Source organism: Pongo abelii, chromosome X, assembly GCF_028885655.2.
Source record: "Pongo abelii isolate AG06213 chromosome X, NHGRI_mPonAbe1-v2.0_pri, whole genome shotgun sequence".
Classification (NCBI taxonomy): Eukaryota; Metazoa; Chordata; class Mammalia; order Primates; family Hominidae; genus Pongo; species Pongo abelii.
The window spans coordinates 160846417-161118776 of record NC_072008.2 but is presented as its reverse complement, the minus strand read 5'-3'; the positions used below and the strand labels follow the sequence as shown (position 1 = coordinate 161118776).

Sequence of the window (272360 nt, the reverse complement as noted above, 5' to 3'; positions counted from 1 at the left end):
TAAAACAATGATTTTTTTTCCATCTGATTGGCAAAAATTTAAATAATTCCCATCAGTTCGGCAAGGATGTGAGGCTAGCAACACTGTCATAGGCTGTTGATGACAGTGTATATTGGAAGGCAAGTTGGCAGCAATGTAAGACAAGGGTAGGGAAGGGAGGGTCCAGATGGCCGGGGAATCTCCTCTGGCCAGAGCAGAAAGTACTGGAGGAAGAGAAAGCACAGGCAGGTATGCTGAGCACCTTGTCCTGTGTTTTAATTGAGGGGTTTCCTGGGGTCTCACCCTGTGCGCTGCAAAGAGCAAGTCAGGACTGTGGAACAGCCTGAGCTGCAGGGAACCTGAAGGAAGCTTTGGTAAAACTTGACGATATGGTTTGGCTGTGTCCCCACCCACATCTGATCTTGAAGTGTATCTCCCATAATTCCCACGGGCCATGGGAGGGACCTGGTGGGAGGTAACTGAATCATGGGGGCGGATGTTTCCCGTGCTGTTCTCGTGATAGTGAATAAGTCTCACGAGATCTGACGGTTTCATGAAGGGGAGTTCCCCTGCACACGCTCTCTTGACTGCCACCACATAAGACGTGCCTTTGCTCATCCTTTGCCTTCCGCCATGATTGCGAGACCTCCCAGCCATGTGGCACTGTGAGTCCATTAAATCTCCTTCCTTTGTAAATTACCCAGTCTTGGGTATGTCTCCATTAGCAGCATGAGAACAGACTAATACGCTTGGCCTTTCTCCCAAACCCATGCTCAGTGTCTGTCCTGTTTGGAAAGCCTTCCCTGGAGATACACGCTCAGATCCAAAAGACACCATCCTTCCACCCCACAGCCATATTAGCACATTGGCTTTCATATGTGTTCATTCAACCACCATTTATTCAGCATCTATGAAGCAGCAGACACTGGGGCCAGGCTCTAGAGATGTGCCAAATTGCAGAAACTCCTGGGGACACCAGGGACCCAGCTGCTGCCACTCAACACATGCTCGTCCCAGACTGGAGAGCTCATGGGCTAGAGAGAAACATGGAAAGAGTCAGCAGAAGAAAGGTGCTACGTGTTTGCCGGTCAATCCTGAGGAAGTCGTTTCCTTACCCTTAGGCTGGCTTTCCATGCCATGTCCCTTTCTTCTTGTGTCTCCTTTTGGTGGCCTGGCATGAGGGTGTGGTGTAATTGAGCCAGCTTTCACCACTGAGACAACACCACAGGGGAAAGGCAAGAAGAGAGCCAGACAGACCAAGGTCTCCACAGAGGTACTGCATCTGGAGATCATTGTCATATACATGAGCCGGTGCTTTGCTCGAACTGGCTAACATCCATATTCCCATCATCCCCTCCTATCTATCTGTCTCGTCGGCCGACACTGCAACGTAGACCACATCCAGAAGGCCCTTCTGGCTCCTTCTTAGTGGATGTGGGAGACTCAAAGAGAGAGTCCTGATGATGTTTTAGAGCAGGAGGGTTTTCAAGTTACTCCACACCTTGACTGTCACCTGGGGATAGAGTTTGGATATTCGTCCCCTCCACATCTCATGTTGAAATGGGTCATGGAAGCAGATCCCTCAAGAATGGCTTGGGCCATCCTCTTGGTGATGAGCGAGCTCTCGCTCTGTGTTCACATGAGATCTGGTCATTTAATAGTGCGTGGCAACTCCCCACCCCCTTGCTCCTGCCCTGGCCATGTGATGGTCCACCTCCACCTTTGCCCTCTGCTATGATTGGAAGCTTCCTGAGGCCTCACCAGAAACAGATGCTGCTATGCTTCCTGTACAGCATGCAGAACCGTGAGCCCATTCAACCTCTTTTCTTATCAATGACCCGGCCTCAAGCATTTCTTTATAGCAGTGCGAGAATGGCCTAATACACCTGTAAATTTGGGAGCTGCTTGCGGTCATCCTGGAAAAAGGTGCAGAAGACACTTGTCTTCAGAGAAAAGGAAGAAAGGAGCAGATCCACAGGGCTGAAAGACACAGGGAGGGAGGAAGTCCTGATGGTGTCTTAGTCTCTGGTTTCAGTTTGTTCCTGAGGCCCAGCTGCAGTCGTGTCCTGGGCTTCTGAGAGACAACCACCCCGCATCCCATAAACCTGGCATTCACATTAGAAGGTCCCATGCTTTCCTGACCTTGGTGGAGTTGCTTTCTGCTTCTTTTGACCCACAGAATCCCAGCCGCCACATCTGCTTGATCACTGCTACAGTTTGGATGTTTTGTGCCCTCCAAACCTCATGTTGAAATTGATCTCCAATGTCGGAGGTGGGGCCTGGTGGGAGGTGTTTTGCTCATGGGGGTGGATCCCTCACGAAGGGCTTGGGATTGTCCTCATGGTGGCAAGTGAGCTCTCCCTCTCTTAGTTCCCAGAATATCTGGTTCTTAAAAAGAGCCTGGCACCTCCTTCTCTCTCTCTCTTGCTTCCTTTCTTGTCCTGTGACCTCTGCACATGCTGCCTCCCCTTCACTTTCCACAATGAGTGGAAGCGGCCCGAGGCCCTCCCCAGAAGCAGAGCAGACGCCACCACCATGCTTTCTGTACAGTCTGCAGAAGCCTGAGCCAAATAAACCTCTTTTCTTTATCCATGACCCAGCCTCGGGTATTCCTTTGGAGCAACACAGATGGACTAAGACACTCATCCTTACAGAAGAAGGTCTCTGTCTTCCAATATTGGGAGTTAAGGAGGCTCCATCAGACACTCTGTGTTCCAATTTTTCGGGCAGGATGAAGAGAGAGGGAAAAAGTCTAGACTCTCTGTGGTTCTACTTTGCCAGCTAGGAGATCTGGTAAAATGTGAAGAGCCCAAGACAATGGTGGCAGAGAGGTGGGGCGGTGCCCCCTGACCTGGCACATTCCCCCTCAGAAAGCCAGATCATGGCAGTGGCCAGCCGTTTCCACGGTGCTGCCACATGTAACCAGTATAAGGCAGGAGTAGAGACTCCTGTGGACTTCTCAGAAAGCTGGACTTCCAGGGGCGCTGGTAGGGCCAGATGTATCTCCTTCCTCCAGCTGCTGCAGAACTCAACCTTGCTTCCAACCCAGGCCCCTCTCAGTTAGTGGGTGCGATTCCCCAAGACGCTGTGTTTTCACAGGCAGGGAGCCACAGGCTGCCCCTGCCTTTAAATTAGTCTTGCACCCTCTCCATGAGAGCCACAGAAAGTGAGGTTCACAAAATGAGGATGCTCCACGTAGTGGGTTGAACTGTGTCCCCCAAAAGTCATGTCGACCCAGGACCCATCGATGCTACCTTATTTGGAAATAGGGTCTTTGCAGATGTAATCAAGTTAAGATGAAGTCCTTACGGTGGGCCCTAATCCAATAGGACTCATCTTAATTAAAAAGGGGAAAATTTGGAAACAGACACATGCAGGGACAAGGTCATATGATGACAGAGACAGAGGTTGGAGTGATGTGTCTAAGCGTCTAAAAGCCACAGAACATCAAGGAATGCCACCAGCCACCCGAAGCTAGGAGAGACCACGAACGATTTTTCCCTGGGAGCCTCTTTGGAGGGAGCGCAGCCCTGCCAATACCTTGACTTCGGACTAGTGGACGCCAGAACCTGCAAGAAAATCCATTTTTGTCGTTTTAAGCCATGCAGTTTGTGTTATTTTGTTCTGATGGCCCTAAATAAATGAATACAGTCTGCAAGTGGATGGTGATCCAGAAACTGCTTCCAGCCTGTAATAAGTACAGAAATTGAGCGTATAGGCAGGCAGAGTAAATCTGTTGAATCAGAGTGTCTGTTGACTCTAACAATAAAGTAGATGGGCTTGGATTTGATATGTCTTTTTCAGTTAATTGTAGGATAAATTTTATTGTTTTTACAAAAGTACCAGTCCATGATAGATTGGAACTATGAGAGAGAGACAGAGACAGAAAGAGAGAGGAGAGAGAAGAGAGAGAGAGGAGAGAGAGAGAGGAGAGAGAGAGGAGAGAGAGAGAGAGGAGAGAGAGAGAGAGAGAGAGAGGAGAGAGAGAGAGAGAGGAGAGAGAGAGAAATTCCTCAGAGATCCTGGTGAGGAGCTGCTGCTGTTTCCTAGTTAGCTGATGAACTGGCTTCCCCTTATAGTTTATATTTCATTTGTTTCATTTGTCATTTCAGGATAACTCTGGGGAGAGGACTTAAAAATCTTTGCCCTCTGGTCACTATTTTACCCAGAAGTTCTAATGCTTATGGTTTTCTTGTATTAAAGTTAAAACATCCTTACAAATTATTCCAATATAGAAGTGATGCAATTTCTAGTTTCTGAGGTGACATCAATGATTGTAACATCATTTTTGTATATTCGTAACCGAGACAGAGAGAGAGAAATAGGATAGCAAAACCAAAACCCGAGGGCAGCATCCACAATAAAACTAAGTGGGGACAAGATATCCACATGAACTCCAAAATCTGGACTGGCTGAGACCAAATCACCCCTCCTGCACCTGCTCCAAGATCTGCAGAGCCTTAGCATCTGAGGGAAGTGAGTGGGCACCTGGCAGACCCAGAATTCCAATACTTACCTGCCTTCAGGCAATTGCAACTATGGAATTCTTTGTGGTTGCCTCCACTACAAAACAAGGTAATAAAAATCATCTATAAATCTGTAGCTAACCATTTCAAAACACAAATGGACTGTAATGAGTAAGCTCAAGTGAGACAAAAAATGATCAATCAGACTGCTTCATCACATCTCAACCTGGTACTTGCAGAGGGTTCTATTGAGCAGAGCTTAGCGTTGAGGCTGTGGGTGCAGCTGTGGCTTCCTCACCCCCTCCAGGCAGGCGTGGAGCACCATGGTGAGGGGAGTGGGGCCAGAGTTCACCATAGAAACCAGAAGTGCTAGTTAAGAAGCCAGAGGAATTCTGAGCCTCACCCCCACCGCCTTCCCCCCACCCACCCCCCCCAACCAGAATTGCATTCCTGCATATTTAGCACCAGAATTCCTAAGCAATTTACAAGCATTAGCACTGAAGTTGAGAATCTGGGGGAGTAGGGAGGGGCCAATAAATAGCACCTCTTCCCTGCCTGCCAGGGTTCCTGACCAACTGAGAAATTCCACAAACGTGCCAGCAGATGGGGAAGCAGCCTTGGTGGATAGGGCTTGTTAGAAGAGCCAAATGGGCTTGCTAATTCCTCACAAGCTCCCTAGTCTAGACTTACAGCAGTCCACTGGAGGAAGGTTTTGGGTCTTTAGAACAGGTTCACATCCCCAATATTGCTGCCTGCCATCAAACTGGGCAGGAAGGAAAGGAAAAATAGGCCAGATCTCCCACAGTGAGAACTTTTGACAAATTAACCACTTGATCCTTCCTCAAGGAGACTGGGGGAGAGAAGAGTTACCGCCCTAACATGCACACTTAATGTTTCACAAATTTTTGTACCTTGATATGGTTTGGCTGTGTCCCCACCCAGATCTCATCTTGAACTGTAGCTCCCATAATCCCCACGGGTCGGGTCTTGGGAGGGACCCAGCAGGAGGTAATGGAATCATGGGGGCGGGTCTTTCCCATGCTGTTCTCACGGTAGTGAATAAGTCTCACGAGATCTGATGGTTTTACAGAGGGCAGTTCCCCTGCACACGCTGTCTTGCCTGCCGCCATGTAAGACGTGCCTTTGCTCAGCCTCCGCTTTCCACCATGATTGTGAGGTCTCCCCAGCCAGGTGGAACTGTGAGTTCATTGAACCTCTCTTTCTTTATAAATTACCCAGTGTTGGGTATTTCTTCATAGTGAAACAGCCAAGTAGAAAGGGGTCCCGGAGAAGCTCCAACCAGCTAGGGCACTGGGAGAACAGGGTAGCGCCTTGGAAGTTTGTGCTGTTTCCTGGCGGGAGGAGCCTGGCCCCTCCTATTCCTGTGTGGTAACCTGGGATTCAACCTGTGAGATGGAGGCCTGTTAACAGGAACCCCTCTGGCTTTGCTGAGAGTCTTTTTCCTTTTTGCCTAATATATTCCATAACCCCTCACCCTTCAAAATGTCTGCATGCCAAATCTTTCCTGGTCATGTGACAAGAACCCGGTTTTTAGCTGAACTGAGGAGAAAGTCCTACAACAGTAGCAGTATGAAAATGGTCAGATACATACCTCTTAACCCATTGGGCTTAACTAGTAAGTCTATGGTGTACCCACAGTCAAAAGTTTACCCATTACTCTGTTTGCTCATCCCAAATTATTTCTGGCCATTGTTGCCCAACATATCTCATTAGAGGTTCTGCAACAAGGTCAAATGGCATCTATGAGATATTCTAACAATGAGAGTCCAACATAGCACATGTTCCAAATGTAAACCCTCTCCCATGAAGAATTACCTGCAGAGACAATAAAGTTCAAAATTCTCCTGATCAGCCTGGGCAACATAGGGAGACCCCGTCTCTACAAAAAAATAAAAATAAATTAGCCGGTGTTGGGGTGATCGGACTCAACACCAGGTTGTGGGCATGACGAAGTCCGGCAGAGTCAGAAGAATGAGAAAAGACAGTTTGAGAGAGAAAGTGGGTCCAGGGGGCCATCGCAAGTGCATGGAGGCTGCGAAGGCCCCGAGCTCTGGAAGCCCAGACTATTTATTGGTGATCAAACAAAGAAACAGGTGGTGAGAATGTGGGGTTGAAAGGGAGCGTTGCATTAAGCACATGATTTACAGCTGTGATGGTTTAGCACATGCTCTGCTACTTGAGATAATGGACAGCAGGTTCTTTTAACTCAAGATACAATCGATCCTGGGAGGGCAAGGAGCAAGGAGCCAGCAAGTCTAGACACATTCCAGAGCCACGAGCCCTGGATTCTATCCGAGCCACGAGGGGTTTTATGCCCTGGGCTTAGATTATGGTGCGTCAGGGTAGCCTTCCACCCTTTAGCACAGAGCTTGGTGTTCCAAAGACCGCAAGGGGTTTTAGACCCTGGACCCCAGACATGTTCCAAGACTTTTACATTATGTCAGACATGCAAGCCCTGCCTCAGCTTCTCTCCCAACACTCAGCTTTTCTCCCAACAAGCTGAGTGTTCACCTGTAGTCCCAGCTACTTGGAAGGCTGAGATGGGAGGACCGCTGGAGCCTGGGAGGGCAAAGCAGCAGTGAGCTGTGATCGTGCCAGTGCACTCCGGCCTGGGCGACAGAGCCAGACCCTTTCTCAAAAAAATAAGATAAAATAAAATTAAATCTCCCGGCAAGCTGAAGCTCAAAGGCATTAGAGAAATGCCGTGCCCCCCACCCCCACCCCCACCTCCCAAAGTCTTTTGATCTTGTGAGCTAATGTTGGAAGAAACTGAAGTCCCCAATCGCTCTCTCCAACCTCCTCTCTGCTCCCACTCAGCTAGATGCTCTCGATGGCTTGTGGGCCCAGAGGTCTGCAGTCTAGACCACCATCCACAGGAATGGATGCTGTTTATTCAGTGCCTCGGCAGTTGGGTTATTTAAATGCCAACTTACTGTGAGTTTCCCCTTTAAAGAGTTCATAGGATGCACAGGAATATCTAGCCCCAGCCCTATAGCCACCAAATGTAGAAGACAACCAGTGTCCCATCCCAGTAGAATTATGTTCCCAGAACTCAGTCCCACGTTGCCCCAGACCATATCAGAATCGGTGATCTCTAATTGGTATCTAAGTTGAGGGAGGTGCAGAAAGTCTGGGTAATTTTGAGAGCTGTGGTACCTGAGCTGTCGCTGCTTTAGGATGTCTAGAAATTTGCAAAGGCAACAGCCACAGTTACTGAGGTGTCATCTGCGGTGCCTTTATTTCGAAATGTTCAGTGTCTATTGGAATCTTCCCTTTCCATTCCTCCCTCGGGGCCCTATGCCGAGCCAATCCTGGCGGGAAAGCTGCCTGCCGAAGGCGCCCCAAGGTCTCCCTGAGCAGGCACTCTCAGGGCGCTCCATTGTCCCCTGCCTGCCGGCCGCAGCCACTCTAGACTGCCAACCCCGCGTCCACCACCACTGCCCTTTCCAGGTATACCAGAGCACGGGCCAATGCCACCTGGGCCTCCAGGCCAGCTGTCTCCCACAGTGTCCTTGGGTTTCTGCTGTTGGCTGGCTCAGTTCAGGAAGTCTCGGCAACTCTGGAACAGTCCCGCGTGCTTCCCACTTGCAAGGCAAGATCCCTCATAGGGCACCTCCCAAAGCCTGTTCCCTGGGTGCTGAGAACAATAGGGTTTCCATGGCCTGTGCCTCCACTATAAGCAGAAGAGCTCTGTTTTAGCAACTGTGGCTGACATGAGATAGGTGCCCGAGAGGAGCAAGGGGGAAGAGCAAGGTGGAGGGGCTGGAAAGGTACCACCATGCGGTGTTGGGAGCCCCTCTGGGGGTGGAGGCAGAGGCAGAAGCTACTGGAGTGATTCGAGGGGGAGAGTGTGTGATTCTAAGCTCAGACAGGGCTGTCTGGGGGTGCTGTTTCCTGTTTTGTGGTTTCCAGTAAGATGCCAAGCTGGCCCTCCAAGGATTGGAAGCTTCCGAGGCGTGGCAGTGGCATTGGCCTGTGCACTGGTATACCTGGAAAGGGCAGTGGTGGCGGACGCAGGGTTGGCAGCCTAGAGTGGCTGCGGCTGGCAGGCAGGGGACGATGGAGCATCCTGACCGGGCTGGGCAGCGGTGACCTCGGTCCTGCTCTACTGAGAGGGCGACCGTGGTGCAGGCTGGACGCTGGGCTGCACCCCAGTCAGGAGTCATCGGGATGTGGCTACACTCGCCTGGGGTGACGATGGGGTTAGGTGGAAGGTTAGGTCGGCTGAGTGGTAGCATTCCCGGGTTCTCTGACTCTGATTCCCCACCTCACTCCGTGAAGATGACCGCTCACTTTGATGACTGTGGTTTTGCAGATTAAATGTGGAGGCCTTGAGAGCCCCAAAGAATGCCCCCTCAGAGTTATTACAAAGAAGCACAGAATCCCAGCCCAGTCTCTCTCTCTCTCTCTGTGTGTGTGTGTGTGTGTGTGTGTGTGGTGGGGGGCAGTGGGGACAGTGTTTCAAAGGCCACCAATCTCAGGCCCCATTGCCCACTTTACGTGTCTCTCTAGCAAGGCATGGGCACGGAATTCCACCCAAGCCAACCCTCTACGTTTCTGGCCTCTGGAGTCAGCCTGAGGCCCATTCACACGCTGGTAATTGCATAGCGGTGGCTGCCTTTTCAGCAGATCTGACTGAAGCAACATTGCCCAGACCTATGCCATCTCTAGGGTTGACACATAAGACATAAGCAGTCTGGGTTTGGGTTCCGCTGGGAACCTGAGGAACTGAGTGTCCTGGCAAAGTCACTCCCCTCGGTGGGTGAGTCCCAGTACGGCCGGCCGGCGCCTTCCTGGCCTCTCCTGGGACTTTCTGCATCCCGTGTTCGCCTCTATTTAAGGCAAGTTGCAGACCTTGGCGGCTCCTCGAAGGACACTCCCTAAGAGCTGCCAGCAAATTCTTCTGAGGGCTGCTCCCCATGGTCCAGACAGGCTGGAAAGCCACCGTCTGAGCTCCAGGAAGCCACTGGGCCCCGCCACTGTTCACCCGAGGATGGGCTACTCTCACTGACAGCAGATGGTTCTCAATGGAAGAGTCTCCCAGACGGGGCTGCTCTCCGGATTTCTGCCCCTCCCAGGTCACCCCAGGCCTCCTCTCCAGGGGTGCTCAGGGGAGTGAGAAAAGCCGGGCATGCCATGCTCTATGCCAGGATGTGCTCTGTGCCATGGGCTGTGGTAAAAAAGAAATGCCAGAAGCCACTTCAACAGCAAAGTACTCAAAGACTGATGAAATTATGATTTATTTTAGTTAGATTTTATTTTTGTTTATGTGTATTATTAGTTTCTGTTATTAATATTAATCTATAATTAGTTAAATTAGAGTGCATTCATACTGCGGAATGCAGCAACTACAAAGAATGAAGCCAGTAAGTGCTGACTGAAAACCGCTCCCAGACATTTTGTTAAGTAACAAATTAAATTACTACAATAAGGGTGGGAAGTTTGTAGACTATGATCCCATTGAATGTTTGCAGTGGGTGAGTGTGGTGTTTGTGCACATGCACGTGTGTGTGTGTGTGTGTGCGCGTGCGTGTGTGCGAACCCATGTGTGTGTGTGTGCTAGTGCGTGAGTGCGTGAGTGCGTGTTTGCGTGCACAGTACCAAGCAGGGAAGAAAATGTCCCTGGCAGCTAAGAATGGTTCTCTCCGGAGAGTGGGGAAAGACGGAAGGAGCAGGAACCTTCACTCTGACTTTCACGTCTTACTTTTCAAGTGTTTGCGTGCTGTGTGACTTTTACCTTCCTTTTTGTGTCTTTCAGTGTTTTCAAAGTTTAGGGCCCAAAGGAAACAAAACACGCCCCACGTCTCTGCCGCGCTGTCATGGGAGAAAAGACTGGACATGATTTGACGTGGCAAAGCTATAGCCAAGGGCACAAGTCCAAGGAAGACACACATGAACCCAGAAAGCAGATTCTTGCCTACTCGCAGGGAGGGCCGGCCAGGGACAAAGGAGGGGCTGCGGGAGGCTGGGCTGGGTCGCAGGAGGCTGGGCTGGGTCGCAGGAGGGGGCTGGGCTCTCGCTGGAGGGAACCCCTGTCTGGAGGGAGGCCGGTCACCCTTCCCTCTGCCAGTCCTTCCACCCTGGGCTCCTGTGACCATAGCAAGAGGAGATGCCAGAGGGGAAGCCCAAGCTGGGCTGGGCTCCATCGGGACAGGGGACCTGGGGCAGGAGCCAGTGGCAGGGGCAGGAGCAGGAGGTGGGTCATCCAAGGAAGAAGGCTTCCTGACCTAGTGCTCTAAGGCGAGGAGTGGGCACGTGGCCCTCTGGGGACCTGTCCAGCTCAAAGACTCCAGGTGCCCTTCAGGTAAATAAAACAACCAAGTAACCCTCAGTGCAACGCGAAAGTGGCTGGGAAGCTGGAATCACAGTCACCACCTATGCTGAGCAAAACCACGATTAAAATGGGTTTTCTGCTTTCGTTGAACCCACTTTGCGGATCAGTGGTCCCAGTAGAAATGGCTCCTGTAGTTGATAGCTCCACTGGCACTGAACTCTCCTTGATTCTTGCTTTGCTGAATCTCGAGAATCTTTTAAGATTGCTGGGATGGAGGGACGCACGGGGAGAAACGGCAGGCGAAACACCAGGTCCTGCCAAGGGAAGGAGGAAACAAACGCCTCCCCGATGGATGCCAGGGAAACAGACCAGCCAAGGTGTGGTCCCACACCGGGTGCTTGAGCCCCTGTTGTCCTGAGACCATTCCCTCCCTGACTCTCTCCTAACTCTGTCCCCGTCGCTCCCACTCGGCAACCTGGCTCACCCGTTGCCCTCTGCTCTTCTCACTCTATGCCTGACCCTGCACTAACTGTAGAAAATGCAGAAATGAGAAACAGACATTCATTCAACAAACATTTATTCTTTTATATTTATTTATTTATTTGTTTATTTTTATTTCTTGAGAGATGGGGTCTGGCCCTGTCACCCAGGCTGTAGTGCAGTGGTATGACCATAGCTCACTGCAGCCTCCACCTCCCGGGCTCAAGTGATCCTCCTGCCTCAACCTCCTCGGTAGCTGGGACCACAGGCACATGCCACCATGCCCGGCTAACTTAAAAAATATGTTTTTGGTAGAGATGGGGGGGTCTCACTGTGTTGTGCAGGCTGGTCTCGAACTCACGGCCTCAAGCAATCCTTCTGTCTCAGCCTCCCACAGTGCTGGGATTACAAGCAAAGGCTCTGAGGCAGAAGTGTGTCTGGTGTGTTCCAGAAAGGGCCAGGGGCCCTGTGTGGCTGCATCAGCGTGAGCAAGGGCAAGTGTGGGAGGTGAGAAGGCCAGAGAGGAAAGGCTCGATCATGTCGGGACTGTAGGCTGCCGTCAGCGCTCTGGCTTTCACTGTGAGTGAGGGAAGCCCACTGGACAGCTTAGAGCAGAGGACTGAGGCCACCTGACTTGGGTTTAAAAGCCGCCAGCTCCAGCCATCCAGCCGTGGGGCTAGGGTGGCCGGCTGCACCTGGGCCATGTTTGGGCAGAGGTGGCGGGACGGGGTCACAGGACAATGAAACTAAAGGCTCAAGCTCTGGGTGAATGAAGCCCGCACTTGTGGAACAGGTTGGGGAGCCCTATCTGGAAAGAGCTGGTCCCTGTGCCCGTTCTCCTCCTCCCTTTCCTCTGGGGACTCCCTTGCAGGCTCACTCCTCCCTATTTGGATTCTTATCCACAGAAGACTCATTCACTGCTTTTTCTACCATCGCAGCTTTTGAGGGCTTATCAGCAAGGACTCAATTCCTGTCTTAGTCTGTTTGCGTTGCTATAGAGGAATACCTGATGCTGAGAAATTCATAAAGAGTTTTATTTGGCTCATAGTTTCTGCAGCTGTAAGGTGGGTGGTGCCAGCATCTGCTTCTGGTGAGGGCCTCAGACCGCATCTGCTTCTGGCGGGAGGTGGCGGAAAGCTGGCATCACATAGTGAGAGAGGAAGGATGAGTCATTCCACCTAGAATCTAGGGTGAAGTCAACTCCAGCAGAATCAAAACTGCTGGAGGGAAAGGGAGGGAGTGGTTCTAGGGGAAATATGCACACTGGTACAGGGGAACAGAGGTTGGGTGACAAAACCAACAGGTGCCCTCTGCTGTGGCACAGACGTTTCAACACACTCAAAATCCACTTCCAATGTTTTGAAAGAACAGGACTAGGAGAGATGGTTTCTTATTCGAGCAGACTCTTCTTTTACAAAGTAAAGATGTGTATTTCCAAAGTAATACATGCTTGATGAAAATATTTCAACATGGAAGTCTGAGATTTAAAAGGTGAAGGTTTTATTTCCCTAACGCTACTGTCCAGCGATGAGCATTCTTGAGCGTGGCGGTGGCTTCCCAGGGAGTTACTGTGCACATCCCTACATGCTCACGTGGCGGGAGCACACTGCCAAAACAAGAGTGTGTCATAGCCTATATGCAGAGATCTGGTGACTTGTTTTAACCTCTTTCTATGCTAGTACCCGACTATCTACCATGCTCTCTCTCTAGCTTCCTCACACTTTTTCCCCTGGGGCAGTTGTGCAGTGATTTATTTAATTTTTCTGCGGCTGATGAACATTTACATTCTAAAAACTATTTACGTGGTGGTGTCATTAAGATGCTGGTGGATTCTACCTCACTTGCATATCCAGGAGTTTCTCAGATGGATTCCTCAAGGTGGGTGGAAGGGTATGCACCCTAGAGGAGAAGAGAAAGTTAGCCCCAGACAAGCAGAAGGAGGACCTAATAAATCACAAAGCAGACATCAGTGAAACAAGTCAAAGGCTAGTAAAGAATGCTATTGGCCGGGTGCGGTGGCTCACGCCTGTAATCCCAGCACTTTGGGAGGCTGAGGTGGGCAGATCACGAGGTCAGGAGATCGAGACCATCCTGGCTAACATGGTGAAACCCCGTCTCTACTAAAAATACAAAAAAATTAGCCGGGCGTGGTGGTGGGAGCCTGTAGTCCCAGCTACTCGGGAGGCTGAGGCAGGAGAATGGCGTGAACCTGGGAGGCAGAGCTTGCAGTGAGCCGAGATCACGCCACTGCACTCCAGCCTGGGCAACAGAGCGAGACTCTGTCTCAAAAAAAAAAAAAAAGAATGCTATTAACAGCTCTGTAACTATAAATTCAATGACTTCGATGAAATGTATAATTTCATTGAAGGACACATATTACTAAAACTGACACAAGAAAAAAAGTTTTATATCAATTACCCATATAAATTCATAATTAAAAAACTTGCCACATAGAAAACTCCAGGCTGGATGCTCTATTGGTTAATGAATCAAACATTTAAGAAAGAAATCCTGGCTCCCTGAGGTGGCTCATACCTGTAATCCTGGCATTTTGGGAGGCCAAGGTGGGAGAATTGCTTGAGCCCAGAAGTTTGAGACCAGCCTGGGCAACATGGTGATACCTCGTCTCTACTAAAAACAGAAAACATTAGCCAGGCAATGTATGCCGTACTTGTAGTCCCAGCTGCTCGGGAGGCTGAGGTGGGAAAATCACCTGAGCCTGGGGAGGTGGAGGCTGCAGTGGGCCTTGACTGTGCCACTGCACTCCAGCCTGAGCAACAGAGGAGATGCTGTCTCAAAAAAAATTTTTTTTTAATAAGGGGATGAAGATGTCCCTCTTATGGAGCAGACCGTGTCTCAGGTACTGCAGTCAGCCAAAGAACAGATCAAGTGGTCACTCCTTCAGTGAAGAACTCACCGTTTCTGGCTCCTCACCTCCTTCCAAACAATGCACGTCTGCTGTGAATTTTCATCCGGTTCCCCAGCTGATGCTCTCAGGGTCATCTCAGGAATCACAGGGATCCTTAAATCTCCATCCTGTCTCTGGTTGCCCCATCCCCGCCCCCCAACCCTCCCTATACCCTTCCTGTTCCTTTGCTTCTTTGGCCTCTTTTTCACTTGAATTATTAGACTTTTTTCCCCTACAGCGTTGTTTGAGTTCCTTATGTATTCTGGTCATTAATCCCTTATCATATGGGTAGTTTGCAAATACTTTGTCCCATTCTGTGGGTTGTCTCTTCACTTTGTGGATTGTTTCCTTTGCTGTGCAGAAGCTTTTTAACTTGATATGATCCCTGGTTAAATAATTTTTGACGAGAGTGCCAATCCAGCAGTCTCCTCAACAAACAGCACTGGAACAAGTGGAATTACTCATGCAAAAGAATGATGTTGAACCCCCATGTAACGCAGTAAGTAAAAATTAATGCAAAATCGATCAGCAACCTAAATGTAATAGCTAAAACCATAAAACTCTTCAAAGAAACCACAGGGTGAATCTACATGACCTTGGATTTGGCAATAGCTTCTTAGATATGAAACCAAAAGTACCTGCAGCCAGAGAAAAGATAGTTAAACTGGACTTCATCAGAATGGAAAACTTTTGTGCATTCAAGAACATTATCAAGAAAGTTGTTTTAATTTAGTTCCTTTAAAATGGAGAGTACTCCTTCAGTGAGTAGAAGAGCCAGAAGACGGAAACAAAGAACTTCTATTACTCACAGGTTATGGAGGCTACACGGAGGTCATTCAACGTGTGCAGAGGGCTTGCGTGGACCTGGGGCATTTGCCTTTATTTGGATCCAGGGAGGTGGTCAGAGCATCACAGTAGGGGGTGAGAAGATTGGAGGATTCAAAGCAAATGCCCACAAAAAGGGGCTCCCACCACATGGACCTAATCTAACTTTACATTTGGTCAGGGAGCTGGGTGCGTGTGTGTGTACTGGTGAGATGGCTTTTAGGGGAAGGAAAGTGGAATTGAAGGGCAGTGGTTGGGAACTGGGCTTAGGCTATTAAGCAAGGGCATTGTGTGGCATCTGAGGACTCATGTCAAGACAACAAAATGGATGCCAGGTCAGCATGGTAATATTAAGCCTCAACACAAAAGTGAAAAGACAAGCTGAAGAAAGTGAGAAAATATTTGCCAATCATATATCTGATAAGGGTTTAGTATCCATAATATACAACACACTCCTAAAACTCAACTCGTAATATACAACAAACTCCTAAAACTCAAGCAAAATGATAAACAGTTGAGTTAAAGAATTGACAAAAGACTTAGACATTTCTCCAAAAAACATACAGAAATGACCAGTAAGCACATGAAATGATGCTTAACATCCTTAGTCATTAGGGAAATGCAAGTCAAAACCACAATGAGATACCACTTCACAGTTACTAGGATGGTTACTTAAAAAAGAGAAAATAGTAAGAGTTGACGAGGAGGGGGAGAAGTTGGAACCCTCATCTATTCCCGACTGGAATGTAATCGTGCAGGCACTATGGAAAACTGTTTGGCGGCTGCTCAAAAAACACAGGTCCTCAAACAGATACTTCTGTGCCAATGTTTGTTGCATCATTATTGACAGTAGCCAAAAGGTGGAAACCATCCAAGTGTCATCCATGAACGGATGAATGGATAAACAAAATGTGGCTGTAGTGAGCTAGGATTTCACCACTGCACGCCAATGTGGGTGACAGAGAGAGACCCTGTCTCAAAAAAAAAAAAAAAAAGTGATCAGGCTGACAGCACCTGAATCTAAATAGCATCACAATAAAGACAAACACAGGTATGGTGCACTTCCTGGTGCAATGTAATGGGAAAGCACAGTCCCACCTGGAGAGCGGTCTTGGCCAAAAAGAAAAATGTTTTATATTTCTCGAATTCATTATATTTTCCTAGCACAATGTCCAGTTAATCGTTTTTTAAATTTACTGCAGTGAATTTATCTTATTGTTTTTCAAATCTCTGCTATACCTATAGTTATATATAATTTTTCCATTCCTAACATTTTTATTATGACTTCTTTTTTTTTTTTTTTTTGAGGTGGAAATCAAAAAAGGATCCAGAGGAGAAGGAAGCCGCTCACACCCTCTGGGGCAGGCATGCGGAGGTGGCATTCGCCTGGCGTCCTGCTGGGACTTCCTCACAGCGTGCCCACATCTCTTGGAAAAACTCCGCTTCTTTGAGACAGAACTGGCTTTGGCACCGCCTGGATGTGCCAACCCCCCTCGCCTTCCTCAGTTGTGCAGTGATTTGTTCAGCCTTTCCGCAGCTGGTGGACATTTACGTTCTAAAAACTATTTACGTGGTGGTGTCATTAAGATGCTGGTGGATTCTACCTCACTTGCATATCCAGGAGTTTCTCAGATGGATTCCTCAAGGTGGGTGGATGAAGGGGGCCAGCCCCTCCACACCTGTGGGTATTTCTCATCAGGTGGGACGAGAGACTGAGAAAAGAAGTAAGACACAAAGTATGGAGAAAGAACAGTGGGCCCAGGAGAGGGCGCTCAGCATACAGAGGACCTGCACCAGCACCGGTCTCTGAGTTCCCTCAGTATTTACTGATAACTATTTTACTATCTCAGTAAGGGGAATGTGGCAGGAGAACAGGGTGATAGTGCGGAGAAGGTCAGCAAGAAAACATGTGAGCAAAGGAATCTGTGTCACAAATAAGTTCAAGGGAAGGTACTATGCCTGGATGTGCACGTAGGCCAGATTTATGCTTTTCTCCACCCAAACATCTCAGTGGAGTAAAGAGTAACAGAGCAGCATTGCTGCCACCAACATGTCTCGCCTCCTGCCACAAGGCGGGTTTTCTCCTATCTCAGAAGAGAACAAATGTACAATCGGGTTTTATACCGAGACATTTAGTTCCCAGGGGCAGGCAGGAGACAGAGGCCTTCCTCTTATCTCAACTGCAAGAGGCCTTCCTCTTTTACTAATCCTCCTCAGCACAGACCCTTCACGGGTGTCGGGCTGGGGTATGGTCAGGTCTTTCCCATCCCACAAGGCCATATCTCAGGCTATCACATGGGGAGAAACCTTGGACAATACCTGGCTTTCCAGGGCAGAGGTCCCTGTGGCTTTCCGCAGTGCATTGTGCCCCTGGTTTATCGAGAATGGAGAATGGCGATGACTTTTACCAAGCATACTGCCTGTAAGCATTTTGTTAACAAGGCACATCCTGCACAGCCCTAGATCCCTTAAACCTTGATTCCGTACAACACATGTTTCTGTGAGCTCAAGGTTGGGGCAAAGTTACAGATTAACAGCATCTCAGGGCAAAACAATCGTTCAGGGTACAGGTCAAAATGGAGTTTCTTATGTCTTCCTTTTCTACATAGACAACAGTAACAGTCTGATCTCTCTTTCTCTTCCCTGCATATCCCCCTTTTCTTTCTGACAAAACCGCCATCATCATCACGGCCCGTTTTCACTGGTTGCTGTCTCTTCGGAGCTGTTGGATACACCTGTAGACTGACAACAGACAGAACAGACATACAAGGATTAATATGAAATTTACAATAGTGGAACCTCTGATAGTTTTAACCCAAGTGACGGGGTTAAGATTTGTGAGGCCATCAGCAGCTTTCACAATTGCCTCAGTTTCTGGCACCAGATTTAAATGGGCTTTTGATGCCTCAAAACTTTGTTCTTTTAATTTTGAAATATCTAAAGTAAGATTATCTTCTCTTCCTTGTAGATGGCATCTAACCATGTCCCAGTGATGCTCAGACTCATTGTAGGCTCGGGGTATAATACAAAAATCTGACGTATTCCAGTCACACTGTAACTGAAAAAGATATTTCAAGCTCATGTGCGTATCTCCCATCCAAATGACAGTTTAAGATCATTAATTTGGTTTGCCAATTTTTGATCTATTTGGGTCTGAGAATTCCACAATTTTGAGGAATTCTTTTGCCAATTATTTACATATTTTACCATTTGAACAGAGGAGTGTAAAGCAATTCCAGCAGCGACAGCAGTAGCTGTGACTGCAATAAGACCCATAATCACTGCAATCAAAGTAAAAATGAATCTTTTGGATCTAGTTAGAACTCCTTTTAATATTTCTGTTAAAATATGGACGGATGGGGAAGCCTCCCACGGTCGGTCCATGGACACAGGGATCCACACGCCCTCTCTTGCCCTCACCAGCAGAATACGGTGCTGCCAATCAAAAGTCGAATCAATGCAAGTAAACAGTCTACAATTTTCACAGGTTATAGTTTGGGAATCTGGTTTAATAACTATGTTTCCTGCAACTAGCATATAAGGAGGTTTTACACAACTTTGCAAAGGAATTGTCAGACTGGAATTTAGGTTAATAGTATAATATGGCTTATGATCTCTTGTTCCTATAGCTTGATTTCCAGACCAAATTCTAATGTGGTGCGAGGCCACAGTAAGCTTCCATAATTCTGGATGTTCAGGACCAGTAACAGGACTAACTAACTTTGTTCGAGGTGATGAAATTCCCTTTTCACCTCATTTCCATGGATAGGGTGATTCTAACCTTCTGTAAACCTGGTCCAGCCTTTCAGTTAAATCACTATCATAGGCCGGATTAGTGGGCCAGAAGGATGGGGCCTGTGAACATGAGTGCGTCTGGCCCGTACAATCATAATATAATTGGCCTCGAGGGGCCCAGTCTATAATAGTTCCAAATTCATTGTTTTGTAATACCACAGCAGTATCAGCCACACATTCTTCCCAAACTAAGACTTCTGGGCCTTTTGATTCTTTGGGAATTTCCTTGGGGCAAGGCTTCCCCTTAGGCCTAAATTTTAATGATCTTTGATAAGAAGAATCCTGTAAATTACTTATCTGTGGCCCGAGTGACATTTCACTTACCATGTGATAAGTAAATCTATTGCTGGCAATGACAGTAGGTACTTCTACCAACGAATTTTGGGTTGTAGGCATTAAATATCCTGGTGCCTTCCCTAGGCAAATAGGAGGATAATGATACCCAATGGAAATATTTATCATCATTCCTTCTTTTTCAGGTTGGGCAGGGCCACGGTCATCTGTGGGGCCTGGTACCCATGCACTATTACTAACATATACTTCAATAGGATTATCTATCCGTGTGACTGCCCGAATTAAGGGCGGGAAAGGCACATAGGCCCAGTAAGTATAATTAGCTGCAGCTGCTCCTGCAGGCATAGGGAGACTTACCACCATTGACACAATCATCGAAACTGCAAGCAGCATATTCTCTGGAGTTTGTGTTACCCTTGTTTTCTTCAGGCTTTTTTCAGCTAACTGTGTCAACTTCTTTAGTTGGGCCCAGGTCGGCGGCTCCACTTCCTTGGTGGATGGCAGCTTCATCTGTTCTTCTGATATCACCATTTTGTTCACCTGGCGAGTCAATGATGCTCGATTGCGGGTTTTCTGTCTCTGCGGAGGCGCTTTTCTTTGCATCTCCAATGGGTTCATTGTAGAACTTTAAATGTCTAGCGGGTATCCAAACAGGAAGCTGACTTTTTTCCTGGTGAAACGCAAGCAAAGCATCTCCCCCATGTTATCACCTTCCCTATTTCCCATGTCTTATTCTTGATGTCTTCCCACCAAATCAGTTTTCCTTCATGTGGGCTGTTCTTTTTACCAGTAAAATGTTGTTCTGCAGAAGTAGTGGTCTGATTTCTATAAATGTTTAAAAATTTTAAAGTATAGAGTGCTAGATTGAGTTGCATCTGAGGAGTGTTATACTCCTTACTATCTTTTTCCTTTTTTTGTTTAACCAATTGAGCTTTGAGTGTTCTATTAGTTCTTTCAATTATGGTCTGTCCTTGGGAATTATAGGGGATTCCTGTTGTATGTGTAATTTTCCACTGATTTAGGAATTTTTGAAATCTTTTACTAGAGTATCCTGGCCCATTATCTGTTTTAATTTTTTTTGGAACGCTCACGACAGCAAAACAAGATAATAAATGTCTTTTAACATGGGAAGTACTTTCTCCTGTCTGGCAGGTTGCCCATACAAAATGTGAATAAGTATCAACTGTCACATGGACAAATGACAATTTTCCAAATGAAGGTACATGTATGACATCCATTTGCCATAACGCATTAGGACGTAGACCTCTGGAATTAACTCCTGCCTCCTGAGTGGGCAGGTGTAGGACTTGACACTGAGTGCAATGTTGTACAATATTTTTTGCCTGTTTCCATGTGATATCAAATTTATTTTTTAGTCCTGTTGCATTTACATGAGTCAAGGCATGAAGTTCTTGTGCTTCTACGAATGCAGATGATACTAGCAAGTCAGCTTGTTCATTTGCTTTAGTTAAAGGCCCTGGTAAATTAGTATGTGCTTGAACATGAGTAATATAAAATGGGAAATTTCTTTTTCTTACAGTTTGTTGTAACAAATTAAACAGCTGGTGTAACTGATCATCCATACTATATTTGATTAGGGCGGTCTCAGCATCCTTTGTAGCCTGTACTACATATGCAGAATCTGATACAATGTTAATAAGCTGATTAAAATCTTGTAACACTGAAATGACAGCAACCAACTCTGCTCTTTGACCTGGGTGATATTGAGTTTCAGTGACTCGTTTTTTTGGCCAGGTGTAAGCCACCTTTCCATTGCTGGAACCATCAGTAAACACTGTCAGAGCATTTTCTAAAAGTGTATGTCTGGTAATTGTAGGTAAAATCCAAGTAGTCAATTTTAAAAACTGGAAGGTTTTTGTTTTTGCGTAATGATTGTCAATAATTCCCACAAAATCAGCAAGACCAATCTGCCATGCACCAGAATTGATAAAGGCTTGTGTAACCTGTTCCTTGTTTAAAGGAACAATGATTTTATCTGGGTCACTTCCATACAATTTTGCTATTTGTAGTCTTGCCTGACCAATTAATGTAGCCATTTGATCCAAGTACAATGTAAAAGTCTTAATCGTACTGTGAGGAAGGAAGGACCACTCCACAAGATCTGTATTTTGAACAATGATGCCTGTTGGAGAATGTGCAGTAGCAAAAATCAAAAGTTGGAGTGGGGCTAAGTGATCTATTCTATTTACTTGTGCTGACTGAATTTTGTCTTCAACTAATTCAATTTCTTTAGTTGCCTCTGGAGTTAATGTTCTTTTACTATTCGATTCTGGATCCCCTCTCAAGATAGAGAACAAATTTGACATGGCATAAGTAGGGATGCCTAGAGTTGGCCAAATCCAATTAATATCTCCCAGCAATTTTTGAAAATCATTTGATATTTTAATGTGTCTTTTCTTATTTCTATCTGAGGATTAATCTTCCTTTCCTATACCTGCATTTCTAAATAATGAAAAGGAGCTGTTGTTTGAATTTTATCAGATGCTATTGTCAGTCCTGCGTTGGCAACCTCTGTCTGCAGAAATGTGTAACAGTCAATAAATTTGTCTCTCATTTCTGCAGCACACAAAATATCATCAACATAATGAATGATATAACAGTCTGAAAGCTTGTCTCTAACTGGTTGAAGAGCTTGAGCTACAAAAGTCTGACAAATAGTTGGACTATTAAGCATTCCCTGAGGCAACACTTTCCACTGAAACCTGGTGGCTGGTTCTTTATTATTTATGGCTGGTATAGCAAAAGCAAATTTTTCAAAATCCTGTTTTGCCAGAGGAATGGTAAAAAAAAAAAAAAAAGCAGTCTTTCAGATCAATTATAATTAAAGGCCAACCTTTGGGGATCACGGCCAGAAAGGGCAGCCTGTGTTGGAGAGCCCCCATGGGTTGAATTACGGCATTAACGGCTCTTAAGTTGGTTAGCATGCGCCGTCTGCTGGCTTTTTTCTGAATTACAAACACTGGAGAATTCTAAGGAGAGAAAGTGGATGAAACATGTCCTTTTTTAAGTAGTTTTTTAAACTATTTTATGTAGCGCCCCTAACTTTTCCTTAGGGAGCGGCCACTGTTTGACCCAGACAGGATGCTACAGGGCGAGTCTGAATTGCTCCTTCACCGCAGTGAACTGCTGGTTGGGCAATAATGGGCACCGCGAGCTGAGTTGCAGCCAGCCTAGTTTCAGGCTCCCTCCCCGAGCACTCACTCGGCTGAGGAGGAGGTGGCCATCGTGGTTTTAGCCCTGACGGCCCCGATGGTTCTGGACCTCCTTCCCCCAGTTTTGGTGATTCAGGATATATTACCTCCTGTAATTGATTGTAGTCAACATTTTGGGTTGACCAAGCCATTACAGACTCTGCTACATTTTTACAATGTGAACTTTCCGTTCCTTTCTTGAACTCTGTCCCCGCCTCTTCTTCACAATCTGTCACACAGCTTTCAGGGGCATCAGAAACCAAAACGCTATCTTCTTCTGTTTGAAACGGTTCTAAAGCTGCTTTAATAATGGCCCAATCATTGCATACTGTAAGTGGGATGATTTTACCTTCCCTACTTGCTTGTTTTAATTCTTTGCCAATTTTTTCCCGGTCTTTTAGATCTAAAGTTCCCTGTTCTGGAAACTATGGGCAGAATTGTTCTATTGTTTGAAATAGCATAATTAGATTTTCTGTTGAAGCTCTAACTCCCCTTCTTCTTAAAAGAATTTTAATAAAGCTGAGATAAGAGGCATATTTACTTTCAGTTTGTCCCATTGTTACCCTGGGTTCCTCCATGTGCACAAGCTTACCGCAAGGCTCACCGTGGATGTACTCGGGAATCTCTCATCAACTGTCCTCAATGCTCACGGTCTTAGCGTATCTTCACCCTAGAGAAAGGCCCCACATTGGGCGCCAAATGAAGGGGGCCAGCCCCATCCACACCTGTGGGTATTTCTTGTCAGGTGGGACAAGAGACTGAGAAAAGAAATAAGACACAGAGACAAAGTATAGAGAAAGAACAGTGGGCCCAGGAGACTGGTGCTCAGCATACGGAGGACCCACACTGGCACTGGTCTCTGAGTTCCCTCAGTATTTACTGATTACTATTTTTACTATCTCAGTAAGGGGAATGTGGCAGGAGAACAGGGTGATAGTGCGGAGAAGGTCAGCAAGGAAACATGTGAGCAAAGGAATCTGAGTCACAAATAAGTTCAAGGGAAGGTACTATGCCTGGATGTGCACATAGGCCAGATTTATGCTTTTCTCCACCCAAACATCTCAGTGAAGTAAAGAGTAACAGAGCAGCATTGCTGCCACCAACATGTCTCGCCTCCCACCACAGGGCGGGTTTTCTCCTATCTCAGAAGAGAACAAATGTACAATCGGGTTTTATACCGAGACATTTAGTTCCCAGGGGCAGGCAGGAGACAGAGGCCTTCCTCTTATCTCAACTGCAAGAGGCCTTCCTCCTCAGTGCAGACCCTTCACGGGTGTTGGGCTGGGGGACGGTCAGGTCTTTCCCATCCCACAAGGCCGTATCTCAGGCTATCACATGGGGAGAAACCTTGGACAATACCTGGCTTTCCAGGGCAGAGGTCCCTGCGGCTTTCCGCAGTGCATTGTGCCCCTGGTTTATTGAGAATGGAGAATGGTGATGACTTTTATGAATCATACTGCCTGTAAACATTTTGTTAACAAGGCACATACTGCCCAGCCCTAGATCCCTTAAACCTTGATTCCATACAACACATGTTTCTGTGAGCTCAAGGTTGGGGCAAAGTTACAGATTAACAGCATCTCGGGGCAAAACAATTGTTCAGGGTACAGGTCAAAATGGAGTTTCTTATGTCTTCCTTTTCTACACAGACAACAGTAACAGTCTGATCTCTCTTTCTTTTCCCTACAGCTTGAAGGGTATGCACATCTTTCCCTTAACAGAAAATGCCAAATAAATGTCCAGATAGATGTTACTACCACTCCTACTGACAGCGTATAAGTCCTTGTTTCCAACTACAGCCTTGCCAAGCATTGGAGATTGTCAACTAATATTATTAATCTTACATTAAAATCTGCTATGTTCCCACTGAGCAAATGCTAAAACAAAACTCAAAGGGATCAAGTTGTCTCCAAGCAACTTAAGAGCATCCCAGAACACAGCTCAAGCATATGTCTGTTTTGCTTTGACAAACAGCCCCTTTCCAACCTAGCTCTGCCCAAGATGGTGCCAGCGTGACCTCCCAGCAGACAAGACACCTCAGCATGTCATGTAGACCCCACAGCTGCCTGCTCCCTCCCCTTCCTACCATTTATGCCAAGTCCTCCTTTAAAAGGCCCTGCTTTCTGCCCCCAATGGGAAGCAGCACCCTTAAAGGCAGGAGCCTATACGTCTTCCCCTAAACCAAGCATGGCAGTTTATAGCAGACCACACTCTTGTTAATTGGATCTCCAAGTGATGAGGGAATGAACCTGTGTTTTGGTTATATTACATGTTCACAAAGATTTTAGATTATTTGAATTACTATTATCATTATTTTAGAGGCAGGGTCTCACTCTGTCACCCAGGCTGGAGCTCAGGGGTGCATTCATAGCTCACTGCAGCATCCAGCTCCTGGACTCAACACATCCTTCCACCTCACACCTCAGCCTCCTGAGTAACTGGGACTACAGGTACCTGCCACCACACCCGCCTAATTTAAAAAAAAATCTTTTTTTGGACAGAGTCTTTTTCTGTCAACCTGGCTGGAGTGCAGTGGCATGATCTCAGCTCCCTGCACCCTCCACTTCCTGGGTTCAAGTGATTCTCCTACCTCAACCTTCAAAGTAGCTGGGATTACAGGCACACACCACCACACCCTGCTAATTTTTTTTTTTTTTTTTTTGAGACAGAGTCTTGTTCTGTTGCCCAGGCTGGAGTGCAGTGGCGCCATCTCGGCTCACTGCAACCTCCAACTTCCAGGTTCACATGATTCTCCTGCCTCAGCCTCCCAAGTAGTTGGGATCACAGGCACACACCACCACGCCTGGCTAATTTTTTTTTTTTTTTTTTTTGTATTTTTAGTACAGATGGGGTTTCACTATGTTGGCCAGGCTGGTCTCCAACTCCTGACCTCAGGTGATCCGCCCGCCTCGGCCTCCCAAAGTGCTGGGATTACTGGCATGAGCCACCGCACCTGGCCTTTAAATGATTTTTCTACAGACAGAATCTTGCTACATTGCCCAGGGTGGCCTCCAACTGCAGGTCTCAAGCCATCCTCCCGCCTCAAGCCTCCCACAGCGCTGGAAATACAGGTGTGGGCCACCATGCCCAACCCATATCACATGATTAACAGTAATAGGATAATGCTGGTTCTATGCATCTATTCAAGTACATGTTTTCGAAGAACATACGCGTAAAAAAGCTGGTATGTTCAATGAAAACAATTTGGGAAAAAATTTAATGCTGACCCAGAAAAACATTATATATGCTACGGTCATATATTTAACATATAAATGCAAGTATATTGAGGAAAATATTCTAAAATGTCCACAGTAGTTAATGCTGAATGGCAGGACCCAGTGGCTTTTCATTTTCCCCCATTTCCCAAATTGTCTCCCGTTACCTTGTGCTACTTCAATCTGTGAATCCCAGAGCCTCCCCTGCAACCCGAGGACAAGGGCATGCAAGTCCGAAGGTGCCTTCGCTCGCCAAAAAGAGACTCAGACACAGAATCGTAGCTCAGTTTTATTTTCTACAGAAACAAACATGTAAGCTGCCCTCCTCCAGCGACAATCAGGCCCCCACAATGAAGTGGCCACTCGTGCTGGGACCATTCCCTAGGGGAGGAGGCATGACCTAGGAAAGGGCGCCAGGCTGGGCTTAGCGCCTCTGTCCTGAGGGAGGCTGAGCCAAAAACACGGGCAGAAAGCACTGCGTGATCCACATCAACAGGGAAAGCTGCTGGAGACAGGAGCTGATGGAGAGCTGGAGTTGGCAGTGGTCTGCAGCAGTCAGTCGGCTAAATGTGAGGGGCAGAGAACATTACATTAAAGGCGACACCTCTGCATCCATCTCTCCGGGCTCCCTCGGGTGGCAGCGGGCCTGGTGCACTAGGTCTCTGTTCTGAGACCCTGTGCTGCGGTGTTCCCAGGTTTCTAGCAGCCTGACCGTGGGGTGTAGGTGGATCCCAGCCCCCATCCTGCCACGCTGCGACCGCCACCCACCCAGGCCCCATCTGTGTCCTGGTCCTGAACTGACATAGTCAGTATGTTGCTGGACACAGTGAACTCCTTCAGAAGCACCCCCGGCACAGGAAGCGGTGGGGCATCCCGAGCCAGGCTCCCGCGAGCCAGCTCTGCTTCCATGGGTGTCGCGAAAGGCATGGTGAGGTAGCTGGTGGGGGCCCAGTTAAGGCATCCTCTCCTAGGACTTGGCCTGTGGCTCCGGCCTGCTGCTTACCCCAAGCCAGCTTCCCCCTCCCCCACTCCCCGACCCCTCCCCCCCACCCCCGATTGCCCAGCTCATCCCCCCCAGTCTGTCTCCTCAGGCACTGGCCCAGTAGCACACCCCACCCAGCTGTCTTGGTTCCCCATTTTCCTTTGCTGCACCCCAAGCTGACTCCTCCATGCCCTTACAAGACCCCTCCCCACCCTGCCCCCTGTGGCATCACCCGGCCCCCTCCTCATCACCCGACCCTCCACCCCAACCACCTCCCGCCACCCGCTCCCATCTTGCCCCCTTCCCCCCACCTCCTGGTGCCCTCCTACACCTGGGTCCCCCTATCTCCTGGCCCCTGCCCCCTCCCCGCATGACCCAGTGCCCCTCACCCAATCACCCAGCCCCTCTCCCCCACCCCCACCCCCCTACCTCCCAGCCCGTACCTGCTCCCCTCCTCGCAGCTGGCCTCCCATATCCCCACTTCCCAACCCCCACCCCCACCCAACCACTTACTCGCATCTCCCCCGCCTTCTCCCCCACCTGGCCCTGCGCTCCCCATCTCCCGGCCCCCACCTCACCACCAGAACTGTCCAGAACAGAACAGAACAGAACAGAACACAACTCAAGCAGGCGGCTCTCCGGCCCCCTGGCCCCGCATCTGCAGCATCCATTCAGCCCTGAAGCCGCGCCGCCGTGCGGAGCCCGCGGGGTGCCTCCTCCCGGCCCCAAGGCCCTTGCTGCCCCTGCGCCCTGGGGACCTCCGCCGCCGGTGGCACCCGCCTCTCCTGGGCCACCAGCATCGCCCCCTGGGCCACCAGGAACGCCAGGGCCTCCTGGGCCATCAGCATCGCCCGCCGCACCCCCTGTGCCCTGGCCTGCGGCCTGCATGGCTCCGGAGCCTCTGCGTCGCTCTCAGAAAGTCAGGGCCCACGAGGACGTGGAGGCAGAGAGGCTGCAGGAAGTTCCGCCCCCTGGCGTGAGATGGGGAGCCCGGGATCCTCAGGGCGCCTGCGCACAGGGGCCCTACTTCCGGCCGTGGGAGACCCCGAGTGAGCCCCGGAGCACGTGACTGGTTCTCACCAACCCCGCCCCTCCCCAAGAGAGCCCGGGCCGGAAGGTGGCTGCAATGCCAGCTTGGACCCCTCACCCCTGAGCAGCCGGCTGTCCGCCGGACCCCTGTCCCGGGAGCCCTGCAGGGAGTCAGGCACTGCGGGGCCCAGCCTGTCCCATCCCCCGGGTCTCCCTCACACCGAGGAGCAAGACAGGCCTGGGAACACGGGGCCGGGGCTGTGCGGCCGTCATCCCGGACCCTACCTGCCCTGTCCGTCTTGGGGGAGCTCCCAGGACAGACCCCGGGGACAGGCCTCTAACTGGGTTCAGCAGCCTCCGTCCCTGTCCTGGTAGCCTAGCTGGTGGGGTAGCTGGAACTGCATGTCGGGTGGGAGTGGCCTCGCGCCAGCCAAGGTCTCCCAGGTGCCAGGTCCAGCCAAGGTGGACGGGAGGGCCCAGTGGGACCCGGGGCCGGATCTCACTCCTGGGTTCAACGGGTTCTGTCCCTGTCCTAGTCGCCCCGCCTGGTGGGGGAGCTGGAGCTGCGTGTGGGGTGGGTTGCGGGTGGCCTCCCACCAGCCAGGGGCTCCCGGGCTCTAGGCCTGGCCCAGGTGGACAGGCGGGACCTGCTGGACCTGAGGCTGCGTCGGGCCTGGCTCCTGGGTTCGGCAGTATCAGTCCCTGCCCTGGTCGCTCTTGCCTGGTAGGGAGCTGGGAGGTGACCCGGTGTCTGCTCAGTGGTGATCTACTTGTGTGTCTGGAAGGGGGTCAAATCCACGGGACAGGTACCTCTAGAGGCATGCAGGGGTGAGGGCGGCACGGCCCCAGGAGCTGAATGTCTGTGCCAGGCGCACCTGTGGCAACAGGAGGTGACTAGACAGGGCCTAGCCCTGAGGAAGGGGGAGGTACTAAAATCCAAACCACTCTCCCCCACCTTCCAAATCCAGGAATCAGCAGCTTCTGCACCTGGGAAAAGCATATTGGCACTCATGTGGAAACTAAAAACGTTGATCTTTTGGAGGCAGAGCAGAATGATGGTTACCAGACGCTGCGAAAGGTGGGGAGGGTGGGGAGGTTAATGGGGACAAACATATAGTTGCATAGAAGGATTAAGTTCTAGTGTTTGATAGCACCGTAGAGGGACTATAGGTAATTATTTATTGTATATTTCAAAATAGCTAAAAGATAGGAAATGTTCCCCAAAAAAAGAAATGATAAATGCTTGAGGTGGTGGATATCCTAAATACCCCGACTTGATCATTACATCGTGTGTGCGTGTGCGTGTATCAGAATATCACATGTATCCCATAAATATGCAGAGTTATCATACATCAGTTAAAAATGTTTTTACTTACAGAAAAGAAAAATTCACCCAAGCTCTTGCGTGTACCTCCAGTTCATTATTTTCACTGCTGTATTTCATTACATATATTTCATTAAATGATGAATTTTAAAAACCAGAAACACAACTTGTTAACACAATTACACCTGGAATAGCTGAAAATCAGACATAACCCAGTTAGTGACTGCCATCCTTCCTGTCGTCCTCTGCTCAGTCTCCCCATTCTCAGACAGAGGCAGGCTAAAGTTCTTACCTTCAACAGGTCAGGGAAGGGAGAGTAAAGTGCATGTGACCCTGTCTTAGGAAGCAGGAAGACAGAGGGAGGGTCTCCGGGTCCCCATTATTTTCCCGGCCTATTACCCCCAGATCAAGAAAGGAAGTCCTAACTGATTGAGAGATTCCTGGAGATACTGCCACTGTCCTGGAAGTCTCAGCCAGCCACTGGACCCGAAATCTCCTCCATCAATATTTCAGCCAGAGCAACATCTGCCACTAGATGGCATCAAACTCCAGCCGGGAGCAGGACAGATTTGGATGGTCCAGCGGGCTTTCCTCGTTCATTTCATTAACCCCACAGTAACACAATTTCACGTTGTATGTGATTGGATTTCTTGGAAACTACCTATTACATTACGGCAGAGTTTTATAGTCCTCTAATTTATCCATTCTGCTGATGATGGGCAGGCATTTGGATAGTTTCCAGCCCTTGGCTATGAACATACTTGTACAGGTCTCTTGAAGCACATGTCGAAGTTTTTTTTGGAATTGCTGTATCACAGTCAATACATATCTTGAAATTTACTAGATAATGCCATGTTTTCCCAAGTGGTTTGAGCAAATTTTCGCTTCCACCATAATGTGTGAGCGTACATACACATAGCTCAACATGCTCATCAATATTGACAGTACTAGTCTGTTCTCGCATTGCTATAAAGGACTACCTGAGACTGAGTAATTTATAAAGAAAAGAGGTTTAATTGACTCACAGTTCTGCAGGCTCTACAGGAAGCATGGCTGGGGAGGCCTCAGGAAAGTTACAATCATAGCAGAAGGCAAAGAGGAAGGAGTCACATCTTATATGGCCAGAGAAGGAGAAAGAGAAAGTGAAGGGGGAGGTGCTACACACTTTTAAACAACCAGATCTTGTGAGAGCTCACTATCATGAGAATAGCAAGGGAGAAATCGACCCCCATGATCCAATCGCCTCCCACCGGTCCCCTCCTCCAACACTAGGGATTACAATTCAACATGAGATTGGGGGGGGACACAAATCCAAATCATATCATTCCACCCCCGCCCCCTCCCAAATCTCATGTACTTCTCACATTGCAAAATACAATAATCTCCTCTCAACAGTCCCCCAAGTCTTAACCTATTTCAGCATTAACTCAAAAATCCACAGTCCAAAGTCTCATCTGAGACAAGGCAAGTCCCTTCTGCCTATGAGCCTGTAAAATCAAAAACAAGTTAGTTACTTCCAAGATAAAATTGAGGTACAGGCATTGGGTAAATACTCCCTTTCCAAAAGGGGGACATCAGCCAAAACAAAGGGGCTACAGGCCCCATGCAAGTCCAAAACCCAACAGGACAGTCATTAATTCTTTTTTTTTCACTACAAAATAATTTATTCAAACACACAGCTACAGCGCGAGACTCCTATGTACAAGCACATTGATGCTCCTGACTACCCTCAACTAGAGGACCCTTTTCTTCCCCCTTGCCTTGCGGACCTCTTCTATCGAATCTTTCATGTACTGGATTTCCTCGGCCAGGGAATCCGCCCTCTCTTTCAGAGCCTCGTTCTTCTTTTCCAGCGCTTTGCACTCACCAGTGAGGACCTCCTGCTCCACCCTCTTCTTCTGGCGATACTAGCTCCTGCTGTTTTGTTTTGCTCCATTTTTTTTCAGCTTCTTATCCAGTTTCTCACCCTTTACTTGTGCTGATACCATCTTCTCTCCAGGAGGGTCATAAGGTTTGGGGCAGGCAGAGCCACAGAGGACACCTGGAGATGGCGGACTCCTACACGGAGAGCCCCTGGAGGTAGAGGGAGAGCCCAGATAGGACTCTGGGCTCATACAGATGCCACTATCATTATCTGAGGGGGCGTCTTCCTCCTTTGTGCACTGAGGGATCATGGAAATGTAGGCAGTGGAGTCTGGCTTCCTATCTCCTTCAGAGATATCCACTTCACTGCCCAGCTGTAGACTAAAGGAATAATCTGGAGTGGAGGACCAGACCCCTGGGGAAAGGGGAAGAGGTTGCAAGAAGGTGAAGGGGGCAACCTGGTCGGGTTAAACTTTCTGGGAGATGGCAAATAGGGTTCACCATCTGGGGGGGCTCCTTATTAGTCTCCTGGACTAGGGGGGCAAAGAGATCACACGAGTCATCCAACGTGGCCAGAAGCTCATCTGGCATGGTTTCCAGGTCATCTATACCCAACAGGGCATCAAAGTCGAACTCCTTCAGATCCGTTTTCTCCCACATCCAATCTGTCCCAAAGAAAGCATCCTCCTTGCCATCGTTGGAGGCACTGACCAACCCATCCACAGCCAGCCATTCGGAGGAGTCTGCCTTAGCCTTGTTGCTGGAGAACCCATGAGGTTTGAAGTGCTTGGCCACCTCCAGGTAGTCATCTAAGAGACCTAGGCTTTCTTCAGTCCCCAAACCTGACTGGTCAAGGGGGGACAACAAGCCCCCACCAACACCTCGCTGCTCGGGAAGCTCATCTCGGTCATGGTGCAGTGCTTTGCTGGAATCAAGGAATGTGCTTAATTCGAAGGTGTCTTTGTCGGTTACAGCATTGCTGCTGCTGAATGCTGTGAGAAGTGGCATGGCTTAAGCTGCCAGTGGGTGCCACTGCAGAGCCTGGTGCTGCTGCCACTGCTGCAAAGGCCAAGGCTGCCACAGGCACTGCTGCCCCTAAAACACCATGGTGGCCATGGACCCTGCAGGCGGGGAGGAGGGCAGACGCACACATGCGGAGGAAACTACATCTGTGGGCGAGCAGAGCAGAAAATCGTCATTAATTCTTAAAGCTCCAAAATAATCTCCTTTGACTCCATGTCTTACATCCAGGCCACACTGATGCAAGGGGTGGGAGGGGTGGGTTCCTAAGGCCTTGGGTAGCTCTGCTCCTGTGGCTCTACAGGGTACAGCCCCCTCGGCTGCTTTCCTGGGCTGGTATTGAATGTCTGCAGCTTTTCCAGGAGTATAATGCAAGTTGTCAGTGGATCTATGATTCGGGGGTCTGGAGGATGGTGGCCCCCTTCTCACAGCTCCACTAGGCAGTGCCCCAGTGGGGACTCTGTGTGAGGACTCCAACCCCAGATTTCCCTTCTGCACTACCCTAGTAGAGGTTCCCCAGGAGGGCTCCACCCCTGCAGCAGACTTCTGCCTGGACATTCAGGCATTTCCATACATCCTCTGAATCTAGGCAGAGGTTCCCAAGCCTCAACTTTTGCCCTCTACATACCCACAGGCTTAACACCACATGGAAGCCACCAAGGCTTATGGCTTGCACCCTCCAGAGCAGCAGCCAGAGGCATATCTGGGGCCCTTGTAGCCATGGCTGGAGCTGGAGCAGCTGGGGCGCAGATAGCAGTGTCCCGAGGGTGCGCAGGCCAGCAGGGCTCTGGGCTGGGTCCAAAAAAACATTCTTCCCTCTTCAGCCTCCAGGCCTGTGAATGTCCCTCAAAAAATTAAAAATAGAACTACCATATGATCCAGCTCTCCCACTTCTGGGTATAGATCTGAAGGAAATGAAATCTATTTCTTCCTGAGTCAGTTTTCATAGTTTGTACATTTCTAGGAATTTGTCCACTTCATCTAGGTTATCTAATTTGTTGGCAAACGATTGTTCACAATCTTCTCATATAATCCTTTTTGGGGGTAGAATAATTCAGTAACAATCAATAAAATGAAAAGGCAACCTGCAGAATATTGAGGAATAACATATTGTTCACATCTTATCAATATAATAAAATATGTGAATTTTGTGGGGGCAATAATAAATACTCCCAGTTTTTTCCTCATCAGCTATAACAGGGTTGGAGTCTACAGTGATATCTTCTCAAGTCTCCAGCATCTGTGTCGCACTCAGGTAGCACCACACAGTCCCGAGTGAGCCCCTAACAGATACTCATCTCCCTTGGGACAGAAGCAGCACATAGACTTCCATCTCTGGTCATTAGGTCCCATGGCCTAGGAATCATGTCTCAAAATTAGCTTTGATGCCATAACATATTTGATCAGAATATAGGTAATGTGATAAGCTGAAATATAAGCATTCCAACTGAACTTCAGGCATAGTGACGGCAAATTGGAAAGAGATGCAAAGAGATTTCAAGGACCTTGGAAATTCACAATGTCATTTAAGAAGAAAACACACATCACTCCATTCCAGTAAAGAATCACAGACTCGGCCATGCATGTTGGCTCATGCCTGTAGTCCCAATACTTTGGGAGATCGAGGTGGGAGGATCGCTTGAGCCCGGGAGTTCAAGAATCACAGAGTCTTCCAGCTCCCAGTCCGGTGCTCTTAACCACTACGTGCTGCCAGTCATCAATATTCTCCCATATTTCCTTTAATGAAATAGGATCATTAAAGCTTAGGGGGAAATATTTGATAGGAAAAGATTTCACGTATTTTTCTAGATTTTCATTTCCTCTTTTTGTTGTTGTTTTTTTTTTTTTTGGAGACAAGGTCTCACTCTGTCACCCAGGTCAGAGTGCAGCAGTGCAATCACAGCTCACTGCAGCCTCAACTTCCCATGCTCAATCCATCTTCCCACCTCAGCCTCCCAAGTAGCTGGGACTACAGGTGCACACCTCCATGCCCAACTCATTTTTTAAAATTGTTTGTAGAGATGGCGTCTGACTATGTTGTCCGGGCTGGTCTCAAACTCCTGGACACAAGCAGTCCTCCCACCTCAGCTTCCCAAAGTGTAGGGATTACAGGCGTGAGCCACACTGCACCAGGCCACCTTCATTTCCTCTTTTATATAGACTCCAGTTGAATTTTTAAAAAGTAGTTGGTCGCCCAGAGGCAGAGACTGTCTTATAGTTTTTCTGTTTCCCAGAGTGCCTTGCTAAATACCCAATTGTTGACTGAATCTTTAAACTCAGAAGTACAAATTTTACTGCACTGTAAAGACATAGACTCAACAGGTACAAAATCTTTGGTCTTTCAATCAACATAGGTCATGGAAACATCACTTCATTCCTAAATGCCAACGTAATGAATACAAGAGAATTGGTTTGAAACAAACATTTTGATCAGTGTTCACTTAAATTTCCAGGGGATTCCCACCTTACTTCACTCCCTCGGCTCAGCACACGTAGTATAAGCCACACTAGTCCACATCTGGTGTTACAACTTTCTGTCCAATTTCAGAACACCCTCCTTTCACCAATTCATGACCTGCAACCCTTCCACCGCCATTTCCACAAGCAAACTTCAGGTCTTTTTCAAGGTGAAGTGCCGTACTTGCTGCAGCACTTAAATATTTTTTAACCATTTAACATGCATAGAATTGTGCTACCATTTTCATTAGGTTCCTGTCTTTGTTTTCTTATGTGTCACTGACAAAGGTTTTGAGTATTGTGTCCCTAACCCCATTTTTCCTATGAGTTTTGCGATTTGTACTACACAATGATTCTGAGGTACACGTATGTCATGCTATAATCATAACTCATTGTATCACGGTTTGGGGAAAAAATTAACCAATAACCAATTTATTTTTTCAAAGATAATGGGTGTGCAAGCTTCCAGCAAATCTGCTTAAGCATAAAATCAAATCAGAGAACAGCTGTTTTTCCTCCAACGTCGATCCAGTGGCTAGCTAGCCCTCAAATCAGACACTAGATTTGGAACTGGAAGGACATCATTCACCTTGAAGTAGTGAACAAAAACATGGTTTTCTCAAAAAATAAAAGGGATGAAAGTCATTATAAAAACTGTCTTTTCCACCAGGCACGGTGGCTCATGCCTGTGGTCCCAGCTACTCAGGAGGCTGAGGTGGGAGGATCACTTGAGCCCAAGAGGTCGAGGCTCCAGTGAGCCGTGATCGCACTACTGCACTCCTGCCAGCCTGGGCGACAGAGCGAGACCCTGACTCTGAAAAAAGGGAAATTATCTTTTCCATCCTCAGAGCAAGCACGCAGAATATTATTGTCATCCTATTCATAGACGTGGAAACTAAAACTAAGAGAGGCTGAGTGACTGGCCCAAAGTACCATGGCTGATAGGGGTTGTAATGAACTCAAGTGGTCTTTGTCTAGAATCAGAAATACCACCACTATATGTAATGGGCTTGTAACTGTGACATGTTATTTCCAATTGTCTGCAAAACACAAACATGAATAAATGAGATGAGTTGTTGGGGAAAAGTAAGAAAAAGGTGACACTGTTAGGGTTACCCATCTCTCCACGTACCTCCTAACATCAGACCCTGATTGGGGCAGAAAACCCTGGCCTGTACCACGATAAATGCCTCCTGTCCAATAATAGGATGTTCAACAGCTCTTTGGTACCAACGATGAACAAATTCTTTGCAAAAGAATATTATTGCTGCAATTGGCTGGGCATGGTGGCTTACGCCTGTAATCCCAACACACTGGGAGGCCGAGCTGGGCAGATCGCTTGAGCCCAAGAGTTTGAGAGCAGCCTGGGCAACATGGCTGTGCCCACTCTCTACAAAAAATTGTAAAATTTGCCAGGCGTGGTGGCGCACGCCTGTGGTCCCAGCTACTCTGGAGGCTGAGGTGGGAAGATGGCATTGAGCCCAGGAAGTCAAGGCCGCAATAAGCCATGTTCATGCCACTGCACTCCAGCTTGGGTGACAAAGTGAGACCTGGTGTCTCTCTGTATATCTGTCTATCTATATCTATATCTATATCTATCATCTATATCTATATCTATAGCTTAGCTATATCTGCAACAGTGAATAGAAACCCCTTTAGCAAAGTGTTCCCAAACTCTTGCTTCTAATTCTTGACCAACTCAGAAGTAAAGGAGAATGAAGTAAAGGAAGTCATACGTTTCCGTGCTCTCATGCATATTTTTATATCTGTAAGGTCAGTAGTAATGTGCCTACTTTCATTTCTGATTTTAGTCCTCTCTCTCTCTGTCTTAGTCCAGCTAAATGTGTCTCCGTTGTTCTTTAAGCACTTCCTTATTTTTCTGGGACAACAAGATGATCCAGTTAATCTTGTACTTTCTCTGCCCTAGCCCTGGAATCAGTCATTTCTCTAGTGAGCTCTGTTCTTTTTAATCAAGACTGTTGTTTAGAAATCGAGACCCAGTCATTCATGAGGGATCCACCCCCATGACCCAAACACCCCCTACCAGGCCCCACCTCCAGCCCTGGGGATTACAAGTTAACCTGAGATGTGGGTGGGGACAAACATCCAAACTAGATCAATGAGTTCACACCAACAACTCCAAATCAAATCCACATTCAAGCCTTCTCCCTTTTCATATCTGCAACTCCTTTTCCAAACGGTGAGAAAGCCAGGTCCCTACATCATTCATATATTTACTGCAAAGCCAATCAATCATCTGAGCCCATCAGGTCACCACCCAACTTGGCACACGTTCCTCTCTTGGACCCCTGACCCCTCCCCAGGACACGGTCACCCTCGCGGACTCCCTTCCTTACTCCACAAAACTTCCTTGTGCAGGACACTGCTGCGCTCAGCGGAGGATCATGCTTCGCACTGGTCCCCAGCTGCCCTCCACACTTTCCTTGAGTGGGCCCCCAATCCCAGGGACTTTTGGAAGAAGAGGGAGAGAAGGACAGGACCGAGGAAGAGAGGCAGGAAGGAACACCAGCAGAGCAGCCGGCAGGAAGGGCCATTATTCCTTCTGATGCTCCATTCTTAGCCAATGGCAACTCAAACTGGTTGGCAGCAGTGTCCTCCTGACAAACGCTGTGGTCATGTCTCAGATTTACCTCCAGAGGGAGCACTTCAGTCCACAGTCTTGGTGCCAGCTGCAATGGCATTAGCATTGCTTTGAAGGCTTTTCAGGGGACAGAGAAAGCAAATAGGTATTTTTTAGAAAGAGAAAAATAAATTGAGTTCATCACGCCAAGGTGGGAGGATGGCTTGAGCCCAGGAGTTCGAGAGCAGCCTGGACAACATAGCAAAACCCCATCTCCACGAAAAAATAAAAAATTAGCCGGGCGTGATGGCACGCGCCTGTAGTCCCGGCTACTTGACAGGCTGAGGCGGGAGGATTGCTTGAGCCTGGGAGGTTGAGGCTGCAATGAGCTGTGATCGTGCCACTACACTCCAGCCTGGGTGACGGAGTGAGACCCTGTCTCAAATAAATAAACAAACAAACAAATAAATAAAAAGTTAGACAGCTTTTACTTTTTGGATATATATATATTCCCTATTCCCTGCGGATATTCTCAAGCCTTTTTTTTTTTTTTAAGTTTTTAAAGTTCAGTTGTTCTGTCATCTGTGTGGTGCTCCAGCATCTGTTTTGAGTCTCGCTCTGTTGCCCAGGCTGGAGTGCAATGGCGCCATCTTGGCTCACTGCAACCTCCACCTCCCAGGTTCAAGGGATTCTCCTGCCTCAGGCTCCCGAGTAGCTGGGAGTACAGGCGCCCACCACCACGCCCGGCTAATTTTTGTATTTTTAGTAGAGACGGGGTTTCACCATATTGGCCAGGCTGGTCTAGAACTCCTGACCTTGTGATCTGCCCACCTCGGCCTCCCAAAGTGCTGGGATTACAGGTGTGAGCCACTGCACCCAGCCTCCAGCATCTGAACTCTTAGTCTCATGGTCTCTTTGCTGCCCCGGGTGTGCTTACTTTTTATGTGCACTGCTCAGTGTCGTTAAGAACTTTTTTTTTCCCCAGTGCTCCTAAAGTTCTTATATTAATACTTCGCTCTTTTTATTTTAAGAGCTCAGGTGTACATGTGCAGGTTTGTTATATGAGTAAACTTGTGCCATGGGGGTTTGTTGTACAGATTATTTTATCACCCAGGTATTAAGCCTAGTACCCATGAGCTATTTTTCCTCATACTCTCCCTCTTCCCAACCTCCGCCCTGCAAAAGGCTCCAGTGTGTTTCATTCCCCTCTATGTATCTGTGTGTTCTCATCATTTAGCTCCCACTTATAAGTGAGAACATGTGGTATTTGGTTGTCTGTTCCTGCGTCAGTTTGCTAAGGATAATGGCCTCCAGCTCCATCCATGCTCCTGCAAAGGACATGCTCTCGCTCAGGAACTTTTGTGGAGACTGCATCTCAACCCTAGGCTCCCACGAATCCACACATCCATTGGGGTAACCGTTGTGGGTTGAATGGTGTCCCCCAAAAAGTTATGTTCAAGTCCTAACACCTGAGTGCCTGGGAATGTGACCTGATTTGGAAATAGGGTCTTTGCCGATGTAATCAAGTTAAGGTCATACTAGACTGGGGTGGGTGCTAATCAAATGTGACTAGTGTCCTCATAAGAGAGAGAGGCAGACACACTGGGAAGATGACCCCACGAAGAAGGAGGCAGAGATTGGAGCGCTGTCTCTACAAGACAGAGAGTGCCAAGGATTGCCAGAAACCACCTGGAGCTACAAGAGAGGCATGGAACAGATTCTCCCACAGAGCCTCCGGTAGGAACCAACCCTGCTGACAGCTGGATTCCAGACTTGTAGCTTCCAGAACCACGGGAGAATCCATTTCTGTTGTTTTCGGCCACCCAGTTTGTGGCCATTTCTTACGGCAGCCCTAGAAAACTAATATGGGTACTGTCGGCCCAGGACCACCTCAGACCAAATTTAGGACTCGAGGGCCACTGAACGGCCCCACCAGGAAAACCTAGACTGCAAGTCTGCACAGAACCTGGCCCTTGGCCACAACTTTGCACATGGGTGTTTTCCCTTTCCTTTCATCTCCTGCTTCCGCGCAATCTGCAGAGCTGGGGTGGGGTTTCCTTAATGTAGCGGGGGCTGCTATGCAACTCCCCACACTTCACAAAGGCTTTGGGCCTTGCCTGCTGTCTCCCTTGCCTGGACGGCCTCCAGAACCAAAACCCAAGTTTGCCCAGGTCGGCCAGCATCCTCGGGAAATAAGCAGCTTCAGTGGTGTACTTCTTCTTGGATTCCCACTTCCTCTCAGGTTTTGCTCTCTTGTTGGTTCTCAGCTGTTTTGAACAGTCTCAAACTGTTTCATCTATCATTTGCAGTTATTTTCAGCAGAAATATCTGTCTCAATAATACCACCCAGCATCACCAGAAACAGATGGCAGGTCTTGCAATGCTTTCGGGGATGGAGAGACAGACCACTCTGACCACCGCCCGCTAGGTGCGGGAGAAGACTTATTTCCAGCTATAGCACACATTTGTCGACTTTGGCTCTCCTAGACCGAGAAAGCAAATCCCACCTCTTCCCCTCAGGCCTGCGACACTCGGAACCAACGCGACCGATGGAATCCCTGGATCTCCCCGCTTCCTGTGCCTGCTGAGTTCTGTTCCTCCAAGGGTACAATGACATCCATCAGCTGCCTGCCCCCTGCTGACACACTTTCTGTTTGAGAGTTTGCCTCTCAATGACTATAGAGAAAGCAACCTGGGCCGAGTAGAAGAGCAGCTGCTAGTCTCCTGGTTGGTACCAACCCTGGGTCTCTGAGGAAAGGACAGAGTAGGGTCGCTCTGCTTCACAACGCAAAGTCAGTCGCCCATTCTCCCTGCCAGTTCTCAAGCCTGTAATCCCAGCATTTGGGGAGGCCAAGGTGGGAGGATCACTTGATTTCCAGGAGTTCGAGTCCAGCCTGGGCAACACAGTGAGACCCTGTCTCTACTGTTAAAAAACTTAACGAAGGAAGGAAGGAGGGAGAGAGGGAGGGAGGGAGGGATAAGGAAGAAGAAATGAAGGAAGGAAGGGAGGAAGGGAGGGAAGGAGGACGGGAGGAAAGGAAGGAATAAGGAAAAAAGGAAGGAGGGAAGGAAGGAAGGGAGGAAGGAACGAAGAAAGGAATAAGGAAGAGGGAAAGAAGGAAGGAAGGAATAAGGAAGAGGGAGTGAAGGAAGGAAGGAAGGAATAAGGAAGAGGAAGAAAGGAGGGAAGAAAAAAAGGTCACCTGTCAAACATAGCTTTAGGAGAGGATATAAATGTTCAATGTTGATCTTCTTCTGTGTCTTCATTTGCATTTTCATGGGCGCTTACAGGAGGCGCACAGGTGTCTTAGACAACATTTTTAAAATAACAACTTGAGGCTTAATTCACATGCTACACAATTAACATGTCTAAAGTGTACAATTTGATGGTTTTTAGTATATTCATAGATACGTGCAACCATCAGCATGACCAGCTTCAGGACATTCTCATCATCCCAAAAGGAAACCCTGTCTCCATCAGCAGTCACTCCCCGTTTTCCCCCAACTCCTCCAGCCCTGGGCAACAACCAATCGACTTTCCTTAGACAACGTTTTGAGCCCTTATTGGGAGGAATTATAGTCGAATGGAAAATCCAGTTTGGGATGTGGTGTAAACTGGAATTGCTTTCGTGGTTTTTCCTTGTGCCTTGGGTCGGGCACTGCCATAAGAGCATTGCATCCATCCTTTCATCGGTACTCTGCTGCACACGGATGAGGAAACTAAGGCTCAGAGACATTAAGCAAGGGGCAGAGTGGGGCTTGTCCATGAGACCCCAGAGTCTGTGCTCTTGCACATACATTATCAGGACAACATGATCTATCCATCCGAATTCCAAATAAATAAATAAAAATGCTTATAAGAAGTCCCCCCATGCTGGGGGGAGGCAGTGGCTCATGCCTGTAATCCCAACACTTAGGGAGGCACAGGCGGGAGGATTGCTTGAACCCAGGAGTTTGAGACCAGCCCAGGCAACATGACAATACCTGCATCTCTGCAAAAACGAAAAAAGAAAAAAAAAAAAAGACAAAAAGAAGTCCCTCCAAGTTAGTCGCCACGCTCTCTCTACCATGGGTTTTCTGTGTTATCTCTATCACATTAATACAGTCATTTCTACCAAGCACCATTTATGGTGACAGGGTATGGTCTACAAAAATATTGACAGAGAAATCCTGATGGAGCTTCAAGACAAGCTCAGGCCACCAAGCAATGTGCACCGAGTGTAGCTGTGCCGAGCATCGTTCTAGGGCAAGGGTCCCCAACCCCCTGGCCACGGACAGATACTGGTCTGTGGCCTGTTGAGAACTGAGCCACAGAGCAGGCGGCGAGTGGTGGGCACGCAAGCGAAGCTTCATCTGTATGTACAGCTGCTCCCCATTGCTCTCGCATGACCGCCTGAGCTCTGCCTCCTGTCAGATCAGCGGCGGCCTTAGATTCTCACAGGAGCGCAAACCCTATTGTGAACTGTGTGTGCGAGGGATCTAGGTTGTGTGATCCTTATGAGCATCTAACTAATGCCTGATGATCTGAAGTGGAACAGTTTCATCCCCAAACCGTCATCCCACGCCCCATCCCCGTCTGTGGAAAACTTGTCTTCCACAAAACCAGTCCCTGGTGCCAAAAAGGTTGGGGACCGCCGTTCCGGGGGATGGTGCCTGACTGAGCTGGAGGAGGCCTCTGCTCTCCCTCCGGTGGAAGGAGAGAGAAAACAAAGCAGAATAAATGAGGCCGTTTGGACTGCCAAGCAGGGAGTTAAAACAGCGCAGTGTGATTTAGGATGAGGACTTTAAGATGAAGAAGGTGATACACTTAGAACTGTTGAAAGTTTAAACTTAGAGCTGAATGAGAAAAAGAAATTGGCCATGCAAAGATGAGGGGACAACAAGGACAAGCGCCGTGTGTTCGAGGAAGGGCCAAAAGGCCAGCGTGTGTGTGGTACGGTTGGGTGCGGCGGGCCAGCAGGAGAGGGACATAACGTGACGTCCCAGTGGCATGAGGGCTCTGCGAGCCAGGCTGAGGATGAGTTCAGGTTTCCAGGGCAACTGAAGGGAATGGGAGGGTTTCAGCAAAGGTTTACCAGATGACACCAGCTGCCGTGTGGACAGCAGATCACAAGGAGCCCACGCTCTCCAGTGTGAAAGCAGCAAGGAGGTCACTGTGATAGTCTAGGCAAAAGGTGAAGGGACTCAGGAGTTTGGATCATGAGAGGAAGAGGAATCCGTTTTGGCTTAAGCAACTGGGGATGAGGGAAAGGGCAGAGTTGGCAGGGGGTGGGGGCTAAAAGTCCAGTTCTGGCTGGGACAGGCTACTGGGCTCATTTTCGTGAAGGAACAGATCACGACTGGAAGACAGAAATCTGTCATCAGCATCAAGGCCTTGAAGATGGACGAGGTCACAAAGGGGGAGTGTCTGAGCAAGGAGAGGAAGAGAATTTGGGAGTCAGCTCGGAGACACAGGAACCAGCAAGGAGCCTGCCAATCAGCTGCCGGGACGTGGAAGGAGAACCAAGGGGTCTGAGGAGGAGAAAATGATGGTGCTAGGAACTGCAGAACCTCTCGGCAGGCATAGTGCACTCAAACCCCTGCACGAAGACACCCGGCCACCATCTCACGGGGCCTCTGGGAGCCTAAGGCCGCGCCCCTGGGATGCCCCAGCCCCCTTTTGAGTGAGTTCCCGTCTGGAAACGCTCAGGGCTGTCCAAAGCATTTACTGTCTGTTCCGGCCAACACCTGACCTCCCTTTCTTACGGCATTTACTAGAAAGGGCTTACCCTGTCCCTTTGAGACATCTGTGTAGCACCCACAACCCAGGGTCTTTCCCGAGGGCCCCGCAGCCACTGCTTGGAAACGGAAACCTCAGGAGGCACGGGGCCCGGTCTCCCAGTCTCCACGGGAGGGAAGAATCCCAACCTTGGTAAGCACCGGCAGCTCCCACACACGGCTGGCCTGGTGGCAAGGACGCTGGCTGCCCCGTCATCTTTCACTTGAGCCTGCACTCGCCCCCTCCCTACTCCCTCATTCTCCCTTCGCAAGGCCAGGCCGCCTCTGCTGGGGCGGGAACGGAGCTCAGCTCTCTCCCCCGCAAGCAGGGGTTTCTGAAGAAAATCTCTTTTCCCAGCTGGAACAAAGGCCCGCTGTTGTGTACCTTTGTGTATCTCCGGTGTTCTTGTCAAAAGAGGAGGACAGGCACAGACGCCCGCGGGGACAAGGCCACAGGATGACGGAGATGGAGGCTGGAGAGGTACAGCCGGCAGCCCCCAGCGCCGTGGAGGGGCCTGGAAGGCCGCTCCCTCATGGCCCTGGCGGGGAGCCCACCCTGCCGACACCACCGCTAGCTCAGCCTCCAGGCCTCCAGAACCGGAGGCCACGCGTTTCTGTGGCTTTGGCCCCGCAGTCTGTGGTGCTTGGTCACGGCAGCCCCAGGAGACACAGTCAGCCCCTGCCCCGTGCCTTGCTGAGCGGCTGTGTCAACAGCGGGCTCTTCCCTGCCACTGGCACAGAAGAAAACCAAGCTGCGTTAACACCCAAGCGACTGCGCGGGAAGACGTATTCTCTGTGTATCAAAGGAATGCGTGCAAATTATAGGCATTTAGGAAATGTATTAACATGTAAGGAAAACTTCTCATTACTGGCCACCCAGCTACTCACGTCTGTCCAAATGTTAGCACGGTATGCACTCAGAGTTTTTACTTCTCTATCGGGGTCACGCTTTATCCATAAGTTTGTCACCTGGCCTGTTCACACCAACATGCTACAAGGCATGTTGCGTGTGAGGAGATGTTCAAAATGCCAGCTGTGCCGGGCCACATCATTACATACGCAGCCTCTTATCTCACCCCAACCTTTGCCAGCTACAAATGATGAAGTGAAGCACCTTCCCAGTGCCAGAGTCATTGTGAGTGCCCGACTCTCTCTTAGGGTTACGCACCAGGGCTGAGGACGCTGCCTACGGGCTTGCTCCATCCCAGCAAATGGCCCCCTCGGAAGGGGCAGCATTGCAAGGGCTGCTGTCCTGCACCTTGCCAGCAGAGCACTCACCTAGGGCTTCATCGGTTGCCATTTTCAGATCACTTTTTGCTTGCTGTCAAACTTGGTGTTGTTTTAGTTACTAATGAGGGTGAAATGCTTTCTCACTGTGCTTACTGGTCGCCCGCACTGTTCTTGTGCATTGGTCGGCAGGAGGGGGAGCTCCGGGAGGGATGGGCTTCTGGCTTGTGGATCAAGGGGCTGCAGCCAATAGGGCAGGCAGGCTGGTTCCCTCCCAAGAGTAATCCGACCAGTTGTTCTGGAAGCTCAACCTAAGTAAAGCCAAAAAGGAAAACCCTGGAATGCCGTACTTCTGGGCAAATGGTATGGTTTTAAATCCTTGGTGTCTGGTGTACGGTCAACCCTACACTGTGCTACCAGAGGAGAAAGGAGGCAGCCCCACCTCCGGGCAGGGCGGTGGGTCTAGACCAATGCCTGGTGGGTCTAGACCAAGATTCTGACTCAGTTGGTCCAGGGGGCCCAAGCGGGGGTGTTTCTCCAGCTCCCAGGCACTGCTGCTGCATTTGCCCTCATCTGTGTGCACTGGAACGTGTCCCCATACTGGGTTGTGTGGTGACCCTGAAGAGATGCGTGCATATGTTATGGGTGTGACCTTCTTTGGGAAAAGGGTCTTTGCAGATGTAATGAATGCCGAGATGAGGAGATCATTCTGGATTATCCAGGTGGGCCCTACATCCAATGACTGGTGTCCTTTATGAGACAAAAGGGAAGACACAGACGAAGAGGAAGAGACTGTGTGATGACAGAGGCAGAGACTGGGGTGATGGCTCTATAAGCAACCAGCAGAGGCTAAGACAGAGGCCTGTAAACGATTCTCTTGGCGCCTGCAGAGGAAACCAGCCTTGCCGGACGTGGTGGCGGGCACTTGTAATCCCAGCTACTCGGGAGGCTGAGGCACAAGAATTGCTTGAACCCTGGAGGCGGAAGTTGCAGTGAACTGAGATGGCGCCACTGCACTCCAGCCTGGGTGTCAGAGCAAGACTGTATCCAACAAGAAAGAGAGAAAGAGAGAGAGAGACAAGAAAGGAAAGAAAGAAAGAAAGGAAAGAGGAAAGAGGAAAGGAAAGAGGAAAGGAAAGAGGAAAGGAAAGAGGAAAGGAAAGAGGAAAGGAAAGAGGAAAGGAAAGGAAAGGAAAGGAAAGGAAGGAAAGAAACCAGCCTTGCTGACAACTTGATTGCAGACTGTGGCTTCCAACACTGTGAAGGAGTTTCTGTTGTTTTAAGCCCCAAGTGTGCAGTACTTTGTTACAGCAGCCACAGTCTACTCATACACCCTCCCTCCAAAAAAAGTGTAAAGTGCTCTTGTAGAAAAATTGCAAGATTAGGATTTAAGTGCAGCACCCGTGAGCAGAGAAGCTGTCTGTGCCTTTCACATTTTCCCAAGTAGAATCTGATGGGCACCTGGCTTGAAGAAGGGGAAAGGTCACTCCCCCCCCACCGACACCCTGCCCCCAGATGCTGACAAAGCCCTCAGGCCAGGTCAATTTTTAGAAGGCCTCATATCCCAATTCTAGCCAGCCTCACACTGTCAAATAGCAGGAAGCCCTGTGAGGAAGCCTCAGGGTGGATTCACAATATCCCGTTCCCAACCAGGGCAGCTTGGAGGAGGGCAGGAAGGAAGGCCCAGGTGCTGGGGAGTCAACTTCCAACTTTGTTTCCTTTGCTACAATTGCAGGGTTAATGCCCAGGGCTCTGACACCCCAGGAAATTTCCAGAATCTCGTAAAACAGGTAGAGTCGTCTGTTCTTCATAATTGGGGCCACTGTAGGAAATGGCATCACAAACTTCTGGAATATGATGAAACAGCCACCACCGGTCACACTGGGCAACAACACTCTTGGTGAAGACAAGAGCATGCTTCGGTGTTAGAAAAAGAAAAGTGCTCATATGTGAAGCATCCTTCCCACAGACCACAAGGTGGTCATGACGACTCCAAACTCAAAGCAGTAAAAGGGGGAAAAAATGGATAAATGTGACTACATAAAGAAAAAAAAACTTCGAGGCTGAGAAGCACCAGTAGTTTAGCAGGGTGTGGTGGTGCGCGCCTGTGATCCCAGCTACTTGCAAGGCCGAGGCAGGAGGACTGCTGGAGCTCAGGAGGTCAAGGCTGCAGTGAGCTCTGATTGTGCCACTACACTCCCGCCCGGGTGACGGACAGAGACCTTGTCTCAAAACAAAAAACAAAGAAACACTAGTAGCAAGGTCAAAGCAGGAAAAGATATCTGCAATTTCTATCACAGGCACAAACCTAATCCTGCTCACGGACAAAGAGTTTCTAAAAGCTGAGCAACAAAAGATAACCCAGTAGAAAAATGGATAAAAGATATGAGCAGCCCGGCAGGGCGCAGAGGCTCACGCCTGTAATCCTAGCACTTTGGGAGGCCAAGGCATGCAGATCACCTGAGGTCAGGAGTTTGAGACCAGCCTGGCCAACATGGTGAAACCCCCAGCTCTACTAAAAATACAAAAATTGGCCAGGCACAGTGGCTCACACCTGTAATCTCAGCACTCTGGGAGGCCAAGGCAGGTGGATCACATGAAGTCAGGAGTTCGAGACCAGCCTGGCCAACATGGTGAAACCCCATCTCTACTAAAAATACAAAAATTAGCCGAGTGTGGTGGCAGGCGCCTGTAGTCCCAGCTACTGGGGAGGCTGAGGCAGGAGAATCGCTTGAACCCAGGAGGCAGAGGTTGCAGTGAGCTGAGATCACGCCACTGCACTCCAGTCTGGGCGAGAAGAGCAAAACTCTGTCTCAAAAAAAAATAAATAAAAAAAAATATATATATATACACACACACACACACACACACACATACATATACACACCTATACATATACATATATATATATATGATATGAGCAGCCCATTCAGAAGCAGAACTAAAAAGGGTCCTTAAGCCTCAGGAAAGATGCTTAAGCTCACTCTTAACAGAGAACTGCATGGACTAGCGAATGACAAAAACCCAAACGGGCTTTCCCACCTCCTCCTTGGCAAGGCTAGGGAAATAGGGGGTGGGGAGAGACAGGAAACCAAGCTCCAAGGAGGAAGGGGCTCAGGTACCATCTACCCCATCGCCCATGCTCAGTGGTGTCACTTCTCAGAATCTATGCCGAAGGTACGCACGACTAATGCACAAGGATTTTTACTATGCCATTATTTATGGTAACAAAAAGATGGGAAACAACCCAAATGTCCATCAATAGTGACTGGTTAAATACACATCGGTCTGGCTGCAAAATGGAATAGCATGCAGCCCAAAAGGAGAGCACCCGTGTGCATGGTAAGAGGGCAGCACTCCCAGGGCACAGCGGTGGGCGGGTCGGTGTCCGGTGGGAGGAAGCAGTTCTCCCTGAAAGCCCCAGGCCCCCATTCTTGACTTCCCCAGTGCCAGGTGGAGGAAGAGGGAGGGATTAGCCCGAGGCAAGTGGTTCGAGCAGACAGAAGGGAACAAAAAGAGCAGCGAGTCAGGCCTGATCGGGGCCACATCTACCCTAAAAGAGGGGACCAGCGGATCAAGAGCTGAAGCATAAGGCGCCGCGGCCAGCTCCTGGGTGGTGCTCCAGGTGGCATCCCAGTTGTGGCCACCCAGCCCTTCATCCTGGGCTAGGCAGGCGGGAGAGGAAAGCGCAGACTGCACGGTCCCGGGCATGTCCTCAGCAGGCAGTGGCCTTGCACTGGCCGGCCCTACTCAATGCACTCCATGACATGTATCTGCAGGGTGTCCATATCAGGGGCCTGATACTGGCACTTGGGACAGCAGAAGTCAGGTGGCTCCTCGGGGGGGCTCCTCCTCTGGCTGGGCAGGGCCAGGGGAGAGGAGAGGTAGGCTGGGAAAAGAGAAGAGTCAGAGGGAAGGGGAGGATGGAGGGGGACGGAGACTTGGCAGGACTGTCAATGGCAGGCCTGGTCTCACAGGCCACTCATGTAAGACCAGGAGCCGCTGCTACCACGGGGAAAGGGCGTGGGCTACCGATGGGGTGGCCTACACGAGCTCTCGCCGTCAAGTCTCCAGAGAGCGACAGGAAGGCCGAACTGTGACCTCCCGCGGTGCAGCACCTGCCCTCCCCACCCATCTCCTCCCACAGGCCCAGTTCTCGCTCACTCACCGGGGGCAGGGGGCAAGGGGGCCTGGGAGACCTCAACATGCCGCTTCCTCATGTCCTCGATCCTTTGAAAACAGAAACTGTCCAGTCAAGGCACGCATTTCTGTAAAGCTCCTTGGCTGAACTAGTGTCAAAGAAGCTCTTGGAAGCTCAGGTGACAGGAGAGGGACCACAGTGAGCCCTAACCCAGAACACCAGGAGCCATCCGTCTCCTGTGGTCACCACTGGCGACCCCCCAGTGTCGCACCCACTGCTCACACGGGCATGCTCTCAGAGGCCCACCTGGCCGACTCCTGACAGCTGGCCTTCAGTTTGCTGTACTCCCTCTGCAGCTGCTCCAGCTGCTCCTGCAGGAGCTCCTTCTTCTCAGCCAGCTTCTCCCGGGCCTGCCTCTCAGCCTGGAAGTCTGCCTTGTAGATATCCGCCTGGCAAATCCAACAGAAAGGGATGTGCCCGCCACAAGCCAGCCACCTACCAGGCACTGTGCTGGGCACCACAGGAACAAAGCAGAACCCACTGCTGTCCTCCCAGAGCCCCCAGCGGCGCAGAGGAAACAGATACGTCGGCGAGTAATGCCAAGCTCACCGAGAGGTCTAAGGAGCAGCACAAGTGGCTCACAAGCTTACGAAAGGCCACTACAAAATGATGCCAAAGAGGCCGGGCGCGGTGGCTCACGCCTGTAATCCCAGAACTTTGAGAGACTGAGGTGGGCGGATCACCTGAGGCCAGAAGTTTGAGACCAGCTGGGCCAACATGGTGAAACCCTGTCTCTACTAAAAATACAAAAATTAGACGGGCGTGGTGGCAGGCACCCGTAATCCCAGCTACTCAGGAGGCTGAGGCAAGAGAATCGTTTGAATCCGGGAGGCACAGGTTGCAGTGGCCTGGGCAACAAGAGCAAAACTCAATCTCAAAAAGCAAAAGCAAAAAAAAAAAAGATGCCAAAGAGACACTCCAGGTCCCAGTGCCAGGGTAGGTCAGAGAGGAGGGCCCTCACCTGGGCCTTCAGCACCGGAACGGTCTCCATCACAATCTTGTGCTGCTCGGCCTCCTCCTTCAGCTTATCGATCACCTCCTGTTTGGCCACCAGGGCCTCCTCGGCCTGCTGGAGCTGCTGTTTGAGATCTTCCAGCTGCATTCCCTAAGGACGGGCAAGGGGAGCTGACGAAGCCTCGTCGGCCCAGTGCGAGGCTGGCTGAGAAGAACTGAGAAGGACGAAAGAGTGGCCCTGGCTGACCAGGCTGGATGATGCCAGCCCGATTTGAGGGCCCATTGCAGGATCTCAGCGTGCACAGGGAGATGGCTGCGTCCTGTCACGGCCCAAAACGACAGAGGAGATGCTGAGGTGTTTTTCAGGACTGAAGAGGCCGCTGAGGTCATCTGGCACAACCTCCCAGCCAGGCCGACATTCCCTTCCCAGAATCCCCAGCTCCACAGCCCTCCTCCCACCCTTCATAGGACACAGGCCACACCCACTCACAGCGAGCCGGTTCTGTGCCTGCCACGTGCACAGCTCAGCTGAGAGCCCTCAGTCCTTCCACTCTGCCACCTGGTCAGAGGTGCACTCCTCCCACGCAGGCATCTCCAGCCCCCTGAGACACACACAGACACACCCCACCAACGCTCCCCTCCAGAGGTTAAGTGGCCAGTTTTGTAGCTAACTCTTCCCCATGTGACCTGGCTTCAGGCTTTGTCCTTATAAATCTCCTCTGGGTACACTTACGATTGACGGTGTCCTGCTAAAATGTGATCACTAGCAAACTGCACCCAGCTTAGGTCTGATGAGGACAAACTAGGAAAAGGCTCCCAGCCAACACTGGGGTGGAAATGCTGTCGGGCTTACCTTGGCTTGGGGGAAGCTGAGCCAGGTGCCCAGATGGTGATGGCTGGCAAGAGGGAATGTCCATGGAGACAAGATGTCCCCAGCCCCACAGAGGGAGCATCCCAAGGCTCTGGCCCAGCCCCCCATTAAGATGGCCTGCTGACACTCCTGAGAGCAACATCCTGGGGTTGCCATCTCCCCACAGCTTCCCCGAGCTGTCGCAGCTGCAGCCTGATACAGGTCTAAGGCAAGTCTAAGGCAGGTCTACCCATTCTCAAGGTTCAGGGCCACGGGAAGAGGAAGAGGCAAGGCCAGCCCTAGAGCCCCGGCGGCCGCACTCACTCGCTTCCGCTCGCTGCCCACCACGCTGCTCTTGATGTGGTTGTCGTATTCTTGGAAGAGCTGGTGATAGGCCACCTGCAACTGGGCCAGCTTCCTCCTGAGCAAAGGGAGCTTTTGCTGGAGAAACCATCTCATCCCAGTCCAGCCACGGTGCTGCCTGCTTCCAACTCTACCGCCTTCCTTCCCTCCCTCGCATCACAGGCCTGGAATGGGGTCTTCCAAGGCTGTGTGAGGACTCCTGAGGCCGTCAACTCTAAAGCAGGCTTTGGTGGACTGGTCACCAGGCGGTTAATATCGTTTTCCTAAAAGCTAGTATTTTTAATGTTTATAATAAAATCGTGGCCAGACGCGGTGGCTCACGCCCATAATCCCAACACTTTGAGAAGCCAAGGCAGGAGGATCGCTTGAGCTCAGGAGTTCAAGACCAGCCCTGGCAACATGGGAAAACGCCACCTCTACCAAAAATACAAAAATTAGCCAGGTGTGCTGGCCTGTGCCTATAGTCCCAGCTACCTGGGAGGATCGCTTGAGCCCAAGAGTCGGAAGGTACAGTAAGCTGAGATAATGCCACTATACTCCAGCCTGGACGATAGAGCAAGACCCTGTCTTGAAAACAATAATAATAATACAATGGAACTACCCTGCACTCTTCAAAACTGTGAACTTCACAAACAGCTCAGAAAGGCAGGGGAACTGTTCTAGATTAAAGGAGACTCAAAAGGCACGCCAAGGACAGGAACCTGAGGTCCTAGATTGGATGCTGGTAGAAGGGGGGGTTTGGGGGTATTTTTGTTGTCTTTCTGTTGCCCAGCTGGTCTTGAACTCCCGGGCTTAAGCCATCCACCCACCTTGGCCTCCCGAAGTGTTGGGATTACAGGCGTGAGCCACAGCACCCGGCCTAGAAAGGACAAGTCCCCTGATGACCTAGTGGCTAGGAAAAAAACTACAAAAAAGGCCACGTGTGGACACGCAATGAAACGTGGTCTGCAGAGCAGATGGCATGACTGTATCAAAGACAAACCGGGTGTCATCATGGTCGCCTCTACCGTTAGCAAGGCTAAGGGACAGAATGGGCCCACAGCCACAGGCAGAATCTGAAGGAGTCCTCAGAAGGCAGAAAGAACCATGGACCCAACACTTCTCAGCCTTTTGGCTAAGATCAAGTGTAGAACCACAGACCCTGTGGTGCGGCCCCGCCCCCGCCGACTCACTTCTCCTCCGAGGCGGCCTGGCGCTCCATGCGGAGCGCGGCCTCCACGCTCTGGCCCTGCATGCGCAGCTGGTCCACCTGCACGCTGTGCTGCTGCTGCAGCGCCTCACGCTCACTCTCCAGCTGCCGCGCCTGCTCGCTGGCCGCCCGGGCCCTGGCACGGGGAAAGAGCAGATTCAGGGAAGACGAACGGGGGGACAGGAGGGGCTATGCGCAGGGCGTGGGCGGGGGGTGGGGGTCGGCTCTGAACACCCGATGACTGCGAGACGATGCCAGGCAGCCAGGTGGAGGCACCATCAACAGACACGAGGACAACTGCAGGGGGCCAGGTGGGAGCAGCAGGTGAGGAGCTTTGCTTGAGACGTGTTTGCTTCAATGCAGGGGCCCAGCACGTGACCAAGTACAGATGGCAAGGAGACCTGGAAGCCAGGGGAAGGGGGTGGTCCGAGAAAAGGATGGGGTCGCCTGCATCCCGCAGTGCTGGGGCCAGGTGAGAGGAGCCCTCGGAACTGCCCGTGCAGTTCCAATGTGGGGCTGCTGGGGGCCCCAGCAAAAGCGGTCTCAGTGGAGGGGGTGAGGAGAGACTGCTGTTCCAAAAGTGAGAGACTGCCTACCTGGGCGTGCAAGCACTGAGGTCAATGCAGACCGGGCCTCGGCCCCATCCCTGCTGCTGCCCAGAGCTCTGCTGGAGCCCCAGACGACCTGCTCGGATGCTCAGTTCCCACACCTGCCCCCCTACAGCTCCCTTAACCTCCAGTTTCCAAGGTCTGGCTTCATCCCACCACACCAAGCCCTTCCACAGCCTCACTGCAGGGACAATGGTGGGTGCATCTGTGCAGGTCCTGGGTGGCCTCTGGCCACAGGCAGACACGGCCCTTCTCCAGTCACCCCAACTCTGCCTGGCAGGCCTGGCTGCTTGGCTCTCCCCTCCACGCCTGCCTGCATACTGCCCACACACCCTGCACGGGCTCCCTCTGCCCATCAGAGCCTGGGTCAAGCTCCCCTCCTCTCTGCCCTGCCGGCTGCCCCAAGTGCACCCTGACCGCCTACTGTGCTGGGATGGCTGGGGCCCCCCTGGCAGCAGGGCCGAATGAGAACCATAGAAACCTCCCTGCCCTTTGACCCAATGGTCCCACTCACAAGAACCAAGACCCCTTTGCAAAAGAGAGTAACCAGCAGGCCTGAAGCCACCGGCTGGCAAGGTTGGCCCTTGGCTGGTGAAGTTCCCTTGCCACAGTGACACTTTCCCTAGTGGTCAGGGCGGTCCCTGCACCTAGGCCATTTGTAGGAAGAACGTGGTTGATGTGAGCACCTGCTCTGCTGCTGGAGTCGGGGATTTAGGTACCTGCCTGGCAGAGGGCGCTGACAGGACCTGCCCCCAGTAAACACCCAGGGCGCTGAGTCTCTAGCGGGCATCCCTGGGCAGGAACACGGCCCGTGTGGGAGGCGCTTCTCACTGTGCCGCTCGCAGGGCGGCAGGAGGCTGGGACAGGGCTTCTCCAACTCCCCCTGCAGCTCCTGCCCTGGCGGCTCCTGCCCTGTGCCTTCTTCCCTGTCATCAACCTCAGCCACGAGGGCGACTGTGCACCGGTCCCAGAAGTCCTTCCAGAGAACTAGACACCGTGGGTGTGGGCTCGGGGCCCCCAAAATGCCTCCTAAGGAAATAATCCAAACTCCATCAAAGGGTCACAGAGTGCGGAGAGCCGGCTCTCCCGACGCCTGCCCCGACGTGTTTACGCAGCCTGCTCCGGTCTATCCTCATCAAGGAGCACCCTGGAGGCCCCTAAACCCACCTCATGCTTTTGGAAACCCTGGAAGGGGTCTCCGGAGCCGGCTCCCCCGACTCACCGGCCCTCCAGAGCCTGGCATTCCTTAGTGGCAGCCTCCAAGCGACTCTGGCTCTCCTGCAGCTCCCCGAGCAAGGACGTCACCTGGGCTTTCACAGAGGCCTTGTCCTCAGCCATCTGCTGCAGGAGAAAAAGCCACTTCCTGTCAGCACTGCTTTCTCCCCAGCGGCCCACTCCTGCCATCCGCAAGCCCGGGGCAACCCGCAAGCAGCTGAGGCCTGCGCACCATGAGGCCTTTTTTCCTGCCCTCGGCACCCCCAAACCTGGGTGCCCTAGAGCCTCATAAGCCCAAGGGCCACCCAACCCTCTCCAGCTGCCCACCTTAACCCTCTGCCACAGGGTGACACACAGATGGGGCAAAAAGAGATCCCCAAAGAGAAGGAGGAGCACAAAGCTGCCTTGAGGTTGTCAACGGCTTAGTCACTGCCCCGGCAAGCAGCCCTTGAGGGCTGAACCCGGTGGCCTTGCAGCTGCAGCCCCAGCAGCGGATCTCTCTCCGTCTCTCTGAGACTTGGGACAAAAGGAGGCCAGGCACGAATAGGGCAAAGTAAACACAGGCCCCAGTCCACACCCAGGGCCGCCAGGATGGGAGAGTTTGTGCAAATCAAGAGTGGACACTGAATTTTGTTAAACATTGGGAACTGCAGAACCTCTCGGCAGGCACAGTGCACTCAAACCCCTGCACGAAGACACCCGGCCACCATCTCACGGGGCCTCTGGGAGCCTAAGGCCGCGCCCCTGGGATGCCCCAGCCCCCTTTTGAGTGAGTTCCCGTCTGGAAACGCTCAGGGCTGTCCAAAGCATTTACTGTCTGTTCCGGCCAACACCTGACCTCCCTTTCTTACGGCATTTACTAGAAAGGGCTTACCCTGTCCCTTTGAGACATCTGTGTAGCACCCACAACCCAGGGTCTTTCCCGAGGGCCCCGCAGCCACTGCTTGGAAACGGAAACCTCAGGAGGCACGGGGCCCGGTCTCCCAGTCTCCACGGGAGGGAAGAATCCCAACCTTGGTAAGCACCGGCAGCTCCCACACACGGCTGGCCTGGTGGCAAGGACGCTGGCTGCCCCGTCATCTTTCACTTGAGCCTGCACTCGCCCCCTCCCTACTCCCTCATTCTCCCTTCGCAAGGCCAGGCCGCCTCTGCTGGGGCAGGAACGGAGCTCAGCTCTCTCCCCGGCAAGCAGGGGTTTCTGAAGAAAATCTCTTTTCCCAGCTGGAACAAAGGCCCGCTGTTGTGTACCTTTGTGTATCTCCGGTGTTCTTGTCAAAAGAGGAGGACAGGCACAGACGCCCACGGGGACAAGGCCACAGGATGACGGAGATGGAGGCTGGAGAGGTACAGCCGGCAGCCCCCGGCGCCGTGGAGGGGCCTGGAAGGCCGCTCCCTCATGGCCCTGGCGGGGAGCCCACCCTGCCGACACCACCGCTAGCTCAGCCTCCAGGCCTCCAGAACCGGAGGCCACGCGTTTCTGTGGCTTTGGCCCCGCAGTCTGTGGTGCTTGGTCACGGCAGCTGTAGAAAACTCATCCACTTCCCACACAGGAAATCAACGCCTTAAGCCAGGCGCTCCAAGCCCCGAGTGGAGCAGCATGCACAGCCCACCATCCACGCCTTTCCCCAGGGGAGCAGAGCCTGGCTGTGGCAAGTGCCAGGTACCTGCCAGCAAGTTTCCTCTCCACCACTTCTCCCCGCCTTGCCCCTCAAAGGGAGCACAGCCCCTTCCTGACTACCATCGCCAGGATCCTGCGATCAGCCAAGCCCACACACAAAGACCCTGAAACCAGGCGGTCTGCGCTAATGACACAATTTATGGGGGGAGCCTTGGGCCACACAGCTGGACCTCTGGTGGCTACAGCCAAGTGACCAAAGTTGGCCACGCAGGCGCTCCATGCCTACGTGGCCCACCCCCCACGAAAACCCTGGCCGCCACAGCTGGGGTGAGCTTCCCGGTTGTGACTCCGTGCTCGCTGTCCCACACTGTTGCCAAAAGAAACAGGTGCTGTCTGCACAACTCCCCTGGGCGAGGAGTCGCTGAAGCTCACACCTGGTCTCTCCTGGAGCCCGCCCTGTGGGCCCTGGGCCTTCGCTCACCGTAACCTGTGTCCTTTCCTTGTAATAAACCGGAACTGGGAGTGTGACGGCTTTTCTGAGTTCCAAGCTCTCCCAGCACAGCACTGAGCCCCAGGGCGTTTTGGGGGACCCCCAACCACGGGTTCCCTTGTGGAACACTGGCGTCACCGTGGGTTTTCAGAACCTGGCCCTGCCCCGACTACCTGCTGGCATCTCTTCAGGTGCTCCACCTCCCGCAGAGCCTGCTCCTTCTGCCTCTTCAGGTCGAGCTTCTCCAGGCTGAGTCTCTCCACCAGTTTCCTGGCCTCCTGGAATTTGCACATGAGGAACTCCTTCTCCTCCCTCTGGCTGGCTTGGAAATGCAGAAGCTCCTCGCAGCGCTCCCGCAGCATCTGGTTGCTCTGCCGGATGGCATCTGGTGGCAGAAGGGACAGTGGAGGGGAGCTGGGCAGCCCGGCCAGCCGGGCCCTGCCTGGGCCCACATGGGCCTGAGGCTCAGGAAGTCAGAGGCCAGAAGTAGGGCCACCCATCCTGGTGGCCCCCCCCCCCATAATACCACGCAGCTTCTCTCAGGGGTGGATGGCGTCTCAACACTCCCTTTTGTTTCTTTAAACACTTCCAAAATCCTTTACACTAATGCCCCTCACTTTCTGCAAGAAAATAATACCAAACACATCAGCTTCAGTTAAAAGTACGTGTTGGCCAGGCACAGTGGCTCATGCCTGTAATCCCAGCACTTTGGGAGGCCGAGGTGGGTGGATCACCTGAGGTCAGGAGCTCCAGACCAGCTTGGCCAACATGGTGAAACCCCGTCTCTAACAAAAATACAAAAATTAGCCCGGCGTGCTGGCACACGCCTGTAATCCCAGCTACCTGGGAGGCTAAGGCAGGAGAAGCACTTGAACCTGGGAAGTGGAGGTTGCAGTGAGCCGAGATCACGCCATTGCACTCCAGCCTGGGGGACAGAGCAAAACTCTGTCTCAAAAAAAAAAAAAAAAGTATGTGTCAAATGCCACTTTTTTGAATTTTTATTTTTGTAGAGACAAGGTCTTGCTATGTTGCCCAGGCTGGTCTCAAATTGTTGGCCTCAAGCAATCCTCCCACCTCGGCCTCCCAATGTGCTGGGATTATAGGCATGAGCCACTGTGCCTGGCCTTATGCCACTTTGTTTGTAAGTGACTCAAATTCATTTGTATTCTGGTCAGTCTGAGGTGTGCCTACCCTCAGATGCTCAGTATTGGTCCTCCCTGGCCTACATCTCTGCTGTCTTCTAGATCAGGGGGTCCTAACATGCCTGCAGACTCCTACGGTCAGCCTCCCAGGCAAACTTCACTGCAGCATTGCTGGCTGCAGCCTGAGAGGCCCAAAAGGCTTGGACCAGGCAAGTTAGCGGCATCTCTGAGCCTCAAAGTCCTCATCTGCATAGTGAACAGAGACAAGAACATTCATCTTATAAGACGAGGAGGGTTAAACGAGGAAGCAGAAAACAAACGGGAAAAACCGCTGGTCCTCCCCTCACCAGAGCATGTGTGCCAGTGCCAGTGCCAGGCAGTCAGCAGAGGCCACAGGAAGGAGAGCCCCACACCCAGGAGACACCCCAGGTAGTGAAGGAGCCATCTGAGGTGACAAAACTGATAAGTGATGTGCCAAGGTTCTAGCAACTTTATAGCAACTACAGAGCTGGATAAAATGGGGCAGGCAGTAGCTACCCCGTGATCAAAACCCTCAACCAACTAATGATTGCCTGCTGACGAGCACAACATCCACCCCCACATCAGAATCCCGCTTGCTCTGCCCAAAGCTCAGCTCATCTGCAACTTGTCTTTTTTTTTGAGACAGACTCTCACTCTGTCGCCCAGGCTGGAGTGCAGTGGCTCACTGCAACCTCCACCTCCCGGGTTCAAGCAATTCTCCCTGCCTCAGCCTCCCGAGTAGCTGGGATTATAGGTGCCCGCCACCACGTCTGGCTAATTTTTGTAGTAGAGATGGGGTTTCACCATGTTGGCCAAGCTGGTCTCAAACTCCTGACCTCAGGTGATCCCCCCGCCTCGGCCTCCCAAAGTGCTCGGATTACAGGCATGAGCCACTGCACCTGGCTGGCAACTTGTCTTTTAAAAAATGTTCTGAACTGAGGTAAAATTCACATGACATCAAATTGACTATTTTAACTAATTCAGCAGTTTTCGGTATATCCATCAGGTTGTGCAACCATCCGCACTATCTAATTCCAGAACAGTTCCGGGATCCCATAAGCAGTCGCTCCCCCAGCACCCTCCTCATCCGCATCTGCCTCTGCAGATTGACCTCTTCTGGGCATGTCTCACACTAGTGGAGTCACACACTAGAGACACGCAACTTCTTCTGTGAATCTCTCCCTAAACATTCTAAGTACAGCCTCCACCATGGACATAAGCATGTACATCTTGGGGGACAGACATCTTCTGGGCCCTTAGGGGCTTGGCCCAGGGCCTGACACATGGAGCTACCAAGTTTCACCTGCCACCCACAAAGCTCAGGTCAGGGGGAGCAGGGGGGGTCACACAGGACACCCTCCTTGTGTCCCTGGAGCCCGAGGGAAGCTGCTGCACTCAACACACAGCCTGCAAGGGAAGCAAGGGCGCCATACGCTGTGCCAGGGTCCCTGCACAGCTGGCCTGCAACACTCACCCTCAAGTCCCCCTCAATAGAGCATTCTCCTGGGGATGAGCAGAGGCCCCCAGTCTAGCTGTCACGTCTCTGTGCACCAGTGCTCTGAAGATCCTAATACACTGGGTCTCACCAGGGACAACTGTATCCCCCAGGGATCATTTGGCAATAAATATCTGGGGATATTGTTAGTTGTCACAACAGGATGGGTGCTACTGGCATCTAGCAGGTACAGGCCAGGGACTCTGCTACACACCCTACAATGCACAAGAGAATTCTCCAGCCCCAGGTGCTGATGGCACTGAGGTGGGGGACCCTGTCCTGGAACAGCCAGGTCATGTTGGGTCTCCATGCTCCAGCAGGGCCTCTCCAATTCAGCCTCACCGTCGAGGAGACCAAGCAGCCCCTTGACAGCAAGCTGACTGCACTGACCCCTTCCTCCATGGAAGGAAAGGTGATTTGCCTTGACAGTAAGAGGAGACACATCGCAGTCATGGGTCTTGTCCCTGCCCACGGGATGTCAGCCAGAGCCACTCTCTGAAGCCTACAGACTATGTGACTTGTCAGCACAGAGCCCCACATAACATCTCGGACCACAGTCCAGCAAAGAAGGCGGGGGAGTGGGCCCATGACAGTGGTCTCTAGTAGTCACGGCACATGCCACCTCGCCCAGGAGCTGCCAGCCAGCCAGGACACAGAGAGCCAATTGAAGGTGCCAGCTCAGGGATGACTCCTGCAAGGAAGGAGTGCTGTCCTCTACGATGGGATGGACACAGGCCTGAGTCCCCAGCAGGAACCAAAGGATGAAACAAAAGGGGCTACAGGCCCCACCACACCCAGTGAGCCACGTGGGGAGTCTGTGCCGCCCCTCCCTGCAGCTCTGGGACCCGCGGTTTAGAAAGCCCCCGCAGCAGAAAGGCAAGAGTATACAGCGGGTGCCACCTGGCCCCGCCGGGCTAACCCAGGGCAATGCAGAGCAGTGGCAGGGAGAGGGGGTGAGGGGGAAGAATGGCAGGGGCTGGGGTGCCATCATGCCCAGGGCGCGGGCAGGAGCGTGCAGCTGAGCCCTGAACCCACAACGACCTGGAGCTGAGCAGCACGAGGGTGAGGGGCGCCCGGATGGCAGTCTAGGAAAGAACTCCCCAGTCCCAGCCACCGGGTGTGGGAAGTCAGCCTTCACCTCCACTGAGGTGTGTGCCGGGACTGCCCCAAAAGAATGTTGCCTGTGGGGGCCACACACCTTCCTTCCCAAGACAGACCACGCCCCTCTACCAGGGCATGCCCCGCCCATTTCCAGGGCAGGCCCCACCCCCTCTCTGGGCAGACCACGCCTCTTCCCAGGGCCGAATCTGCCCTGTCCCAGGATGGACAGCACTTCATGAGTGCTCAGTGCAGGGACACAGAGGCCTGGACATGTTGGTCCAACCTGGAAGGTTCATTCCAGCTCCAGAGCTCCCTGTAAGGTCCAGCAAGGCTGTCCTGGAGCCTACCCGGCAGCGCACTTCTCCCTCTGCCCACCCCGGCTTCTTCTCCTGTGCCTCCTTTCCCTTCCCAGTACTGGTCCTGAGAGCATGCTAAACTTCCTCCCCGCTAATCTGCATCTCAGAGTCTACTTCCTGAAACCAAGAGGGAGGGCAGCACATCCCCACCGCAGGCCCAGGAAACGCAGAGGTGCAGATGGGGAGAAGACACCTTCCCCTCAGCAGGGCCGGATCCCCTGACTCTTTCCTCACCTCGGAGCTCTTGATTCTCCTCCAGGCAGCGCTGGAGGGTCTCAGGAGCGCCCTGTTCTGAAGGCAGGTGCAGCATGGCTGGCTTCCCCAGAGGAGAGTCTTCACCCAGCACGTCCTGATCTGCTGCCGGGCCACCACTAGGCTGCACCATCTCACACAGTTGGCTCTTCCAGAGGTGCCTACTCATCCAACAGGGCAAGGGCTGAAAGAGAAAGGCAGCAGGGGAGTCACAGGAGACCCACATCCTTACCCAGCAGAAAAAGCCTATGAGTTCTGGGGCTACATTTTAAACAGAATGCTGATAATTCGCCTAGTGTATCAGGATGCTAAAGTGGGTTTTCAGTCTAAGGGGTAGCAGATACTCCCATTCCAAAAGGAGGTGCTGGACCACCCATGTGGGACTTGGAAAGGCCTATCTCCAGGCTGGAAATGGAAGAATTTCACCAGAGGTGGGAGAGTCGGGACAGGACTGTTTGTGGAGGGAGATGTCAGTATGCTGGGAATCCTGATCCCCTACACACCTCCAAGCAGGAGAAGTGGAGGGTACCGGCCCCTCATTGAGTGTAGTGGGCTGAATGGTAGCCCCCCAAAAAGATATGCCCATGTTCTAACCCCTGAAACATATGTGATTTGGGAAAAGGGTCTTTGCAGATGTAGGATCTCAAGATGAGATCATTCTGGGTGACGTGGGTAGGCCCTAAATCCAACAACGTGTCTTTATGAGAGACAGAAGAGAGAAGCCAGACGGAGATGCAAGGGGAGGAGGCCATGTCGGGACTGCCTTGGAGACTGCAGTGAGGCAGCCACAAGCCCAGGAATAAATGGGGCAGAAGCTTGGGAGAGGCAAGGGAGGATCGCCCTCTTAGAGCCTTTGAGGGTGTGGGCTTGCTAACCCTTTGGTTTTGGACTTCTAGTCTCCAAAACTGTGAGATTAAAATGTCTGGCCGGGCACGGTGGCTCATGCCTGTAATCCCAGCACTTTGGGAGGCTGAGGCGGGCCGATCATGAGGTCAGGAGATCCAGACCATCCTGGCTAACAAAGCGAAACCCTGTCTCTACTAACAATACAAAAAATTAGCCAGGCATGGTAGCGGGCGCCTGTAGCCCCAGCTACCCAGGAGGCTGAGGCAGGAGAATGGCGTGAACCCGGGAGGCAGAAGAATGGCATGAACCCGGGATCGCGCCACTGCACTCCAGCCTGGACAACACAGCGAGACTCCGTCTCAAAAAAAAAAAAATACAAAAAATTAGCAGAGTGTGGTGACATGCGCCTGTAGTCCCAGCTACTTGGGAGGCCGAAGCAGGAGAATCGCTTGAACCCAGGAGGTGGACGTTGCAGTGAACTGAGATTGTGCCACTGCACTCCAGCCTTGGCTTTCAGAACAGCCCCTTCTCCTGGTTTCCTCCCTATCTTGCTGGCTACTCCTGCCCAGGCACTCTCACTGGGTTCCCACCCTTCATGTTGGGGTGCCCCAGGGCTCTGTCCTAGGACATCTTCTTCTCTGTAACTTCATTCACTCCCACAGGAATTCTATCCAGTCTCATGCCTTGAACTCCAATCTTGATGCTTAATTAGACCTCTTTTCTAAACTCCACATTCATTTATCAAACTCAACATTTCTACTTGGTTATCTAGTAGCCCTCTCAAAACGAACCTCTCTAAGACCTCCGACAGTCCCCAAAACCCAGATCTACCCAAGGCCTTCTTTGTTATCAGCTGATGGCAAATCCATCCTCCAGCTGTCAAAAGTCATTTTGATTCTCTCTCTCTCTCTCTCTCACACACACACACACACACACACAAGAGCACATCTAATCCATCAAGAAATCCTGTTAAAATGTATCCCCCAACCGATCTGATCACACTGAGCAATTAACTATTTTAGGTGTCATAATGATATTGTGGTTGTTTTTCAGAGTCCTGTCTTAGAGAGAAGCACACTTAAATGTTTAAAGATGATGTCTGAATTCACCTCCAAATAATGGGAAAACTCGTAGGTATATACCCGAGAGAAATGAAAACACATGTCTCCACATGAATGCTTGTAGCAGCATTACTCATAGCAGCCAAAGAGCGGAAACAACCCAAATGTCCATCAACTATGAATAAACAAAATCTAGTACATCCACATGTTATAACATGAACAAATCTTGCAAATATGCTAAGAGAAATAAACAAGTCACAAAATATTAAACATTGTATGATTCTATTTATATGAGATGTCTACAACAGGCAAATCCACAGAGACATAAAGTGGATTAAAGGTTGCTGGGGAGAGCCACTTAGGGCTGGGGGGAAGATAAGCTGATCTAAAGGGTATGGGGTTTCTTTGAGGGGTGATGAAAATGTTCTGTGAATATACATACAACAAACCATTGAATTGTACACTTTAAACGGATGAACTGTGTGACTTGCTAATGATATCTCAAGCTGTTACTGAAAATAATAATGGTGGCCAGGCATGGTGGTTCACACCTGTAATCCCAGCACTTTGGGAGGTCATGGCAGGTGGATCACTTGAGGTCAGGAGTTCGAGACCAGACTGGCCAACATGACAAAACCCTGTATTTACTAAAAATACAAAAAAAAAAAAAAAAATAGCTGGGAGTGATGGTGCATGTCTGTAATCCCAGCTACTTGGGAAGCTGAGGCAGGAGAATCGCTTGAACCTGGAAGATGGAGGTTGCAGTGAGCCAAGATCATGCCACTGCACTCCAGCCTGGGTGACAGAGTGAGACTGGGTCTCAAAAAAAAAAAAAAAAGAGGCCGGGCGCGGTGGCTCATGCCTGTAATCCCAGCACTTTGGGAGGCCAAGGCGGGCGGATGACAAGGTCAAGAGATCAAGACCATCCTGGCCAACATGATGAAACCCCATCTCTACCAAAAATACAAAAATTAGCTGGGTGTGGTGGTGCACACCTGTAGTCCCAGCTACGCGGGAGGCTGAGGCAGGAGAATCGCTTGAACCCAGGTGGCAGAAGTTGCAGTGGGTGGAGATCACACCACTGCACTCCAGCCTGGTGACAGAGTGAGATTTTGTCTCAAAAAAAAAGAAAGAAAGAAAGAAAAAGAAATAAAATAATAATGGGAGAGGATTGCAAGGGATATAAACAAAATTAGTCACAAGTTGATACCTTCAATTGTTGAAGCTGGTAGCTGTGAATGTAAGATTTACCATACTGGCCGAGCGCAGTGGCTCACACCTGTAATCCCAGCACTTTGGGAGGCTGAGGCAGGCAGATCACCTGAGGTCAGGAGTTCAAGACCAGGCTGGCCAACATATAGTGAAACTCTGTCTCTACTAAAAATACAAAAATTAGCTGGGCATAGTGGCGCACGCCTGCAGTCCCAGCTACCTGGGAAGCTGAGGCAGGAGAATCGCTTGAACCCAGGAGGAGGTTAGAGTGAGCTGAGATCGTGCCATTGCACTCCAGCCTGGGCGACAGAGCGAGACTCCATCTCTCAAAAACAAACTAAAAAGATTTACTATACTACTTTTTCTACTTTTGTACATTTTTGAAATTTCCAATAATAAAATGCTCAAAGCACTGTCTCTGAGCTGGATTACTGTAATTACCTCTTAACAGGTCGCCCTTCTTTTACCTTTGCCCACTATGGTCTGTTCTCCCCACCACTGGGAGAACGATCAGTGTAAGACGTAATTCCGATCACATTCCTCCTCTACTGAGAACCCTACCATGGCTCCCCGTTGCCTTCTGTGTAAAAGCCAATCTCCCTACAACGGCCTACAAGGCCGTGTACCATCGGGTTCCCCATCCCTTCCTCTCCAACTGTGCTCCCCTCTCTCACTCTGCTCCAGCTATAGTGACTATTCCTCTCATGTGCCAGGACAGCGCATTCATGCTCAGATCACAGAAACGGTATGAGGATAGGCAGATGTTGTCTTGCAAAACGAGCAAACAGGCATATGAGATCAGATACCTAGCTGCCAAACTATATGTGAGGCATTTTCGAAGAATTTAACGACCTCGATAGAGCGCAATCAAGTTTGGTGAACAGAAAATGTCTCTGAACTAGAGTAGTCCTCGCACAAGGAGTAGGGTCAGACCCCGCAGTGGAGGAGGAGGGAGGAGTGGAAACAGTCCAGCTCGCCGCCCAAGTAACCTGGGTCATGAATCGGCCCGCCTTGGCCAGTGCTCCAGAAGCGCGCAGCAGGAACGGGCTGGGGCCCAAAAAAGAGCGGGGAGCCTGAACGTCCGGGGGAAGTCTCGGAGGCGGCGGAACGCCCACCGATGGAACCCTGTCTTTGGGGAAAAGGACCACACCTGTCAGCAGAGTCCGTCAGACGTGAGAAGGGTGGGAGCCGCGGACTGTGAACGCTGGTAGGCCCCCGGTGCTCCCAGAAAATCCCAGTTTCGCGGTCGCCCTTCCCTACTCCGCTGTCGAAATCCCCGCTTCCGGCTTCCGGTGTCATAGCTGTGGGATCCGGAAGTAAAAACACACAAGCCCCGCCCCGGGAACACGGGAAGCCGGCGAGAAGTGCGAGGCCGCGGTAGGGCCGCATCTCGCTCCGGAGAGAAGTCTGAGTCCGGCAGGCTCTGCAGGCCCGCGGAAGCTCGGTAATGATAAGCACGCCGGCCACTTTGCAGGGCGTCACGGCCTATACGCCCCCTCGTCTCTCGGACGGCGGCGTCTAGCCTCGGGGCGCTCGGCCGCCCCGCCCTCTCCGGGGGAGGAATCAAGAAGAGACTGCCCAATAGGGCCGGCTTGACCCGCGAACAGGCGCGGGTTCCCGGGGGAGTGGCGCGGCAGAAGGCCCCGCCCAGGAGCCGAGGGACAGCCCAGAGGAGGCGTGGCCACGCTGCCGGCGGAAGTGGAGCCCTCCGCGAGCGCGCGAGGCCGCCGGGGCAGGCGGGGAAATCGGACAGTAGGGGCGGGGCCGGGACGGCGATGGGGATGCGGGAGCACTACGCGGAGCTGCACCCGTGCCCGCCGGAATTGGGGATGCGGAGCAGCGGCAGCGGGTATGGCAGGCAGCCGACGGGCCGGCCTACAGCGCAGGTGCCCGAGAGGCGGGGGCTGGCCTGGGATGCGCGCGCACCTGCCCTCGCCCTGCCCCGCCCGCACGAGGGGTGGTGGCCGAGGCCCCGCCCCGCACGCCTCGCCTGAGGCGGGTCCGCTCAGCCCAGGCGCCCGCCCCCGCCCCCGCCCCCGCCGATTAAATGGGCTGGCGGGGCTCAGTCCCCGGAAACGGCCGTACACTTCGGGGCTGCGAGCGCGGAGGGCGGCGACGACGAAACGCAGGTAATCAAGCGGGCGGGCGCCGCGCAGGCGGAGGAGCGTACTGCCCCGCGCTGCGCCGCGCGGCGGTAAAATACACGCTGTTTGTTGTGCTTGAGAACCGAGCAGAATCGAGAGGGTCTTAACCAATCCCTTTATACCCCGCATCTCCTCTCTTGAGCCCCTGAGACCCCGAGAGCGAAGGGGACTTGCCGACCGGGGTCACCCAGCTTGGCAAGGGGAGGGCTGGAGCTGAACTCCAACATCTGCACCATCTCCCATGCTCCAGGTCATTGTGGAGTTCCCGCTACAGTCGGGAATGAGATGGTCCTGGGCACGGAGTTCCATGCCTCACAAGGATTTTACTCGGTTGTCCAGAATTGATGCTCTAGTCGGAATCCACCAATGCTTTGGGTAATTTTGTAATGTACACCCTGAATGAAGGCTGCCTAGGAGAGAGTGGCTGGAGCCCAGAGCCAGCAGTTTCTAACGCATCAACCACTCCCCAACGCCCAGCCGTTCACAAGGAGTGATTTGGGTAATCAGGTGTCACCCCGGTGTGAGACCCCAGAGAAACTCTCAAGAAAGGGGCTAACTTCTCAATGCTCTCCTGTTCTTCTGCCTTGTTAACCAGCCTTTCTTCCACCAGACAGCGTCATGGCAGAGCAGGTGGCCCTGAGCCGGACCCAGGTGTGTGGGATCCTGCGGGAAGAGCTGTTCCAGGGCGATGCCTTCCATCAGTCGGATACACACATATTCATCATCATGGGTGCATCGGTGAGTATCTCCCAGGCCCCAATCTTAAAAGCCAGGAAGTGCCTGCTCCATGCCTCAGCTTTTCCAACTAATTGTTGCAGGGCCACACAGGCTCTGCTAAGTTGAGCTCCTCCTCCCGCTCCTGCTAGTGCGCCAGGATTATCCCAGCTCTACCTGATGTGCATATGCACTTGCAAAACATTTCTTTTTTTTTTTTTTTTTGGAGATGGAGTTTTGCTCTGGTCGCCCAGGATGGGCTGCAGTGGCGCGATCTTGGCTCACTGCAACCTCGGCCTCCTGGGTTCAAGCGATTCTCCTGCCTCGGACCCCCAAGTAGCCGAGATTACAGGCATGCACCACCACACCCGGCTAATTTTTGTATTGTTAGTAGAGACGGGGTTTCACCATGTTAGCCAGGCTGGTCTCAAACTCCTGACCTCAAGTGATCCGCCCGCCTCGGCCTCCCAAAGTGCTGGGATGACAGGCGTGAGCCACCGCGCCCGGCCGCAGGACATTTCTGAACCCTGTGCCTAGCCACTGAATGTAGCCCTTAGTCCTGGAGTTGCAGGCTCTTTAGGGACTGTCTAGATGGACTTCTTGGGGAAAACAGGGAATGCTATTCATTCTGTGGTTTTTTCAAACCTGTTCATGCTTTAACAAATGAGTTCCAAAGGCAGGATCTGAGGCCTGATCTCTGCCTCTTCACTAACACTTCAAGTTCCGTCGATACAAACACTTAGCTTTTCTTTGAACACTGTCTCTTTGCCTCAATTTCGAAAGCCTACCAAGGAGCTCTGCCTCACACCACCTGGCCCCAATTGTCCAGCTTGTAGAACCGCCATTCTGCACTCATAGGAAAGACCAAAGAATAGTATAGCATGAGGATTTCCATGGGAGGGGAGGGAGGGGTGGTCCTAGGACAGCCATCGCCCCAGACTAGAGCACCCTCCCCTGTGTCCCATGGGGCAGTGAGACTGTGCAGGGGCTAGTGGAACAAGGGCTTCATCTCAAATTACACGTGGTCTCAGTTTTCACTTTTAACCCTGGATGCACTCAAGAATCTCTCTGCTCACTACTGTATGACCATCTTTGCCATTAACTTACCTTGTAACCTTGAGCAGGAGCTCTATCAAAACTAGTTAGCTCTTCCACATCGTGCGCCCGTCAGTGCTGGGTGAGCTCAGTGGTTCTTTGTTCACATAGAACAACGCGCTGTCACACTTTGCCAAACCTACTCCTTGACACCTTTGTACTTCTGATCAGAATTTAGAAAAGGAGAGCCAAAAAGGAATGAGGAGGCAGCCGAGGGAGAAGGGCTCTGCCAGTGGCAGAGTAAGGAGGGGCCATTGTCCTCTGACTCCCCATAAGCCTGAGACCCAGGAGAGGTACCAGGTGGAGCCCACAGTAGATTGGGCTTGGCCTCAGCCCCAGCCCCAGCCTGGTCCCCTCAGAAGAGCCATACCTGGCCGGGCGTGGTGGCTCACGCCTGTAATCCCAGCACTTTGGGAGGCCGAGGCAGGTGGATCACCTGAGGTCAGGAGTTTGAGACCATCCTGGCCAACATGGTGAAACCCCGTCTCTACTAAAAATACAAAAATTAGCTGGGCGTGGTGGTGCGTGCCTGTAGTCCTAGCTAGTCAGTAGACTGAGGCAGTAGAATTGCTTGAATCAGGGAGTCAGAGGTTGCAGTGAGCTGAGATCGCACCACTGCACTCTAGCCTGGCGACAGAGCGAGACTCTGTCTCAAAACAAAACAAAACAAAAAGGCCGGGCGCAGTGGCTCACGCCTGTAATCCCAGCACTTTGGGAGGCTGAAGCGGGTGGATCACGAGGTCAGGAGATTGAGACCATCCTGGCTAACATGGTGAAATCCCGTCTCTACTAAATAAACAAAAAATTAGCCAGGCCTGGTGGTGGGCGCCTGTAGTCCAGCTACTCAGGAGGCTGAGACAGGAGAAAGGCGTGAACTCGGGAGGCGGAGCTTGCAGTGAGCAGAGATCGCAACACTGCATTCCAGCCTGGGTGACAGAGTGAGACTCCATCTCAAAAAAAAAGAAAGAAAAATAACAAAAATTAGTTAGGTGTGGTGGCACCCATCTGTAATCCCAGCTACTTGGGAGGCTGAGGCAGGAAAATCGCTTGAACCCAGGAGGTGGAGGTTGCAGTGAGCCGAGATGGCACCATTGTACTCCATCCTGGGCGACAGAGTGAGTGAGACTCCATCTCAAAAAAATAAAAATAAAAAGAGCCATACGTGTATCGGCCACAAGCCTTAACAGCCAGGACTCTGACCGTTAAGCCCTTAGTCCAAGAAGCAGACTGGAGGAGAAGATAACTGAGGTTGCTTTCTCCATCCCCACCCCATGCTGTCACAAGGCACTGCAACAGAGCAACCCAGATCACAATGATGGCTTATGACTCCTGGCCTTCAGCTCTTATTAGACACCTCATTGAGAGCATCCAAGCTTGCTGTGTGACTTGGAGCAAGTGTTTTCCTTTTCCTGAACCTCAGCATTTCGTGTAGCAAATGACAGCTTTTGAAACGAGGGCCCGGGGTCCTTAGGCTTTTCCAAGCTGATTGTGTCATTTTACTGCCTTTGCCTGTGGCCAGCTTGGGGTTGGGCAACTTTGTTTTGTTGAAATCAGTGGGGTTCCCCTTTGCTCTCCTCTGTTCTGAGAGAGACAACCTGAGGCTTTCAAAGCAGAAATAGGAAGTGCCAGCTCCAGCACTGTGGGTAGGGGACAAGGAGTCCTCTCTCTGAAGAGCCTCGTGGTTTGTTTTTTCCTCGTCCTGCTGGAGGGGGAGATGGGAGGTGGCGTGCTCAGGCAGCACCTGGAACAGCTCTGGCTCCCAGGCTCCTTCCACGCCTGATGCCTCACTTGGTGCGGGAGGTAGGCAGGGTGGCACTTGAGGGCACGCGATCCTAGAATCTGCTGTTCCAGGAAAGCAGCCCGTTCTCCATTCATTAAGCAGACAGCAATTGGGTACTTCTGGGCCCCAGCAGCCAGTCCCCTGCCCTCCTCAGGGGACCTATGTGCTATTGTGGCCAGGGAACCACAGCAAGTAAGCAGACCAGCAAGAGCTCAGGCTGACGTATGTTTCAGAAGATACACATGGGCCCTGTGTCCCCAGTCCCCCAGAGCACATAGATCCCACAAAGTGGGCCTGGAGAGCACAAACACAGAAGGAAGAGCAAATGCCCGGAGCCCCGAGTTGGGAACAAGCTCGGCATGACCTAGAAACTGAAAGCAGGCAAGTGGCTGGCAGACCCACAGCCTGGGCAAGCAGGACACCCTGGGGCAGGCTGGACCCACGTGGCCTTCCTCTGTCCCTTCCTCCTCCCTAGCCAGCTTACCTCACACTTGCCCACATACCCAGTTTCCTTCCTGGGGGCCCTGATGGCACCTCAGAGTTACCAAGTGGGCCACTTCCCGCCTTCTCAGGACTCCCACCCCTACCAGAAAGGGAGCCGAGGTACTTACTGCCCCGTTCCAGAAAGCTCTGGCCTTGTAGACCAGTGTGTGCCTGGAACAGCATGTTTCCCCACCTGATGGGACCTCGATGAGGCTGGAGAGCTTCACAGGGAGTGAGGGGAAGAGACTGGGATTGATAGTCTGCGGGGTCCTCACCTCTCTGGGCCTTAGTTTCCCCACCTGGATCACAAGGGCCATGGGCTTGATGGGCGTTCAGGACGCATCCCAATGATGGGCCTGTGTGAGGGATGACCCAGCGGCCCCCGCCCCCCCTTTCCTCGGAACATTTCTGGGCTGACTTCCCCATTGGTCTGATAAGATTCTTGCTGTGTCATGATGATGTTGGCACTCCCCCAAAGCCCCGGTGACTCATGAGCCCCCGGGTATAGCAGGGAGGCCCTTTTGTTGGTTTTTCAGCTGAACTAACTCAGCAGCCCCCAGGTTCTCTGGCCCCAGTGGCCAGGAACCAGCTGGGCCCCTGCCAAGGCCCAGGGCTCCACCCAGGGAGTCTGGGCAGGTCCTTGACCCCAGTGAGCCTTGGGGATGGGATGGCCCACCCCCGCTGGCCCCCCAGCAGGCATCGCGCTCTACCATGAAACCCTCATGCCAAGACAAGGGCTGCAGCGATTTGGGTTTATAAAACAGACAGGTCGTGGTCCAGGTCCCTTTGCCCTGGCTTAGCCAGATGTTGGTGGCTAGAGATCTTCATCATGCCCTGCTTCTACTAAGTCACCTTGTGTTCTTGGGCAGATCCCTCCCCTCCTGTGGTCCTCAGGACAGAGGAGGGTGTGGGGAAGATGAGAAGCTCCCAACTGCTTTTCACTAAGGACCCCTTGAATTGCCCCCACCCACATGGCGTGAATAGACTCTTGACGAAGCTGTCAGGTTTCCCGATGTCTTCCCATGTTTGTTCCTCCAGAAAGTCCCACTAGAGCGTCGCAGCCAGCTGGGAGGGCAGGGCTACCCCTGAGTCCTGAGGAGAGCAGCTCAGTCCGGCTCAGCTCAGCTTAGCTTAGCTCCCTGTCACCATGGGAGAGAGCGGCCTGCCTTACCCCACCCCTACTGTCCTCCATCTTACCTCACCTCGCCTCTCAGATGACTTGGAGCCCAGCAGACGGTCGGTTGCAGGGGCTGAGCTGAAACAAGGTGAGCCGGTTCAGTCTCTAGTTAATCCCAAAGGGAGCAGCAGGAACAAACGGCCTGGAGCATGGGGCTGCTGTGACTCAGCAGACCAGTCCCCTGCCACCAGTGCCTTTCTGGAGTCTGTCCCGATGCCTCCCAGTCTTCCGGAATTTGGTCATGAGCAAACATGACCTGCTTTGAGTGAGGCTTAGAGGTATTTGCAGGCTGTGGTTCTTACCGTTTATTTCAGGGTCCAGTTAGTTCCCAGCAAGCTGGCCCTTTCTGTGTGTGGGGCCAGCCGTGAGTTGATGTGACATGGGCAATGTTCCCCTCCCCAGCCCCACTGATGGCGGGGTGCTGTGAGGAGCTGAGTGGAGGAGCTCCTACCCCAGGGTGAGGGGTTGTCTGCTGGACTTTGAAGGATGCAGCAGTGAGAGGTCCGTGTGGCTGTAGTCCTGGCACTGAGCTCACCTGAGGAGCGTCACAAGTGGAGCAGGGCCCCTGAAGAGCGCAAGCACACAAGGCACCCACACTATAGCAGTTTCCCTCCTGGAAGCCCTCTGGTGGCTTCCTAACTGCCTGGCTCTGGGTGAGGGCATTTGACCTGGTGGCATGGCCCCCATTCTGTAATGGTTTGTAGAAATGGACCCATCCATGGTTGCAGTGCCTGATTGCTTCGAAGAGCATGTGTTTTTTTTTTTTTTTCGTGAGATGGAGTCTTGCTGTCACCCAGGCTGGAGTTTGGTGGCGCGATCTTGGCTCACTGCAACCTCTGTCTCCTGGATTCAAGCGATTCTCCTGCCTCAGCCTCCTGAGTAGCTGGGATTCCAGGTGCCTGCCACCACACCCAGCTAATTTTTGTTTTTTGTTTTTTTTTGAGATAGAGTCTTGCTCTTTCACCAGGCTGGAGTACAGTGGCACGATCTTGGTTCACTGCAGTCTCCACCTGCGAGGTTCAAGCAATTCCCCTGCCTCAGCCTCCCGAGTAGCTGGGACTACAGGCATGCACCACCACATCCGGCTAATTTTTTGTATTTTAGTAGAAACGGGGTCTCATCATGTTGGCCAGGATGGTCTCAATCTCCTGACCTCGTGATCCACCCGCCTCAACCTCCGGAAGTGCTGGGATTACAGGCATAAGCCACTGCGCCTGGCCTGTAGTTTTAGTAGAGATGGGGTTTCACCATGTTTGCCAGGCTGGTCTCGAACTCCTGACCTCAGGTGATCCACCCTCCTCAGCCTCCCAAAGTGCTGGGATTACAGGCGTGAGCCACCACGCCCAGACTATTAGTTTTTACCATGTTTTGTTGAAATATATGTCGTGGGCCGGGCACGGTGGCTCACGCCTGTAATCCCAACACTTTGGGAGGCCACGGCAGGTGGATCACAAGGTCAGGAGTTTGAGGCCAGCCTGGCCAACATGACGAAACCCCATCTCTAGTAAAAATACAAAAATTAGCAGGGCGTGGTGGCAGGTGCCTGGAGTTCCAGCTACTCAGGAGGCTGAGGCAGGGGAATGGCTTGAACCTGGGAGGTGGAGATTTCAGTGAGCCAAGATCACGCCACTGCACTCCAGCCTGGCCGACAGAGTGAGACTCCGTCTCAAAAAAAAAGAAAAGAAATATATGTCATGAAGAACACGGATGGTGCAGGTCTAGCTTGTTGATGACTTTTCACAAACTCAGCACAGCCACAGAAACTGCTCCTAGATCAAGGAACAGAATATGCTCTGCACCCAGGAAGCCCCCTCACCTGGGGCCCTCACAGTCACTGGCCCCCAAAGGGTCATTTCTGACCCACTCCCCACCCTCCTCTCCATCGTTGGTTTTCTCGCCGTCTTTCGTTGGTGCGCAAATCTTAACTGTACAATTGGCTGTACACCCTCATCACAATAAAGGCCATTGTCATCTCCCCAGAAAGTTCCTGGGTACCCATTCCCAGCCAGTCTGCCCCTGCTCCAGGCAACCACTGATCTGATTTCTGTCACAATGGGTTGCATCTCTGATGCTGAGATTTCCCGGTGTTGCTGAGTAGTATCCGTTGTATGAATGCATAGTTTGCCGGGTCACATGTTAATTCAAGTGTTTGACTTGTTTCCAATTTGGGGCCGCTATGAACTAAGGCTGCTGTGACCATTCGTGTGCAGGTCTTTGTGTGGACTTGTGCTTTCATTTCTCTTGGGATGGAACGGCTGGGTCACATGATAGGTGTGTGTTTCACTTGATCAGAGGCTTCCAGACTGTCGGGGAGCACCCACACCACCTCACAGCTCAACCTTAGCTGTTTTCATTTTCTTGCCTTACTGCACTTTTCTTGTTCCTGATTGCTTAAAGGAATTATTAATATTTCAACATTTCCTGTAAGTGTGATGTTTTTAGTATTTGTAAGGATGATGGTTTGGGGATTTTTTTGTTCTTTGTTTTTTGGTTGTTGTTTTTTTTGTTTTGTTTTGTTTTTTTTGAGACAAAGTCTAGCTCTGTTGCTCAGGCTACAGTGGTGTGATCTCGGCTCACTCCAGTCTGCCTCCTGGTTCAAGCGATTCTCCTGCCTCAGCCTCCTGAATAGCTGGGATTACAGGCATACACCACCACGCTCAGCTAAGTTTTGTATTTTTAGTAGAAATGGGATTTCACCATGTTGGTCAGGCTAGTCTCAAACTCCTGACCTCAAGCGATCCCCCACCTCGGCCTCCCAAAGTGCTGGGATTACAGGCTTGAGCCACTACGCCCAGCCAGAATGGTGTTTTATAGATGCCCTTTATCAAGTTAATGAAGTTCCCTTGTATTCCTCCTCTGCTAAGAGTTTTATCATGAATAGGTAATTTCTGAAACACTTTATCTACATCTGTTGGGTTGAGCAACATTGCTAGATTTAAAAAATCAAAACATAGCAGTAGGCAGAGAGTTCTTAGAGTTTTTTTTTTAATCTCTTAATATGGTGAATTTCAATGATTGATTTTTTTTCTATGTTAATATCAAACCAACTTTTTATTTACAGAATAAACCCAACTTGGTTCTGATGTGTTACTGTTTTTAACATTGCAGGAATTGGTTTGCTGATGTTTTCTTTCTTTTTTTAAAGAGACAGGGTCAGTGGGTCGCCGTGGCTCACGCCTGTAATCCCAACACTTTGGGAGGCTGAGGCGGGCAGATCACTTGAGCCCAAGAGTTCAAGACCAGCCTGGACAACATGGGGAAACGCTGTCTCTACAAAAAAAATAGCTGGGTGTGTTGGCATGTACCTGTAGTCCCAGCTATTCCAGAGGCTGAGGTGGGAGGATTGCTTGAGCCCAGAGGCAGAGGTTGCAGTGAACTGAGATCATGCCACTGCACTCCAGCCTAGGTGACAGAGTGAGACCATGTCTTTAAAAAAAAAAAAAAAAAACCTGATTTCAAGCAATCGTCCTCCCACCTTGGTTTCCCAAAGTGCTGGGGTGTGTGAGCTGTGCCCGGCCTGCTGGTATTTCGTGTGGGATTTCTGCGTCTGCGTGTGTGTGTGAATGAGGCGTATGGGTTTTCCCATGTGCCTTTCTCATCAAGTTTCCGTACCAAGGCTCTGTAGGCCCCGTAAGGTGGCTTGGGAAGTGTTCCCCTTTCTTCCTTCTGCAGGAAGAGTTTGCTTCAGGCTGGAATTCTCTTATGCTTGCATTTTGGTAGAACCCACTGGCAACACTCTCTATGCCAGGGGGTTGTTTCTGTAGGAAGATTTGTGGCCATTGTCCCCTCTCAGGTCGATTGCTCTGTTTTTTGTTTGTTTGAGACGGAGTTTCGCTCTTGTAGCCCAGGCTGGAGTGCAATGGCTTGATCTTGGCTCACTGCAACCTCCGCCTCCCAGGTTCAAGCGATTCTCCTGCCTCAGCCTCCTGAGTAGCTGGGATTACAGGCATGGGCCATCATGCCCAGCCAATTTTGTATTTTTAGTAGAAACAGGGTTTCTCCATGTTGGTCAGGCTGGTCTTGAACTCCCGAACTCAGGTAATCCATCCACCTCAGCCTTCCAAAGTGCTGGGATTATAGGCTTGAGCCACCGCGTCCAGCTGTTTACTTGTTTTTTTGTTTTTTGTTTTTTGAGACGGAGTTTCACTCTTGTTGCCCAGGCTGGGGTGCAATGGTGCAATCTTGGCTTACTGCAACCTCCACCTCCCGGGTTCAAGTGATTCTCCTACCTCAGCCTCCCGAGTAGCTGGGATTACAGGCATGTGCCACCATGCCCAGCTAACTTCTGTATTTTTAGTAGAGATGGGGTTTCACCATGTTTGCCAGGATGGTCTCAATCTCTTGACCTCATGATCCGCCTGCCTCAGCCTCCTAAAGTGCTGGGATTACAGGTATGAGCCACCACGCCCAGCCTGTTCGTTTTCTTATGGAGTCTCGCTCTGTTGCCCAGGCTGGAGTGCAGTGGTGTGATCTCGGCTCACTGCAACCTCCACCTCTGGGTTTCAAGCAATTCTCCTACCTCAGCCTCCCAAGTAGCTGGGATTACAGGCTTTATTTATTACAGGGATTGTTAGCCACCACACCTGGCTAATTTTTCTATTTTAGTAGAGACGGGGTTTTGCCAGTTGGCGAGGCTGGTCTCGAACTCCTGACCTCAGGTGATCTGCCTTGGCCTCACAAAGTGCTGGGATTACAGGCATGAGCCACCGTGCCCAGCTCCATTGCTCTGTTTTAGTAGGTTGGATTTTTCTAGAAATTTGTCCGTCTCATCTAGGTTGTCAGACATGGAATAAAGTTCATAAAACCCTCTCTTGTTTCCTGTCTGGGGTTTTATCCGATTGTTCCAGTTATTTATGCCCTTTTATTTATTTATTTTTTCTTTTCTTTTTTTTTTCCGGAGATGGAGTCTCGCTCTGTCACCCAGGCTGGAGCAGTGTTGCCATCTCTGCTCACTGCAAGCTCCACCTCCCGGGTTCACGCCATTCTCCTGCCTCAGCCTCCCGAGTAGCTGGGACTGTAGGCACCTGCCACCACGCCTGGCTAATTTTTTGTATTTTTGGTAGAGGCGAGGTTTCACCGTGTCAGCCAGGATGGTCTCGATCTCCTGACCTCTTGATCCACCTGCCTCGGCCTCCCAAAGTGCTGGGATTACAGGAGTGAGCCACTGCGCCCGGCCTCTGCCCTTTTAAAAAAGCAACCGTGCCAGGGAGTTGTCTGTTTCTATTTGTCTTCTTCAAACACCAACTTCCGGCTTTATTCATCTTTTCTTTGGGTTAGCTTTTCATTTTATTAATTTTACTTGTCATTATTTCCTATTTCCTTCCTGGTAATTTGGCTTGCAGTTCTATCCTTTTTCTCAATTTTTATTTATTTATTTTTATTTTTTATTTTTTTGGAGATGGAGTCTCACTCTTGTCACCCACCCAGGCTGGAGTGCAGTGGCACGATCTCGGCTCACTGCAACCTCTGCCTCCCGGATTCAAGTGATTCTCCTGCCTCAGCCTCCTGAGTAACTGGGATTACAGGTGCCCGCCACCACACCCGGCTAATTTTTGTATTTTTAATAGAGATGGGGTTTTGCCACATTGGCTGGTCTTGAACTCCTGACTTCAGGTGATCTGCCCGCCTCAGCCTCCCAAAGTGCTGGGATTATAGGTGTGAGCCACCGCATCTGGCCCTTTTTCTCACTTCTTAAGCAGAATGCTTAGCTCCTTATTTTTGAGCCACTCTTTTTTGCTAATGTAAGCACTTGAGGTCACATCTCACAAATTTGACTACATGGTACTTCTGTCGTCCCTTGGTTCTACTGAATTGAATTTTCAGGTTTTCTTCTAGAATGCAGGAGATGCGTTTATGTCTTCTGGGTCAGGGATGGAAGGCTGGCACAGGCTTGAATCTCGGGGCTCTTCTGTCTGTATATCAGGCAAGACAGACATGCTTGTGGCCCAGTAGTGATCCTGAGTAGTGCCCGGATCACCAAGGGTGGAGGATGATGTATGTAGATCGTGTCCCCAGCCACTTCTAACCACACACGTGTTCCCTCTGCCACAGGGTGACCTGGCCAAGAAGAAGATCTACCCCACCATCTGGTAAGTGTGTCCCCCACTGCCCCTGTGACCTCCCGCCAGGGACAGGCCTGGTCCTGCCCTGCCCGCACTGGTTACGGCTGTGCCCTGCCCTCAGGTGGCTGTTCCGGGATGGCCTTCTGCCCGAAAACACCTTCATCGTGGGCTATGCCCGCTCCCGCCTCACAGTGGCTGACATCCGCAAACAGAGTGAGCCCTTCTTCAAGGTGGGTGGCGTCAGGGCCTCCTCCAGCCTGGTTCTGCCCTCTCTACCAGCCCCCAGCGTGGCCAGCTTCGGGGACCTCCCCCCATCCTATCCCAGGATGCTCTCCTCCCCTCCTGCCCCGCCCGCTCTCCTATTTCCTTGAGATCCCCATTACCAGCCCCCTGTGACCAGGACTCACGGGTCCCATCCTGCTGTGCTCTGCTGCGTTTTCTCCGCCAATCATAGTTGGGTGTCATAATTTTGGAGAGAGAGCTTTCTCCAGTGTATTTCTCCCAGGTCAAAATATCCTGAAATCTGGCCTCTGTCATAAGGTACAGGGGTCCCAGCCTGGGGCAGTGTCTGTGCTGCCTGCTTTGGCCTCCCTCCCTCTGGATGTGCAGAGCTGCAGAGATGGGGCTGAACCCAGTGTGGGACCGGGACACTGACTTCTGAGGGCACCCTCCCTGGGCCTCCAGGGAAGACCCTCCACTCCCCTGGGGCAGAACACACACGGACTCCAAGAGAGGGGCCGACGTCTGTCTGCGTGTCTGTCTGTCCATGTCTCCCAGGCCAACCCAGAGGAGAAGCTCAAGCTGGAGGACTTCTTTGCCCGCAACTCCTATGTGGCTGGCCAGTACGATGATGCAGCCTCCTACCAGCGCCTCAACAGCCACATGAATGCCCTCCACCTGGGGTCACAGGCCAACCGCCTCTTCTACCTGGCCTTGCCCCCCACCGTCTACGAGGCCGTCACCAAGAACATTCACGAGTCCTGCATGAGCCAGATGTAAGGCTTGCCGTTGCCCTCCCTTCCCACCTGCCATGCTGGCCCAGGCAGTGCTCCCACCGCTCTGATGAGCGTGTCCGGGGCCGGGGATCTGGGCAGCATCCATGGCGCCGGGGCCATCCCCAGCGGGACCACAAGGTGGCAGCATCGCTCCATGAAACACTCGCCGCCTTTCCGCTCTGCTTCCCCAAAGGCCTGGCCAGGCCGCACGGTGGCAGCCTTGCTCTGCGAATGCAGCATGGCCCGTGCTGGGTGGTTTCCCAACCCAGGCAGAGGCTCTTGTCCTCTGGCTGGTTTTGAATGCAGGGGTAGTAAAGCAAAGGTCCTCTTCTCATTTTCAAAACCAATGAGGAAGCCATGCCTTGGACGCCTCTTCCCTCTGCTCCCCTACAGGCCTTCAGGCCACTCCGACCCACTGGGGACCCAGCATGAGGCAGGAGGGGAACGGGCCCCTGGCAGCATGCCAGCAACGCCACCCTGGCACCCAGGGTGGGAAGGCGTTGAGCCAGAGGGTCACCTGGGAACGCAAGGCAGGGGAGGTGGCCATGGGGGCGAGGAGGTTCTGGCCCCTACTCCCCTGGGAGGGTGTCTGAATGATGCAGCTCTGACCCTCACTCCCCAAAGGGGGGTTCAAGGGGGTAACGCAGCTCCGGGCTCCCAGCAGAGGCTGGAACCGCATCATCGTGGAGAAGCCCTTCGGGAGGGACCTGCAGAGCTCCGACCGGCTGTCCAACCACATCTCCTCCCTGTTCCGCGAGGACCAGATCTACCGCATCGACCACTACCTGGGCAAGGAGATGGTGCAGAACCTCATGGTGCTGAGGTGGGGCCAAGTCCGGGCCGGGGGACCAGGGTGGGGGTGGTGCTCAGGAGCCTCACCTGGCCCACTGCCTCCCCGAGGACGAATTCCTCCAGAACTCGGACAAGGGTGACCCCTCACATGTGGCCCCTGCACCACAGAGGCCCAAGGGCAGTTCCTCCACCTTGCCCCTCCCCGCAGATTTGCCAACAGGATCTTCGGCCCCATCTGGAACCGGGACAACATCGCCTGCGTGATCCTCACCTTCAAGGAGCCCTTTGGCACTGAGGGTCGCGGGGGCTATTTCGATGAATTTGGGATCATCCGGTGAGAGCTCTTCCTCTCTCCTGGGAGGCTGGCAGAGGGTGGCAGAGCCAGTCACCCTGCAGGGCTGCCCTTCCCTGCCTTGGGGGAGCTCCTCCTCACCCTGCAGTTCAAAACCTAAGTGTCTGAGCTGTCAGACTGGGCTGGAAAGGGCTGGACCCCTACACAGTCAAGCACCCCACGGTTTCATGATTCAGTGATAGCATCACCATGTTCTTCCTTGATTTAAGGGGACCTGGAAGACAAGGGGGACCAGGAAGTGAGTCTTGCAGCTTGTCACTAGGAAGCCTTGTTTGGGGCCCCCACGCCCTTGAACCAGGTGAACAGGGCGGGGAGTTAAGGCGAGCTCCGGCCTCTTCTGTCCCCAGGGACGTGATGCAGAACCACCTACTGCAGATGCTGTGTCTGGTGGCCATGGAGAAGCCCGCCTCCACCAACTCGGATGACGTCCGTGATGAGAAGGTGGGGGGGTGCACCCCAGTCCCCAGGACCATGCCCCGTCGCAGGCCCATCTGTGACGAGGCACTGAGCTGGGGTGTGCATGCAGAGCAGGTGTCCTCAACCCCGGAGAATTCACCAGCTCTGAGCACAGCGTGGCCTCCCGGAGGTGACCTGGACTGGCAGTCACGAAGCCCAAGTTGTCATGTCCCAGGCCTGACAGTCACTATGTGACCAGGGAAGGCCATTGCCTCTCTGGGCCTCAGCTAGTTCATCAGAATAGACTCGAGATGGACCAGAGTGGTCCTGGAGGGTCCTCAGGGAGGGGCCCTGAGCTGGGCCTCTGGCAGGGTGAGCAGAGCCAAGCGGGGGCCTCCTCCTGCCCTGAGGACTGCGCATCTGTGGCCACAGTCATCCCTGCACCCCAACTCCACACGCAAAGGGCCCATTCTCTCCCTGGCTTTCTCTCAGGTCAAGGTGTTGAAATGTATCTCAGAGGTGCAGGCCAGCAATGTGGTCCTGGGCCAGTACGTGGGGAACCCCGATGGAGAGGGCGAGGCCACCAAAGGGTACCTGGACGACCCCACGGTGCCCCGCGGGTCCACCACCGCCACTTTTGCAGCCGTCGTCCTCTATGTGGAGAATGAGAGGTGGGATGGTAGGTGATGCCTTCAAGGCCCAGCAAGGCAGAACTGGGCATGCCCTGTGTGCGGGCACTGGAGCGCCCACTGAGACACTCACGCACTGGTCCACACCCCGAGAGAGCTGGTGCCGAGGCTGCCCTTTCCCCACATAGGGGTGCCCTTCATCCTGCGCTGTGGCAAGGCCCTGAACGAGCGCAAGGCCGAAGTGAGGCTACAGTTCCATGATGTGGCCGGCGACATCTTCCACCAGCAGTGCAAGCGCAACGAGCTGGTGATCCGCGTGCAGCCCAACGAGGCCGTGTACACCAAGATGATGACCAAGAAGCCGGGCATGTTCTTCAACCCCGAGGAGTCGGAGCTGGACCTGACCTACGGCAACAGATACAAGGTGCCCCACAGAGAAGAAGCAGTGTGGAGGGTGGGCAGCCTGGGCCCGGGAGACTGCATGGTGGCAGGCAGTGGCATCAGCAAGACACCCTCTCCCTCACAGAACGTGAAGCTCCCTGACGCCTACGAGCGCCTCATCCTGGACGTCTTCTGCGGGAGCCAGATGCACTTCGTGCGCAGGTGAGGCCCAGCTGCCGACCCCTGCATACCTGTGGGCTATGGGGTGGCCTTTGCCCTCCCTCCCTGTGTGCCACCAGCCTACCAAGCCACACCATGTCCCCTCAGCGACGAGCTCCGTGAGGCCTGGCGTATTTTCACCCCACTGCTGCACCAGATTGAGCTGGAGAAGCCCAAGCCCATCCCCTATATTTATGGCAGGTGAGGAAAGGGTGGGGGCTGGGGGCAGAGCCCAGCGGGCAGGGGCGGGGTGAGGGCGGAGCTACCTCATGCCTCTCCTCCACCTGTCACTCTCCAGCCGAGGCCCCACGGAGGCAGACGAGCTGATGAAGAGAGTGGGTTTCCAGTATGAGGGCACCTACAAGTGGGTGAACCCCCACAAGCTCTGAGCCCTGGGCACCCACCTCCACCCCCGCCATGGCCACCCTCCTTCCCGCTGCCCGACCCCGAGTCGGGAGGACTCCGGGACCATTGACCTCAGCTGCACATTCCTGGCCCTGGGCTCGGGCCACCCTGGCCCGCCCCTCGCTGCTGCTACTACCCGAGCCCAGCTACATTCCTCAGCTGCCAAGCACTCGAGACCATCCTGGCCCCTCCAGACCCTGCCTGAGCCCAGGAGCTGAGCCACGTCCTCCACTCACTCCAGCCCAACAGAAGGAAGGAGGAGGGCGCCCATTCGTCTGTCTCAGAGCTTCTTGGCCACTGGGTCTCACTCCTGAGTGGGGCCTAGGGTGGGAGGGAGGGACGAGGGGGAGGAAAGGGGCGAGCACCCACATGAGAGAATCTGCCTGTGGCCTTGCCCACCAGCCTCAGTGCCACTTGACATTCCTCGTCACCAGCAACATCTTGAGCCCCCTGGATGTCCCCTGTCCCATCAACTCTGCATTCCGTGGCCACCCCGTGCCACCCGTAGGCAGCCTCCCTGCTATCAGAAAAGCAGAAGCAGCAGCTGGGATCCCTCCCAACCTCAATCCCCTGCCATTAAATCCGCAAACAGCCCCTCCTGTCCCCTTGTCATTTGCTTCCCTGAGGACCCATTTCCTCATCCCACTCCCCAAGTCACCCAGGTGCTTCCTCTGTGGCCTCCCCACCTTGGGCTCCTCACCTCTGGTTCTGACCCCATGTCCAGCCATGACCATGTTTGGTGTCAGAGACACCTCCTGAGTCCCCCTCCGCTCCACTCATATTGTCATTGGGAGACCAGCTTGAGGTGCAAGGATGTGGGGTCACCTTCTACTCTTACTGTCCATGTCCCTGCCCCACCTAAGGTGACTTCCAGCAACACTGCCAGTCCACAGATCCCAGAAGTATTTAGGAAGGAGAGGGGATGGGTTTTGTGACTGATGTCAGAGGCCAAGGGAGAGGGGACAGTCCACAGTCATGCACAGCCAGGCCCAGCCACCCCTTCCAGGCAGAAGGTCCAGAGTTTGGGGGCTGCCATAACCAAGTGCCACACACCAGGCAGCTCTCAACATAGGCTGATTCTCCCAGTTCTGGAGGCCAGAGTCCAAGATCCAGCACTCCCGCCAGAGGCCCAAGGGGAGGGTCCTTCCTGCCCTCTCCAGTTCCTGGGGAACCAGGCATCTTGGGCTGGTGGTCACCTCACTCCACTCACTCTGCCTGTCTTCTCGTGGTCTCCCCATGGTGTGGCTTGTCTTCTATGTCCTAACTCAGCGACATCTGCAGACCTGCTATTTCCAAATAAGGTCACATCAGGAACTCCCAGGAGACATGCATTTGGGGGCAGCTGTTCAGCCCCTGCACTGCTCCCCACACAGCCCCTGGGTGTCTCAGTGCAGCATGTGTCCTGCCAGGGAGATGGCAAGACCAGACACTATGGTCCCTGCACTGGTGGCCCGGGTTCTAGGAGGTGAGGCCGGCAGGGAACAAAATGACCAGGTGGTGCTCGGCTTTGTCCTTTGCGGAGAGCAAACCAGTGGCCTGGAAAGTGGCCAGGGAGGAGTGTTCCACCCGCAGCACAGGTGAGGACGCGCACCCTAGGCGCTACAGGTAGCAGGGCCCGATGTCCTAGAACAAAGGAGGCCTCTGGTGAGACCTGTGGCAACAGGGACACATGCTGCATCCCGGTGTTCAATTCCTGCTGTTCCTGTCCCCTGCGTGGGGAGTGGCACCTCTTGAGTTTTCAGAGGGAGGAAGTATGCCAAGTTCATCTGGACCCTAGATAGGGAAAGGAGCTTGATAGGGGCCAAGGACAGGTCACAGGCTCTTATGGGCTCTGTGTGCACAGGATTGGGGGCCAGGCTTCGGCCACAGGGGCAGTGGTTTTAGTCCTCTTGTCTTGGTTCCTGTGGCCTTCAGAAGGGTTGGGCTGGGGGCTGATGGGGTGTGGCAAGGCTAAGCAGGGTAGGTTCCAGGGCAGGGCACAACACCCAAGTAAGGCCAGGCGCAGTGGCTCAAGCGTGTAATCTCAGCACTTTAGGAAGCCAAGGTGGGCAGATCACTTGAGGCCAGAAGTTCAAGACGAGCCTGACCAACATGACGGAAATATGTCCCTGCCAAAAACAATACAAAAATTAGCCAGGCGTGGTGGCAGGTACCTGTGGCCCCAGCTACTCAGGAGGCTGAGGCAGGACCATCCACTGGCACCTGAACCCATCAGGCAACTGTCCCTTCATCTCTGGGCGCCTACTCAGGTGGAGGCAGGAGGTCCCAGGTGAGGACAGTGCTGGGTCCACAATGGGAGAGAATGAGAGATCAGGTCAGGGCATTCCACTGTCACCTCAGTTGCGGGTGCCTACACTGAGACATGGACATAAGCCCGAGAAAACAACACGAGCTGTACCCTGAACAAGAAGGCAGTCCTCCACAGCCCCTTGGAGCTCACAGGAGCACTGAGGCCCTTGCCTGTGAGCCCAAATCCACCCTGGCCCATTCTACAGGGTGACTCACTCAGCCTCCCTGACCCCTGCTGACCAGTTCAAGGCTGGAGCCCTGTTTTCACCCCTTCTCTGCCTGCAATGCCAAAGAATTCAGCCACAATTTGCTTTTTTTTTTTTTTTTGTCTTTTTTTTTTTTTTTTTTTTTTTTGAGACTGGATCTCACTCTGTTGCCTAGATTGGAGTGCAGTGATGCAGTCACAACTCACTGCAGCCTCCCTCTCCCAGGCTCAAGCATCCTCCTACCTCAGCCTCCTGAGTAGCTGGGTCTACAGGCGTGAGCCATCATGCCTGGCCCACAATGTACTCTTTTTTTTGTTTTTTTTTTTGAGATGGAGTCTTGCTGTGTCGCCCAGTCTGGACTACACTGGCGTGATGTCGGCTCACTGCAACCTCCACCTCCTGGGTTCAAGTGATTCTCCTGCCTCAGCCTCTCAGGTAGCTGGGACTACAGGCACCCGCCATCACACACAGCTAATTTTTGTATTTTTAGTAGAGACGAGGTTTCACCATATTGGCCAGGATGGTCTCGATCTCTTGACCCCGTGATCCACCCGCCTAGGCTTCCCAAAGTGCTGGGATTACAGGCATGAGCCACCGCACCCAGCCTGCAATTTACTCTTAAGTGCACTCTACCTCGTGGGTCTTCAGAGGCCCTGGATTGGTGTCTCATCTCTCAAGGTTTCACCCCACACGGGAGTGGGCAGGAGCTGGAAAGAGCACCCCTGCCGGACCCCTGACACTCACAGTGTACTCAGAGCTTCACCTCCCAGCCCAGACCTGCAAATTATTAAGCCAGAAGAGAATTTCAAACCTAGCCTGACCCCTTCACACTGAGTCCCAGGTGCCACAGCAGCACAGACCCAAATGCCTTAGCTCCTCTGCTGCCGGTGTCTGACATCACATCAATTTGCGTCCAGCAACCACTGAAGCCAGCAATGTGAGAAGCCCAGAGAGTACTTAAAACTCTCTCCAGCTCCTCTCCCTCCCTCCACACTGCCGGGTGGCTGAGCCAGAAAGGGATGGGAGTGGAGAAGGGGTCTTCAGGCTGAGCTGGGCGGGGGCGACTGTTGCATTGTCTGCTCTGCAAAGCAGAAAAGGAGAGGAGGGAGAGGCACAAATGGGGCGGGGCTGGCTTCGGGCCTTTATTTTCTAGGCTCACCACTGCCCTCTCCCTGTGAGAAGCAGTCGGAAGGGATTGTGAGACGTGATCAGACTAGTCCAGGACCACACCCAGACATACAGGCCAAAGCTGGGGTCCCTGAGAAGACCTCTTGCCTCCTAGAGCTTCACTGCTTGCCTCCACTAGAACACTTTGAGGAAGCTTTGAGGGAACAAGAAGCAGACTGAATTCTGGCTTTCTATAAGGACAGTGAGACTCTATGGCTGGACAGTGTCTCACTCCTGTAATCCCAGCACTTTGGGCATGTTGCCTGAGCCCAAGAGTTCGAGACCAGCAGAGCAACATGGTGAAACCCTGTTTCTACAATAATACAAAAATTAGCCGGGCATGTTGGCACACGCCTGTAGTCCTTGAGCCATGATCACACCATTGCACTCCAGCCTGGGCCACACAGCAAGACCCTGTCTCAAATATATATAAATATATATATACGCACACACACTCAAATATATATACACACACACACACACACACACACACACACATATTTGCAAGGCCAAATTTTCAGAGAAAACTAGGACCCCATGATATAAATTAACCCCCAAGTTGCCTTTGCCCACCCAGGAACTTTTCCTTGACAGCCTTATAAAGCGAAGGGGACAGAAATAAAATCTTGAGGCCCCCAACTTGCTTCCCCATCATACTGAGAGTAAACCCAGAATTGCAACTGAGCCAGGGTTCAAATTCCCCGGGGTTGACCATGGAACCTTAAGCCTCTCACTTGGCTTAAGGGGTCCTGGATGGGCAGTTCCCCAACGCAGATGGTTCTGCCTGTCTGGCAGAACCCAGAGCAAACCCTCTCAGGAGAGACTCCTTCCTCCTACAGGTACTTTTTAAAGCATGAGGGCAAGCACATCATCAGAGATAACCGGGCGCACCAGGAAATAACATTGCAAGAGAAACAATGAGCAATAGCGACAGATCGTGCGGTCTTCAGGCGCTGGAATTGTTAGCCAGACATAAAATAACCGTACTTACCAGATCTAATGAAATAATAAGTCATGGTGGGACAGCTGGGTGCAGTGGTTCATGCCTGTAATCCCAGCACTTTGGGAGGGATCAAGCAGACAGATTGCTTGAGCCCAGGGGTTCTAGGCCAGCCTGGGCAACATGGTGAGACCGCATGTCTACAAAAAATACAAAACTAGCCAGGTGTGGTGGCGAGTGCCTGTAGTCCCATCTACTCAGGAAGCTGAGATGGGAGGGTCGCTTGAGGCCAGGAGGTGGAGGTTGCAGTGAGCCAAGATCAAGCCACTGCACTCCAGCCTGGGCGACATAGTGAGACCCTGTCTCAAAAAAGGTAAAATATGAGCTTGTAAGTTTAAAAGTAGATGGACTGGTTTAGTGGCAAATTACGCAACATCAAAGAGAGAATGCGGGAACCAAAAACTGGCTCAGAAGAATGTATTCAGAATGCAACCCAGAAAGACAAGCTCAGGGAAGACACTGAAGACAGAGGAAGAAGCCGCAAGGAGAATGAGAAGGTGTTCCGTACATTTAACTGATTTCACAGAAACAAAAGACAGCAAGTGGGGCAGAAGCAAAACTTGAAGATATAATGATGGCTGGCTGGGCGTGATGGTTGCTGGCCAGGCGTGGTGGCTCACACCTGTGATCCCAGCACTTTGGGAGGCCGAGGTGGCCGCATCACCTGAGGTCAGGAGTTCCAGACCAGCCTAGACAATATGGTGAAACCCCGTCTCTAATAAAAATACAAATATTAGCCAGGCATGATGGCACTTGCCTGTAATCTCAGCTGCGTGGGAGGCTGAGGCAGAATCACTTGAACCCGGGAGGCAGAGGTTGTAGTGAGCCTAGATTGTGCCACTGCACTCCAGCCTGGGCAAAAGAGCGAGACTCCGTCTTAAAAAAAAAAAAAAATCTTTCAAGTATGATGGTGAAGTGCAAACAAAAGCAGAGAATTTGCCACCAACATTTTCTCACCAAAAAGTGTGTGCCTCAAGCAGAAGAAACCCAGTACTAGATGGAACAATCTGAGATGCAAGAAGGAATAACGAGCTAAAGAGGTCAATGTGCAGCTCATCTAAGTAGACATTAGCTGTTTGTAAATACAGTTTTATGGGAACCCAGCCACACCCATTTGCTTACATGCTGTCTGTAGTGGCAGAGTTGAGTGGAGTCTTCCCTTGGTATCCACGGGGATTGGTTCCAGGACCCCCAGGGGTACCAAAATCCATAGATGCTCAAGTCCCTAATATAAAATGGCACAGCATATAACCTACGCACATCCTTCTGTATACTTCTTTTTTTTTTTGAGACGGAGTCTTGTCTGTCACCCAGGCTGGAGTGCAGTGGCACAATCTCGGCTCACTGCAACCTTCGTCTCCCAGATTAAAGCAATTCTCCTCCCTCAGCCTCCCGAGTCACTGGGATTACAGGTATATGCCACCACGCCCAGCTAATTTTTTTATTTTTAGAAGAGATGGGGTTTCACTATATTGGCCAGTCTGGTCTCGAACTCCTGACCTCGTGATCCGCCCGCCTCGGCCTCCCAAAGTGCTTATAGGCGTGAGCCACCGTGCCCGGCCCCTCCCGTATACTTTTTAAATTTGTATTTTTTTTTTAATAGAGATGGGATTTTGCCATGTTGCCAAGGCTGGTCTTGAACTCCTGGGCTGAAGCAATCCTCCTGCCTCAGCCTCCCAAACTGCAGAATTCCCCAGCCCTCCCATATACTTGAAATAATCGAATCATCTCTGGATAACATAGTATCTAATACAATATAAGTACTACGTAAATAGTTGTTTCACTGCCTTGCTGCTTTTTTTCTTTTTTTTGTTTGAGACACAGTCCAACTCTGTAGCCCAGGTTGGAGTGCAGTGGCCACAATCTCGGCTCACTGCAACCTTCACCTCACTGGTTCAAGCGATTCTTGTGCCTCAGCCACCTGAATAGCTGGAATTACAGGCACGCACTACAGGCACCACCTGGCTAATTTTTGTATTTTTAGTAGAGACAGAATTTTGCCATGTTGACCGAGCTGGTCTTGAACTCTTGACCTCAGGTGATCCACCCTCATTGGCCTTTCAAAGTGCTGGGATTACAAGCATGAGCCACCACACCCACCCAGTGCTGTTATTTTTTATTGGTGGTGGTGGTGGTGGTGGTTTTTGTTTTTGTTTTTGTTTCCAAATATTTTCTATCTGAGGTTGATTGAATCTGAGGATGTGAAACCTGCAAATACAAAGGGCTGACTGTGGTCATGACAGAGACTTGTGTAGCCTACAGCCTACAGAGCTGAGGGTATTTACTACCTGGCCTTTATGAGAAATACCTGCTTAAGCAATATGATCCTGAATGACCAGTGAGTCAGTGAAGAAATTAAGAAGGAAATTGAACATTTTCTTCAAATAATTCTGAGTAGCGCTGTACACAGTAAATGTCTGGGGTCTTCTTTCTGATTTGGGTTCGTTTTTCAGATGTTCAGCCTCAGGGAGCTTTCTGGCAGGAAAATGAGACAAGATCTACCTTTTGGCCAGGCAGGGTGGCTCACACCTGTAATCCCAGGACTTCGGGAGGGTGAGGCAGGCGGATCACTTCAGGTCAGGAATTCAAGACTAGCCTGGCCAACATGGTGAAACCCTGTCTCTACTAAAAATACAAAAATTAGCCAGGCTTGGTGGTGGGTGCCTGTAATCCCAGCTACTTGGGAGGCTGAGGCAGGAGAATCACTTCAACCCAGGAAGCTAAAGTTGCAGTGAGCCGAGATCGCGCCACTGCACTCCAGCCTGGGTGACAGAGGAGGCTCTGTCAGAAAAAAAAAAAAAAAAAAAAAAAACCGGCTGGGCGCGGTGGCTCATGCCTATAATCCTGACACTTTGGGAGGCTAAGATCACCTGAGGTCGGGCTTCAAGACCAGCCAGCCTGACCAACATGGAGAAACCCCATCTCTACTAAAAATACAAAATTTGCCGGTCATGGTGGCACATGCCTGTAATCCCAGCTGTTCGGGAGGCTGAAGCAGGAGAATCGCTTGGACCCAGGAGGCGGAGGTTGCAGTGAGCCGAGGTCACACCATTGCACTCCAGCCTGGGCAACAGAGTGAAACTCCATCTCAAAAAAAAAAAAGAAAAAAAATCCATCTTTCTCCAAAGCCAGCAATACAGTGATGTTCCAGCATCTCATGACCCAGTGACCCATCACATAGGGTTTGACTGCCTCCCAGGGTGAATGCAGGCAGTCCTGAGGCTGACAGTACATTTATCCAGCTGACCAAGCAGCTCATTCCCATATACCATTGAAAAGCCAGCCGGGCGCTGTGACTCACACCTATATATCTCAGCACTTTGGGAGGCTGAGGCAGGCAGATCACCTGAGGTCAGGAGTTCAAGACCAGCCTGGCCAACATAGTGAAACCTCATCTCTACTAAAAATACAAAAATTAGCCAGGTGTGGTGGCGGGCACCTGTAATTTCAGCTACTGGAGAGGCTGAGGCAGGAGAATTGCTTGAACCCGGGAGGCAGAGGTTGCCAGTGCTCATTTATTTTTACATAAACACACTCTTTGAGACTGAAGCAAATCTGACTGATTTTCAATGTGAAAATAATATATAAAAACTGTACTTGGAGTTATTTCTAAACAGAACTAACATCAGAATCATCTATTTTGGAAAAATCTGATTCATCAGATGAATCTTCGGCTAACAACTGTTGGAGAACAGTGTTAACGTCATGCATAGGAATGCTACATTTTCTACGATTTGACATTTTCAGCAATTGAGAATTACTATTTTTTTGTCAATGGAAATACCACTACTAAAAACGGAATGCTCTAAATAGAGTGATGTCTTTTGTTTCCAAAGTCGATATACTAGAGCGATGCAAAAATAATAAAAGGGAGATATTTCATGGCAAAGTTATCTCGGGGTAAACGCTGCAGCCACAAGCACCACCAGCGTATTCTCAGGGCGAAGGTACCAGTAACCTGCTTGTTGGTTCAAAGGTCCAGCACCTTCTCTCTGAAGCCCAAGAATGACTTGAGGACAAGGAAGCCATGTTTCTGCTCAACTCCAGGCTGAAGTTACAGGTCTGAGGAAAGAACAAGGTGCATATAAATGGAATCCATGTCTTGGAGGACATCAGAAAGGGAACTTTCAAGTCCTTTCTTGTACAACCTAACTGTTCAAGTTAGCACACCATCATTTTAGTATTTTAGTCTTCGTAGTGGAGCTGCTTTTTTTTTTTTTTTTTTTTTTTTTTTTTTTTGGTGAGATGAAGTCTCGCCCTTATTGCCCAGGCTGCTGGAGTACAATGGCATGATCTCGGCTCGCCACAACCTCCACCTCCTGGGTTCAAGCAATTCTCCTGCTTCAGCCTCCCCAGTAGCTGAGATTACAGGCACCCGACACCACGCCTGGCTAATTTTTGTATTTTTAGTAGAGATGGGGTTTTGCCATGTTGGCCAGACTGGTCTTGAACTCCTGACCTCAGGTGATCCACCCACCTCGGCCTCCCAAAGTGCTGGGATTACAGGCGTGAGCCACCATGCCTGGCTGGAGCTGCTTTTTTTAACCTTTACTATGATTCCTGCCTTTGGGTGGGTCTAGCTGGGCACAAGGAAATAAACCCTGAGAATTTGCTGTTATAACTAGGTTTTGCCCAACTTGGTATGGCAGTTTGCCTAATGCTGGATTTCCTAGCCCAAGGAAGCATCATTCAAAGAGTCAAATTTATCAGCATACTTGATACTTGAGGGAATTTTCTTGCCAGATACACCCCACTGAGGGAACCTTGAATGAATAGCTTGCTGGGGTTGGGTTTTATTTATTTATTTATTTATTTATTTAATTTGAGTCGGAGTCTCGCTCTGTCGCCCAGGCTGGAGTGCAATGGCGTTATCTTCAGCTCACTGCAACCTCCACCTCTCGGGTTTAAGCAATTCTCCTGCCTCAGCCTCCTGAGTAGCTGTGATTACAGGCGTCCGCCACTGTGCCCAGCTAATTTTTGTATTTTTATTAGAGACAGGGGTTTCACCATATTGGCCAGGCTGGTCTCTTGGCCAGGCTAGTCTCAAACTCCTGACCTCATGATCCACCTGCCTTGGCCCCTTGGCCTCCCAAAGTGCTGGGATTACAGGCGTAAGCCACCGCACCCAGCCTTATTTATTTATTTATTTATTTTATTTATTTAGAGACAGAGTCTCGCTCTGTCATCCAGGCTGCAGTGCAGTGGCGCAATCTCGGCTCACTGCAACCTCCACCTCCCAGGTTAAAGCGACTCTCCTGCCTCAGCCTCCCGAGTATCTGGTATTACAGGCGCGTACCACCATGCCCAGCTAATTTTTATATTTTTAGTAGAGACGAGGTTTCACCATGTTGGCCAGGCTGGTCCTGAACTCCTGACCTCAGGTGATTCACCTGCCTCAGCCTCCTAAAGTGCTGAGATTACAGGCGTGAGCCACCACGCCCGGCCCCTGTTTTATTTTTTTGAGACAGGGCCTTGCTCTGCTGCCCAGGCTGGAGTACAGTGGTGTGATCATAGCTCACTGCAGCCTTGACCTCCTGGGCTCAAGTGATCCTCCCACCTCAGCCTCCCAAGTATTTGGGACCACAGGTGTGCACCACCACATGCTGCTAATTTTTGTATTTTTGGTAGAGATAAGGTCTTCCTGTGTTGTCCAGGCTGGTCTCGAACTCCTGGGCTCAAGTGATACTCCCGCCTGGGCCTTCCAAAGTACTGGGATTACAGGTGTGAGCCACCGAGCCCAGCCTGGGTGATCTTTTAGCTGTACCTTAAACAACTTTAGCAGATGTGGATTAAGACACTAGGAGCCAATGAGACTTGGCAATTAATGGCTGGGCGTAGTGACTCACGCCTGTAATCCCAGCACTTTAGGAGGCCGAGGCAGGTGGCTCATTTGAGGCCAGGAGTTCAAGACCAGCCTGGCCAACATGGTGAAACCCCGTCTCTGCTAAAAATACAGAAATTAGCTGGCCAGTAGTGGCACATGCCTGTAATCTCAGCTGCTGAGGAGGCTGAGGCAGGAGAATCACTTGAGCCTGGGAGGCAGAGGTTGCAGTGAGCTGTGACTGCACCACTGCACTCCAGCCTGGGCAACACAATGAGACCCTCTCTCCAAAACGAAAGAAAAAAATTGTGAAAAATGAGGCAATGCAGTTATGTGTTGGCTGTGTCGGGTCAGGTTTCTGCATTTTATCACCCCCTTCCTGCACAGGAATTTTCAACATGGTTTCTGTGGAGTCTAGCTGCCCTTTATTTATTTGTGTAACTATATATATATTATATGCAGGGTCTCACTTTGTTGCCCAGGCTGGTCTCAAGTTCCTGGCTTCAAGCAATCCTCCCGCCTCAGCCTCCCAAAGTCCTAGGATTACAGGCGTGATTCACTGTGCCCACCTTAGCTGCCCTTTCTTGGACGATCAGGCCCAGAGCTGAACCTCAGAGGCACCGCGCATCAATCCCCAGTTGAGTAGCCTGTAGCTGCCTCGCTTGTTGCCAGTTGTTGAGCATGAACTCCCTGCCACTGCTGATAAGTCCCCTTCATCTGCGCTCCTCTCTATACACAGCCACCTTTTGTTCCCATAACAAGCCTTTAGGTCTCCACGTTTGCACATCTCAAATTCTGTGTTCCACGTCGGTGGCTCATTCAGGGCCCTTCTCAAGCCACTGCCTAAAAGTGTCAATCAGTCACTGTTAACTGATGCTTCTGTATTGGTGGAAATGAAATATCTATTGATTTCCAGGCATGGTGGCACATGCCTGTATTCCTAGCACTTTGGGAGGCCGAGGCAGGCGGATCACCTGAGGTCAGGAGTTCGAGACAAGCCTAGCCAACATAGTGAAACCCCATCTCTAATAAAAATACAAAAAAATTAGCCGGGTATGGTGACAGGCGCCTGTAGTTCCAGCTACTCGGGAGGCTGACACAGGAGAATCACTTGAACCCGGGAGGCAGGAGTTGCAGTGAGCCAAGATCACGCCACTGCACTCCAGCCTGGGCGACAGAGAGAGATTCTGACTCAAAAAAAAGAAAGAAAAGAAAAGAGAAAGAAAGAAAAGAAAAAGAAATATCTATTGATAGAATTTTTAAAAGAACTCTATATTTCTATGGACATATATATGAGCCCATAAAAGTAATACATGGCTGGGCGCAGTAGCTCACGCCTGTAATCCCAGCACTTTGGGAGGCCAAGGCGGGCAGATCACAAGCTCAGGAGTTTGAAATGAGCCTGGCCAGCATGTTGAAACCCCGTCTCTACTAAAAATATAAAAATTAGCTGGGTATGATGACAGGAGCCTGTAATCCCAGCTACTTGGGAGGCTGAGGCAGGAGAATTGCTTGAACCTAGGAGGCAGAGGTTGCAGTGAGCCAAGATTGAGCCACTGCACTCCAGCCTGGAGACAGAGCAAGACTCTGTCTCGGAAAAAAAAAAAATAATAATAATATACACACACACAAAAAGATAGTAGTGATGGTTGTACAACATTGTGAATGTAACTGATGCCACAGGATAGTATACTTAAAATGATTTGGATGGCAAATGTTATGTTATACATGTCTTACCCCAATACAAAAGTACCTCTATAAATATATAGTATTATTTTGGGTGTGCTCCTTTCTGTATAGAGGTTATCCCATGGTGTGTGTCTGTAACTTGATTTTTTCCAATTCTGCCCTCAGTTTCCTGCTCTTTCCGGGCCTCAGGAGGCTTGACATCCCTTTGACCACAGCACTGAAAGGTGTTCTCTTTGCTGAGAACTCAGTCTCTTCTGCCTGGCGGAGGCTTCGGCCCTCTGTTTTTGTTTCTATCCCTTATACATTCTCCCCAGCAGGTGCCCCTCCCAGCTTTAAGTGTATGTATACTCTGGATTTTTCCGTCTTCAGAACAGTGCTCAAAAATACCTGGGGTGTCCTTCTAACAGAAAGTGCAGAGACGTCTGCTGCAGGATTGCCCACCCCCGTTTTGTAACATCTGCTATTTGAGAACTGCTGAAGCTGCCCTGATCTATGAGGGCTGACCTGGAAGAACAGATGACAGTGAGTGTGCCCCAGGACGCTGGCCTGGATGGTGACAGACCATGTGCTCTAGTCACCGTGCTGGCCAGACCCCCACAGGAATCCAAACCATCCCAGAGAAAATAAGGGACTTTTGCAAGGCTGCCCCAGGAAGCACGGAAGACGTGGAACTGAATCCCAGGCCTCTGGCCCATCACCCACGTGGTGTCCGCGAGGAAGGGAGAGTTGTCTCGGAATGCTCAGGGGGACTCATTAAAGCAACCTTTCATAAATGCCTGCTCTGAACAACATGTAAATGTTGTCCTTGAAGAAACACCGGCTGGCAGCTCAAGGGTGTGAGTAACCTGGAGCTTCTTCTACTGGGCCCCCCTGAGGAGGGCATGGAGCCCAAGATTCGTTACCATAATTACTTGAGAGGCTGTCAAATTCCATGACAAAACGCAAATGCAAAGCCCTGGCTCCAGCAGCAGGCAGCTGAAAGGGACCTTGACCCTGTTGCGTACTCCAGTATAGAAACTGCCGGATTCTAACCAGGGCTCTCCCATGCCCGGCTCTATAAACTTTCTCTATATTTTGCATTGTTTCCCTAAGGGTAGGAGATTCCCGTAAGTTGGGTCAAAGGGCAGGGAGGTTTCCGTGGTTCTCATTCGGCCCTGCTGCTGCCCTCCAGACAGATGATGGATCAGCTGTCAGGGTGGCCCCGGCCATGCCAGCGCAGTAGGTGGTCAGGGCGCACTTGGGGCAGCGGGCAGGGCAGAAGGGACGGGAGCTTGACCCGTGTTCTCATGGGCAGAGGGAGCCCGGGCAGGGGTGGGGGCAGCGTGCGGGCAGGCGCGGAGGGGAGAGAGCCAGGCAGTCAGGAAGAATTGGGGTGACTGGAGAAAGGCCGAAGGGCCGTGTCTGCCTGCGGCCGGAGACCACCCCAGGTCCACACAGCCAACTGGGTGCCGGGCACCGCTTGGAGCCGCTGGGAAAGCCAAGCACCGCTCTTTCTAGGGCCTTCTTTTTTCCTTTTGTTAGGGAATTCACGACGCCACACTTGTTTTCAAGTGAAAATAAGAGTTGTGGAGGAGCGAAAGTCACGTGACTTGAAAGCTGAACCTGAGAGGCCTCAAAATAAATTCTGGTTTGCTGTGAAAGCCTCGGGTTATAGCGCTAAACTCCCCCCTCCACTGCCCCCGAAAGTTTTATTCTCCTCTGCTTTTAGGGTGGGGTGTGGCGTAAACAACACAGCTTGAGCAGCTCTGAGGAGGAGGGTGTTAGAGATCAGGCAGGCGGAGCAGGCAAGAGTTTTCGAGGATGTCGAAATAGTTTGAGACGCCCCGTCCCGTTATAAAAGTGATAACGAGAGACAGCAGGAACGCGCTTCTGGACAGAAAACAGACCCTAAGGAAAGGCAGCCAGAGGCTCACGCTGGATCCTGCGGTCTTCCCTATCTGCGCCTCTGTACCTCCCTTGCCTTTACAAACCGCATGGATCAACTTTGGAACAGGTTCTAATTCTGCCCCAGATCCATCTGCGTGTTCCCACGACTCAGAAATCTGACCTCAGGGCGCAAGCGCAGCCCCAGCCCTCCAAGCCTAGGTAGGCAGGGCTCTCCCACCCGAGAAAGGGCCTAGGGGAGACTTCCGGGGCGGGACCGACGTGGACCCCTCCCACTCGGCGGCCGGCGGGTTCAGCCCGAACGCACTGCGGAGGGGGGGCCGACGAGGAATCCAGGGGCGGGACAGGTTCAGGCCCGTCCCATCCGGCGGCCAGCGCGAGCGGTACAGGCGGGTCTGGAGGCGGGGCCTGCGTGGAGCCAGACGGCGCAGCTGCTGTAGGGGGCGGGGCCAACGGGCTGTGGCCCCGCCTTTAGCCGCCATTGCCGGGCCTACCTGGCCACCCTGCGCCGCGACCTTGCGTCCTCTCCCCGGGCGGAGCGGGTCGGCGGGCCTGACAGGGAACCTCCCTGACCGAGCCCACGTCTCCCCACGGCCAGAGAAATCTCCGGCCCGGCCCGCGTCGCCAGCCGCCAGGCCCGGAGGAACGGCCCGAGCCCAGGAGAACCACATCTTCGTCCCAGCCCCGGAGGCTCCTGTGGGCAAGATCGTGAGCCAACGGGTTCCTGAGGCCCCTCCTGGCCAGGCAGGGTTTCCCCGCGCGTTTCCGAGGAGCCCTGCCTGGCCGGGCGGCTGGACAAACAGGTCGTAGCACCGATCGCGCCCGCCCCCAGCAGGGGTCCCGCACAGGCTTGCCCCTGACCCCCACCCAAACCTGTTCTTCCGCTTTCCCCCCAAACAGTGCACTTGCCGGCGGTCCCAACCCAGCAGGAGAAGTGGACATGAGGTTGGCAGGTGGGTGGCTTCCACAGCGAACGGGAGGGACTTGAAAAGGGCACCTGGCTGGAGGCCCAGCGTCGCGACATCTGTGTCTGGAGAGGCCCGGGTGAACCACTGGGTTTGGTTTTGGAAATGAAGGACTCTGCACAAACACTCATTCCTTGACCTTAACCAAATGCTTTCACCTCTGAGGACGTCAGCTCCCAGAGCTATGACATGAGGATTAGTATAGTCAGTATCTCCCAACGCAGGTAGCAGACAAGCTGCTTTTTGGAAAATGAGTGGTGAGAGTGAGGAGGTGGGCAGTCCAGGTGGAGAGGCGTGGTCTTAGAGGGGAAGTGACAAAAGTCGCTGTGGGCTTCGACATGAACCCGATGACAGCCCTACTGTCACCTGGACAACTAAGATGAAGATCCTTGGGGAGGGATAGGTTGGGGCGGGGTGGAGAGTAGAAAGAATTCAGGAATTGGACTTCAGACTTGCTAAGGTGGTAACTTTGTGGACATATCCAACTGGAACTGGCCAGTGAGGAACCAGCTGGCAGGGAGTGGTTTCAAGAGAGGCCACGGCTGGAACTAGAAAATAGGAAGTCACTGACACATGGTGGTTAATTAAAGAGCTGGGAGTAGATGACATCATCTAAAAAGACACTACAGGCCGGGCGCAGTGGCTCACGCCTGTAATCCTAGCACTTTGGGAGGCCGAGGTGGGAGGATCACTTGAAGTCAGGAGTTCGAGACCAGCCTGGCCAACATGGTGAATCCCCATCTCTACTAAAAAAATACAAAAAAATTAGCTGGGCATGGTGGCGGGCGCCTGTAATCCCAGCTACCCGGGAGGCTGAGGTTGCAGTGAGCCGAGATCACGCCACCACATAACTCCAGCCTGGGCGACAGAGCGAGACTCCGTCTCAAAAAAATAAAGACAGCTGGGCGCAGTGGCTCACGTCTGTAATCTCAACACTTTGGGAGGCCAAGGCGGGTGGATCACCTGAGGTCAAGAGTTCGAGACCAGTCTGGCCAAGATGGTGAAACCCCGTCTCTACTAAAAAGACAAAAATTAGCCAGGCATGGCCGGCTGCGGTGGCTCACACCTGTAATCCCAGCACTTTGGGAGGCCGAGGCAGGCGGATCACGAGGTCAGGAGATCAAGACCATCCTGGCTAACATGGTGAAACCCCGTCTCTACTAAAAATACAAAAAAATTAGCCGGGCGTGGTGGCGGGCGCCTGTAGTCCCAGCTACTAGGGAGGCTGAGGCAGGAGAATGGCGTGTACCCGGGAGGTGGAGCTTGCAGTGAGCTGAGATCGCGCCACTGCACTCCAGTCTGAGCGACAGAGCAAGACTCTGTCTCAAAAAAAAAAATTAGCCAGGCACAGTGGTGCGCGCCTGTAATCCCAGCTACTCGGGAGGCTGAGGCAGGAGAATCGCTTGAACCCAGGAGGTGGATGTTGCAGTGAGCTGAGATCACGCCATTGCACTCCAGCCTGGGGGGCAAGAGCAAGAGTCCGTCTCAAAAATAAAAAAATAAAAAGACACTACAGGTAGGGACCAGAAGGCAGCCTGAGATGGAAGCCTGGGAAAGTCCAGCTTTTAAGGGGAGGGTAGAGGAGACGATCTAACTAAGGAGAATAAGGAGTGTCCAGAGAGTTTGGGTCAGGAGAGTGTGCTGTCCGGAAAGCCAGCAGAGAAGTGAGTGCTTCTGTCAGGAGGACATGGGCAGCCCACTGAGAGGTTAAGGAAGATCAGGACTGACAGGTCACCAGGGATGGTGACACCACAAAGGTCATCAGCAGCCTTGGCAACAAGCTGATTTGGTGAGGTGGTGGAAGCCAAGCCAGACTGGAGTAGAGTGGGAGGCAGTAGGAGGTGAGATGATGGAATGAGTATAGATGACTTTTGAGGGGGTTGACAGGGAAAAGAAAGGTTAGGGGAAAGAGGATGGGGATGTGGTTTTGAAGAAGAGTGTTTTCTTTGCTTCCTTAACATTGGAGATGTTGAAAATACAGGAGAAAGGGTGAGCTAGAGAGAGTGATCACTATTTCAAGAAATCAGAGAAGGCTGGGGAGCTTGCAATCCAGGTCCCAGCAGATGACGGGACTGTTGTTGTTTTTGTTTTGGTTTGGTTTGGTTTTGGTTTTGAGACAGAGTCTCACTCTGTCGCCAGGCTGGAGTACAGTGGCATGGTCTCGACTAACTGCAACCTCCGCCACCCAGGTTCAACTGATTCTCCTGCCTCAGCCTCCTGAGTAGCTGGGATTACAGGCGCGTGCCACCATGCCTGGCTAATTTTTGTATTTTCTGTAGAGGCCGGGTTTCACCATCTTTGTCAGGCTGGTCTCGAACACCTGACCTCATGATCTACCCGCCTCGGCCTCCTAAAGTTCTGGGATTACAGGCGTGAGACACTGCGCCCAGCCGGGACTGATCTTAAAAGGGAGTAGGGACCCTTCTCCCTCAGAAAAGGAGGAAAGGAGGGGCAGGTGGATGCCCAAATACATTGGTGGTTTCAGAGGCAGGAAGTTGAGGGGGTTCTTGGAAAGAGGGCTGGAGCCCTTCTCGAGCAGAGAGTTCTGGAAGGCCCCCTCCCAGACCCGCCAGGGAGAACCAAACCCAGCAGCCTTGGGATTTGAACTCAATTTCCTTCTTCCACCTGCCAGGGAGCTCAAGTCTCCCTCTCAGGCCTGGTGGAAGGCAACAGGTCTCCACCTCCTTGTCCTCCAGCCACTTCTTCCCAAGTGGCAGGGGAGATCCAGTCATGCAAGGCTATGGGGTCATTCTGAGGTTCGCTGGTATCTGAGGTGACCCCACCCTGTGTCTATCCTGCCTCCAGGCCCTCTCCGCATTGTGGCCCTAGTCGTCAGTGTGGGTCTCACATGGATCGTGGTCAGCATCCTCCTGGGTGGGCCTGGCAGTGGCTTTCCTCGCATCCAGCAACTCTTCACCAGTGAGTGTGGGACCCCACCTTATCCTTCTCTGGAGGCCACCAAGGTGGCCACCTGGGCCTGTGGTTGAGGCTCTGGGTTTGGGGTTGACTTGGGTTTTCTATCTCCTCCCTGGCAGGCTACCTTTGGCTGTCCCCAGTCTGTCTCCTGGCATCAGGCACAGCCTCCCCCAACACCCGGTTGTTTCATCTAGGAAAGCCAATACCTGATCACTAGAATTCTATGCCCAACTGGAGTCAGTAGAGCCAGAGTAAGGGGCAGGGAGCTTCCACTGAACATGGGGAGCGATGCCCCGGTTGCTCCCTGCAGGCTCTGAGATGGAGAGGGGACTCTACACCTTGTTGACTGGTAATAGGTCACCTAAGTACTTTTTTGTTTGTTTGTTTGAGACAGTGTCTCACTTTGTCTCCCAGGCTGGAGTGCAGTGGTGTGATCTCGGTTCACTGCAACCTCTACCTCCTGGGTTCAAGCGATTCTAGTGCCTCAGCCTCCCGAGTAGCTGAGACTACAGGTGCGCACCACCAAACCCAGCTAATTATTAGTATTTTTTTTTTTTTGGTATTTTTAGTAGAGATGGGGTTTCACCATGTTGCCCAGGCTGGTCTCAAACTCCTGGGCTCAAGCATTCTACCCGCCTCAGCCTCCCAAAGTGCTACAGGCATGAGCCACTATGCCCGGCCAGGTCAGCTAAGTAGTTTTTCTAATTCCATTTCCCCCTGTTCCTGGAGTAGGGAGTTTTTCATCTGAACATGACTTACACTTGAGCAGTAAGCATGCCAAGGTCGGCCTGGCTTAGCCCCCGGCCCCTGAGCCTGACTGCCTGTGTCTACACTTCGCGGTGTAAGGAGGGCCAGGCTGCCCTGCCACAGGCCCTGGGAGGCTCCACACTAACAGAAACCACTCTGTATCCACAGGTCCAGAGAGCTCAGTGACTGCAGGTAAGGCCCCTGTCACCTCCCTGCTCCTCCCCTTTGTGACGTCCCTGCCTGCCCCCAGTCCTGTAGGGCTTCAGTTTTCCAGTTATTCCTCCCCAAACCAGCTGTCGTGGTCCACGGGGGCTGCTTGCCACTGTAAACCTAGAAAACAAGTTAGTTACTTCCTGCCAGAATATGACGGTGGGGCAGGCCTAGGATAGATACTCCCACTGCAAAAGGGCAACTTGGAAGGAAGAAAGAGGTCACCCGTCCCAAGCAAGTCCAAAGCCCAGCAGGGCAAAATTCATTTGGTTTCAAGGCCTGAGGGGAATCCTCTGTGGCCTGAGATTCTTTCTTCTGGGCCTGCTGGAATGACCCCATGCTCTGAAACAGGAGACAGCCCCACCCTCGGGGCCACCCTTCCTTCCCTTCATCTCATCTCTGCCCCCTTCACTCCAGGCCGGCAGTGTTTCTGCTGGTGTCAGATTCTCAAGAGCCTTGTTGGTGTCTTGTGCAAGTTATAGAGGCCCAAGCTATAAAATCAGAGAGTTTTCCCACAGACGCTTCCTAGGTAACCCCATCTTCATTGTAGATTTCTGCTGAAAGGGTTGAGTGGACCCACAAGTCACATACCTCAGCTCTGGGGCAAACGCTTGAACAGCCTTGCTGTTCTGTCCAGGGGACACTTTTGCAGTTTTTGTAATATGATTAGGCCGAGAATTTTCCACATCTTCGCTTTCTGGCTCCTTTGTGCTCAACAGTTTCTTCCTTATGTCTCTCACATTTTACTATAAGCAGCAAGGAGAAGTCAGGCTACGCTCTCAACACTGCTTGGAAATCTCCTCAGCTGAATATCCAAGTTCAGCACCCAGCACTTACACATTCTCCTTTCGACAAAACACTAGAACATAATTCAACCAAGTTCTTTTTTTTTTTTTTTTTTGAGACGGAGTCTTGCTCTGTCACCCAGGCTGGAGTGCAGTGGAGCGATCTTGGTTCACTGCAACCTCCGCCTCCCGGGTTCAAGCGATTCTCCCACCTCAGCCTCCTGATTAGCTGAGATTACAGGCACCCGCCACCACACCCAACTAATTTTCATATTTAGTAGAGATGGGGTTTCACCGTGTTGGTCAGGCTGGTCTCAAATTCCTGACCTCAAGTGATCCTCCCGCCTTGGCCCCCCAAAGTGCTGGGATTATAGGCGTGAGCCACCACATCTGGGCCAAGTTCCTTTATAACCAAAAGCACCTTTTTTTTTCTTTGTAGAGACAGAGGTCTTACTCTGTTGCTCAGGCTGGAGTTCAGTGGTATCATCCCAGTGCACTGTAACCTCAAACTCCTGGGCTCAAGCGATCCTCTCACCTCAGTCTCCCAAGTAGCTGCGACTACAGGCATATGCCACCACACCCAGCTAATGTTTTATTTTTTATTATTTATTTTTTGAATGTATTGAGACAGGGTCTTGCTCTCTCACCCAGGCTGGAGGGCAGTGGCGCAATCGTAGCTCAAGTGATTCTCCTGCCTCAGCCTCCTGAGTAGCTGGGATTACAGGCATGCACCACCACACCCAGCTTATTTTGTATTTTTTGTAGAGACGGGGTCTCACTATGTTGCCCAGGCTGGTCTTGATCACCTGGCCTCAAGTGACGCTCCTGCCTTGGCCTCCCAAGGTGCTGGGATCACATGCGTGAATCACCACACCCAACCCAAAAGCACCTTTAACATTCATGTTTCTAGCAACGTTCTGTTCATGATGATATTTGTATTCTCTAAGACCACAGAGGCTGTCTCTATTGCTCTCCCCTCCTCTCACCAGAATTACCTTTAACATCCGTACTCCTACCAACAGTCTCTTAAAGGCAATTCAGACCTTTTCTAACATGTACCTCAAACTTCTATAGCCTTGATGTGGTTTAAATGTCTACAAAACTCATGTTGAAATTTGTCAATATATTGACAATGAGAGGAGGGCCTTTCTGAGGTAGTTAGGTCATGAGGGCTCTGCCCTCATGAATGGATGAATGCCATTATTATGGGCGAGTTAGTTACCTTGAAGTTCAGCCCCCTTTTTTCCTGTGTCTCATACGTTTGCTTCCACCTTCCACCTTTCTGCCATGGGATGACCCTCACCAGATGCCAGTGCCATGCTTTTGGACTTCCCAGCCTCCAGAACCATGAGCCAAATGAATCTGTTACCCAGTCTGTGGTATTCTGTTACGGCAGCAGCAAATGGACTAAGACAAGCCTCTACTGACTACCCAGTTCCAAAGCCATTTCCACATTTTTAGGTATTTGTTACCTAAGCACCACACTTCTGGTGCCAAAACCTGTATCCATTTCCTGGAACTGCCATTTCAACTGGGTGGCTTAAACAACAGAAGTGGATTCTCTCCCTATTCTGAAAGCCAGAAGTCTGAAATCAAGGTGTCAGCAGGGTGGCACTCACCCTGAAAGTTCTACAGGAGGGTCCTTCCTGACCTCCCCAGGTTCCAGTGGCCCCAGGCATACCTTGGCCTCTGGCTGTGTCACTCCTGTCTCTTCCTCCACTGTACCATGGCTGTCTTCCCTCTGTGTGTCTTTGTCACTTCTGTTCTTATAAGGACATCAGTCATGTTGCATTAAGGACCCAACCTACTCCAGTATGACCCCATCTGAACTGCAAAGGCCCTATTTGCAAATATCACATTCTGAAGTACAAGAGATTAGAACTTCAACATACCTTAAGGGGACAGAATTCAACCCATAATAGAAGCCATCCTGCTCCAGTCCTCCCAACCAACCCCCATCAAAATCGGGAGACACCTGCACCCCCTGCCACACTATCCCCTGCCACACTGCCTTTGCTCTGGTTGGCCTCATCCATGCAGCTAGACCCCCAGCCTGACTTACTTCACCCCTGCTTTGTTCCTGGCTGTGCAGTGGCCCAGGCCAGCCCTCAGCATCCTTTCTTTTCTCCCACCGGTAACAGAAAATCCTTCTGTCTTGGGTCCCTGTGGCCTCACCAGTAGGACACGGAGTATGGAAGTGTCCCCAGCCTTGGCCTGAGCCACATCCCCCTACTTGTGTCCTGCTCTGCGGTCACTTGTTCTACCATGTGTGCTGGTCCTGACCTCCCCTTCAGATCTCAGGTGACCTCAGGGCCAGGCCCATGGATAACACCTGCTATCCCTGCCCAGCGCCACGGGCCAGGAAGTACAAGTGTGGCCTGCCCCAGCCGTGTCCTGAGGAGCACCTGGCCTTCCGTGTGGTCAGCGGGGCCGCCAACGTCATTGGGCCCAAGATCTGCCTCGAGGACAAGATGTGAGCTCCCTGGGGTGAATGGGGATCAGGGAGGGAGTGGGGGATCCAGGGCCGGGTCTGCAAGGGAGAATGGAGCAGATGTGCCCATATGGGATCTTCCCGTCCCCCCCACCCCACCCAACTAGGCTGATGAGCAGCGTCAAGGACAACGTGGGCCGCGGGCTGAACATCGCCCTGGTGAACGGTGAGGCCCCTGGCTGAGCGTGGCCTGCCGCCCTCCTTCCCTGCTCCCTCCCCAGGAGGCCTCTGGGTGTTTGCCCTCCCTTCCCCTCCCATTCAAGTTCTCCCAGGGAGGCCTGGGAAGGAGTCTGTGCAAGCCCAAGGCTCCACAGAGGAGTGACCCAATGAACAAAAAAGCATGATGGAAATAAAGAACTAGGGAAGGTTCTGGGAGGTTGAGGGTGCTTTATGGAGAGCCCCCGGAGGGCCTCAAATGCCAGACAGAGGCACCACGGCTTGAGGTGGGATGCAGCTGCCTGAACAAATGGATGAATATTGGGGGACTGTTTGAAAGCTTCCAGAAGGGCTGCCCCCCGGTGCTACCCACCTGCTGTGCCCTGAGGCTGGCCTGGCTCACCCAGCAGGGCCCCTCCCTCCTGATACAGGGGTCAGCGGCGAGCTCATCGAGGCCCGGGCCTTTGACATGTGGGCCGGAGGTGAGTTGCAGCACAGCATCTTGCATTTTGACTGTAGCAAAATGACCTGGGCAGCTCCCCTGAGACACTGCTCTCTTTGTCTGTACTTGGGGCTTCTCAGTCACCTCCTTGGGTTCAGAGAGGACAGGGACATCGCCAGCTTGGTCTAGAGGCTGTGGGAGGTCACGGGGATACCTCAGCTTCCTACACCAGTCTGTCCCTTGGCGGGCCTGTCCCCAGGCCCAATCCCTACTTCTGTTTCCTTGTTTGGAGAATGAGCTGGTGGGAGGGTGCTCAGTGGTGCCTGATGACCCCTGTTCCGTGGCACCTGCCCCCCCAGATGTCAACGACCTGTTGAAGTTTATTCGGCCACTGCATGAAGGCACCCTGGTGTTCGTGGCATCCTACGACGACCCTGCCACCAAGTAGGTGCTTGGGGAGGCCAGCCTCAGCCTTGCCCTTCTGCAGCGACAGCTGACACCTCTTCCTCCCATGCTGCAGGATGAATGAAGAGACCAGAAAGCTCTTCAGTGAGCTGGGCAGCAGGAACGCCAAGGAGCTGGCCTTCCGGGACAGCTGGGTGTTTGTCGGGGCCAAAGGTGTGCAGAACAAGAGCCCCTTCGAGCAGGTATGGTGGGTGCCTGGCATCACCCCCACCAGGGCAGCCCGTCGCCCCTTCTGCCTGCATGCAACGAGGCTCCCCAGCTGCTCACGCCCCAGCAGGGGACCGTCCCCAGTGCAGCTATGAGGGGTGGGCCAGTGCAGCTGATGCCATGTTTCCCTGGGATGGGTGGAGGGACCAAGTGCCCTGAGAGTGCGCCTTTGGCCAACACAGCACAGTTGACGACTGACAGCCTGGGTCCTGGTCCACTCCTGTCCCCTGTCCCTGAGGGCCAAGGTCATGACTTTCTGCTCCCCTCCCCGCAGCACGTGAAGAACAGTAAGCACACCAACAAGTACGAAGGCTGGCCTGAGGCGCTGGAGATGGAAGGCTGCATCCCGCGGAGAAGCACGGCCAGCTAGCACGGCCAGCGCCAGGACCAGGCCGAGGGAGGCCAGACCAAGGGAGGCACGCGTGCTGCCGGGCGGACAGAGGCTGAGGCCCACACCCCATGCCTGGGCAGGAGCGCTCCCTGGCCCCAACACATCGGGGCTCCGAGGCAGTGACCAGAACGTGGTCTCAAGGTGGTGGGGGCTATGGGGGCTGCGGGGGCTAGCCCTGCCGCACTTTGTCATGGGAGCCCAGGGTACCCGCCTCCTTTTCGTAACACTGTTCCCCCCGGTCAGCCCATCTCCCTGTCCTCCTCCATTCCTCACGCCATCTCTGTCCCCATCCTGAGTCCTGGAATGGCCCTGGGTGCCTGCCCCTCACTGTGCAACTCTGGGAGCAGCCCAGCAGGTTGGGGCGTCTTCCAGAACCTCTCCCTTCTGGAGTCACTCTGCACTGCGGGCTAAACATGTTTCCAATGTGATTCCTTCCAGTGAGCCAAACCCGGTGGCTGCTTCATGAGCCTGACTGCCTCTTGCCTGCTCTCAGCAGGAAGGGACCCCTGGAGCAGGCTGGCCCGGGGTGGTGAAGTAGCTGGAGCCCGATCACAGTCCCGCGGTTTGTCAGGGGGCCCACCTTCTAGATGACCCCTTAATAAAGTGATGGACCCACAGAAGAAATGCCTTCAGACGCTGTTGTCAGTGCGGAGTCAGGGGTGGCGATGTCCTCTGGGGTGCAGGAGGACAGATTCCAGAGTCTTAACCAACCTGCTCCCACAGCCCTAGCAGACAGCCTTTTGTCTCCAGGGCTCCTGCCACCAACAGGCCCGCTGCGACTGAGATGTGACTCAAGCAGTGAACAGAGCGGTGGGACTTTTTGTCTGGCAGAGAAGATTCCACATTCAGGGGCTACAGGAAACTCAACAACTCCCTCTGACCCAGTGCAGGCCTGTATGGACAGGGACAGGGATTAACACCAGCCCAGGCCTCCCCCCCTCCAACACACCCCATCATCATCCAAGAGCACGTCGCCCACAGACTTCGGCTGCCTTTGAAGTCAGAGTTGTGAGGGGTCGAGTCACTTGGGCTTTTTGCGTCTCTCCCAGGTTACGGTTAATACCTCCCTTTGCTAAGCGAGAGCCAGCAAATTAGAAGCAATTTTGCTGGAATATCAAATCCAGAGGCCCAGAAGCAGTCTGAGTTCAGCGAAAGGAGAGAAGGCAGTTCCTAGATGGGAGGCACTGTGGTATCCTTCATGGGGCCACATTAGGGGCGATGGACTTAAGAGCCAATCCCAGGAAGAGTGCAGAGCACAGACAGAGCCTCAGAAGACAAAAGTGCTTCTGGAGCAGGCACATGTGGGGTTGGAGGCACAGGGGTGCCCTGGAGGAGCGGCTCACCAGGGAGGAAACGATGGTGATGCCAGGACTGAAAAGGTCACACAGCAAACACCCAGTCCTGCCTCTGCACCAGGAACTTTCTACGTGTATTCCTTTTTTTTTTTTTTTTTTGGTAAACTTTCTTTCTTAGAGCCATTTTAGGTTCACAGCAAAACTGAGTGAAAAGGTCAGAGTTCCTGTGTGCCCCCTGCCAGCCCCCAGCTTCCCATCTGTTGCTGTCAGTGAACCAGCATCGGTGCTCACATGAGGCTTCACTTTGCTGTTGGACGTTCGATGGGTTTGGACAAAAATGTGTAATGATGGATCCACTGCAGGATCATACACACTTCACTCTTTAGACTTGCTATGGAAAATTTCAAACATCTCCAGGAGACAGACTAGCATACAATCGGCCCTTCATATCCATGGGGGTTCCATGTCCACAGATTCAACCAAACACAGATTGGAAATATTTGGAAAAAATAAAAATACAAGAATAAAATGTCCACAGATTCAGCCAACCACAGATTGGAAATATTTGGAAAAAATAAAAATACACGAATAAAAAATAGTACAAGTGAAAAACAATACAGTGGCTGGGCGTGGTATAATCCCAGCACTTTGGGAGGCCGAGGCAGGTGGATCACGAGGTGAGGAGATCGAGACCATCCTTGCTAACACGGTGAAACCCCGTCTCTACTAAGAAATACAAAAAATTAGCCGGGCGTGGTGGCAGGCGCCTGTAGTCCCAGCTACTCAGGAGGCTGAGGCAGGAGAATGGCGTGAACCTGGGAGGCAGAGCTTGCAGTGAGCTGCGATCGCACGACTGCACTCCAGCCTGGGTGACAGAGCGCGACTCCCGTCTCAAAAAAAAAATTAGCCGGGCGTGGTGGCAGGCGCCTATAATCCCAGCTACTTAGGAGGCTGAGGCAGGAGAATCACTTGAACTCGGGAGGCAGAAGTTGCAGTGAGCCAAGATTGTGCCACTGCACTCCAGCCTGGGCAACAAAAGCAAAACTTCGTCTCAAAAAAAAAAAAAAAAAATACAGTGTAGGCTGGCACAGTGGCTCATGCCTTATAACCCAGCACTTCGGGAGGCCAAGGTGGGCAGATCACTTGAGCCCAAGCATTCAAGACCAGCCTAGGCAAAATAGCGAGACCCCATCTCTACAAAAAAATAAAATTAGCCAGTCGTGGTGACACGCATCTATAGTCCCAGCTACTTGAGAGGCTGAGACAGGAGGATTACTTGAGCCCAGGAGGTCAAGGATGTAGTGAGCCAAGATCACACCACTGCACTTCAGCCTGGGCAACAGAGTGAGATCCTATCAAAAAAAAAAAAAAAAGAAAAGAAACACACAATACAGTATAATAGTTATTTGCATAGCATTTACATTGTATTAAGCATGATAAATAAAGATGGTTTAGATTCTATGGGACAAGGCTTGGTGGCTCATGTCTGTAATCCCAGCACTTATGGAGGTTGAAGCAGGCAGATTGCTGCAGTCCAGGAGGTTGAGGCTGCAGTGAGCCATGATTGTGCCAATGCACTCCAGCCAGGGTGACAGAGCGAGACTTTGTCTCAAAAAAAAAAAAAAAAAAAAAAATCAGGCCGCGCACGGTGGCTCACACCTGTAATCCCAGCACTTTGGGAGACCGAGGTGGGCAGATAATCTGAAGTCGGGAGTTTCAGACCAGCCTGGCCAACATGGTAAAACCCTGTCTCTACTAAAAACACAAAAATTAGCCGGGCGTGCTGGCGCATGCCTGTGATCCCAGCTACTTGGGAGGCTGAGGCAGAATCGCTTGAACCTGGGAGGTGGAGGTTGCAGTGAGCCGAGATCACGCCACTGCACTCCAGCCTAGACGACAGAGTGACACACCGTCTCAAAAAAAAGAAAAAAGAGCTGGGCGCACAGTGGCTCACGCCTGTAATCCCAGCACTTTGAGAGGCTGAGGTGGGCGGATCACAAGGTCAGGAGATCAAGAGGTCAGAAGATCAAGACCATCCTGGCTAACATGGTGAAACCCCGTCTCTACTAAAAATACAAAAAATTAGCTGAGCGTGGTGGCACACGCCTGTAGTCCCAGCTACTCGGGAGGCTGAAGCAGGAGAATCGCTTGAACCCGGGAGGCAGAGCTTACAGTGAGCTGAGATTGCACCACTGCACTCCAGCCTGGGTGACAGAGCGAGACTCCATCTCAAAAGAAAAAAACATCTACGGGAATATGTATAACTATAATGTATCCATTTTATATCAGGGACTTGAGCATCCCTGGACTTTGGCAGCTATAGGGTGCCCTGGAACAAATACCTATCGGATACCAACAGATGACTGTCATCAACTCTGATGTGCTCATCCCTCCAGTGATCGACATGTGACCAGTGCTGTCTCATCTGTACCCACATGTCCCATATGTTGACACAAATCTCAACTTCCTTCTTGCATCAATACCTCAGTTATACCATAGGTAACACCTCACCACAACCCTAGCCAGTAAGTGTGGCCATTGCCCCCACTGTACAAAAAAGTAAAGGTCCCTAGTGGGGATAGGAGACTTCCCGGTGCAGCAAGACTACAAGCCAGATAAGTACAATTCCACAAGGTTACCAGCTTGCCCCTAAATGAAACGGAAGCTCACGGAGTGTCTATACTGCCAGGCTGGGAGGGGCTTGGGCTCCCTGACACTTCTCCAGCAACTGCTGTGATTGCCCAGCCTTCCTCCATTTGTTCCTTCAGTTCATTTGTTCACTAAACATTCACCAAGGGCCTGAACTGGTCCAGGATCACTGTAGTGAGCCACAGTGACAGCCTCTACCTCTTCATGGGGCTGCACCCTCACTGGGGTCACCAGTGTCACAGCCCAACACAGGCTAGGAAGCTGATGGCATGGAGCACAGCCTGCCTGACTTCCCAGAGAGGAGGTAAGCTTGATATATCCCACGGTCCTGTTTTGCCAGGGTATCACCCCCTGGGCCTGCCCTTTAGGAGTTAGGACGTCCTCACTTACAATGCCAGAATTCAAACTCAAACTGGCATAAGCAAAAAAAAAAAAAAAAAAAAAAGGGGGGGGGAGGATGGCAGAATGCATTGTTCCTGTAATGGACCCCGAAGCCCAAGGGACTTGGGCTCTCTCCACCTCTTGGCTTTGTTTTTCTCTCTGTATTGGCTTCATTTTCCAACACGCTGTCTTCCTGGGTAGGGAGGCAATAACAGAAGTCCTAGTTTGGCAACCCCAGCAGAAAAGTGTTCCCACCTTCCTTGCCATGACAGTTGTCAGAATCAAAATGGAGTCACTTATGTTAAAAAACAAAAAACAGAGCTGGGGAAGGCTGCAAAGGGAGGGTTCTTGTGCACAAATGCTTGGTAACAAAAACTGCAGAAACCACAGCCTTACACAGAAAAAAATACTGCAAGGACATCTGCCCAGCAACTTTTTGAGACGGAGTTTCGCTCTTGTTACCTAGGCTGAAGTGCAGTGGCACGATCTCGGCTCACTGCAACCTCCACCTCCTGGGTTCAAGCAATTCTGCCTCAGCCTCCCAAGTAGCTGGGATTGCAGGTGTGCACCACCACACCCAGCTAATTTTTGCATTTTTAGTAGAGACACGGTTTCACCATGTTGGCCAGGCTGGTCTTGAACTCCTGACCTCAAGTGATCCACCTGCCTCAGCTTCCCAAAGTGCTGGGATTAAAGGCGTGAGCTACCGTGCCTGGCTGACTTTTTTTTTTTTTTTTTTTTTTTTTTTCTGAGACAGAGTCTCGATCTGTCACCCAGGCTGCAGTATAGTGGCACGATCTTGGCTCACCACAACCTCCGCCTCCTAGGTTCAAGCGATTCTCCTGCCTCAGCCTCCTGAGTAGCTGGGATCACAGGCATGCGCTACCATGCCTGGCTAATTTTTGTGTTTTTAGTAGAGACAGGGTTTTACCTTGTTGGCCAGGCTGCTCTTGAACTCCTGACCTCAGGTGATCCACCCGCCTCAGCCTCCCAAAGTGCTGGGATTATAGGCGTGAGCCACCGCGCCCGGCTGAGCAACTTAACCCTAACCCTGTCCAACCTCAGACTGAGGTCACCCTTGTTATCGATCCTTGTAGCCAAGGAGAATTATCTCAAAACAATTAGGTGATCCTCTTCACTTTTCCTTGAAAAACCTTTGCCTTCTTTTGCCTCCCTGTATACACACAGTTTACCATACAGTTTACCATGGCACACGCATTCCCACTGCAACGCATTCCAGAATAAAGATCATTTTCTCTTAGCCTGTCTGTTATTTAGGATGACATAACTAGAGTCAGAAGTGGGACCTACAGCTGGGCGCGGTGGCTCACACCTGTCATCCCAGCACTTGAGAGTTCAAGTCAGGAGGATCACTTGAGCCCAGGAATTTGACACCATCCTGGGCAACACAGCAAGACCCTGTCTCTACAAAAAAAAAAAAAAAAAATTAATTAGCCAGGTGTGGTGGTGCACACCTGTAGTCCCAGCTACTAGGGAGGCTGAGGTGGGAGGATGGCTTGAGCCCAGGAGGTCAAGGTTGTCTCAAAAAAAAAAAAAAGAAAGAAAGAAAAAAGAAAAGAAAAAAAATAAATAAGTGAGACCTGAAACAAAATCACCTTTAAAAGGAATTGGGGCTGAGCACGGTGGCTCATGCCTGTTATCCCAGCACTTTTGGAGGCCAAGACAGGAGGATTATTTGAGTCCAGGAATTCAAGGCCAGCCTGGGAAACAGAGTGAGACCCTGTTTCAAAAAAATAAAATTAAAATAAAAAATAAAATTAAATAAAAAATAAAATTAAATAAATAAAACTAAAACACTGGTATGTAGAGGCGCCTAACTTCTCTGCTTTTCTTTTCCTCCTCCTCTCTGCTGACTCTGAATCTGTTGGCTTTTTCTTCTTCTTTTTTTTGAGACGGAGTCTTGCTCTGTCACCAGGCTGGCGTGATCTCGCCAACCTCTGCCTCCCGGGTTCAAGCAATTCCGCTGCCTTAGCGTCCCAAGTAGCTGGGACTACAGGCATGCACCACCATGCCTGGCTAATTTTTTGTATTTTATCATGTTGGCCAGGATGGTCTCGATCTCCTGACCTCGTGATCTGCCTGCCTCAGCCTCCCAAAGTGCTGGGATTACAGGTGTGAGCCACCGCACCTGGCCTTTTTCTTATTTATTTATTTATTTTTTTTTTTGAGACAGGGTCTCACTCTGCCACCCAGGCTGGAGTGCAGTGGTGCAGCCTCAGCTCACTGCAGCCTCAACCTCCTGGGCTCAAGCGATCCTCCCACCTCAGCCTCCCAAGGAGTTGGGAACACAGGCACCTGCCATGGCGCCTGGCTAATTTTTGTAGAGATGGGGTTTCATCATGTTGTTCAGGCTGGTCTCTATCTCCTGAGCTCACATGATCCACTCATCTTGGCCTCTCAAAGTGCTAGAATTACAGGCGTGGCCACCGTGCTCAGCCAGCTTCTTCACTTGTATTAAGATAATTTCACCCTGGGCAAGCTGATGAGACCCCAACCCTACATTAAAAACACAAAAAGGTAGCTAGCGTGGAGGCACACGCCTGTGGTCCCAGCTATTCAGGAGGCTGAGGTGGGAGGATCACTTGAGCCTGGAAGTTCAAGGCTGCATTGAGCCATGACACACCACTGCACTCTAGCCTGGGCGATGGAGTGAGATCTTGTCTCAAAAAAATAAAAATAAAAAAAGATAATCTAACATTGGTAATTTCAAAAGCTGTTTATAACTTTTCCTTAGGGCATTTCAGCCAAGAAAAAGAAAAAAAAAAAGGGTGCTTTCAAATTACAACAGCTCCATGGCAACCAACAACCTAGCCTTGTACACTTAGGAGTCATTCCTTTCAGAAACGTGTATGGAGGTTTGCCTGGCTGACAATTGCTTAGGGTGACGGAACAGTTAATTAAAAGATTGATAGTCTAAAAAGGAAAGAACTAGATCAGTGTTTGTGGAAGTTAGGTTCTCAGATCAAACAGGTCAAACTCTTGAGCACACAGCAATCACATAAGGTATCTCTGTCCAGCATAAAAATTTTGCTTTGTCTGTCATGTACAATCCAGAAAAAGCTGAGGAAAAAAAACAACTGTAAATATCTTTTTGAAAAGTGCTTCTCCACCTGTGCTGACTAATCAAGCAAACCAGATTGGCAAATTAAAAGATGAATTGGTTGCTGAAATTCAAGGCCACTGGAAATTCTGTTTTTCTCATACAATTCAGCCAGTCCTAACTGAAATGTGAACATTTGAATATTTAACCTCTAAACTCATTTGATATGGAAAAAAAAGGATTTTAAAAAGATATTTTAAATCAAACTGCTGTAGACGCTGCTTTACCCAAAATTTTGATCTTCAGCCTTCATAAGATTACCTATCGGGTCAAATAATGCTCAGCCACATGAACAGGTCTCATTTTGTCAGAAATTGGATCCAACTGTCCTTTTATAAACTGGCAAGCATATATTACTATATTGTACTGTCTCATGACAAAAATTTCAAAATGAAAACTAGGGAATCTGTTTCTATGTAATCATGTGTCCGTATGTTTTCACATTCTGTGTAATATTTTCTACCAAAATATATGAAAAATAACTAATTAATTAAAGGGAAAAATTAAGGGCATTAATTATTTTATCAAAAATATAGTAATTAGGTGGGCATGGTGACTCATGCCTGTAATCTCAGCACTTTAGAAGGCTGAGACACGTGATGACTTAAGCCCAGGAGTTCTAAAACTAGCCTGGGCAGGCCGGGCGCAGTGCTTCACACCTGTAATCCCAGCACTTTGGGAGGCCAAGGTGGGCGGATCACGAGGTCAGGAGTTTGAGACCAGCCTGCCCAACATGGTGAAACCCCATCTCTACTAAAAATACAAAAATTTGTCTCTACTAAAAATACAAAAGGTACAAAACTTAAACAAAACAAAACAAAACAAAACTAGCCTGGGCAACATAAGGAGACCAGCCTGCCCAACATGGTGAAACCCCATCTCTACTAAAAATACAAAAATTAGTCTCTACTAAAAATACAAAAGGTACAAAACTTAAAAAAAAAAACAAAAAACAAAACTAGCCTGGGCAACATAAGGAGACCCCCATCTCTACAAAAAAAAAAAAAAAATAGCCGGTGTGGTAGTATGCACCTGTAGGCCCAGCTACTCAGGGAGCTCAGGTAGGAGGAGAGGATTGCTTGAGCCCAGGAGGTTGAGACTGTAGTGAGCCATGATGACACCACTGCACTCCAGCCTGGGCGACAGAGTGAGACCCTGTCTCAAAAACAGTGGCTCATGCTTGTAATCCCAGCTACTTGGGAGGTGGAAGCATGAGAATTGCTTCAACCTGGGAGGTGGGGGTTGCAGTGAGCTGAGATTGCACCACTGCACTCCAGCCTGGGCAATAGAGTGAGACTCTGTCTCAAAAAAAATCCGTAGCTGGGACTACAGGTGCGCGCCACCACGCCTGGCTTTTTTTTTTGTCTTTTTAGTAGAGACGGGGTTTCACCATGTTAGCCAGGATGGTCTCAATCTCCTGACCTCGTGATCTGCCCGTCTTCGCCTCCCAGAAAAAGTTGTTTCTAAAGGAAAAACACTAAAATATGCCTGTTATTAGATTGCAACCCTTTGCGTTGTTTCTTATCTACATGAAGATGGGACTAGACCCCAAATCCTCCTAATTTCCTCTAATATTTGGCTAAAACTCTCCAACTAAGAAAAAAAAACTGTTATGTTGCTAAAGGCCTTGAAGCTGAAGCTAGAAAACTTGGTATAAATATCAAGGGACAAGTCTCATGCCTGATGTATGGGTCACACAGGAAGTTCTCCAAACCACCTGATGCCATAACCAGAGACATTCAAACTGCAAACCAGAACAAGAAGTTGAGAGCTTCGGCTGGGCATGGTGGCTTCACGCCTGTAATCCCAGCACTTCAGGAGACCAAGGCGGGCGGATCACTTGGGGTCAGGAGTTCAAGACCAGTCTGGCCAACATGGTGAAACTCCATCTCTACCAAAAATATTTTTTAAAAATTAGCTGGGTGTGGTGGCACGCACCTGTAATCCCAGCTACTTGGGAGGCTGAGGCAGCAGAATTGCTTGAACCTGGGAGGTGGAGGTTGCAGTAAGCCGAGATCATGCTGCTGCACTCCAGCCTGGGCGACAGAGCGAGACTCCATCTCAAAAAAAAAAAGAAGTTGAGAGCTTCACCCATCAAAATGAAAATCTTGTCACTCTTAATTTTTCCTTTCTTATGTCTGCCTTTTCGTTGACAGGATAATGGTGTAATTGAAATTGCACAATCAATAGCTTCTGTCGGTAACCTCACAGAACCTGACCTAAGAGATCCTTCAGCATCTATTGGTTAAATCAGGAAATATCTGTTCTATTGCTAATAGCACATGCTGAACCTGGATAAATTCCCCTGGGGAACTTGAGGCCCCATATACACGAAATTACAAAACATAGGTTATAACAGGTCACATAGGTTATAATGGGTCTCACCTAATTACCCATGGTCATTTGATTTATTCACTTGATTGCCTTTAAGCCTAGGTTCATAGCTCAAAACTATTATGAAAACTGGGGGTATCATATTACTACTAACATTAATTTGTATTTTCCTTTTGACAATTTGTACTTGTTACTTGTGAAACTTCTGCAGAAGTACAGCTGCTAACAGAATATGCTGGCACAGGGCTTCCAGATGATGGCCAAAAGACCACAGAACAGAAAAAACTGAACTTAACGATGGACTTCAGGTGGACTTAGTCTGAGTGCAACTCTCTCCAAATTTCCATTGTTGCTCAGATGTGCCTAAAGGCATTTTGACACTGACTCTTAGTTGTCAATCACTCCCTCTTATCTGGAACCAGACCAACAACCCAGGACAGGTCCATCCCAGCACTGACGGACAATCCAAACCTACTGCTTTTGAAGAAAGATCACGATCAAAAAGGGGAAATGTGAAAGTTGCCAGAAGCAAAATGGAGTCACTTGTATTAAAAACAAAACAGGTGCGGTGGCTCACGCCTGTAATCCCAGCACTTTGGGAGGCTGTCATGGGAGGATCCCTTGAGCCTAGGAGTTCGAGATGAGCCTGAGCAACATAGGGAGACCCTGTCTCTACGAAAAATTTTTAAAATTAGCCAGGCATGGTAGTACACACCTGTATTCTTAGCTACTGGGGAGGCTGAGGCAGGAGGATCACTTGAGCTCGGGATTTCTGGGCTGTGGTATGCTATTCTGATCTGGTGTCTTCACTAAACTCAGCATCAATATGGTAACCTCCTGGGAGCAGGAGACCATGAGGTTTCCTAAGGAAGAGTGAACCCGCCCAGCTCAGAAATAGAGCAAGTAAAAACTCCCATGCTGATCAGTAGTAGGATCGCTCCATGAAAAGCCACTGCACTTCCAGCCAGAGTCACATAGCAAGACCCCACCTTAAAAAAAAAAAAAAAAAAAAAAAAAAACCTGAAAACCAGAGCTGGGGAAGGCCATGAAGGGAAGGTTCTCATGTGTGATGCCTGACAGCAAAACCCATCATGAGACTCTGCAAAAACTATAACCCTGTACAATGGCTATCATCACCTTACACACAGAAAATACTTCTGTGAACACATCTACCCAGCAACTGCCTGTCCAAACTTGGACCGATGCCACCTTTGTTATTAATCCTTGTAGCCAAGGATAATTACTTGAAAACAATTATGTAATTCTCATTTTTTCTTTAAAAACTTTTCTCAGCCAGGCACGGTGGCTCACACCTGTAATCCCAGCACTTTGGGAGGCTGAGGAAGGCGGATCACCTGAGGTCGGGAGTTCAAGACCAGTCTGACCAACGTAGTGAAACCCCGTCTCTACTAAAAATACAAAATCAGCCGGGCATGGTGGCGGATGCCTGTAATCCCAGCTACTTGGGAGGCTGAGGCAGGAGAATCGCTTGAACTCGGGAGGCAGAGGTTGCAGTGAGCTGAGATCGCGCCATTGCACTCCAGCCTGGGCAACAAGAGCCAAACTCCATCTCAAAAACAAACAAACAAACAAACAAAAAACACCTTTGTCAGCCTGCTGCAATGGCTCATGTTTGTAATCCCAGCACTTTGGAAGGCCGAGACAGGAGAATTGCTTAAGCCCAGGAGTTCGGGACCAGCATAAGGCAACATGGTTAAACCCCATCTCTACAAAAAATACAAAAAAACTAGCCAGGCATGGTGGCACATGCCTGTAGTCCCAGCTACTCGAGGGGGCTGAAGTGGAAGGGTCACCTGGGTCCAGGAGGTGAAGGCTGCAGTTAGCCAGTATCACACCACTGCACTCCACCCTGGGCAACAGAGTGAGACCCTGACTTAAAAAAAACAAACAAAAACAACAACAAAACCCTTTTTCGCCCTTCACCTCCCTGAATATACACAGTTTACTATGGCACACACATTCCCATTGCGGTACCCATTCCAAATAAATATCATTTTCTTTTAGTCTCCCTCTCTGTAACTTAGGATAGCATTCCCAATACTTCAGTACAAGTCCCTGGGGACTAACCCTCATTGGTCCAGATTGGATTATGGCATTATGTTTGCATCACTCTGAGTGGCTGGCTGGTTACACCTGGTTATGTGCCCACTCCAGGGCCCAGTTTTGGGGTCATCCACATGCAAACCATGTGTACTGAGAGTGGAGGAGGGATGGTTTCCCCAAAGAAAACTAAGGTGCTGCAACCTGATGCTGGGCAGGCAAAAGTGACAGGTGTCATTACACTTCCCTGTGGATACTCAATGTACCTCATACTTATACTTAGCATATGCCTTCCATGCCTTTTTAAATTTTTTTTTAAATCTGTTTATGTAGAAATAGGGTCTTCCCATGATGCCCGGGCTGGTCTCAAACTCCTGGGCTCAAGCAATCTTCCCTCCTCAGCCTCCCAAAATGCTGGGATTACAGGTATGAGCCACCTCACCTGGCCTCCTTATTTATCAAATACTGTTTCTGGGCCAGGCATGGTGGCTCACGCCTGTAATCCCAGCACTTTGGGAGGCCGAGGTGGGTGGATCACCTGAGGTCAGGAGTTTGAGACCAGCCTGGCCAACATGGTGAAACCCCATCTCTACTAAAAATACAAAAATTAGCCAGGTGTGGTGGTACATACCTGTAATCCCAGCTACTTGGGAAGCTGAGGTAGGAGAATCACTTGAACCCAGGAGGCAGAGGTTGCAGTGAGCCAAGATTGTGCCACTGCACTCCAGCCCGGGCGATAGAGTGAGACTCTGTCTCAAAAAAAAAAAAAAAAAAAAAAAAATACTGTTTCTGGAGGTCCCTGCCTCAAGAGCAGAGGTAGGCACGCCTCTCAGGGTCACCACTGTGACCTTATTACATAATACCTGGCAGGCCTCCCATCTGAAATGTGTTGCTGTTGTTTCAGCTGTTGCTATCATTTGTTCCATCTGTTTTTTCGGTCCAGATGACTTCTCTTTGGGCACTAGATATCCTCACCTCTTCCTCCTTCTCTTCTAGGGTAAATTATTATTATTATTATTATTATTATTATTATTTTGAGTCAAGGTCTCACTTTGTCACCCAGGCTGGAGTGCAGTGGTGCCATCTCAGCTCACTGCAGCCTCCATCTCCCCGGGTTCAAGCAACCATCCCACATCAGCTTTCCGAGTAGCTGGGAGTACAGGCACATGCCACCACGCCAGGCTAATTTTTGTATTTTTTGTAGAGACGGGGTTTTGCCTTGTTTCCCAGGCTGGTCTTGAACTCCTGAGCTCAAGTGATCCACCCGCCTCGGTCTCCCAAAGTGCTGAGATAACAGGCGCGAGCCACCCGCACCCTGGGGTAAATTACTGATTCCCTAAACCAACTAGGAACATTGTCTTGCCTTTAATTTTGCTATTCCCTTTTCCTGAAGACAGAGCCACCAAATTCTTCATGTCAGATATCCCACCTGCCCACTTGGGCTTTTCAGGGAAGGCTGAAGTGATTGACAATAACAGACAGCAGTCTTCTGACTGCATTTGCTCTCCTTGACACCTGGCAAAAACAAGAATTGCTGGCTGCCAAGTGGCTAGTTCCAGGTGAGTTTCACTGACAGCGTCAGGCAGGCCCAAGAGCACAGGCAAGTGGAATACAAAAATTCACTTTTCCTTCAAGAAGGACACAACGTTTTGGTTTTCCTTCTTTGGCTTTTCCAGCTGACTCCTTTCTCCCTCTGGCCAATTTTACCCCATCCTCAGACAATCCCTACCCTTACTGCCATTTTCCAAATTGCAATCTTCAGCCCCAGCATGTGCCTAGTCCAGCCCTCTCACCTGTCCTAGTCTAAATACTGTCTACTTCCATCAGGACGCTTCAACCCCATTTGAAAGGGACAGAACAACCTTTCCAGAACACCAAGTACAAACACACAAATCGCTTCTGCCTTAGTGATCCCTGGAGGCTAAAGAATGGCTGAGAGCTATGGCTGCAAATGTTTTTGATCATCCACACATCAAACCCTTATAACAACCCTCAGCATATGTATATTTGCTCATATTATGCGCACATACTAACTTGAACTTTGTAAAACACACACAAAAATCCACTTTTCTTTTTTTTTTTTTTTGAGACGGAGTCTCGCTCTGTCTCCCAGGCTGGAGGAGAGTGGTGCGATCTCGGCTCACTGCAACCTCCCCCAACCCGGGGTTCAAGAGATTGTCCTGCCTCAGCCTCCCAAGTAGCTGGGACTACAGACATCCACCACCACGCCCCGCTAATTTGTTTGTATTTTTAGTAGAGACGGGGTCTCACCGTGTTAGGCAGGATGGTCTCAATCTCCTGACCTCGTGATCCGCCCGCCTCGGCCTCCCAAAGTGCTGGGATTACAGGCGTTAGGCACCGCACCCGGCCAAAAAAACTTTTTTTTTTAAATTTTATTATTATTATACTTTAAGTTTTAGGGTACATGTGCACAATGTGCAGGTTAGTTACATATGTATACACGTGCCATGCTGGTGTGCTGCACCCATTAACTCGTCATTTAGCATTAGGTATATCTCCTAAAGCTATCCCTCCCCCCTCCCCCCAAAAAAAAACTTTTTAAGCTGGGCATGGTGGCATGCTCCTGTAGTCCCAGCTACTCGGGATACTGAGACGGGAAGATTGCTTGAGCCCAGGGGTTCGAGGCTGCAGTGATTATGATGGCACTACTGCATTCCAGCCTGGGTAACAGAGTGAGACCCTGTCTCTAAATAAATAAATAAAGTTTTAAAATAAATTTAAATGTCAATAAATTTATTAAAAGTATATTATTTGGCTGGGCACGGTGGCTCACACCCGTAATCCCAGCACTTAGGGAGGCTGAGGCAGGTGGATCGTTTGAGGTCAGGAATTTGAGACCAGCCTGGCCACCATGGCAAACCCTGTCTCTACTAAAAAATATAAAAATTAGCCGGGTGGTAGTGGCGCACGCCTGTAATCCCAGCTACTCAGGAGGCTGAGGCAGGAGAATCGCTTGAATCTGGGAGGCGGAGGTTGCAGTGAGCCGAGCTTGTGCCACTGCACTCCAGCCTAGGCGACAGAGCGAGACCCTGTCTCAAAAATAAATAAATAAATAATAAAAACAAATGTATATTATTCATTTGAAACATTAGAGACATGGGTGGTTTTGTTCTGTTTTGTTTTCACATCTGCAACCATGGGTCTTGTGCACCTACCCGGGGCAAATACCTCCGACTCCATCACAGTCTTGACAAGAGGTTGAAGTGTGCAGATTGATTCCAGTTGCACCAATAAGCTTTGGGAACATATGATCCCCCTCCACTCTGCACTTCTGTACTGTCTTCCAACCTTCTTTCTACACATTCCCATCATATTTTTCCCCAACTTTCTGCCTTCTTTCTCTTCCTTTACCACGAAGCGTCTGCACCTTGCTAGTGGCGCCAAAGTTTGGAAAAGCGGACAAGTCCACTTAATGTTCCACAGTATAGAAATTGGCCTACGCCGGGCGCAGTGGCTCACGCCTGTAATCCCAGAACTTTGCGAGGCCAAGGCGGGCGGCTCACGAGGTCAGGAGTTCGAGACCAACCTGGCCAACATGGTGAAACCCCGTCTCTACTAAAAATACAAATATTAGCCGGGCGCGGGGGCGGGCGCCTGTAATCTTAGCTACGCGGGAGGCTTAGAGAGGAGAATGGATTGAACCCGGGAGGCGGAGGCTGCAGTGAGCCGAGATCGCGCCACTGCACTCCAGGCTGGGTGGCAGAGCAAGACTCAGTCTCAGAAAATAAATACATAAAATAGAAATAGGCGCTCGGTCAATACTTGAACCAAAGGAGGAACTCCTCACAGAGCCTGGCGTCCAGGTCGGTCAAACTCAGCCCTGGGGCCCCAGGGCTGGGCACCCTGAGCGGCAACGTGGCCAAAACCCTAACCCCGGGCTCCCAGCCCTAGTAGCAGCCCACGGGCGTCCCAGCCCGGCTAACGTCTAACCCTCTGTCCCACTGCCTTTAGAGGTCGCAGCGTAATCGGGAATGCCTGGGGCTCCCTCCCAGAGCGGGTCGCCCCAGTGATCACAACAGGTTCAGATGCGCTGCCAAGCGATTGATCCAGGCAGCGCCAAGCGCCGACCAGCTCACCCGCACCGCGCCCGCGCCGGCGCGTCACTCCCAGAGACGTCACAACCGGTCGGAACCCAGCGAGCAGCCGGAGTTGAGCGGGACGCTGAGGGAGGGCGGGGCCCTGACGCGCGGGGCGGGGAAGGGCGGGGCTTCGGTGGGGCGGGGAAGGGCGGGGCTTCGGTGGGGCGGGGCTTCGGTGGGGCGGGGCTTCGGTGGGGCGGGGCCCTGACAGGCCGAGCTCGCGGCCGGCTGCCGGCCAGGCAGACGCTGCAGCTGAGTTGCGCTGTAGCTGTGGCAGGTGAGAGCCTCCGGAAGGGAGGCGGCCTCTGGCCCGGATCCCGCTCCGCGATCGCCCACTCGGGCGCTCGGCCGGGCCTGGCAGGGAAGGGCCGCCGCCGCCGCCGCGCGTTGGCGAGGCCTGGCGGGGCCGCGGGGCCCAGGAATGGCGTAAGGGGCCCCCCCAGACTCCGAGACGGCCCTAGCGGGTCGCCGGCTGTGGGACGGCGGCGTGCCCTTCCTTTCCTCCCTCCCAGGTTCGCGCCCGAGCTCTGCTAGCGACCCGTCCGACAACTTCCGGACTCCCAGGTAGGGAGGAGCCCCTATTAGCACTGCCAGTTTACCCCGAATACCTGGCCGTTTTGGAAGGGCCGGGACCCCCTCCCCTGCCTTGTGGGTGCATCTGCTCAAACTCTGTCGGCCCCTCAAGCAGAAATGGTGTGGGATCTGGGCCAAACCCCTCTTGGAGTGACTCAGAGCCGCCAGCCCTACTGGAGGGATGGGGCATGGGGTGGATGGCCCCTAGCCTTTCCCTTCTGAACTGGTTTGTATCACCCTGCTGGCTTCAGTCCTGGTGCCTTCATCTTAGCTCCTCTACTTTGCCTCTCCCACCCCACTGGTTTTCCTGCCTCCCTCCTCAGAGGTAAGACACATGGCTGGACCAAGGCCTCCAGGGTAAGTGACCCGAACTTCAAGCCAGCAGAGGCCATGTCATCCTAAGCTAGGGATAGGGGAGGCTCGCCGGGATGAACCTTTGGCTTAACCTAACCTCTGCTCCCTACTTCTGCCTCACCCCAGTCTCAGATGACGGGAGGCCAGTGCCAAAGACGGATAGGATCTATAGAGGCAGTCCTCTTCTAGGACTGGGACACAACAGCACATGAGGCAACTGACAGGGGTGATGTTAAGCTGTTGTGTCTCCATCCTGGTTGCCCCATTTCTAGCAGGTGATATGACACTACGGTGGTCACTGCCCAGATTGAGAAGTGGAAGGGAGTGTTGCTGGCCGCTAGAAACACTCATAATTCCACTGGGAGTTTGAGGCTCTGGTAGGGGCGCATGTGGGCATGGGAAGGAGCCCTGCACTCTGAGCACAGCCTCTCAGATGTAACGCAGTGGCTCTGGGAGCTCAAAGTCTCGGACCAGTGGGAGCTCTGACAAAAGGAGGAGAAACCCCCCCAGTAGACATGTGGCTCTGTCTGATCCACTCCTGCTGCCCCTTCTGGCAACTTCCCTGGGGAGGGAGGACCTGCTTCCCAGCAGGACCCTCATCGAGTCACTGTAGGGGTAAGTAGAGCAGGCCGGGGAGCCACAGCTGAATCACACTCAAGGGCCAGCACTAGGCATTGCCTCTCCATTCCTGAGTGTGGGGCAAGGGTCCCTGCTGAGTTTTACTCTTAGCAGTGGGCTTCCAGATCCCCATGCTCCTGGGTTCTTGACTGCGCGCCCTCACCAGCTGCCTCTCTGTGTCCCTTACCTCCTCAGGGGGAGCCCTGCCATCAAGGAAGACAGCACAGGACTGGGACCCACCCATGAACCCTTCTCAGGACAACCCAACAGCACCAGTGGGGATGTTCTCCTAAGCCGCAGAGGGCCTGGGCACGCCATCCATCCTCCAGGAAGAGCCATGGTGTTAATGCAGGGCAAGGGCAGCTCTCAGCAGTGGCCTGGTCTGGGAGGCGAGGGTGGTGGCACAGGTCCCTTAGGCATGCTCAGAGCTGCCCTGCTGCTCATCAGCCTGCCGTGGGGGGCCCAAGGGACAGCCAGCACCAGCCTCAGCACTGCTGGGGGTCACACTGTGCCACTGACTGGGGGCCGCTACTTGAGCATTGGAGATGGCTCTGTGATGGAGTTTGAGTTTCCTGAGGAGAGTGAGGGCATCATTGTGATCTCCAGCCAGTACCCAGGCCAGGCCAACAGGACGGCGCCCGGCCCCATGCTCAGGGTCACATCCCTGGACACAGAGGTGCTGACCATCAAGAACGTGAGTGCCATAACCTGGGGAGGCGGGGGTGGCTTTGTGGTGAGCATCCACTCAGGCCTGGCTGGGCTGGCCCCACTCCACATCCAGCTCGTGGACACCCATGAGGCCCCGCCCACACTGATTGAGGAGCGGAGAGACTTCTGCATCAAGGTCTCACCTGCTGAAGACACCCCTGCCACCCTCAGCGCCGACCTAGCCCACTTCTCGGAAAACCCAATACTCTACCTGCTCCTGCCTCTTATCTTTGTCAACAAGTGTTCGTTTGGGTGCAAAGTGGAACTCGAGGTTCTGAAGGGGCTCATGCAGAGCCCCCAGCCCATGCTGCTGGGCCTCCTGGGCCAGTTTCTGGTCATGCCCTTGTACGCTTTCCTCATGGCCAAGGTCTTCATGCTGCCCAAGGCCCTGGCTCTGGGCCTCATCATCACCTGCTCGTCGCCTGGCGGCGGGGGTAGCTACCTCTTCAGCCTCCTTCTTGGAGGGGACGTCACCCTGGCCATCTCCATGACTTTCATCTCTACGGTGGCTGCCACTGGCTTCTTGCCTCTGTCTTCGGCCATCTACAGCCGCCTGCTCAGCATCCATGAGACACTCCACGTGCCCATCTCCAAGATCCTGGGGACCCTGCTGTTCATCGCCATCCCCATAGCCGTGGGCGTGCTGATCAAGTCGAAGCTCCCCAAGTTCTCCCAGCTGCTGCTGCAGGTCATCAAGCCCTTCAGCTTTGTGCTCCTCCTGGGCGGCCTCTTCCTGGCCTATCGCATGGGGGTCTTCATCCTGGCAGGCATCCAGCTACCCATCGTACTGGTGGGTATCACGGTGCCCCTGGTTGGCCTGTTGGTGGGCTACTGCCTAGCCACATGTCTGAAGCTGCCAGTGGCCCAGCGGCGGACGGTCAGCATTGAGGTAGGGGTGCAGAACAGCCTGCTGGCCTTGGCCATGCTGCAGCTATCCCTCCGCCGCCTTCAAGCTGACTATGCCTCCCAGGCCCCCTTCATTGTGGCACTGAGCGGCACCTCCGAGATGCTGGCCTTGGTCATCGGCCACTTCATCTACAGCAGCCTGTTCCCAGTTCCCTGAGGCCTCTGGGTCAAGCTTTCATCAGCCAAAGTTCTCATGCACTATGCACTCAGAAAAATCCAGGCTTCTTTTTTTTTACTGATTTTTTATTCTCCAGCTTTCAGTGCCAAAGAGGCCATGCTGAGTTAGGTAGGTGGGCAGTGCCCAGAAAATATATTTCAATAAAAGAGAGAAGCAAGCTTGGGTCCCTTGTACTCTTTGCCCTTTGGGGCCTGGGCGTAGGGTTAGAAAGAGTGTGCTGGGTAAGTGTGGACCAGGGTGGAGGGCCAGCTTGGGTGACACGGTGACCCCTGCATAGGCTTTCTCTACCTGGGAGAGGTGGGAGGATGAGGGCAGAGGCGTAGCCCCCCTGCCCCCTCTGAAGCTCAGTGGGGTGTTTCGCAGCCAGACCAGAAAGGAGGAGGTAGAAAGCCACCAGACAGGGAGCGGAGGCGGGCCGTCTGTGGGTATGCGGGGCCAGGTGCCGCCAGCAGTCCTGGCGCGTGGGGTGGTCCAGGCAGTCCGCGGGGGCGAATGTACCTTCTGGCCCTCCCTTCTCCATGTCCCAGCTCCCAGATGACGCCAACCTGGCCCGACTGGTTCCTGCTCCCAACTCCCCCGCGCCGTTGCTTTGGGAGGGGTCCGCCGGCCAGGGCGGTCGATGCGCGTGTGCTAGGCGGGACCCCGGGGGGACTCCTCCCGGGGCGCAATTGGGCCGGGGGGCGGGGCCAGGGCGTGGACGGGGCAGGAGGGCGGGGCCGGGAAGCGCGGGCGGCGGGCGCGCCCCACTCGCTGCTTCCGGCGGCGGCGGCGGGCGGTTCCAGCGCGCGCCCGGGGCGGCGGCGCGCGGCGGGGGGTGGTTGGGGTGCGCGCCGGCCCGAGTGGACGCCGTCGCGACCGCCATGCAGCTGACGGTGAAGGCGCTGCAGGGCCGCGAGTGCAGCCTGCAGGTAGGGTCCCCGGGCCGGGCCGCCGGGTCCGGCGCGCTCTCTCGCCCGCTCCTGGCAGGGGGACCGGCAGGGCCGAGGGCGGGCACGGGGCGGCCGGGCCGAGGGCTGGGAGCCGGGAGAGCTGCCCTCGGGAGCGGACGCGTGGGCTTCGCCGTCTGGGGGCCGCGGGCTCAACCCTTGCCTCCCACCCTCCGCGCGGCCAGGTGCCAGAGGACGAGCTGGTGTCCACGCTGAAGCAGCTGGTCTCCGAGAAGCTGAACGTCCCCGTGCGCCAGCAGCGGCTGCTGTTCAAGGGCAAGGCCCTGGCAGGTACCCAGGGAGAGGAGACGCCCGGGGAGCCCCGCAGGAAGCGGGACCGGGGTGCGCGGGCCGAGGCCGGCAGCCGTGTGTCGGGTCGGGGTGCGGGCGCCAAGCGCCACATGACCCCAAGGGAGGCGGCCGCATGCCTCACAGCCGGATGCCGCGGCGCTCTGCTCCCGCCGCCCGAGGCGGCCTCGCGTCCCGGGCCACCCCCACGGCGGCGGCGGAGGAGGAACCCATCGATCTGTCTTTGGCAGATGGGAAACGACTCTCGGATTATAGCATCGGGCCCAACTCCAAGCTCAACCTAGTGGTCAAACCCCTGGAGAAGGTGCTACTAGAAGAAGGCGAGGCCCAGAGGCTGGCCGACTCTCCACCCCCGCAGGTCTGGCAGCTGATCTCCAAAGTCTTGGCCCGCCACTTCAGTGCGGCAGATGCCAGCAGGGTCCTGGAACAGCTGCAGAGGGTGAGAAGCGTAACCCTGAGCATCCTCTCCTGGCCCAGTTGCTCCCAGCCCCTACCTCTGTTGCAGTGTATGGCCCCCCACTGGCAGCCCCTCAATCTTCCTGCCCTTCTCTCCCCAGGATTACGAGAGGTCCCTGAGCCGCCTGACGCTGGACGACATCGAACGGTTGGCCAGCCGCTTCCTGCACCCTGAAGTGACTGAGACAATGGAGAAGGGCTTCTCCAAATAGAATTCTCGGAGCATGGGGAGGTGCCCAACGCCAGGCTACAGCTGCATGTCGCACTAAGTGTGTTCTCCTGTTGCAGTTGGGCTCATCATAATAATAGCTGGCATGTACCTGGCTCTGGCCAGGTGCTGGGCACTCCTCACAGCTTGACCTGGGTTTGCTTCCGCACCCTCAGAAGAGGTGAGCCAGCACAGCAGAGGCACCGGCGATGAAGTGGCAGAGCCCCAGTCGGAATCCAGCGGCTTCTGAAAGTGCCTTGGTGTGAGAAGGAGGAAGGGGCCGCTTGGAGAGCTGGGCTCTCGCATGTCATGTTTAGCCCACTGAGAATATACCCTCAGGTGACTCCCTCCCGATCCTGAAAGGGAAAGCAGCTGTCACCTGACTTCTGGCGGGTCCAACATAGCCCTCAGCTTACCTCTGCAGGAGGCCAAGTGACAGCCAGCCCTGGACCCCCCCACCCCCACAGCTGCTGCAGCCAGTGTGCGAGTGTGCGTTCGACAAATGGAAAAGCAGATTGGGGCCAGGGAGTCAGCAAGGCACCCCAGCTCTGTGATGTGACTTTGGGCGAGTCTCAGTGCCACTTGGTCCCCAGCCACGGACTCTGTACAGTGAGGGCCACTCCCCAACCTGAGTCAGTGTCCTCTGTCTCACAGGGCCCCTCTCCCTTCTGTTCAGTAAACAAACTGAAGCCAAAAGTGAAGCCGTGGCCAAGTGTGACCCAGAGATGGGGTGTCCTGGCCCTTAGTGACACAGCTCCTCTCTGGGGCACCCTATCTGCTTGTCTCCTCCAGGAGGCGTTAGGGCTGAGGGGTGACTCAGCAAGGCAGTGTCAGAGCTGGGACTGGGTGTAGGCCTTTGTCCTCGTCCCCAGCACTCGCGTCCCTGTGGAAGATGAACACATCCCAGCCACCTGTGTACAGGGGCTCACTTCGTGTGCTCCTTGTTGCCTGAGAGGAAACCTTGGGGTGCCAGGTGGGGGCAGAAGCATGGGCTGGGTTCCGATTCCTCCTCCTCCACCCTGCCCTGTGTGCGGGCACAAGAGGACATCTAACCACCTGCTCCTTGGAGGAGGCCCCCAGGGGTGGTAGAGGCTGGAAGGCAGCCATAGCAGGAGGACGCCACTCCGGCCCTTCACCCTTGCCAAGTGAGCTGCTCACAGTGTGGTCAGGGCTGCGCGTGCTGGAGGCCCTCCTGCCTGGGCCTTGTGGGGCAAATATTGGGTCCCCAGGCTGGAAAGATGGACAGAGGCCCAATGGGTGAAGGCTTTGAAGAGCACACAGAAGCCCCTGGCCCCCCACGAGAGCTGGAGAGCCATGTATATGGCTTCAAAGCCACCTATGGCAGGGACACACTTGTGAGCATGTGTGGCCTGCAGCTCAGGTGATACATTTACCAGTATTCTTGTTTGTGTGGTGCCAGGAAATTGATTTTGGAAAGTGAAATAACATTAAAGGTGAATGTGAGACTTCTACTTTTATCCAAAAGGAGCTATATTAGCTAGGCTGTTTCTGATATCCAATCATTGGTTTAACAATAAAGGCAATTTGTTTAATCAGTTAACGGAAATTTCTTGGCTTATGAAAGTGAAAAGTCCAGTGGTAATTGGCATTGGCAGCAGGTGAGCAATTTCATCCAGTGTCTTCCTGCCTCCCTCTGCGTTTGTATCTGCTACATCCCAGGCCACCACCTCCAAGGATGAAAAGATGGCTGCCTGCAGCTTCCACAGAATCCCTCCCTCACTGCCAGAGCAGCATCTTCTCTGTGTAGCACCTCTGCTGTCTCAGATGCCCCCAGCAAATAAACACTTTTCTCATTGGTCAGACTGGATTGTGTGTCCAATCATTTTGGCTGGGGTAGGGGGTAATTCTCCGTCAGGGCTGGCTCCCTGGAGCTAGGCATGGGGCCACTTCCCTGGACACACATGGGCTATGCAAGGGACAGAAGGCTCTGGGGGAGGGCTGGATGAATGGATATCCTCAATGGTGGCCGAAAATGGCAGCTGTCCACTACAGGGGCCATGCATGTGTCAGATCAGGGCCACCTTGCAGGTAGTGGAGGAGAGGGCTGGAGGCATCAAGATCACACAGGGAAAGCGTTTTCTGAGGCTTGGGTTAGGGAAAGCACCAGAGAGAGGAAACACTGCAGGGATGGGAGACAGGAAGTGGGGGAATTATTAGAGGACACTGGGGATTCTGCATGAAGATGGAGCAGCCACAGGCTGCAGCTCCCCCGATGCTGAGATCCTTTAACAGGGGTCAGAATGTTTACTGCAGGTGTTCCGCCCCTCTGAGCCAACTGTCTGCCCTGAGAGGTAACGCCGAGTCATCCACTGCCCCCTGCCCGGTGAAGGGCCCTGAGACCCACCACCTGCCCCTCAGGGAGGGGCCTCGGGACAGTATCTGAGTCCTGCGGCCATGGTGTGACTACAATGACATCAGGAGATAGCAGCATGAGTGAAGGGCCCAGCTGGGATGAGATGCTTTTGGTGTCGTTTCCCAAGGGCCCACGGGAGGAAGAGCGGCCTCAGAGGACAGCAGCATTTGCCTTGGGGTGGGGAGGTTCCCTGGCAATGGATTAGCTGTGCCCACAGTTTGCTGGCACTTTGCAGGTGTCCCATGTGAGCCTCACCAGCTCCAATAGATCTGCCCGGGCCTGGTACTCCCAGGAGTGGATGCAGCAGAGGTGACCAGCCTTGAGCCCCCCAGCCTTGAAGAGCCTTCAGGAGAGATGAGAGACACACAGCAACTGCCCTGTCCTCCTCCAGGGCCCAGCTGGAGCGGCCTGCATACACCTTTGGGGCCCCACTGAATGGCTGGCAGTCCTCATTCCTCACCCTCTTCCGCCTTTGCTCTCCTGCTGTTTCCACCGCTTGCTCCTTCTCAGGCTCTCTTGCTGGTTCTTCACACACACCCCACCCCTCAATGTTGGCGCCCCAGGGCTCTGTCCCTGAGCCCCTTCTCTTCTCTCTGTATCACTCCTTGGGGAGCTCATCCAGCTTGCTTTCTATTTCTGTGCCTCACTGCCATGTCTATGTCTCATCCTGGTCCTCTCTCCTGAGCTCCAGCCCATGTCTTCTAGACAGCGCCTGACTTTGCTGCAGACACCCTACTCATCACTGAGTGCCCCCCTGTGTCCCAAGTGCTGGCAACCCTGAGACTGGAAGACACAGTCCCTTCCCTCTTGGCACTCACGTCCAGCACTGGCCAGCTCCTCAGCACACACATTTTCTCCATGGCCCAACTGGATGAATGGTAATGCCACTCAGCCAGGCTTCTGAGGGAGCAGGAGGCCATCTTTGCCTCTCCCAACTAGCCATTCTCCACAGGCAATCAGGCAAGAATATTTTTGGAAGCATCCAGGGCAGCTGATACTGTATCCTTTCCTCCTCTGACCACACTCACCCCCAGCCCCCTCATCAGGCAGCTGGCAGGGTCAGGCTGCCCCACTGTTGAAGAGGCTCAGTTTGATCACGTGGTCCAGGTGGCGGCTGCCAGATCTCTCCCCTGTAAAGACGCAGTTTCCCTTCCTGATTCACAAGTAATTTGGGGTAATATTTGGGGACTTTGTGAATATCCTGTCCCCAACAACCTTTCAGCTAATGCTTTTGCCATCCAGTGACAATCCTTGCCTGAATCAATTTTTTTTTTTTTTTTTTTTTTTTTTGTGAGATGGAGCCTCACTCTGTCACCCAGGCTGGAGTGCAATGGCGTGGTCTTGGCTCACTGCTATCTCTGCCTCCTGGGTTCGAGAGATTCTCCCGCCTCAGCCTCCTGAGTAGCTGAGACTACAGGTGCGTGCCACCACACCCGACTAATTTTTTTTGTACTTTTAGTAGAGATGGGATTTCACTGTGTTGGCCAGGCTGGTCTCGAACTCCTGACCTCGCAATTCACTCGCCTCGGCTTCCCAAAGTGCTGGAATTACAGGCGTGAGCCACTGCACCTGGCCATCCTGAATCAATTATTAAGTTAATAACAATTATTACATTGGTGGTTGCAAAAATGGTAATTTTCTGATAGTTTTTTCTACAGCCATTACTTGCCATTTCCCTATAAAAACCTTTCCTTCATCTCTGCTTTCTTTCCTGAATATCATGGACTTTTTTGTTTGTTTGTTTGATTGAGACAGAGTCTCACTCTGTTACTTGTGCAGAGTGCAGTGGCTAGATCATAGCTCACTGTAGCCTTGACTTCCTGGGCTCAAGCAATCCTCCTGCCTCAGCCTCTCTAGTAGCTGGGACCACAGGCACACACTGTCACAGCCGGCTAAATTTTTTTTTTTTTTTTGAGACAGAGTTTTGCTCTTGTTGCCCAGGCTGGAGTGCAAAGGTGCGATCTGGGCTCACCACAACCTCCGCCTCCCGGGTTCAAGCCACTCTCCTGTCTCAGCCTCCCGAATAGCTGGGATTACAAGCTCCTGCCACCACAACTGGCTAATTTTTGTATTTTTAGTAAAGATGGGGTTTCACCATGTTAGCCAGGCTGGTCTCAAACTCTTGACCTCAGGTGATCCATCCATCTCGGCCTCCCAAAGTGCTGGGATTATAGGAGTGAGCCACCATGCCAGGCCTGGCTAAAATTTAATAATTTTTTTTTTTTTTTTTTTGGTAGAGACAGGGTCTCACCATGTTGCTCAGGCTAATCTCGAACTCCTGGCCTCAAGTGATCCTCCTACCTCAGCATCCAAAAGTTCTGGGATGACAGGCTTGAGTCAAGACACCTGGCCAAGCCAATTCATTTTTTTGTGGGGAGGGGAGTGGGGGTAGAAATACTATATGGCCGGGCACGGTAGCTCACGCCTTAATCTCAGCGCTTTGGGAGGCTGAGGCAGGTGGATCACTTGAGCCCAGGAGGTGGAGACCAGCACAGGCAACATAGTGAAACCCCACCTCTACCAAAAAATACAAAAATTAGGGGTGGGGGACAAAAAAAAATTACAAAAATTAGCCGAGCGTGGTGGCACACAGCTGTACCACACCTGTAGTCCCAGCTACTCGGGAGGCCGAGGTGGGAGAATCACTTGAGTTCAGGAGGTGGAGGTTGCAGTGAGCTGAGATTGTGCCACTGCACTCCAGCCTGGGCAACAGAGCAAGTCTCTGTCTCAAAAAAAAGAGAAAGAAAAAGAAAGAAGAAAGAAAGAGAGAAAGAGAGAAAGAGAGAAAGAAAGAAAGGGAGGGAGGGAGGGAGGGACGGAGGGAGGGAGGGAGGGAGGGAAAGAAAGAAAGAAAGAAAGAAAGAAAAAGAAAGAAAGAAAGAAAGAAAGAGAAAGAAAGAGAAGGAGAAAAGAAAAGAAAGAAAAAGGAAAGAAAGAAAGAGAGAGAAAGAGAGAAAGAAAAGAAAGCGAGCGAGCTGGGCACGGTGGCTCATGCCTGTAATGTCAGCACTTTGGGAGGCCGAGGCGGGCGGATCACCCAAGGCCACGAGTTCGAGACCATCCTGGCTAACATGGTGAAACCCCGTTTCTACTAAAAATACAAAAAATTAGCTGGGCGTAGTGGCACGCACCTGTAATTCCAGCTACATGGGAGGCTGAGGCAGGAGAATCGCTTGAACCCAGGAGGTGGAGGTTGTAGTGAGCTGAGATCGTGCCATTGCACTCCAGCTTGGGAAACAAGAGTAAACTCTGTCTCAGAAAAAGGAAGGAAGGAAGGGAGGGAGGGAGGGAGGGAGAGAAGAGAGGGAGGGAAGGGAGGGAGGAGGGAAAGAAAGAAAAAAGAGAGAAAGAAAGAAAGAGAAAAGAAAGAAAGAAAAGAAGAAATACTATATAGTAAATTGAAATGGGCAAATGTGATGAAGAATGCCTGTGGGTACTGAGTTACACTGGTGATCCTGAAGGCCTCTTGGAGGTGACATTGGAGCCAAGGTCCTAATGACAAGGAGGAGCTAGCCATGGGAAAGTTTGGGGACAGTCTTACAAATAGAAGAATAAGTGCAAAGGGCTGGGGTCAGGCTACCCTTGGTCAGAAGCAGAGAGAAGGTCCCAGAGGCCACAAAGAATGAGGGAGCAGGCAGGTGGGGTAAGAGGCAAGAGAAGGAGCTGGGAGTTAGGTCACATTGGACTTTTATAAGATAGAGCAAGGAGTTTGGACTTTAGTCCAAGAGCAAAGGGAAATCATTTTAGTGTTTTAAGCAGGGATGTGATCCCATGCAATTTTTTTTTTTTTTTTTTGAGACAGTCTCACTCTGTTGCCCAGGCTGGAGTGCAGTGGCACAATCTCAGCTCACTGCAACCTCCCCCTCCTGGGTTCAAGCGATTCTCCTGCCTCAGCCTCCCGAGTAGCTGGGATTACAGGCATGCACCACCACACCCAGCTAATTTTTGTATTTTTAGTAGAGATGGGGTTTCACCATGTTGGTCAGGCTGGTCTGGAACTCCTGACCTCAAGTGATCTGCCTGCCTTGGCCTCCCAAAGTGCTGGGATTACAGGCATGAGCCACTGCGCCCAGCCCCATGCCATTTAAATTAGAAATTAAAAAGTCATTCTGCGGTGTGGTGAATAGGTTGTAGAGGGGAAAGTGTAAAAGAGAATCAGCCAGGAAGCTGTTGACGGAGGTCAAGGAAAGATGCTGGCTTCCACGGCGGACTAGCAGTGGAGAGCGAGAAGTGGGCTGATGTGGAACCTATTTCAGAGGGAAACCCAACAGGATTTGCTGATATAGTTCAGTGTTCAATCCTTCCTTATGACTGCAAAGGAGGAAAATAGGTTGTCCAAACATGACAAACACTGTTGGAAATTTTATGTCATTTGATTTATTCATTTTTTATTTTTATTATTTTTCTTTTTGAGACAGTCTCCCTGTCGCCCAAGCTGGAGTGCAGTGGCGTGATGTCGGCTCACCACAACCTCCACCTCCCGGGTTCAAGTGATTCTCCTGTCCCAGCCTCCCGAATAGCTGGGACTACAGGCGCACACCACGACACGCAGCTAATTTTTGTTATTTTTAGTAGAGACGGGGGTTTCACCATGTTGGCCAGGATGGTCTTGAACTCCTGACTTCAAGTGATCCACCTGCCTTGGCCTCCCAAAGTGCTGGGATTACAGGCGTGAGCCACCGTGCCTGGACGGATGTCACTTTAAATACTTTTTTTTTTTTTATTGTAAATGTCATAAAAGACCACTTCGGAAAAATTGGAGGGAAAACACAAAAAGGAAATGAAAATCACCCACCACACTATTAGCAGAGACCATGAGGATTTACCTGTTGCTGTATTGTTCTAGGATTTCTCTACATATGTACAGTAAGAGACTAAGTTGGCATTTTCTTTTATTTTTTGAGGCAGGGTCTGGCTCTATCAATCAGGCTGGAGTGCAGTGGGGCCATCACGGCTAACTGCAGCCTCTGCCTCCCGGGCTCAGGCTGTCCTCCCATCTCAGCCTCCCTAATAGCTGGGACCACAGGTGTGCACCATCACACCCAGCTAATTTTTGTATTTTTTGTAAAGGCAGGGTTTCACTGTGTTGCCCAGGCTGGTGTCGAACTCCTGGGCTCAAGCAATCAACCCTCCTCAGCCTCCAAGAAGCTATGACTACAGGCACGCTCCACCATGCCCAGCTAATTTTTAAAATTTATTTTTGTATTTTTTGTAGAGACGGGGTCTCACTATGTCACCCATGTTTGTCTTGAACTCCCGGGCTCAAGTGATCCTCCTCCCTTGGCCTTCCAAAGTGCTGGGATTCCAAGCGGGGGCCACTTTGCCTGGCCTAAACTGGCATTTTCATACTCATAGTTGCGCAGTCTGATTCTTCACGTTATATTAGACCTAGACCCACCGCCAGTACTTTCGTTCAAGGCCCTGTCATTTTTCGCCTCCGTGCAGGCCTTCTGCTGACAGGCTCCCCGCTCTGCGCAGCCCACCCACTCTAAAATGCTTCCTCTAAAATGCAAATCCGATGCTTCACAGTCCATGGTGAAGCCCCGTTGGTTGGGCATTGGGGTCGAGGGCAAGAGCAGTATCCTTGGGGGTTACCCGACCCTGCCACCCTCCCTTTGCGAATCGCAACATGGACGTTGTGCCACATCTCCTGGGGATCTTGGGTCCAGGTAAGAAACAGGGCGGGAAGCCGTCCGGGCACCCCAGGGCCTCACTGGGGCCTCCAGGGACGAGGGGGAAGGCCCTGCCAGCGCAGGCGCGCTAAGGTCACAAGGCACGCTTAGGGGCGGAGCCTCGCGGGGTGCGCCTCTGGGATAGGCGACCACGGTGTCTTCAAAAGCCCCGTCAGGGCTGGCTTCCTGGGGCCGGACCGACTGTGGGTCAGTTTGCACCAGCGCCCTGGAATCGAGTTACGCGCGAAGGGGCAGAGTTTCTGGAGGAAACCACAGCCTCTCAAGCGCTGACCGGGTCTCAGAAGACGCCCGGCAGGGCCGCTTGGCGGGAACTGACCACGCGCCAGGAAGGCTCTCCAGGGACCTGCGCAGACGCGTGTGGGCGGAGTCGTGCGCGGGGGGCGGGGCTTCGGGAAGGCACCACAGAGAGGGCGGGGCGTAGGACCTGCGCTTCGTGGGTGGAGTCGGAGCGGCGCGGCGGCGGTCATGCGGGAGGCGGATGCACACGCAGGCGGAGGCGCCGACGGCGGGGATGGCCAGGGTGGTCACAGCTGCCGCGGGGTCGTGGACACAGCTGCAGCTCCGGCCGGTGGCGCTCCCCCAGCGCACGCGCCAGGTTCCAGCAGAGACGCCGCGTCTGCGGCCAGGGGGTCAGGAATGCGGCCGCACATATTGTATCCTTTCCGAGCTGGGGGCTGCTTGCGGCGGGGCGAGGGCTGGACTCCGGGAGAAAGAAAGGAGGGCGGGCGGGAGCCGACGGAAAGGGTAGCAGGGGGGACCGGGGCTGGGGTATACAGTCAGAGGTGGTCGGAGGAGGGGAAGAAATTGAAATGGAGGGAGCTCTGCTAACGGTGGCCTGGGCGAGGTAAGGAGTGAAGGGGGTGACGCTAGGCAGGGTGACCTGAGGGGTGGCTTCAGAGGAGCAAGAAGGCCTGAGACATAGGCAAAATCGTATCAGATGGCACCTTAACCGAATGACCCCCAGCACCCTCAGCGTGCCTTTCCCGACCCCCTTGGAGGCGGAAATCGCCCATGGGTCCCTGGCACCAGATGCCGAGCCCCACCAAAGGGTGATTGGGAAGGATCTCACAGTGAGCGGCAGGATCCTGGTAGTGTAAGTTCTGAAAGGGACCGGGGTTGGGGGAGGCGACCGATGGAGACATGGGAGACACCCAAGGATGAGCCCTAAGGAGCGCCAGGTGCGCTGGGCCGGTCTCTGCCTGAGGGGCTGTGTAATGGCAGGGCTCCCAAGGGTTTGCTGTATTGGGTGCCTGAGGGGCAGAGCGAGGGACCAGGAGTTGCCACCTCCAATTTGATTTTCTTTTCCCCTCACTTTTAGCCGCTGGAAAGCTGAAGACTGTCGCCTGCTCCGAATTTCCGTCATCAACTTTCTTGACCAACTTTCCCTGGTGGTGCGGACCATGCAGCGCTTTGGGCCCCCCGTTTCCCGCTAAGCCTGGCCTGGGCAAATGCAGCAAGGTCCCACTTTGTGTCTCCTCCTAGGCAGTGCGTCCATCCTTCCCTAGGGCAGGAATTCCACAGTTGCTACTTTCCTGGGAGGGCTTCATGTTTTATCTGGTTCTTAAATGTTTGTTGCTACAGAAAATAAAACTGAGCTACTATTCCAAGTCTGAGTTTATTTTCAGCTGCAGCACCTCCCAGTATTCTTGTGCTTGGGTTGCTGGGGAGGTTCTAGAATTCAGATATTCAAGGAGTACAAGGAAATTGAAGACAATTTAGGAAATGGAAGAAAATGAAAATCAATTGGGTTCTGTCATTCAGAATTAACTACCGTCAACATTTTGGAATACTTCCTGTTTTACAGTTACATTTACATAGTAAATGTAACTGTAATATACACCACATAATATTTGCAAGTTTAGTGTTAAATTTTTTTCCTGATTTTTAAATCTAACATGAGCTTTTTTCCTCTTAACGATCAGTGAAGAAAGTGCTGGGGCAATTGACTAGTGTCTGGGGCAAGGAGTTGGCTCCCTGGAAAAATACAGTGTCTCCAGCGTTAGGGCTCTTTCGTAGATTCTATCAGATTTTCTGAGAGTGGAAAGGAAGAGGTAGAACTGCTTTTATTCTCAGAAAATAAGGAAATGGTTTGATCCTTTTGAGTCTTGCTTTGAAGATGTGCTGTGTGGGACCAGAGCAGCTCTTACTGTAGGCTTGTTTCCCTCTATGGAAGCAACAAACACCATTCTGGGCACCCTGGCCAGTGCTGCCTAGGTGAACATGAGCTTCTCTATCCTGGTGGGTGGGGACAGCTGCTACTCCTTGTCCTGCTTGCACACTGGAGTTTCTGTTCATCCTCACCTGCTGGTGACGGCCTTCCCTGGTCTTGGGTAGCTTCCTCACACGCCTCTGCTCACCAGTAGTCTTAGTCCGCTGAACACTGGAGCAGGAGCCTCTGTGGATATCCAGGGTTCTTTCCCTGTGCAGCTCTCTTCTCTCTGGTTCTCCGCCCTGCAAACTCCAGCTGCTGGGACGCTCTGAATCAGTTTCAACTCCTAAAGTCCGGGTGTCTGCCAGGCTCCACCAGGAAACTCCACACAGGACACTGGGCCAGTCGCATGGCTTACCTTGTTTCCCAGCTCCCACACGTCACTGTCCCTCACTGGCCCACAGCCAGTTTTTTTATACTCTGCATTCCATATATTTTGTCTGGTTTGGGGTGTTTCATTTGGCATGACATATCCAGTCCCTATTACTCCCTATGGAGGAACAGTTTCCCTTTGTAGAATCTGGGGAGCTCTGCCAGTGGTGACGGTGGCACTGGCCTTCAGCTTATGAAGATGACACTTTCCTCTCTCCCTCTCTTTTGCTCTCATTCCTTTCTTCCTTATTATTTTTTAGACATTAATTATTGATGAATAGTTGACAATTTAGATCTTTCACTTTTTTTTTTTTTTTTTTTTTGAGACGGAGTTTCACTCTTGTTGTCCAGGCTGGAGTGCAATGGTGCGATCTTGGCTCACCGCAACCTCCGCCTCCCGGGTTCAAGCGATTCTCTTGCCTCAGCCTCCCAAGTAGCTAGAATTACAGGCATGCACCACCACGCCCAGCTAATTTTGTATTTTTAGTAGAGACGGGGTTTCTCCATGTTGGTCAGGCTAGTCTCGAACTCCCGACCTCAGGTGATCTGCCTTGGCCTCCCAAAGTGCTGGAATTACAGGCATGAGCCACCGCGCCCAGCCGATCTTTTATTTTTTAATTATTATTATTTTTTTGATACAGGGTCTGGCTCTGTCACCTAGACTGGCACAATCACGGCTCACTGCAGCCTTGGTCCCCAGCACCTCAGCCTCCTGAGTAACTGGGACCATAGGCATGCACCACCATGCCTGGCTAATTTTTTATTTTTTGTAGAGAGGGGATCTCGCTTTGTTGCCCAGGCTGGTCCTGAACTCCTGGGCTCAAGTGATCTTCCCGCCTGGGCCTCCAAAAGTGCTGGGATGACAAGTGCGAGCCACCACACCTGGCCCCAATTTAGCTCTGTTTCACTTCCTCTTCCTCTCATGATGCTTCTGGTAGATTCCATCCATTTCTGAGGGATTTCCCCTGAGCTTAAAACTGCCTTGTTTTCCTGTGGCTTAGTTGTCATTATCACGTGATGGTAATATTTTCAACCATCTCCCTTATCCTCTGTCCTCTGTCCAGATGGTTCTGTCTGGGCCAATGGCACAGCTGTCATCCCGCAACTTCTCTTTATCCTGGGCTACAATCCAGTCCTGCAGTTGGTTGTTACGTGGACATGTCTAGTTTTGGTAAACACCTACAGTCCTATAACCACCACCACTGTCTGGCACTGTGGCCCCACAGCTGGATGGCTGGAGCTGGCAGCTTTTAAACCCAACTTAGGTGGCTGTCCAAGCCACCCTATTTAAAATTGCATCTCAAAAACAAAACAAAACAAAAATAAAAACAAAAAAAGAAGAAAGGCCAGGCACGGTGGCTCATGCCTGTAATCCCAGCACTTTGGGAGGCTGAGGCAGGCGGATCACCTGAGGTCGGGAGTTCGAGACTAGCCTGACCAACATGGAGAAACCCTGTCTCTACTAAAAATACAAAATTAGCTGGGCGTGGTGGCGTGCACCTGTAATCCCAGCTACTCAGGAGGCTGAGGCAGGAGAATCACTTAAACCCGGGAGGCGGAGGTTGCAGTGAGCCAAGATTGCACCATTGCCCTCCAGCCTGGGCAACAAGAGTGAAACTCTGTCTCATACAAAAAAAAAAATTGCATCTCACTTGGTTGGGCACAGTGGCTCACAACTGTAATCCCAGAATTTTGGGAGGCCAAAGCAGGAGGATCACTTGAGCCCAGGAGGTTCAAAACCAGCAAGACTCCATCTCTACTAAAGAAAAAAAAAAAAAAAAAAAAAAACAGCTGGGTATGGTGGCAAGCACTTGTAATCCTAGCTACTCAGAAGGCTGAGGCAGAAGGATCACTTGAGCCCAGGACATCAAGGCTGCAGTGAGTTGATTTTGCCACTGCACTCCAGCGTGGACAACAGGGCAAGATCCTGGCTCACGCCTGTAATCCCAGCACTTTGGGAGGCTGAGGCAGGTGGATCACGAGGTCAGGAGATTGAGACCATCCTGGCTAACACGGTAAAACCCCGTTTCTACTAAAAATACAAAAAATTAGCCGGGCGGGGTGATGGGCACCTGTAGTTCCAGCTACTCGGGAGGCTGAGGCAGGAGAATGGCGTGAACCCGGGAGGCGGGGCTTGCAGTAAGCCGAGATCATGCCACTGCACTCCAGCCTGGGTGACAGAGTGACATTCCGTCAAAGAAAAAAAAACATAAAAAGTAAAAATAAGATTCCATCTCACCTGGCCGGGCACAGTGGCTCATGCCTGTAATCCCAATACTTTGAGAGGCTGAGGGGTGAGGATCACTTGAGGCCAGGAATTCAAGACCAGCCTGAACAACATAGCAGCAACCTATCTCTACAAAAAAAAAAAAAAAAAGCCTGGCATAGTAGACTGTACTTATACACCCAGCTATTCAGGAGGCTGAGGTGGGAGGATCACTTGAGCCCAGGAGTTTGAGACTGCACTGAGCTGTGATCTTGCCACTGCACTCCAGCCTGGGCAACACAGCTACACTCTGTCTCAAAAAAAATAAATAAATAAATTGCATGTCACCTTCTCCCCACCTGCATTACTTAACAGTCCTGGGAGTAAGACTTTGGTAGGTGCACCATGATGGGTGCCACAACCTCGACAGTACGCAATTGTCAGGTTTTGAAGGAGTTGGCTGCAGCTGAAACCACCGGAGGGTTCTAAACAGTGAGGCAACATGATCCACCTTATATCATAACAGGATGTCTCTGCCTCCCACGCTGAGAACAGGCTGAAGAGAGCCAGGGCAGAAGCAGGGAGACTGGCATCCAGGCCGAGATAGACAATGGCACGGGAGAGCTGGGTGGGGGTGGTGGAAGGGAGGAGAATCTATCTACCTTGAATCTGTCTTGAAGGTAGAGCCACCGGGGTTTGCTGATAGGTCGGGCATGGCTCTGGACCTCCCCAAACCCTCTGGGACCCTGCAAGGAGTGGTCCTTTCTCCCATAATGGGGCTCCAGCTCATGCAGCATCCACAGGTCTACTGACCTGCCCCAAGGACAGAGCCCCACATGGATGGCATTTCCCCAACATTTAATCAGGAAAAAACATTCCATGAACAAAGAAAAACTCATGCAACTAAAGAGGAGAGAACAGGGGGTCTGGGACTGTGAGACAGGGCCAGATTCCTCAGAGGAGGCAGAAGACATAGAGTAGTAAGGCACGGCCACCTTGGCCCCACAGGGCGGGCGCTGGATGGAGCGGGCGCTGAATGGGGCGGCTGAAGGAGTTGGAGCAGGTGCAGACAACACTGAGGACGTTTGGCAGTAGGCTCAGGAGGAGGAGCGTTCTAGGGCCCCCAGGCCCAAGTCAGGCCCTGGCACAAGCCTGAGTCCAGCTCTCCAGGTACTCAGAGGGAATAGGGCCCCAAGATGCTTGAGGGGGACCCTGTGGTCCAGCGTGGCACAGCCACAATTCTGAGAAAGCTTTGGAGGCCTCACCCCAAGTGCTGCTAGTACCGTGACCCTGCCTTGGAATGGGTGGGGTCAGCCATGGCAAGGGTGAGGTGCCAGAGGCCAGACCAAGGCTGATAATGCTACACAAAGGAAACCAGACAGGTGGCAGGGCCCAGGACAACTCAAGGAGAGGCAGGTGAGTGAGGCTGGCGACATCCGGTGGGGGACACATATTTACAGATGGAGACGGAGGCGAAGTTCGATTCAATAAATAGGCAGAGGGATATAAATAGCAGGGAGGGTGGGGCTGTCCCAACACCTGGCCACAGGGCAGGAGGGTGGGGGTATTGCTGCTGCTGGGGTGGGGGCTCGCCCTGTCACCCCTCCCCCTGCAGGGCCCAAAGCAAGGCACTAATGAAGGGGGCCTCGGTGTGCTGGGGGCATCGTGGCCAGGGTGACCTGCCCCACGATACCCAATCCAGGACTCAGCCCAGGGACCCAGGCTTGAGCCAGCCACTCCCCTGGATGGGAGGATGGCACAGGACTGAGAAGCCCCCTCCTCACCGATTCCACCACCTTAGCTGTCGCTGGACACGAGGCTGATGATCTGTTCCAGTTTCTGCCGCAACTTATGCTTCCGACAAGAGGCATCTCGGTCCAGAGCCGTGAGAATCTGGGGGAGAGGGGTCCCCTGGAGCTGGGCTCTGTAGGGGGCGCAGCTCCTGCCATGCAAAGTCCCCACTTCCCAGCTGGGCTCCTCCCTCCCACACGCCTCACCCCTCCATCCTCCCCCGCAGCCCCTGTACAAACCCCCCAGCTCTCCCCAGCCCCAAATGCCCCTCCGACGACAGCACTTTCTCCTCCTCCTCTCTACGGCTAGGGTGCGGCCTCTCCCTAGAGTGACCTGGACTCTGGACTCGCCATGCTGGATTCCCCCTCCCATTACCTCCTAGCCCAAGCCTCCCTCGCCAGGACCCCGTGACCCTCGCCAGACCCAGTGAGTGTTCTGCAGGTCACCATCCTTCACCAGCAGCAGCACTGGAAGATGGAGCCGGCCACTGCCACTCCCTGACCTGTGAGGGGTCCTCACTGGCTCAGGTTGCCAGACCCCACCAGGCGCTCTCGGGCATCCTCCCCGCTGGCTGCTGCGCCTCCCCTCCCCTCCCCTCCCCTCTTTGTGTCCTGGGGCCCTGGGCTCAGTGCTTGGGCCGCTTCTCCCTCCACACCCACTTGCGGCTTCCCTGTGAGCTCATCCAGGCTCAGGGCTTTAAATGCCATCCACAGGCTCACAAATGTGTCCAGCCCAGACTCCATCCTAAAGTTCACACCTCTATGTCCTCCTGCCTCCGGCCATTTCTCATCACAAAGCCTGACCCATCCCTTCCAGTGCTCAGGCCCTTTAACTTTTGCCCAGTGGCCACTTTGTACCCAGCCAGTGGCTTATCTCCTGGGTCCCTCAAATTCCAGCATCTACCTGTGATCCCAGAAATAGGCTCTGTGTCCCTTCTGTCCCCAACCCCCACCAACCCTCCTGCCTTTGTCACTGGCTGCACTTTCAGGACCAAGTAACTGGGAGTCTGTGGGGATGACACACACCTCCTGGCGGTACTTGGTGACATAGAAGTAGAGCTCACTGAGTGCACTCAGGACATTGAAGTCGCTGGCGTGGAGGCGGGACTGCTCCACCAGGTAGGCATCCATGTCCTGGTCGCTGATGGATGCCATCTTTGCAATGTCTCGATAATACCTGTTGGGACCCTGAGTATGTCACTCGGGCGATATCACAAAAACTAGAACCCCTGCCCTCACTGCCCGGCCGGCCCCCGGGCTTCCTGCCTGTAGCTGGCCTGCCTCGCACAGGCAGCCCAGGGAGGGGCAGGTCCTGCCCTCTGCCACCCACAGCAGGGCGGAGCCCACCTCTCCACCCAGCTCTTGTAGTTGGGGATGTCCTTGGCGTAGAGCAGTTTGTTGGAGGGCGAGTCCTTCCCCAGGCGGTGCTCGGATGTAGAGCAGGAGTCCATGAAGGTCTGGGCTACCACCGACAGGCAGGCATCCGTGATGCTGTTCTTGTGGATGTCAAACACGAACTGCGGGTTCTTGATCACATTCACCCAGAAGCGCAGCGGCAGGCTGTGGACAACAGAGGGACATGCGCCTGAGGCTCCCTAGTTAGCCCCAAGGGTCCCCTCCCATGTGCACCTCTTTCCTGTTGGGCCGGCTCACATCTTGTCCAGAGGTGGTGAGAGCAACACATTTAGGGTGAACGGCCTTTCCTCTAAGTCTCTGCTGAACTTCTGTTCTCAATAGGTCTCAACCCCCTCCGCAGCTTCTCCTGTCACCGCTCTCACCACCTGCGACCGACCACCAGCATCTCTACCTGGTGCAAGACCCCAGAGGGCAAATGCCTCACCACCACCATCCCACCCACCCAGGCAGTCCAGCTCCAGAACCGGACGCAACAGGTCCCTTGGCTTGATGGCACTGTGTCAACCCCAGGCCAGGCCTCATTCCCTCCTGCCTGGATGCTACTCCAGGCCCTGGGTCTCAGCAGAGGCACCAGCATCTTCCGCCCACCAATCTCCAGACGGGCTGCTGGCAGCCCAGCATGGGGCGATACCAGTTGCTCTTCCAGGTGTGGCGCACGTCGGGGTCGCTGATCTGGCGCTGGTCCGCCTGCTCATCCAGGAAGTCGAACATGTACTTGATGGCCAGGGGCAGGGCCGAGCCCCGGTGGGCTGTGCTGAACACTGTCTCAAAGAGGTCATCCACGAACTTCTGCAGTGTGCCCTGTGTGCGGCAGAGACGTCACAGGCTATGAGGGAGCCAGGTCAGGATGTCCCCAGAGCAGAACAGATGGAGGCAGAAAGGCTTGGCAAAGAGAGGGGCTTCCCTACAGGGCCAGTGGCGTCTCAGATAGACACGGCCTTTATCTAAGGCTCAGAGTTCTCATAGCAAAGACCCTAAGAAAGACCCACTGGAAGCAAATGATCCACGACCCCCTCCCCTGTAAGGCCGGGACAACCTCTGGGCTGAGGCCAAGGTGGCGAGAGGCAGGCCCACACCTTGGTGGCCAGCAGCCGTGTCAGGTAGATCTCGGAGACCATCTTGCTGCCACGGTCCCCCTCGCGATGGTCGGCATGGTCGTGGTTTTTCACCAGGTGCCACAATTTGGTGCCCGTCTCCTGGTCAGGCGTAATCATGGGTGCCCGTGAGCGGAGGCTATCAGGGCTGCTGGCCGTGCGGAGCAAGCTCTCTGGAGCAGAGAATGCATGTGACCCTTAGGCCACCACCTGGCCCCTGCCCCACTCTCCCGGGAGCTCAGCCACGTGTGGGGACCCATCTGCCCTCGCTGGCCGACCCTCCATCTACACTCCACAGAATCGATGGCACTTGGAAGTGGGGGTTCCCTGGGACGGCTTAAGCAGCCTCGAAGGGCACACGGCCACCACACTGAGGACACCTACCGTAGCGGCTGAGGGAGCGGGTGAAGGTGAAGGAGTTGGCCATGTTATAGGCAGACACTTGTTTGGGCACCAATGCCACCAAGGAACCATCTGTCACCTGGAGGCCCCAGAGACAGAGGGAGGCAGTGCAGGAAGCTGAGAAGCCAAGGAGCCCCCACCCACCCCCACCCAGGAGGGGAGCCCACGAGTCCAGCGAGAAGGGCGAGGGGAGCCAGGGCCACTGCTCCTGTGTCCTGCTGCAGCTCAAGGCAGGGTCCTGGCTCCCAGGTGGCCCTGGGGGGGAATGGGCCCCAACCTCTCACCTGGTAGTGGGCCAGTGAGTTGAGCCTCTTCCAGTCACACTCGATCTTGGTGGTGACATCCTCATCCTGGAGGATGATGCGAGTCATGCGGCCCTGGCGCCACTCTGTGGGCCACAGACAGCCCTTAAGATTATGCTGGCAGCCCCCAAGTCCCGGCCCACTCCTCTTAGGGAACAGGGTTCAGGTGGGGAGCGGCAGAGCCCACAGAGGTCACACGGCACAGGAGGGGATGAGTGGGAGCCAGGAGGAGAGGGTGGGGACCTCACCCAGGTCCATGTCCTCAGCTTTGGGGCGCTGGGAGTACGGAATGCCCTTGTACACAGTGTCCAGCAGCTTATCTTTGGCCTGGGTGATGCTGTCACAGTTGAGAACCTTCACTGGGACCTGGGCACTGCTCTCGTTCTCCGGACACACGCAGTGAAGGGTCTGAGGGGAAAGCGGACTCCAGTGTCAGTCTGGGGCGAGGCCTCTCTCTGCACCCACACCTCTGGCCCGCCTGGGCCTGCACTCACCAGTGTCTTGTAGTCGATCTGCTGACGGATGAGCTTGTCCTCGCTCAGGGAGTATCGTGCCTCGCCCGTGATGGCATCAATGGGGCCCTTCTCCATCTGCTGCTTGATGGCACAGTAAAGCAGGAAGAGAGGCTCCCCAGCGCACTCCTGCAGCCAGGGACAGGTGCACAGCTGGCTGCCTGCCTGACCACTGGCCGGTCCTCTGCCACCACCTCCCTGCCGCCCGCCCACCTGGCACACCTTCAGAAACTTATGCAGCAGGAATGTGAACCAGTTGGTAAGCATCTTCTCAGCCACTGACTCTGTCCTAGGGCAAGAGAAGGGGGCTCAGGCCTGGCAGGGGTGGGGCTTGGGCAGGGCGGAGGGCCGGGCAGGACAAAGGCGTGGCCTGGATAGAGCGAGGCAGGTACCTGCGTAGCAGCAGCTTGGGGTGGTTCTTGCTCTCGAGGTTTTTCTCGATGAGGTCAGCCAGCAGTTGCTTGAGCAGCCCCGTGGCATAGTCGAGCCGGCTCTGCAGGGCCACCATGGTGAGCGAGGCCACGGTGCCGCGGTCACGCATGGAGAAGCTGCTCTGGGCCTCCAGCGTGTGGATGAAGGTAAGCACAAAGGCGCGGCTGTGCAGCAGCTGCCCGAAGAGGCGCAGGGCCTTCTCCACGTTGGGTGGCGTCTGTGGGAAGCAAGAGGTCTCAGAGGGTGGGGGCGGCCCTGAAGGGAATTGCGGGGGCAGGCCAGGCAGAGGCTCACATCCAGCTCCTTGAGCACCGGGTGGGCCTCGATGCCCGGGAAGAGCACGCGCACGGCATAAGTCCGGTAGTCCAGGAAGGGGATCTGCACCTCGTCCATGTGGTTAGTCAGCTCATTGATGTCTGTCTGCAGCTCTGCGAAAGCTGGGGGGTGGAGAGAGGGAATGAGTGGGCAGGAGGGACGTCCCCAGCTTCCACACCACATCCCGCCCCGCCTCAGGCACCTTCCTTGCACTCCAGGGCCACGCGGGACTCCAGGTTGTCCATCTGCAGCTGCAGACGCTTGAGGGTACGGTCCGCGTCCTGAGTCTTGCGCTTGTAGGCCACCAGTACAGCCGTGATGGCCAGCAGCAGGAGCCCACCCCCCGCCGCCAGCCCCATCATGGCCGGTAGGGTGAGCGCCCGCTCTGCCGAGATGTGCAGGGTGCCCAGCCAGAACTCCAGGCCACCCACCAGCACCTGTGGGGACAGGCCTGAGGTGAGCTGACCACCACGCCCACCCTGGGCTGCCCAAGGGGTCTCCCCATCCCCACCTACCATGACAGGCTGCCGGCCAGTCTGGCTGGGTGAGTCGCACAAGAGTTGTGTGTCCGAGACTGTGAGTGAACACGGCTGGCCTCCTATCAGCACAGTGTAGTTGAGGCGGGAGCTGCCAGCTGCCGCGGGAATCAGGTTCTTGCCCTGGGGGGGGAGGACAACTTCAGTCCAGGACTCTCCACTTTCCCGCCCCTCCCTGCCCCCACCCCGCCCGCACCTTCAGCACCACGTGGGAGCCCGGTTTGACGTCCAGCACGCCAGAGGGCCCCAGCGGCTCAAAGCTGGGATCAGGGTAGTAGGTAAAAGAGGAGCGGTTGAGGGAGCGGGCTGTTTGCACGTGGTCCAGCAGGAAGCCAAACTCATCAGGGTGCTCGCCTTGCGCCCGAGGCTGGGGCCGCCCAAGAAAGATGCCGGGGGCCTTACACAGCATGGCAGTGTCGTTGATCACCTGGCATGTCTGTGGGGACAAAGGTGGACAGCCAGGCACGTGAAGCCGTGGGCTGCAGGGTCGGGATGGGGCAGGACAGCTGGTACTCACATTGGTGGTCTCGATGCCGCGGTACTTGGCACGGACCCGGGGCTCCTGGACCGTCAGCAGGTGGGTCCCACTCACAGTGATGGCAGTGCTTCCACTAGGGACAGGGCAGGGGCCTCAGGCTCCCTCCTCCAGTGCACCCACCCAGCCCTGGAGAGTGATCGAGGCTGCCATGGCAGCCCAGGCCTTCCCTGACCCTGGATCACCTAGTGAGTGCCGGGTACTGTGCAGCCAGGACAGCTCCACCCCCTCTACCAATGAGGGCCTAGGCTCCAGGAGGGGCCCAACCAGAGGTCAGAGACCACCCAGTCCCTGAGCCCTCTGGACACTGCCAGGCTCCCCAGTTCCCCAGGGTCTTACTTGATGATGCTCCAGGTGGGCTCAAGGCGGGTGACGGTGGGGTCCTGAGTGTAGGTGTAGATGACCCCGGGGCTGGAGATGTTAGCCCGGTCAATGGCAAGTGTGATGGGGGCCTGGCTGGGGCCCAGGGTGGAGACAGGTGAGATGCACACGATCGCCTTGGCATCTCTCCTACATTGGCAAGCAGGGTGCTTGGAGTGGGTGGCCCAGGGCCCTCAGCCACGTGTCCCCACGGCCCCCCACACAATGCCCAACCCAAAGCTGGCAGGGCCCCGGCCCACCTTACAAACTGGCACTCGCTGTCCCTCACAGTCACTGTGACCCTGCTGCCAGCATCCAGAGAGCTGCCTGAGATGGTGAGCCGTGTGCCCCCTGACGCCGGGCCACGGCTGGGACTCACTTGGTCAAACGTTGGGGTCTGCGGGAGAAGCTGCCCTGAGGGGAGGAGCTGGGCCAGGCTGCTCCACACGCCCCTTGCGGGAGAGAGAAGGGACAGGAAGGGGGAGGGCCGGCAGCCACGCACCACAAAGCTGTAGAGCTGCTCCGACTGCGTGCGGAAGTCAGCTGAACAGTCACCTACACACAGCTCCACGGGCCCCGGCAGCGGGCTGGGCACCAGCGACTCCTCCATCTCACACACGATCCTAGGGCTCAGAGAGCGTCAGGGCCGGCCAGGCCACATATGGCCTGGGCACCCACACAGCCACACTCACCTCTCAGCACTGATGTACTCGGCCGGGATGGAGTTGCAACGCACGCCAGCCACCCGCAGGCCCACCTCTCGGGACAAGAGGCCCAGGTTCTCACCCACGATGGTGACCCGGGTGCCTCCTTCCTTGGGCCCCACGAGAGGGTGGATCTGTGGAGCAGGATGGGCAGTGACAGAGTTGGCTCAGACTCCCAGGTGCCCTGTTGGCAGTGACCAGGGGCAGTGAGGGAGGCTGACCTGCATGATGCGGGGGTGGCTGCACCGGGTGCCCTTCTGGCTCAGGTGCATCCAGTTGGTCTTCGGGGCCGGGCAGTGGGTCCGCAGCTGGCACCTGTGCTCTGAGATGCACCAGCCACAGTTGAAGCGGGGATCAGCCTTGAGGCAGAGGCCACAGCTGGGCCGCTGAGCCCAGCACTTGTACAGGAGGGCTGCAGGCACAGAAGGCACTGCTGACGGAGCAGGCAGCGGCAGAAAAGTGGAAAGTGGGGAGCACTAGGGCCCCCAGACCCAACCCCAGCAGTGCCGATTGCCTTAGGAGGGAAGCTCCCTAGCCCATGCCTTCACCTCGGAAGCTGGGAGGCTTGTCTATGGGGAAGTCTCCATCCCAGACCACGGAGAAGTCCAGCTCGGTGTCACCATGCTCATCACCTTCATAGGAGTACTGGAGGAAAGGAACCCATGGGACCCCAGATAAGATGTGCAGAACCCCTACCCAAGATTTTCGCCAGCTGCTCCCCTCCTCCAGGTACAGGAATCCCTAGCAGGAGACTCAGAGAGTTCCCTGCCAGGGAGCTGGGCATAGACAAGAACGATCCATACCACACCACAGCCCAGACCCCGAAGGGAGGCAGCGGGCGGGACCTCACCGAGGCGTTCTGGCACTGCACACTGCTGCTGTTGAAGCGCACGGCAGGCACCCGCTGCTGCCGCCCCTGCACCCGCACCACGCACTCATAGTTCTTCTGGCCCGACTGCGGCTGAGGTAGGTTCTTAGCCCGCAAGGTAAGAGGCTGCATGACCCCAACGGGGATCAGGAGGTCCCCACTGGGCAGGATCTCAGGGCAGCCCTGGGGGGAAAGCGCCTGTCAGCTGCACACAGGGCCACCCTTCTCCAGGCCCAGCCCGGAGAAGGCTCAAAGAAACCGAGAACACATAGAAGCCGGTGGCCCCACCCGCACCACAGAACCCAGCCCCTCGCATGCGGCGCCCGCCTCACCTCAGGGCTATGGACCCTGCCCTCCTGGAAGGAGCACTCGTGGGGGCGGCTGGTACACGCGTGGCGGTACTTACACCAGTGGCAGGGGTAAGGGCTGCCAACACAGGACATGCACCTGGGGGGGAAGTGGCTTCAGAAATAACAGAGGAGGCTGCACTGCCCCTCACTGCTCCCCAATAGGACACATCGGGAACTGAAGGAAGAAGGCAGCCATATCAGGGGACAGAGAGATGTGGGGATGTCAGGGGCTATCAGGACCTGACAGTTAGCCCCTGATGCCCCAGAAACAGCTGCCCTGAAGGTGTCGCCTGTCCCAGAGGTCCCCTCTATCCCCAGTGGTAGGGACGGGTGCTGGCCAGGTACTCACGACTGGAGGACGCTGCAGTTGTAGAAGACAAAGTCAGCACCAGCAAACCTCACGCCTGTCTCCTTGGAGAGAAGCTGCAGCCGCACGGTGCGGGTGGCCCCTGCAGCAGTCCCGGGGTGGCCGTGAACTCTCTGGGGGTAGGGAGAGGCCCCACCCTGCCCCACCCTGGGCAGCCCCAACCCACTGACCGTGCCCCCTGGTAAGAGCTCGGAGCTCCTGGAGGGAGGGTGAGGGGCAGAGCAGTTCACCGGAGGGCAGCAGGATCGCCTCGCTCTCCGCCGCCTCCTCGAAGGCACAGCTCACGCCCGCACTGAGGTCTGGCACGTTGTGCAGGGTGACGGTCAGCTGAGGGAAGCAGAGGGCTCAGGGCAGGGCGGACTCCCAGCACACATGTTCACACCCAGCCGGGCACCCCCAAGCTGCTCACCTGCACCCCAGGCGACGTCACTGACACATTGTTGGGCCGGACCCGCACCTGGACACACTTGCTCAGCTCCTCAGCAAAGCCGTGTGGGGCAGAGGCGCCCAGACAGGCCCCTTCGCGGCAGCACCTGCACGGGGTCGGGCCAGAGCCGGTCCCGCCACTGCCCCGGGAGGGCCCAGGCCTGTCCAGCTCACAGTGCCAGGCAACAGCGAGCCTTGGCCTCGTCCCCTGGGGCCCGAGGGACGTCACTCGGGGTGGAGGTTCCACTCATTAGCTGGAGAAAGTGGAGGAGGGTGGGGGGAGGCCGCAAGGGCACGGCTGGGTGTGGCTGGCTCCCCCTGGCCTGTGGGGCCCTCCAACCCCCGGAGCAGGGGCCCCCGCCCTCACCTGTGCTGCAGCACACACCAACCACAGTGTGGGTCCCCGGAGCCCAGGCAGGCTGCGCAGCTCTGGTACTGCTCACAGGTCTCCACCGGGAGCTGGCTCACCTGGGGACAGCCACGTCAGCACCCAGCCCGTCCCCGCCCCACCACCCACCGCCACCCACCACAGGCCCACCTGCTTCTCACTCAGGAGATAGATGTGCCGGTGGTCCGGGCTGAAGAGCAGGTCTCGGAGGATGGGGCTGCCATCTACCACGGGGACTGTCTCATACAGGTGGGCATCCTGGGAGCCATCGACCCGCACCTGAGCCACAAGACCAGCCCGATGCCACCACAGCCTCCTGCACCTGGGACATTGTCTTCTCCAGCCAGAGACTTTGGAGGTTGTGGCTGAGCTGAAGTCAGGGCCTGGTGGGGTTCAGCACTCACACCCACAGCCCTGAGGCCGAAAAAAGGAGGGTGCAGACGCCAGAAAATGCTCTCAGCAAACAGAAGGACCAAGTGATTCGTGTTGCCCAAAGTCAGGGGATGCACTGATTAGGGGAATGAGGTAGTGGCGATGGTTGTGCCACTCTGCAGATCCACAGAAACCCACTGAACTGTGCACTTTAAAATAGGTGAATTGGATGGTACGTGTTCAACAAAGCTGCTACAGAGAAAAAGAGGGTCTCAGGAACAGAGCAGGTGGGCCAGGAGAGTTCATCATCCTTCTCCACAAACCCTTCCCTGCGCCCCCAGACCAACTCTTGCCCTCCTGGGGGATGGCACTGCATCTACGAGGCAAGCAGGATGAGAGCACTGCAGTCCCCCGACTCCTACCTATTCAACACGTACCTGAGTGCCCAGGAGTTCATCTCCCCCTTCACGCCAAGCTACCCCCAGATCTCCAGTGGAAGCAGCTGCAGCCCCAGGGCCCATGGGTAGGAGGGGAAGGATGGGAAGTAGTGAGCCAAGGAGAGGTCCGTCCCAGGGATAGGGAGGCTGGAGGGGCAAGGCATTCGCTCCCTTATTCACTCAACAGAGGACCCAGCAATGCCGGCTCAGCCCCAGCCCTGCTTTCGTGGCAGGGAGACCCCACAATAGATCTGTTCTCTGTCCCCAGAGCCATACGAAGCTGGCAATTCAGTCCACAGTGGGAACTGGCAATGGTGAGGGTGGGCGGCCGAGGGGCCACCCGAGGAGCAGGGCCAGGCGCCTGGAACCCAGCCAGGGAAATCTCCCTCCCTGCACCAGCCGTGTCCTCTCCTGTCCTGTCCTCAGGGCTCTCCTGTGTGTTCCCACCACCAGCCTTGTCCCATATCTGAGACTGTCCCCACCCCCACATGCCCAGGGCTCTGGGGGCCACCTTCTTCAGGCTGCCGCTGCGCGTGCCAATGAAGACCACAGAGTGCTGGCGGTAGGTGTAGGCGGCTACGCTGGCCATGCCGTCGGTGCTGTCGGCCAGCAGGGGCAGCCCCTCGATCACACGCAGGCCTCCCAGAGGCTGGTTCAACACCAGCCCGCAGAAGTTGCCGTTGATCTGCATGGGCTGGTGAAACAGAGGAGGAACCCGTGAGAGTCAAAGTTCCCAGGCGCAAGCACACAGCAGCCAGATGGAGGCCGGCAGTTCCTGTGTCCCAGAAGACAGCAGGATCTACAACTCGGTCCCCTCCAGCCAGGCCTGACTGCTCGCCCGAGGGTGCTCCAGGAAATTGGTGGCTGCGGAGGGAGACAGAGGAGGGACAGCAGGGAGGGAGGAACGAAGCCTGGGCCCACAAGACTCTTGTTGGCTCAAGACAAGGGGCAACCAGGAGACGGAGCAAGGAGGAACGAGCTGGGAATGGAAGCAGAAGTGGGGCACTCGGCAGGCCAGAGAGAGGGAAGGAGAGGGCAGGGACCCCTGGGAGGGAGAAACAGGTGGAAGGGCAAAGGTGCCACTCCCAGGGCCATGGCAAAGCCTGGGACAGGATGACTGGCCGTGAGGCCACGCTGGGCATGGCAGACCTGGGACAGGGCAGAGGACCAGTGTGGGGTGATGAGGGGCTCACGGTGTTGATGCAGGGCAGCTCCTTGTTCAGCAGCCAGGGCAGAGCCAGAGTGCCCTCCCCACGATAGCAGGACTGGATGCGGCGCCGGATGTGGGCATTGATGTTGCTGAGGGTGAAGAGGCAGAGGATGGTCTGCCGGGGTGGGCTGGCCCGGTTCTTCTGGCCCTGAGAGAAGATGATGAAGAGGACGTCCTCATCAGCCGGCACACCCAGGGCCTGGGCCAGCAGCAGGCCAGGCTTGGCCAGGTGGGCGCTCTGCACCAAGCGGTACTCCACGCCGCGCCAGGAGCAGCCGATGGGGAATTCCACGTATGAGTAGAACTCTGAGTCCCCCGCGCACATGCGCACAATCTTGGACGTGAAGAATTTCTCGCCCGCTGTGTCCAGCAGCGTCTGCTGGGTGTCCAGCTGCAGCGTCAGGAAGTACACGAAGGAGGCGCTGACGAAGCCGTAGATGTAGTAGATGTCAAAGGCAGGGTATAAGGACAGTGTGTCTGAGGGGATCTTGATCTGGGAGGAGACAAACTCATCCTGGTACACCTGGGGAGCAGGGGGAGGAGACAGCATCAGGTGAGGCTCTGTGCCAACATCGCGGGCCACCGCCAGCTTCCCTCTGCATCCCCCTCCCGCCTGGATGATCACAGAGGCCCAGGCCAGAAAGGCTGCAGAGGGCAGGGCGACCAGCCTCCCTGCACACAGCGGACCCCTGCAACCTGGGTTCAGGCTGTCATCCCAACCCTCCGCAACCTGTCTGCATCCCAGACACTGAGGAGCCGAAAGTTCCCTCTCAGAACAGGGCTCTTCCGGGAGGCAGAGCCAGGACTGGGTGGACGAAGGAGGGAAGGAAGGCTCACGCACAAGACTGAACATGTCCGCGCTGTCTTCATCACTGATGAGTTTGCGGGAGCTCAAGGTGGGGAAGTACTCCGACTTGCCGTCAACAGCAGTGCCCACGAACAGCTTGCTGGGCCCCTGGCCCTGCTCCACAATGACACCAGCCATGGAGTCGGGCTCCTGGGCCCCTGACAGGTAGTGCTCCTTGCGGTGGTGCGGCTCACCCAGCTTGAAGAGGTCGTCCAGGCGCAGGAACTGGCAGATGCCCTGCCAGATGCTGCCGCAGGCCACCAGGCGGCGGGCCGCATAGTCTATGAGCAGCAGCTTGTTGATATTGTCCACGGGGGCCAGGCGGTGGGCACACACGCGCATGCTGGGGGGCGGGTAGCAGCGAGCGTTGTCCTCGACGGGCCCCGTGACATGGGCCCGCAGCTCAGTCAGGTTGGGGGCCAGCTTAAAGACTCGGTTCACTGCACCCACGAACACCTCCCCAGTCACCCGGTGCACAGCCAAGTGGGTAAGCGTGGTGTCTGTCACCACGAAGGCACGGAAGGGCCTGTTGCCCAGGGCCCCCCCCACGGTAAGGAAGAGCAGCAGAAGGAGGCAGACAGAGGGCATGGCCGGCAGCCGCGCCTGGGGACAGGCCTAGGGAGAGACGGTGTGTGGGAGTCAGAGGCCTCGAGCCACAGAGGCCTGGGCCATTCACCCACCACCCCACCAAAGCCACCGTGACAGGAAGAGAGGAGGGGCCTCCGCCAGGGCGCATGAGTGAGCAGCCAGCGAGGGCAGGCTTGGGGGCCATCAATCGTCCCTCAGCCCCCGTGCTGGAAAGGAGCCAGGAGGCCTCGCCTCAGCTGGGCCACACCCAAGGGGGTAGCAGAGCAGATGCTGGGAAAGGCCAGGCAGGAGGCCCTCCAGAACTGAGACCCCAGATGCCACATCTCAGAGCCCGGGGCAACCAACAGCAAAGAACAGCAAGCCCCAGGCCTCTGGGCTGCCCCCAACGCCTGAGCTGAGGGGAGAGGGACGCAGGGACAGAATAATCGCAAGCTACACCACCTGGAGTGGCACTGCCACCAGGAGCCCTGGGACAGAGGTCTGGGGAATGGAGGCCTGATGCAGGATCCAGCACCACCATGTCCCCTGCAGGGGCCCCAGCTGCCTCCCGGACAAGGGCCTCAGCTGGCCGTCCAGGAGCCCGCTGTCTGGCCTCCCCGATGCAACACAAAGCCAAGTCGCGCCTGCCCCTCAGCTACACACCCAGACACACATCAGTCAAGCTCTGCTCAGCCACAGCCTGCGTGGCTCCCCCTCCAGACCCAGAGGTTCACTGGGGAAGGGAATGTACAGGGGGCCCTACCTGCCCTTTGGAGTCCCAGGAGCCTTACAAAGGAGGAGCAATGTCCCCAAATACAGTCAAGGCCTTGGAGAGACAGGGCAGGAGCCATAGGGACAGTGCTGGGACTGGCACTTAGTCCCCAGGCCACACCCAGTCAGCCCCAGGCTGCTAAGACAGCAGAGCAGTGTCGTGGCAGCCAACAGCTCAGCGCTACCCTCTCAGTGCCAGAGCCCCCGGGGGAGACAGGAGGTACCCAGCTTGAGGGCGGGAGGCGGGGGGAGGCGGGGCGGTGCAGGGAACCAAACCAAGGAGGCACAGGAGAGAGGAAAAATAATGCATTTGCCAGGAACAAGGAGCAGGCCCAGCTTGAAACTGCAAAGTTTCAGCTCAGATTGATCACCTCTCCAGGGCTCTTTTGTCAGCTGGACCCCTCATGCAACAGCTGGAGAAGAAAGGAAGGCCAAAGAAAAGAGAGGCCACATCCTGTCTTCACCTCCTCTACACCCCGGGAACACAAGCCTAGGAACAGGCTGGGGACAGGTCAGGAGGGAAACCTGGGCAGGCAGAATTTCAGGCCCAGCCCCCACCTGTAAGTGGCAACCTCGGGCATCACAGGTACAGCTGGGCCAGCAGAGAGCCTGAGAAAGGGGCAGCCCCACGCAGAGACGGGGGTCCAGCGGCCGCCCCCCCACACCCCCCACCGTGCTGCTGGTCCAGTTTGCCCAGGCCCCATCAGGGCACCCCTCGGCGGACTCGCGGAGCCCTTAGCGGGAGGGAAGTACAGCGTTGATCCTCCGAGGGGCCGCTCCCCTGCGACAAAGGGTCCTCTTTGGGCAGGGGGCTGGTCTTGGGTTGGCGTCCCCACCACGCGGGGCACAAGGGGCCAGGCAGGCCGGCGCCGACGGGCAGGGATAGGGCCTGACCCCCACAGGCCGAGCCGGACCCCCGGGCTGCCGGAGCCCCGGGCCCCGAGCTGGCTGGCCCCGCACGGACGGCGAAGATGACGGCCACCTACCTGTCCCTCCGCTGGCTCCGGGTGGCCGCCCTCTGGCCACGTGGACGCGCCCCCGAGCCCCACCGCGGCTCCGCTCGCGCGCCCCGGGCCCCACGCGCGCAGCCGCCGCCGCCGCCCACACACTGGGCTGGCCCGGGGGCCGCCGGAGCCTTTTAAACCCGGACCGTACCACCGCGCGGGGCGGGGGCGACCGGGGACGCCCGGCCGAGGGGGACGCGGCGGCAGGGGACGCAGGCGGGGCCGCTGATCCCCGGGGCCAGGGGCCTCGCGCGCAGCCCCGACCCCCGCGACCTGAAGGGGGACCCGCCCGGCCAGTCGACCCCCTTCGCTCGATGGCCGCGTCCGCGGCGCGCGCCTCCCCCGCGCCCCGGCTCCCCGCCCGCCGCCTCGGGCGACCCCGGAACCCGCGCGCGCCCGCGCCACACCCCCTCGGGCCTGGGGCGCGCGCCCGCCTCGCCCCACCCTGGCGCTCGGAGACGCGCCCGGGGTCACCTGCCACCGGGGCGCGGCCTCGCTGGTCCCGGCCTCTCAGGTGCACCCCCGCCGAGGAGTCGCGCCCCCAGCTCAAGACACGCCCCCGACGGTCTCTAACCCGGAGGGCCTGCGGCGACAGCCGTCCAAACCAGCCCCTTCCCCGGCGACCCTGAACCGAGGGCTTTCTTCCTTCCCTTGCTTTCTTTTTCCTTTTCTTTTTTTGTTTTGTTTTGACACAGGGTCTCGCTCTGTCACCCGGGCTGGAGTGCAGTGGTGAGATCATAGCTCACTGCAGCCTCGACCGCCCCAGGCTCAAACGATGCTCCCACCTCAGCCTCCCAAAGTGCTGGGACTACAGGTGTGAGCCACCGCGCCCCGCTAAGGTTTTCCTTTTCATTTCCCTGATGACTAATGATGTTTAGCATCTTTTCATGTGCTTGTTGGCCTTTTGTATATGATTTCTGAAGAAATGTCTATTCAAGTCACTTGCCCATTTTTATTAAACATGTATATGGATAGATAGATAGACAGATTTTTCCCCCAAGTGGAGGTCTCGCTCTATCACCCAGGCTGCAGTGTAGCGGCATTGGATCATGGCTCACTGCAGCCTCGACTTCCTGGGCTCAAAGGATCCTCCTGCCTCAGCCTTCCAGGTAGCTGAGGCCACAGGCAAGCACCACCACGCCTGGCTAACTTTTCCTATTTTTGTAGAGAGAGACAGGGTCTTGCTACATTGCCCAGGCTAGTCTTGAACTCCTGAGCTTAAGTAATCCTCCTGCCTCAGCCTTCCAAAGTACTGGGATATGCTGGGTGCAGTGACTCAAGCCTGTAATCCCAGCATTTTGGAAGGCTGAAGTGAGCAGATCACCTGAGGTCAGGAGTTCGAGACCAGCCTGGCCAACATGGCTAAACCCCATCTCTACAAAAAATACAAAAGTTAGCCGGACATGGTGTCATGTGCCTGTAGTCCCAGCTACTCAGGAGGCTGAGGCAGGAGATTCTCTTGAACCTGGGAGGGGGAGGTAGCAGTGAGCCAAGATAATGCCATTGCACTCCAGCCTGGGAGATAGGGCAAGACTCTGTCTAAAAAAAAAAAGTACTGACATTATAGGCATGAGCCACCATGCCCGGCCCTCAACTGACTTTAAGTAAAAGAGATCACCCTTGATAACGTGTGTGGGCCTCATCTGTTTAGTTGGATGGCTTTAAGAGCAAAACCTGAGGTTTCCTGGAGAAGCAGAAATTCTGTCTGAAGACTGTAACACAGGCCAGGCGCGGTGGCTCATGTCTGTCATCCCAGCACTTTGGGAGGCCAAGGCAGGCAGATTACCTGAGGTCAGGAGTTCGAGACCAGACTGGCCAACATGATGAAACCCCGTCTCTACTAAAAATACAAAAATTAGTTGGGCGTGGTGGCGGGCACCTGTAATCCCAGCTACTCGGGAAGCTGAGAAAAGAGAATCGCTTGAACCCAGGAGGCAGAGGTTGCAGTGAGCTGAGATCGTGCCATTGCACTCCAGGCTGGGCAACAAGAGTGAGACTCCATTTCAACAACAACAACAAGACTGTAACACAGAAATTCTCCGAGTTTCCAGCCCATCAGCCTGTCCTACAAATTTCACACCAACTTGTCAGCCCCGACAATTGTGTGAACCAAATCCTTAAAATAAACTGTGTGTGTGTGTCCTGTTGGTTCTGTTTCTCTGGAGAACCATGACTAATACAGATGTCTTTCCATTTATTTAGGTCTTCTTGAATTTCTTTCAATGATGTTTTGTAGTTTTCAGTGTACAAATCTCATGCTTCTTTTAAAAAAATCTATTAATAAGTATTTTATTCTTTTTTGACACTGTTATAAATGGAATTATTTTCTTAATTTCATTTTGGATTGTGTATAGAAATACAATTGATTGGCCAGGTGTGGTGGCTCATGCCTGCAATCCAAGCACTTTGGGAGGCAGAGGTGGGCGGATCACTTGAGATCAGGAATTCGAGACCAGCCTGGCCAAGATGACAAAACTCCGTCTCTACTAAAAATACAAAAATTGGCCAGGCATGGTGGCGGGCACCTGTAATCCCAGTTACTTGGGAGGCTGAGGAGGGGGGCAATCGCTTGAACCCAAGAGGCAGAGGTTGCAGTGAGCCAAGATCATGCCATTGCACTCCAGCCTAGGCAACAGAGAGCAAGACTCTATCTCAAAAAACTTTAAAAAATTGATTTTTGTATAATGATCTTTTTGGAGACAATGTCTCACTTTGTCACCCGGGCTGGAGTGCAGCCTTGCCTTCCCAGGCTCAAGCAATCTTCCCACCTCAGCCTCCCAAGTAGCTAGGACTACAGGTGCATGCCACCATGCCAGGCTAATTTTTGAATTTTTTGTAGAGACAGGGTTTCACCATGTTGCCCAGGCTGGTCTCCACCTCCTGGGCTCAAGTGATCCGTCCACCTCAGCCTCCCAAGTAGCTGGGACTACAGGTGTGTGCCACCACACCCAGCTAATCTTTGTATTTTCTATACACACAGAGTCTCACTATGTTGCCCAGCTGGTCTCGAACTCCTGGGCTCAAACAATCCACCTGCCTAGGCCTCCCAAAGTGCTGGGATTACAGGTGTGAGCCACTGCACCTGGCCTTAGTCCCATCTTTGTCATCTCATCCATTGGCTTGACGGGACGAGCAGGTGTTACCCTTTGATTCCCTTGGCGATCTTTCTAGTTCCAGAGCATCAGCCATGTCTGTCTTGACAGCTCTGCAATTTCTCACTCCATCCTCTCGAGCTCTCCTGTGAACTCCAAGCTCCAGGTTCATAGATCCAAATCTCTGCTTGGATCTAATAGGCATCTCAACATACCATTTCCACAAGCGAAGCCTTCATTGTTCACCCTAGACTTGCTTCTCTTCGCATGCCCCGCATCTTAGTAAAGGTTCTTCCTCTTGCTCAGGCCAAAGTGGTGTTCTTGACTCCTTTCTTTCTCTCAAACTCCATGTCCTATTCATCAGCAAATCTTGTTGGCTTTCCCCCCAAAATCTATCCAGAAGCTGATCTTCTGTCCCCACGCTGGTCCAAGCCACCAGCCTCTCATCAGGATGGCTGTGGTGGCCTCCTCACTGGCATCCCATGCTTGCCCTCCCCCAGTCCCTTTGCCACACTGCTACAAGAGTGACTGGAAAACTTAAGATTATGTCTTGCTCCTGGCAAAAGCCTCCTATCACTTCCTTTATAACACTGACTTCCAGAAGACCTTCTAACTATGACCTCAAACCCAGAAGGCATAGAAGACAAAAGAGTCCAACTATCTAAAAATAAACATCTCTCGTGTCTAAAAAACACCATCAAATCAATGAAAAACGAGGAAAAGTATTTGCACTATATAACACAAAGGGGTACCTCTCTCTCATACATGGAAGGTACCTAGGATTCTACATATTATTTATTTATTTATTTGAGACAGAGTTTCGCTCTGTCACCCAGGCTGGAGTGCAGTGTTGCGATCTCGGCTCACTGCAACCCCCGCCTCCTGGGTTCAAGCAATTCTCCTGCCTCAGCTTCCTGAGCAGCTGAGATTACAGGCACCCACCACCACGCCCAGCTAATTTTTGTATTTTTAGTAGAGATGGTATTTCACCATGTTGGCCAGGTTGGTCTCAAACTCCTGACCTCAAGTGATCTGCCCACCTCGGCCTCCCAAAGTGCTGGGATTACAGGCGTGAGCCACTGCACCTGACCGATTTCTAGATAAAAAAAGACCAACAAGAGGCCAAGGCAGGAGGATCGCTTGAGCCCAAGATTTCAAAACCAGCCTGGGCAACACAGTGAGATCCTGTCTCTTTAAAAAAAAAAAAAAACAAGAAGACCAACAATACAATTAATGGGCAAATGTCAGGAATAGACAGTTTGCAGGAGAAATAAAATGCGCATAGTTTTTAAACATGTGAAAAGAGAAATACAAATTAAAAACCACACTAAGGTCAAACAAAAACTTGTACGCGAATGTTCATAGCAGCATTATTTACAATAGCCAAAAGGTAGGAACACCTGAAATGCCCATCCATGGATGAATAGATAAACAAGATGTGGTGTACACAGATAACGGACTACGACTCAGTTATAAAAAGTAAGCCATGAACCTCAAAAACACGATGCTAAGAAAAACAAGCCAGACACAAAAGGTCATGTATTGTATGATTCCATTGATGTGAAACTTCCAGAACAGTCCAATCCATTGAGACGGTAGATTAGCAGCTGCCAGGGCCTGAGGAGTGGGGGAATGGGGAGAGACTGCTGAATAACCACCGGATCTCCTTTTGGGGATGAAAATGTTCCGGTAGAGAGAGGCAATGGTCACACAACAATGTGAATGTACCAAATGCCACCAAATTGTAAATTTTAAAATGGTTAATGGCTACTTTTCTGTTATGTGAATTTTTCCTCAGTTGAAAAAATTAAAAACACAAAGAAGAAACAAAACCCCATGCTGAGAAACCATGTCTCCATCTCAGCTTGGCATGCGTCTCCTGGTAGCGAGTGAGGGCACTGTGTGGGCAAGGCTGGGGGAGCCGGCCCTCATCCTGCCCATGGGGCTGCCAAGTGGGCAGGCCCTAAGGAGTGGAGTTGGCCAGTATCTGCCATGCCGACTCTGCAGCTGAAGAGAGAATGAGGGTCTCTATGCACCCATGTGGAAAGATGCCGAGTATTGGGATATATCGCTAATGGACACTATATCACACGGTGTCGAACAGCATGCAAGCGCAATACCTTTCATGCGAGAAAGGTGAGGGCCAGGAGGGGCAGCCATAGGAGCTTGTCTTTGTCTAGAGAAAGAGGACAGGTAAGCAGGCAGTGAAGAAAAGCACATCTCTGTTGCGGACATTGCAGGAACTGGCTTCCATGCTGACATGGGAACCGCCTGAATACATGGCTTCTGCTGGACAGTGAAGGTGAGGGAAAAAGGTAGCTTCCCCTTGTTCCAGCCCAGCTCACCTTTTTTTTTTTTTTTTTTTTTTTTTTTTTTTTTTTTTGAGACGGAGTTTCACTCTTGTCATCCAGGCTGGAATGCAGTGGCACGATTTCGGCTCACTGCAACATCCGCCTCCCGGACTCAAGCGATTCTCCTGCTTCAGCCTCCTGAGTAGCTGAGATAACAGGCACTTGCCACCACACCCAGCTAATTTTTGTATTTTTAGTAGAGACGGGGTTTCACCATGTTGGTCAGACTGGTCTCGAACTCCCCACCTCAAGTGATCCACCCGCCTCAGCCTCCCAAAGTGCTGGGATTACAGGCGTGAGCCACGGCACCCGGCCTCCAGCTCACCTTTGATCCAGACTTGGTGTTCCCTCTGCCTGGAACACCCTCCCGCATCAGAATGGCTGACTTCTTGTCATTTGGATGTCAGCTTAAATATGTCCACGCCAGAAAGGCCAGTTCATCTTGTTCTACATTTTGTTTTGTTTCCCTCCCTCTCTGTTTTCTACACACACAGCTCCCAGGAACGAGGCCCGGGTGAGCAAAGTAGGTGACCACCCCTGGCACACACTGATCCTTGGTGACCTTATCTGGTTCCAGAGCATCAAACAGCCTACTCAGCCAAACACAGTGGCTCACACCTGCAATCCCAGCAATTTGGGAGGCTGAGGTGGCAGGATCACTTGAGCCCAGCAGTTCGAGACCAGCCTGGGCAACAGAGCAAGACCCCATCTCTACAAAAAAAAAAAAAAAATTTAAATTCTGTTCCAATTTTCATGTACATAAAAATAAAATAAAAATAGCTGGGCATTGTGGTACACACCTGTAGTCCCAGCTACTCAGGAGGCTAAGGTGGGAGGATCACTTGAGCCCAGGAGGTGGGGGCTGCAGCGAGCTGAGATTGCACCACTGCACTCCAGCCTGGGAGAAAGAGCAAGACCCAGTCTCAAAAAAAAAAAAAAGAAAGAAGAAAAAAAGGAAAGGAAGGAAAGGAAAGGAAAGGAAAGGAAAAGAAAGGAAAGGAAAAGAAAGGAAAGGAAAGGAAGGAAGGAGGGAGGGAGGGAGGGAAGGAAGGAAGGAGGGAAGGAGGGAGGGAAGGAAGGAAGGAAAGAAGGAAGGAAGGAAGGAAGGAGGGAAGGAGGGAGGGAGGGAGGGAAGGAAGGAGGGAAGGAAGGAAGGAGGGAAGGAGGAAGGGAGGGAGGGAAGGAAGGAAGGAGGGAAGGAGGGAGGGAGGGGGGAGGGAGGGAAGGAAGGAAGGAGGGAAGGAAGGAAGGAGGGAGGGAAGGAAGGAAGGAAAGAAGGAAGGAGGGAAGGAGGGAGGGAAGGAGGGAGGGAGGGAAGGAGGGAGGGAGGGAAGGAGGGAGGGAGGGAGGGAGGGAAGGAAGGAGGGAGGGAGGGAGAGAAGGAAGGAGGGAAGGAGGGAGGGAGGGAAGGAAGGAAGGAGGGAAGGAGGGAGGGAGGGAGGGAAGGAAGGAGAGAAGGAGGGAGGGAAGGAAGGAAGGAAGGAGGGAGGGAGGGAGGGAGGGATGGAAGGAAGGAAGGAAGGAAGGAAGGAGGGAAGGATAGAAAAGAAAGAAAGAAAACATTACTCTACTCTCATCTCTATTCCTAGCGACGCCAGGTGGCTACTTCCCGGCCACGATGAATGAGACAATGGGGCCTCTGCACTATCGGGCACCATCAGATCTCCACATTTGCCAGGAAGGGGAGGCCAGATCCAGGGCTGGGGTGCTCCTGGCCAGTGAGGGGCTATCCCCTGTCCTTTCTTCTTGGCTTCAGGCCAGGGGAGGAAACAGGGAGCTGTCAGCTGGCCTTCCTCAGCCTCCTGGAGCCAGGCCTGCCTGCCTCAGCTTAGCCAAGTGGAACTTGGGGAACCAGCTGCTGAGGTGGCAGAGTAGGGGTCCTGGACCTACCCCTGATCTGGATCCTGCCCTGAGGGCTGTCTGAGCAGGGCAGGGCGGGCAAGTGTCGAGCACAGGGCACCACAGCAGACTGACTGTGCTGGGACGGCCCAGAGCAAGGAAGGCAGGGTGGGTTTTTGTGGCCACAGGACGGCCACATCCCCTACGGGAAACTCAACAGGAGCCCAAGGGCCTGGGAGAGAGGCCTGGGGAGGAACCCCCTTCCCACCCACCAGAGCCACCACTGCCCAAGGACAGGTGTCCACGGTCAAGAAGCACAGTGCCACAAAGACACCTCAGGGATGGTGGGGCTGCCACGGTGACAAGACTCCCCAGGCACGTATGACACGTCCAGAACAGGTCAATCCATGGAGACAGCAAGCACATGACAGCCTGGTGGGGGGATGTGAGGGGAGGAGTCTGCCCGTGGCCACAGGGCCTTTTGGAGGGATGAGAATGTCCTGGAAGCAGACCAGGGTGATGATTACACAACATGGCAAATGTGCTAAATGCCACCAAATTGTACAGTTTTAAATGGTCAAAATGACAAATGAATTTGGTCCGAACACAAATGGTTTCTCACACTGCAGGCGCTCCAGCTCTGATATGTGCACTTCTTTATTGGAAAAGAATAAAGCAGTCACTGACGTGCCAGGGGCAGGCCACGAGCAGCTGCCGTCCTCCTCCCAGTGTGCCTGGCATGGTCGCAGGGGAGTGGGTGCCTGGAGTCCCGGGGACACCACGGGGCACACTGAGGGAGCTGAGGAGCCGGGGCCGCGCAGCCTCCTGGATGCTCAGCGGATCTGGTATGAGGACAAGGCAGGCAGAGGAGACAAGGAAGGCAAGGGGTGAGCAGGGGCTGGCTGCCATCCCCAACTTGGAGGGGTCCCTGCCAGCCCCTCCTCACCGTGTACTTGTCCCACTTCTTTTCAGGGTCGTAGGGTTCCCAGCGGCTGGCGGGGAAGATGTGCTTGTTCTTCTCGTACCAGCTCCTCAGCACCACCTTGCCTGCGTGTGACTAAGGGAGGAAGAGGGCACAGGGCCGCCTGACGACCTCCCCTTCCCTTGGCTTCTCCTCCATAGCCCAGGGACACCCGTTCCCCCTCACACGGCCTCCTATGCTGTACCTCATCCTTCTCCACAGTGGCGTCACTGAGCAACCGCACATCGTCATGAACATCAAAGTTGAAGAGTGGCCCTGCAGGGAAGAAGCAGACAGCCCAATGTCCCGCTGCTGCCCCAGTGACAATATCGGGGGCAAGGTGCTATGGGGGCGGCTGGGCCGGGGGCACTCACCACTCTTGCCCCGTGCCTTGGTGACGATGAAGTCGTAGAAGCTGTGATGCTGGGAGCCAAGGGCAGGAAAGTGGCGCCTTGATGGTCCATGTCGGCCCCTCCCCACACCCCCCGCCTGCGCACACTGCCCCCACCAGTCTGAGCCAAAGCCCAGGGCACAGCACCCACTACGGGTACTGGGGCTGAAGGGACTCACGTGAGGAATGATCAAGTCCTCCTTGATGTACATGAGCTGCTCCACCCCTGCGGACCTGAGGGAGGAAGGCAGGAGGGCGTGGGCAAGAGGACAGCACTCCTGCCCAGGGAGGGAGGAGGCAGCCAGCCCAGGAGAGCCCGTGCTGGGGCTGGGAGGCAGTGGCCAGTTGGCTCTGAGGGAAGCTCCATGGTTTAGTGAGCACAGGACTGGCGCCCAGCACCCTCCACCTTTGGGCTAAGGAACCAAGGCAGGCTGCTCTCAGCAAAGCTCTCTCTGGTGGGAGAGAAGGGAAGAGGAGCCTGACCCCCTCTTTTGGGAGGAGAGTACCCAGCACGCTGCTTGCTTGCCCAGGCAGCGCCCACATCACACTGGGTGTCTGGCACCCGGGCTGGAGGCACAGGTGCCACACACACCACCGTGCACACACGCACACCTCACACCTCAGCTCACTGAAGTCTTTCCGAAGGATCTCGAGCGCCTTCTGCAGGAACTGCTGCATGGTGTTGCCCTTTCTCATCTGCATCCGGGAATCCAGGAGTTGGGAAGGGAAGGCAGAAGCCTGCAGAAGGGCTCTCAACAAGGCAGAGGCCCAGAGGGCCCTGCCAGAGACTGCAGAGCCTCACCCAGGCCTGGGCCTCACTCCCCAGACAGGGGGCCAGGCCCTGGAGCCTGTTATTCTCAGGATCCCTGGTGCTTCCCAAGTCAGGAAGGTCAGTTCCTTCCCACGGAACCTGAGGGAGGCTGGGCCCATGGTGAGCAGGAAGCAGGCTGCACGCTGCCTACCTTGACTGTCCGCCGGTGCCCAGAGCCATCCCAGTAGCTGAAGGTGATCTCGATCTCCTCGCCTACAAGGCAGAGCTGCCTCTTGGTCTCCAGACCCAGGCACCCCAGCCCCACTGAGAGCAGCCTTGGGGCTCAGCGCACCACCCAGGAGGCTGTGGACAGGGAAGCTGGCTTGGGCCCAGGCCCCTCGCGTCTGACTCCGCAAACACTCACTCTTGATCTTCTCCTGCTTGGCTTCCCACTCCTGCCGCAGCTCTTCCCGAAGCCGATTCTCCTCCTCCTGGGAGAGGGAGCAGGCAGACGGGTGAGGCCCAGGGCTGCTCAGGGTGCATGCAGAGCCTGGCTCCCTGAGCAAGGGTCTCCACCAGGGCTGGAGTCCAGGCCGGGGTCAGGGCCAGGTAGCCTTTACCTCGCGGTCTCGATCAGGCAAGAAGCTTGTGTCAACGTCTGGGTTCTTCCCCAGTTTTCTCTTCTTCGTGGTGATCTCTGGAACAAAACGAAGCCGAATATCATAGCATTATTATAAAAACGATTTTGATGTGGCTGACGCCCGGGGTCCCCCAAGCATACCTTGAGAACAGTTGATCTAGAAGACAAGCCTAGGGCGGGGACACAGACTCATGCTTGTCAACCCAACACTTGGGGAGGATAAGGCAGAAGGACTGCTTGAGCCCAGGAGGCGGAGACCAGCATGGGCAACATAGCAAGACCTCGTCTCTACTAAAACTCAAAAAAATCAGCCGGGTGTGGTGACGCACCTGTAGTCCCAGCACCTGTAGTCCCGAGTCCCAGTAGCTGGGACTCGGGAGGCTGAGGTGGGAGGATCGCTTGAGCCTGGGAGGTCGGGGCTGCAGTGAGCCGTGATCAAACCACTGCACTCTAGCCTGGGCAACAGAGTGAGACCTCATCTCAAAAAAAAAAAAAACAAAAAAAGAAAGAAAAGAACAACAAAAAAAGATAAGTCTAAACTCTTTAGCCTGATGCTCAAGGGCAGAGATTCTAGAGCCCGGTTGCAGATTAGAATCACGTGGAGAGCTTTAACAAAAATGGACGTCAGGGTCTTGTGGCTGGGCCCCCTAAACAGAACCTGTGGAGGGAGGGAAGAGCCCACCAAGCAGTGTTTTGTAAATGCCCCAGTGACACACAGTGAGGGTGACAACCTTTCCCCCAGGCCTGCACTGTCCACGCCAGTAGCTCCCAAGTTCGAGACCAGCTTGGGCAACATGGCGAGATTCCATCTCTACAAAAAATACAAAAATACAAAGCGCCTGTAGTCCCAGCTACTCAAGTGGCTGAGGTGGGAGGGTCCCTTGAGTCCAGGAGGTCAAGGCTGAAGTAAACTGTGATCGCACCTCTGCACTCCAGCCTGGGCCACAGGGAGACACTGTCTCAAAAACAACAACCACCACCAAAACAAAAACACAAACACAAACCAGTAGCTCCCGCTGCACACAGCACCCCAGCATCGCAGCTAGTGCGCCTGCCGCAATGGTGATATTTTGGATACACTGGATTAAATACAATGTCATACTAAAATCCTGCTTGTTTTTTTTCTATGTTTTACAGTGGCTGCTGGAACACGGAACCCAAATGGCAGGTGGCTGGCAGGTTCTTCCTTCCCACAATCCCGCACTCCCCTCAAAGCCATGGCACCCAGCCTGTTACCACAGCCACAAAGCACCATCCCCTGCCTCGCTTCTCTCCTTCCGCCATTCCCTGGGTGACACAATTTCTAGAACTGCCACCACACCCTCCAGGGGCCCATGACACAACTTGCTCCCAATCTTCAAACGTTTTGAAAAGCTCTTTCCTGCTGAGCTTCCGGCATGTACTTTCTCGTCGCCTCCCTGCCTCTGGGGAATGCAACTCCCCTCATCCTTAGGGCCTAACTCAACCCTCCCCTCCTTCCTTGACCGCTGGGTTAGCCCGGTGGGCCCCGAGCAGAGCAGTAACCCTGAGTAGTGTCTTCAGTGCATGGTGACCCGTGACTTCCACCAGGAGAGGGACAACACCCTATGTGCCCTGGCCAGGCACAGCACAGGTATGTGGCGCATGTGGAGGCCAGGCTGGCTTTACTCTCACTCCCTAGCCATCCCGAGCTTTCCCTGACACCCCCTTGTTCTCACAGCTGAGACCTGCAGTGTCTGACTAGTAGCCGCGGAATTTCTCTGGCTGTATACATTTACGCTGAAACAAATCAAACAGAATTAACCATTTAGTACCCCAGTCATACAAGCCACCTGCAGCAAGTGTACCATATTGGGTGGCACAGACTCTAACATTTCCATCATCACAGAAAATGTGCCCAGCCAGCCTGGTCTAGACCAGCCTCTCCCCTCCCCGCTCTACTGTGCGTGGTGCCTCCGGAGGGCAGCTTTTGGAGCCATCTTGACAGGGCATCAGCTTTGCTGACAGCCTCTCACATTGGGGACCCCTCCCCAGGGGCTGCGGGCAGGGCTCCGACTCAAGCCAGCCCTCACCTTCCCTTTCCATCTCCTCCTCATACATGGCCGCCTCCTCTTCCTCCTCGCCTCCCTCTTCTTCCTCCTCCAGGGTGAAGGACAGGCTGGAGATCTTCCGCTTGGCTTCCTTCTTACGCTCCTTCTCTCGAAGCTTCTCCAGCTTCCTAGCGAGGTGCAGGTGGCCCCCTCACACACCATGTCCTTCCCGACCCTGACCCAGCCCCTTCCTTGACCCAGAGCCACCTTTGTGCCCTATGTGGGGCCTGCCCTGCCCAGGCTGGGTCCCCATTGCCCCAGACGGGTCCTGCTGTCCTGGATCACTTTGCGCTCATGGGCGAGGGCTCTGTTACAAACAGCAAGCACAAAGGGCCACAAGGGCTGCAGGACAGAGAGGAATGGGGAGAATGCAGGCTGCTCAGGCACCAGATGCTGGGAAAGAGCCCACTGCATTTAGAAGGTCAGAAAGAAGACAAGCCGCCATGGTGAAAAGATGTGAGCGTGGACCCGAGGAGGCGGGAGAGAGAAATGCAAATCGCAAGCTAGATACTACCCCTGTCCCAAAGCAGGAGACAGGGTCCCCCCCAGGGTGCAAAAAGAGCCCAACCAGCCACGGGACCCCGTAAGCACTAGCTCCATGTTGAGGGCTGTGGCGAGAGGACCCACATCTGCAGCTCCTTGGACTGCTCCTTCTTGGCCAGCTGCTTCTCCCGCTCCTTCACTAGAGCCTCCTGCTTGGCCTTCATGTCATTCAGGGTCACGAGACCTTTGAAGCAAGGAGGCACAAGGGGCAAGGTAGTCACAGGGCCTGCGGAAGAGTGGCCCGGGACCCGGGTGAGGGGCACCCACACCCTGCTCACCCACGGTGCTGGACTTGAGCTCTGCCTCCACCGCGTCGTAGTGCGCAGAGAACTTCTTGTCAATGTTGGATTTCATGATGTTCTCCTGCAGGGAGTGACAGCCACCATGAGAACCACCCCTCACTGTGAAAATGGCACGCTGGCCATCAGGGACCTGGGTTATAGTCCAAATCTGCCCCTGTGCCCTTGTCGATGGAAGGTTCCATGAGGCTGGGTGGGGCTCTTCAAATACTAAGAGTGCCAAATGGGGCCGTTTCCATCCCTGAGCTGCTCTGGCTCTTCAGGTCTCCTGCTGGGGATCACAGGTCCCTCAGTAACCTGAAGCCACCCACCCTATTGACCTTTGGCGTTTTTCATGTCCAGCCTTTAAGCTGAAGCTTCTGAGACCCAAGCCAAGGGGTATGAGGAGACAGCAAACAAGAACAGAGTGGTTGAGGGGCCTGGCCCCTCCCTGAGTGATTTTCCTCCCTCCAGGCCCCAGAATGTCATCAACAGCTTCCCAGGAGGCCTCTCTTTGGCCCCAGCCCCAACCCACTTGGTACCATATCAAGCCCTCGCTGACCAGTGGCCTCCCAAGAAGGTGGCTGGCAGAGAAATACACCTCCTGCTTGCTGGGCACCCTGGCTCAGACAGTGGGGCCAGGGCATGAGGACTTGGTGTTTCAAGGCTCCTCTGGCCAGGCTTCCCCAGTTCCCCAGGCAGAAGCCTGCTCTCCCCTGGAGCCCCGAGTCCTGATGAGTGAGTCTCCCCGAAAGGATCAAGCTCCTCCACGCTCCTTCCCTGACCACCACCATCATGGGCCACTCACGGAAGCAGTGGGTGAACCGCTGGCACCCGGAAGGGTCGTGCCTGCCTCACAGGTGCAAGGGGTTCTGGAAGGAGCCTCCTGGCCAGTGGACTGGCCAGGTCTGGCTCAGGCCTCCCCGCGCCTCTCTAGGGGGAGACGAACCGCCCTGCCCGGTGTCCATAGGACCAGGGCAGAGGCCTGGCTCTGAGGGCCGAGGGGCCAGAGCCAGGACGCTGGGTGTCCAGGCGAGGTGATGAGAGGCCCGTCCCCGCCGTGCCTCCCAACAGAAACACTGGCTCCGCTCCCTCCTGCGGGAGGCCGGTCATCAGCTAGTGGCCTCAGCCTCGGAGAACGCCCGGCTCCGGGCCCATTTTACAGATGAGACTGTCGCCGGCTTGCTTCTGTGCCCTGCTGGAAGTCAGCGAGCCAGGGGCCCGCCCCCGCGCGCCGCCCGCGCTCCGTGGCCACCGCCCCAGGGCTTCCAGGGCCGGAGCGTGGCGCGGGGCCGCTAGGGGACCTGGGCAGCGCGCATGCTCCAAGGCTCCCCGGCTCGCACCTCCGCGATGCGCTGCTTCATCTGCTCCATCTGCTCGCGCTGCTTCTCCCGCTTCTTCATCAGGTGCATGGCGCGGCCGGCCTCGCTCGCGGCGCCCTTGTATTGAGCCATGGCAGCGGCGGCGGCGGCGGCGGCGGCGACAGCGACAGCGGCCCAGCCGGCCCTCGGCGTCAGCGGCAGCGGCAGCGGCGGCGGCGGTGGCGGCGGAACAGTCCGCTGACGCCCGCGCCGTGACGTCAGCCACCAGGAGACGCACGGATGCCCCGCCCCGCCGCGCACCAGCCGGCCCGGAGCGTGACCGCCGCCTGCCCCGCCCCGCCCCGCCCCGCCCCGCCCCGCCCCGCCGGAGACCGCCCCTGGTCCTGCGTGGACTCCCGCCCCAGCCCCCGCCGCCGGCTCCTGTGGACCCTGGAGGCTGAATTCCCCAGCCCCTCGCGCTGCCTCGACGTTAACCCGAACCAAGGCTGGGCCCCTGGTCCCTCTAATTCCTCCTGTTGACCCCAACGCTGGTCCCCTTGCTGCCCTAGTTCCCCCGCATTAAGCCGAAAACTGGCACCCGTCTCCCTGCTTCACTTAGAATCCCATCCAAGGCTGGCCCCTGGTCCCCTCTGCCCTCTCCTTTCAAGCCAGAGGCCAGCACCCCAGCTCCCTCTGCTTCCTCCACGTTGACACCCGCCCCCCACCACACTCCCCCTGCATTGAGCACTGAGGGCTGCAGTCTTGGTGCCAGCATTAACTCACTGGGTAGCCTTAAGCTTTAAGTCAATTTGGCCCCAGCGTGCTCTGGGTGAGGAATTCCCTGATGAAGAATGCCACCTTTTACAGTCCAGAGTGAAGCTAAGCCAGAGCCCCAACCCAGGCAGCCAAAGCCCTGCCAGGTACCCAGCTTTTGGGAGATAACCGTCGAGATCCAGAGAGTCAGGTTTCAACCGTTTTATTGGGAGGTTTTGTTTTCTGTGAAATACACTAGAGGGTGGGGAAGGGGACACATTCACTTTGCAAGATAAGGGTTTCCCACCACTAAAGGAAAGGCATGGGGCAGGGCACACTGGGGTTTGGGTCCATTTTCCCACCTCCTTCTGCTTTGCTCACTTTTCTTTTCTCTCAGCAAGTACCACAGAACACAAAACACAACAGACAAGAAACAAAACAGCAAATCAACCTCCAACGGGGCCACGCCCAAGCCTTCCCCACTCCCCCAGGCTGGGCAAGGGCTGGGAGGGGATGGGGCAGCTCACTCTACAGCCCTCAGGCCACACGGGAAGGCTGCAGGCTCAGAAAGGGTGGGTAGAAGTTAATAAATTAGAATAAATTAGGGGGGAGGAATGCAACTTTGTGCTGGGAGGGCCCCTTCTCTCCAACACGCAAGAGTTGGTGGGGGGAGGTGGGGGCATCTCCAAAGGCCACTACAGTGGGGGTAAGAGCGGTGGGGGCAGAAGTCACCTTTTCCTCCACATCTTCCCAAACAGAGCAGAAGAGTTAGGGGTGGGGGGAAGAGACACACGCAAGGAGAGGAACCCTCTTTTCCTAGGATAAGGAAGGGCCAAGAAAGAGGATGCTATCCAACCCCCCATCCTCCCAAACCATCGCTAGGGTTAAGGATTTGGTCAGTGGATCAATGAGGTGGGTGATGGGAACGTGGTGGGGGAAGCAGAGGATGCTGGAGCCCTCGAGAACAGACACAGGCTGGGGCAGCAGGGGCTGGGGGCGGCCACAATCACTGCTCAGCTTCTCCAAAAACGTCGTTCTGTTTGCGCTTCATGTTCTCAAAGTCAAAGGCCGTGCCAGCCATGCGTTTGTAGATGTCTTTGATGTCGTTGCAGGTTGTCTCAAAGTGTGTGGTGGCATCGTAGGAGCAGGAACAGAACACCTGGAAACAGCCAGAGCCCAGTGCCCAGGGTGAGTCAGGCAGGTGCCCTGGGCGGGCAGCCAGGAGCCAGGGCTGGGACAAGCTGCTTACCTGGCTCTCACAACCATCATCAATAGGCTCATACAAGTCACTGATAGCCACAAACCTGAGGGGCAGACAGAGGGGAGGGGACAGGCCTCACAACGGGCCATGCCCTTCCTGGTCCCCAAGCCCAGCTGCTGGGCTCCCTCCCTCTCCCCCTTGGGCTCAGCCCAGTCCCTCACTTCTGGTCAATGGGCTCCAACAGCTCCAGAGCTGGCTCCACCTCCTTTTCAGGGTCCGTGGTCTCCACAGTAGTGCTGGCAATAGCTATGTACTTGCCCTGGGCCGCCACGTTGTGTGCATAGGAGATCATGCACACGTAGATGTCTGGCCACAGGAAGAGCTCCGTCAACTCAGGCCAGAGGCACTGGCCATACGCACAGAGGGGTTCCGGTGGCTGGACACAAGTCTGGCCCGACTGCCCCTCCCCTGCCCCGCAGAGCAGGTAGCATCCAAGCCGCCACCCTCCCAGAGGGGAAGAGTCCAGGCCACCCAGACCCTAGGGGTCCAAGTTGTGGTGGCTACAATGTGGGTCAAATTTTTTCCACAGAGAGGTAAGGCAGGGAGCTCCGACACTGATGGGGAGAAGAAGAGTAACCCCAAAGAGAACACCCTAGAGGAAGCTATACCAGCGCCCAGCCTACCTGACTTCCTGTTGACCTGGTTCTGGGGGATGATTATTTGGCAGGAGTTGGCGTCGTTGGTGTTCTTGATGGGGTGGCTAAGGATACAGATGATGCGGATAACCTGGCCAGCCTTCCGCACACGGTCCGGGATGTAGCTGGGGTCACAGATCAGCTGCTTGCAGCGGGCCACCTGAGAAGGCACCAGAAGTCCTCGCCCCTGTCACATCCCTCCCTTAGGTAGACGTGGGGCTGCGCTCACAGCAAGGGCAGGCAGCTCTGGCAGACAAGGCGCTCCTCCAAGCCATCACTACTGCCCTTCCTGAATGCGTGGCCCTACCCTGAGCTGCAGGAGGAGCTGCAGGCCCGCCCCCGCCGCCACCCCGCCCCCCAGAGGCACTGTGATCAAAAACACTTGCTGCACCACAGACATGGCATGTGGCCTCTGAAAGAGACCTCTCACCCACAGTCATAACTCTGAAGACTTCTAGACCCCCAGTTCCCAGCTCCAAGACCCTCGGGGCTGTGCAGCAGGAGACTCGGCAGCACAGAGAGAAGGTGACCAAGCCCCACCTCAACCATGGGACTGCACTGCACGGGAAATGCTCACCTCTCCCTCAGACTTCACGCCCACCACCTTGCCGTTCTCCATGATGATGTCATCCACAGGTTTGTTCAGCATATATGTTCCCCCATAGATGGCACTCAATCTGTGGTGAGAGCAGCTCTGGTGAAGGCCCCTCCCAGGAGAAACAGGGACCAATTCCACTGCACCCTTCCTCCACCAAGGTGCAAAGAAGGCTGCCCCAGGCAAGCAGCAGGCAGGAGACGCCGGGATTCATCCAAGCTCTGTCACTGCTGTGAACTCTGGCCCCATCTCAGCGGGCTCTTTCCTCTCTGGAGCTTCTGCTCAGAATACACTGCCAAGGGCCAGCGGGAGGGGGCATGAGGGAGCAGTGCTCCGCACCAAGACAGCCTGAGGGACCAGAATGGACTCTCTGGAGATAGGTCAGCTCCCAGCTAAGCCCTGACTCAAGGTTCCGGGACCCTGGGCCCAGTCCTGGTGCTGCCGGGAACTGAGCAAGTCACATTTGTGGAGACTTGGCTTTTCAAGTGTGGAGACTTCTGTACTTCAGTGCACTGGTGTTGTGCCCTCATCACCCAAGGATGGGGTGAAGTAAATGAAGACCACGAATTGGAAAGGAGGAAATACTACCAGGGAAATGCTCAAGGGGGCCATCTCCACTCCTGGCCCTAGTCCTACTCAGCTATGCCAACTGAAAAAACCCACGTCCTCACCTTGCAAAACCCTGGGGCAGCTCGCCCAAGCCGTAGAGCGGGTATAAATATGGGCTCTTGCCATACCGGGCCAGGGACTCACTGTACAACTTGATGCGGTTGATGGTCTCAAGACAGGGCTGGTCCAGGTAACTGGGGGACAGGGGTTAGGGAAGATGCTCCAATAGCAGCACCCCTGATTTACCCCCACCCAGGTACCAGGCCAGTCTTCCCACCACCCTGAATGGCCTGGGGAAGATGAGGATCAAATGCAAGGGGGAAATGGAAAGGGTGATAGGTGAGCCTGTGGCTGAGTACAAGAGACATGCGGGGCAGGGGGACGGCAGGCAGGTGTGGGAAGGGCGGGGGCGGGCCAGGCAAGGAGGCTGCCACCACCCAGCTTCCCCTCACTCATCAGTGCGGTAGAGCGCCAGGGCATGGCCAGTGAAATCGATGACATCCTGGCCCAGATCAAACTTCCGGTAGACGTCACGCATGCTGGTAGTCTGGGGGTCAACGCCCTCAAAGGTCTTGGGGTCATTCTCATCGAAGTTTGCCACAAACACCAGGAACTTGCGGAAGCGCCGTTTCTCAAACATGCCCATCAGATCTAAGGAAGGCAGCGGGAGGAGGTTCTGCACCAACGCAGCACAAAACTTTCCATCCCAGCAGGGCAGGCACCCCCACTCACAGCCCAGCTGTCCTGTGACCTTAGGTTAACCTCTCCACCCTTTTTGGCCTCAGTTTCCCCATCTAGATGAAGAGGGGATTGGCCTGGATGGGCTCTAAGGGCCTGGATGGCTCAAACACTTGGCGATGTCTCGAGGATTCAGTGGAGGCCCTGCCAAAGGCTCAAGTTTTTGTTTTTTTTTTGAGATGGAGTCTCGCTCTATCACTCGGGCTGGAGTGCAGTGGTGCGATCTCGGCTCACCACAACCTCCGCCTCCCAGGTTCAAACCATTCTCTTGCCTCAGCCTCCCGAGTAGCTGGGATTACAGGTGCATGCCACCACACCCAGCTGATTTTTCGTATTGTGAGATGAGACGGGGTTTCACCATGTTGGCCAGGTTGGTCTTGAACTCCTGACCTCGTGATCCACCCGCCTAGGCCTCCCAAAGTGCTGCGATTACAGGCGTGAGCCACTGTGCCTGGCCAGGCTCAAGTCTTTCAAAAGGAGCCCCGTTCCCCTCCATGTCACATCCCTGCTGTGTGAGGACCTCCCTCCTGGCAGCCAGCCGTGCGGCATGATATGGGGCAGAGGGAATACAGAGTGAAGGGCCTCTCTGGTCCTTCACGGGAAATGTGACTTTGGACAAGGGGGTGCCTTATTCTGGACAGCCACCCATCCCAAAGACAGTTGGCTTCCCTGCCACCCCATGATTTCTCTGGCTCAGGGGGCCCACACTCACTGGAAGCCAAGGCCTCAGTCTCAGTGGACGGCACTTTGTAGATCTTGCCCCCCTTGTAGACAAAGCTGCCCTCCACCACCTTGAAGTCCAGGTAGCGAGTCACCTCTGTATACAGTAGCATCTTTACCAGCTGTCCTATGGGGGTGCACAAGGGCAACATCAGCATGGCTCTCTCCAGAGGCTCTAGCTGGTCTGGCTGTGCCTCCTCTGGAGCCTGACCGTCCTCGGGTCTTCCCTATCACCCCCGACCTGCAATACCTCCTTCCTGTCTCTCACCGTTAGCCATGAGGAATTTGGGAATCAGGTCAACGTTCCAGTCTCGGCCTCGGCCCATCGACTCAGGGGGCCCCTCCAGCAACTGAAAACGCTTATACAGCTGTAAGCAGAAGGGAGAAAGACACCTCAGGGACCACCTCCTCCTGCTCCAGGCACCTGGGGAGCTACTTCCACCCTGTGCCGCTATGTGGGAGGTTAACAGGGATAGACTTGGGCCTGGGCAGCCTCACCTCCTCTAGGGGTGTGATGGAGGAGCTCTCGCCCCCGTAGTAGGGGTTCCGGTCCATGTGCAGCACCTTCTTCCCGTTCACAGACATGATGCCCGACAGGATGCATTCCTGGGGGAGGGTGACACCATCCGCTGCACTCCCACCTGCCTCCGCTCCTACCAGCAGACCTGATTTGTTCCCCACCCAAACCTGCCTCAGTGGACAGCTCCTTCCACCCACCATCCCCACTGGCTAGTTGCCTCGCCTAAAATTGGGGTGATGGCTTCATCCAACCACACTCTCCATTGCAACCTTGCTGGGCAAAGGAGTCCCGTCCCCCTCACAAGGCGGACAGTGAAATAACGGAGGCTTTGAGGGAGGCAGGGCATCCAGCAGACACAGGATGGCCTTCCAGTACCAACACGCCGAGAGGCATCTACCTACGCAGAGCCGCACAAAAAGGCCGATAAAACACAATGAGGCACAGAGGGGACCCAGCTGGACTGCGAAGGACACTCGAAAGGGAGGCAAAGAAAGGATTAGCACAGTCATTGAAATTGTAGGCCCCACCCTGGACTGCTCTTTCTTCAAATAGCAGGAGCCCCTGCCGCTGAGGAGGGGCATCTGGGCCTGGACCGAGGGAGAAGAGTCTCTGAGGGGAGTGGGCCAACGGGGTTTTCGGGGAAAGGGGGAAGATAAACACCCTCACCAGTCACTGTCACTAGCCCAAGGACAAAGGCTGCAGATGCTACTCAGCCTGAGGTCTCCATGGGCAACCGAGGTGGGGTTGCGGGAATGTGCTTACTGCCCCCACTGCTGTTCCTTCTGGAACATTCCCTGGATCCCCTGGCCCCAAAAGACGATGAGGAGGCGGGCTGAGGGCCCACTCTGGCGAGGCCCCCTGACCCCAGGTCCTTGTACTTCATCCCCACCGGGATTAGCTCAAGATGGGAAGGGACGCTGAGAAGCAACGCTAGGCGGGCGACGAGTGCGGGCGACGGGGTGGATGCCGTGACGGGTGGGGGCGATGGGTGGGCGGGGTCGGGGGCATCGGGCCGAGTGGGGGTGCGTTTTCCGGTCCAGTGGGCAGGGGTAGGGAAAATGGGAGGGCGCCGGGGGTCGGACCCGGGTAGCCCAGGAGGCGGCCAGGAAGGGGGCCTCTTCGGGGAGATGGGGTCACGGCAACGAGCAGAGGCGACGTCGCGGGGGGAGCAGCGGGGTGGGCACGGCGTCGGCTTTTCGGGGAGCGGAGCGCAGATGGCAGTGACCGGAGGATGGGCCGGCGGCCGCACCATCGCGGGGGATGGCGAGGGCACGACGCGGGGCCAAGGGCGCCCGGGGCCACACTTACGGTGAGGCCGGTCCCCAGCACGATCACATCGTATTCCTCGTCCATGGTCAGGCCTCGGTGCCAGCGCCCGCTCGGCTCCTCCTCCTCCTTCACCGCAGCAGTCGCCGCCGCCACCGCCGCCGCCGCCACCGCACTGGACCAAAGATGGCGGCGCGTCGGCCGCCGCCCGACCCCTCCGCCGCGTCAAAGAGTCCCGCCTGTTCCCGCGCCCCGCAGCACCCGGCAGGGGCCACCGCCTCCCCGGCTCGCCTCCCAGGAGGGCTGCCAGGGCCCGGGCCACAGCACCAGCGCGGCTCCGCGGGCGACGCTGCTCGCCGAGAGTCTAAAGAGGCGCGGGGCGGGGCGGGCGGGGCGGGGCGGGCGGAGCGGGCGGGGCGGGCCGGCGGCCGGTGCTGCGGCCCGGGAAGGATCCGTGCGCGGGAGCCGCGCGCGCCCCGCCCCACCCTCCGCGCCCCGCCCCTCCCCGCCCCGCGCGCGCCCGCCCGCCTCCCCTACCCCCACCCGCCCCGGGAGTCTCGGCGCGGCCCCGCGGCCGGACGCGCGCCGCTGCGGCAGCCGGGGGCGGCCCCCTCACGACGCGAAGGCTGCCATTGTCACGACGGCCTCCTGAGACGCCGAAGCGCACCGGGACTCGGCCCGACCGCCCTTCCCTACCCTAAGCGGTTAGGGCCCAGCTTGCTAAAGCCCCTCCCGGTCTCCGCGGATGCCTCTTCGCCTCCCCCTCGCCGGGCTCCATCCTCCCGCATCCCTCCGGCGAGCACGCGCCTAAAGCCCAGCGCAGAAATGAGCGACAAGAGGCCCAACGCATGGCGATCCGCGTTTATTTTATTAGGAAGGAAACAACCGAACACCCCATGCTCCTGCCAGGCACTCCCGGTGGGAACATGCCAGACAGCCGGCGATCGCACCCAGCCCACCTGTCGTGGAGGTCCCTTCCTTCTCAGGCCACAGAAATAAACCCCAGTGTACTGCTTATTGTTAGCACATCACCAGAAAACGATAACGACAGCCAAGCAGGACAGACAGTTAAGTAGTACTTCCACACCCCCAAACTCAGGGAGCCCTATAACCTTAAGGAGGGAGCATTTGCTACACAAAAGCACTATCCACAGCCAGGGATGATGTAGACACAAGAGTAAATAAGGAGAAAGGAGACCCTAGAATTCGTGTCCCTTACGCCTCACAGCGACGAAGCCTGGGAAGCTGGTTGGTCTAGCATCTACACAGAATATGTACACCTTGTTGGGAGAGATGGGGGCAGCCCAAGAAAGCTCCTCAGCGGGCTGAAGAGGGAGCAAGATGGGCTGAGGGGAGCTTGGGGTTCATGCTGCGGTAGGAAGAGGGAAGCTCTTCAGTCCAGTGTGCTGCAGGGTGGGACCCTCAACCCCCTACTGGCACAGGGTCACACAATCTGGGTCAAAGAAATAGTGGGGCCCTTGTGGTCATCAAAGCGATCCATGGTCTTGAGGCTGAGGATCATGTGCAGGCCGTAGGTGAAGATGAAGAGCATGAACAGGGAGGTGAGCAGCCCCATCCAGATGCCGGGGGAGAAGAAGCTGGCACAGTCGCTGGCGTAGGAGAACTGCTCCCCCATTACGTTGAAAGCCTGGATCTGGCAGACACACAGACACGGGTCAGAAAGGACCGTTTGGAGGCCCAGCAAGAACTGGGACAGGGTCAGCGCAGGGACAGGACTCTCAACTACATGCCCAAGCCCAAGCCTCTCTTTGTCTCTCAGCCACTAGCCTGGGCTCCCCCACCTGCACCTGGGCCACCCCTGCTCCATACCTGGAAGTCCTGAAGCATCATCTGCCAGGAGGAGGGCTGCGTGCGGGCCACGAGGAGACTGCCCTTCTTGCTCAGGCTGCTGACATACTCGCAGTGGAAGGAGTAGATGCTGGGCCCTGTGACCTGGGAAGCATTGAAGTAGGCGACGGAGCCATTGCTGTGGACTTCGAGGCGCTCCATGGTAAACCAGTGCCGGGCAGACACTGGGTAGAGGCGGTTGGCCAGAATGAACCTGGGGAAGGTGGCAGGGATGTCAGGTGAGCTGGGGAGGCTGAGGCCACACCAGCCCACCCATACCTCAACCACCCCCAGGACTCACTTGAATGTCACTGTGGTACCAAAGAGTCGTTCATAGGTCAGTGAGAGCCTGTGGGGCCAGAGAAAGAGGCGCACTGTGAGGCTCTGGGAGGGCCTTTGGCATCTTAGAGGAACAAGTTCCTCAGCTCTGCTCCTGCCTAAGCTGCCTTGGGTCCTTGCAGCCACCTGAAGAAGCAGTGCCCCCACTTGACAGATAGGAAAACTGAGGATCCAGTCACATTGCAATCCCAGAACAGAGCTGAAAGCCAGGACCCAGGTCCCCGTTGCCACCAGCATGGGGGTCCTTCCTCTGGTTCCCCTGAGCTCACTGCCCCTCCTTTTACTCCCTCTTAGGGTCACTAAGTAAGGTGCCTGGGCTGGGCTTTGGGGGCGAGAGCAAACAGAAGGGCATGGTTGCCCCATAAATGGCTCAGGTAGCTGGCCTGGTATTTGCCCACACAAAGTCCCAGAGGTTTTGCTCAAGGGGGAGGTGACAGGTTCCCAGGTAACCTTGAGGTGTTAACCAAGGTCCCAACCAAAGACTCGCAAGCATGGGGAGGCAGAAGTCTGGGCAACTCCTCTTCCAACAGCACCCCATGCTATGACACCTCCTACATCCTCACGCTGCCGAGACCCCAACCAGACCATGGCCATCCCCACCCCAACACACAGACCTGACCCTGGCTCCCTGCCCCACCTGCGACCCACAGTGGTGGGAAGGTCACCTGTGGTGGCACAGTCCTCCCCAGCCTAGTGCCCTTGCCTGGCAAAGGAGTCATTCCAGAAGGAGCCAGTCAGGTTGAGCTCCTGCACCCCAAAGGTGAGGGGAGTCAGGTCCTCCCACTGGTCCTTGTACGCCACAGAGAAGTTTTGGGCCCAGAACAGGATCCGGGGAGCGGTGTCATTGTAACTCACAGGAGGATGGATCACAGGTGATACTGGCTGTTTTTGTAGCAGCTGGCGACCTTGCCCTCCAGCCACCACGGCTACATCACGGGCCACCTGCAGAAACACCCAACCAGCCTTCTTTCAGCAGCCCTGGGAGAGTGTCACGCTCCAACCCAACTGTCGTGCCCTGCTTCCTCTCCCAACAGGACAACCTGTCCACTATCTCAAAGTCCCACGAGCCAGAGGAGGCCTTTCCTCCAGGAAGCCTTCCCTGATGCCCCCTAAACCCTGATGACATTCCTAGTTCCTCAAACTTAGGGTCATTTAGACTTAGTGTCCAAGTCTGCCACCCACAAGCCTCACAGGACGAGATGGAAAGCTGCCCCTGGAATGGGGAGGCAGGACTTGAGTGCTCATCCTAGCCCTCCCCCCAGAGTCAGCCCAGGGACAAGCCACTCCAAATAGTCATACCACAGGGGTTCTGTGCCTGATGCTTCCCCTATGCTGGGCCTCCTGAGCAGCCTGCCTGTGGCATACACTCCCCACCTCCAAGCAGACTCACCACACTGCCTCTCCCTGCACGCCCCAGAGCCCCTGCTGGAAGGGCACATACCCTGGAAGGGCGGACCGCTGTGAGGGCCGCTGTGTATGGGACATCTTCGGACTTGAGTGTGCTCAGGACCTGCCCGATGACCTCATCTGAGGGTCAACAAGGAGAGTAGAGACTCAGGTCACCAGGCACCCTGCGTAAAGAAACACTCCCCACTGTCTGCTTTAGAAACCTTCTAGAACATCTGAAAGTGGTGTTTTTACTTTCCACTGAGGATCCTAAGGAGCAGCTATTTCTCATCCCACTCCCATTCCCAGCCTCCCCCAGAGACAACTGTGGCTTCAGTCATCGATTCCCTAATGCCAAACCCCACCTATGTGACACAAGAAAATACATATCAATACAGAAAACTCCACATCCACCCATGAAAGGTTCGCGACTGCCTTTCCATGGGGAGTGACTGTCCTTTATTGCAAATAGATAAGTCCCCAGAATTGTTTTTCCAAATGTCTGCAGTCTTACTAAACCCATAACTCTAGGATTCACGCTGCCTGCACAGAAACTGGCTCCACAGCCTCCAGCACAGAGGGCCCCCCCTCTGCCAAGTGGGGTCTGGCTGGACAGGGTCTTCTGCCAGGTGGTCCCTGGCTGGTCCTGGGAGCCAGCATTTCCCTGCTCCACTGCCAGCTGCCCCGAGAAGCAGGCGGGCCACCCTGGGAGTGATGAGGCCGAGGAACTGCAGGCCAGCTCTCTCTGTGGTCCCCACCCAAGGGCTAGATGAGGACGTGCATCCTTCCTGATTCTACTCACCGTTGCCTGTGAGGACTTCCCTGGGTGCCATCAGACCAGAGCTATGGAAGACAAACAGCGCCAGAGTCCTCAGGTGGCCTAGACCTGCACTGCCCACTACCCTTCCCCGACCCCAGCTTCTCCTCCCCACTAGCCCCACGCACCAAGCCTGCACACTCTTACCTCAGTGCCCCCTCCTGGAAGCCCATCCCACCCCGAGGCTTCTCAGTCACACTCAAGTCCTGGCTACCTGCTCTGTGACAAGGGCCTGGCTAGGTGAGAAGGCTCCCCACCCACAGGACTCACATCTGCCTCATCTCTGGAGGCCCAACTCAGTGGTAGGCACCAACTCCTGAGTCACAGAAGAGGCCCTCCCCTCCTCTTCTGGCCACACAGGGCACCTTCTGGAAGGGCTGTGAGGGGGTGGGGAGTACTGGCATCTTTAGCCAAACGGTGCCACCACATGCCATAGCTCAGGGCCTTGCTGCTCTCTGGGCCCCGAGGCTGGTGGCTGGGCCATGTAGGCAGTACCTGGCTGTGTAGGGCAGGCGAATGAGCAGCAGAGCGGGGAGGCTGGCGTTGAGCTTCAGCTCCCGCAGGGTGGCCAGGTCCACATGCAAGGGGCTGGCCCCGAGCTTCTCCTGCAGGTAAGTGGTCAGAGTGCTGACTGCATACCAGTCGACGGCAGGAAGCACCAGTGAGGAAGGGGCCAGGTCCAGGGCATTCTGGGGACAGGGGAGAGGCAAAAGGTGAGTTAGCCAGGGGCCAGTGGGCCTGGGCCAGCCCCCCACACCTCTCTGGCAGCTCTCCTCTGGCAAGCCATACCCATAAAGGCTCACCAAGAAAATGGCCTACACCCCAGCCCCTGACATTCAGGCCCCAGGCCTTTCTACCCCAAAGCCAGCGTCTCTGCTCCCCTAAGAGTATGAGGTGGCTTTTGTTGTTGTTGTTTTTTGGGGGGTGGTTGACCCAGAAGAGACTCAGACCCAAGTAACCCTGATATGAGGTAAGAGTACAGTTCTTATGCTGGGAGAAGCACAGAATGTCCCCCATGGCCCCTGGCTGGGAGAGGACTCTTACCTCTAGGTTAGAAAAGGCGCTGTCCTGCTTGTTTCCAAACACACCGCCATATGCTGTGAAATCCTCAATGCTCAGCTAATAGGGAAATAGGGGAGACATCTGAGGAGGTTTGGCAAGGAATGGGGGCCAAGGCAGGGGACAGCCACCTTCCCCATGCATTCTCAAGGCCAGCAAAGTCTCACTGACAGTCAGGTTCAGTATGGTGGAGCGAACTGTGTGTTGGTGCGGGTGGGGTGGGAGACTCACCTCTTCCCTCCAGCACTCTCAGGGCAGGGTGAGAAGACATGAAAGGCAGTCATGGGGTGGGGAGATCTGCAGGCAGCTGACTTGTGGTAACTCAGGAGTAGGAGTCAGCTGCCTTGCCCGCCCTACAGACAAGAGGAACTGGGGAGGGAACAGGGAAGCTGCGGGGAGGGGGTGGGGCAGCCAACAGCATTTGAGGCAGGCCTCCCAGCCAGAGAAAAGGAGAGTCGGCTATGTCCAGTCTGGACAGGACCCTCACCCCACCTGCTTTTGGCGGAAGGGGAGAGAGTGAGGATCTCAGAACACGCTGGAGGAAGCATTGAAGTCTTTTGAGCTCTTAGGACCACAGTGGCCCTGACCCCATCCCTTTTCCTCTACAACCTACAGATGTCCTTTGTCCTTTTGCTCCTACCCTCCACTCCAATCCCCAGCTTCCTCTTGCCCTTCCCAGTTAGGCCCTGAGGAGATTTTAATCAGCTTCCCTAACCTGTTTGGTATACACACTCGCCCAGCCTCCCCTCCCTTGTGGGCAGGACCTTGCTGCTGTTTGGCCACCTGGGCTCTCAGTCGGAAAGCCCAGGAACTGCTGGTGGGTCCTGTGGGCTTTCTTTAACTGAGAAATCACACCACTCCCTGCTCCACATTACCCAAGGCTTTCTTATACATTTAGAACTGCAACTGACCTTCCCCTCCTGGCCTACAAGGTCCTACTTCATCGCCACCTGAAAACCATCTCCTACATCTCCTGTCCCTTTCTCTCACTTACTGTGCTCCAGCCACACCAGCTCTTCCTTGAGCTGGCCAAGAGCACACCTCGCCCAGGACCCTCGCATTTGCTGTTCCAGGAATGTCCTTCCCCAAACGGCTCCCTCCCTCCATTAAGATCTCTGCTCAGATATCACCTCCTCAGTGAGGCCTGGCCTGACCACCCTTATCTAAAACAGCATCCCAGTCACTCTGTCCCCTTAGCCTGCTTCCTTCCCTAAAGACTCTAACACTGACACCGTATCCTATACCAACTTAGTATTTACTGGCCACCCTCACAAGAAGGTCAGCTTCCTGAGGGTGGGGGCTTAGGTTCTTCTGCTCACTGCCATATCCCCAACACTTCACAATACCTGGCACATAGTAGGCTTTCCATATTGGGCAAATGAATGAATGGGTGAATTCCCTAAGACTGGGGGATCCTGGCTAGATGTTTTATGTGGATTATAAGAATTCCCCCTTGCAGGCTGGGCACGGTGGCTCACGCCTGTAATCCCAGCAGTTTGGGAGGCTGAGGCGGGTGGATCACGAGGTCAGGAGTTCAAGACCAGCCTGGCCAACATGGTGAAACCCCATCTCTACTAAAAATACAAAAAAATACAAAAATTAGCTGGGCGTAGTGGCGGGCGCCCTGTAATCCTAGCTACTCGAGAGGCTGAGGCAGAGAACTGCTTGAACCCGGGAGGCGGAGGGTGCAGTGAGCTGAACTGACATTGCACCAGTGCATTCCAGCCTGGGCAACAGAGCGAGACTCCATCTCAAGAAAAGAAAAGAATTCCCCCTCACAGCCCTCTGACGTAGGTGGTGTCTTCATTTTACAGACGTAGAAACTGTCATTCACAAAGATTATTTCATGCCTCCAATGGCTGGTTACATGGTAGAACTAGGACTCAGTTCCTATCTGACTATATTATTTACCATCTCCTGAAAAGACTTCAGGCCACCACCATCTGCCCACACAGCAACCAAGGGAGACTACAAGGGCAATCAATGAGCCATACAGGTCACCAACAAGGGAGGGCCTAGCAGAGACTTGCTATCTTAGAGTCATCTCACGGTCTCCACGCCTGCTTTGGGGGCAAAGATCCCGGATGGGAAGGAAAACAGCATGCGGGTTATGAGCTCCAATTGGGAGGGAGGATTGGCAGACTCAGGCTGGAACCAAAGTGGTATCTATCAACTGTAGTGAAACATTGTATCTTGACAAACCTTACTTTCCTTGGCAGTGAAACCAAGATAATGACGTCAGTGTAGCAAGTGCCTACAAAGCACTAAACAGGTGATCATTTTCCAATTATCATTATTATGATCATCACAGCTAGAATTACAACTGTGCCACCCATTAGCTGTATGAGCTTGGGCAAGTCACTTAACCTCCAGCCTCAGTCTTCTCATCTATAAACAAACAGGGACGATAATCCCCACACACCATATTGGACTAAGTCAGATATCCAAAGTGCTTGGTACTCAGTAGGTACCTGGCCTCTGACCCGTCGCTTCCTCCAATCAAGTTGGTGCCATTTCCGAGGTTGTTGCCATGCTCACTGAAGCGTTTACTACAGGACTTCCCATGAGACGACCCACACCTCCCTACAGTTGGGACAAGGTCACTGAAGCTTCCCTTGGGGAATGGGCGTCAGTGTCATGGGGGGAGAGGGCCTGGCTGCCTCCCGATGACTGGGGGAGAGTGGGCTGGGGCGGGCGCACCTTGTCCTGCAGGAACAGCAGCACATTCCGGGGACCCAGCTCCAGGGCGGGATCTAAGTAGGTAGAGAGCTGCAAGTCGCTGGTGATGTGGCCTTCATGAGTGTCGGCCGCAGGAGCCCACAAGTCCCTGGCAGGGGAGAGAAGAGGTGCTGTCAGACGGGGGCGCATGTGGACTGGAGCTCTGTCACCGGCAGATTCGCTGCGAGCCCCTAAGCAAGGAACAGTCCACCTCCGGGCCTCACCACCCCTCGCCTAGGACAGCGCCGGAGTCGGGCGAGGGCGCCTCAGCCGCCACAGCGCATCCCACCCCGGCCCGCTCACCGGTCACTCGACCACAGCACCAGCGGGACCTGCTGCTCCGCCACTGCCGCCGCCGCCGCCGCCGCCACCACCGCCGCCGCCAAGGACAAAAACACCGGCAGCCACGGCATCCGCCAGAGCGCCTGGGCGCACCGCGGCCCCATTCGCACTCGAGCCGTCGCCGTGGCCGCCATCATAGCCTCAGCCTCCACTGCCTCAGCGGCCTCGACAGCCGCGGATCAGGTGACCGTTGCCCCCGCCCGAGCCCCGCCTCGCACCTCCATTGGCCCAAGCGCGGGCCGGCCGGCAGGGCCGCAGGTAATTGGACCAAGTGCATGCCACTCGCGGCCACTCCTTCTCACTGGTTGGCTGTACGTGTCTCCAGGCTCTCACGCTCCGAGTGGGAAAGGGGATGGGGCCCAGCTAGACTGACTAAGACAAGACCAGAGAGACAGGGAGGCTTCACGGAACCCTACACCCACCCGACGCGTTCGCCCGTCCGTTTTTATTTTTATTTTTGTTTTTGTTGTTGTTGTTCTCTTCTTTTGTCTTTTTTTTTCTTTAGAGACGGGGTCTCACTATGTTGCCCAGGCTGGTCTCGAGTCCCCAGGCTCAAGCGATCCTCCCGCCTCAGCCTCCGGAAAAGTGGGACTACAGGCGCGCATCGCCGCACCCGGCCAATCCCTGTTTTAATCCTTTTCCTTAAAATTGCAAAAGTGGTGTCTTTTTCCTGCAGATGGACCCTCCCTGATACAGGTGAGAGGAGACTGTAATCACTTAGAATAAGGAGTGAAGCAGGCTCAGGATAGCATCTAGGGGAATACCCAGCACTTACCTTGGGCGGGAGGAGAAGGGTCAATCAAAGAGGAAGGAGAAAACCCAGAGCGAAGCGTGGCTTCAAAGACACCCTAACGGGCCGGGCGCTGTGGCTCACGCCTGTAATCCCAGCACTTTTGGAGCCCGAGGCGGGCGAATCATGAGGTCAAGAGATCGAGACCATCCTGGCCAACATGGTGAAACCCCATCTCTACTGAAAATACAAAAATTAGCTGGGCATGGTGGCGCACGCCTGTAATCCCAGTTACACGGGAGGCTGAGGCAGGAGAATCACTTGAACCCAGGAGGCAGAGGTTGCAGTGAGCCGAGATCGCGCCACTGCACTCCATCCTGGGCGACAGAGTGACAGTCCATCCCAAAAAAAAAATAAAAAAAAAAGATTGTAGTCATGATTGTCACATGTGATTCAGACTAGGACTAGGATAGTGGCAGTTGAGCTGGAGAGAGGAAGTGGGTCTGACAATACAGTCAAAGAAGATTGTAGCTCTTGGGTCTCTCTGAGTTGGGGACTGGGAGATGAGGTCACTTGGGGGCTCATTGAGTTTCGGGTGCTTAGGGAAACCCCCAAGTGGCCATTTCCAGGCCTTAACTAGCTGAGGAGAGAGGTTTTCACTGGAGCTTCGTTGTATCCAGGAGAATCCAGCAAACTTAAAAAGGAAAGCATGTGTATTATGTTTCTGTTACTTACATAGTTTCAAGGCAAAGACTTCTTCTGGAATGCGGAAGGCAATCTTGCTTCCATCGTTAGGGAAGAAACTCACCTGTGGCTGCTTTTATTCTTCCCTGCATTGCCAGGGGTCCCTGGAGTGATGGCCCTTGAGGATTCCTGAAGCACCTGCTATGGGCCAGGCACCTGGACTCTGCCCCGGAAGTTGACAGTCTAGTCTAGAGGACATGCAGGACAGCAGGTCATGATACAGGGTCATGAATGTTCCAAAGGTTGAGACATCGGACTGGGAGGGATGTAAGGAGAGGGGCACCAATGAAGCTGCTCCCACCAGGACGTGATATCTAAACAACCAATCACCAAATGTTGACAGCACCAATGAGCACCTTCTGTCTGGGGACTTCATCTTTACGGTAAAAGCATTTTGTTCATTGAAATCCTGGCCGGGCCTGGTGGCTCACGCCTGTAATCTCAACACTGGGAGGCTGAGGCGGGCGGATAACCTGAGGTCAAGAGTTCGAGACCAGCCTCGCAAATATGGCAAAACCCCGTCTCTACTAAAAATACAAAAATTAGCTGGGCGTGGTGGCAGGCGCCTGTAGTCCCAGCTACTCGGGAGGCTGAGACAGGACAATTGCTTGAACCTGGGAGGCGGAGGTTGCAGTGAGCCGAGATGGTGCCATTGCACTCCAGCCTGAGCAACAAGAGCAAAACTCCATCTCAAACAAAAAAAAAAAGGCCGGGCGCTTTGGCTCACGCCTGTAATCCCAGCACTTTGGGAGGCCGAGGCAGGTGGATCACGAGGTCAGGCGATTGAGACCAGCCTGGCCAACATGGTGAAACACCGCCTCTACTAAAAAGACAAAAAATTAGCCGGGTGTGGTGGCAGGCGCCTGTGATCCCAGCTACTTGGGAGGCTGAGGCAGGAGAATCGTTTGAACCCAGGAGGCGGAGGTTGCAGTGAGCCAAGATCACACCACTGCACTCCACCCTGGGCGACAGAGTAAGACTCCGTCTCAAAATAAATAAATAAATAAAAAGAACCTCAGACCAACCCCCCACCCCGGACTTCACAGTTAGTGAAGAGCACTGCCAGTTCCTTAGCAGGAACCTGTGTCCCCCAAACCCCATTTTCCTGCGTCCCCTGAGAAGCAATTGCTATCCTGCATTGGTACCAGATGGCATTGTTCTTTTTTTTTTTTTTTTTTTTTTTGAGATGGAGTTTCGCTCTGTCACCCAGGCTGGAGTGCAGTGGCACCATCTCAGCTCAGTGCAACATCCACCCCCCAGGTTCAAGCGATACTCCTGCCTCAGCCTCCCGAGTAGCTGAGACTACAGGCACCCACCACCACGCCATTGTTCTTTTTTTTTTTTTGAGATGGAGTTTCGCTCTGTCACCCAGGCTGGAGTGCAGTGGCACAATCTCAGCTCAGTGCAACATCCACCCCCTGGGTTCAAGCGATTCTCCTGCCTCGGCCTCCCGAGTAGCTGGGACTACAGGCACCCACGACCACGCCCGGCTAATTTTTGTATTTTTAGTAGAGATGGGGATTCACCATGTTGGTCAGGCTGGTGTCAAACTCCTGACCTTGTGATCTGCCCACCTTGGCTTCCCAAAGTGCTGGGATTATGGCATGAGCCACCGTGCCCGGCCCAGATGGCATCGTTCTGCCTGTAGTCCTCTGCAGCCTGTTTGTTCACCAGCAGTTGATGGAGGTTGCTGTTTGCTTACCCATTGTACCATAGCTTCATGTTCCAGCACATGTGCCCACCGCAGCTGCTAGGCTCATTCCCCTGTTGCTGGACACTGGGTGATTCCCCTTGTTTGCCGTGGTGCAGAATGCAAGAAGTCTCGGATACGGTGGTAGACTGCATCATTGTTCACAAGTACTCAATCGCCCCTTTCTCTTTAAGAGTAGTCCTAGTCCGTAGCCAGCTGGAGACTGGAACTGGAAGTAGCTATGACTCAGGGATCAGGAGACCATCATGGCCGCTGTGGGGGGTCTTTCCACACCGTGAAGTGAGTGACTGAAACCCCCAAGCCCTTGCACCTCCTACTCCCTCGACCTTTTAAAAAAGCACTTCTGGCCAGGCGCGGTGGCTCACGCCTGTAATCCCAGCACTTTGGGAGGCCGAGGCAGGTGGATCATGAGGTCAGGAGATCAGGACCATCCTGGCTAACACGGTGAAACCCCGTCTCTACTAAAAATATGAAAAATTAGCCAGGTGTGGTGGCGGGCGCCTGTAGTCCCAGCTACTTGGGAGGCTGAGGCAGGAGAATGGCGTGAACCCGGGAGACAGAGCTTGCAGTGAGCCAAGATCGTGCCACTGCACTCCAGCCTGGGCGATAGAGCAAGACTCTGTCTCAAAAAAAAAAAAAAAAAAAAAAAAAAAAGCACTTCTGAACCCAAAAAAGAAAAGTAGGCCAGGCGCATTGGCTCACGCCTGTAATCCCAGCACTTTGGGAGGCCAAGGCGGGCAGATCACCTGAGGGCAGGAGTTCGAGACCATCCTGGCCAACATGGTGAAACCCCGTCTCTATTAAAAATACAAAATAATTATCCTGGCATGGTGGCATGCGCCTGTAATCCCAGCTACTTGGGAGGCTGAGGCAGGAGAATCGCTTGAACCCAGGAGGCAGAGGTTGCAGTGAGCAGAGATCGTGCCATTGTACTCCAGCCTGGGTGACAGAGCGAAACTCTGTCTCAAAAAACAAACAAACAAACACAAAATAAAGATGTACAGTGTAATGCTTATCAAAGCAGACAGTCCCATGGCATCACCCAGGTCAAGAATTTGAATATCATTGCCCCGAAAGCCCCTCTCATACCCTTACTATCACTTCCCAATGTGACCATGAACTTGATTCTTATGCTAATCACTTTGGTCTTTATAGTTTGACCAGTTAAGCATGCATTCCTAAAAATGATGGGATGTGTTTTGGCTGTTTTGAGGCTTTAAATAAAGGAAATTATTCAGTATAATATTTTTCCCTCCTCCAGTCTTTTTTTTTTTTTTTGGAGACAGAGTTTGGCTCTTGTTGCCCAGGCTGGAGTGCAATGGCGCCATCTCGGCTCACTGCAACCTTCAGATTCAAGCAATTCTCCTGCCTCAGCCTCCCGAGTAGCTGGGATTACAGGCATGTGCCACCACGCCCGGCTAATTTTTTGTATTTAGTAGAGACGGGATTTCACCATGTTGGTCAGGCCGGTCTTGAACTCCTAACCTCAGGTGACCCACCCACCTCGGCCTCCCAAAGTGCTGAGATTATAGGTGTGAGTCACCACACTCAGTCCTCTCCTCCACTCTGAAGGGAAGTATTATTTTGTGTCTAGATTCTTTGCTCAACATTGGCAGATTAATTCAAGTGGCTGCATGTAACAATGTTACTGCATAGTATTCCACTGGATAAATATGTCACCATTGATTGTGTCCTTCAACTGTTGACATTTGGTTGGTTTCCCATTTGGGCTGTTATGGCTAATGCTGCTGTGAACAATTATGTATACGTCTTTCTTTATCTTTTTCTTTTTCTTTTTTTTTTTGAGACAGAGTCTCGCTCTGTCGCCCAGGCTGGAGTGCAGTGGCGCGATCTCGGCTCACTGCAAGCTCCGCCTCCCAGGTTCACGCCATTCTCCTGCCTCAGCCTCCTGAGTAGCTGGGATTACAGGTGCCCACCCCCACGCCTGGCTAATTTTTTGTATTTTTAGTAGAGACGGAGTTTCACTGTGTTAGCCAGGATGGTCTCCATCTCCTGACCTCAAGATCTGCCCGCCTCGGCCTGAGTGCTTGGATTACAGGCGTGAGCCACTGCGCCCGGCCAATGTATATGTCTTTTGTTAAACATAGATGTTCATTTCAATAGGTATATAACTAGGTGGGGAATTGCTAGGTCATAGAGTATATGCACTGGGTTGAGTAGTGTCCCCATAACAGTCATTGCAGACAGAATCAAGTTAAGGTGAGGTTATACTGGATAAGGGTGACCTCTAGTTCAATGCGTGGTGTTTTTAAAGGAAGAGAAAAGGAGACAGATACAGGGAGGAGAGCACCGCATGAAGCTGAAGGCAGAGATTGGAATGACACCTCTGCAAGCCAAAGAACACGGAGCATTGCTGGGAACCACCGGAAGAGGCCAGAAGAGAGGCCTGGAGCTGACTCTCCCTCACAGCCCCAGAAGGAACCCACCCTGGTGCCACCTTGATTTCAGACTTCTGGCCTTCAGAACTGGGAGAGAATAAATTTCTGTTGCTTTAAACTTCCTAGTCTCTGGCACTTTGTTACTGCAGCCACAGGAAACCCATACAGTGCACGCTCTGCCTTTTGTGTTTCCTTTTCTGTGAAATGCCTGTTTTTTGTTTTTTGTTTTTTTTTGATACGGAATTTCGCTCTTGTTGTCCAGGCTGGAGTGCAATGGCAGAATCTTGGCTCACCGAAGCCTCTGCTTCCCGGCTTCCAGTGATTCTCCCGCCTCAGCCTCCTGAGTAGCTGGGATTACAGGCACCCACCAACATGCCCAGCTAATTTTTTTTTTTTTTTTTTGTAGAGATGGGGGTTTCACCATGTTGTCCAGGCTGGTCTCAAACTCCTGGCCTCAGGTGATCCACCTGCCTTGGCCTCCCAAAGTGCTGGGATTACAGGTGTGAGCCACCACGCCCGGCCTTAACCACTTTTAACTGTACAGTTCAGTGGCATTAAGTACATTCACATTGTTGTACAGCCATCACCACCATCCATCTTCAGAACTCTTTTCATCTTCCCAAACTAAAGCTCTGTCCCCATTATACAATTTCCCATTCCCCCATCCTCCCAGGCCCTGGCAACCAACCTTCTACTTTTTGACTCTGGATCTGAAGCCGGTAAGTACATCATATAAATGGAATCATATAATATGCAGCCTTTTGTTTCTGGCTTATTGCAGTTAACATAATGTTTCTTGAAAATCCTTTGAGAGTATCCATTTGATAGCATGTGTCAAAATATTCCTTTTTCTTTCTTTTATTTTTAATCTTTTTTTTTTTTTTTTTTTTTTGAGATGGAGCCTCGCTCGCTCTGTTGCCCAGGCTGGAGTGCAGTGGCACGATCTCGGCTCACTGCAAGCTCCACCTCCTGGGTTCACACCATTCTCCTGCCTCAGCCTCCAGCTGGGACTACAGGTGTCTGCCACCACGCCTGGCTAATTTTTTTTTTTTTTTTTTTTTGTATTTTTAGTAGAGACAGGGTTTCACTGTGTTAGCCAGGACGGTCTCGATCTCCTGACCTTGTGATCTGCCTGCCTCGGCCTCCCAAAGTGCTGGATTACAGGCGTGAGCCACTGTGCCTGGCATGTTTTTTGTTTGTTTGTTTGTTTGTTTGTTTTTGAGACGAAGTCTCCCTCTATCGCCCAGGCTGGAGTCCAGTGGCACGATCTCAGCTCATTGCAACCTCTGCCTCTTGGGTTCAAGTGATTCTCCTGCCTCAGCCTCCTGAGTAGCTGGGATTACAGGCGTGCGCCATCACGCCAGCTAATTTTTTGGGGTTTTTTTGTTTGTTTTTGAGATGGAGTCTCATTCTGTCGACCAGGCTGGAGTGCAGTGGTGTGATCTTGGCTCACTGCAAGCTCCACCTCCCGGGTTCACGCCATTCTCCTGCCTCAGCCTCCAGAGTAGCTGGGACTACAGGCACCCGCCACGCCTGGCTAATTTTTTTGTATTTTTAGTAGAGACAGGGTTTCACCATGTTAGCCGGGATGGTCTCGATCTCCTGACCTCGTGATCCGCCTGCCTCGGCCTCCCAAAGTGCTTGGATTACAGGCGTGAGCCACCATGCCCAGCCTTTTTTTTTTTTTTTTTTTGAGACGGAGTTTCGCTGTTGTTTCCCAGGCTGGAGTGCAATGGCACGATCTCGGCTCACCGCAACCTCCGCCTCCCAGGTTCAAGCGATTCTTCTGCCTCAGCCTTCCCAAGTAGCTGGGATTACAGGCATGCGCTACCACGCCCGGCTAATTTTGTATTTTTAGTAGAGACGGGGTTTCTCCATGTTGGTCAGGCTGGTCTGAAACTCCCGACCTCAGGTGATCTGCCCACCTTGGCCTCCTAAAGTGTTGGGATTACCAGTGTGAGCCACTGCGACTGGCCTAATTTTTGTGTTTTAGTAGAGATGGGGTTTCACCATGTTGGCCAGGTTGGTCTCGAACTCCTGACTTCAAATGATCCGCCCACCTTGGCTTCCTAAAGTGTTGGGATTACAGGCGTGAGCCATGGTGCCCAGCTGCTTTTATCTATATTTAATTACAAGTGTTTGTTTTTTCCCAGGTAATTTTTTCCCTTTTTGGTCATTTTTTTAAAAAACCTTTTATTTTGAAATAATTAGGCACCAACACTGCCGAAAGACCTGGTGGTCTGAATCTTCTCTTGTTGCTGGCTCATCTTCGGTGGTTCTATCTTTTCTTTCTTTCCACGTTTCCGTTATAGTATTTTTAATACTGTCTCTACACCACCACCCTGGATTTGCCTTTGCTCCCACCCAGGACCCCCAGCTCCATCTGGGCAACCCCAATCCCACCTCCTGATCGCAGCGTGCACTGCTCATGGCTGGCTACTTGCCGGGCTCTTCAGAGCTCCTCTCCCACCTATGATGCAGCCCAGGTAGGATCCAATTGATTCTCCACACTTGGGGCTCTCTGAAGTGTGGCCCCAATCCACCTGGTTAGCTTTGGGTTTTGAAGCAAGTTCATTAGCCTCACTCCACCTCCTTGGCAAAATGAGGAGATTAATCCCTATTTCTGCAATGTTGTTACAGGGATTACAGACAATAACTGAAGCCTTAAGTGACTGGTGCAGAAGAGGTTGATGCCCATCTGCTCAAGTGTGTTCCATGTGCCCAGGGCACTAAGGGTTCAGCCTTTCTGTCCAGCAGTCACTTCCCATTTTCACCCCTACAGAGAGGCCAGAGGCATTTTACAATAAGCCAACACATATGCTTTATGGTTCTGTTTCAAAAACATGAAAACCCAGGCCCTAGGATTCAAGTGATGTTGAGAGGCAGAAAGGATGGAGAAGTTGTTGGCCCCAGCATGGGGGCAAGCAGCCAGACCTCAGGCCCTCACTCTAGGCTCCACGTGGCTGGGCTTGACTTCTGACCAAGGGCTGCTCTTCCCGCCTGCGGCCCACCTGAGGCCAGACCTTGCCTGAGGAAAGGGCCTGTGGCGGGGGGGGAAGCTCAGGCAGAAGGAAGACGTGGCCAACGGCCATCCCTGAGGAGGTAGTGAGCAGCTCCTGGTTCGGCAAGGGTGGTAGGTAGGAGCCAGGCCGAGGAGTCTTAGGGTCCCCTCTCCACAGCTCTGGTGGGCCCCCCGCTCCCCTAGCCAACTGGTTGCTCACCTGCCTTCTATGCTCCCTCCTGACGCCAGCCCCCGGGAGAGAACATCTGAAGGCAAGAAGGAAAGAGAGCCCTGCCTAAGCTTCTTCCTCCCTGCTTGGCCAAGTGGGGGAAGCAGCTGAGGTCCTTCGTTTAACTGAGGAAGCACGGAGGAGCTGGAATGCCTACCAGCTCGGAGAGGGCACTTGAGAGGGTCTATGAACAAATCTGTCTAAAAGCCACATTTGAGCTAAAAGCATCAGTCCATCCCTCAGCCCCAGCTCTGTGCAGGCCAAGAATCCAGAAGGCAGCAAGCAAGGCCTATCTCCCAGGCTGGAGGTGGTTGTGGAGCTGCTCTGCCTGAGTCTTCAGACGCTGGAATTCCTCTTGAATGAAGTCCGTCAGGACTTTCCGCATCTCCACCTGAGGGAAAGGACCAGGGATGGCCTGCACCCCTCGGGAAGCTTGGCCAAGGTGCCCTGGGAGGGTGACGGGATGGAGAGGGTGGAGGTACCCTGCTGGCAGCCAGCAGCAGGGGGTCCGGGGACAGCTACGGGGGACCCAGGAGGAAACTCACAGCTGACTTGTTCTCCGCCCGGAGCCGCTCGAGTACAGGCAGGGCACTGAAGGGCTTCCCGATCAGCACGGTGATTTTCTGTGGGGTGGCCGCCAAGAGTGATGAGGAGCAGGAGGAGTGCCCACAGCCCCAGCCCAAGCAACCCGGGAGCCAGAAGCTAAGCCCTGGCCCTGCTGTGCCACACACTCCCCAGGGGCCACTCTTCCTCTAAAACGAGGTCCTGGTCCTGGGTCCTGTGCTGTAGATGACCTGTCCCGTCCTGACCCCACAGCCCACCTCTGCCCCAGCCTGACTTCCTCTGCTCTCATTTTATTGTCTCGGTGCCAGGAAGTCCCTGTCTATGTTCCACTCGGTCCCCTGCTGTAGCCTCACGCTCAGCTCCCCCTGCAGCTGGCCTCCATAGTGCTGAGTGGGAGACACAGGGCAGACGGCAGACAGGCAGACAGACAGACAGCCGAAAGTCAGCAGTCCCCACCTACCTGTCCAAAGCGGGGGAAGTAGGGCGGACTGTTAGGAAGGACGTCATTCATTCCTGCAGCACAGTGGACAGAAGGCCAGACGTGGGGTGGAGCAGGGCAGCCTGGGACCAGAGGGACTCCCAGGCCCCCCACCCCAGATGCCATCTCTCTGTCCCCGTCCCCAGGCTCACCGACATGCCACAGGGGCAGGATGATGGGGTTGAGATGACACTCAGCAATCAGGCGCCCGATTCCTGCCCAGTAGGGAGGTAGACATGTTAGCATAAGCTGGGCCCTGAGCCAAGCTTCTGTGCCAGCCTCTGGCCAGTGCCACCCCCAACATCCTCCAGTTCAATTCAGCTCCCTTGGGCAAGCCCCTGCGAGAGGCAGGCCCTAGTCTCAGCACCTGTCCCCTTCCTGGAGCTACAACACACCCATCTACCCCCATACAACCCAGCCTGAGGGGGCGGGAGCCAGGGGTCCACAGGGCCATCTCTGGGCTGGGAGGATGGCTGTGGCCAGAGACCAGCAGCCCTTACCCCACTTGAAACGCAGGAATTCGGAACTCATGTTCACTTTCCCTGGTGAGAGAGCACAGAGGCGAGGCTTGGGAGCCCATCCCGCTCATACTGGGGGGGCTCGACCCAGTCAGCCCTGCTGACCTTCTGGGAAGATATGCACCCAGTCCCCATGGTTGAGCTTCTCCAAAATGAAGTCCATCCCCTTCTGGTAGACGCCATCTCCTGCAAGGACAAGGCCTCTCCCCATCAGTAACCATTCTCGGGAGCATGGGGTGACAGGTTAGCTTACCCTCAACACTCTCCAAACCCCAGTGAAACAGGCCCTTCTCCCTGGGGTCCATGCACTGGGGACTATCCCCCTCAGTCCCTGCTTGCTGAGAAAGCCCCAGCAGATTAGGGACTTCCCATCCCCCACACGCCATCCACATAGACGCCCTCCAATGACCGTCTCCAGGGCCTGCATGGCACTTGGGCACGCTGTGGGGCTTCCTTCCTAATATCTTCTAAACCCCTAAGTGCCAGGCAGCATCAGCTCAAGTCATCTCCTACCGAGATTCTGACCTGGCAATTCCTCCATCTACCTATGAGCCCCGTCTTCAGTGGTTCACCAGCTGGGCCGCTTCAGCCACATACCCTGCAGGCTCTCAAAGATCCCCAGGTCAGCGCACCACCTGCCCTCCCTCCCCAGCCAGGCCCTGGCTGCCAGCCAACCGCTCTCGGAGCCTCATGCGTTCCTTTCTCTTCGAAGGTGCCACTCCTGGGGTGATCCTACCATGTGCCAGCTGCTAGAGAAACCAAGTGCATTTGTGATTTCTAACCTCGCTTAGGCCCCAGATTCTGGGCAACAACCCTTTGCTGGGGTCTCAGCCGCTTGTCACAGCCACTCCTCACAGGGCACCTGCCTGAGGCCTCAGCCTCCACCATTCGTCCCTCCTGCTGACCCCTTCTTCTCAGGGCACTCCGGGAAACTAGACCCTCCCTTATAGGGAGGTCTCTTGGGAAAGGGAGAACATTCATTTGAACACACATCAAGAGCTTGGGAAAAACTCAAACTTGCTAGACTGAAAAACAGTGGAGTCAAACTGCTCCTGGTCTAGCAACCTTCCACATTGGAGATAACCCTGAGACCATGACACTGGACCCAAGAGAAGGAAATGCAAACCTCCTTCCTTCTGAAGCCAATGTTGGCTGCTGCATGCTGGCTGGAAGCCTGGGGACGCTTGGAGACAGTAAGTACACAGTAAGGATCTCATCAACCATGGTGATGGAAAAGTAATCACATGGCAGATAAAAGAGGAAAGAGGTGGAGAGGTTGAAGGAATGGGGTAGAGCAGATATCCTCATCTTATAAAGTGGGGAGTAAAGAAGCCCTATCACAGAGCGAGAGACAGACATTGGGAATACCTCTGGCAATGAACTTTGTTCTCTGCAAGGCCGATTCTTTGGAAGGTGCTAGTTAGGGATCCAGGAATCTCAACCCAACACAAACAGTGCCCTGACCCAGCAGCCCACTCGGGCTAGAGGGAGGGGGTGATGACCCACTGGAGTTTCCCTACTTGGGACGCAGCATGTGTAATAGTACAGGGGAGTCTTCATAGGTACTGGCCCCTTCTCTACTAAAACCCACTGACGCAACCTATCCATTGAGCTTGAAACTGGAATTTAAAAAATAATAATAATATGCTTTTGGAGCAAGACTTCATCATTTGTAGCTTTTGCAAATGCCACTACTGCTCACTTGTGTCACTTGTGTCAAATCACTTCGATACTTAAATACCATATTAAAGTCTACGCTTGGAGAAAAAGGGAATTTTTTGGAACACAGAAGCCAAGTGTGCCAAATACTGCCTTTGCCTTAATGACATATTATTAGTTCTTTGCTGAAGGAACTAAGAGGCAGGGACGAGGGGTGAATGAGCAGAGTCCCCATCTCTCAGAGCAGGTTGGGATAAACGACGCCACGGTCATTTGCCAAGACACAGTGGCCTCTGCTTGTTCCTTTACAGAGACAGAAGTAGCCTCCAAAAGCAGCAGAAAGAGAAACCGCTCCAGGGGGCTGCTTCTGAGGAGTGGGGCTAGGGAGGTGAGGGGTGGGCACTGCAGCTTTCCATTAAAAGCCCCTCTTTGTTATTTGTTATTACTTTATTGGGTTTTACCACATTCTACTTTGACCAGCTAGAAATAATAAACCCCTCCTTGACCTCTAATATCCTTTGGTTACTCTTCCTTCTGTCTCTTTTTCCTCCCAACTGAACCTCTGGGAGGAGTTGCCGCCCCTGCAGTCTCCATTCCCCTCCAACTGCAGCACCACCAGCCCTCAGGCCACAATAATCTGGCTCTGGCAGCTGTCACTCCATGGAAACGCTTCTCCAGCATCACCTGCTGCTTCCATGGTGCCACAGGCGCCTGGTTTGCTTTTCTCTCTGGCCATGGCTCCCTGCCATCTTGGTGGCTTCTCTCTCCCTCTGTACCCTCCTGGGCCTCTGCCCTCTCTGAAGACTCTCACTCTGCATTCGTGACTTTGTGGTTTTTGTGGTTGAATTCCCAGTAGCTTTATTCCTGATAATTCTTTTTTTTTTTTTTTTTTTTTTTTTTGAGACAGAGTCTTGCTCTGTCACCCAGGCTGGAGTGCAGTGGCGCAATCTCAGCTCACTGCAAGCTCCGTCTCCCGGGTTCACGCCACTCTCCTGCCTCAGCCTTCCGAATAGCTGGGACTACAGGTGCCTGCCACCATGCACAGCTAATTTTTTATATTTTTAGCAGAGACAGGGTTTCACTGTGTTAGCCAGGACGGTCTCGATCTCCTGACCTCGTGATCTGCCCGCCTCGGCCTCCCAAAGTGTTGGGATGACAGGCGTGAGCGACTGCACCCAGCCCCCTGATCATTCTTCTAAGTTCCAGAACTGCACACCCCACTGCCTCTGGGACTGCTCTCCTTCCACAGGTGAGGGGCTCCTCAGATGCAGCACAAGCAAAACAGGACTCACCCTCTCCCCTCCCAGCCCCCGCACTGCTTTCCCTTTGCACCCTTCTCCCCGTGGTTCAGCTCCAACACCTGGTGTCATCTTTGAGTTCTCTTCCTCACCCCACCTACACTTAATCTATCAACAAGTCCAGAGTACATCCCAAAGAAGTCCCCTTCTCCGGTTCTCCACCGTGACACTTGGAGGCCCAGCCACAATCATCTGCTGCTGGAGCTACTGTGACAGCCCTGAACTGGGCTCCTCACATCCACCTAGCCCTGCTGCAGCCACATTGCAACTAGAATGGTATCTCTCTTTTTTTTTTTTTTTTTTTTTTGAGACGGAGTCTTGCTCTGTTGCCCAGGCTGGAGTGCAGTGGCGCGATCTCGGCTCACTGCAACCTCCGCCTCCCGAGTTCAAATGATTCTCCTGCCTCAGCCTCCTGAGTAGCTGTGATTATGGGCCTGTGTCACCACGCCCGGCTAATTTTTTTTTTTTTTTTTTTTTTTTTTTTTTTGAGACGGAGTCTCACTCTGTCACCCAGGCTGGAGTGCAGTGGCACGATCTCTGCTCACAGCAAGTTCTGCCTCCCGGGTTCGTGCCATTCTCCTGCCTCAAGCTCCGCCTCTTTTTTTTTGAGACGGAGTCTCACTCTGTCACCCAGGCTGGAGTGCAGTGGCACGATCTCTGCTCACAGCAAGTTCTGCCTCCCGGATTCGTGCCATTCTCCTGCCTCAAGCTCCGCCTCCCGGGTTTGCGCCATTCTCCTGCCTCAGCCTCCCAAGTAGCTGGGACTACAGGTGCCTGCCACCACGCTCGGCTAATTTTTTTGTTTTTAGTAGAGACGAGGTTTCATCCTATTAGCCAGGATGGTCTCGATCTCCTGACCTCGTGATCCACCCGCCTCGGCCTCCCAAAGTGCTGGGATTACAGGCGTGAGCCACCACGCCCGGCCTCGGCTAATTTTTATATTTTTAGTAGAGACGGTGTTTCGCCACGTTGGTCAGGCTGGTCTCAAACTCCTGACCTCAGGTGAACCACCCGCCTCGGCCTCGCAAAGTACTGGGATTACAGGCATGAGCCACTGTGCCCGGCAGATGCTATCTCTTAACCACAGACACAAGCATGTCACCACCTGGATGAGAGCACAGTCAAGTACTTTTTGTACTTTTTTTTTTTTTTTTTAAGACCAGGTCTCCCTCTGTGGCCCAGGCTGGAGTGCAGTGGCATGATCTCAGCTCATTGCAACCTCCGCCTCCTGGGTTCAAGCAATTCTCCCACCCCAGCCTCCCGAGTAGCTGAGATTATAGGCGTGCGCCACCACATCCAGCTAATTTTTGTATTTTTAGTACAGACAGGGTTTTGCCACGTTAGCCAGGCTGGTCTCAAACTCCTGACCTCAGGTGATCCACCCACCTCAGCCTCCCAAAGCACTGGGATTACAGGCGTGAGCCACCCCGCCTGGCTATCTAATCTAATCTAATCTAATCTAATCTATCTATCTATCTATCTAATCTATCTGTCTGTCTATCTATCTATCTAATCTATCTATCTAATCTATCTACCTACCTACCTACCTACCTACCTACCTATCTATATATCTATCTGTCTATCTATCTATCTACCTACCTACCTACCTACCTACCTATCTATATATCTATCTGTCTATCTATCTATCTATCTACGTACCTACCTACCTACCTACCTATCTATCTATCTATCTATCTATCTATCTGTCTATGTATCTATACCTGGGGTCTCACTATATTGCTCAGGCTGGCCTCAAATTCCTGGGCTGGGTTGGGCACAATGGCTCATGCCTGTAATCCCAGCACTTTGAGAGGCTGAGGCGGGAGGATCGCTTGAGTCTAGGAGGGAGTTCAAGACCAGCCCTGGCAATGTAGTAAGACCCCAACTCTACAAAAAAAAAAAAAAAAAAAAAAAAAAAGAATTAGCTGGGCACACTCCTTAGTCCCAGCTGCTCAGGAGGCTGAGGTGAGAGGATCGCTTGAACCCAGGAAACAGAAGCTGCAGTGAGCCATCATCACGCCATGGCACTCCAGCCTGGACAACAGAAACAGACATTGTCTCAAGGAAAAAAAAAAATCGAGGGTTCAAGTGATCCTCCCACCTCAGCTGGGACTGCAGGCATGCACCAATGCAGCCAGCTAGAATTCAAAATTCTTTTTTTTTTTTTGAGACGGAGTTTCGCTCTTATTGCCCAGGCTGGAGTGCAATGGCACGATCTCAGCTCACCACAACCTCCGCCTCCCAGATTCAAGCAATGCTCCCGCCTCAGCCTCCCAAATAGCTGAGATTACAGGCGCACACCACCACGCCCGGCTAATTTTTGTATTTTTAGTAGAGATGGGGTTTCACCATGTTGGTTAGGCTGGTCTCGAACTCCTGACCTCGTGATCCGCCCGCCTCGGCCTCCCAAAGTGCTGGGATTACAGGCATGAGCCACCATGCCCGGCACTTTTTTTTTTTTTTTTTTTGAGACAGAGTCTCGCTCTATCACCCAGGCTGGAGTGCAGTGGCGAGATCTCGGCTCACTGCAAGCTCCACCTTCCGGGTTCACACCATTCTCCTGCCTCAGCCTCCTGAGTAGCTGGGACTACAGGCGCCCGCCACCACGCCCAGCTAATTTTTTGTATTTTTAGTAGAGACGGGGTTTCACCATGTTAGCCAGGATGGTCTCGATCTCCTGACCTCGTGATCTGCTGGCCTCAACCTCCCAAAGTGCTGGGATTACAGGCGTGAGCCACCGCACCCGGCCAGAATCCAAAATTCTTAATAGGATTATTCTAGAATCTTCATATTCTACATACAACTTATATTTTCTACCTTTCTTTTGTTTAAAATATTTTTATTTTTAAAGAGACAGGGTCTTACTATGTTGCCCAGGCTGGTCTCAAACTCCTGGGCTTGAGTGATCCTCCCACCTCAACCTCACAAAGTGCTGGGATGACAAATGTGAACTGCTGTGCCTGGCCTACCTTTCTCTCTTCTTTTTCCAGCACCTGGCATGTGCCTGCCTGTGTCTAGAACACCTTTCCCCTCATTCTCTGGTTGGAAAAATTCTGCTCCTGCAGAGGAAGGAGCAATCTGGATTCAAATCCTGGCTTTGCCACCTCCTACCCCATGACCTTGGGCCAGCAGCTTAATCTCTGTGATCCTCCCTGTCTGGAGAATAGGGATCAAAATGGCCCCTATCCCCTGGGGTTCTCACCCCACAAGCCTGTTTGTTCTCCTAGAAGCAAAACCCTCTGGCCTGCAGGTACATGCTACTGCCACCATGGACCAATGACAATGCACTGTTCTCAATGAGTCTCTTAGTGACATCCCTGAGAGAAGGGGGTGTGGATAATGCCTCCTTGAATTCTAATGCCAAGGCTCCAGGTCCACACGATCCCTGGGCAGTTGCAGAGAGTTGAGGGCTCTCCAAGGAGCCATCCCTCCTCCTGCAGCCTCTGCCCCCTCTGCTGGCATGTGATGGAGCTGGGCCTCATGTTGGCTCCCGGGCTGCCTACCCCCATAGGTCCCTCCAAAACAGAGACACTGGCCACCAGCTTTCCTGCCCCAGAAATGCCTCCCTGCACTCGCTGGAGGAGCAGCTCACCTCGGCACACAGGCACACACTTGCCCAAGCTGAAGAAGTGGGAGTGTAGCTCCTTGGTGAAGCAGATGTCTGCAGCTGCAGGGGTCCTGAGCAGGGACAGATGCAATAAGTCCTGCCCCCTGCACCCCGCTCCACCACCCTGCCCCCAGCATCAGCATGCAGAAGGGAGGCACAGGGGAGGGCCTGCGGGGCCCCACCCCATGCCCTGCCTGGACTGCTGGACGCCACCTCCTGGGCAGAGCAGGAGGAGGGCAAATCTGGGCAGAGGCAGGTGGGGCCGGCCCGGCCCACTTCGAGGGGCCCATTCCTCCTCACCAACGCATCAACTTCAGGTTCCAGATGTGGCGGAGTTTCAGGATCCCTAGAGGACAGGAAAGGCTTCATGCCCCAACTTCCCATATCCCCAGGGAGTGCCCTTCCTTCACCCCATTTCAGGGAATGAGGGACAGCAGCACTACCATTTCCCTACAGCCCAAAGTGGCATCTTTCAGACCCTTAGGCCAGACCATTCAGTTCTCCCTGGCTCCTCCCTCTCCTCCAGCCTCCACATCTTACTAATCACTGCACCTGGACTGCCTATCTCCCCAACATACTTGGACAATGCCCATTCTTCTATACTTCTCCCTGTACTGTCACTGCAACCAGCCCAGTCTAGGCTAGTGGATGGCTGCAAGGCCTCCTTCCTGGCCTTCCAGGATCCACCTGTGACATCTATAGGCCTTTCTCCACCCAGCAGCCAGGGTGAGCTCTGAAGGGCTCCAGTGTGGCCAGGTGGCTCCCCATGAGCTCTAGGACAGTCTAACCCCTCTGTTCAGGAGTGGAAGCCCCGGGCACCCCTCCACCCAGCCATCTGGTTACCGGAGCCAAGCAACTTCCTGTGAAGTCAGCAAAGCAGGAACCTCTAGGTGTGGCAACCAGGCTCCCAAATAGGGCTGAAGGGTACACGCCCAGCCAGGGGCAAACCTGAAGCCAGGACACTGGGCTTCCAGTCCCTGGCCCAGAACTTCTTCACAGGATATCCTATGTCCAACCCCCAAATTTTTCCCAAGACTGTGGGGCCCTGGATGGTTTAAAGAATAGAGGGTTCTGGAGGCCTGACGTTAAAGGAGCTGTAAGATCTGCCCTGTGGCCGTTCCTTGGTCCTGCTCCATGCCCAAGGCCCTCTCCAAATCATGCTCCCTCAGGGATGCTGCAGGAGCCACAAATCAAAGTCTCAGCCCTGGGGCAGAACACCCGGAAACTGGAGTGCCAGGGCTCCATGAAAACGCAGCGAGAAGGGGTTTGTTCTGACGAGGCTGGGCCCGTCCCGAATCCTCGCCTTTCCTCCCCCTGCCCAGCACACTGGCCCGGGTACCCCAGAGATGAGGGTCGTCCATGCAGGACTGGTGATTGGACACAGTGATGAGGGGCGTGGCCGGGCCTCGGTTCTCGATGAGCTCGTACAGCACCTCCTTGTTGTGCACGGTCAGGTGGTTCATGTACTCTGGCGCGGAAGGAGAGGTCAGGCGCTCAGGGCTCGCCCGCTAGGTCCGGGCCGCGGCGTCCCCCACCCTAAGTCCCACCTCCGGCCGGGCATGGGTACCCGGGCGGGCCTGCCTCGGCCTGGGCCCACTCACTGGTCCAGAAGCAGCTGTAGGTGCCCACCAAGCCCATGACGACGCTGCTGGCCAGGGTCCAGGTGAGCGGCGGCACCGCGGGGAACGGCCACTTCACGTGCAGGGGCATCCCCACCCGGCCCGCGGCCGGCGCTCCCAGCGCCCCGGGCCGGCCTGTGGGGCGCCTCTAGGTCTGCGACCTCGACCGTTCGAGACACTGGCCCCTGACTGGCCCGCGCACGGACAGACAGGAGGCGCGGCGCAACAGGGGACTGGACCGAGGTCCCTTCGCAGGTCAGGCCGGAGCCGCGCCCGGCCCCGCTCTCTCGTCACTGAGGAGCGGTCGCTGGGGTCACAGGCCGTGGGCGCGCTGCGGAACGGGAGGAAACGGGAGGAAACGGGAGGAAACGGGAAGGCGGGCGCTGGCGCCCCGGCCCGGCGCAACCGCCGGAAAGCGAACCTGCGCCGGTGCCCGGCCCCACCGACTGTCGCAAAGCGCGCCCGGGCCGCTTAACGGCAGCAAGGCCAGCCCCGGGGCGGTGGGAAGTGGCCGTCATCCCGTGGGGCTCCCGCTTCCGGGCAGCCTCCTGCGCTCGCCTTTTGTCTCTGTAGTGTTTCTGTTTTTTGTTTGACACAGGGTCCAGCCAGATCCAGGCTGGAGTGCAGTAGTGGGATCACGGCTCACTGCAGCCTCGATCTCCCAGACTCAAGCGATTCTCCTGCCTCAGCCTCCCGAGTAGCTGGGACCACAGGCGCCCGCCATCACACTCTGATCCACCCGCCTCGGCCTCCCAAAGTGTTGGGATTACAGCCGTGAGCCACCCCGCCCAGCCACATATACAATTTTACGTATTTACAGTACTACATGATACTATGTATATGTAGCAATATATAATCTACTGTATGGCAAAATATACAATATATATAGCAATATATACAAACATATTGTGTATTATGTGTAATACAAGAAACAGTATTTTATACCATTTGATACAGTCACAATGTCAGCTACTACCTCTAGTTCTGAAACATATTCATGACCCAGAAAGAAAGCCCCCTATGCATTAAGCAGCCAGTTTTTTATTTTTATTTTATATTTATTTATTTATTATTATTTTTTTAAGAGTCTCGCTCTGTCACCAGACTGGAGTGCAGTGGCACAATCTCGGCTCACTGCAACTGTAGCAGAACGAGTCGCAGACAAAACTCCTCAGACACCAGATTAAAGAAGGAAGAGGTTTTTTATTCGTCCGGGAGCGTCGGCAGACTCGTGTCTTAAGAGCCAAGCTCCCCGAAAAAGAAACTCCTAGCCCTTTTAAGGGCTTACAACTCTAAGGGGTCTACGTGAAAAAGTCATAATAGATTAAGTAAGCGTGAGGAACGTGACTGGGGGCTACATACATCAGCTAACAGAACAAAAAGTTTTACAGTGCTTTCTCATACAATGTCTGGAATTTACAGATAACACCAGTAGTTTTGGTCAGGGGTTAATATTATCATTATTTTAGCCACCAGGGCCAGGTGGTGGTGCCAAGGTCGTCTAGCTATTTATCTTACTTCTGTTTTTTTCCAACTTTTTGCTTTCTCCCTTTTCTCCTGTCTTATAAACTAGGGAAAAGGGGAGGTTGGGGAGAAACTGAGAAGGACAACAGGAGAAGTGGTAGCCTCATACCATACAACCTCTGCCTCCCGGGTTCAAGCTATTCTCCTGCCTCAGCCTCCTGAGTAGCTGGGACTACAGGCGCAGGCCACCACGCCCGGCTAATTTTTTTTTTGTTTTGTTTTGTATTTTAGTAGAGATGGAGTTTCACCATGTTGCCCAGGTTGGTCTCGAACTCCTGAGCTCAGGCAGTCCACCCACCTCAGCCTCCCAAAGTGCTAGGATTACAGGCATGGGCCACCGCACCCGGCAGTTTTTTATTTTTATTTTTATTTATTTTTATTTTTGAGACAGAGTCTTGCTCTGTTGCCCAGGCTGGAGTGCAGTGGTGAGAACTCAGCTCACTGCAACCTCTGCCTCCCAGGTTCAAGCGATTCTTCTGTCTCAGCCTCCTGAGTAGCTGGGATTACAGGTGCAAGCCACCACACCTAGCTAATTTTTGTATTTTTAGTAGAGACTGGGTTTCTTCATGTTAGTCAGGCTGGTCTTGAACTCCCGGCCTCAGGTGATCCGCCCGCCTCTCCTCCCAAAGTGTGAGTCACCCTGCCTGGCCTGTTTTTTATTTTTAAACTATAATTTATTGATTTTTTTTTTTTTTGAAATGGAGTTTCGCACTGTCGCCCGGGCTGGAGTGCGAGTGCAGTGGTGTGATCTCGGCTCACTGCAAGCTCCGCCTTCCAGGTTCAAGCAGTTCTCCTGCCTCAGCCTCCTGAGTAGCTGGGATTACAGGCGCCCACCACCACGCCCAGCTAATTTTTTGTATTTTTAGTAGAAATGGGTTTCATTATGTTGGCCAGGCTGGTCTTGAACGCGGTCTCGAACGCCTGACCTCGTATCCACCCGCCTCAGCCTCCCAAAGTGCTGGGATTACAGGCATGAGCCACCACGCCCAGCCCATAATTTATTGATTTTTTAAAAATTTGTCCAGCCTTCTATCACCACGTCGAATCCATTAGTTGCAGCCATCCAATGAGAAGCTGAGTGGATTCAGCCCCATCTCCTGCTCACAGACCCTGTCCGAGCACCTCAGTTGTCCCAACAGCGTCACTGCAGGACCCCCAGGACGTTGGACTGCCAGCTCCCTGGGTCTCCTCCTCTCTGGGGCAGATCCTCAGTCCTCCCTTGACTTCACGACTGTGGCCAGATCATGTGTGGACTGTCCCTCTCTTTGTGTCTCCAGAGCGCTTGCATCAAACACCCCTAACTCAGAAGTGTGCAGCCACACTGGGACTCAGAACCCAAGAACAGGGACAGAAGACTCATGCCCTTGGGGTGCCTGGTCTCGTGGCATCAGGCATGACTTCCAGCTCCTGCGCCTTCCCCAGCAACTGCTGACTGGGGACCCAGACTGGGAGCTGAGCGACAGGCCTGGCGAGCGAAGCTCGGGGTCTCACTCAGGTACCAGCTCCTCCTTGCCCCAGGCCCTTGGCACAGGTAACTGCTTATTAGGGGACTGCTGCTGCTCAGCCGCAGAGACAGCTGGCCTGCCAGGCTTGAGTGACTCACAGGTCTGTCATGTCCCACTGGCCCGGGAAGGCGGGGTCTGGGAGGGTGGGCGGGCAGGTCAGCAGTTCCCAGGCCGGGTGCTCGCCCTCCTTGTTGGCGGTGGGGCGGAGACGGGGCGGGCCTGCCTGTTGGCAAGGGTGGGGCGTCCGGCCCAGCCAGGCCCTTCCTGGCCGGGTGGCTCAGGAACATAGCCTCTTCCTCTTTTTTTTCCCCTCCTAGCCCTATTCAGGCAGGAGCTGCTCTTCTGGGGTATCGCGATCCACTTAAGGATGAGGCAGACTTGGTGACAAGCTGGTCTGAACAGGTATGGGAGCCCCCTGGGGAGACGGAAGAAGGGAGGAAGTTGCCTTCTGCCTGGGGAGGGTTTGGGAAGGAGAGGGAAGCCTAGGGCTCCCACCAAGGCTGATGTTGACAGCCAGGGTTTGGGGCTGAAGCCAGGAACAGTCGCTCTCTCTGGTTCTTACTGGTAGCCCTCATGGGGGTCCCTGACGCCAAAGCCTCCAAGGCTGCCTGTGCCAGCCCAGGGCTGCCCACATGCCCATGTATATCCCAGAATAGGCACCAGGGCAGGGAACCCAAACTAGCATGAGTGACAGAGCAGGTGGTCAGGGAGAAACAGACATCAAACCCAGCCAGGAGAGAGACACCGCAACAAAGAGACAGAGAAGGGAAACCAGAGACGAGAGGGAAAGTGAGACAGAGACAAGCAGAGCCTCAGAGAGGCAGGAAGTGAGCCTGAAGGGAAGGTGACAGGTTGATAGAGAAAAGCAGGCAGACAGAGCAGAGGAACTCATGCCTCTTTGCAAAAGCCACATGGACAGGGCATGGAGCCAGGGGATGAGCCCTGCAAGGTTAGGTGAGTGTGAGACAAAGATAAACTTCGAGAGGGGGGCTCCAGCTGGTGAGATGAACAAGAAGGGCTCCCCAGTGGTGGCAGGGGCATGGGAAAGAGTCCCCATCACAGGTTGCAATGGGGATGATTTGGCCATATCTGAGATCTTTTAAAATGCACACACCCTTCACTGCCGGGAGTTTATCTTAAAGAGAACATCTCACAAGTGGGGAGACAGAGATGAACGAAGATGTTCCTGTAGTTGCTAATGGAGGCGAAAAGCACTGGGGTCTCGGAACAACATGGTGAAACCCCATCTCTCCAAACAAATTTAAAAAATTAGCTTGGTAGCCAGGCACAGTGGCTCACACCTGTAATTCCAGCACTTTGGGAGGCTGAGGTGGGAGGATCACTTGAGGTCAGGAGTTCGAGACCAGCCTGACAACATGGTGAAACCGTGTCTCTACTAAAAGTACAAAAATTAGCCGGGTGTGGTGGCACCCGCCTGTAATCCTAGCTACTTGGGAGGCTGAGGCAGGATAATCTCTTGAGCCTGGGAGACGGAGGTTGCAGTGAACTGAGATCGAGCCACTGCACTCCAGCCTGGGAGACAGAGTGAGACTCCATCTCAAAAAAAGAAAAACAATTAGCTTGGTGTGGCAGCATGCACCTGTAGTCCCAGCTACTCGGAAGGCTGAGGTGAGAGCATCACTTGAGCCTGGAAGATGGAGGTTGCAGTGAGCTGAGATCACATTACTGCCCTCCAGCCTGAGCAACAGAATGAGACTATCAAAAAAAAAAAAAAAAAAAAAAAAAAAGTGGGCCGGGCACGGTGGCTCATGCTACTCAGGAGGCTGAGGCAGGAGAATCACTTGAACCCGGAAGGCAGAGGTTGCAGTGAGCCAAGATCGTGCCACTGCACCCCAGCCTGGTGACAGAGCAAGACTCCATCTCAAAAAAAAAGTAGACTAGGCCAGGTGCAGTGGCTCAGGCCTATAATATCCCAGCACTGGCTGGGCACGGTGGCTCACACCTGTAATCCCAGCACTTTGGGAGGCCAAGGCCGGCTGATCACCTGAACTCAGGAGTTCGAGACCATCCTGGCCAAGATGGTGAAACCCTGTCTCTACTAAAAAATATAAAAATTAGCTGGGCATGGGGGCGGGTGCCTGTAATCCCAGCTACTCGGGAGGCTGAGGCAGGGAGTTGCTTGAACCCGGGAGGCTGAGGTTGCAGTAAGCTGAGATCACGCCACTACTCTCCAGTCTGGGCGACAGAGTGAGACTCTCTCAAAAAAAAAAAAAAAAAAAAAAAAAATCAAAATCCCAGCACTTTGGGAGGCTGAGGTAGGAAGATCACTTGAGTCCAGGAGTTTGAGACCAGCCTGGGAAACATAGAATTCAGGAGGCTACAGTGAGCTGTGATGGCACCATTGCACTCCAGTCTGGGCGACAGAGCAAGACTTTGTCTCAAATAAAGAAACAATAAAAGAATAAGCTTGACCGCTTGTGCACTGTTGGCGAGAATGTAAAATGGTGCAGTCACCATGGAGACCAATATGACAGTTCCTCAGAAAATTAAAAATAGAACTACCATATGATCCAGCAATTCCACTTCTGGGTATATACCCAAAAGAACTGAAAGCAGGGGCTGGGTGCTGTGGCTCACGCCTGTAATCCCAGCACTTTGAGAGGCCAAGGCAGGCAGATCACGAGGTCAAGAGATGCATGAGGCTGGGGCACCAGGGCTCATTCCTGCAATCCCAGCACTTTAGGAGGCTGAGGCAGGAGAATTGCTTGAGCCCAGGAGTTCAAGACCAGCCTGGGCAACATAGTGAGACCTTGTCTCTATTTAAAAAAAAAAAAAAAAATAGGGCGCGGTGGCTCACGCCTGTAATCCGAGCACTTTGGGAGGCCAAGGTGGGCAGCTCACCTGAGGTCAAGAGTTCGAGACCAGCCTGACCAACATGAAGAAACCCCATCTCTACTAAAAATACAAAATTAGCTGGGCGTGGTGGAGCATACCTGTAGTCCCAGCTATTTGGGAGGCTGAGGCAGGAGAATCACTTGAACCTGGGAGGCAGAGGTTGCAGTAAGCTGAGATCGCACCATTGCACTCCAGCCTGGGCAGCAAGAGTGAAACTCCGTCTCAAAAAAAAAAAAAAACAAAACAAAAAACAAAAACAAAAACCAGATGGATGGATGAATGAATGAATGAACAAAATGTGGTCTATCCAGATGCCCAGACAATGGAAGATGATTCAGCCATGAAGAGGAGAGAAATCCTACAGCCGGGCGCGGTGGCTCACGCCTGTCATCCCAGCACTTTGGGAGGCCGAGGCGGGCAGATCACAAGGTCAGGAGATCAAGACCATCCTGGCTAACATGGTGAAACCCCGTCTCTACTAAAAATACAAAAAATTAGCCGGGCTTGTGGCAGGTGCCTGTAGTCCCAGCTACTCAGGCGGCTGAGGCAGGAGAATGGCGTGAACCCAGGAGGCGGAGCTTGCAGTGAGCCGCGTTTGCGCCACTGCACTCCAGCCTGGGCGACAGAGTGAGACTCCGTCTCAAAAAAAAAAAAAAAAAAATTCTGACATATGCTCCAACATGAATGACCCTTGAGGACATTTTGCTGAGTGAAATGAGCCAGTCACAAAAAGACAAATACTGTAGGATTTCACTTTTTTTTGAGACGGAGTCTCATTGTTGCCCAGGCTGGAGTGCAGTGGTGCGATCTTGGCTTGATCTTCACAGAGCAAGACTCTGTCTCAAAAACAATTTTTTTTTTTGAGACAGAGTCTCACTCTGTCACCCAGGCTGGAGTGCAGTGGTATGATCTCAGGAAGTCACTGGGAGGCTGGTGCTGGGCAGCAGCTAGTGTCACTTTCTCTTCCATATTTCAGCGCTCCCAGAGCCAGAACTGAGCCCAGTGAAAGCGCACCCTGGGGCAGCCTGGATTCCTGGGGGGTCCCCGGCAGCCACACGCAGCCATGCACTACCCAACTGCACTCCTCTTCCTCATCCTGGCCAGTAGGGCCCAGGCCTTTCGCATCTGCGCCTTCAATGCCCAGCGGCTGACGCTGGCCAAAGTGGCCAGGGAGCAGGTGATGGACACCTTAGTTCGGGTAAGTTCATCACTTCAGGGAAACTCTGCCCCTAACCACCATGACCCAAAGCCCCCAGCCCTGCCTGACCAGGGGTATGTTCTAGAGAAGAGAGGACAGGAAGAGGTGTGGCACAGAGATGCAGCACAGGCGCTTGCCTCCTGCTGGCCCCAGTCTCCTCCTCTGTGAAACAGGTGACATGTGGGTGGGATGAGTCTTTTCCTGGGGCATTTCCAGTCCCACTGCTTTCTGTGGGCTGCAGCCAGTGAGCCTTAACACTCTTGGCTACAACAGTGCCAGTTCCCTGGGCCCACTGCCTCCTCTCAGGGCAGCTGGCACTGAGTCAGGCTGGCCTTCCTGGTGTCCCACAGATACTGGCTCGCTGTGACATCATGGTGCTGCAGGAGGTGGTGGACTCTTCTGGCAGCGCCATCCCCCTCCTGCTTCGAGAACTCAATCGGTGAGGAAGGTTCTGTGGGTCTAATCAGGGGCACACCCAGAGCCTTGAGGCCCTGACCCTGCCTCCCCTTTTCTTGGCAGATTTGATGGCTCTGGGCCCTACAGCACCCTGAGCAGCCCCCAGCTGGGGCGCAGCACCTACATGGAGACGTACGTGTACTTCTATCGGTGAGCACGGAGCTGGCAGCGCAGCAGGGTAGGGGGCGGTCCTTGGCCCTAATGTGAGGTAGGCTCATTAGTCCCCGGGGCCACAGGCCCCCCATCCTGGGACAGCCTCACCTGCTTTGCATGCTTTCTCTTCTCAACACCTTTTATTCTGGGCTCTTCCCATCCTCGACCCCCGCCAGAGTGTCCATAGAGCAGGAGGCCTTCCTTCTGTAAGCACAAATGTGGGGTCCCTCCTCCTCTCTCCTGTGGGAGCTGCTGAGGCTCAGGGTGTGGCTGGCCCCCTCTATGAAAGTGGCCAGCAAGGGCTGCAGCTCCTAGGAAGAGGCTCCGTGGGGACCACTTATGGGCCTTGGGTAGACCTGATCTTCTAAGTCCCTGGGAGGACAGGCTGGCAGGGAGCCCTTTGGAGTCAGGATCCAGAGGGCAAGGGAGGCTGCAGGGAAGGAGAACTGATTCTCTATATAAATAAAATTATATGGCATCTGGCGTGTGCTCCAAAATTACTGGGTAGGCAGGGTACAGTGGCTCATGCCTGTAATCGCAATGCTTTGGGAGGCTAAAGCAGCAGGATCACTTGAACCCAGGAGTTCAAGGCTGCAGTGAGCTATGATTGTGCCACTGCACTCCAGCCTGGGCAACAGAGTGAGACCATGTCTCAAAAAAAAAAAAAAAAAAAAAAATGAATGACATCAAAGTGTCCAAATGTCAAAATGTACCATACCCAGTCCGTGGAATATTATTCAGCCAGAAAGAGGAATGAAGCACAGACGTGCCACAGCATATGGACGAACACGGAAAACATTGATGAGCTGATTTCATTCATATGAAATATCCAGAATAGGCAAATGTACAAGATAGAGAACAGATTAATGGTTGCAGGGGCTGGGGGGAGGGGAGAATGGAGAGTAACTGGTAATGGATGTTATGTTTTTATTAGGGGTAATGGATACCAATGTTTTAAAATTGATCGTAGCAATAGTTGCACAGCCTTATGAATGTACAAAAAAACCGTGTTGTATACTTGAAGCAGGTGAATTTTATGGCATATGAATTATGTCTGATTTTTTAAAGTTCTAGAGACAGGTTGGGAGGGCTGTGCCCACATTGCCGCTGTTAGTGGAGGGCCCCTCCCTGAGCGCCGTTTGGCACTTGCAAGCCAAAATCAAAGACGTGGGGCCACTGCTGCCCATCCCTTGGTCCTCCCAGGTCACACAAAACACAGGTCCTGAGTTCCTACGTGTACAACGACGAGGATGATGTCTTTGCCCGGGAGCCATTTGTGGCCCAGTTCTCTTTGCCCAGCAATGGTAGGAAGGGAAGGGTGGGCTTGGTACGTGGGAGCAGAAGGGGAGTTCTGGCTGGCTCCACTGGGGGCTTCCTCACCCAGAGGGGCTGGGGGAGAAGGTCCAGGAGTGGATGGCAGCCCTCGGTCCCTGGGCCTTGCAGTCCTTCCCAGCCTGGTGTTGGTCCCGCTGCACACCACTCCTAAGGCCGTAGAGAAGGAGCTGAACGCCCTCTACGATGTCTTTCTGGAGGTCTCCCAGCACTGGCAGAGCAAGGTAGGCCTGGGCAGTTGGTACAGGAGGGACAAGGATAGGGCGGCCCAGCGGCCAGCCTCATGGCTGCTGTGTCTCTAGGATGTGATCCTGCTCGGGGACTTCAATGCTGACTGCGCTTCACTGACCAAAAAGCGCCTGGACAAGCTGGAGCTGCGGACTGAGCCAGGCTTCCACTGGGTGATTGCCGACGGGGAGGACACCACAGTGCGGGCCAGCACCCACTGCACCTATGACCGCATTGTGCTGCACGGGGAGCGCTGCCGGAGTCTGCTGCACACTGCGGCTGCCTTTGACTTCCCCACGAGCTTCCAGCTCACCGAGGAGGAGGTGAAGGGATGGGGCTGGCACGAGGAGGGAGGGCAGGAGCAGGGTTGCAGGGAAGCCCCTCGGCCCCGGGCACTGACACTGCCCCACCACCCATTCCCAGGCCCTCAACATCAGTGACCACTACCCCGTGGAGGTGGAGCTGAAGCTGAGCCAAGCGCACAGCGTCCAGCCTCTCAGCCTCACTGTTCTGTTGCTGCTGTCACTCCTGTCCCCTCAGCTGTGCCCTGCCGCCTGAGCGTCCCCCTACCCCCCCAGGGCCTGCTGCCTTTTGGGACTTAAACGCCAGCCTCCCCTGTCCATCCAGCCCTGGGGCTGGGGAGCTTCAACTACAGTTGCCCTGTGACTGCAGTCCACCCCCACCTGCCTTTTGTTTGATTTGGCTTGTTCTTTGGTTGGGCTTGTGCCTAGATTAGGAGAGGAAGCCAGGGGCCCCAAGGCTGGACTCATGCCACCTGCCAGGTAGTGTACTATCAGGAGTGGAGACAGAGTGGGCTCTGGGTTGGGGTAGGGGAAGGGAGGGCTCAGAAAGAGGAATCAAGATGTATGACAAGAAAGAAAGTTACTGAGAACAAAAACCCAGATTGGTGAGATACAACACTTGTGCAGCAGATATGCCAATGGGCCATCTTTATCGTGGATTGGTAAGAATCACCAGGAAACCATTAAGCCCTGATAGCTACAAGGAGAGTGGTTAATCTGCTGCGTCAAACTCCTTCCCTGAAACCAGCAAACACCGGGAAACATTTTGGCTCATTGTAATCCGGTGAACAATGCAGTCAGGCCTGTTATAACCACTGAGCAGCCACGCTCGCACCTCCTGGGTGCTGTCGTCTGTTGGCACAGGCTTCTGCATGCCTGGGAAAGTCCAGCCAAGGCTGGTCAAGGTAACATCTCCACGCAGAAAATCTGCACCAGTTATGTAACCTAACAAGCTGTGTGAACCCAGGTGCCCCGGTAAAGGGGCTGCAGGACACAGCAAAATGCCAGCAGCGTGCCGGACCCCTCCCTTCCATCCTCCTCTCCAAAGAAAAGAGGTCAGGAAAAACACTGGCTGGGACGCTAGAAGGATCATGTGTTAACTATAATCACATTTATGGTTTGGAACCATCACCCCAAAGTAGAAAAAAAAAGGTATTCCCAGGTATGTTTGGCAAAAGAAAATAAAGATAATTAAAAACCTAAGAAATGGCTGTAAATTGAGATTACAAAAAACCAGAGGCCTTTTGGGAGCCACAGGCTGGGGGCTGGGGCCAACATACCCCAGCTCTGGGACCAAAAGCCTTTGGAGTCCTGTCCCTGGATACAGATGCTCAGGCCACCCACCTAGCATTCCTCATTTTTGCTGCTCCCCCAAAAGCCAGCGCTGTTCTACAATAGTTCAGGTCAGACATCTAAGATCCCCAGGCCAAACCATGCCACACACGTTGTCTGTTCCGAGGTCTTTTTGTTACAAAGTACCAAAGGTTAGCCTAGACCTTTGGTCAGGTGGTGAGGGCCCTGGGAATGCAGGATCTAGAAGGGGTGGGGGCATGGGGCCCAGGAGGTTGCTAGATAGGAAGTCGGGCAAGTTACAGGTGACATCAGCAGTACCTGGATGATTCCCACCAGAGGAATGGCCAAACCAGACGGGTGAGACCAAACCCAATGTGATGCACACCTACCCTTGCTAAATAAACGTTGCTGCTGGTCAGCCTCTAGCCCACAAGCCCCTCTTGGTCCCCATGTGTTGTAATAAGCAACACAATTGTAGGCTGACCCCAGCCTGGGATTGCAAGGCTTTGCTGCAGCTGTGCTTCATGAAAAGCACTTCAATTGACCCAAAGGTTCCCAGAGAAAGTTCCTTCCCCGTCAAGAATGTAGATACAAAGACATAGGTGGACAGGAAGTAGAATTTATTGGTGAGTATTAAGAGGGGGGCAGCACATTGGAAGCCCTCATGAGTGCAGGGCCCGCCACTTGTCCAGAGGGCCACGATTGGGGATGTACTTGACCCCACAGCCATCTGGGATGAGCCGCTTCTCAGCCACCATGTCTTCAAATTCATCAGCATTGAACTTGGTGAAGCCCCACTTCTTTGAGATGTGGATCTAGGGAGCAATGGAAAGAATTGAGTCAGGAGGCCTGAGGCAAAAAAGGTGGGAGAAGGGGGCTGCAGCACTACGTACCTTCTGGCGGCCAGGAAACTTGAACTTGGCCCTGCGCAGAGCCTCAATCACATGCTCCTTGTTCTGCAGCTTGGTGCGGATGGACATGATAACTTGGCCAATGTGAACCCTGGCCACAGTGCCCTGGGGCTTTCCAAAGGCACCTCGCATGCCTGTTTGGAGCCTACATTGGGGTAGTGCAAGGTCAGAAACATGAACATCCATCGGAAAGGCCTGTCTCCAAGGTCCCTTAGAGCAACCCATACAACCAACAGGCTGCGTACACTACCAAGGAAGCTGCTGTGTGCAGCCATTGCACACTGGGCCCCCATGAGGAAAGGAACTCAGTCGGCTTAATTGGCTGCAGAGCATCCCAAGAACCATTGAAAAGGCGACACTGAGCTCCTCTGCCAGCTTCAACTACCTGCTTGCTGGCAAGATGGTTGTCATCAAGCTAAAAGCAAGAAGAGCTACTCCAATCACAAGTGTTTGCCCTAACCTGTGGGGAAGAGCTTGCTAAGACTTACTCATGCTTGCTTTGTATCCGCAACAGTCCACAGGAAAGGGTCCTGAGTGACCACTGAAAGTCACTTGCCAGCCTGGCTTTTCTAGTAGCCATAGTGGCTGAGTCACTGGGGCCACCTCTATGCTCTGATGCAATAATGCAAGCCTAATAATGTAGAGACTCCAACTGCCTTAAAAAGCCCAGACCAAGCTCACCTGTCAGCCCCAGCACAGGACAACATCTTGTTGATGCGGATGACGTGGAAGGGGTGGAGCCTCACCCGGATATGGAAGCCATCTTTGCCACAACTTTTTACCATGTACTTATTGGCACAAATTCGGGCAGCCTCCAGGGCTAAGTAGGGAGAAGAAAAGCAGCAGTGAGAGAAGATAATAGAGAAACATTCACCACGACTATCTCCAGCTCGAGGGAAATGTGTTGGCTGAGTTTTGTAAGGCTCATGTTTCATCAACTCCCAATTCCAGTGCAGTGTATGTGGGTGGGGTTGAGGGAGCACGGTGGAAGGACTTGGGGGTGACGAACAAAGAATCCTGCCTTACCTTCAGAGGACAGCTGCTCATATTCATCTGATACCATGTGGCCACAGAGCGGAAACTCATCCACTTTTGCCTTCTTCCGCCCCAGGTCAAAAATGCGAATCTTGGCATCTAAAAAAGGATTGGGTAAGTGTGCAGGGGGTGTCACAGACGGACGCTGAGTTAGTAGAGCCAACCAGTGCAGGGGCTCTTCCACTACTTACCAGGGACACCTCGGCAGAAGCGAGACTTTGGGTACGGCTTGTTCTTACAATATCGGTAACTGCAGGGGAGTGAAAAAACACAGGTTAGGTGACGTTCACAGAAAGCCCAACAGGCACTTTGCCCTTCAAGGAACAACCCAAACGAGGGACGGGAAAAGGGTGGGGAATGCACGTCCACTTCTAAAACGTTTCCATTCGGGGAAATAAACTACAAAGCAACAGTTGGCTGCTGCAACACAGAGAACACCCAAAACTAGAAACACAATAGCCACCACCTTCCGTTACTTTGTCTTACGCTTCCTACAAACACTTTGCAACAAACTTTCCTAGTTAAAAATTCCCTCTTCAAGACACTGCGTACTACAAAATCGCCGCATTATCATTGCACAGCTCAGGTCACCCAATTTAAGACTTTCGGGCACGTGGCACTAAATCCACCTCCGAGCAGAGTGGAAATGCGTCTGGCGCCCCCTGTAGGACACAGGAGTCGGCCGCACCCGTTTTTCCCGGGCTGCCCTTCACGTCCGACAACGCACGCGGAACGTCGCCCGGAAATAAGACAGAGAACGCACACAAAGGCCCCAAGACCGTATGAGCGCCCGAAAATGCGGTGAGCTTGCAGGACACAGGCAGAGATACAAGGAAACCGTCGCTTCCACACCGACATGGGAACTAAGGGACAGTACTATTGCAGTCTAAAAAATAGCCGGGAGGTGTAAAACATAGGGTCAGTTCCCAAGACAGGGCCGCCGCACGGGGGAGGCTCCACCCCACAATTGTTTTCAGCGGCCATAGGCACTTCTTTCCCCGCCCGTTTCCCAGCAGTGAAAGTACATGGATTCAAGACTCACCAACGGGCGGGGCGGCGGCCCATGGCGACACCAGGATCTTCAGTGGCTGCAACGAAAGAGAGAGAGTCGGAACGGAAGACGAGAACAGACCTAAAAGGTGTGAGAACCAGCAGCTGCACTACAAGAGACGACAACTACACTTACTCACCACACCGAAGGGAAAGAGGCGCTCCTCCGCCTGCGCATGGCTTATATAGGCGGTCTGTCTGCGCGCGTAAGAACCATAGAGTCCTGGCGAAGACGGGTGGACGCTCTGTCAGACGTCATGACCATAGACGCAGCCGCTCTTGGCGCTTGCGCCCGGGCGTAGCCCAGCACATGCGCAGATCAGAGAGGTGACCGGGTACCAGGGCCGCGGGCGGCCAGCTGACGAATGGGGCTTCGCCACATGGTCGCGAGAAGTCCGCTTCCGGCTGGCCATCTTGGGCGTAGAACTCTTGCCCTAGGCTTTGCCGTTAACTGTGACAGACGTATATTTCTGAGAGTGGAAAAAAGGAAAGTACCCTAGGTGGGCCTCCCGGCGACCGCGAGAGTGTCCTCGAGCTTGCACGGGTCCCGGACACGCGCTCCGTGCCTCCTTCTAGGCTAGAGGCCCCGGCGGTGAAGCGCCATACAGGGACCTGGGCCCGCGTTCCTTTGTCAACCCGGGAGGCCGGAGGGGGAGACCCATTCCCCTACCGGAGAGACTGGACCAGGCCTTGCTGGGAGCCATGCCCCGTATCCCCGTTTCCTGGAGACCCAGGGTTCGCACATTGCCGCGGGGAAGAGGTCGAGGAGAAATCTCCACGGAGACTCATGGCCTGGGAAACCGGGGGGCATCACTGGCCCCGCTCCGCCCACACTGACCCGTACCGTCCCGACCAGCTGCGTCTCGGGTGCCACCTCCCACGAGCCGCTTTCGCCTGGGCACCGCCCCGCCTCGCCCTTCCCACTTCACTGTGCTCAGAGTCCCTCGGGGTGCGTCTGGGGGTCGTGGGGAAGCAGGGCCGCCCCCACCCGCCCACGGGGCAGCATCCAGGAGAGGTGCGCAGAGCGGGCGGGCGTCCCGGGGGAAGTGGCGTCTGGAGGTATCTGTCCACCATTCTGCAGGTGGGGCGCGGTGGGGTAACAAAGTCTTCCCGTCCTTTGACAGGAAGGACGGGAGGAAATCCTGCTCGAGCGCACCTGTTTTCCAGGATGATATGTCGCTTTTATAAGTGGCTGCAGGTCCCTTTGAGAAAAGCTTGGGATGATTTCTGGGGTGCACTTGCAGCAACGGTGCAAGGTCCTTCCCAGGGGAACCTAGCCTCCCTTTCCATCATGGGACTCTGGATCCCTGCGGTGACTTAGGTCTGGAAACTGGGTTCGAGGCTGTAACACCACTGGGGCAATACAAGTCAGGAACTGCGGCGGAGCGCAGTGGCTCACGCCTGTAATCTCAGCACTTTGAGGGGCAGAGGTGGGCGGACCACTTGAGCCCAGGAATCTGAGACCAGCCTGGACAACATGGCGAAAAACCGCCTCTACAAAAATTAAAAATTAAAAATTGGCCGGGCGCAGTGGCTCACGCCTGTAATTCCAGCACTTTGGGAGGCCAAGGCAGGTGGATCATGAGGTCAGCAGATCGAGACCAGCCTGGCCAACATGGTGAAACCCCGTCTCTACTAAAAATACAAAAATTAGCCGGGCATGCTGGCGGGCGCCTGTAATCCCAGCTGCTCCGGAGGCTGAGGCAGGAGAATCGCTTGAACCCGGGAGGCGGAGGTTGCAGTGAGCCGAGACCACGCCATTACACTCCAGCCTGGGCGACAGAGCGAGACTCCATCTCAAAAAAAAAAAAAAAAAAAAAATTTAAAAATTAGCCAGGTGTGGTGGCACACACTAATCCCAGCTGAGGTGGGAGGATCGCTTGAGCTCAGGAGGCAGAGATTGCAGTGAGCTGAGATCACACCACTGTACTCCAGCCTGGGCGACAGAGCAAGACTGTCTCAAAAAAATTCGTGTATGGCCGGGCGCGGTGGCTCACGCCTGTAATCCCAGCACTTTGGGAGGCCGACACGGGCGGATTACCTGAGGTCAGGAGTTCGAGGGCAACCTGGCCAACATGGTGAAACCCTGTCTACTAAAAATACAAAAATGAGCCGGGTGTGGTGGCACACAACTGTAATTCTAGCTACTCGGGAGGCTGAGGCAGGAGAATTGCTTGAGCCCAGAAGACAGAGGTTGCAGTAAGCTGAGATCATTCCACTGCACTCCAGCCTGGTCTACAGAGAGAAACTATCTCAGAAAAAAAAAAGGGGGGGGGAGGGATAACTTTAGGAGATACACCTAATGCTAAATGACGAGTTAATGGGTGCAGCACACCAGCATGGCACATGTATACATATGTAACTAACCTGCACATTGTGCACATGTACCCTAAAACTTAAAGTATAATAGTAATTTTAAAAAAAATCTGCCTACAGGGTGGGTGCAGTGGCTCACGCCTATAATCCCAGCACTTTGGGAGGCTGAGGTGGGTGGATCAATTGAGGTCAGGAGTTGGAGACCAGCCTGGCCAACATGGTGAAACACCATCTCTACTAAAAATACAAAAAATTAGCCGGGCATGGTGGAACGTGCCTGTAATCTCAGCTACCCGGGGGGCTGAGGCAGGAGAATCTGGCTTGAACCTGGGAGGTGGAGGTTTGAGTGAGCCAAGATCACACCACTGCACTCCAGCCTGGGACCACAGAGCAAGACTCTTCTGTCTCAGAAAAAAAGAAAAACAAAAAAGAAATTCCACCTACAGTCTCCTCACTCTCTAGTGGGTGTTAAAATGAACTTTCTGCAGCCAGTTTGGGCAGAGGGAGGATACTGCCTAATCCTGGGTGCCCCCTAGAAGGTTGTGCAGGCTGTTCTCTGCACAAGGACACCTTCCTGGGGAGCGAGAGGGCTGAAATCCCTCCCGCGTCCTCGCCTCCAGCCGAGTACCTGCCCCGAGAGCAGAGTGCCTCTTGCTGATCCGCACATAAGCCTGCAGGGGTGGGTGGGGGCCCTGGAGCCCAGACAGGCACCAAAGAATCTTGCAGCCCTACAACGTGAGGACAGGGGAACTGTCGGAGTTCCACCTGTTGGCTCCTCTCCCTCCTGACCTTCCCACGGGAATCCTTCCAATACATGAACCGTTGGCTCAAAGAAATTGAAGTGGGTTTCTCCATTGCTACCTTCGCCATCTAGGACTCCGTTGTCTTTTTTTTTTTTTTTTCTGAGATGGAGTTTCACTCTTGTTGCCCAGGCTGGAGTGCAATGCCACGATCTCGGCCCACCGCAACCTCTGCCTCCCGGGTTCAAGCCATTCTCCTGCCTCAGCCTCCCGAGTAGCTGGGATCACAGGCATGTGCCACCATGCCTCGCTTATTTTGTATTTTTAGTAGAGACAGGGTTTCTCCATGTGGGTCAGGCTGGTCTCAAACTCCTGACCTCAGGTGATCTGCCCACCTCAGCTTCCCAATGTGCTGGAATTACAGGTGTGAGCCACCACGCCCGGCTTTTTTTTTTTTTTTTAAATTGAGACAGGGTCTTGCTCCATTGCCCAGACTGGAATGCAGTGGCACGATCAACACTCACTGCAGCCTCGAACTCCTGGGCTCCAGAGATGTTCCTACCTCAGCCTCCCAATCAGCTGGGACTACAGGCACACGCCACCATGCCTGGATAACTTTTTTTTTCTTTTGTAGAGATGGGGCCTTGTTAGGTTACCCAGAATGGTCTTGAACTGCTGGAGCCAAGTGATCCTCTTGCCCTAACCCTAACCCAAAGTGCTGGGATTACAGGCAGGAGCCAACGTGCCTGGCCAGACTCCATGGTCTCTTACCCGGACCAGGGCGATGGCCCCACCCAGGCCCTCAGAACTGTGGGATGAGCTGTTTGCTTATGGCTCACCCACGAGAAAGAAACTCCCGGAAGGAAGGGACCACGTCTGGAGCGCTCCAGCTCCAGGCCCCAGACTGCAGGTATCCCTTGCCAACAGAGCTGAGGCCAGCAGGGGAAACCATTCCTGCTGCCTGGACTAAGAATGAGATCCTCTTGAAAAAAAACAGTGCTGAGAAGTGGGCTCTTCCCATCATGCCACCAGAGTCCCAGGAAGCCAGGGATGTAGGTGTCTAATGGTCCCGGACATGATGATGGGAAACTTCACGTGGAGAAGAAAATGCCCAAGAATGACTGAAACTGTCTGCAAGGTCCTGCTAAGGGAGCTGGCAGGTGCACCAGGTATGGGGAGATGCAAAGCAAGGAGCCCACTGCATTGTTCCCTGGAAGGACGAGTGCACAGGAGACCACAGATGCCTGCGCATTGAGCGGGAGTATGGCAGTGCCATCATGGGGGAAAGGCTGTGTGTGACAAATGGTATGGAGGAGACTGACTGTCCCTTAGAAAATGGGAAAGGAGCCAGGCGCGGTGGCTCACGCCTGTCATCCCAGCACTTTGGGAGGTCGAGGCGGCGGGGATCACTTGAGGTCAGGAGTTGAAGACCAGCCTGCCCAACATGGTGAAACCCCGTCTCTACTAAAAACACAAAAACTAGCTGGGCGTGGTGGCTCACGCCTGTAATCCCAGCTACTCGGTAGGCTGAGGTGGGAGAATTGCTTAAACCCAGGAGGTGAATGTTGCAGTGAGCCGAGATTGTGCCACTACACTCCAGCCTGGGCGACAGAGTGAGACTCTTTCTTAAAAAAGAAGAAAAAAATAAAATAAAACAACAAACGTAACGAAACGAAGCATCCATGCTCTTGAACCCAGCGATCCCACCCCTTGATACCTCAGCAAGAGCAATTCTCCCTGCTCGCTACGGCCACATTCCGTGCCATGGCCTTCGTGGCATGGTTTGTGGCACACAAGGAGCTGAAGCCCTCAAGTGATCCTCCCACCTCAGCCTCTGGAGTAACTAGGACTACAGGCATGTGCCACCACACCAGCTAATTTTATTTTTTTGTAGAGACGAGGTCTCGCCCTGTTGCCCAGGCTGGTCTCCTATTCCTGGCTTCAAGCGATCTGCCTGTCTCGGCCTCCCAAAGTGCTTGGACGACAGGCGTGAGCCATCGCCCTGCACCTGTGGATTTTTTGTGTGTATGGTTTTGCCCACCATAACTGTCCCTGTGCTGCATTCCTATTCTGCTGACTGCTTCCGTCATTCAACAGGGTTTCTTAGCTCTTTGTCTGTGGCCCTGGAGACATACAGTTGACTCCTGTGCTCCTGCAGAGGATTTCAGAACTTGGATGCAACACATTTGATCATTCCCACCCTGAGTGATGCAACCCCAGGACTTCAGCTCCTTGTGTGCCACAAACCATGCCACGAAGGCCATGGCACGGAATGTGGCCGTAGCGAGCAGGGAGAATTGCTCTTGCTGAGTTATCAAGGGGTGGGATCGCTGGGTTCAAGAGCATTGATGCTTCGTTTTGTTATGTTTGTTGTTTTATTTTATTTTTTTCTTCTTTTTTAAGAAACAGTCTCACTCTGTCACCCAGGCTGGAGTGCAGTGGCACAATCTCGGCTCACTGCAACATTCACCTCCTGGGTTTAAGCAATTCTTCTACCTCAGCCTACCGAGTAGCTGGGACTGAAGGCGCGTGCCACCATGCCCGACTAATTTTTGTATTAATTATCAATTGAGGTGGGACATCAAGGCTGCTCTGAGCTATGATCACACCACTGCACTCCAGCCTGGGTGACAAAGCGAGGCCCTGTCTCAAAAAACTAAAATACAATTGAACAAACACATTCCAAATGACACCACATTTTAAATGACCCCTTTGGGAGGGAGGGGAACAGGACTAAGAAACAGGGAAGAAGAAAAAAGAGAAAAGCTACAGTTCTCCCATCTAATTTTCAGACACCTAAAAAGCTGTTAGCCCAAAAGGTGCTGGTGAGGCTGTGGGTAAACACTGAGGGTACAATGTGAGGGATGGACAGTATCAAAGGTAGGGTCTTTTGGGGAGGCAATTCCCTAGTGTCTCTTACAATTTTAAATGCAGGCCACACAAGGTGGGACACATCTGTAAAACCAGCACTTTGAGAGGCCAAGGAGGGAGGACTGGAGCCCAGGGGTTCAAGACCAGCCTGGGCAACACAGTGAGACCCTGTCTGTACAAAAAGTTTTCTAAAAAAGCCAGGGATGCTGGCACACACTTGTGGTCCCAGCAGCTCAGGAGGCTGAAATAGGAAGGTCACTTGAGCCCAGGAGGTTGAGGCGGTGGTGAGCTGTGATCGAGCCACTCCACTCCAGCCTGAGCGACAGAGATCCTGTCTAAAAAAAAAAAAAAAAAATTTAATGTACATATATCTCGACCCAGCAATTCCAGTTACAGGTAATTATCCTAGAGACAGATGGATGCACGTTCAAGGCTGTGTTCATAGTAAATGCAAGGTAGAAATAATAATGCTTTAAAAGTACATCAAATGGAGGCCTGGTGCAGTGGCGTATGCCTGTAATCCCAGCTACTCGGGAGGCTGAGGCAGGAGAATCACTTGAGCCCAGGAGGTGGAGGTTGCGGTGAGCTGAGATCGCGCCATTGCACTCCAGCCTGGGCAACAAGAGTGAAACTCTGTCTCAAAAAAAAAAAAAAAAAAAAAAGTTTAAAGTACATCAGGCCAGGTGCGGTGGCTCATGCCTGTAATCCCAGCACTTTGGGAGGCCGAGGCGGGTGCATCACTGAGGTCAGGAATTTGAGACCAGCCTGACCAACCCAGGTGAGAGGTGAGAGGATCCCTTCAGCCTGGGAGGCAAAGGTTGCAATGAGCCGAGATGGTGCCATTGCACTCAGCCTGGGCGACAGAGTGAGATTCTATCTATCTCAAAAACAAAAAAGTTGAAATTATAAAAAAGCTAAAAACAAAAAACAAAAAACAGAAAATCACTACAAAATGTGTAGCATAACGGTTTTTTTTTTTTTTTTTTTCAGACGGAGTCTCACTGTGTCACCCAGGCTGGAGTGCAGTGGTGTGATCTCGGCTTGCTGCAACCTCCACCTCCCGGGTTCAAGCGATTCTTCTGCCTCAGCCTCCCGAATAGCTGGCACACGCCACCACGCCCAGCTAATTTTTGTATTCTTAGTAGAAATGAGGTTTCACCATATTAGCCAGTCTGGTCTCGAACTCCTGACCTCGTGATCCACCCGCCTCAGCCTCCCAAAGTGCTGGGATTACAGGCGTGAGCCACCGCGCCAGGCCGCATAATGGGTCTTAACTTGGTTAATTAACGTGAGTGATTGCACAGAAAAATAGTATAAATAACTTTATACTTTTTTATACATGGGATAACTTGCTTCAAGTTGTTTCAAAAACCTTTTTTTTTTTTTTTTTTTTTTTTTTTTGAGACAGAATCTTGCTCTATCACCCAGGCTGGAGTGCCGTGGTGCGATCTCGGCTCAGTGCAACCTCTGCCCCCTGGGTTCAAGCGATTCTCTTGCCTCGGCCTCCTGAGTAGTTGGGATTATAGGCGAGGGCGGCACCACGCCCGGCTAATTTTGTATTTTTATTAGAGACGGAGTTTCACTATGTTGGTCAGGCTGGTCTCAAACTCCTGACCTCAAACGATCCCCCCGCCTCGGCCTCCCAAAGTGCTGGGATCACAGGCGTGAGCCACCGCGCCCGGCCTCAAACACCTCTCAATGATTCGCTTGAGTATGTGTAAAGTGATGCACAGGCCACCCTGAAGACTTTGGTGGTTTCTACTGAAACTACACATCAAGCTGGGCGCGGCGGCCAGTGCCCGGTGCCCAGAATCCCCGCAAATCCCAGCACTTTGTGAGGCTGGGGTGGATCACCTGAGCCCAGGAATCCCAGACCAACCTGGGCGAAAAAGCGAGACCCCATCTCTACAAAAAAGTAAAAAATTAGCCGGACATGGTGGTGGCGTGCGCCTGTAGTCCCAGCTACATGGAAGGCTGAGGCTGGAGGTTGAAGCCCTCGCTGGGGTGGAGAGGTCAAGTCTGTAGTGAGCCCTCATCGCGCCACTGCACTCCAGACTGCGTGCAGAGTGAGACCCTGACTCAAAAAGAAAGAAAAGGAAAGAAAGGAAGAAAGGAAGAAAGAAAGAGAATTACAAATAAAGCTACACATCCACTTCTACACTTCTGCGTGGACTCGAGCGTTCAAGATGGGCGTGGCAACCCGATGACAGGAAACCCTACACGTGCGTGCTCCCAGCAGGCTCCTCCGTGAGGGCCACCAGCCACGGGAAACCACGACCTTGTCCCTCACCAGCAAAAGCTCAGCCTGCGGCTCCGCGAGCGTGGACCGTTCCGTGGCCATGAGCGGGAAGAACCACGGGCCCCCGCCAAGGGCTGGGATGGATCTCGCGGGCGGGAGGCGGAGGGTACTCGGCCCACCCCAGCGGAAGACACCGCGTGGGTCCGCTGAGATAACGCTCCGCGGTGATAGACTCCACGACTCCCGGAGCAGAGCCCTGGCTGCGCTGCACCGCGGGAGGGAGGGGCTGCGTCTACTGCGGGGCCACGAGAGAGGGAGGGAGGGGCCGGGGCCGGGGCCGGGGCCGGGGCGGGACAGGAACCCGCGCAAGCGCGGAAATGCCCACGGCCGCGCCCTCCGCGGCTACACCCGGGCCGCCCTCGGAGGGCACGGACGTCGCGCCGCGCTCCCGGGGCGCTTCACTTGCGCCCACGGCCGACGCCCCGGCAGCGGCGGGCAGGTGCCACGACCTCTGGACGTTTCTCGCCCCTTCTCGGGAACGGAACGCTTAGAGAAGCGCAGGTCCACACCCAAAACACAAGGCGGCACTGTTACGTGTGCACCGGCGACTCTGCGGCCAGGGCCCTGGGTCTCGCCCCGGGAACGCCTAGGAGCCTGAGAGCGCCGCGCCACACCCGGCAGGGCCGCAGCGGCGCGCACGCGACGGGGTGTCGTCCACTGGGCAGCAGGAACGTCAGTCAAGGGCGAGGGGCGGGAATTCCGTGCAATCTGAGCATGGTCATTGGCGAGGACAGGCGAAGAGGAGGACGGATAGGCGGGGAGGGGCGGGGCTTCCTGTGGGCGCCTGGCGCTTACGAGGAGCGACCGAAGCGGAGGCGGGGAGCGAGGCAGCTGTGGGCCCCGGCGGGCGGAGACTAGGGCTGTCCCTCCACGCCCCGCCCCGCCCCCGCCTCGGCACCGCCTTCCGCGCCCGCGAGTCCTGGGCCGGCCCTGCGGGGCGTGCGCCGAGTCCCCTTCCTTTGCAGACCGGTGGTCACTGTCCTCCCGCGGGGACGAGGCGGACAGGCGTCCCCTGAGATCAGGGCCCGAGAAGCCCCGTGAGCCGCTCTCGCCTCGGCGCCGTCGAGGGGCCGCCCCGCCCTTCCCACTCCACTGTGCTGCGAAAGTGCCTCGGGGCGCGTCTGGGGGGTCGTGGGGAAGCAGGGCCGCCCCCACCCGCCCACCCGGCAGCGTCCAGGGAGAGGTGGGCAGAGCGGGGCGGGCGGGCGGCCGTCCTGGGGGAAGTGGCGTCTGGAGGTGTCTGTGCACCATTCCGCGGTGGCGCGCGGTGGGGTAACAAAGTCTTCCCCGTCCCTTGACAGCGGTGGCCGCCGGGGAGGGAATCCTGCTCTGCTGCGGGCGGTCGTGGGCTGGGGCGCTTCCTGGCCTGTCTCCTGGGGGAGGTAGGAAAGGCGAGCCCCGCAGAGAAGGCGGTGGCTTCTCTCGACGTGGGTGCCAACAGGAGCCATCCCTCCAGCCGGTCTTCCCGCGGGAGGGTGCCTGGGAACACCCGCAGGGTTGGTTCCAGCACCCATGGGACCGCTGGGTCCAGCCCAGTGTTTCCGGGGAAGCCCCGCCTTACCCGCCAACCTTCCCGCAGCGGGAGGGTTCCCAGCTCCTGGTGATGCTGCTCAGGCGGCTCCCCGCAGCGCCACCACCCACCCCCGGGAGCCGGCCGCTGGGTTTGGCCCGTCCGCCCTGGTTCCTCTTTGCTGGGCTCCGAGGCGCGGCGGGACTTCTCCGCGGCAGCTCTGGCGACCCAGCATCTCTTTGCCCTGGGATCAGACGGGCTCCCAAGGAATTGCATCCCGGTGGAGAAGACGCTTCCTTCCCTCTCCCTTCCTCTCCTCCGCCCCCTTTTGCTCTCTTGTCCTTGCACTTTGCCTTGTCCGTGTGTCCGGCTCTGTGTGTGTGTGTGACTGACGCGAGCCCTTAGTCACCTCTTGCTACTATTTTCTCCCCTTGTTATCACTTGTCTCTTGACTGTGTGGTTTGCGGGTTGTGCTTGGTCACAGAGGGGATTTTAGTTTTCGTGTCATCAGAATCTCCAGGCTTTCCTGATGGCTTCTGGGGGTTCTTGTCGGTTTGTTTCCTTCTGGCTCACGCCGTGTCTTGCCCCCTGGACGCTGGACACCAGTTCCGACTACTGGGTAACAGACGACTTCACGTTTCGGTCCTTCCCCACCTAGCACTCGTCTCACCCCCCCCCAGGGTTCTGAGGGACAGGCTCTGGGAGGGCTCTCGGGGAGCCAGGACTGTGGCTCAGGGTCCCTCTCAGGCTGCGGTCAGGTGTCCACTGGGGCCCAGCCATCCTATCTGACTGGGTGGGGAGCCCTCGTGATGACTCTCCCTCTGGAGGCTGTGGCAGGAGGCCTCAGTTCCTCCCCACCGGGCCTCCTCCCCGGGGCTGCTCGGCTTCCCCCGGACCTGCAATCCAATCGAACCAGCAGGAGAGGGCGCCCCAGACCCGGCCACAGTCTCTTCATGGCCTGGTCTCCTAAGTGACTCGCCTCGCCTCCGCTGTGGTTTTTATTGGTCTCACAGGTCCACCCTGGAACGTGCTGGAGAGGGCGCCGCGCTCAGGGTGGAGGCTGTTCCTGAGTGCTGCGAGTCAGAAGCACCCTTGCACGTGTAGACCTGCGTCCGCTGCTGGAGATCCCGAGCGGGCCGCCTCAGGAACATGTCCTTGGTGTCAGCGGGAGCAGCAGGCCACCTCCTGGGGCTGACACTGGCCGGGGCCTGCATTTCTGAGGGCGGGGCGTGCTTTGACATCCTGAAAGGGTTGCAAAACCCATCACAGAGAACCCCAAGAAGGGAGACTCTGCCACCGAGACCCCGTGTGCCCCGCAGGGTCTGCGCCGTGTGCTCTCTGGCTCTTCATGGAAGCCTTTCCCAGCCCTGGTCGGGGAGCCCCGGTCCAACATCCCCAGGAGCCGGCGGGAAGCCCGTTCTGGTCTCCGCAGCCCCTTCTGCATGGCATGAGTGCCCCACGCCAGGCCTGGGTGGCAGGATGTGCCCCCCCACCTCCAATGCCCCCCTCCCAGGGTCTCATTCCTGCCCCTGTCCCCTCTCTGCCCCAGGTGGGGTGACCTCTCTCTGCAGACAGGGGAGGCCTCTCCTCCCCGCATGCAGCCCTGAAGGGGAGGGGCCGGGGCAGGGAGGGGGTGTGCCGCGTCTTCATGGTAAAGGCAGAGCAGCTCCTTTTTTCCGTGATGTGTCAGGTTGCCGGATACTGGGCTCCGGTCCCTGGCCTGGAGGGTGGGATGTGGAGGGCCAGGTGGGTCCTGGAAGGAGCTTTCCACTGGGGCCCCAGGAGGACCTTGGCGTCTCGTTTCCCTGGAGACGTGCCCCATCCTTCCCACTGGGACTGGCAAGTGACTTGCTGATGACGCTCTCCGTGGCTCTGAATTTGTCACAGAGTTTCCGTGGGCGGTGAGTGCTTTTCCTGTTGGCCCGCGCCGCCTCTGGGCAATGCGGGGGCCCTTGGTGACAGCTCCTGGCCCCTTCCAAAGCCGCCTGGCCCTTCTTGAACCCGACGAGAGCAGGTTGCCGGGCCTTCCCTGAGGAATGTGTTCCTGGCAGGTGGGGACAGCCCCTCCCCCAGGGTGTCGGGTACAGGGTCCTGGGGTGCTTCAGGACACGGTCAGGCCCACCGACCCCCCACACTCCTGGGCCACCTGCCTGCTGGCTGTCCTCTGTGACCCTCTCTCCCCTGAGCCGAGGTGCCGGCCCGGTCCCGCGGGAAGAACAGTGAGGAGGGCCGGCTCTCCCTGCTATGGGGGCCTCGGGGACCTGGACGGGGACTGTGTCCTCCCTCCCCGGGCTGCCCGGCGCCCTCGCTCAGGGAGTGCTCTCCTAGCGGCCTGTTCGGCAGATGGGCACAGTCACGACAGCAGCCAGACCCTGTCCCGGCCCATGCACCCACCTGGACGGATCGGTGCCCTCCTGGACTTACTGGCTCCATTGAGGGTCCCAAAGGAGCTGCCCCAGAGCACCCTAGGGGGTCTCCGGACCCCTCGGCCCGCAGCAGCTACCAGCAGCCCAGGCAGGACCCAGGGGCTTCCGGGCACAGAGGCGCCGCTCCCTGGCTCGTGAGCCCAGGGCCTCTCCAGCCGTCCCCTGTTGGGGACCTCCACTCCTGCTCTGGATCAAGGTCCTGCCCCCAGGGAGAGCTGGTGCCTTCGGGGGAGCGGGCCCTGGTTGCAGTTGGAGAGTGGGTCCAGGGATGGTGTTCTTCTTGGCTGCCGCCCTGCCTCCTGGGGGCCTCCCCAGACCACCGGCTGCTGTCAGCTGGGGCTGAGGGGTCCTGTGGCCTAGGGGGCATCCCGGTTTGGGAGTGCCCTGCCCTGGACACTGTGTCCAGGAAGGATACATGCTCACCCTTTGTTGGGGGCCACGCACAGGGTGAGGGGGCACTCGGCCCCACCACCCCTGTCTCTGGGAGCCCTGGCTGGGTACGGCCCCTCTTCCGAGAGATACTGCCCGGGACTGGTGCCGCCTGCCTCGGGCCTGCCCCCCACGCAGCTGGGGACCCTGGCGGGGCACCTCCTGCCAGCCACCTGCTGCTGTCCTAGCCTCAGCCGGGCCCTGCAAGCTGTCCATGTGCCTGGGACACCCGGTCCCTCTGCGAATGTTTGCAAACACCCCTGCCCCCACAGGCATGTCTGGGGGCCTCTCTGGGCCTTTGTGTGCCGAGTTGGGCGTGGGTGGTGGCGGGGGTCTTTCCATAGTCACCTACTTCCTGTCCTCCTCGGCCCAGGTCCAGCGGTGCCCTGTCTGCTCGGTTTCCAGCCTGAGCCCTTTCCTGAGCTGGCCCGGTCCCCTAAGCTTCTGCAGCAGGTTCCCAGGTCCACCCCGAGGGACTCCTGGCCAGTGTTCCCAACAGTGTCTGAGTGCTGGCCTCAGTCCCTGGCCATAGATTTTGGGGAACCCCGCTCTGAGGGGCCGTTGCTTCCCTTTCCTCTCCAGGTCCCCTCCCAGTTTCCTCGGAGAGCGGGGATGGGGCTCTTGGGAGGCAGAAGGGAGGGTTGGGGTGCAGAGGTGTGGCTTGGGGGAGGGAAGGTCAACTGGGCTACCGCCCCTCCCTGCCCTCCCTGGACTCAGTCCAGACACAACCTGCGGGTTGGAGGCCTGCACACCCTTTATCTCCTCCTAGTAGCTTGGCGGGTCCTCCTGGGTCTTCCTCAGTGTGTCTGGGTCCCCAGGCCATAGGCCCCAGCAGGGTGGGGGCCCGTGCTCTGCTCTTGTTTTTGCTCCTACTTGCCCGCCCTTCCGGGGGAGGCCCCTGGCCAGGACCATGCCAGTCTCTTTCCCTGCTGCCTGCCTGCCTGCCCGGGTGGCCTCCAGCTCACCACCCTGTGAGGCCTGTGGCCTCCCGCCAGGGCTGTCCTCAGGGGCCTGGATCCCCCTAGTTTATCTTCTGCCCTTGCCGCCCCACATGTGTCCCTGCAGCCTGGGGACGATCGGCAGGTTTGGGGGACCGGTGCCCTTGGTTCACCTAGCCCAGCCCTAGGGCGGTTCCCCCGGTGGCCCTGCCAGGCATAGGGCTCGAGAGAGGATGTGATGGAGCAGGCACAGGGAGGGGGCGGGAGACTCTGGGTGACTCGGGACAGGAGGGAGTGCCCCAGAGGTTCAGAATCCTGGGCACACAGTGGGCTGAGCGGACAAGTTGCAGCCTCGGGGGGACCTCCCGTCCTTCTCACTGGCACTGCATCTTTCTGGGCCTACCTCTGCTGCCTCACACCCCTGTTCAGCTGGTGGCTTCTAGAGGCTTCCAGAGTGTGCTTGACCCCTTTGCCTCTATGCCGTTGGGCCCAGGGGGAGCAGTAGAGTGGCTGGGGCTGGGGGTGGGACTTCCCCTTTCTGTGTCTTGCTTGCCCCGTGTCTCCCAGTGAGTGGCCGCCCTGAGCCTGGGGCCAGCAGCCCAGCCCCAGGTGGAAGTCAGGCAGGGTTCCTCTCCCGTTTTCCTTTCCTTTATGCCATCAGAGTCAGGAGTGTGCCATGCTTATGAAGCCACAGGTTCTACAACCCTGACACTCTCTTCTTGAAAGTGGCAGCGGCCCAGCAGACACCCTTCGTACCTCCACCTCAGCTGAGGGTCAAGGCAAATGTCCTTCTTGGCCAGTCTTGGCGCTGTCACCTCTTTTGGACCTGTCTGGGGCCGAGGTCAAGGGTCTTGCCAGGACCATGGATTCTGGACCCTGGCCCTGCAGTCCCTCTCCAGTCTCCTTCTCCACTGGCTGCCTCCACACCCTCCCAGCCCCCTCAGGTGGTTCTCCTTCCTGGTCTGGCAGGGCCTGGTGGTAGCGGAGGAAAAAAATCCAGTATCTTCTTGGACAGTGCCCAGAGTGGCCTCTCGCTGGGACCTTGGGCAGCTGCTGCCCCCTGCTGTATGTCTGAGCATGGCTGGAGCCCTGCGGGGGACCCCAGATTCTTTGGGAACTTTTGAAAGTGGGGCCACAGTGGTCTCTCAGAGCTCTAGAGAACATTTAAGAGGAGGCCTGGAGGCTCTTGAGGCCCATGGAACCTTCCTAATCCTTCTGTTCCGGTTGGGGCACCCAGTGCACTTGGATGTGTCCAGAATAGTCAGGATCCTTCATGAGGTTCGACAGATCACAGGGTGGCGTTGGCAGAGCCCTGAGGAGCCCTGGAATGGGGAGGGAGTACTCCAAGACCCATGGAGCCCTGGGGATTGTTGACCAAGCCCAAGTGGGAGGCCTCAGGAATCCAGGGGAAGCTCAGGGAGGTGGTGGGAGCAGAGCCCTGAGGAAGGCCGTGAGCCCTCAGGAGCAGGGAGTCTAGCAGCCCTTTTCATTCCCTGGGGAACTGGGGTGGGGACTCCGGGAGCCCTCTTCCATCTAATCTTGGGAGCTCTTTTGGAATGAATGAAAAGGCGCAAGCTACGTCAGGGGTGGCCGCTGTTCCTTCCTTCCCTCACGCCAGACACCACAGTGGTTGCCAAGTACACCCAGCTACCTCCTCTTTACTCCTCACCTGGAACAGATCCAGTACTTGACCTAAGGCCTAGAAAGCACCATTTTGTCCCGATACCTGGATATCTTTTTCTTCCTTGGGATGCCCCAAGCCCAGCTCCACATCCCCCATCTCCCTGACACCAGCTATTACTCCAGAGCTTTGGGATGTCAACCTTGCCACCACCCCAGGTCCCATATAGGTTCCTGCTCAGCCCCATCTGCCTCTGTCCAGCCACACTGGGCTGTAGTCCAGCCCCAATCCCGTGTAGTGAGTGCTTCCTGGGGGAACTGGACGGAGGTGAATTCGGTTCTTCCTGTTAGTGTACTTGGTTTTTATCAGTTGCTGAAACAGGAGGCTCTGTCACTGCGTCCTTCTAGGGTCCTGGCAGTAGCAACCTGTTTGTTCTGCCCCCCACGTACAGGCTCATTAATGGGACCATCGAGTCCCTAAGGTGGACCTGTGAGGAGGTGGCATCCCCTGCCCATGCCTACCACCCGCCATGGACCATCCAGGTCTCGCCTGCTGCAGGGCCAGCCATCAGTCCGTTGCATTGGGCTTGGGATGGTGAGGGGCAGAGGGCAGGGGCTTGGGGAATCCACACAGCAAGTGGCTGGGCACTGGGGGGTGAGCCAGGTAAGAGGAGCTTATAGCAATCAAACAAGAAAGGCTGAAACTCTGAGTGGTAAGAAAATTAGAAGTGATTCACTCTTTTCTGCATGTTTTCAACACACAAGGACCATGCACTATTTTAGGACCAAAAATATACTTGAGGAGAGACTACGATGCAGCCAAGATAAATGGTCAGGAGTAGCCAGGGAGAGTCCCAGCCCCAGCCCTGCCTCCACGAATGCATGTGCAGGCACTGCATGGGAGCTGTGCCAAGTGTGGGAGGCTGGGCTGTCCCACTACCTGCAGCAAGGAGCCAAAAGCGAGGGTGACTAATGCCAGCACCCCACCCCTTGCTGGGCCTCTGCTTCCCACCTGCCCGTGTGCAGTGGATGGCAGCCCCTCTGTGCTTTCCCGCCCTCTGCCGGCAGCATAGAGCCAGGCGTGCACAGCAACACATGGCACTGTCTTGGGTTTTAGTACCCACTTTCCACTTAAAAAAATATATGTAGACTGGGCACGGTGGCTCACACATGTAATCCCAGCACTTTGGGAGGCCAAAGTGGGTGGATCACGAGGTCAGGAGATCGAGACCATCCTGGCCAACATGGTGAAACCCTGTCTCTACTAAAATACAAAGCAATAGCCGTGCATAGTGGTGCACACCTGTAGTCCCAGCTACTCAGGAGACTGAGGGAGGGGAATTGCTTGGACTCAGGAGGCAGAGGTTGCGGTGAGCTGAGATTGCACCACTGCACTCCAGCCTAGCGACAGACAGACTACATCTCAAAAAAATAAATAAATATATAATATATATAGTAAACTTTGGCTGGGCACAGTGGCTCATACCTGTAATCCCAGCACTTTGGGAGGCCAAGATGGGTGGATCACCTGAGGTCAGGAGTTCGAGACCAGCCTGACCAATATGGTGAAACCCCGTCTCTACTAAAAATACAAAAATTAGCCAGGTATGGTGGCGTGCGACTGTACTCCCAGCTACTAGGGAGGCTGAGACAGAAGAATTGCTTGAACCCGGAGGCAGAGGTTGCAGTGAGCCAAGATTGTGCCATTGCACTCCAGCCTGGGTGACAGAGCATGACTCCATCTCAAAAAATAAAATTATATATATATACTTTGAAGATTATGAAATACATACCCAGGGCAGAAAACCTGGGAGCTAAGTAAGAATATAGGCAGGTGAATTCCATCACCCAGGGATGATGGGGCATTTCAGCCTTTGGAGCTTTTCTCCCATGTTAAACAAGCAGCAGTTCCAGGAGCTGAGAATGATGTGCCAGAGACGCCTCATTTTCTTTCCATCCCCATGCCCTTGGACACTGAGGTGGACTTCAGCTTTTCCCAGTTAAAACACCCGCAGACTGCTGGTAGCGTGCATGCAGCTTTGCCTGAATTTCCAAGTGGGTTCTCCGTGTACACCTTGTTGTACCACGATTATATGTATAAGCAGTTACATGTGCTTTGGGGAATGAGTTAGGGAATAAAACTCCCAAACAAAACACAAACATCTCTGGGTAGCATTTGATTCCTATCCCCAGACCAAAGCAAAAATGCGGACCCAACAAAGCCAGATTGCAATCCTCGAGCCCCAAGACGCAGAGGCCCTTGCCATGGGAGCCCAACCCTCTCCTCCAGGAAGAGCCAACGCATTACAAATAAACGGGGCTTTTATTGTGTGTCCACAAAAACAAAGTCAGGGTGGCCTTTGGTTAATCCCCCCCCAACAAGATGACAAAAGGAGGAATGCATATCAACAAGATGACAAAGAGGACCATGGAGGGCCTGAGTCTGCTGCCTCCCTGGTGGGACAAGGCAGGGGGAGCAAGCACTACTCTGGGCTAGGCCCAGCGCCCCCCAAGCAAAAACACATAAAAGCCCCTGCCCCTGCCCCCGCCCCCACCCCCACTGCTAAGGCAGTCAGCCAGGACTTCCCCAAAGACCTGGCTCTGAAGCCCAGACCCTTGCGGCTCCCTCTAGAAGGGGTTGCCTTCTTCAGCCTGCATGAAGTGGTAAATGAAGAAGAGGACGATCACAAAGACCAGGAAAAGCAGCAGCTGGCCCCAGAGCGGGACCTGGCGATCCTGGCCCAGCCCAGCCCCAGGAGCATGGTTTTCAGGCCGGATGGCACGGCGGGTGAGCCATGAAGACGATGATGAGGAGGACATAAAAGAGGTGGAGGAGGAAGTAGGATAATAAGACAGGTCCAGGGAGCTCCTGGAGGCTGAAACAGGGCGGTAGTGCGTGATGCTCTGGTAGGCACTGTCCCGGCCATACATGGGGCGTTCCCTGAGGCAAAAGAGGGGAGCAAGTGGGCCAGGAGCCTGGGCCCAGAACCAGCCCGTCCCTGGGCTTCCCCACTACGTACCTATCCTTGCACTCCTCTTCAGAAGAAGACAAAAGATCTTCATCACGCACCTGCAGAAGAGAGTCAGGGTGAGGGGACTGGCTGGCAGGGCCACCATGCCCTGTCATGTCCCTCAGTCCAAACTTTCCCAGCCGGTCCCCTCTGACCTTTGGTTAGAGGCCAGGGACCCACACCCTCCTGAATGGCTCTGGGTGTTCAGCCTTTTATCCATGGGGCCTTGCCACTTGTGCTCATGCCCCAGCATCCCCTTTTGCCCCCAGGACTCTCAGGAAGAGTTTGAGCCTAGATCCCAGACCAGGGTGCAGGGCGCATCCTATGTGCTCTAGTCACATAGTTCTGATGGCTCCCCAAAGTAGGACCCTGACCAAACAGGTGTCTGCTGAGCCAGAGTCTCCCCGGAGGCCCAAGAGCCACCATTTGTACCCAGTGCCCCCCTGGATTTATCCAAACACAGCCGCGATCCCCTAGGTTGTACCCAAGAACAGGACGCCTGCCAGCCAGCTCACCTGGTGGTGGAAAGCGTCAGCATCTGGGAATGAAGTCACTGACTGGCGGACGGCCCTGGACGGGCTTGCAGACTCGGGCTCCCCATAAGTCCTGGTAGTGAAGTAGCTCTCTTCATAGTAGTCGTCATTGTAGCCTTGGGAAGGGGGGCAGCGGTAGCAGAGGGGGCATCGGTGTGCCCCGCCTGGCCCGATGGCCCTAATCTGAATCCTATTTCGGGACCTGTAACAGTTTCTCCCTCCTAAGGCTGCTGGAGTGGTTGGGACTGAGGTCTCAGGTCCTCCCTGTGAGCGGGGTCCCTGACGCAGTCGGGTGAAGGTGCCAGCGTGCCCACCCAACCCCTGCCTTACCCTTGCTCTGGTAGAGTAAAGCGTCCTCTTTCTTGGGAAGATCATACATATTTGCATTCCCTCTAGTCGAATTCAAGTCTGGATTGAAAGGAGGAGACAGAACTGTTTGCCTCCCCAGACTTCCCTCCCCTTTCTCCAGTGCCGCTCTTGACCGGCGCCCCTGCCACACCCTCGCGACCCCATCCTCCCCGCGTCCCAGGCCGTCCCCACAGGCGAGGCTCTCACCAGAGAAGCTATAAGAGGAAGCGGCGGACGAGCTGGGGGGCGAGAGCCGCCGCCTCTGGGTCTCGTACTCGAAGATCTTCTTCTCGTAAAGCCTACGAGTTGATCCTGGCCGGACACGGGGCGGTCAGGGCCGCGGGCCGGGGAAGGGGCGCGGGGAGGGCAGCGGGGAGGTCGCGAGGCGGAGCACGAGGAGGGGGCCCGGAAGGGGTCCCGCCCGCCGCTGCGTACCTACTACAGGCCCGTGCGGGATGTTGTACCGGCGCAGCAAGGTGGTCAGCTCGGTATCCGAAAGATCTGCGTAGTTGTCCATGGCGGGTGCGGGCTCAGGCGGAGGCCTGGCGGCGGCCCGGGCCTACCAAAACCGGCCGAGCAACGGCTACCGAGGAGCACGGCGGGGGCGGCACGAGCGCATCGGGAGCGGCCGCGCTCGCGTCACAGCCGAATCGTTGTCGCGTCACAGCCGAATCGTTGTCGCGTCACAGCCGAATCGTTGTCGCGTCACAGCCGCTGGCTCCGCAGGCTGCGCGCGCTGCGCGGGGCGGGACCTAACCGCGGGAGTAGCCGGCACAGACCAGCCTTGCCCTGAGAGCTGGGAAGCGGGGGCCGCGAGCCCAAACGTCATCAACGCGCGGATTGGCTAGCGGCGGAGAGGGCGGGCCCCGCCCGGGAGTCAGGGCGGTGGGAACCGGTCTCGCGGTGGGAGCGAGCGGGGCCGCAAGCCCATATGTCACAAGCACGGGGATTGGCTAGTGATGGAGGGGGTGGGGCCCGCGCGGGCGCGGAGCAAAAGGTCTCGCGGTGGGAGCGAGCGGGGCCGCGAGCCCATACGTCACAAAAACGGGGATTGGCTAGCGATGGAGGGGGCGGGGCCCGCGCGGGCGCGGGGCAGAAGGTCTCGCGGTGGGAGCGAGCGGCACTGCGAGCCCATACGTCACTAATGCATGGATTGGCTAGCGGCATAGGGGGCGGGGCCCGCGCGAGAGTCAGGGCAATGCAAACCGGTATCGCAGTGGGAGCAGGCGGGGCTGCGGGCCCAAAAGTCACAAACGCACAGATTGGCTAGCGGCAGGGGGCGGGGCCCGCGCGGGAGTCAGGGCGATGCGGCTGGGAGCCGAGACGTCACCCTGTGGCGTGCTTCAGCCAGTGGGGTGAGAGGGGTGGGGCCTGCGCGCGAGGGACCCGGGACGTGCGAGCGGGCGAAGTCGGCGCTTGGGGTGGCTCTGGTCCCTAACTCACTTGGGCTTCGCCCGATCCCTGCACATCCCTACTCCCCGCCGTCGTCCCCCTTCCCCGGGCCCCAGAGCCTAGGGTTCCCCGGCCGCATCCAGGTCGGCTGCCCCAGCAGCGGCGGGAAGGGCCCGGACCCTAACAGAGCGCGGGCCCCGGGCCAGGCGCTGCCGAGGGCGCTTTGTGTGCGCATCGCCCGGGAAGCGGCTGCAGGGCAAGGCCCGCGCCTACGCGATCCCCGCAGACCCCCTGCCATGGGCCCGCCTTCCCAGTCTGCGGGGCTCTCGCCCGCGCACATGTGCCTGCTGCTTGCCACCGCCTACCTCTCTGCTTCCCTTCCTCCTCCCTCGCTCCACCCGGGAGGAAATGGGGAACTGGGCCAGGAGGGCGCTGGCACTCCAGAAGCAAGCAGACTTCGAAGGGGCCCGGGCATGCCGACGGGCACGCCAGTGGGCGCGGGCAGAGGGCGCCGTGCGATGCGTGCAGAGACGACGTGTGCCCGCCTAACCCTTCATGCCTTCATTCACCCGGGGCACTGGGGGGAGCTGAAGTGGGGCGTCCTCTCCTGTCGGAATGGTCCCTGAGCGCAGCGTGGCTAGGCAGGGGGCAGACGTGGGTGGCCAGCTATAGAAGGCTGCCAAGGCCTGCTCAGGAGCCTGGACTGTGGCTAGGATTCCCAGGGCCTTGATCAGATATGGGCAGTCTCATGGAGAAGAGAAAGGAGGTGACAGTCATATTCTCTTTTTTTTTTTTTTTTTTTTTGAGACAGAGTCTCACTCTGTCACCCAGGCTGGAGTGCAGTGGCGCGATCTTGGCTCTCTGTAGCCTCCACCTTCCGGGTTCAAGTGATTCTCCTGTCTCAGCCTCCCGAGTAGCTGGGAGTACAGTCACATGCCACCATGCCTGGCTTTGTATTTTTAGTATTTAGTATTTGTATTTTTAGTAGAAACAGGATTTCACCATGTTGGCCAGGCTGGTCTCGAGCTCCTGACCTCAAGTGATCAACCCGGCTCGGGTTCCCAAAGTGCTGGGATTACAGGCATGAGCCACCGCGCCTGGCTGTGACATTCACATTCTAAACAAAGCCAGCTGAGGGTGTATGGAATCAACTAGTGTGCCCCTCACTGGGTAGGCTCCAAACTGGGAGCATGAAGAGGTGACATGCCATCTGTGGTTTCACACATGAGGGCTGGTGACAAGGGAAGAAGAGGGTAGGGCTCCGGTCCAGAATGGCTGGCCCGGCTGGTGAGGGTCACAGACCAGTCATCCATGGAGGTTTGCCCATGGGGTGGGAAGAGGTAGACACCTGAGGGAGTAATGAGGAGATGGGGCCCTGTTTTGACCACACACAAAGATCCTAACAAAGAGGAATCACTGTTGGCAAGGCCCCACTCTGTCCCCAGCAATATGGAAGGAAGTGTGGGTCCATGAAGACAGTGCCTGGCAGTGTGCAGCAGGAGAGCCTTGGGTAGCGCAGGGGTTTGCACCTCATCTTTCAGAGCTGAGGGGACAGATGGCAATTTGGACTCTGGGCTGCTCAGAGGCTGCCTCGTGGATTTTTTAGTTTTGACAAAATCAGATTCCCCAGCACCTCTGCAAGCCTTCTGCAATCCTGGCCCCTCTCCCAGAGGCCTCTGTGTACTAAGTGCTGCTCCATCCTCCCCCATGCCACCCCTCCCCATACGGATCCAAGCTGTTTCCTTATGAGGTCAAGGAATTCTAGATTTGCCTTCTCCCTAAGGAGCACCCCCCCCCCCACCCGTTCTGTACCTGCCTCGGCACTCTGTCTTTTATGTCCCACCCCTTTGCCCCACAATCAGGTCCCACCACAGATGGCACCAGGAAGCTGAACTGTGATGGTCCCCCTGCACCCACCCTGTGGGTACCTGGAGCCTAAGTCCAGCCCCATTGCAGTGCAGCTCCACTCCAGACCACTGGAAGCCAGGCAGGCTCCTGAGCAGCAGAGCCTCCATCTTACACAGGGAGAGTCAGGACCCTGCGATCAGGGGTGACTTGTCCAAGAGCCCTGAGTACAGCAATTAATTCATGGAACATTCCCCCACCAGTACCTGGTCCCTGGGGGTGATGACCTGGACAGCCTCAGAGAGTTTCCCGTCAAGGGTAGGGTGGGATTTGCAGTCGTCAGAGGGTCTGGGAAGGTCGTGTACAGGAAAATCTGAGGGCCTCAGGGGGTTCTTCCCGGGAAGTGCAGGCAGAGGAGACATCGGGGTGCAACCAATTCTAAGTCAAGAATAAGAAAACTGAGTTGCTCCTTAAGGATGGAATGGCTTGCAAGCAGTATATGCTGTATAACTTACAATCCCAACATGATTGAGTTACGAGGAAAAAATATCAACATGGAAACATTCCTCAGTGTCTATGACAAGTAGATGATTGTTCACTGAGCTGTTAACATTATTTTTTATTTGTATTTTTATTTTTATCTTTATTATTTTTTTCCAAGACAGAGTCTAGCTCTGTCGCCCAGGCTGGAGTGCAGTGGCGCAATCTCAGCTCGCTGCAACCTCCGCCTCCCGGGTTCACGCGATTCTCCTGTCTCAGCCTCCCGAGTAGCTGGGATTACAGGCGCCTGCCACCATGCCCAGCTAATTTTTGTATTTTTAGTAGAGACCAGGTTTCACTGTGTTGACCAGGCTGGTCTCAAACTCCTGACCTTGTGATCCACCTGCCTCGGCCTCCCAAAGTGCTGGGATCCACCACGCCCGGGCTTTTTTTTTTTTTTTTTTTTTTTTTGAGACGGAGTCTCACTCTATCACCCAGGTTGGAGTGCAGTGACGTGATCTCGATCACTGCAACCTCTGCCGCCCGGGTTCATGCGATTCTCCTGCCTCAGCCTCCCGAGTAGCTGGGATTACAGGCGCCTGCCACTGCGCCCGGCTAGTTTTTATATTTTTAGTAGAGACGGGGTTTCACCATCTTGGCCAGGCTGGTCTTGAACTCCTGACCTCGTGATCCACCCACTTCGGCCTCCCAAAGTGCTGGGATTACAGGCATGAGCCACCGCACGTGGCCTTTTTTTTAATGTTTAGTGACAGGGTTTCACTGTGTGACCCAGGCTGGAGTGTACTGGTGAAATTATAGCTCACTGCAGCCTCAAACTCCCGGGCTTAAACGATCCTCCCACCTGTCTCCTGAGCAGCTGAGACTACTGGTGCACGTCACCACGCCCAGCTAATTTTTATATTTTTGGTAGAGATAGTGTCTTGCTGTGTTGCCCAGGTTGGTCTCAAACTCCTGGGCTCAATTAATCCACCTGCCTCAGCTTCCCACAGTGCTAGGATTATAGGCATGAGCCACCACGCCCTGCCAATGTTTTCTTTAAGATCAGAATCTTCTTAGTAGTAAACAAACTTAACTTTCACGTCCCCCTGAGTGGTCCTGTTTTTGCTGCCCACCCCAGGCCAGACCTGGCAGCACCTGATCCATGGCAGTCAGGTTCATCCCAGGGCTTGGAGCCCTGCAGTCCCATCCCGGGACCCTGCCTGAGGTAGGCGCCCAGCAAACACCTGCAACAACCTGTTGCCCCCACCCCAGGAAACAGAATCCTGGCTTGGGACAGACACCAGGGGCTGTGACTGTGGGTGGCTCCTTGGAGAACGTGGCCTTGGGCCTGGGCCTTTCCACCTGGGGTGCGCTTGGCTCCCCCAGACTCAGACACGCAGGATCCTTGTGATTGGGCCTAGACATGAGCCCTGCAGACCCTGTGGGCGCTGGAGGCGACTCCCCTCGAAGTCCTCCCTCCCCCAGGGCCTGGCGGCCCTCGCGGGCGGTGAGCTTGTTACTGTTGGTGTAGCTGGTTGGAGATTCAGCCTTTGCAGCAGGAATGGAGCCAATTTCAGTTCTCTGACATCTTCAACATAAGCAGAAAATGTCTTTAATTTCTTATGATCTTCACAAAGAATGGCTGGTGCTATAGAAACCTTTGTCCCCAGTGCAACCTGGAAAAAGTAGACACAAAGAACTGCTTGTGTTTAGAAGGTGTGTGTCAGGGAGCGGTGCAGGAGTGGAAAGAGAGGGTTCAAATACAGCGGGGGTCTTGAGATGCAGCCAAGCAGCCACTACCTCTTTCATGCTCCCTCCACCTGTTACGGTGCCTGTGGGTGGGCGGGATTCCCTCCTCGAAGGATAGCTTTGGCTGTGAACCGCAGCACAGATACCTTGCGGTCCTGAGCTCAGGTTTCTCATCTAGGAAGTGGCTTCCCCAGCGGGGCACACACACTGGATGGAGCGGCTGGAGACGAGCCCCTGGGCCTGACTGTTGGGAGGTTTCCGCGGGGCATCGGGTGTGAAATGTCATTGCCAGCAGAGGCAGCAAGACCTAGAGGGCAACCAGTGCCTTGCCACAGTGTTAAACTGGGGATTGCAGAACTAAATTAGCAGGTGCGAGCAGACTCCCTTCCTCCCTCCCTCCCTCCCTCCCTCCTTTCCGCCCTTCCCTCTTTGGAATAGAATAGAAAATAGCAGCCTAGTCTTTGTTTCAGGTCTATGTGTCTGTGTGTGTGTGTGTGCTGGCTCACAGTGTCAACTGTAATTCTTATTGGGGGTTGTGGGCAAGATGTTACAACGGCACTGCTTTATGCGGCTTTCCCCAAGGAAGTGACATTTGAGTGAAGCTACCAGGAAATGGGCACATAGAAGAAGAAGAAAGAGCCTGGCAGTGCCAGGGCGTGGCTGTGGCTGCCATGTTCACAGACACTTCGCTCTTTGGCTGCACTCCGCTGCACACTCCCAGACTCTGGGACTGCCCCTGAGCGTCCCCCTGAGCGATCCTGTTTCTGTTGCCCACCCCAGGCCAGACCTGGCAGTGCCTGATCCATGTCAGTCAGGTTCATCCCAGGGCTCGGAGCCCTGCAGTCCCGTCCCGGGACCCTGCCTGAGGTAGGCGTCCAGCAAACACCTGCAACGACCTGTTGCCCCCACCCCAGGAAACACAATCCTGGCTTGGGACAGACACCAGGGGCTCTGACTGCGGGTGGCTCCTTGGAGAAGGTGGCCTTGGGTCTGGGCCTTTCCACCTGGGGTGCGCTTGGCTCCCCCAGACTCAGACACGCAGGATCCTTGTGATTGGGCCTAGACATGAGCCCTGCAGCCCTGCAGTCCCTGTGGGCGCTGGAGGCTACTCCCCCACGAAGCCCTCCCTCCCCCAGGGCCTGGCGGCCCTCGCCGGCGGTGAGCTCATCTCGGGGGGGCGGTGTCGCCCGGCGGCGGGTCGCTGGAGCTCGTGGCGCGCCCCCGCCCCCCCGCCCCCCACGCACCCGTCCCGGGCTCCTGGGCAATTTTACCAATTAAGGCTTTCTCGCCGGGCCGGGCCGGGCCGGGCGCGGGGCGGGCGCGGGGCGGGCGCGGGGCGGGGGTGCGGCCAACAAGAAGGCGGGCGGCGGCGGCCCATTCGCGTGGAGGCGCGTCGCGCGCAGCGGTCGCCGACAGAACCCCGAGGCGCCTGGCGCGGGCGCGAAGGCGATCCGGGCGCCACCCGCGGTCATCGGTCACCGGTCGCTCTCAAGAACAGCAGGTGAGGTCTCCGCGGCCCGGCTTCGCGCCCTAGGGTCGCCGCGCTCCTCGTCGGGGGCCGGGGGCGGGGTTGGAGAAGGCGGGCAGAGAGGCCCAAGAACGCAGGCGCCAGCTCGCGCCCAGGTCCGGGCCAGGTTCAGCTGGGATGCGTGAGCCGATGGAGGCGCCCCTGGCATCTGGGAGTGAGTGTCTAGAGAATATCTTCCCTAGTTGACCCACGAGCCGTGTCTGTGCCCACGAATGTGGGAGCCTGAGGCCATGAGGGGTCCCCCAGAGAGAGAGGGTGTCTGGGCACTTGCCAGGAAACTGGTGCCTGCGTGGGTGCCCATGAACGGACCACTGCATGCCTATCTGAGAGAGAAGGGCCCTGACACCAGGAACTTGTGTGGACTCAGGGCGAGTGGCCACCTGGAAGGACACTTCTCAGCCAGTGTGCCCACTGGGAGGGGGACAGCGTGTCCCTTGCTGGCTCGAGTCCACGGGGCACCAGCTGCTTTGGGCACAGGGGAGCTGGTTCTGGGGCTGCTCTACTCCATGGGGGCCATGGTGAGAATGAGACCAGGCCAGGTTCCTTGGTTGGGCCCTGGGCCCTATGCCAGCTTGGATGCACACTGCCAGCCAGGATGTAACCAACAGTGTCCCCAGATTCCCATGCCACCTGGGGCCAGGCAAAGTAGGTTAAAATCCACTGGCAGACCCATTTGTAAGTGCTCCGAGTGCACCGTCAAGGTGGGAGCTTGGGAATGGGTGACCTCACCTGCCGCACCTGGACTTGCCAGCACAGGTCTCTTCTCACCGTGCCAATGTGCTGCTTCCTTCCCTCCTGCGCCCCCTGGCTATGCAGGCCTGGAAACGGCTCCTTAGGGATCCCAGCTGAACAGCCCTTGGGCTTGGGCTATACCTCCCAGTGGGAGGGTCTGGCCTGGGGTCTGAGGGCCAGGGGTGGTGTGGTGGGCGGGGTGTGTCTAACATTCAAGAATCTACTCCAAATAAGGGAAAATATGAAAGAGCTGGATTTTGGCTTCCCAGGACTGCCCGATCTGGGGGCTTTGGGATCGGGCGACATCTGGCGGTGATACTATGTTCTAGGGACAAGAACCCTCTACATGCCCATTCCGTTTCCTCTAAATAGGGAAAAGCTAGGGCTGGAAGACAGGGCACCCACCTCTTGACACCCTTTCTGCTGGAATTGACGACTGGTCACTCTGACTCAGTTTCCTTGAGCTCTGAAGATTAAGGAATGAACCCAGACAACCCAGCTCAATGGCCCTTAGTGGAGAGAGAGTCAATTATTGATGGAATTCCGTGCCTGGGAACTTGCTTTCCAGTGGGGCAGGGGGACCAGAAGGACAACTTCAAGCCCGTCTTGAATGGGGCCCATGCAGGGAGGTGTCTGTATGGGTTCCCCCTTCCCAGCCCTCCCTCCCACCTCCACCGCAGCTCCCAGACACCCAGGCGCACTTGGTGCAGGTGTGTCTCAAAGTGGTCAGGAGAGGGGACAATATACAGGGGTTGGCCTCAGTACTGGAAAATGCCATTTGCACCCCCTAACACCACTACTATTGGGAAAAACCAGTGGGGCCACAGGCAGCCCCGAAGTGAATGTGCTGGGCGGATCACAGCCCCACCACATGTTATGTAGACACCCAGGGCTACAGGAGAGTCAGCCATATTTGGGCATGACGTGCTGGCCAACCCGGGGCTTCTTCCTCTCACTGGTCTTTAGCAGATAAATTAATTATTACTAGAATTGAGCAGGAGGGACAGATACCTGCCTTCCTAGAAAAAAAAAAAAAAAAACACTCAGAGGAGGAAACATTCCGGAGAGGGGAGGTACTGAGGACTGAGAGGGAGGGAGTGCACGCTGGGGAGGAAGCCATAGGCAGGCTGGCTTCTGACTGAAGATAGTAGCAGTGAGCGTCCCCAACCATCCCCTGGTCCCAGTCTACATCTCGGCACAGCAGCCACTGCACCATCTCCAGAGTTATCTACCAGAAAATTTTGAGTGAAGAGCCCCCACGGCTCTGGGGACACAACCTCCCAGGCCCCTGATCCCTGTCCTCAGGCCTCCTCTGCACCTGCCACCACACCTGAAGCCCACCCAGACCCAGGTGCTCAGAGCCTGACAAGTCTTATGGGAACCTCTGAGCAGGCCCCTCTGGGTCTGGAATGCCACTCCCGTTTGCCCCCTGCCCTGGCCACGCTGGGCTGAGGGGCCTTTCCGACAGGAGAGGACCCCCCGCTTCAGCTCCCCGCAGTGCCCCGGGTGAACTGGCATGAAGGGTTAGGCGGGCACACGTGTCTGCATGCCTCGCACGGCGCCCTCTGCCCGAGCCCACTGGCGTGCCCGTTGGCATGCCCGGACCCCTTCGAAGCCTGCTTGCTCCTAGAGTGCCGGCGGCCTCCTGGCCCAGTGCCCCATATCCTCCCGGGTGGAGGGAAGCAGAGAGGGAGGCGGTGGGAAGCAACGGGCACAGGTGCGCGGGCGAGGGCCCTACAGACTGGGAAGGTGGGCCCGTGGCAGGGGGTCTGCGGGGACCGCGTAGGCGCAGGCCTTGCCCTGCAGCCGCTTCCCAGGTGATGAGCACACAAAGCGCCCTCGGCAGTGCCGCTCTCCAGGGGTTCGCTCTTAGGGTTGGCCCCTTCCCGCCGCTGCCGGGGCGGCGGACAGGGATGCTGTCGGGGAACCCTAGGCCCTGGGGGCCCGGAGAAGGGGGATGACGGCGGGGGGTAGGGATGTGCAGGGACGGGGCAGAGCCCAAGTGACTTAGGGACGAGAGCCACCCCACCCCCGGCAGGGGCCCTGGGGAAGGAAAGTCCCTTGTAAGGCGCCCCGGCTGCAGGCCAAGCAGTCCCGCGCCAGACACTGCTCAGCCTTTCCTCGCTCTAGGGCGCGTTTCCTGCAGCGCCAACGCGAGGCCGCGGGGCTGGGAGCATCCTTGCCCACCCCACTGCCCAGTGACCCACCCTGGAGCCCGGGTTTCGCGTCTGATCAGCCGAAGCCAGGGGCCAAGTGGGGGCATTCCAACGGGCGGGGCGGGGTGGGGCAGGCGCGCCCTCGAAGCCCCACCCCACGGCCCCTCCCCGCAGGAGGCCCGCCCCCTGGCCCCGCCCTCCGCCCGCATTTAAAGGGCTCGCTCTCTCCGCAGCGCAACCTCTGCTCCCTGCCTCGCCTCCCGCGCGCCTAGGTGCCTGCGACTTTAATTAAAGGGCCGTCCCCTCGCCGAGGCTGCAGCACCGCCCCCCCGGCTTCTCGCGCCTCAAAATGAGTAGCTCCCACTCTCGGGCGGGCCAGAGCGCAGCAGGCGCGGCTCCGGGCGGTGGCGTCGACACGCGGGACGCCGAGATGCCGGCCACCGAGAAGGACCTGGCGGAGGACGCGCCGTGGAAGAAGATCCAGCAGAACACTTTCACGCGCTGGTGCAACGAGCACCTGAAGTGCGTGAGCAAGCGCATCGCCAACCTGCAGACGGATCTGAGCGACGGGCTGCGGCTCATCGCGCTGTTGGAGGTGCTCAGCCAGAAGAAGATGCACCGCAAGCACAACCAGCGTCCCACTTTCCGCCAAATGCAGCTTGAGAATGTGTCCGTGGCGCTCGAGTTCCTGGACCGCGAGAGCATCAAACTGGTGTCCATCGGTGAGGGACGCCCCGAAGCGCCGGGCGGGCGGGGGCGGGGACTCCGTGCGTCCTTCCATCTCCCCGGGCGGATCCCTCCAAACCACCCCCTTCCGGGCCGCGGCGCAACTCCCGAGGCCTCCGGCTGCTCTGCTCCATGCGGGCCTGGAGAACAAAGGCGCGCGGGCTGGCTGGCTGGCCGGCCGGGCGTGCGAACCGCTACGCGCCCCCGCCCGCTGCGCCCCGGCTGGCCCGCGCCCAGGCTGAACTCACATCCTCCGCAGGCCGCGCCTCCGCGGCTGTGCTTGCGGTGGGAGTGGGCCTGGGGGGTCGGGCACTGGGCAGGCTCCTGGCCCTGCGCCCCATCCCCGAGGAGGAGGAGGCCCGGGCTCTCCCCCCACAGCTGTTTAGAGAGGGCCCTCTGGCCTTCAGACGCCCGTTGGTTCTGAAGTGTGGGTTGGAGCTCGTGCGTCCCATTGTCTAGGGCTCTGGGCTCTTTGTGTCCCTGGAGGATGGGTCGCCCATCGGAGATGGCTCCAACCACCAGTTTAGATCTACCCCCCCCCCCCACCCCACACACACAGGGAACTTGGGGGCCAGAAAGAAGCATAGTTAGCAAAACTGCACCCGGGGTGAGTTGGGCGTGGTTGACTAAGGGACCTAGCTTGTAGACTACTTGGACGCCAACTTTTCTGTTCATCTTGGGCCAAACTCTTGCTTCCATGTAGGCCTTGCTTTTCTGCGTGTAGCACGCAGGAGTTGGTTGGTAGATGCTCCAGTGTGCATTGTGCCAGCCCAGTGTCTGTGTCACTGGAGAGGCTGGCATTGACCGGGCCTGCTGCAGCATCCCAGTTCGTTCTCAAGATAGGGGCTACATGGCAGGGCAGGCACCAGAACGGGTGACTTGGGGGTGATGTGGAACAGGGAGAGGAGAGGGATGATGAGTCTTTTCTTCTTCAGAATTGAGAGGCCTTCCAGTTACCCTGCAGCCCTGAAATGGCCCTTGCTGAACCCAAGAAAGTGAGGGACCAAGACTTGGGTTCCCCCAGCCACTCAGAGGGCAGATCCCAAGAACCGAAGTTCTTTCTTTGGAATGCCAGTTGAGGCGAGGGGCAGGCCCACACCCCCAAGTCCCAGCCTCAGTCTAGCCAAGCTGAGTCATCTCAGTCCTGGATGGTAGGGGGGGCGACCGGATGTGGGGAGGCGGGCCACACCCCAGCTCTTTGGGGGGGGTCTCCTCCCTCCTCCCAGCTCCCCTCCTCCTTGTGAGCTGGCTGGAGCAGGCCTAGTTCCCAGAGCTTTGCCATATAAGGCAAAAAAATGTTGGAAAGCAGCAGTGATTAGGGGAGGGAGGGGTTGGCTGGCCCAGGGGCTGGGGAAAGGAGGTGGGATGGGGCGGGGCCATCCAGACAGGCAGTCTCCCAGCCCTGGGCCCTGGTCCTTCCCTCTCTCTTTTGGGAGGGGGATGGGGACGGAGTAGGCTGGCCTAACATGGACCTGGTGGGCCTGGTTGCTCCCCGTGTGGGGGTCGTTGAGGGGTCTGAGGCTGGACTGGGGTGGGGGCCTGATGGGAAGCCCTGGGTGGTCTTGTTCCCTGGCCCTGCACCCTGGGTCTTCTCTGAGCCCCCCTCCCTGCTGCCATTTGGGGAGAGTGAAAGGCAGCCTTGGGGGGCCAGGACCAACCTGGGAACTGGGGAGGCCACTCTGAGCGGCTCACCTGGCCCTCCAGGTGCTGCCTGCTGGGCTGGGAAGCAGCTGCCGTGGACAGCCCAGCCCCTCCTCATAGGCCCGCCCCCTAGTTGACTCACCAGAGAAGTATTTTGTCTGATTATGGGGGAGGCTGACAGGGCTTCTAAAGATGAGTTCTTAGAATGCCCAAGCCATCCTGCCTTGAGCCTGAGACCCAGAAGTAGCTTTGGGTGGGGCCCAGAGCCCAGCAGGGTTGCCATGGTGATGGGGGGTGTCAGGGACCCGCCCTAACCACTTCCCCTGTGGCGAGCCTGCCGAGGCCCGTTGGGTGGCAAGTGGGTCAGGCAGTGGGTGGCAAGGGGGTTCCCAGTGTCTCCTGCTGCCACCCCGGCATCTCCTGATGGGCCCCAGTGAGTCAGGGCCATGTGGCCCAACTGCTGGTTCCTTTGGGCTCTGGGCCCCTCCCCTGGCTAGGCCTGTGGCCTCCCAACTCCAAGCTTGGGTCTTCGAAGCGGTAGAGGAAGTAGGGGTGGTGGTGGGGGTCACACTCCTTCACCCAAAGGGCATTTGCCCAACTCCCCCACTTCCCCTGCCGCACCCCACCCACCCTGGAACAACAGTTGTATTTCCCAACCACCCGGGGCCACCCGCCTTCCTCTTCCTCGGTCCCAGCCCCACTCCGGGTCATGGGCCCTGGATCCTGGGCCAGCTGGAGTCAGCCTCCTCCTCCTGGTTCCCCATAGGCCCCTGAGGTGGGTGGCGGACTCCTGCTCTGGCAGCTGTGGACACTGTCCAGCTGTTCTCCAGAGCTGCTCATCTGCGGGCTGGGTCTGCCCTCTGCCCTTCCTCTGGGCCCGGGGCTTCTGACAGTACCATATCCTGCTGTCATCGTGTGTCTGTGTCTGTGTGTATCTGCCCTCACCCCAAAGTCTCCTTCACCTCTGAACACCCCCTGGGACCCTGGGCAGAGAGGGCCTCATCCACATCCTACCACTGGCCAAGAGGGGGTGTCTCCCTCCTCCTTGGCCCCTGCTACCCCGTGCTGCCAGACCCTGACCCCAAAGCCTGGGAGCGGCCCCTCCTGCACAGCTGTGTGCCCAGCGCGGCCACTCTTTTACTCACAGACAGCAAGGCCATCGTGGATGGGAACCTGAAGCTGATCCTGGGCCTCATCTGGACCCTGATCCTGCACTACTCCATCTCCATGCCCATGTGGGACGAGGAGGAGGATGAGGAGGCCAAGAAGCAGACCCCCAAGCAGAGGCTCCTGGGCTGGATCCAGAACAAGCTGCCGCAGCTGCCCATCACCAACTTCAGCCGGGACTGGCAGAGCGGCCGGGCCCTGGGCGCCCTGGTGGACAGCTGTGCCCCGGGTGAGGGGGCGCAGAGGCAGGAGAGACTGGGCTGGGGTCACCCATGGGCGGCCCTTGAGGGGGTTCTGCGGCCCCCAGACTCACAGCCTCCCTTGCACCACAGGCCTGTGTCCTGACTGGGACTCTTGGGACGCCAGCAAGCCTGTTACCAATGCGCGAGAGGCCATGCAGCAGGCGGATGACTGGCTGGGCATCCCCCAGGTACACCCGCCCGGCCTGGCTACAGCTGTAGGGGACCGGATCGGCAGTTGGGAGAGACTCGGAGGCCCGATGGCTCCTGTTTTCTGCCTGTGACAGGTGATCACCCCCGAGGAGATTGTGGACCCCAACGTGGACGAGCACTCTGTCATGACCTACCTGTCCCAGTTCCCCAAGGCCAAGCTGAAGCCAGGGGCTCCCTTGCGGCCCAAACTGAACCCGAAGAAAGCCCGTGCCTATGGGCCAGGTGAGGGAGCCCAGCCAGGGGTGCACCCTTGTGACAACGTCTTCCCCATAAGACAGTGTCCCATCTAAACGTGGCGGTCCCGAGGGGTCTTGGGTTACATGGCGGCTAGGTGATCAAGCCACCCAAGAGTCAGACAGGAGTGGGTTTTTGGAACTAGTGAAAACACTCCACTGAGTAGACAAGAGAATGCTAATAGGTTCCTCCAGTCACAGAAGCCTGCAGCGTGGGGTCCTCGGGGAGGTAGCACCCAGCGGTCTTCATTATAAATGGAGATGAACCAGGTCTCAGTAACAGGGACCTAAAACTCAGTCAAGGCTCACACAGGAAGGGCCCAGTGTGGTGAGAATGAATGTTCCAGAAAACAGGTACGGGCCTGTCCCAGCAGCAAGAGCACAGCTGGGTTCCGAGGCCAGGCTCTGTGCCGCGGCTCACACTGAATGAACTTGCCCAGTTTGGAATGTGCCTGACTTAGGGGCCGGCAGGGAGGGGCGTTGAGCCTGCAGAGGCCTGGGGGCTGGCATGCCACTGGTACTCTTGCCCACCTCCCTTAGTGTCCAGGGCTGAAGGGTGGAGGGGTGAGGCTGTGGCCTTAACAGCTGGCCCGTGGTTGGCTCGCCTTCCCCTGCCAGGCATCGAGCCCACAGGCAACATGGTGAAGAAGCGGGCAGAATTCACTGTGGAGACCAGAAGTGCCGGCCAGGGGGAGGTGCTGGTGTACGTGGAGGACCCGGCCGGACACCAGGAGGAGGTAGGGCCAGCTGCTGGCAGCAGAGGCCCCGCGGCGCTCCCTTTCAGTGGGGCTGCTCTTAGCAAAGGCTCACAGGCTCCTTCCCACCGCAGGCAAAAGTGACCGCCAATAACGACAAGAACCGTACCTTCTCCGTCTGGTACGTCCCCGAGGTGACGGGGACTCATAAGGTGAGCCCTTGGCCAGTGGGGAGGCTTGTGACCTCAGGCGGTGGCTGGAGGCCCCCAGCCCTACCCTCACGGCCCACCCTTCTGGGGGCAGGTTACTGTGCTCTTTGCTGGCCAGCACATCGCCAAGAGCCCCTTCGAGGTGTACGTGGATAAGTCACAGGGTGACGCCAGCAAAGTGACGGCCCAAGGCCCCGGCCTGGAGCCCAGTGGCAACATCGCCAACAAGACCACCTACTTTGAGATCTTTACGGCAGGTGAGGGGAGGCTGCCGAGGCCCGGCTGGTCTGTGGGGAGAGCCGCACTGGGGCCTGGGAGCTGAGCAGGTGCCTCGTGGCAGGAGCTGGCACCGGCGAGGTCGAGGTTGTGATCCAGGACCCCATGGGACAGAAGAGCACGGTAGAGCCTCAGCTGGAGGCCCGGGGTGACAGCACATACCGCTGCAGCTACCAGCCCACCATGGAGGGCGTCCACACCGTGCACGTCACGTTTGCCGGCGTGCCCATCCCTCGCAGCCCCTACACTGTCACTGTTGGCCAAGGTAGGCCCGGCCCTGACTGCCCTCTGCTGTGGCACTGCAGTCTGGGCCTCCCACAGGAGGGGGAGCCCCCTGGGCCAGTCCCGCTGCAGCCCGCCCCGGGGCCCCTACTCTTTGAGCTTCTACTGTCTGGGCACATGCTGTCTTTCCTCCCCTGCTGGGGCCCTTCCTCCTCTCCTCTCCTCGCCCCTCTCCATCTCTCTCCTCACGCTTTCACCTTCGGAAGAGCTCGCTCCAGCTGTCTAGAAACCTGCTGCTCTCAGCTCTGCCCACAGGGTCAACGGTACTTGCATCTGTCTTCTTCTTGGAAGGGAGGGCGGGGGGCTCTGGGCTGGTGTGGAGCAGGGGTGAGGAGGCCTGCCATGTCCTGGCCCAGGCCACAGTTCCTGGGGTCATGGTCCCTTCCAGTTCTTTCTTGCATGTCCCCCTCCAGCCAAGCTCTGAGGGACCCTCCAATCCTGACAGCCCGGCCCTGTGGGAGGCAAGGGAAGGGTCGCCCAGCCGAGCTGCTGGTGCTCAGCTGGCCCCTCTGCCTGCAGCCTGTAACCCGAGTGCCTGCCGGGCGGTTGGCCGGGGCCTCCAGCCCAAGGGTGTGCGGGTGAAGGAGACAGCTGACTTCAAGGTGTACACAAAGGGCGCTGGCAGTGGGGAGCTGAAGGTCACCGTGAAGGGCCCCAGTAAGTTGGCCTGGAGCCAGGCCAGGATGGGTGGCGGCAGCCCCCAGGTTCACTGCTGGGCAGGCCTGAGGCCCTCCTTGTCTTGGCAGAGGGAGAGGAGCGCGTGAAGCAGAAGGACCTGGGGGATGGCGTGTATGGCTTCGAGTATTACCCCATGGTCCCTGGAACCTATATCGTCACCATCACGTGGGGTGGTCAGAACATCGGGCGCAGGTGAGGCCCCCAGGCATCCCTCTCCCAGCTCTGCACACACTGCCTCTTCCTCCTGTCTCCCCACCTGATCATGAGGGGCCACATGGGCTCTTCCTGCCTGGCCGCCACAGTGGGGCCCAGGCTGGCTCGTGTAGTGATCCTCGGTGTTCCCTGTGTGGCTCTCGCATTTGCAGTCCCTTCGAGGTGAAGGTGGGCACCGAGTGTGGCAATCAGAAGGTACGGGCCTGGGGCCCTGGGCTGGAGGGCGGCGTCGTTGGCAAGTCAGCAGACTTTGTGGTGGAGGCTATTGGGGACGACGTGGGCACCCTGGGTAAGTTGGAGGCTGCAGCATGGGCACCTGGGGACAGACGATGGCAAGGACAGCCCACCCTGAGGCTCCAGGGCACTGAGGAGACTGGTGGCTGTTGTCAGGCTTCTCGGTGGAAGGTCCATCGCAGGCTAAGATCGAATGTGACGACAAGGGTGATGGCTCCTGTGATGTGCGCTACTGGCCGCAGGAGGCTGGCGAGTATGCCGTTCACGTGCTGTGCAACAGTGAAGACATCCGCCTCAGCCCCTTCATGGCTGACATCCGTGACGCGCCCCAGGACTTCCACCCAGACAGGGTAAAGAGCAGGCGGTGATGGCCTAAGTCTCGCCCTGCTGCTCCTGCTTGGGGTCTGGTGGGGGTGGGCCTAGGCCCTGGGCTGGTATCCCCAGCAGTATTCCTGGCACTCTGTGTCCCTGGCCACCCTGCCTGGGTTGTAGCTCTGGCAGCCTGGACCTGGTCCCCTGACAGCTGGGTGGTCTCCCACTAGGTGAAGGCACGTGGGCCTGGATTGGAGAAGACAGGTGTGGCCATCAACAAGCCAGCAGAGTTCACGGTGGATGCCAAGCACGGTGGCAAGGCCCCACTTCGGGTCCAAGTCCAGGTAGAGCACCCACGGGTGTTTGGGGCAGGGCAGGTGTGGGCTCCCAGGCCTGGGCACTGACCAGCAGGCCACCTGCTCCTACCTGCCTGACAGGACAATGAAGGCTGCCCTGTGGAGGCGTTGGTCAAGGACAACGGCAATGGCACTTACAGCTGCTCCTACGTGCCCAGGAAGCCGGTGAAGCACACAGCCATGGTGTCCTGGGGAGGCGTCAGCATCCCCAACAGCCCCTTCAGGGTGAGCCAACCTCCACCGGCCTTTAGTCCATCTCGATAGCATTCACAGAGCATGTTCACATCATCCCAGAAAGGAACTCCACGCCATCGTGACTCCTCTGTCCCACAGCTCCTGGTGACCACTAACCTGCTTTGTGCTGTGGCTTTGCCTATCCTAGACATGTTCTATAGGTGGAACTGTGTGCCACGTGGCCTTTTGTGTCTGGCTTCTTTCGCTCACCACGAAGTTTTCCGTGTTTTCGTTCATGTTTAGCATGTCTTGGCGCTTTGTTCCTTTATAATTATTTTGTTTACTTATGTATTTATTTGAGATGGAGTCTCGCACTGTCGCCCAGGCTGGAGTGCAGTGGCGCGATCTCGGCTCACTGCAAGCTCTTTCTCCCAGGTTCACACCATTGTCTTGCCTCAGCCTCCCGAGCAGCTAGGACTACAGGCGCCTGCCACCCGCCCGGCTAATTTTTTGTATTTTTAGTAGAGACGGGGTTTCACTGCGTTAGCCAGGATGGTGTCGATCTCCTGACCTTGTGATCCGCCCACCTCGGCCTCCCAAAGTGCTGGGATTACAGGCGTGAGCCACTGCACCCATCCTGTTGTGTTTTTTTTGTTTTGCTCTTGTTGCCAGGCTGGATTGCAATCACGTGATCTCGGCTCACTGCACCCTCTGCCTGCCAGGTTCAAGCAATTCTCCTGCCTCAGCCTCCTGATTATCTGGGATTGCAGGCATACGCCACCATTCCCAGCTAATTTTGTATTTTTAGTAGAGACGGGGTTTCTCCATGTTGGTCAGACTGGTCTCAACCGCCTGACCCCAGGTGGTCCGCCCACCTTGGCCTTTCAAAGTGCTGGGATTATAGGCATGAGCCACTACGTCCGGCCGCTTCATTTCTTTTTATGGCTGCATAATACTCCATTGTGTGGCCAGACCACATTCAATTTTTCCGTTCACTTGCTAACAGATATTGAGGATGAGCTTGCCTTTGGTGATCATGAACAGTGCTGTTAACAGTGGGTCCAGGTGTTTGCGTGGACATTTGCTTTCATTTCTCTTGGGTAGTTGCCTTGGAGTGAACCGGAGCATCACACAGTCCCTCTGTGGTCAACTGAGGAACTGCCAGACTCTTCCCAAGGCAGCTGGACCATTTTGTGTGCCTGCCAGTGTAGCTGAGGGAGCTTCTGAGTCTCCTCCAGGCTGCTCATGCCCTTGCCCTTGCCCCTGTGCCCTGCAGGTGAATGTGGGAGCTGGCAGCCACCCCAACAAGGTCAAAGTATACGGCCCCGGAGTAGCCAAGACAGGGCTCAAGGCCCACGAGCCCACCTACTTCACTGTGGACTGCGCCGAGGCTGGCCAGGGTATGACCTGGCTATGGGTGGGAGGGCAGGTGGCTGGGGTGTCCCTGCGAGGTCTCAGCCTCCGCTCCTCTCCCCGCCGCAGGGGACGTCAGCATTGGCATCAAGTGTGCCCCTGGAGTGGTAGGCCCCGCCGAAGCTGACATCGACTTCGACATCATCCGCAATGACAATGACACCTTCACGGTCAAGTACACGCCCCGGGGGGCTGGCAGCTACACCATTATGGTCCTCTTTGCTGACCAGGTGGGTGCTGCGCTCCTGGCCGCTAAGATGTCACTGCGGATGACGTCTGCCCTCCTCTAAGGCCTTCTCCCACTGCCTGCAGGCCACGCCCACCAGCCCCATCCGAGTCAAGGTGGAGCCCTCTCATGACGCCAGTAAGGTGAAGGCTGAGGGCCCTGGCCTCAGTCGCACTGGTGAGGACAGGTACCCCATGGCAGGTTGCGGGGCATCAAGGCTAGGAGGGCTTGGGGCAGGGTGCCCCTACACGGTCCCTGTGTGTTCCTCAGGTGTCGAGCTTGGCAAGCCCACCCACTTCACAGTCAATGCCAAAGCCGCTGGCAAAGGCAAGCTGGACGTCCAGTTCTCAGGACTCACCAAGGGGGATGCAGTGCGAGACGTGGACATCATCGACCACCATGACAACACCTACACAGTCAAGTACACGCCTGTGCAGCAGGTAGCCACGCCCTCCACTACAGTCACCAAGTCCCCAGCCTCCTCATGCAGCAGCCTAGGGGACAGCTCTGAGGGACTTTCTGCCCACTCTCATTCCTTACCTGGGAGAGGACAGGCATGGAGGTCCAGGAGGGGGTTGGGGAGCAATTCTGGTGTCTCTAAATGCCCCCTTCCCTTCTTCACCCTTCCCAGGGTCCAGTAGGCGTCAATGTCACTTATGGAGGGGATCCCATCCCTAAGAGCCCTTTCTCGGTGGCAGTATCTCCAAGCCTGGACCTCAGCAAGATCAAGGTGTCTGGCTTGGGAGAGAGTAAGTAGTTGGGGCCCTTGTCGCAAAGGCCTTTGTCACATCCAGGGATTGGCTGAGCTGGGTGTCATGTCTCTCTCCTTCCTTTCATCGTTTCCACAGAGGTGGACGTTGGCAAAGACCAGGAGTTCACAGTCAAATCAAAGGGTGCTGGTGGTCAAGGCAAAGTGGCATCCAAGATTGTGGGCCCCTCGGGTGCAGCGGTGCCCTGCAAGGTGGAGCCAGGCCTGGGGGCTGACAACAGTGTGGTGCGCTTCGTGCCCCGTGAGGAAGGGCCCTATGAGGTGGAGGTGACCTATGACGGTGTGCCTGTGCCTGGCAGCCCCTTTCCTCTGGAAGCTGTGGCCCCCACCAAGCCTAGCAAGGTAATTGGGGTATGGAAGGCCCTAAGGGTAGAACCTACTGTGCTCTCTGAGGGCCCCAAAGGTACCCCATCTTCTCCAGACCTGCCCTAAATCCTCCTCTTTTTTTTTTTTTTTTCTGAGACAGACTGTCAACCTTGACCCTGTCTAAGTGAGAGTAAAGGGGAGGAGGGAAATAGAAACCCACAAAAAGTCATCAGGGTTGAAGAATTTCTTTTTTTTTTTTTTTTTAAGAAAGAGTCTCACTCTGTCGCCCAGGCTGGAGTGCAGTGGCGCGATCTTCGCTCACGGCACCCTCCTCCTCCTGGCTTCAAGCAATACTCCTGCCTCAGCCTCCCAAGTAGCTGGGCTTACAGGTGCCCACCACCATGCCCAGCTAATTTTGGTATTTTTAGTAGAGACAAGGTTTCACCATGTTGGCCAGGCTGTTCTCAAACTCCTGACCTCAGGTGATCCACCCACCTTGGCCTCCCAGAGGGCTGAGATTACAGGCGTGAGTGACCGCGCCCTGCCCTCCTTTTTGTCCTTATGACTGATGGATGGCCCGTGTCCCTGTTTGGTGAGGGCAGGAAGCCAGGGCAAGGGGAGGCAGGTGGAGAGTCAGGCAGGAGGTCTGGGATCGGGGCATAGCGTGGCCTTGGCTCCTGACCCCTTCTTCCCTCAGGTGAAGGCGTTTGGTCCCGGGCTGCAGGGAGGCAGTGCAGGCTCCCCCGCCCGCTTCACCATCGACACCAAGGGCGCCGGCACAGGTGGCCTGGGCCTGACGGTGGAGGGCCCCTGCGAGGCACAGCTCGAGTGCTTGGACAACGGGGATGGCACATGTTCCGTGTCCTATGTGCCCACCGAGCCCGGGGACTACAACATCAACATCCTCTTTGCCGACACCCACATCCCTGGCTCCCCATTCAAGGCCCATGTGGTTCCCTGCTTTGATGCATCCAAAGTCAAGTGCTCAGGCCCTGGGCTGGAGCGGGCCACCGCTGGGGAGGTGGGCCAATTCCAAGTGGACTGCTCGAGTGCGGGCAGCGCGGAGCTGACCATTGAGATCTGCTCGGAGGCGGGGCTGCCGGCCGAGGTGTACATCCAGGACCACGGTGACGGCACGCACACCATTACATACATTCCCCTCTGCCCCGGGGCCTACACCGTCACCATCAAGTATGGCGGCCAGCCTGTGCCCAACTTCCCCAGCAAGCTGCAGGTGGAACCTGCGGTGGACACTTCCGGTGTCCAGTGCTACGGGCCTGGGATTGAGGGCCAGGGTGAGTTGCCCTGCCATGGGGTATGTGACAGCGGGGACAGGGACCAGAACCCCAGAGCCCCAAGCCTCCTCTCTGTCCCTTTGCAGGTGTCTTCCGTGAGGCCACCACTGAGTTCAGTGTGGACGCCCGGGCTCTGACACAGACCGGAGGACCGCACGTCAAGGCCCGTGTGGCCAACCCCTCAGGCAACCTGACGGAGACCTACGTTCAGGACCGTGGCGACGGCATGTACAAAGTGGAGTACACGCCTTACGAGGAGGGTGTGTGCTGGGACTCCCACAGGCTGGCAGACGGGGGTGGGTGGGTGGGGTGGCCTGGGCTCCTCCTGACCTGGCCTGCACTCCTCCAGGACTGCACTCCGTGGACGTGACCTACGACGGCAGCCCCGTGCCCAGTAGCCCCTTCCAGGTGCCCGTGACTGAGGGCTGCGACCCCTCCCGGGTGCGTGTCCACGGGCCAGGCATCCAAAGTGGCACCACCAACAAGCCCAACAAGTTCACTGTGGAGACCAGGTAAGGGAGTCCCCAGGAGCCTGTGTGGCTGGTGGGCCTGGGAACCCCAGGAACGACCGGCTATCTGTTTGGACCAGGGGAGCTGGCACGGGCGGCCTGGGCCTGGCTGTAGAGGGCCCCTCCGAGGCCAAGATGTCCTGCATGGATAACAAGGACGGCAGCTGCTCGGTCGAGTACATCCCTTATGAGGCTGGCACCTACAGCCTCAACGTCACCTATGGTGGCCATCAAGTGCCAGGTGAGGAGGTGGCAGCCAGGGCAGGGCTGGGACTGTCTGCTCATCCCCACCCTGTCTCATACAGCCGCCATCCCTTTGCCCCAACCCTCAGGCAGTCCTTTCAAGGTCCCTGTGCATGATGTGACAGATGCGTCCAAAGTCAAGTGCTCTGGGCCCGGCCTGAGCCCAGGCATGGTTCGTGCCAACCTCCCTCAGTCCTTCCAGGTGGACACAAGCAAGGCTGGTGTGGCCCCACTGCAGGTCAAAGTGCAAGGGCCCAAAGGTGAGTGTTCACATGCCTGGAGCCGGGGGTGGGAGAGCAGTGTCCTCTTTGAGGGCCAGGAAAGGAAACTGGAGGCCCAAAGTGAGGCCCAGAGTGCAGAGGTGGTATAAGTGTGTAGGTGTTTTTGGAAGAGCCTCAGGTGACAGTGCAGCCAGGTGGGGGACTTGGAGGAGGTAGAGCAGATGGGACTTGGTCACTGAGCAGATGTGGCAGGAAGGCAGGCAGGCAAGGGTACCAGTTGGCACCCAGATGGGTGTCTTTTGTGCCAGAGGGGGTCAAGGCCATTCCCAGGGTCGGGCGGATGAGGATAAAGCGAGGTCTAGGCCTGGGGCTGGGTCCTGGCCGTCCAGTGTGGTGGGGTAGGAATGGAGGCCCAGGAGACTAGCTGAGGCTCTCTCCTTGGGGCTGGGGGCCAGGCCTGGTGGAGCCAGTGGACGTGGTAGACAACGCTGATGGCACCCAGACCGTCAATTACGTGCCCAGCCGAGAAGGGCCCTACAGCATCTCAGTACTGTATGGAGATGAAGAGGTACCCCGGAGGTAAGAGGCAGGGTCTGCTGCCTGTGGGGAGTGGCCGAGGCTGGATGCTTAGAACCTGTCTGACTGCTTACAACACCCATCCCTCACAGCCCCTTCAAGGTCAAGGTGCTGCCTACTCATGATGCCAGCAAGGTGAAGGCCAGTGGCCCCGGGCTCAACACCACTGGCGTGCCTGCCAGCCTGCCCGTGGAATTCACCATCGATGCAAAGGACGCAGGGGAGGGCCTGCTGGCTGTCCAGATCACGGTGAGCTCCAGGCACAGGCAGGGGAGGCAAGGGGGCCTGGGCCTGGGCAGCTGGAGTGTGGGCTGCAGGTGGCCGGTGTCTGATCTCCCTGGGGAGCTGCACCAAAGAGGGCAGGGAAGGACAGGGCCCCTGTCTTTGGTTCGCTAAGGTTGTGACTACCTTAGGATGGTGGTGACAGGCACGGGCTTCCCCAGACATGCACTTGCTGCCAACTTTGAGCATGTCACCAAAGCCTTTCGTGCCTCAGTTTCCCCACCTGTAATATTCTCATGGGGCAGGTGTAGGATAGAAGCTTGAGATCACCCCAGTGAGCTCCTCCTAGTGCTGGCCAGGCCCTGGGGCTGAGGATGGGTACCAAGCTCCCTGGCCACGCCTGTTGTCATGTGGGGAGTGTGGGACGTTTTAGTCTCCATTCTGGACTCTGCCAGGTGCAGGCAGCCCTTTTGGGCCATAGCAGTTGAGAGGCCTGAGGCCCAGAGACTGCCCCTGTAGCAGCAGCGTTGGGCACTCTGGGAGCGCCTGAGGTAGGCCCGGGGCTACTCGGGCTTGGGCCAACTGCCTCCCCTGCCTCTGCCACACAGGATCCCGAAGGCAAGCCGAAGAAGACACACATCCAAGACAACCATGACGGCACGTATACAGTGGCCTACGTGCCAGACGTGACGGGTCGCTACACCATCCTCATCAAGTATGGTGGTGACGAGATCCCCTTCTCCCCGTACCGCGTGCGTGCCGTGCCCACCGGGGACGCCAGCAAGTGTACAGTCACAGGTGAGCCAGCCCGCCGTTGGCCGCTGCGGCGCTCGGCACGGGGCTTGGGTTGTGCCTGTGTGCAAGGGCTCGCTGCTTGGGGCGGCGTGTGGGAGTGGGGGCTGCCCCCTTGAGTGACTCACCTGACCTTTCTCCTTGCTCTCTGCCCTCTCACCTCAGTGTCAATCGGAGGTCACGGGCTAGGTAAGCTGCTTGCTGGGGCCACTCCCAATGCCCCTCCTGCCCAGAGGGGCAGCTTCCTTTCCTCTTGGGGCCGATTTCCAGGACAGTTCCAGCTGCAGCTCTAGGCAGGGACAGAGTTGGGTGGGGTGCAGAAGATGAGGCCGTGGGCTGGAGGGCGAGGGCCCAGGGAGGCTTCCGGAGCTGAGCATGACCGCTCCAGCTCTTCCCCTCTCTGGGCCTTTATTTCCCCATCTGAGAACTCGGGTTGCAGCTGAGAGCTTTGGGGTGAGGTGCATCCTGAGAGGCACCCCACTGGGGACTTTGGGGTCTCGGGATCTTGGCACCCAGGGAAGCACAAGGGCTCCTGCGTGGGCTGAGGGAACAAGGGGTCTCCCCAACTCAATGGGAGCCCCAGCCCTGGCCAGATCCACAGACCCCCATCCCCACCTTCCAGGGGCCTCTGCGTCCCGGGCCGGGGGAGGTGCATGAGCGGGTGGGGCTGGCTGGTAGTGCAGTAGCGCCAGTGTCGACTGCTTGGGCGGCCAGCATGGCGGGGCCCGGCCCAGCCTCAGAGCCCCAAAGTGCGTTCTGTGGCCCGTCTCCCTCCCTCCCCCTTCCCCATCCCCCAGCAGTGACGTTATTCAGACATTCCCCAACAGGCATGGAGGGTCACCTGCCCCAGCCAGGGACACCCAGGGATGCTGATGAGAGACTACAGGCTTGGCACTTGGGCGAGGTGGCTAAGGAAAGGGTTAGAGGGTGGCTAGAGTTTTGCAGCAGGAGCGAGATGGCTTTATAGAGCAGGCCGTAGGATCCGATGTGTGTGTGACAGGCGATGTGTGTGTGCAGGGCGGGGGAGGCTGGGGAGTGCTGATTGCAGGGCCTTGGGGTCTTTGGGGGTCGGAGCAAGACTCAGTAACCTCAGTTTCCCTGGCTATTGTTTGCAGAATGGAGACAGGGAGCCCGGCGGGGGTGGGGGGGAGCGGGGGCTGAAGTTGCTCTCCGGCAAGCTTGATGGCCACGGGGCTTCAGTAAGAGCCAAATTAGGAGGCATACTTTGAGGATGGAGTGGCTGAGACCTGCGGATGGCTGGGAGCCGGGCAGGGAAAGTGGGGGGAGTCGGGTACCTGTGAGGTTGGGGCCCAAGCCACTAACTAGATGGCATGGGGTGCGCATGAGTGAAGCCTCCCAGGGCAGCGTGGGCAGCAGGCAGCCAGGTCTGGAGCCTGGGAGAGCTGCCTGGCCGCGGCAGGCCAGCATGGAGCCTAGTGCAGCAGCAGCCCTCGGCCGATAGTGGGACTTGGTGGCAGGGCCCCTCGAGCTTGGCCTTCAAGTAGGTTTCGTGCTCCTGGCTGCTTCTCTGGCAGGAGGCCAGGCTGCAGGGGGCACTCTCACTGCCAGGCCTCACAGCCCACAGCCCTCCAAGCCTCCATGGCGGAGCCCCAGATCATAACGTCACTGTCTCTCCCCTTTCCTCGGGCACTCTGGGGCCCTGGAGCCTGCTCAGCTGCTCTGCCCTCGCAACCCAGCAGTGGTGGCTGTAGCTTGGGCCTCCTATTCCCTGTCTCCTTGGGTGCTATCCCCGCTCTGCCAAGCCTGCTGCACTGCGCTACTTGGGTGCTAACCCCGCTGCCTCCCGCTTCCCCGCTCCCACTCCTGTCTGCACCGGGCTGCTTTTCACCGCGAGCCTTCTCAGTTGTCAGGAAACTCCGGTTTCACCATCAGGCCTGGGGGGTGGGGAGGCAAGTGTCACGTCCCCCCACGCTGCAGCAGGATCCGCCTCACCGCGTCCACACACAGCAATGGGGGCCGGGGCCAGGCCACAAGGGCGCAGGCAGCCGTGTGCCCAGCCAGATGCTGGCGTTCAGCAGTGTGGGCCATGGTGCTGGACGAGGCTGAGTAGGCAAGGGAGTGGCTGTCAACGCTTAGGCTGGAGTGGGCCCTTCCTTTTCCTCCCAGGCACCTGGGTGCTACCGTCGGGCCTCTCCCACATGGAGAACCCTTCCTGCCTTCTGAGAAACCACTCGCCATCCCAGCTTGGAGGGGCAGGGCGGGGCAGGAGGCCTGGCGGCCCGGCTGTGCTTGGTGGTGGCAATGAGAGGCCTGTGTGGGCAGCAGGCGGACGGGAACAACCTGAGCCCGAGCTCACACACTGGCCCCCCTTTGGGGACCCACCCTGCCCCACCAGGTGCTGGCATCGGCCCCACCATTCAGATTGGGGAGGAGACGGTGATCACTGTGGACACTAAGGCGGCAGGCAAAGGCAAAGTGACGTGCACCGTGTGCACGCCTGATGGCTCGGAGGTGGATGTGGACGTGGTGGAGAATGAGGACGGCACTTTCGACATCTTCTACACGGCCCCCCAGCCGGGCAAATACGTCATCTGTGTGCGCTTTGGTGGCGAGCACGTGCCCAACAGCCCCTTCCAAGTGACGGTGAGGAGGGGTGGGGGGTAGGTCAGCAGGGGCGTCTGGCAGGTCCTGTTCCCCTGGGGCCCCTCTGTGACAACAGACTCTCCAGCAGCTCTCTGCTTTGCCCTGCAGGCTCTGGCTGGGGACCAGCCCTCGGTGCAGCCCCCTCTACGGTCTCAGCAGCTGGCCCCACAGTACACCTACGCCCAGGGCGGCCAGCAGACTTGGGTACGGCCTGGCCAGCTGGGTGTTCTGTGAGCCCCTAGTTTACCATGTGTGAGGAGGGACCCCAGATCCTCCCACTGTCCCTCACCCATGCCCTGTGTCTCCACTGCAGGCCCCGGAGAGGCCCCTGGTGGGTGTCAATGGGCTGGATATGACCAGCCTGAGGCCCTTTGACCTTGTCATCCCCTTCACCATCAAGAAGGGCGAGATCACAGGTGAGTGGGGACTGGGAAGGAGCTCGGGAGCCAAGGAGGCCAGATTGTGCCAATGAGCTGCCCTGACCTCAGCCCCACTGCCCCACAGGGGAGGTTCGGATGCCCTCAGGCAAGGTGGCGCAGCCCACCATCACTGACAACAAAGACGGCACCGTGACCGTGCGGTATGCACCCAGCGAGGCTGGCCTGCACGAGATGGATATCCGCTATGACAACATGCACATCCCAGGTGGGCCGGCCCTGCCTCTGCCCACTCCACCGCCACCACCTCACAGAGAGATGGGGCTGGGGGACACACGAGGCTGCCATTCCACAAGGCCCTTCTTCCTGCCTCAGGAAGCCCCTTGCAGTTCTATGTGGATTACGTCAACTGTGGCCATGTCACTGCCTATGGGCCTGGCCTCACCCATGGAGTAGTGAACAAGCCTGCCACCTTCACCGTCAACACCAAGGATGCAGGAGAGGGTGAGCAATAGCTCTGGTCTTTACCTGCTCTGTGCCCGGGATGCCCTCACCGGGGTAAGGGCTGGACTCAGGAGATACTCCTGAATGGGGCTCCCTGCCCTGCTGCCCTGGCCATCGGGGCTCCTCAGTGCAGGCCAACTGGAGTGTCCCCAGCATAGTTCCCATGCTCACCCCGGCTCTCTTCAGGGGGCCTGTCCCTGGCCATCGAGGGCCCGTCCAAAGCAGAAATCAGCTGCACTGACAACCAGGATGGGACATGCAGCGTGTCCTACCTGCCTGTGCTGCCAGGTGACTACAGCATTCTAGTCAAGTACAATGAACAGCACATCCCAGGCAGCCCCTTCACTGCCCGGGTCACAGGTGGGTGGCACTGGGAGCAGTGACAGAAACGGGTGGCAGGGTGGGCATGGTCTCCCATGGCTGGACGCACAGTGATGGCTGGCCTGTCCCCACCAGGTGACGACTCCATGCGTATGTCCCACCTAAAGGTGGGCTCTGCTGCCGACATCCCCATCAACATCTCAGAGACGGATCTCAGCCTGCTGACGGCCACTGTGGTCCCGCCCTCGGGCCGGGAGGAGCCCTGTTTGCTGAAGCGGCTGCGTAATGGCCACGTGGGTAAGCGGCTGAAGGGTCCAGGGGTTTCAGAAAGGAGGCAGTCTGTGGGGAGCCATGCCTTCCCCGACTGACAGCCATGCCCTCTGTCCAGGGATTTCATTCGTGCCCAAGGAGACAGGGGAGCACCTGGTGCATGTGAAGAAAAATGGCCAGCACGTGGCCAGCAGCCCCATCCCGGTGGTGATCAGCCAGTCGGAAATTGGGGATGCCAGTCGCGTTCGGGTCTCTGGTCAGGGCCTTCACGAAGGCCACACCTTTGAGCCTGCAGAGTTTATCATTGATACCCGAGATGCAGGTAGGCAGTGGCTGCCCACCAGCTGGGGTGGGAGCACTGTGCATAGCACCGAAGCTCAGGGGTATCCATCCCCTAGGCTATGGTGGGCTCAGCCTGTCCATTGAGGGCCCCAGCAAGGTCGACATCAACACAGAGGACCTGGAGGACGGGACGTGCAGGGTCACCTACTGCCCCACAGAGCCAGGCAACTACATCATCAACATCAAGTTTGCCGACCAGCACGTGCCTGGTGAGTGCAGCAGTGCCTCGGCAGCCCCCCTCACTACACCAGGGCCCACAGGCAGTGTGTGACTGGAGGGGCGTGGGCCGTGCTTTCTTCCTACAGGCAGCCCCTTCTCTGTGAAGGTGACAGGCGAGGGCCGGGTGAAAGAGAGCATCACCCGCAGGCGTCGGGCTCCTTCAGTGGCCAACGTTGGTAGTCATTGTGACCTCAGCCTGAAGATCCCTGGTAGGGGTTGTGGGGAGCCTGGGGAGGGGTCCTGGGGCTCAAGCAGCCCCAAGAGGAGGAGTGGAGCCCAGGGCTGCTGCTCACTAGCCCATCCCCACCCTGCAGAAATTAGCATCCAGGATATGACAGCCCAGGTAACCAGCCCATCGGGCAAGACCCATGAGGCCGAGATCGTGGAAGGGGAGAACCACACCTACTGTATCCGCTTTGTTCCTGCTGAGATGGGCACACACACAGTCAGCGTCAAGTACAAGGGCCAGCACGTGCCTGGGAGCCCCTTCCAGTTCACCGTGGGGCCCCTAGGGGAAGGGGGAGCCCACAAGGTCCGAGCTGGGGGCCCTGGCCTGGAGAGAGCTGAAGCTGGAGTGCCAGGTAGGCCTGCTCACACCCCGAGCGCTCGCTCTCCTGCGTTGGCCAGGGTGGGGTTGGGGGTGGAGGAAACAGCTGGCAGGCATGTCTACCTTGGCTATGCCTGGAGGGGCCCAAGGCTGGTGAAGCAGCCTTCAGTGAGGACACACTGTTCTCCCACAGCCGAATTCAGTATCTGGACCCGGGAAGCTGGCGCCGGAGGCCTGGCCATTGCTGTCGAGGGCCCCAGCAAGGCTGAGATCTCTTTTGAGGACCGCAAGGACGGCTCCTGTGGTGTGGCTTATGTGGTCCAGGAGCCAGGTACTGGGAACCCGGCTGGGGTTGGAGGAGGTGGGGCCTGAGTGTGCGTATTGGACCCGGGGGTTGCACAGATAGCCCTGCCTGGCACTCACCCTTCACTTTGAGGTCACAGGGCCACCCAGGCTGTTCGTGGGAGGTGGGAGGCCCAAAGGCTGATGAGCCGGTCTTATACTCTTTCCCTGCCCAGGTGACTACGAAGTCTCAGTCAAGTTCAACGAGGAACACATTCCCGACAGCCCCTTCGTGGTGCCTGTGGCTTCTCCGTCTGGTGACGCCCGCCGCCTCACTGTTTCTAGCCTTCAGGTGAGGCACCGAGAGAAACCGCCCACCTGGGGCTCCTGGGCCCGGACAGACCAGAGCTACCGCAGAGAGCAGGCCTTGGCCCTGTGTTCAGTGACCCCCCCCTGGCCCAGCTCTGGGTTCCAGGCCTCTGCTCTGGCCGGGTGCAGCCCACGCTTGGGGTCGGCAGGAAATATCCTGCCCACCACGTGGAGTTTTTCTCGTGTCTCAGGTCTAAAGGCTTTGAACAGAAGCCTGTGCCCCTTGAGCACCAGGGCTGTGGTTTAAAGAGGGACAGCCTGCCAAGGCTGGGTGCTGCCCACAGGGTGGGGCAGCCCTCCCTTCCTGCCACCTGGGTGTGTGCGACGGCAGAGTGTGGGGGCAGGGGCGGGGATGTGCGCCTGTGGCTTGCTGCCCCTTGCAAATCAGTGGCTCTCCCTCTTTAAACCAAGTTGGACGCCAGATGGGTAAGTGCGACCTGTGGGCCTCTTGCTCCTGGCCTCTTGCTCCTTCGTCCCTTGCCTTGGCCCAAGCCCCGCCATCTAACCATGTCTGCTGTGCTTCCAGGAGTCAGGGCTAAAGGTCAACCAGCCAGCCTCTTTTGCAGTCAGCCTGAACGGGGCCAAGGGGGCGATCGATGCCAAGGTGCACAGCCCCTCAGGAGCCCTGGAGGAGTGCTATGTCACAGAAATTGACCAAGGTGAGGCCCTGTCCCTGCCCGGCCGCCCTGCCCTGCTGGCTGGAAGCAGGCTGAGAGTACAAAAGGAAGGTACCGCTTCTGTAAGCAGCCAAGATGGGGCCCCAACTCCTGGGCCCCCTAAGCCAGGCAACCCTTTCCCAATTGGTGACCCAAGCCGTTGGGGATGTGGCTCGCCACCCACAGCTATTAGGAAGGCCTTCTACCCTGCAGTACCATCTCCACAGGGAAAGACTCAAAGTCCAGCCTCAGTGCTGCCCGGCCCTTCAGCCACGGCCATGCTACTTGAGCACAGGTGTAGGAGGAGCCCAGTGGGCTTCATTTCACAGCCTAGTCCTGCCCTTCCCAGCTGCATGACCTGAAGCAAGTTCCTGCCTGTCTCTGAGCCCGTTAACATGCAGGGGATATGGTGTTCACGGTAACCTTTCTTAGGAGGCAGCGAGGCCTGGGTTTGGCTTGTAAAACATTTCCGTCCCAATGCACCCTGACAGTGGGCAGCTTGAGTGTCTAAAGCTTCGGCCCTCAGGAGGTCTGCTGCGGGGTGCAGGTGCCCAGCATGGCTGGGCTCACACTGACGGACTGGCAAAATGGGGATGGGCAGGGTCGAGGCTGTTCCTCACAGACACACCATCTGCTGGTTTGAGGAGGGGCCCCAGGCCCACAGCATGGCTCCCTGCTCCTCAGATAAGTATGCTGTGCGCTTCATCCCTCGGGAGAATGGCGTTTACCTGATTGACGTCAAGTTCAACGGCACCCACATCCCTGGAAGCCCCTTCAAGATCCGAGTTGGGGAGCCTGGGCATGGAGGGGACCCAGGCTTGGTGTCTGCTTACGGAGCAGGTCTGGAAGGCGGTGTCACAGGTAAGTCTGTGGGTGCGGCTGCAGGTGTGCACACAGCTGCTAGGCCCTTGCCTCCAAGCTCTTGGTGACAACAGGAGGCACCTGGAGGTGACAAGCCTGCGCTGGGTGGCCGAAGACAGGGAGGCAGGCCAGTCTGGCTCCGCCTGACCTCCTGTGCTCCCAGGGAACCCAGCTGAGTTCATCGTGAACACGAGCAATGCGGGAGCTGGTGCCCTGTCAGTGACCATTGACGGCCCCTCCAAGGTGAAGATGGATTGCCAGGAGTGCCCTGAGGGCTACCGCGTCACCTATACCCCCATGGCACCTGGCAGCTACCTCATCTCCATCAAGTACGGCGGCCCCTACCACATTGGGGGCAGCCCCTTCAAGGCCAAAGTCACAGGTGAGCCTGGGGCCAAGCTATTGGCACCTGCCCAATGCCTGGCACCACAGCCACCTCTCAGCCCCACCCACCCTGCCTTGCAGGTCCCCGTCTCGTCAGCAACCACAGCCTCCACGAGACATCATCGGTGTTTGTAGACTCTCTGACCAAGGCCACCTGTGCCCCCCAGCATGGGGCCCCGGGTCCTGGGCCTGCTGACGCCAGCAAGGTGGTGGCCAAGGGCCTGGGGCTGAGCAAGGCCTACATAGGCCAGAAGAGCAGCTTCACAGTAGACTGCAGCAAAGCAGGTGGGCAACCCGGGCCCCCGGCCCACCTTCCCACCAAAATGAGGCCAGAAATCACAGGATGGCCAGTGTCTGGGAGAGCAGGGACCGCCTTTGGGGCGTGGCTTTCACTTCTAGAGCCGCCTCCCTGCCATCTCCTGGACCCCTCAAACAAAGGCCAGGGAGGAGCTGGAATCTGCTAAGCCGGCCTGGGTTGGGGAGGTGGTGGCAGCTCTTTAGGAAGAGAGAAACTGTCACCCCAGAACTGGCTTAGGGACAGGAGAGGAGAGCAGGACACCAGCGGGAGGAAGGGGGCTGGGACCTGTGACTGAGGACCCCTCTTGCCTCAGGCAACAACATGCTGCTGGTGGGGGTTCATGGCCCAAGGACCCCCTGCGAGGAGATCCTGGTGAAGCACGTGGGCAGCCGGCTCTACAGCGTGTCCTACCTGCTCAAGGACAAGGGGGAGTACACACTGGTGGTCAAATGGGGCGATGAGCACATCCCCGGCAGCCCCTACCGCGTTGTGGTACCCTGAGTCTGGGGCCCGTGCCAGCCAGCAGCCCCCAAGCCTGCCCCACTACCCAAGCAGCCCCGCCCTCCTCCCCTCAACCCTGGCCCCTGGGCCGCCCTGGCCGCCCGCCTGTCACTGCAGCCGCCCCTGCCCTGTGCCGTGCTGCGCTCACCTGCCTCCCCAGCCAGCCGCTGACCTCTCGGCTTTCACTTGGGCAGAGGGAGCCATTTGGTGGCGCTGCTTGTCTTCTTTGGTTCTGGGAGGGGTGACGGATGGGGGTCCTGTACACGACCACCCACTAGTTCTCTTCTCCAGCCAAGAGGAATAAAGTTTTGCTTCCATTCTCCTTTGGGTGGCTGTAGCTTTGTTGGGGTTGGGGGACCAGTCAAGGCCAACCTGACAGGGGTGCCAATGAGCAGATCAAAGTGTGGGCTGAGCACAGGTTACCTCCCTCCGGGGCTCCTGCTTCACCCCACCCTCACTCCAGAAGGCGCCATCTATATTTGCTTCCTCTGCCTCCCTGAGTTCAAGCCAACGTAAGGAGAGGAACATGTAGCAACCTGGAATGGAGCCCAGGCAGCAAGGAGGCAAAGAGCTGGGCAGGAGAGCCCATTACTGGGTAGGGTGGTGTCAGGAAGGCTCCCTGGTGGAGGTGGCCAGATAATCAAGGGCCCTCTAAGCAGCCCTCAAAATCACAGCAGGCCCGGCTGGGTGCAGTCGCTCATGCCTGTAATCCCAGCACTTTGGGAGGCCGAAGCAGGCGGATCACAAGGTTAGGAGATCAAGACCATCCTGGCTAACACAGTGAAATCCCGTCTCTACTAAAAACTACAAAAAATTAGCCAGGTGTGGTGGCAGGCGCCTGTAGTCCCGGCTACTCGGGAGGCTGAGGCAGGAGAATGGCGCGAACCCAGGAGGCAGAGCTTGCAGTGAGCCGAGATCGCGCCATTGCACTCCAGCCTGGGCGACAGAGCGAGACTCCGTCTCAAAAAAAAAAAAAAAAAAAAAAAAAAAATCACAGAAGGCACTGGCCATCTGCCAGGTAACTTGAACATGCCACCATGCCACCATTCCCCCGAACAAGGGACTGGGATGAGGCCCCCTCCCCCAGGCTCTGGGTCTCAGGGACCTTTGGTTAACAGGTGGCAGGAGGTGGATGCATTCAAGGTGCCAATCCCAGGTACCCTGGGCCCCCTGCTGAATATCCCCCTCATTGGTACCCCTGCCGTGGATTCCCACACCAACCTATGTGTCTCCCACTGTAAAGCTTGCCCCCAAACACACAACATCCCAAGTCGTCCTGGCTCCTGGTGCTGCCTGCATGCTATTGGGACATCCCAACTGCAGCACACAAAGCTGCCTGCTCCCTGGGCCAAGGGCTTCGGCCCTCGATCAAACCCGACAAGGACACCACCACCTCAGACATCTGCAGACAAGGGCCAGGAAGCAAGGCTCTTGGGGGCAACGCTCAGCTTTCTCGCTACATCCTCCCTCAGCTCCACAGCGTCTGACACGACCAGGCCTTAGCCTGCAGCCATGGCACACGTCAAACCCAGGCCTTCTGAGACCTCAACACCATGCGCACCCTCCTTGACCCCTGTTGAGAGGGCAAAGTAGAAAAGGCAGCGGCAGTTCAGGCAGGATGGCTACTTTTATTTCTCACTGGGGCTGGGCTGCTGGCCCCAGGCTCAGGGCGGCCACTCACTGGGAGACACGGGGCAAGCAAGACACAGAAAGGGGAAGTCCCACCCCCAGCCCCAGCCACTCTACTGCTCCCCCTGGGCCCAACGGCATAGAGGCAAAGGGGTCAAGCACACTCTGGAAGCCTCTAGAAGCCACCAGCTGAACAGGGGTGTGAGGCAGCAGAGGTAGGCCCAGAAAGATGCAGTGCCAGTGAGAAGGACGGGAGGTCCCCCCGAGGCTGCAACTTGTCCGCTCAGCCCACTGTGTGCCCAGGATTCTGAACCTCTGGGGCACTCCCTCCTGTCCCGAGTCACCCAGAGTCTCCCGCCCCCTCCCTGTGCCTGCTCCATCACATCCTCTCTCGAGCCCTATGCCTGGCAGGGCCACCGGGGGAACCGCCCTAGGGCTGGGCTAGGTGAACCAAGGGCACCGGTCCCCCAAACCTGCCGATCGTCCCCAGGCTGCAGGGACACATGTGGGGCGGCAAGGGCAGAAGATAAACTAGGGGGATCCAGGCCCCTGAGGACAGCCCTGGCGGGAGGCCACAGGCCTCACAGGGTGGTGAGCTGGAGGCCACCCGGGCAGGCAGGCAGGCAGCAGGGAAAGAGACTGGCATGGTCCTGGCCAGGGGCCTCCCCCGGAAGGGCGGGCAAGTAGGAGCAAAAACAAGAGCAGAGCACGGGCCCCCACCCTGCTGGGGCCTATGGCCTGGGGACCCAGACACACTGAGGAAGACCCAGGAGGACCCGCCAAGCTACTAGGAGGAGATAAAGGGTGTGCAGGCCTCCAACCCGCAGGTTGTGTCTGGACTGAGTCCAGGGAGGGCAGGGAGGGGCGGTAGCCCAGTTGACCTTCCCTCCCCCAAGCCACACCTCTGCACCCCAACCCTCCCTTCTGCCTCCCAAGAGCCCCATCCCCGCTCTCCGAGGAAACTGGGAGGGGACCTGGAGAGGAAAGGGAAGCAACGGCCCCTCAGAGCGGGGTTCCCCAAAATCTATGGCCAGGGACTGAGGCCAGCACTCAGACACTGTTGGGAACACTGGCCAGGAGTCCCTCGGGGTGGACCTGGGAACCTGCTGCAGAAGCTTAGGGGACCGGGCCAGCTCAGGAAAGGGCTCAGGCTGGAAACCGAGCAGACAGGGCACCGCTGGACCTGGGCCGAGGAGGACAGGAAGTAGGTGACTATGGAAAGACCCCCGCCACCACCCACGCCCAACTCGGCACACAAAGGCCCAGAGAGGCCCCCAGACATGCCTGTGGGGGCAGGGGTGTTTGCAAACATTCGCAGAGGGACCGGGTGTCCCAGGCACATGGACAGCTTGCAGGGCCCGGCTGAGGCTAGGACAGCAGCAGGTGGCTGGCAGGAGGTGCCCCGCCAGGGTCCCCAGCTGCGTGGGGGGCAGGCCCGAGGCAGGCGGCACCAGTCCCGGGCAGTATCTCTCGGAAGAGGGGCCGTACCCAGCCAGGGCTCCCAGAGACAGGGGTGGTGGGGCCGAGTGCCCCCTCACCCTGTGCGTGGCCCCCAACAAAGGGTGAGCATGTATCCTTCCTGGACACAGTGTCCAGGGCAGGGCACTCCCAAACCGGGATGCCCCCTAGGCCACAGGACCCCTCAGCCCCAGCTGACAGCAGCCGGTGGTCTGGGGAGGCCCCCAGGAGGCAGGGCGGCAGCCAAGAAGAACACCATCCCTGGACCCACTCTCCAACTGCAACCAGGGCCCGCTCCCCCGAAGGCACCAGCTCTCCCTGGGGGCAGGACCTTGATCCAGAGCAGGAGTGGAGGTCCCCAACAGGGGACGGCTGGAGAGGCCCTGGGCTCACGAGCCAGGGAGCGGCGCCTCTGTGCCCGGAAGCCCCTGGGTCCTGCCTGGGCTGCTGGTAGCTGCTGCGGGCCGAGGGGTCCGGAGACCCCCTAGGGTGCTCTGGGGCAGCTCCTTTGGGACCCTCAATGGAGCCAGTAAGTCCAGGAGGGCACCGATCTGTCCAGGTGGGTGCATGGGCCGGGACAGGGTCTGGCTGCTGTCGTGACTGTGCCCATCTGCCGAACAGGCCGCTAGGAGAGCACTCCCTGAGCGAGGGCGCCGGGCAGCCCGGGGAGGGAGGACACAGTCCCCGTCCAGGTCCCCGAGGCCCCCATAGCAGGGAGAGCCGGCCCTCCTCACTGTTCTTCCCGCGGGACCGGGCCGGCACCTCGGCTCAGGGGAGAGAGGGTCACAGAGGACAGCCAGCAGGCAGGTGGCCCAGGAGTGTGGGGGGTCGGTGGGCCTGACCGTGTCCTGAAGCACCCCAGGACCCTGTACCCGACACCCTGGGGGAGGGGCTGTCCCCACCTGCCAGGAACACATTCCTCAGGGAAGGCCCGGCAACCTGCTCTCGTCGGGTTCAAGAAGGGCCAGGCGGCTTTGGAAGGGGCCAGGAGCTGTCACCAAGGGCCCCCGCATTGCCCAGAGGCGGCGCGGGCCAACAGGAAAAGCACTCACCGCCCACGGAAACTCTGTGACAAATTCAGAGCCACGGAGAGCGTCATCAGCAAGTCACTTGCCAGTCCCAGTGGGAAGGATGGGGCACGTCTCCAGGGAAACGAGACGCCAAGGTCCTCCTGGGGCCCCAGTGGAAAGCTCCTTCCA

At 55.0% G+C, this 272360-nt stretch overlaps 16 protein-coding genes, 1 long non-coding RNA gene, 1 other non-coding gene and 2 pseudogenes across 61 annotated transcripts; 8 read left to right on the top strand and 12 right to left on the bottom strand.

Annotated features, from left to right (window-relative positions):
- Positions 1-15830: 15830 nt before the first annotated feature.
- On the bottom strand, positions 15831-20294 carry LOC134760925 (endogenous retrovirus group K member 6 Env polyprotein-like; annotated as a pseudogene).
- A 5599-nt stretch (positions 20295-25893) lies between these two features.
- On the bottom strand, positions 25894-30411 carry LOC100449857 (cancer/testis antigen 1). Its single transcript, XM_002832313.5, has 3 exons — positions 27071-30411; positions 26272-26406; positions 25894-26032 (listed from the first exon to the last, which is right to left on the bottom strand). Exons 1-3 carry the CDS (start codon positions 27337-27339, stop codon positions 25894-25896), a joined length of 543 nt encoding a protein of 180 aa, XP_002832359.3. The 5' UTR covers positions 27340-30411.
- Positions 30411-46493, bottom strand: LOC129053108 (cyclic AMP-dependent transcription factor ATF-4-like; annotated as a pseudogene). The gene has a single exon (XR_010138960.1). The product of XR_010138960.1 is annotated as a cyclic AMP-dependent transcription factor ATF-4-like (transcript).
- Positions 46494-46910: 417 nt separating this feature from the next.
- On the bottom strand, positions 46911-70246 carry IKBKG (inhibitor of nuclear factor kappa B kinase regulatory subunit gamma). Of its 4 annotated transcripts, none has more exons than XM_009235431.3 (10): positions 70097-70246; positions 59547-59748; positions 55371-55582; positions 53097-53215; positions 51250-51402; positions 50039-50135; positions 48872-49015; positions 48157-48299; positions 47878-47939; positions 46911-47598 (listed from the first exon to the last, which is right to left on the bottom strand). In XM_009235431.3, exons 2-10 carry the CDS (start codon positions 59731-59733, stop codon positions 47456-47458), a joined length of 1260 nt encoding a protein of 419 aa, XP_009233706.1. In that variant the 5' UTR covers positions 59734-59748; positions 70097-70246; the 3' UTR covers positions 46911-47455. The 4 variants fall into 4 exon arrangements, with proteins under 4 accessions (XP_009233706.1, XP_063577223.1, XP_009233705.2 ...); XM_063721153.1 differs by having other exon boundaries at positions 70102-70246; XM_009235430.3 differs by lacking the exon at positions 70097-70246 and adding an exon at positions 69175-69282.
- On the top strand, positions 63989-80901 carry G6PD (glucose-6-phosphate dehydrogenase). 4 transcript variants are annotated; one of them, XM_024240409.3, is made up of 13 exons: positions 63989-64127; positions 65438-65565; positions 76128-76165; positions 76260-76368; positions 76916-77133; positions 77795-77956; positions 78134-78259; positions 78625-78718; positions 79166-79352; positions 79491-79726; positions 79829-79905; positions 80011-80103; positions 80201-80901. In XM_024240409.3, the coding sequence occupies exons 2-13, from the start codon at positions 65446-65448 to the stop codon at positions 80289-80291; spliced, it is 1551 nt and encodes a 516-aa protein (XP_024096177.1). In that variant the 5' UTR covers positions 63989-64127; positions 65438-65445; the 3' UTR covers positions 80292-80901. The 4 variants fall into 4 exon arrangements, with proteins under 4 accessions (XP_024096177.1, XP_024096178.1, XP_002832357.2 ...); XM_024240410.3 differs by having other exon boundaries at positions 63990-64127; positions 77798-77956; XM_002832311.4 differs by lacking the exon at positions 63989-64127 and adding an exon at positions 64576-64812 and having other exon boundaries at positions 77798-77956.
- A 13962-nt stretch (positions 80902-94863) lies between these two features.
- On the top strand, positions 94864-104756 carry FAM3A (FAM3 metabolism regulating signaling molecule A; the record flags this gene model as incomplete). Its single annotated transcript, NM_001133327.1, is given in 10 exon segments — positions 94864-95166; positions 95264-95316; positions 98134-98247; positions 99160-99183; positions 102336-102459; positions 102585-102643; positions 103065-103115; positions 103435-103519; positions 103596-103722; positions 104022-104756. Coding segments are annotated over 9 exon segments (693 nt in total). The 3' UTR covers positions 104118-104756.
- A 15489-nt stretch (positions 104757-120245) lies between these two features.
- Positions 120246-123573, top strand: SLC10A3 (solute carrier family 10 member 3). Its single transcript, XM_009235427.4, has 2 exons — positions 120246-120643; positions 121820-123573. Exon 2 carries the CDS (start codon positions 121962-121964, stop codon positions 123393-123395), a length of 1434 nt encoding a protein of 477 aa, XP_009233702.1. The 5' UTR covers positions 120246-120643; positions 121820-121961; the 3' UTR covers positions 123396-123573.
- A 671-nt stretch (positions 123574-124244) lies between these two features.
- Positions 124245-127136, top strand: UBL4A (ubiquitin like 4A). Its single transcript, NM_001133429.1, is given in 4 exon segments — positions 124245-124324; positions 124528-124633; positions 124882-125090; positions 125209-127136. Coding segments are annotated over 4 exon segments (474 nt in total). The 5' UTR covers positions 124245-124276; the 3' UTR covers positions 125320-127136.
- A 6334-nt stretch (positions 127137-133470) lies between these two features.
- On the top strand, positions 133471-134989 carry LAGE3 (L antigen family member 3). The gene is made up of 3 exons (XM_002832307.5): positions 133471-134035; positions 134347-134475; positions 134701-134989. Exons 1-3 carry the CDS (start codon positions 133848-133850, stop codon positions 134813-134815), a joined length of 432 nt encoding a protein of 143 aa, XP_002832353.1. The 5' UTR covers positions 133471-133847; the 3' UTR covers positions 134816-134989.
- Positions 134990-139010: 4021 nt separating this feature from the next.
- PLXNA3 (plexin A3) lies at positions 139011-154287 on the bottom strand. Of its 4 annotated transcripts, XM_063721152.1 has the most exons (34): positions 154157-154287; positions 151827-152447; positions 150969-151508; positions 150287-150469; positions 149776-149922; positions 149117-149245; positions 148946-149046; positions 148562-148685; positions 148323-148479; positions 148135-148234; positions 147768-147882; positions 147418-147618; positions 147116-147212; positions 146789-146979; positions 146556-146701; positions 146366-146486; positions 146124-146260; positions 145843-146013; positions 145486-145579; positions 145165-145404; positions 144948-145091; positions 144635-144869; positions 144412-144554; positions 144078-144334; positions 143908-143974; positions 143668-143814; positions 143422-143581; positions 143156-143259; positions 142854-142950; positions 142452-142642; positions 142007-142176; positions 141307-141519; positions 140986-141136; positions 139011-140062 (listed from the first exon to the last, which is right to left on the bottom strand). In XM_063721152.1, the coding sequence occupies exons 2-34, from the start codon at positions 152418-152420 to the stop codon at positions 139967-139969; spliced, it is 5763 nt and encodes a 1920-aa protein (XP_063577222.1). In that variant the 5' UTR covers positions 152421-152447; positions 154157-154287; the 3' UTR covers positions 139011-139966. The 4 variants fall into 4 exon arrangements, 3 of the variants coding, with proteins under 3 accessions (XP_063577222.1, XP_054401245.1, XP_024096251.2); XM_054545270.2 differs by having other exon boundaries at positions 149776-149840; positions 150287-151508; XM_024240483.3 differs by lacking the exon at positions 149776-149922.
- Positions 154288-162095: 7808 nt separating this feature from the next.
- Positions 162096-168742, bottom strand: FAM50A (family with sequence similarity 50 member A). 2 transcript variants are annotated; one of them, XM_024240581.3, is made up of 13 exons: positions 168433-168742; positions 167090-167174; positions 166896-166995; positions 166251-166396; positions 164180-164256; positions 163984-164050; positions 163771-163832; positions 163428-163504; positions 162988-163042; positions 162792-162840; positions 162623-162693; positions 162403-162513; positions 162096-162298 (listed from the first exon to the last, which is right to left on the bottom strand). In XM_024240581.3, the coding sequence occupies exons 1-13, from the start codon at positions 168541-168543 to the stop codon at positions 162290-162292; spliced, it is 1020 nt and encodes a 339-aa protein (XP_024096349.1). In that variant the 5' UTR covers positions 168544-168742; the 3' UTR covers positions 162096-162289. The 2 variants fall into 2 exon arrangements, with proteins under 2 accessions (XP_024096349.1, XP_063577221.1); XM_063721151.1 differs by lacking the exon at positions 168433-168742 and adding an exon at positions 167898-168240.
- Positions 168743-169352: 610 nt separating this feature from the next.
- GDI1 (GDP dissociation inhibitor 1) lies at positions 169353-175669 on the bottom strand (the record flags this gene model as incomplete). Its single annotated transcript, NM_001133216.1, is given in 11 exon segments — positions 169353-170302; positions 170393-170447; positions 170566-170710; positions 171028-171199; positions 171617-171716; positions 172306-172437; positions 172696-172894; positions 173694-173828; positions 173970-174069; positions 174200-174307; positions 175530-175669. Coding segments are annotated over 11 exon segments (1344 nt in total). The 3' UTR covers positions 169353-170149.
- A 666-nt stretch (positions 175670-176335) lies between these two features.
- Positions 176336-184149, bottom strand: ATP6AP1 (ATPase H+ transporting accessory protein 1). Its single transcript, NM_001133499.1, is given in 10 exon segments — positions 176336-177141; positions 177318-177549; positions 177637-177684; positions 178378-178616; positions 179116-179201; positions 179863-179903; positions 180373-180566; positions 180922-180996; positions 181168-183763; positions 183958-184149. Coding segments are annotated over 2 exon segments (351 nt in total). The 5' UTR covers positions 184134-184149; the 3' UTR covers positions 176336-177141; positions 177318-177549; positions 177637-177684; positions 178378-178616; positions 179116-179201; positions 179863-179903; positions 180373-180566; positions 180922-180996; positions 181168-183588.
- Positions 184150-184327: 178 nt separating this feature from the next.
- Positions 184328-189702, top strand: LOC112130961 (uncharacterized). Of its 3 annotated transcripts, XR_008518223.1 has the most exons (3): positions 184345-184433; positions 185569-185853; positions 189457-189702. It is a non-coding gene; the product is annotated as an uncharacterized LOC112130961 (long non-coding RNA). The 3 variants fall into 3 exon arrangements; XR_010138958.1 differs by lacking the exon at positions 185569-185853 and having other exon boundaries at positions 184328-184692; XR_008518222.1 differs by lacking the exon at positions 184345-184433 and having other exon boundaries at positions 184699-185853.
- A 2674-nt stretch (positions 189703-192376) lies between these two features.
- Positions 192377-202668, bottom strand: TAFAZZIN (tafazzin, phospholipid-lysophospholipid transacylase). 10 transcript variants are annotated; one of them, XR_010138957.1, is made up of 13 exons: positions 202536-202668; positions 202274-202402; positions 201235-201280; positions 200920-201005; positions 200297-200386; positions 194476-194556; positions 194353-194394; positions 194005-194067; positions 193835-193887; positions 193356-193433; positions 192968-193201; positions 192802-192847; positions 192377-192621 (listed from the first exon to the last, which is right to left on the bottom strand). XR_010138957.1 is itself a non-coding variant. In XM_024240630.3 (11 exons), exons 1-11 carry the CDS (start codon positions 202642-202644, stop codon positions 193100-193102), a joined length of 879 nt encoding a protein of 292 aa, XP_024096398.1. In that variant the 5' UTR covers positions 202645-202668; the 3' UTR covers positions 192377-193099. The 10 variants fall into 10 exon arrangements, 6 of the variants coding, with proteins under 6 accessions (XP_024096398.1, XP_024096400.1, XP_002832351.1 ...); XR_010138955.1 differs by having other exon boundaries at positions 192802-193201; XR_010138956.1 differs by having other exon boundaries at positions 192377-192847.
- Positions 202332-213314, top strand: DNASE1L1 (deoxyribonuclease 1 like 1). Of its 18 annotated transcripts, none has more exons than XM_054545257.2 (12): positions 202360-202597; positions 203152-203327; positions 203639-203881; positions 205355-205572; positions 205900-205984; positions 209415-209636; positions 209987-210075; positions 210156-210242; positions 211449-211549; positions 211689-211801; positions 211880-212128; positions 212229-213314. In XM_054545257.2, the coding sequence occupies exons 6-12, from the start codon at positions 209502-209504 to the stop codon at positions 212361-212363; spliced, it is 909 nt and encodes a 302-aa protein (XP_054401232.1). In that variant the 5' UTR covers positions 202360-202597; positions 203152-203327; positions 203639-203881; positions 205355-205572; positions 205900-205984; positions 209415-209501; the 3' UTR covers positions 212364-213314. The 18 variants fall into 18 exon arrangements, with proteins under 18 accessions (XP_024096394.1, XP_024096393.1, XP_063577218.1 ...); XM_063721146.1 differs by having other exon boundaries at positions 202364-202597; positions 203243-203327; positions 203658-203881; XM_054545261.2 differs by having other exon boundaries at positions 202364-202597; positions 203243-203327.
- Positions 213315-213800: 486 nt separating this feature from the next.
- Positions 213801-224851, bottom strand: RPL10 (ribosomal protein L10). 4 transcript variants are annotated; one of them, XM_063721001.1, is made up of 7 exons: positions 224614-224851; positions 216389-216866; positions 215538-215596; positions 215338-215445; positions 214993-215131; positions 214294-214456; positions 214000-214215 (listed from the first exon to the last, which is right to left on the bottom strand). In XM_063721001.1, exons 2-7 carry the CDS (start codon positions 216409-216411, stop codon positions 214063-214065), a joined length of 645 nt encoding a protein of 214 aa, XP_063577071.1. In that variant the 5' UTR covers positions 216412-216866; positions 224614-224851; the 3' UTR covers positions 214000-214062.
- On the bottom strand, positions 214505-214639 carry LOC112131148 (small nucleolar RNA SNORA70). The gene has a single exon (XR_002913288.1). It is a non-coding gene; the product is annotated as a small nucleolar RNA SNORA70 (small nucleolar RNA).
- Positions 224852-233849: 8998 nt separating the features above from the next.
- EMD (emerin) lies at positions 233850-236334 on the bottom strand. The gene is made up of 6 exons (XM_003779765.4): positions 235873-236334; positions 235645-235749; positions 235420-235497; positions 235072-235205; positions 234566-234615; positions 233850-234486 (listed from the first exon to the last, which is right to left on the bottom strand). Exons 1-6 carry the CDS (start codon positions 235952-235954, stop codon positions 234174-234176), a joined length of 762 nt encoding a protein of 253 aa, XP_003779813.1. The 5' UTR covers positions 235955-236334; the 3' UTR covers positions 233850-234173.
- Positions 236335-242247: 5913 nt separating this feature from the next.
- FLNA (filamin A) lies at positions 242248-268396 on the top strand. 2 transcript variants are annotated; one of them, XM_024241128.3, is made up of 48 exons: positions 242248-242404; positions 245553-246041; positions 248834-249082; positions 249186-249283; positions 249380-249527; positions 250157-250275; positions 250368-250445; positions 250537-250699; positions 250783-250983; positions 251520-251657; positions 251747-251870; positions 252044-252180; positions 252282-252475; positions 252668-252781; positions 252875-253018; positions 254244-254367; positions 254450-254610; positions 254693-254783; positions 254877-255046; positions 255238-255355; positions 255455-255717; positions 256379-256976; positions 257063-257236; positions 257326-257488; positions 257566-257726; positions 257818-257988; positions 258405-258528; positions 258618-258774; positions 259356-259545; positions 259705-259728; positions 261896-262143; positions 262252-262347; positions 262457-262559; positions 262648-262788; positions 262896-263024; positions 263211-263384; positions 263481-263642; positions 263734-263937; positions 264014-264166; positions 264263-264385; positions 264491-264757; positions 264917-265054; positions 265242-265357; positions 265901-266033; positions 266715-266891; positions 267055-267273; positions 267357-267560; positions 267887-268396. In XM_024241128.3, the coding sequence occupies exons 2-48, from the start codon at positions 245669-245671 to the stop codon at positions 268072-268074; spliced, it is 7944 nt and encodes a 2647-aa protein (XP_024096896.1). In that variant the 5' UTR covers positions 242248-242404; positions 245553-245668; the 3' UTR covers positions 268075-268396. The 2 variants fall into 2 exon arrangements, with proteins under 2 accessions (XP_024096896.1, XP_024096897.1); XM_024241129.3 differs by lacking the exon at positions 259705-259728 and having other exon boundaries at positions 242262-242404.
- The last annotated feature ends 3964 nt before the right edge of the window (positions 268397-272360 follow it).

Bases quoted from the DNA above. Each gene is read 5' to 3' on its own strand.
- LOC100449857 (XM_002832313.5), bottom strand. From the start codon at position 27,339: ATGCAGGCCGCAGGCCAGGGCACAGGGGGTGCGGCGGGCGATGCTGAT. The intron at 26,407-27,070 runs GTGTTCTGTTCT...GGCCCCCACCAG, and splicing joins GAGAGCCGCCTGCTTGAGTT to CTACCTCACCATGCCTTTCG. The intron at 26,033-26,271 runs GTCAGTTCAGGA...CCTCACATTTAG, and splicing joins TCCAGCAACATACTGACTAT to CCGACTGACTGCTGCAGACC.
- G6PD (XM_024240408.3), top strand. From the start codon at position 64,731: ATGGGCTGGCGGGGCTCAGTCCCCGGAAACGGCCGTACACTTCGGGGC. The intron at 76,369-76,915 runs GTGGGTGGCGTC...CATGTCTCCCAG, and splicing joins AGAGTGAGCCCTTCTTCAAG to GCCAACCCAGAGGAGAAGCT. The intron at 77,957-78,133 runs GTGGGGCCAAGT...CCCTCCCCGCAG, and splicing joins CAGAACCTCATGGTGCTGAG to ATTTGCCAACAGGATCTTCG.
- IKBKG (XM_009235430.3), bottom strand. From the start codon at position 69,216: ATGGCCCTTGTGATCCAGGTGGGGAAACTAAGGCCCAGAGAG. The intron at 49,016-50,038 runs GTGAGTGCGGCC...GCCCGTCCTTAG, and splicing joins TGGGCAGCGAGCGGAAGCGA to GGAATGCAGCTGGAAGATCT. The intron at 47,940-48,156 runs GTGGGCCTCTGA...CTGTTTTCAAAG, and splicing joins AGCTGTCAGGAGTCGGCCAG to GATCGAGGACATGAGGAAGC.
- SLC10A3 (XM_009235427.4), top strand. From the start codon at position 121,962: ATGGTGTTAATGCAGGGCAAGGGCAGCTCTCAGCAGTGGCCTGGTCTG.
- LAGE3 (XM_002832307.5), top strand. From the start codon at position 133,848: ATGCGGGAGGCGGATGCACACGCAGGCGGAGGCGCCGACGGCGGGGAT. The intron at 134,036-134,346 runs GTATCCTTTCCG...AATGACCCCCAG, and splicing joins GGAATGCGGCCGCACATATT to CACCCTCAGCGTGCCTTTCC. The intron at 134,476-134,700 runs GTAAGTTCTGAA...CCTCACTTTTAG, and splicing joins AGCGGCAGGATCCTGGTAGT to CCGCTGGAAAGCTGAAGACT.
- PLXNA3 (XM_054545270.2), bottom strand. From the start codon at position 152,420: ATGCCCTCTGTCTGCCTCCTTCTGCTGCTCTTCCTTACCGTGGGGGGG. The intron at 147,619-147,767 runs GTGAGGCGGGCG...CTTTCCCCCCAG, and splicing joins GCAGGGTCCATAGCCCTGAG to GGCTGCCCTGAGATCCTGCC. The intron at 143,582-143,667 runs GTGAGTGCAGGC...CTTTCCCCTCAG, and splicing joins AGATCGACTACAAGACACTG to ACCCTTCACTGCGTGTGTCC.
- FAM50A (XM_024240581.3), bottom strand. From the start codon at position 168,543: ATGGCTCAATACAAGGGCGCCGCGAGCGAGGCCGGCCGCGCCATGCAC. The intron at 167,175-168,432 runs GTGCGAGCCGGG...CACTCCCTGCAG, and splicing joins TGAAGCAGCGCATCGCGGAG to GAGAACATCATGAAATCCAA. The intron at 164,257-166,250 runs GTGAGGGCTGGC...GTTTTGTTCCAG, and splicing joins GGAGGAGATGGAAAGGGAAG to AGATCACCACGAAGAAGAGA.
- TAFAZZIN (XM_024240631.2), bottom strand. From the start codon at position 202,644: ATGCCCCTGCACGTGAAGTGGCCGTTCCCCGCGGTGCCGCCGCTCACC. The intron at 194,557-200,296 runs GTAGGCCAGGCA...TTGTCCTTGCAG, and splicing joins TGGAAAAAGAAGAGAGAAAG to GAGATGGCGTCTACCAGAAG. The intron at 193,202-193,355 runs GTGAGTTTCCTC...CCTTTCCCTCAG, and splicing joins GGGCGGAGAACAAGTCAGCT to GTGGAGATGCGGAAAGTCCT.
- DNASE1L1 (XM_024240626.3), top strand. From the start codon at position 209,502: ATGCACTACCCAACTGCACTCCTCTTCCTCATCCTGGCCAGTAGGGCC. The intron at 211,550-211,688 runs GTAGGAAGGGAA...TGGGCCTTGCAG, and splicing joins GTTCTCTTTGCCCAGCAATG to TCCTTCCCAGCCTGGTGTTG. The intron at 212,129-212,228 runs GTGAAGGGATGG...ACCCATTCCCAG, and splicing joins TCCAGCTCACCGAGGAGGAG to GCCCTCAACATCAGTGACCA.
- RPL10 (XM_054544050.1), bottom strand. From the start codon at position 216,411: ATGGGCCGCCGCCCCGCCCGTTG. The intron at 215,597-216,388 runs GTGAGTCTTGAA...ACTCCCCTGCAG, and splicing joins GGCCGCCGCCCCGCCCGTTG to TTACCGATATTGTAAGAACA. The intron at 214,216-214,992 runs GTGAGCTTGGTC...ATTGCTCCCTAG, and splicing joins TCCTGTGCTGGGGCTGACAG to ATCCACATCTCAAAGAAGTG.
- EMD (XM_003779765.4), bottom strand. From the start codon at position 235,954: ATGGACAACTACGCAGATCTTTCGGATACCGAGCTGACCACCTTGCTG. The intron at 235,750-235,872 runs GTACGCAGCGGC...GTGTCCGGCCAG, and splicing joins CCCGCACGGGCCTGTAGTAG to GATCAACTCGTAGGCTTTAC. The intron at 234,487-234,565 runs GTACGTAGTGGG...CTTTTGCCTCAG, and splicing joins GAAGAGGAGTGCAAGGATAG to GGAACGCCCCATGTATGGCC.
- FLNA (XM_024241128.3), top strand. From the start codon at position 245,669: ATGAGTAGCTCCCACTCTCGGGCGGGCCAGAGCGCAGCAGGCGCGGCT. The intron at 256,977-257,062 runs GTGAGTTGCCCT...GTCCCTTTGCAG, and splicing joins GCCTGGGATTGAGGGCCAGG to GTGTCTTCCGTGAGGCCACC. The intron at 266,892-267,054 runs GTAAGTCTGTGG...CTGTGCTCCCAG, and splicing joins TCTGGAAGGCGGTGTCACAG to GGAACCCAGCTGAGTTCATC.